The sequence below is a fragment of the Carcharhinus amblyrhynchos genome, chromosome 2 (assembly GCF_965287045.1).
Source record: "Carcharhinus amblyrhynchos chromosome 2, sCarAmb.v2.hapA, whole genome shotgun sequence".
Taxonomy (NCBI): domain Eukaryota; kingdom Metazoa; phylum Chordata; class Chondrichthyes; order Carcharhiniformes; family Carcharhinidae; genus Carcharhinus; species Carcharhinus amblyrhynchos.
The window spans coordinates 19,921,191-20,164,673 of record NC_137325.1 but is presented as its reverse complement, the minus strand read 5'-3'; the positions used below and the strand labels follow the sequence as shown (position 1 = coordinate 20,164,673).

Genomic DNA, 243,483 nt, shown 5'->3' with positions numbered 1-243,483 from the left:
TCCCAACAACTAACAAAGGTGTTTCCTCGTCGTCAGTGTCATAACTTCACAGGCGACTCATCATAGCTTCAAGTTATGAAAGGTTTATTATCAATACACAGTCTGCTCTCTTCTCCTCCCTGGCTCCAACTAAGGTTTCTCCCCAACCCGTGATGCACGCCCTTGCACCTAATCGGCTCGGCTTCCCACATTCCCCATAGAATCCATCCCAATCATGTGGCCCTCAGGGATCATTCCTTAAAGAGGCCACTCTACCACGTGTAGTTATTCAGACCAGGTGACAAAGAGATGCTGTGCAGTAAAAATAAGATGGCAAAAGCCCATTGAGCACAGATCGCATCTGGGTAATTACACTAAGGTGGATGAATTCAAGCTCGTTCCTCTACCAGAAGATGGAGAATATGTTAGGGGGCAGACAGTCGAACCTTGTTTCTATTATCATAGAACATAGAACATAGAACATTACAGCGCGGAACAGGCCCTTCGGCCCACAATGTTGCGCCGACCAGTCTTATTTTTAAAAAAAAACATTGACCCACTAATCTAAACCACTCCTTTTTCGTCCATAAACCTATCCACCAATCTCTTAAACGCCCCCAAACTAGGCGCATTTACAACTGCAGCAGGCAGGGCATTCCAATCCCTCACCACCCTCTGGGTAAAGAACCTGCCCCTGACATCCGTCCTATAACTACCCCCCCTTAATTTAAAGCCATGCCCCCTCGTGCTAGATTTCTCCATCCGAGGAAACAGGCTATCACCATCCACCCTATCTAAACCTCTAATCATCTTATATGTTTCTATAAGATCCCCTCTTAGCCGCCTTCTTTCCAGTGAAAACAACCCCAAATCCCTCAGTCTCTCCTCATAGGACCTCCCCTGCATACCAGGCAACATCCTGGTAAACCTCCTCTGCACCCTCTCCAAAGCCTCCACATCCTTCCTGTAATGTGGGGACCAGAACTGCACACAGTACTCCAAGTGCGGCCGCACCAGAGTTGTGTACAGTTGCAACATGACGCTGCGACTCCTAAATTCAATCCCCCTACCAATAAACGCCAAGACACCGTATGCCTTCTTAACAACCTTATCTACTTGATTCCCAACTTTCAGGGATCTATGTACACATACACCTAGATCCCTCTGCTCCTCCACTCTATTCAAAGTCCTCCCGTTAGCCCTATACTCAACACATCTGTTATTCCTACCGAAATGGATTACCTCACACTTCTCCGCATTAAACTCCATCCGCCACCTCGCGGCCCAGCTCTGCAACCTGTCCAAGTCACCCTGCAAACTTCGACACCCTTCCTCACAATCTACCACACCTCCGACTTTGGTGTCATCAGCAAACTTACTAATCCACCCAACTATACCCTCATCCAGATCATTAATAAAGATTACGAACAGCAGTGGCCCCAAAACAGATCCCTGAGGCACACCACTCGTAACCGAACTCCATGATGAATAATTACCATCAACCACCACCCTCTGTCTCCTATCTGCTAACCAATTCCTGATCCAAGTACCTAAATTACCACCAATCCCATACATCTGCATTTTCTGCAGAAGCATACCATGGTGAACCTTATCAAACGCCTTACTAAAATCCATATATACCACATCTACTGCCTTACCCCTATCCACCTCTTTGGTCACCTTCTCAAAGAACTCAATAAGGTTAGTAAGGCACGACCTTCCCGCTACAAAACCATGCTGACTATCTCTAATCAATTCATTACTCTCCAAATAACTATAAATCCTATCCCTAATAATTCTTTCTAAAACCTTGCCCACTACAGAAGTAAGACTCACTGGTCTATAATTCCCAGGGAAGTCTCTGCTCCCCTTCTTAAACAATGGGACAACATTCGCTGTCCTCCAATCATCCGGTACTATACCAGAGACCAACGACGACCTGAAGATCAGAGCCAGTGGCTCTGCAATCACCTCTCTTGCCTCCCATAGAATCCTAGGGTAAATCCCGTCAGGACCAGGGGACTTATCTATTTTCAACCCTTCTAGAATATCCAACACATCCTCTGTATCAACTACAATACTTTCTATTTTACACCCCTTCACCCCAGTGACCTCCTCAGCTACATTCATATCGTCCTGTGTGAACACCGAAGAGAAATAATGGTTCAATGCCTCTCCAATCTCTTCCGGTTCCACACACAACTTCCCCCTACTGTCTGTAACTGGCCCTAATCTTGCCCTGACCAACCTTCTATTCTTGACATACCTATAGAACGCCTTAGGATTCTCCTTAATCCTATCATGCAGAGACTGACAATGAAATAAGGCTTCGAGAAGTTAACAGCTCCTTGAAAAGGACACCAGAGGCAGGATTATCTGGTTCTGCTGCAGTAAACAGAGATTTGGCTAAGTGCCAAATTCTCTGCACTTGCCTAGAACGGGAACAGGGCATGAATGGTAAGATTGTGCCCCAGGTATAGCATACGCAACCTATGTTCAGCTCCCCATTCACCTGACGAAGGATCAGCGCTCCAAAAGCTAGTGGTGTTTGCTACCAAATAACCCTGTTGGACTTTAAGCTAGTGTTGTGAGACTTTTTACTATGCTACATCTAACCAGAGGCTCAATTGCAGTGCTACTTGGAAAGTTGCAATTGTCTTAATATTGGGTGTGCCTTTGAAAGTGACGTAACTCATATCTCGCCCACCCTCAGGTATATTGAGGGAGAATTTAGCATGGCCAATGCACTTAAGCAGTACATCTTTTAGACTGAGAGGAAACTGGAGCACAAGAAGGAAATCTACGCAGACACAAGGAAAATATGTGGATCTGCACAGACAGTGATTCAAGCTGGGGATTAAACACGAGTCCTGGCACTGTGAAACAGCAGTGCTAGCCACAAGATAAAGAACATAAGAACATAAACATGAGAACATAAGAAATAGGAGCAGGAGTAGGCCATCTAGCCCTTCGAGCCTGCCCCGCCATTCAACAAGATCATGGCTTATCTGAAGTGGATCAGTTCCACTTTCCCGCTTTCTCCCCATAATCCTTAATTCCCTTGTCTATCAGAAACCTATCTACCCGTGTCTTAAATATATTCAGCAAGGTAGCCTCCACCACTTCAACGGGCAGAGAATTCCAGAGACTCACCACCCTTTGAGTGAAGAAGTTCCTCCTCAACTCTGATCTAAACTGCTCCCCCCTTATTTTGAGGCTGTGCCCTCTAGTCCTGCTATCCTTTCTAAGCTGGAAGAATCTCTCTACCTCTACCCTATCCATCCCCTTCATTATCTTACATGTCTCTGTAAGATCCCCCCTCAGCCTTCTAAACTCCAACAAGTACAGACCCAGTCTGTTCAATCTCTCCTCATAGGCTAACCCCCTCATCTCCGGTATCAGCCTAGTGAACCTCCTCTGCACTCCCTCCAAGGCCAATATATCCTTCCGCAAATGCGGCGACCAAAACTGCACACAGTACTCCAGTTGCAGCCTCACCAGTACCCTGTACAGTTGCAGCAAGACCTCCCTACTTTTATATTCTATTCCCCTCGCTATAAAGGCCAGCATCCTATTCGCCTTCTTGATCACCTGCTGCACCTGCAGACTGGGTTCTTGGAATTCATGCACAAGGACCCCCAGGTCCCTCTGCACCTTAGCATACTGCAGCTTTTCGTCTTTTAAATAATAATCCCTCCTACTATTATTTCCACCAAAGTGGATAACCTCACATTTGCTAACATTATACTCCATCTGCAAGGTCCTCGCCCACTCACTCAGCCTATCCAGATCTCTCCGCAGACTTTTCGCACCTTCCATGCAATTTGCTTTTCCACTCATCTTTGTGCCATCAGCAAATTTTGTTACCCTACACTCAGCCCCCTCCCCCAGATCATCTATGTAAATGGTAAACGGTTGAGGCCCCAGCACCGATCCCTGCGGCACTCCACTGGTCACCAACCGCCAACCAGAATAGCACCCATTGATTCCAACTCTCTGCTTCCTATCAGACAGCCAATCCTCAATCCATGCAAAGAGAGCATTTTCCTGGCATCTTAATCATTAGTCAAAGTAGTGACAAATTAAGTCTAATTTATTGCACAGGCAGCCAGTGCTCAGTTCGTAAAGCTGGACGGTTAATCTGACGCTGTCATTTTGTTACCTGGTGCATTAGGTTAAAAATCATCCACAAATATTCCAAAATAAATTGCAAGAGAGAATTGTAAATAAGAGATCACTTACATGATCAAACAAAAAGCTCAAATTTTTCTTCTTGCCCAAACAGGGTTAACTTCAGTAGTTATCACAACAAAGTAACTCTCTTGTCTAAATACGAACCTTCTGTGTTTGCCGGCCTTTATCACAGAAAAGAGTTAAGAATGATAGTGTTACAATCAATTTATTTTTCTCCTGTAATGCACCATAGAGCCACTAGGTGGCAACTGATAGTGACTGTGTCGTAATGGTTTTGTATTAAGCTTAAAGTTTTATTTATTCGTGTCAAGTAGGCTTACATTAACGTGCAATGAAGTTACTGTGAAAATCCCCTTGTTGCCACACTCCGGTGCCTGTTCGGGCTTAGAATTTAGCATGGCCAATGCATCTAACCAGCACTTCTTTTGGACCAAAAGGAAACTGGAGCATCCGGAGGAAACCCACACAGACATAGGGAGAATGTGCAGACTCCGCACAGACAGTTCCCCAAGCTGGGAATTGAACCCAGGCCCCTGGTGCCGTGAGGCAGCAGTGCTAACCACTGTGCCACCATGATGACAAGTAATTGGGGACTGATTTAGTTCGTCAGAGATTGGCTAAATGTGAAACATGGAATGGTTGGGACAAATTATCAAAATACATTTAAGTGGAAGCTGGAGGATATGATGTTAGCTTAAGATGAGTTAAAGTAGGAGCTGAAACACTGGAATGATCGATTGAGGCAAACACCCTGTACTGGTGCTGTAAATTGTATGGGTGCTGTAAATTGTACATAAATCTATGTAACATTATTCAATACAGCTATTGGAATATCATTGCCTGTGGTCTTTTGAAACTCCAATCGGTGAAAATAAAGCCTAAAATGGAAGGCAACTTTAAAAGGTTGAACTCAAGTCAGGTTAAAACCCTGGGGACAGGGAAGTTATGGAAAGAATGTTCACCCGGGGAGGGCCACAATCCGGGTAGGACCCAGTACATGTCCAAAAATTTGTTAGAGATGGAGCTAATGGGTTTACATCCCACCCCAATCCCAATCCGTGAATGTAATTTTAGACCTTGTCTCGGGGTATTCCGGGACTTCCATGGGAATCTGGCCCAGCCAAAGGCCCAGTCGAAGTTACAAATGCTGAGAGCTGTTCAGTTCTAAAGGGGCCTATCTTCCAAATGGCACAAATGGTTCACTAGAATTGGGGCATCACTCCCAGCAAGGATCTATTTTGTTAAAGTTGAGACCGGCATTTCCTTTCAGGGAAAAGAATATAGCATTGGTCAAATAGCACATGCACATTCTCAGGCCTCTCCTGCCACATTTGGAGTTCTACGGTACCACCCCTAATTTCCTGTCAATAGACATGGCTTTTCCTGCATCCAGTAATCATTTCAGAGGGGAATCTACTTCATTAATGTAGACTTGTGAAAGCCTCTCCTAATCATTCAGCCTAATTTAGGAAGTTTCTCTGAATTATTCAGTAATTTAACTCCTAATTAAAATTAGGAGAAATTATTTATGGATGGGCTATTTCCAATGTGTGAGGTGTTCTGGGTTGTAGGCCAAGTCAACACTGGCTCAAGTATGACAAGGAGGAGCGGCAGTGAGGAGCTTGAAAGATCCCCCATCTCTGTGCTGCATTTCTTCTGGAATCCTTTAATCCCAAGCTGTCAGAAAAACATGCAGTGTTCCTTGGGGAACTCCATCAGAGTGGAGTAAAATCACAGAAGACAGGACACATCTTCCTTTGAGTGGGTGGGGTGGATAGATGGTGAGGTGGGTGAGATAAGTAGTCGACTGGGGATGGGAAGGGGGGGGGGGGTTAGGGAGGAGTCAGGTGGTTGGGGAAGTTGGATGTTCAGGGGGTCTTGGGGTATTTGGAGGTATTCCAGTTAGGTTAGGTCAAGTCTTGGGGTAGTTAGATCGGGTCAGACCTTAGTTGGATCAGGTCAGGGACAGTTGGGTAGTATTTGGATCAGGTCAGGCGATAGTTATATCTGGTCAGTGGGTAGTTGGTTGGAGGGTAGTTGGGTGGTTTGTAGAGGTAGGGGTTGTATTGTGGACTTATCCAGGTGTTAGATGAGGCTTCATCTGTCTAATATTTTCAGGGTAACTATTCAATTAAGTACCGCAGAACTGTTTGAAGCCTCCAACTCTAGTTAAATGTTAGAGGAATGTGTGGAATGGTCTTGGGCAGGACAGGGGGAGGAATTGCCCATTGGAAGTTTAAAATTTCTACATGTTTTCTAATAATCAGGCCACATCGTTTAGTCTGCAAGTCGTTAGGGAGACCAGACATATGACTGAAGATGCACATCAGCACTTCCACAGGGTCACGATGCATGAGTTCAGTCGTATATCTGTTCTCTGACAATCTGGAGAGCAGAAGGTTCGGCCCACAGATGATAAAACATGTCTTTAGGTAGCCTCAAGAGGGAGCTGTTGTATGACCACTGTTCCCCACTCTTCTTATCAACTGGGACAATTCATCCTACTATCTTAATTTGTCAACCTGTGGACACGGATTACTCTATTTCACTTCCAAATAAAACAACTACTTAGATAAACAAAAGAAATTCAACGTTCTGCATCTGCGTTACTTGCCACTTTTCTTCCGAACACAATGTGGTTAGTCAGATTGAACAAAGTGAAATGACTAATAAGGCAAGAAAATTGATTACTGTCTGCCACCCAAGATCAGCTGTTTCTAATAAAGCGCTGAGACTTTGACTCAGTGGTGATACTTGTCTCTCATTCAGTAGCTTGGGAGGTTTATATGTCACGTCAGGACTTGGAACACGCGATCTAGGCTGATGTTCCAGTGCCACACGGAGGGAAAGCTACACTGTCAGACGTGTCATCTTTCAGGCGAGATCTTAAACAGCGTTCGCATGGATGTAAAAGCATAATTTGAAGAACAGCAGAAGATTCCTGGCACCTTGCCAATATTAATCAGAAACAACTGAATCGAGAGAAGGTTAACTGGTCACCCATGTCACTGGCATCTTTCTTGGTGGAATTCAGCTTTTGTATTTCACTGTACGATGGCAAAAGTGAATATGAAGCACTTTGAGACATCGCGAAGATGTGGAAAACGTGATTCAAAAACAAGTTTGAAAGAATTCAGTTTTGAACCAATTTTCATCTTCATAAAGACTCCCAAGGGAAGAGGCTAGTGGTTACAAGATAGCCATTAACAGATCAAGTACAAATTCAGTACAGTGGATAGCACTGCTGCCTCACAGTGCCAGGGACCCGGGTTCCTTTCCCGGTTTGGATCACTGTCCGTGCAGACTCCGCACAGATTCTGCCTGTGTCTGGGTAGGTTTCCTCCAGGTGCTCTGGTTTCCCCCCACAGTCCAAAAGTCTTGCTGGGTAGGTGCACTGGCAGTGCTAAATTCTCCCTCGGTGTTCCCGATCAGGCACCGGAGTGGGGCGACTAGAGGATTGTCACAGTAACTTCATTGCGGTGTTAACGTAAGCTTACTTGTGATACCAGTCAATAAACTTTTCCTTCTTTACACGAACGCAAGAGAAATATGGTACTTGCTAAGAAGTTAGGTTGGCACACTTAAGAAGTTTAATGTGTATATTAAGGAGAAGGGATTGGAGAGATATAGAGCTAGGGATGGAAATGTAAAGGAAGAAACACAGCATGAATCAGTGGAGTCTAATGGCTAGTTTTGGTGTCTTATTTCTGTAGATTCTGTGTGTTTTATTCATTCATGGGACATAAGCATCGCTGGCTGGCCAGCATTTATTGCCCATCCCTAATTGCCTTTGTCCAAAGGGCAGTTGAGAATCAACCACATTGGTGTGGCTCTGTAGACTAGACCAGGTAAGGATGGCAGATTTTCTTCCCTAAAGGACATTAGTGACCCAGGTGATTTTTTTCTGACAATTGACAATGGTTTCATCAGTAGATTTTTAATTCTAAATAATTTTTTACTGAATTCAAATTTCATTATCTGCCGTGGGGATTCGAACCGGGTTCCCAGAGCATTAGCTGAGTTTCTGGATTAATAGTCGAATGATAATAGCACCAGGCCAGCGCCTTCCCATTAATTTCATGTAAAACATTCCTCAGTATCGCACTGGCACGTCGACCAAAACTCTTGTGCTCAAAACCCAGGAACTGAGCCGCAGTTCAGAGATGCTAAACACTGCCCCGACAATAGATCATCCTGACTCGAAATGTTAGCTCTATTTTCTCTCTGCAGATGCTGTCAGACCTGCTGAGTTTCTCCAGCTTTTTTTGTGTTCTTGTTTCAGTTTCCAGCATCCACAGTATTTTGCCTTTATGCTAAATACAGCTGTGGATCCTTTCAGCGATGTTAACCTATGCTATTGAAACCTATCCAACAAGTGCAATTGGAATATAACTTAATAGGAGGCTTCACATCTCGTTACAGCCTCACATCCTACTATTTGCCTGTCAGTAGGCTATATTGAGTGAGTTACAGCAATGGCAGCTTACCAGGAAGAACCTTGGGTGAGGCAGCAACAACAGTGACCCGGGCTCATACACCTTTATAAAGCACCACAAGAGCAATATTGTACTCAGTCCCACATTAACTCCATGTGTGCCCGGATCTCGTACCCCATCAAGCACCACATTCAAATGACCTATGTAGAGTCAAAAAGGGGATGGACACAAGCAATCTCAAAATTACACCAAACCTCCCCAATCCCTGAGACATCCAGCAGCCAAATTATCTTCACCTACTAGGACAAGTAACCACCCCTCGCCTTTCAATCTGTTTCCTTACAGAATTGGGTAGGACTGTGCTTAGCACTGCTGCTTCACAGCAGCGTGGACCCGGGTTCAATTCCAGCCTTGGGTTTCTGTGTGGAGCTTGCATGTTGTTCCTGTGTCTGCAGAGGTTTCCTCCGGGTGCTCTGGGTTTTCTCCCTCACTCCAAAGATGTGCAGGTTAGATGGATTGCCCCGTGGTGTCCCAAGAAGTGTCAGTTAGATGGATTAGCAAGGTAAATACTTGGGGTTATGAAGAACAGGTCTGGGTGGGATTGCCCCTTAGTGTCACATGGGGCTACAAGGATAGGGCCAGAATGGGATTGTTGTTGGTGCAGACTCCATGGGCCAAATGGCCTCCTTTTGCATGGTAGGAATCCCATGAATTTGATTTTGTTCATAACCTTTATCCTATTTATTCAGGAAATGTAGGGATATGCTTGTACAATAAGTGAGGCGTACTACAGGTGTGCTGTGTTCAGGAGGATTCAAAAGGTGAAGTGAAATGGATCTCCATTATATCATTTACATTGCTGCAGTAATAGAGCTAGCATCAGTTTTCTTCTGAGCCTCCTCCTGTACCTGAGCTATGCTGACTCCTCTCCTGATAGCATTATCTGCACAGCACTGGTTATCATCTTTCAGGGTATCACAGAAGGACAGCCAAGAGTCTTTGGTTCATGAAGCTCAGTGTGTGCTTTATTTTAAATCTGTTGCATCCTGAATATTTTGGGCCGGGGAAAGGAAGTTACGTAGCCACCTAGTTTCTCTCCTAAGGGGGAAACAATAGATTTTGACCAGACGTACAGGCTGGAATTCTTCCATGGGCCCATTGGCAGATTCAATAAGGGCGGGGGATGGAGGGAGAAGAGAATTTGGCATGAATACAAAAATGGTTTTACACCAGCATGAATTTCTCATGGTATCTTTTTCTGTTGCCCGCCCTCGTAGACCTGGAGGCCAGCATGAAAGATAGTTGCATCTCACTAGTTGGGATGCAGGTGAAGACCCAACCAAAATCTTCCACTCATACCAATTCGCTGTGACACCAGAAGGAAAATACTCTGGTCTGAAACAACATGGCACCCAGATATTAGGGAGTCACTCCAACAATGCCTGGTGCTGCCTCTGAAGATCGAAACGGAGGCCTGGAGCAACCATGGACCCGGAACACCACAGCAGTATGTAGGGGGGAGCATCTACAGGTGAATCTTCCATAGTCATCAAGGAGGTCCATTTTCCAGCCTCAAAGTTCCTGGAAATCCATCTTCTTTCCTCAATTGGGCACCTTTTCAATGTGGTACCCAGATACAATGGCAGACTACATGTCATCAGGCCTGCCCTGCCACAGAATCTATGCAACCAGGTGCTTTGCACCAATTAGTGAAGATATGGCATAGTTTTCTGCCAGCCTCCGCAGAGGGAAACAGTCCACATTCCAAACCTATCACTTAAACATAGAAGATAGGAGCAGGAGAAGGCCATTTGGCCCTTCAAGTCTGCTCTGTCAGTCATTATGATCATGGCTGATCATCCAACTCAATAGCCTAAGCCTGCTTTTTCCCCATAACTTTTGATCCCATTTGCCCCAAATGCTATACCAGCTGCTGCTGAATACATTCAATAACTTGGCATTAACTGCTTCCTGTGGTAATAAATTCCACAGGCTCACCACTCTTTGGGTGAAGGAATGTCTCCTCACCTCCATTATAAATGGTCTACCCTGAATCCTCAGACTGTGACCCCTGGTTCTGGACTCCCCTACCATTGAGAACATCCTCCCTGCATCTACCTTGTCTAGTCCTGTTGAGAGAATTCCATCCACAGAAACTAATCGTTAAGCTGCAAGTAGCCCCTTAATGGACCCCCTTCACATGACCCAGGCCTCTGGCCCTTGTTACCATTACATCTCTGGCCGTAAAGGAGTCTGAGTTTAACATCAAACCCGTGAACACCAAGAAACAGCACTCCAAGCTGAAGATGTTCTCTGCTGGAAGATTTCCTCGGTAAAAAGTCTGACAACACCAGGTTTTAGTCCAACTGATTTATTTGATAGATAGTTACTATCAAATAAATCGGTTGGATTAAAACCTGGTGTTGTCAGACTTTATGCTGTGTTTACCCCAGTCCAACGCCGGCATATCCACATCAGGAAGATTTCCTACCATCCCTTACAGAACTGACCCAATCTCTGTACCAACTTTATTTTGCAGCTTCCAGTTGTTTAAAATTTATTTATTAGTGTCAGAAGTAGGCTTACATTAACACTGCAATGAAGTTATTGTGAAAATCCCCTGGTCGCCACATTCCGGCGCCTGTTCGAGGTACACCGAGGGAGAATTTAGCATAGCCAATGCACCTAACCAGCACATCTTTTGGATTGTGGGAAGAAACTGGAGCACCTGGAAGAAACCCACGCAGACACAGGGAGAACGTGCAGACTCCACACAGACAGCGACCCAAGCAGGGAATCGAACCTGTGTCCCTGGTGCTGCGAGGCAGTAGTGCTAACCATTGTGCTGTCCATAATTGTAAAGAGAACGCTACAACTCCAGTCTTCATCCAGATGAGCTGGAGCTCCGTCGTGAAAGAACTCCTCGCTGGACTCTTGACTCTGACAACCAGATGAGCCAATATTCATTTTTAGGATTCCTTTAATGTTGCTATCCATAGTTTGTGGAAAGTGATTATTAAATTGGATCACACAAACTGATGGGCTAGTGAAATACAATACAGTCTAGCGAAAATGTATTGTTTCATATAGCCTCCTGTATCCAAACTCAAAAACCCATTTCCTTATACTCTTCAGTCAAGTAGTACATTGTTGAGGAGAGATGTCCAGACCCTTATAATATCCGGGTTGTTACAATCCGGCTAAAAATTATTAAAAAGGCTAGGTGGAAGATGGTATTCTGTTGGTTCCTTTCCTTCAAGAGTTAAAATCAGTTCTTCAAATCCATTTACTTGTCTGTGAGCCCAATTTTCACAACTTTAAAATGAGGGTGACTGTCCAAGGAATATCCATGATCCAGAGTAGTCCCAAATGAAAAAGGGGTTAGGATTTTAATCCACTTTCGAATAGAGCACCAAGCTCTATAATAAAATTCCAGGCATCAAATCTATATGATATGCTGACTAAGCCATTGATCTAACTATTCTGCATACTGCTGATAGAGGCTCATTTAACATGTACACATCAATGCCCTGACCAACACTGTACCCACCATGATTTTGGACTCCTCAGACACTGATATAGGCAATATTGAAATACAGCAAGATCCGAGACAAGATCCAGGCTTAGGTTGGCAAGTGGCAAGGAACAGTCATGCTAGGCATGAGAACCTCCAACAGAAGAAAATTTAACCATCAGCCCTTGACAAACAATGGCATTACCATCATTAAATCCCCCACTTTCAACATCCTGTAGACTACCATTTACTAGACACCAAGCTGGACCAGCCATATAAGTACTGTGGTTACAAAGGCAGATTAGAGGCTAGTAATTCATGATGACTAGAGTCACCAACTCCTGACTCACAAAATCCTGTCCACCATCTACAAGGCTCGAGTCAGAAGTGTGATGGAATACTCTTCCCTTGCCTGGACGTGTGCATCCCAACAACACTCAAAAAGCTCAACACCACCACGCTCTTGGTTGGCAACCCCTTCACAAACATTCACTTCCTCCACCATCGACAAACAGTAGCAGCAGGGTGTACCGTCTACAAGATGCACTGCAGAAACTCACCAAGGCTCCTTGGGCAGTATTCATGATCTCTACCACTAGAAGGACAAGGGCAGCAGATACATGGGAACACCACTACCTGGAATTTCCCCTCCAATCAACTCATCATCTTGACTTGGAAACATATTGCCATTCCTTTATCGTTGCTGGGCTAAAATCCTGGAATGTCCTCCCTAACAGCACTATGGGTGTTCCTACACCACAAGGACCACAGCGGTTCCAGAAAGCAGCTAATCATCACCTTCTTAGGTGCAATTAATGCTGGACTAGCTAGTGACACCCACATCCCATAAATTAATGAAATCATTGTTTGCACCAGAAGTGTACACACATGCCACAGACATCGTTTTAGGCCTCCAAAACCATAAACCTTAATTTTATCATCATCAGGGCCTATATATCTTCCTTCACTAATGGAAGGTCAAATAAATGAGGCCTGCCTATTGTATGGGATGTCAAAGAATCTGACCAAATACCCAAAGCCTGTGAAACAAACCACAGCAACCAAAGGGTTTCTTTGACTACCGTGAAGACGCCCTTCTCTTGTGTGATCCAAAACTGAGGCTTTGTATATGTTGGAGGACAGCAGGGGGAGCTCACTTGTCACCAACGCTGCAAAGGGTTTTGAACCCTCCCCTGCCAATCATTCAAAAAGTTCATGGTCATACGTGCAGGTTGAATGAAAAGAAACAGAACAATTTCATGAACTAATTTGTTTTAGAGGAAAAGACTTCAAAGGCACTGTTATTTTGTAATTACTGTAAAGCCTGATGATAATATTCTTCTTGGATTCATTCTTAAGACTTTGGAGGATGTGTTCTTGATCCTGGAGGACCTTAAAAAAGAAAATAGCCATTATTAATATAGCTGCAATAGTCTATTGCTTCACTGAAACAAACCCACAGGGAGTTTGACAGGGTGGATGCAGAGAGATTGTTCCCGCTTGAAGGAGTGCCTAGGACCAGAGAACATAATCTCAAGAGTAAGGGATTTCCCATTTAAAAGACGGATATGAGGGGGAATTTCTTCTGGCAATGGGAAGTAAGTCTTTACCAGAGTGCTGGATCATTCATAAGATATAGGAGCAGAGTTAGGCCATTCTGCCCATCAAGTCCACTCCACCACTTGGTCATGGCTGATATGCTGCTCATCCCTATTTTCCTGCCTTGTTCCCATCCATTACCAATTAAAATTCTGTCTAACTCCTCCTTAACTTTGTTCACTGCTCCAGCATCTGCCATACTTTGGGGTAGCAGTTCACAACCCTTTGGGAAAAGTTGTTAAGTATGTTCAAGGCTGACAGATTTTTAAAATCAGTAAGGGAATCAAGGGTTATGGGGGTAAGGCAGGACAGTGGAGTTTGAGGATTCTTACATTAGATCAGTCATTAAATGGTAGAGCAGACTTGCTACTGTGTCTTATGGCTACTGCTTCATTAGCAGAAAACAAATTCAGGATAGCTTATGACAATTCTTTGGAACGTTCACCAATTGGCAATTGAAAAATAGGTTCTGAATGTATGGATTCTTGAAGGATTCAGTACTGAGGACAGGAAGGAAAGCTATTGTGGAGATAGTGGTGTGGAGGAGGTGGGGGAATTGTGAGGAATCGGAGAAGGATCACGTGAAAACCATTAAAGAAGTCAGAATGCATCATTTTCTCACAAGTCAGAGTAAGTCATCATTGACTATGGTTGGGTCTGTTGTTTCGGAAATCTAAATTTGAGAGGATTTAGGGTGTGACTACACTTTCATGGACTTGAGGAAAGAAAAGTTGGAACCCAGAACAAGGAGGGTCAGTTTTGATTGAGAAAGGAGTTTCAAGGTAGCTTCAAGGACCATGAGCCACAGGGCTGGGAAGGGAAAGGAGACTGGCCAGCAGCATAGTGGGAATGTGATCACCGGAGCAGGAAATAGATTTCACGGACAACTTAAGCTTGACAAGAGCATGAGAGGTCCATCGCAGAGGAAAAGAGAAAGCTGCGGCCAAAGAGAAAGGCAGTTTCAGGGCTAAAGCAAGGGGACGTGGGAACTAGCAGCAAAGACAGCCAACAGATGCTTGCAATTGTACAGATAGAATTCCCTCCAACTGGACTTTTATTAAATATAAAATCCCAAAAGCTTCATGGACATAATTACTGTGAACAGGCCAAACCTCAAAGCGTACTGAGAAGGTTTAATCTTCAGAACATGTTGATACTGAAACCAGGGCATGGGACATAACAATCTCAAAGATAAAACTGTAGCCATTAGATAATCCAACTAAGTTAACTGGGAGACCATCAGAGCTGATAGCCAAGACAGCAGCCACTATACAAACAATGATCAACAACAGCTAGGAAGAAATGGACTGTATCACATTCAATTAATGGCTTGGTCACTGCCTGTGCAGAGTGTACACATTGTCCCCATATCTGTATGGGTTTCCTCCGCATGCTCTGGTTTCCTCCCATAGTCTGAAAGACATGCTGATCAGGTGCATCGGCCATGCTAAATTCTTCCTCAGTGTACCCAAACAGGCGCCTGAGTGTGGCAACTAGGGGAATTTCACTTTAACTTTGTTGCAGTGTTAATGTAAGCCTATTTGTGACACTAATAAATAAACTTTAACACACCCGAATAGGGTCCATTGTTTTGATCTTCGAAACAACATCATGAAGAATAGCTTGCCTGGACTAAAGCAGGAACCAGACTAAAAGAGATTAAAAGATGCTAAGCACAGGCCATCCAATCAGGATGTCTCAAAGAATGTGCTTAGGTATATTTGATCATTTTTGTAATAAAAATGACAAGAGGGCAAACTGTTTGCACATTCTCCTTGTGTCTGCGTGGGTTTCCTCCCTCCAAAGATGTGCAGGTTAGGTTAATTGGTGATGGAAAATTGCCCCTTAGTGTAAGGGGCCAGTAGATAGATATGTGGGTTACAGGCATAGCGTTTGGATGTGATTGTGATCAGTGCAGACTCAATGGGCCAAATGGCCTCCATCTGCTCTGTAGGGGATTCTGTGATTTGATGACAATTGAGTTTTGCACTGCAGTCATCAGGAGGATCAAGGACAGTCAACCTGATTCATGGCCTACTGCTCCTGCTGGAACAACCAGCTGTGTGGTGAGTTGTAAGTCAAATCTGAGGGCTATTGAGGTTGATGTAAAGGTATCAACTAAATCCTTCGTGGTTTGAGCAGAAATACAGGGTTTTGCCTTTGGTTTCTCGTGGAGACTTTTATTAATAAGTCATTGTTTCGAGTGTTATGTGGTGTCATTACACCAGTTTAAAGCTCTTCTATTAAGCCTTGGGAGCATTTTATTCTGCCAATAAAAATATTTGTCCTTGAGCCTAAAAGTCTGTGTAGGTTTGTCCTTCATAAAATCCCAAAGTCAAAAACTGTCGGTGAGAGTAAATGATAGACAATCTTAATGATGGTACGATGGCACAGTGGTTTGCATTGTTGGCTCACTGCACCAGGGACCCAGGTTCAATTCTGGCCTTGGGTGACTGTGTGGAGTTTGCACATTCTCCCAGTATCTGTGTGGATTTCCTTCAGTTTACTCCCACAGTCCCGAGATGTGCAGGTTACGTGGATTGACCATGCTAAACTGCTCATTAGTGTCCCTACGTGTGTAGGTTAGGGGAATTAGCGGGATAAATACATGGGCTTAGGGTCTGGGTAAGATGCTGGAAAGTTGGTGCAGACCTGATGGGCTGAATGGCCTGCTTCTGCACTGTACAGTTTCTATGATTCTATGATGAACATGGCTGATACTGACAATAGTAGGAAAATAGCAGACACAATCAACTTAAGAAAAGCCACAAACATCATCAGTGGGTGGCACAGTGGCTAGAACTGCTGCCTCATGCACATGGGACCCAGTTCGATTCCCAGCTTGGGACACTGTCTGTGTGGACTCTGCATGGGATTCCTCTGGGTGCTCCAGTTTCCTCCCAGTGAAAGACGTGCTGGAAAGGTGCATTGGCCATGCTAAATTCTCCCTCAGTGTACTTGAACAGGTACTGTAGTGTAGCAACTAGGGGATTTTCACAGTAGCTTCATTGCAGTGTTAACGCAAGCCTACTTATGATTAATAAGAAATGACTACAGGAACACAGAAAGGTGAAAATCAAACTTCTCTAAACTATTAAACAACTAATATGACTGAAGACGACCATGCATGTTCCAAAATGACACACTCTTTCTATACTTGCCTCTCATCCTTGGCATCATTGGTGGTCTCATCCCTGGAGGAATTCCCATGGGACCTCCCCTGCCAGAAGGCATTCCCATCGGTGGTGGTCCAAATGGAAGTCTCATGGCAGGATGCGCTCTCATAAAGCCTAGAATATGGAGATAGACGGGATGTTTGCAATTTGCAGTGATCAACTTTTCACTTTGTCCACTTATGCTAACACTTCTTCCTACTTCAACAGTTTTTAAACCAGCAGTGGGCTAACTACCTAGCCAGCCAAGCATGGTCAAAGCTTTTCTCAAAACTTGTAGCTAAACAACATGCAGAAAGAAACATCTTCCCTCAATGGAGGTGTGCAACTTTGTTGAACTACAATAGCAAATGACAAGAATTAAATTGTAGGAATTCTTATGTTCTGGAGCATTGAAGAAAATAAAGACAAAATATAGAACTTTGTACCTACATGCGCTGACACAATTATCTACTGTTCTTAAAGTCATTTCACCTGAAGGCTTTGTGGAAGTTTTTTTGGCATTGCACATACAACGCCATGGGAGACTGAGTTCTCCCAGGAGTAGTCATCCTGAGCTCAGAACAAAATCTTACAATGCTCAGCAGGTCTGGCAGCATCTTTGAAGAGGAAGAGAAACGGTTTTTTGGTATCCATATCACCAACCACCTGTCCTGGTTCCCCAATGCTGGCACTATAGTTAAGAAACCCCACCAACACTACCATTTTCTCAGAATACTGAGGATATTTGGCATGTCCGCCATGACTCTCGCCAACTTTTACACATGCACCATAGAAAGTATTCTTTCTGGTAGTATCACAGCTTGGTATGTCTCCTGCTCTGCACAAGAAAGTATGAAGAATCATGAATGAAGCCCAATCCATCACTCAAACCAGCCTCCCGTCCATTGCTTCTGGCTACACTTCCTTTTGCCAACATAATTAAGGACCCCATTTTTCCATCAGGAACAAAAATACAAAAGTCTAAGGTCACGCACCAAGCGACTCAAGAACAGCTGCTTCCCTGCTGCCAGACTTTTAAATGGACCTATCTTTCTCTACACTCTAGCTATGACTGTAACACTACATTCTGCAATCTCTTCTTTCCTTCTCTACGTACGATATCCTTTGTCAGTATAGCGCGCAAGAAACAATACTTTTCATTGTATACTAATACATGTGACAATAATAAATCAAATCAAACATTTACCTTTTGTATTATCAAGCAATCTGATCTATTAAATCCCTCACTATTTCATTTTGTAAAATCAAGTTAATCGTTTCATCCGTTCAAAGCTGGAATGCCACATTGAATTGCACCTTTGGCAAACATGCCAATTATAAAGAAATATAATTCCGACTGCTTGCTTCAACACACAGAATCAACTGTCACATTACACTCAGACATGCTCCAACCATCTGAGGAAAAGATTTGGAAGGCCATTTCGGAACTTGTATGACTGGAAAGATATGCAACTCGGTAGTGCAAAGCTTTAAAACTTGAAGAGCTGCCATTCTGGGTTAGGACTGGGGGACAACTTGCTTGGTTATAACTTCCAGCTTCACCACCTGGGCAATAACATGACCAGGAGAGATCACTCAAGCAAACAATCCTCTCCAACAGATTACCACCTACACTGAATACCCACCATGCAGCTCAAGTCAAACAAATATACACTGAGGAGAGTCTGCAATTCTTGCACAGTTCAGTTGCTGGATGGCATATTTGGCCTCACTCAGAATCATGATAAATACTCAAACTTACCTGGCCTTGGCTCACCAAGGTTCAGACCAGGCGGCGTCCCCCTCATTGGTACATAAGGTTGAGGAACAGCAGAAAAGCTTGGAGTGGGCGCAACTCCAGGCCCTCTAGTCTGAGGGGCCATTTCCTAAACAGCAAATAAAACACAATCGTTTAGATCTAGAGCGCATAGGTTAAGCATGTAAGAATGATCAAACGTTCAACCACTTACAGAAAGCAGCTTTCAAAATGTGAACAACTGCAAATGGAAAAAGTCTGTATTAGTGTCTTTCCCAATCTCAAGATGTGCAAAGCTTTCACAAGTGTAGTCATTGTTATACCAAAGCCAATTGATGTATGTCAATGTCTTTAATACAAGGAGATAAATGACCAGGTGTCCAATTTTAATGATGTAGAGGTGATCGACCAGATTACCAGAAATAATTCATTTGCTGTTCAAAGTAATGACATTAAATACAAAACAGAAACAAAATCCATGCAGAGGACAAACGGGAAACTCAAATGTAATTTCTCATCTAAGTAATTATACCAACAACAGTGCAGCTCTCCCTCAATACTGCAGGACAATCACCACAGTACAGAAGGAAACCATTCAACCCATTGAGCCTGCACCAAATACAATCCAACCTAGGCCCTATCCCCATAACCCCAAGCACTTACCGTGCTAATCCCCCTGACAATAAGGGGCAATTTAGCATGGCTAAACCATCTTAACCTGCACATTTTTGGAGTGAGGGGAAACCAGAGCACCCAGAGGAAACCCGTGTAGATATAGGGAGAATGTGCAAACTCCACACACAGGCAGTCACCCAAGACTGGAGTTGAAACTGATCCCTGGCGCTGTGAGGCAGTAGTGCTAACCACTGTATCAACCTAGGTCAATGCTCAAGCCTCTGGACTGAGGCTTGAACCTACAACCTTCCAACTTGAAGGCACGAGTGCTGCTCCCGAGTCATAGGTAATGTTTAAAATTGTTACTGCTGAGTTGAAATTGGCATCCCTGTGTACCCTCATGTACGCCTCACCCAAATGACTATGCAAAACCTTACAGGTAGCATGACCCATTCTGGTCTATCACATGCAGAGGTTAACAAAAATTTGCCTAGAATATGTACTCAAATCCTAGAGCTAGAATCAAACTCAGGATCTCTGATTCTGCAGTAAGTGGCATGAGATAGTTACCACGCAGTACACAAATATTTACACTGTCTGTACAATAGCTTTGCATCTCAGACATGTTCAGTAAGTCAGTTGTATATCAATTTCCCAATCGCTAGGCTATTTCCTTTCTAGAAATATTTCTGACTGTGACATAATAGTAATCTCTTTTATAAATAAAGATTCACACTTTTAGTAAGACAGGAGCGTTCTTGCTTCTTGTTTGAGACATAAGACACTTACACAAAGCCTTGTTAACATTAAAGAAATTAATTTTTATCTTGAAGGACTGCCATGTTGGATCTGCCTGAACATTACAGAGCAAGTTCCTAGATGGAATGAGTCAAAATGATGAGAACTAAATTCAACATCTGTGGGGTTATGAAACAAGCATTGATTAGTTAATGGAAAGGAAAAGTGGGCGAGGTATGTAACAGGCAGTCAAATTAATACCAGCCATTTTTCTGGAGTTGAAATTCATCGCCTTTTCTCCCCAGCTGCTCCACTTGCTTCAAACCCTGCACTGTTCTAAAAATACCCAAATACCAAATGCAATCAAATTACCACTGTTACATTCAAAAAGAGTCATATATCAGATTGAGAATTTGTTTAGATAGGGAATCAGAAACAAGCATGACAATGGTTTATTCTTACCTGTTGCGAGGGACCTCCGATACCTCTTACTGGTCCCACTAGTCCAGCAGGTACCTGAACCATTGGAATGCCAGGTGATATGCCTCTCCCTGCTGCTCTGCCCACACCAGGGCCACCAACACGAGCCCTGGAAATGCCAACCTGCGCATAAACATTTGAGAGAATTGGGAAATGTTATTCTGTGGAAATGAGGCATTTGATTCAAGCCTGCAATTCAACTCTCAATAGGTGATCACTCCCATTGTTTTAGTGGCAATCCATCTTGGGATTTTTGTATCTAAAATTTATCTTTCAACCAATGTGCTGTATGTTGTGTTGAATGTCTTGAGCCCATATTCCATTCAGGGGTGTGGGTGGATTCTCAAGATCTTGATCATTTCTGCTTCCCTGAATCAATCCAACTGACACAGATACACAAAAGAATCACTGTGTTATATGCAGCCTGCACAGGAAAAACAAGCACACCTACCTGTAGTCAGATTACAAATGACAACGGTGTAATAAAAAACTGTTAGTCATAGCTGTTGTAAGGAGGCTGGTTAGTAAAGTAGATACTGTGCAGCACAATTACAGGCTTGATTGGCACCCTTTCACACCCCAGAATCTTCAGACGCACTTCATTATTTAATGGGTGCCTCCAAGGTGTAGCAGCTGCTAGACGGGCAGAATGTCGTTTACGCACAGCAAAATCCCACAGCAACAATAAGAATTTGCCTTCCACAAACTCATTAACAGCCCACGAGAGGTTTGTATTCTTCTGAACTTTTGACACTTCTTTTGCCTCAAGAAATGCAGTGTACAATTTGCACAGAAAGATCCCACAGACAAAATAGATCATGACCGGATAATTATGTTTCCAGTTGTTAGCAGTGGGGCAAATATTGGTCAGGACACCAGGAGAGTTGCCCTGCTGGTCTTCAAATAGCGTGCCGTGGAATCTTCCACATCCGATAAGGGGAGTGTGCAGAAAGCTCTTCCAACATTCCTTCAGGTTTGCACTGAAGTGTAGATAATGTGCTCAGTCATCTGGGGTAAGGTTTGAACCTACGACCTTCTAAAATCAGACATGTGGGTGGGATTGTTGTCGGTGCAGACTCGGTGGGCCAACTGACCTACTTCTATATTGTAAAGTTTCTGCGCTAGCACCTCTGTGCAATTTCCATTTTTCATTGAAGTCAAACAATTACGAGTTTACTTTGTCACTGGAAATATCTCTTACAGCTACAAAATATATTCTTAAATATCTAAATGCACACTTCAGCAAGAAATTTGCATTGTCATTTGGATGACTGCATTCAGCTTATTTATTGAGCAACGGCTGAGGACTCTGGGTCTGTATTCATTGGAGTTTACAAGGATGAGGGAGGAACCTTATTGAAACTTACAGGATACTGTGAAGCCTGGATAGAGTGGACGTGGAAAGGATGTCTCCACTAGTGGGAAAAACTAGAACCAGAGGGCACAACTTCAGACTAAAGGGATGATCCTTTAAAACAGAGATGAGGAGGAATTTCTTCAGCCAGAGAGTGATGAATCTGTAGAATTCTTTGCCGCAGAAGGCTGTAGAGGCCAGGTCATCAAGTGGCTTTAACACAGAGATAGATAGGTTTTTGATTAATAAGGGAATCAAGGGTTATGGGGAAAAGACAGGAGAATGGGGATGAGAAAAATATCAGCCACGATTGAATGGTACAGCAGATTCAATGGGCTGAGTGGCCTAATTCTGCTCCTATGTCTTATGGTCTTTAACATTGGGCTGCCCACTTTCTTGGATACACGCGTGCCTATATTTGGAGAAGGAAACGCATAGATTAAACGCAGATTTAATCAAGTTTAATGTAACAATTGAAATTGTATTCTATTTCTTTCCATTAACATTGCCATTCCCCCACCCCCTCGTTCACGCCCAACAGCGCACAAACTCATTCAGCTCAGCAGATAACACTTCAAGATAGAACATGAAAGGCAGGTTTAAAGCTGTAGACATTTCACAAAATAATAAATTGCCTGAAGGAGTACCTTATTGAAAATTACACCTTTTAAATGAGTGATACTGTTTTGCATTCAGCTTTTACGCTATTCAGGTGTAATTGAATCAGTGGCTGGTTGACTCATAAGGCACTGGCTTCAAGTTTGCAATGCCTCATGGTACTGGCCATCCATTAACCAGAGTTTACACCTTACCAGAGACAGCTCTCCCCATAGCTGGTAGAGTAGTGCATTCCACATGATTTCCCACAAGCGATAGTCACTACCTCATACAGACTGAAAGAGAAATTGTAACCCGCTTGCAAAGAGGAAATTCTGTGTCTGACACATTCTAAACATCTTCCTCAGTTTGCGAAGTGCTTAAAATCCATATAATCCCTATAGTGCAGAAGGAGGCCATTTAGCCCCTTGGGTCTGCACTGACTCTCCAAAAGGAACATCTTACCCAGCCCACCCCTCCATCCTATCCCCAAGCATTTACCAAAGCTAATCCTAACCTACGCATCTTTGGACACTAACAGGCAATTTAGCATGACCAGTCTACCTAACCTGCACATCTTTTGGACTGTGGGAAGAAACCGGAGCATCTGGAGGTAATGCACGCAGACACAGGGAAAAATGTGCAAGCTCCACACAGACAGCCACTCAAGGCCACATTCAAACCCAGGAACCTGATGCTGTAAGGCAGCAGTGTGCCATCATTAAGACTATTTCTAGCTCTTCCATGCCAGACATGTGTGTGCCAACTCAATAGTTGTCCAGTTTTGTTCATATCAAAGCAGGTTCAACAAAACGGAATTATGTTTCTTGGGAGCATTCAGTGATAATGCTTGCTCTAGGACATAGTCAAAATATCCCACCAAGACAGGACATCCCTGTGGGAAAGAAACAACATATACTATATTGAAGACCAAAGATCAAAGCGGCATGGTGGCAGAGTGGTTAGCACTGCTGCCTCACAGCGCTAGAGATCCAAGTTGCAGCCTCGGGTCATGTGTCTATGTGGGTTTTCTCCGGGTGCTCTGGTTTCCCTCCTATAGTCCAAAGATGTACGGGTTGGGTCAATTTAGCACGGCCAATCAACCTTAGTGTCCGGGGGATTAGCAGGGTAAATGTACGGGGTTATGAGAATAGGACCTGGGTAGGATCGTGGTCAGTGCAGACTCGATGGACTGAATGGCCTCTTTCTGCCCTGTAGGGATTCTATGAAAGTTTGAAAAAAAATTGCATTATTAATATCACCCCATGATCTCCTCACACTATGATTCCCAAAACCCACGCATAACACACACCAACCTCTTGTTCATTCCCTCAACACATTACTGGCAATCACTGTCATATATTGGCAAAGTTTTGATGCAAACATTGAATTATTGTTCACAATCTGAACTTTTAAAAATGTATTATTTCATGGGATGTGGGCATCACTGGCAAAACCAACATTTGCTGTATATCCTTAGTTGCCCTTGAACTGAATGGCTCACCATACCACATTAGGCAGGAGTTTAAGACTCAAAAACTTTGCTGAATATTTGGAGCCACATGTAGGCCAGGCTAGGTAAGGACAGCAGAATTCCTTTCCTTGAAGGACATTAATGAACTGAATAGATTTTAATGACAATTAATACCATTACTGTGACTGGCTTTCAATTCCAGAATAAAAGGAATTTAAACTCCACCAACTGCCATGGTGGGATATGAACCTTCAACCTTAGCCTAGGCTGCTGGGTTATTGGCTCAGCAATCTTACCACTGGGCCACCATCTCCTGGTACATTTATCATACTGTTTTTGAATACATCATGTAGGTAGTCCATTCAGTGCTCCTTTAAATGTGGAAAGAACAGAAAGCAAAAGTGAGAACTTTTTACCTCTCTCACAGGAGGCCCTTCCACCGTCATTGTCACAAGTGTTTCCCCTCGAAGCAAAACAAGACCAAGAACCCGTTTTTCTTCTCTCTCGCCTTGCTTGGAGTTCTTTGACCTACACCAATCAGATGAACAAAAGGAAACTTAAACGATGCCATGTAAATGTGATAAAATATTTCAAGATACCATACAAGAGCATTCACAGTCAAAATTTGCAACAATAATCAAATATTAGGATACTAGAACAGGTGCAACATAGGAATTAGGAGCAAAAGTAGACAATTCAACTCTTTGAGCCTGCTCCGCAAATTAACATGGTCATGGTTGATCTTATCCTGGTCTCAGCTTCACTTTCCTGCCTGCTCCTCATAGCCCTATATCCCACTTTTCATCAGAAACATATGTATCTCTTTCTTGAATCAATTGATTGATTCTGCCTCCACTGCACTCTGGAGCAGTGTGTCCCATAGATTTGCAGCCCTTGGAGAGGTGGCTAAAGTTTGGTCAAAGATACATCTTAAGGAACATCTGAAGGAGGTAGAGAAAGGAAATGTCAGGGTCTCAGCATCTGAAGGCACATTCACCCATTGGTTGTAGGATGATGATCAGGAGCATGGAAGGAAGCAGGGTTGGCAGAACAGAAACCCTAGGATGATAAAACTGGAGGGGATTACAGAGTCAGAGGGGGAAGGCCACAAAGTGATTTGCAAACAAAAATTTTAAAAAATTGAAGGAAGAACAAGCAAGCCCTTTCAGACTGGGAGTCATTGTCGCAGCGTAATGGGAAATAGGACTTGGTGCGAATAGAGACTTGGAATCAAAGCCAAAACTAGGTCATTGTTCATACAGCAGAGAGGTATAATAGCATTCATACGTACTTTAACCTTCTGAATTCATCACAGTCACAAAGAATGAGGTTCATGTGCCGGTCAAAAGATTTGAAAGTGCCAATGAAGACACGGCCATCTTGGAGCACGCACCGCATTCTGTAATCCAGATATTGCATCATTTTAGCACTTTTTCCAATAGGCTGAAAAGAAGAGACAATTGTTTACCGATACAAGGCAGTGCAGAAGGAGGCCATCGGGTCCATTGAGTCTGCACTGACTCTCTGAAAGAGCGGAGGGTGAGCCTAGGTGGGATGTTCTATCTCTGTAACCCTGCGCATTTACCATGCCTAATCCATCTAACCTACATATCTTTGGATACTAAGGGGCAATTTAGCATGGCCAATCCGCACATCTTTGCACTGCAGGAGAAAAAAAACCAGACCACACGGTGGAAACCTACATAAGAACAGGGAGAACATACAAACTCCACATACAGTTACCCAAGGCCAGAGTTGAACCCAGATCCCTGGCACTGTGAGGCAGCAGTGCTAACCACTGTACCACTGATCAAACTCAGTTGAACTACTAGCAGAATGGCCTTCCTCAATCCTCAAGAATGGTTCACGCGACTGCATGCACCAATTCAACAAAGGACACTGGATTGTGTGAAATCATATATTTTGTTCAATTTGTTTAATGTGGTCGTCACTGGCAAGATCGGCATTTATTGTCCATCCTTGAAGAAAGTAGCTAGTTAGGGCATTTTACAGTCTGCCACATTGCTGTGGATCTAGAATTGTGTAGGTTACATCAGGTAAAGATGGCAGATTTCCCTCCCTAAAGGACATGAACTAGATGGATTTTATGACAAATTGACGAAGGTTTTATGGTATTCATTAGACTTGTTAATTCCAGATTTTTAAAAATTTCACCACGATGGGATTTGAACTCAGGCCCCTACAGCATTAGGGTAGGAACTCCAGTGATAACATCATTGCCTTCCCATTTATAAAAAACAATGGGGGGAAAAGGTAGGGGAATGAGACTAAAACTAACACGCTGGAAATACTCAGCGAGGCTTAGCAGCATCTATGGGGAGCAATAGTGTTGACGTTTCGGGAGTGGGCGGGAGGGTTGGTGGTCATTGGACTAATTGGCTAGATCTTTCAAATGAATCCGAGTGGATCCCGCACACATCGTAGCAATGGACACCTATCGCTACCCGTGAAATCTCAATCAGCCACCACACTTTGTAATTGGAGGAGGAAGAGAACTGTTAGTGTGCAGGGATACTGCTTTCAGTCAGAGTTACAGCCCCAGTCAGGAATAACTGACTAAATGGAAGTCACCAGCCCCTCGCAGAAGTTTGTACATTTGCAAATACCACAACCGGTAAAAACAAAATCTAAGCACTCATTTCTGTCCCCGTTAAGGGGAGATTCGTCAATTTAATGAATTTTTATTTAATTAACCCGGAGGATTGGTAATCCTAGTGGGAAACACGCACAACAGAAATCCGATAGCCAATCTTGAGGGAGGGGCTGTACAAGTGAAAATTTCACACCCCTCACCAGATGACCACTCTGTCAAGCAATTTTAAACCGCAAAGTGGGTCAGTGTAAATCGTGGGATAGGGGCGGGGAAGGAACATTTCAGTATTGTACAGAGAAAATCTTCATTTCCATCCAGGGTCCATCTGCATCTCCAGCTCCTTATCAGCTTTTATTTTTTAAAAAAAATCAACATTTGTTGTAGACTATTTGAAGTTAAACTTGCAGCTTATTGTAAAAAGCATGTTGTTAAAAACGTAGCATCTGTTGGGGTAGAGAAGAGTTTTCCTCTCCCCAAAGATACTGCTAGAACTGCCCAGTTCTGTTTGATTCAGATTCCAACATCTGCAGTATGCTGCTTGTGCGAGATATGGGTTCAAACATCAGACCCAACAGTGGACAAGTTCACAAGGTGACTACAAATACAGCAGTTTTTTTTTTGGCTCTTAGTAAACAGTCCTCCACAATTGCATTGTAATTTACAGGTATGTCACTAATATCCCCAGTTACAACTGTTTCCTGTAGCTCATCCACCCTCCCGCTTTTAAACTTCCCTCCACGGTTATACCGAAAAACTACACTTTTAACGACTCCTGTTTACTGGATACTGTTTTGGATAAACGCTTTTTTAAAAAAAAAATCTCTTCTCACCATTGTGATTATGAATCAGACACAGCCTATCCAGCTCTCCCCTACTCCACATGAAACAGTCTCAATTGAAAGACAAGAACTTTGAATCTACACTTGCCAATTATGGAACTCATTGTCCAAACGTATTCCAGGTGTAATGAGGGCTGATTCTCGAATCTATGTGTTGCCAGCATTAAATAGAGCCACCTCCATCAGCTGGGTGTGTTTGTCAAACTTAATGATGACACCCTTCATATTCCCCAAGATTTCATAGAATCCCTACAGTGCAGAAGGAGGCTAGTCTGCACTGATCACAATCCCACCCAGCCCCTATCCCCATAACCCTACAAACCCCCTGAAACTAAGTGGCAATTTAGCATAGCCATTTCCTCTTGCAGTCCTGCATATCCCGGACTGTGGGAGGAAACCCACACAGACATGGTGAGAACGTGCAAACTCTACCAGACTCCACTTCAGAGAGAGACTCCAATCTCCCATTCAGAGAGTGACAGACTCCATTCTCCCATTCAGAGACCCAAGTCAGGAATCGAACCCAAGTCCTGGTGCTGTGAGGCAGCAGTGCCAACCACGGTTCCACCTTGCCACCCAAAAAGATGTCAACAGGTCTTTAAATGGTCCTGTTTATTTATTTTTATTCATTTTATGGGATGTGGGTGCCACTGGCTAGGCCAGTATTTATTGCCTATCCCTAGCTGCCCTTCAGAAGTTGGTGGTGAGCTGCCTTCTTAAACTGCTGCAGTGCCCTGTAGGTACACCCATAATGCTGTTAGGAAGGGAGTTCCAATATTTCAACCCAGCGACAGAGAAGAAATGGCAGTATATTTCTAAATCAAGGTGGTGAAAAATTTGAAGGGGAACTTCCAGGTGGTGATGTTCCCAGGTATCTGTTGCTCTTGTCCTTTTAGAAGGTAGTTTTCGTGGATTTGGAAGGTGCTGCCTAAGGAACCTTGGTGAGTTTCTGCAGTCCATCTTGTAGATGGTGCACACTGCTGCCACTATTCATTGTTGGCAGAGGGATTGAACTTTGTGGAAGGGATACGCTGCAGGAAAGGATGTCCTGAGGCATGGTACACTGGGGAGACCATGCCGACACTACGACAACGGATGAATGAACACCACTCGATAATCACCAGGCAAGAGTATTCTCTTCCTGTTGGGGAACACTTCAGCGGTCACAGGCATTCGGCCTCTGATCTTCAGGTAAGAGTTCTCCAAGGCAGCCTTCACGACACATGACAGCACAGAGTCGCTGATAGCCATGTTCTGCTCACATGAGGACAGCCTCAACTGGAATCTAGGGTTCATGTCACACTGTCTGTAACCCCCACAACTTGCCTGAGCTTGCAAAATCTCACTAACTGTCCTGTCTGGAGACAATACACATCTCTTTAACCTGTGCTTAACCCTCTCTCCACTAACATTGTACCTTTAAGACTTGATTACCTGTAAAGATTTGCATTCCAATATTATTTTGTAAATTGAGTTTGTGTCTTTATATGCCCTGTTTGTGAACTCCCACTTACCTGACAAAGGAGCAGCGCTCCGAAAGCTAGTGGGTCTTGCTACCAAATAAATTTGGTAGCAAGATTTTAACCTGGGGTTGTGAGATTTCTTATTCTGTCTTGCACCCAGCCACTTATCTGTTCTGTTACTTGGCCCCTAACACTGTTTGCACTGATGTTATTCGTTAGTCTATGATATGGCAACTAATTGAAAGCAGTTCTGAAATCTATAGAAATGGCATCTACTACATCACTCTTGTGTCTGTTTTTTTTGTTACTTTTTTTTAAAGAATGTAATTAGGTTGGTGAAGCAAGATCTTTCCCTTTAAAATTCATGCTAGCTATTCACTCTTTTTATTCCAGATGTTTTATTTTTTCATTACTTGGAATTACATTGTTTTCTTACTAATGTTGAAATGATTAGTCAATAGTTCCATGAGTAAACGGTACCTCCCTTAATGTTACCTGTCTGTCTGTCCTCTGGCGTCACACATTCTTCAAGTGAGTTATTAAATATAAGTAGTAGCATCTCTACCTCTTTAGATAATCTTAAAATGTGTTGATGCAAGCTGTCTGGGTCAAGAGTTGTATTATCTCTTATTCTATGTGGTTGTATTGCTTCTAACATCATTTCTGATTTCCTGTCCACATGGTCTAGCATCCATCTGTAACTGTTGAAGTAATTGGATAGGGATCATGAAAATTAAGTTCCCTTAATTGGAAGAGAGCTATCTCTTCCAATCTCCCAAAGTGCTCTTGAGTCAGAAATTGTCCCTTTCAGATGCAAAATTTCAGATGTAATAAGAAAGCTGAAAGAGAGAAAAACCAGGAAAATGACCTATTAGTCACATACCCATTATAGAAAAGTTACATAATTTTTTTAGTTATGTCCAAATTGGTCCACCCAAAGTCCTTCCAAAAGAGTCATTACAGATCCAAGCTGACAAGACAGGCTCCCCTTTTTTCTGTCTTGGGCTCGATCAACAAGACGCAAGCATTGGATCAGGCATTACACCCCACTCCAGTTCTTGATCTGAGCTTCATCTTACCCAAAAGGCCTAGATGGTGTTTTAATTTTAAGGACAGTGGCTGCATTTTGAGCTGATTAGTGAGTCAGTGTAGTCCTGTAACAAGTAGAACATGTCCAATTAATATAATTGAGAAAATGTGTTAGACAGGTGAATGTCAATGGATATGGTATGTATCAACTTTCAGAGGGCAGTTCATAAAGGATTGCTAAGTAAACCTAAAACTCATGGAATTGATGGCAAATAATTGACTTGGTTAGAAGATTGTGTGAGCAGTAGAAGAGTAATCCAGTACATATTCGAATAGGAAGACAAATAAAAGGAGAAGCTTTCAACCCAGTGTGCCAGCTCCGCCATTCAAAACATCATGGCTGTAATTCTCCGGTCTCTCATGTCCCGCTACCGCTGCCTGTGAGAATTTGGTGCTCAGTCAAATCTCCATTCGCAGCAGCGGGACTGGAGAATCCCAACCATGGGTGAGGTTGGAGAATTTTTGCCCATGATTGATCTGACCATGATCTCAACTTTATTGCTGTGCCTTGAATATATTCAATCACCTCCAGCCTCCACAGCTCTCTGGAGTAGAGAAATCCTAGAAGCAAGCAATCTGCATCTGTGCTTGGGCCTCAACTAGTCACTATTAATGACATGGATAACACAATAGGGGGCCCTACATCCAAGTTTGCCAATGACACAAAGATTAATGGTGTAGATGGGAGCATACAATTACAAAAGAGTCAATGACAGATTAAGTGAGTAGGCAAAACCGTGGCAGATGGATTTCACTCAAAAATGTATTTGGGTATTATCTAAATGATGAAAAAAATCTGGAGCTCCAAAAGGATTTAGAGATCCCAGTATTAGGGATCACTAAGATATAATTGTCAGGCACAAACTTAATAGGATGTTAATTTCCCTCCCTCTAATTATAAAAACTTTGACAACATCTGGAATGTTGTGTACATTTCAGGACACTACATTCTCAAAAAGATGTGGAAGCCTAAAGTAAAGTTTATTTATTAGTCACAAGTAAGGGTTAGAATACACTGCAATGAAGTTACTGTGAAATTCTCCTAGTCAGCACATTCTGCTGTCTGTTTGGGTACATGCACCTAACCAGCAGGTCTTTCAGACCATGGGAGGATACTGGAGCGCCTGGAGGAAACCCATGCAGACACGGGATGCAGAGCAGATTCATCAGAATGTCGCCAGGGCTCAGACTATGAGCTGAGAAGACATAAACTGTGCCGGAATATGCGTGAAGGGCAATTTGATTGAGGTTCTTAGGATTTTTTAAGGGTAAATAGAAAGATACCTTTACTACTGGCAAGGGAATGTAGATTTGGGGAGGTGATAGTGTAGTAATAATGTTACTAGACTAGTAATCCTGACACCCAGGGCAGAATTTGGGGACCCAGGTTCACATTCCATTATGGCAGATAGTAATATCTGAATTCAATATATATGGGTGGCATGGTGGCACAGTGGTTAGCACTCCTGCCTCACAGTGCCAGGGATCCTGGTTTGATTCCAGCTTTGGGTGACTGTGTGGTATTTGCATTTTCTCCCCGTGTCTGCGTGCGATTCCTCTGGTTTCCCCCCACACTCCAAAGATGTGTAGGTTGGCCATGCTAACTTGCCCCTTAGTCAGTTTAAAGTTTACTAATTAGTGTCACAAGTATGCTTACATTAACACTGCAACAAAGTTATTGTGAAAAATCCTTGAGTCGTCACACTCCACCGCCTGTTCGGCTACACTGAGGGAGAATTTAGCATGGCCAATGCACCTAACCAGCAGATCTTTTGGCGTGCGGGAGGAAACTAGAACACCCGGAGGAAATTTACACAGACACAGGGAGAACATGCAGACTCCGCACAAACAGCGACCCAAGCCAGGAATTGAACATGTGTCCTTGGCACAATGAGACAGCAGTGCTAACCATTGTGCCACTGTGCTTCCTCCTCCATCTGAAGCATGTTAGAAGTGCAGAACTTCCTCTCAAAAAACAGATGTTCATTCAATTATCTACTTTAAATCTTCAGATTGTTGGCTATTTTATAGTCAAGGGTTTGAAAAGGAACAGAACCAAAAGCAGGTGGATGGTATTAAGGTACAATTAAGTCATTAAATAGTGGAACAGGGTAAAGGGACTGAAAAGCCTACTTCTGTGCCTAACGTAGAAATAATGGTGCTGGAGAAACAAGCTTGGTAAGTTACACCAATCGTAATGACACTACTAAAGCAGAAGGTGTGCAGGAGAGTCTTGGCTGTGATGTCCCTCTAGATTTTCCCTTCCACTTCTCCCGCTCGTGCCTAAGTCTGTGAAAAGACATATTGGAAATTATCAATCTATATCTTCATCCCCCACTTAGCTCTCTGTTGGCGGGTTACTGCATCATCAGCAAAAAAAAATCAATTGATAACCAAATATCTTCAAAGGCAGAAATAAGGCTCCACACAGCAGAGAAATGCAAACTACCTATGTGTGTCATTCAGTAAAATACACCCATCTGCACAAGGTATGGTATATATTGTAGTTTACAGTGAATGTAAGTTATAGAAACGAGTAGATTATTCAGGTCCTTGAGCCTACTCTGCCATTCAATTAGACCATGGCTGACCTTTACTTTAACTCTATCCCCCTCCTTTTATTCAGTGTCAGTTTTCTATTTTAAATAAAACTGCAAATCTATAAGAAGAAGGCAAACGCACAATTTGTCAAGAAATTCTACATCAGAGTAATTGACCTGTGGGGGAAAAACCTTCCAGTCAGTGTAGTGGAGGCAAAGACCCTGGTGCCAGAATGCGGCTGCCCTGCCCATCATGGAATTGGAACAGGCGAGGGGCAGACATTGGAAATGTCTGTTGACCTCGGACGGGAATTTCTAGTCTCACTAGAGCGAGGCTGTAAAATCCCAAGCATGTAGAAACAATCCAATATTGTATTCTTAGTTTCTTTCTCTGAATAGATGGAAAATGAGTGAAACGGTGCATCTCGTCCATTATTATCTCATGGGACAAGATGTGCAGGTTAGATAGATTGATCATGGTAGATGCTCAAAGTTATGGTGGGGGAGTGAGTGGGCATGGGGAAGATGCTCTTTGGAGAGTCAGTGCAGAGTTGATGGACTGAATGGCCTCCTTCTGACTGTTGGGATTCTATGGTTCCTACGGGATTGATACAGGGCACAAAGATCTCAGATTCAGCCTCTGGCCTGTACTCATCAGCCCAGATAAATGGGTACTGTAACTGACTCCAGCAAATACTTGGGGAGGGAACAAATTAGCTAGGGTGAAAAAATAGCAAAATAATTTAAACAGGCACTGGAGTGTGGTGACTAGGGGATTTTCGCAGCAACCTTATCGCAGTGTTAATGTAAGCTTACTTGTGACAATAAATAAACTTAAATTATTACTCATCTTAATTAGAACTGGCCCCAAATTGTTTTGGAATTGCACAAAGGGATATGCCCAGCAGAGGGTGATATTCTCCAATTTCCTCTGTCAGAAACACCAGTGCTCCGAATTAAATGCACCAAGGCTTGAGCTTCTGTCATATCGACTATTAGAAATAAAAATCTCTGACTGCTTTTCCATTTTCTCTATGACTTTATTTTTTTAAAAAAGATTATTTCACATGAATGATTCTTAAACGTTATTGCTGTGTTGAAAATGACCAGATTGAATGCCAATTCACTGCACTGTCCTGCTTAATCAATAGTGAATCATAGAATCCCCACAGTGCAGGAGGAGGCTGTTTGGCCCATTGAGTATGCACCGACTCTCTGACCCAAACCCTATCACCGCAACCCCATGGCCCAGTCCATCAAACAAACCACCCATTGACTCCGTCTATACTTCCCGCAGCCTCGGAAAAGCAGTCAGCATAATTAAGGATCCCACACACCCCACTTTCTGTCGGGACAAAGATCTCGCACCAACCGATTCAAGAACAGCTTTTTTCCCTGCTACCATCAGACTTTTGAATGGACCTACTATTTATCAAGCTGACCTTTCTCTACACCCTAGCTATGACTCTAAGATTGCATTCTGCACCCTCTTCTTTCCTTCTCTTCTATGCACAATATGTTTTGTCTGTATAGCATGCAAGAAACTATTTTTCACTGTATCTCAATACATGTGACAATAATACATCAAATCACCACTATTCTTAACCTACATGTCTTGAGACAAAGGGACAATTTAGCATGGCCAATCCACTTGACCTGCGCATCTTTGGACTTTGAGAGGAAACTAGAGCACCCGGAGGAAATCCATGGAGGCACAGGGAGAACATGCAAAATCCACACAATCATCCAAGGCTGAAATTGAACCTGGGTCCCTGGTGCTGTGAGGCAGCAATGCTAACTGCTCATGACTTTTTTATAGCACCTGCAACATAACTTAAAGAAAAATTCCTAAGGCATTTCAGAGTTGCAACCTGACAACATTTGATGCTGAGCCACATAAGATATTTGGACAAGGGGAAAGGTAGGTGGCTGGTCACTGCTTAGGGTTGTGGCAAGTAGACTTCGATAGTGGAGTGATTCAAATCCAGCACGTACTAGAAGCCCTAAAAGGAGGAGCACTGATTCTGCGGAGTTAGAATAGAATAGAATCTCTACAGAACAGAAGAAAGCCAGATAGAATCCCTACAATGCAGGAATAGGCCATTCGGCCCATCAAGTCTGCACTGACCACAATGCCAACCAGGCCTTAACCCCACATATTTACCCTGCGAATACCTCTGACATGAAGGGGAATTTAGCAGTCCAATTAACCTAACCCGCACATTTTTGATCTGTGGGAGGAAACAGGAGCACCCACAGGAAACCCATGCAGACACAGGGAGAACATGCAGACTCCACACAAACAGTGACCCAAGGCTGGAATTGAATCCGGGTCCCTGATACTATGCGGCAGCCCTGCTAACCAATGAGCCCAAAAGAGAAAATGCTGGAAAATCTCAGCAGGTCTGGCAGCATTTTCAAGGAGAGAAAAGAGCTGACGTTTCGAGTCCAGATGAACCTTTGTCAAAGCTAAAAGGCATAGAAAGTATCTGGATTCAAAACGTCAGCTCTTTTCTCTCCTTACAAATGCTGCCAGACCTGTTGAGATTTTTTTAGTGTTTTCTCTTTTAGTTTCAGATTCCGGCATCTGCTGTAATTTGCTTTTATCTCTTCTAACCGTTGGAAGTTCCAGATGGGGAAAAGTGAGACCATGAGGGTTGGAGGTCGGGGAGGGAGGGTTGGGGGGGGTGTGAGAATTGAACACACGGGTGAGAATTTTAAAAGTGATCTGATGCCAGATTTAGAGTTAATGCAGGTTAGCAAGCACAGTGGTGAGGGTGAACGGTACCTGGTGTGAGTTAGGAGATGGGCATCAGAGGTTTGTTTGCACTCAAGTGGGTAGAAGTTTGGCCAGAGGTTATTGGAATTGTACAACTTGGAGGTAACAAATTCTCCAATGGGGGTTTCAATGGCTGAGATGAGGCAGGAAGGTACATGGGCAATATTACAGGGATGGGAGTTAGCTGTTTTGGTCAGGGGGTCAATATGGAGTCAGAAGCTGAGCTCTGGGTTGAGTCAAGGCAGAATGGCACAGTGGTTAGCAGTGCTGCCTCACAGTGCCAGGGACCCAGGGTCGATTCCAGCTTTGGGTGACTGTCGATTCTCCACGTGTCTACATGGGTTTCTTCCGGATGCTCCAGTTTCATCCCACAGTCCAAAGATGTGCAGATTAAGTGGATTAGCCATGCTAAATGGTCCCTTAGTGTCCAAACGTGATTGTGGATCAGCCATAGTAAATGTGTGGGGCTATGGGGATAGAGCAAAAAGGAGGGCCTGGGTGGGATGCTGTTTTGGAGAGTTGGTGCAGTCTCGACGGCTGTGTCTTTTTGCACTGCAGGAATTCTATGGTTTCTATCGGGGGCTGCAGTTGCATGTAGCCCGGTTGAACTTCCGGGGGGTGGGAATGGCAATAATGATTATGGGACAGTGTCTTTTTTTTCAATTTTTAACTCCGTTCTTCAAGATACAAAGCCAATGTTCAGAGTGGACTGGGCAAACTCAAATCCATTTCTTGCTCCACAAACCAAATTCAAATCGAAGCCAATTCAAGGATCCCATTAGGGAGACAAACAAAATCCACGCTGACAATATAAGGCATTGCACCCCATCTTGGGCTTGATCTTAGCCAAAAGGGTGAAAAAAGTGTCTGTGACATGGGCAATGACTTCCAACTTTGTAATATTTAACTGAAGGAAGTTTCTGCTCCTCTCAGTACTGGACGCTTTTATCAATCGGCATATAGATTACCAAAGCCGAGAGATCATGCTGGAGTTGTATCGAACTTTGGTGAGGCCACAGCTGGAGTACTGGGTGCACTTCTAGTCACCACATTATAGGAAGGATGTGAATGCACTGGAGGGGGTGCAGAAAAGACTCACCAGGATATTGCCTGGGCTGAAACATTTCAGTTATAAGGAGAGGTTAGATAGGCTTAGGTTGTTTTCTCTGGGGCAGAGAAGACTGAGAGGCAACCCGATTGAGATGCTCAAGATTTTGAGGGTATTGGACAGGGTGGATAGGAGCTGCTGTTCCCCTTAGTTGAAGGGTCAGTTACCAGGCGATGCAAGTTAAAAGTGAGGGGAGTGAGGTAACTGGATGAATACTTGGCATGCCATAACATTCTAGGCTATGGGCCAAGCGCTGGCAAATGGGATTAGTGGGCAGGTCAGGGCATTTCGTGTGTGGGTGCGGGCCTCTCCGACACTGTTGTATACTGTGGTACTGGACAAGCAGTGAGACAAACCGAAGTAGTGAAGTTGAGCTGTTGGCCAGTGGAGGACCCATCAGCAAAACCTAGATTATTGCAGCAAAAAAGAAAATCCCAAGTAATCTTGTTTGAAGTAAATAATTATAAACTTAAGTAATTCTGGTGTTCACTCCCATGTCGCAGTTAGAAATAAATAGCCATATGAGGGCGATTTTCACTGGATTGTGACTTTTAAAGTTTATTTGTTAGTCACAAATAAGGTTTACATTAACGCTGCAATGAAGTTACTGTGAAAATTTCCTAGTCACCACAATCCAGCGCCTGTTGGGGTCAATGCACCTAACCACTTGTGTTTAGTGGAATATCAGTTATTGTGCCGTATAATTCCAGAAGTAGGTTGATTTCTTTTTTCGCGTTGTAATAATCTCCAATGTGAGTTTCCCTGTTTGTCAGGAATTTTACAGTCAGATTCCTTTTTAATAATTCCATGTCTAGCGATTTCACGGGCGATAACCATTTTTTTTATTAGCTAGTTAACACCACAATGAAACTCCACCAGTAAGGCTGAGAAATGAGAAGAAGTATCAGCAATTTGGCAATGATCCAAACCCAGAACCGAAAACAAACATTTGAAAGGTTCGCATTTGCAAGAGATAAGCCGGCAGTCCAGTTGTTGTCTAATTGTTTCAACAGGAGTTTAGCCCCAGTGCTGTGTATGTGTGCTGATGAGTGAGAGTTTGAGGGCTCTCTCTCTCTCTCTCCACTCACGATTCTGGTTAATGTTTTGGATGACATTGCGTGCAAAGCTTCTGATGACATTGAAAGGGATCCGGCACCTGAAATATAAGGAAGTCAGCTTTGCTCGCCAGGGTTATTCCGAAGCGGCAAAACCATCACTCGGGGCTACATAATCCAATCCAATGATGATCAACACCAACTTTTAGACCCGCGTTGGCGGCTTGTTTCTGTCTGTCTGTGTTTAGTGTGAGCGAGAGGTGCATTGTGATAGCGACTTGCACTGTCCCTGCAGCACATTCACAGCCTGAAGCACCGCCAAGGGTCGCCTTGAGACCAGGTATGTGGATTACACACCCAGGAGGTGGTCAATTTCAGAGGCGGGAGAAATAGATACTTCCAGGTAAAAGCGGGAATTCTGTGTTAATGCTGCAGGAATGTGATAAGCACACATTGGGTTCAACAGCTAACTCTCAGATTAGATTACATAGGACTGAAAAGAGATTGACTGTTGCCCTCGACAACTCAGGCGAGATAGTGCTTGCTTTATCAATGAAACGTGTAAGAGGTGATTTTTGTACTTCCCTGTCGTGTTGTTAACCTGATGTGGGAGATTAAAGGATGGGACAACAAGTTTGATGTGACTAACGCCTCAGTTTGAGGACAAGATAATAAAGCGATGCGATGGCACGGGGAGGTAAATGGACAGAACCAAAGTGACTAAAAGTAGCACCTGTAACTTTTGGCAGGTCTCAAAACATGATTCCGCTGGGCGAGTGTATGTACGCGGGCAGAAAACGGAGGAAACCAATTCAGAAACAGTGAGTACAACATCAGAAACCGGATAGCCAGCTGTAAAATGTCTAATTTTGTTGTCTTTGTTAAAATAAGCGCACAGTGGGTGCCAGGTGCTGAGGGCAGTGTGTGAATATAGTTTGCCCCGACCTTTTTACAGCAAAGTTTCATATGTGATATATTCAAAAAAAAGTCCCCATCAGATCTCGGTGAGAACTATGCTAAATGAGAAAATAAAGGGTCAGGGATTATTTTTATAGCTGAAATTTTCAGGGTTGTAATAACAAGACAGAATAAACCGAAAGGCGTTTCAAATTACCAAATAATTTCAACAAATTGTTTCAGTATAGATGTTAATTATTGAACACATTGATCTACAGAACATTAAATATTTAGATACAGCCAATTATATAAATGTTGCATTTTTCACTATTGAATGTACAGATACATATTTTACTATTTACAATCTGTTGCATACTTTCAGTATATACCCTTTGTTATGAATTATTTACGGAACCAGTTGCTTGCGCACAGACTCACTGTAAACTGTAGTTTAGTAAGTTTTTTGAAATTAAAAAGTTTCTATTCTTCCACAAACAATAAGATGCACATTAGTGAAGCCGCTCATAATTCACAGTTTCTATTCCTCTATTCTCTTGTAAGTGAGTTTACTCTGATTAACACAAAGCACGTCCCCCCTCACCACTTGCAACGGTCACAGTTTGAAGATTGGACTTCTAAAACATATCCCCACCTGATTAATTATAAGTAATTGGATCATAAATGCTTCTTTAAATACAGAAAGCTCAGTATCTCTCTGGAACACCCACCATCCTGCCATTTATTTTTATACTGAGTTTTTTTGTGTGTGTGCTACATGCTCTTTTTCATTATAAATCTTCAATTACATTTTAAGCGCGAGGGCATTGTGTGGCTTATGTTTTGGTTGTACAGCTGCTGTTTTCTTTCATGAAGTCAGTAACACGTGGAGCCTGTGCTAAGATCCAGTGGTGTGCATTTGAATGGCACCTAACAGATCTAAATGGAAAATCATTTGGACAAATCAGCCCAGCTTCAGTTCAAACATGAGCTTCAGAAGCAACAACGATGGATATGGGAGTTCAGTGACTCAGAAGGAGTTTCTTCCATTGATTAATGAACCCCACCATATTAACCTAATCCAGAACATACTTTATTCAGGTCCATTGCCTGTTTTGAGCCCTGTCTGATTTAACTCCACATTGAGCACAATGTCTTTTCAATCACCTGATTGTAATAACCTCAAAATGGGATCAGCAGCCTTACCCCATCCAGTTAACATAGACAGAGGTGGGGGATATGTTGAAAAGAGGTTAACACAGGCTGCCCAGAGCACAGCCCTGTCTTTGTCAATGGGCATTTTCCAATTTTTTTGATTCATTCGTGGGACATGGGTGTCGCTGGCTGGCCAGCATTTATTGCCCATCCCTGGTTGCCAGAGGGCAGTTGAGAGTCAACCACATTGCTGTGGCTCTAGAGTCACATGTAGGCCAGACCAGGTAAGGATGACAGATTTCCTTCCTTAAAGGACATTAGCGAACCAGAGGGGGTTTTTTTGACAATTGACAATGGTTTCATGATCATCAGTAGATTCTTAATTCCTGAATTTTTTTTTTTACTGAATTCAAGGGCTCATGGTGGTACAGTGGTTAGTACTGCTACCTCACAGTGACAGGGACCCGGGTTCAATTCCAGCTTTGGGTGACTGTGTGGAGTTTGCACGTTCTCCATGTGGATTTCCTTCGGGTGCTCCGGTTTCCTCCCATGCTTCAAAGATGTGTTAGGTTGATTGGCCATGCTAAATTGACCCTTGTATTAGGAGAGTTAGCAGGGTAAATGTATGTGATTATGGGGATAGGGTCTGGTGGTTTTGTGGTCGGTGCAGACTCAATGGGCTGAATGGCCTCCTTCTGTACTATATGAATACATCAAATTCCACCATCTGCCATGGTGGGATTCGAACACAGGTCTCCAGAACATTAGCTGAGTTTCTGGATTAAATGCACTGATAATACCACTAGGCCATATTTCCTCTAAGATGCCAGTGTGTGATTGTGACACTGTCCATCACTGGCCTTGCTTGCGACCCAGTCACCAAGTCCAGTTTACCCATCACCCTTCTCCACGCAGAACTGATGGTGGGACAGGAGCCAATCTCTTTCAGAGAAGGTAGGCAGAGTATGAAATCAACATTGGCCCTCATGCCGTTAAGTTTCCATAAATTGGGGTTAGGCTAAAATTCACCTTGGGATATGATGGGGAGGCCATGCAAACACGCATATAAATTAAAAGCAAGAGTAGACCATTCGGCCCTTTAAGCCTGCAGTCCCTCAATTAGCTTAGGGGCTAATCTGGTTATGGCCTCAAGTCCATATTATACCTCCCTCAATAACTTTTGACACCCTCGTTAGTCAGAAATCCAACTATCTCTGTCTTAAAAATATTCATTGACTCTGCATCCACCCACTGCTCTCTGGGGAACAGAGTTCTAAAGATTCATGGTCCTGTTGAGAGAAATCAGTTCTTATTTCTGTCTTAAATGGGAGATCCCCTTTTTTAAAATTGTGTCCCTTAGTTCTAGTAGAGTTTTAAATGAGCCTCTTTAAAATTCTTACCCATTTATCATATCCCTCCTGTGTGGTAAGGTGGCACAGTGATTTAACACTGCGACCTCACAGCACCACCAGGGACCCGGGTTCAATTCCGGCCTCGGATCATTGTCAGTGTGGAGTTTGCACATTCTCCCCGTGTCTGCATGGGTTTCCTCCGGATGTTCCGGTTTCATCCCACACTTCAAAGGTGTAAAGATTAGATTGATTGGCCATGCTAAATTGTCCCTTAGTGCCAAGGGAAGCACTAAGAGTAAGTTTATGCAGTTGCTGGGATAGGACTTGAGTGGGATTGTTGTCGATGCAGGCTAAATGAGCTGAATGGCCTCCGTCTGTACTGGATGGATTCTATGACTCCATGGCCTCGCACTTGCCTACGGCTGTAATGTTCTTTGGGCCTGCAATGCTCCACTTTGCATCCCCCCAGTTCTGGCGTCCTGTCCACCCACCCCATTAGACATTTGTCCAAATATCTCCTGATACAGTTCAGTGTCAACTTTACAATCCTTGAGGTCCCATGAATGGCTTACTGCATTAAAGGACGCAAGATAGGAGCAGGATAGAGTACGTGGCCTGTCAAGCCTCCTTCACTATTCAATATGATCGTGGCTGATCTAGGGCTTCAACTCCACTTGCCTGCCTGTTCCCCCCTGAGGGAAAAGACCTGCCTATCCCAGTATTCAATACAGTCAATGATGGAACATCCACAACTCTTTGGGGTGGAGAGTTCCAAAAATGTATAATCTTCCTGAGTGAAGACATTTCTCCTCACTTCGGCCCTTCATAGACCCCTTAACCTAAAATCAGATTCTCCAGCCAGGGAAAACAGCCTCATTGTATCTATCCTGTCAAGTCCGTTTACAATCTTGAACAGGGAGACAGTGGTTGGTAATATCACTGGACTAATATTCCAGAGACTTGGCTTCAGATCATCCCTTGGCAACTGTAATTAAAAGCTAGTAGTGACCATGAAACTATTGTCAGTTTGTTCTAAAAATCCATATGAGTTCCCTAATTTGCTTTGGGGAGGGAAATCTGCCATTCTGATCTGACCTGGCCTACATGTGGTTCAATGAGGCTAACACTTAATTGATTTCTGCAATGGCCTAGCAAGCCACTCAGTTCAAGGGCAATTAGGGATGGGCAACAATTGCTAGCCTTTGACAGCGACACCGACATCCCTTGAGGAATGAAAGAAACAGCAAGTTGCTGTGATTAAGGAGGACCACAATCTTGAGCTCTGTTGGGATGAATGCTTGTTCTGCAACCCTGACGTTAATGAAGTATGGGCTATAGGTCAAAACTCAAAATCGGCCTCAGAGTGGAGTGAGCTGTGCATGAATTTGAAATTTTCCGTTCAAAGATGTGCTGGTTAGTTGATTGGCCATACTAAATTGATCTTAGTGTTGGGGGATTAGCAGGGTAAAAGTGTGCGTTTACGGGAATAAGGCCTGGGTGGGATTGTGATCGGTATAGACTCGATGGGCCGAGTAACTTCCTTCCGTACACTAGGGATTCTATGATTCAGTGGAGTTACACTGAAACTGCCCTTGGAATGGACGGGTGTAGTGAGTCTGCATGCGCTGTCGATGCACAAAAGTTAGGTGCTTTTTTCAATAAATTTCTCCCCTAACTCTTAGAACAGAGATTTTTTTTAACCTTGGGTGTAAAGGTGTTACTCTGGCGTTGGAAATGACAACTCTTTACAGAAACATTTCACCTTAATGAGGTGAAAATGGGGCAGAAGATAAAGGAGAAGACAGAGCCAAACTGGCTATTCCCTCCCTCCCCTTGTCATCGTCCCCTCCCTTTCTCCCCCTCCCACCATTCCTACCAGGGAAGGTTCAGTTGAAATCCGGTCTTTAAGACTTTGCTCAGGATCTTTGACCATTTCTAGTTGATGGAGAGGCCAGAACATTCATCTCGCTCCCTTCTTTTTCTTTGGGTGTGTGGAAGGAGAAGAGTTTGAATTGGATTATTGGGATTTGACACTGATCGGTTGTTAGTAATCCTTTATTGAATTCAACCGAGTCTCCGCAATGTTTAAGCAACGATGCTTTAGAGGAGAAAGCAATAATAGTCGTCTTTTCTTCTGGGTAGCAATTAGCAATCGTAACCTTTGAATGTTTGCTTGGTTTTTTTCTCTCTTCACGCCCTCTACCTTTAAGAAATTCAAGTTTCAAACCGGAATTCTTTATGTTTTTCTCATGCAAGTTCTTTGGATTTGCTATCCTCATTCCTTGGCTCCCTGATCAGAGCTGTTCAAGGCCTGTGCGTACTCAAACCCGCATTATCTTGACAACTCTGTACATTTTCTATTTTTTTATCTTTATTTGCAAAATGCTTGAAGCCTGCAATGTGAGCACATTTCAGCATGGTCCTTCTGCATTAGGGTAGCTCTTAATGATTTTTCTTCAGCCATTAGCCTACAATTACTAACAATTTAATATTTATAAGAATGCACTGTACATTTCAGATGTCTATTCCTCAACATGAGGAGTTTAAAATTTATTTATTAGGGTCACAAGTAGGCTTACATTCACACTGCAAAGAAGTTGCTGTGAAAATCCCCAGTCGCCACACTGCGGCACTTGTTCGGGTACACTGAGGGAAAATTTGTCACGGCCAATGCATCTAACCAGCATGTCTTTCAGACTGTGGGAGGACACACGGAGGAAATCCATGCAGACAGGGGGAGAATATACAGATTCCGCATAGACAGTGACTCAAGCCACAAATCGAACCCAGGTCCCTGGCGTTGTGGGGCACCATGCTAACCACTGTGCCACCTAGTCTCAGAGCCTCATCTTACCATTTTGATTCTAAGTGCTGAATCTGGCCGTAATTCAGACCCAACTTGGAAAACTGTTCTCAGGTGTTCCCATGCGCACTTAGCCTGAAAAGAAATTGCGGGTCTGAATTGCACTGTGGGTGGTGCTTATCGCGCCCAAAATGCTGCAGCTCCAATTGGAGCTTTGAACTCCGCATGCACAGTTAAAAAATAATTAGAAAAATACGCCCCTGTTACATCGCTCCCGGGCTGCAAAAAAGTGGATAAAGCACCCGGAAGCAAAAAGTGGGAACGATGGCCCCCACAGACATTGCCCCATCTCCACAACATAAACGTCCCCCTTATCCACCCGCCCTCCCACTACCAGACAAATCGTGAGCCCCTGCCCCTCTTTCCCCCCACCAATCGTCCACAGAGTGGCAGCGGTTCCCCCCTCACCACCCTCCCGCACCAGAGATCCATCTGACCGGCTCCCTCCCCCCAGCCACCAGAGAATGATCAGGCCTCCCTTCTTTCCACCAGAGATCCATCTGGCCCGCCTCCCTCAATCCCCATCAGAGAATGACCCCTGCTCCCCCCAGCACGCCACACTGATCTGAGTTAGAGAGCCATTGGAAGCTCTGAATTTAAGTCTTCAGAAGCTGGAGCGTCCGAAACAGATCTTTGCCGTGCGTGTCTGTTTTGTGCCGAATCTGGACGCGCGAATGTGATGGTAACGGGGGAAATGCCGGTAAAGTTGGACGTGCAGTCCATTAATTCAATTTAAATGCATGCAAATGCATTTAAATTGCCGTTGCATCCATATCAGGCTTAGTTTGGATCACAGCCATTTTCGAGCCTTGGTAAGGTGGGTATCTGCACAGGCGGGGATCGCGCTAATCGCCTCATGCCCGACTTTATCAAGCTCTCGTGCCCAAAAAAGGGTGCGATGCAATGGTAAAATCCAGCCCTACGTATCTTTCTATTGTAAGCCATCTAAACATGAGATCTGTGCTCTTTTAAAATATCATTACCTTAGAGGGGATGGGAGAAGTATTGGTTGTGTGTATGTCAGTTGCTCACTGTGTCTAGCGTGACTTGAAAAATGTTATTAACTTGCGTTTCTAAAGAGTTTATTCTGGCTAAGCAGATGCTTTTGCAGATTTGGTCTGTACATTGTACTGTGCACAGTTACAGATACCCTGCAGTCAGGAATCAGAAGCAGCACTGAATTAAATGTCTGCATCATTTAACACAACACATCTTAGAATCATAGAATCTACAGTGCAGAAGGAGGCCATTTGGCCCATCGAGACTGCACCAACAACAATCCCACCCAGCTCCTATCCCTGTAACCCCACGTATTTACCTTCCTAGCCCCCCTGACACTAAGAGGCAATTATCATGGCCAACCTAACCCACACGTCTTTGGAGCTTGGGAGGAAACTGGAGCAGGAAACCCACACAGACACAAACTCTATACAGACAGAGACCTGAGGGCAGAATTGAACCCGGCTCCCTGGCTGTGAGGCAGCAGTGCCACCGTGCCACCATGCCATCCTAAACAGGAGAGAAGCGTAAGCACTTATTCCGCTTATTAGAGAGTTACTTCCACATTTTCAACTGTGAAACCTCTCTCGACGGGGGTATATGATTTTAGTCTCTCTTAGATTAATGGAAAATCCTGGGATGCAACATCAGGAGCTGCACTCTTGGTGCGGGACTCTGTACTGGGAGCACATGTTAAAGAAATGGTTGCATAGTTAGTTGTCTGAGCGCACATTTGTGAAGTACTACAGGCATTGTAGCCGTGCGGTTAAAACCTAAATTTACTGGGTGCTTCTGTTATCCAACTAGAGAATGAAAGGTGTCACCAGTGCCTCAGTGGACAGCAGTCATGTCTGAGTCAGGTGCTCTAGGTTAAACTTCCAGAGACTTGAGCACAAAATCTCAGCTGACAGTTGAGTACGGTTGGAGATGCTGATGTTTGGATACGACACTCATGATCAACCCTGCCTGCCCTCAACAGTAATATGTGACAGATTCCATGATACAGTTTAAAAGAGAGCAAGACTATCTTTTTGGTGTCCCGGCCAATGTTTATCCCTTAACCCAACATCATTAACATTCCAAGGCAGGTGTTTCCTTTTTGGGTTAGCATCTGAAAAACAAATGTGATATTAAAAGTGGAGTGAATGCTTATTCTTCTCCCCTATTTAGGGCTGTGTGGTGGCACAGTGGCTAGAACTGCTGCCTCACAGCGCCAGGGACCTGGGTTCGATGCCAGCCTAGGGTAACTGTCTTTCTGGACTTTGCACGTTCTCTAGTGTCTGCTTCCTTTACAGGCTCCAGTTTCCTCCCACATCCAAAGATGTGTAGGTTAGGTGGATTAGTCATGGTAAATGCGCGGGGTTGCAGATACGGCTTGGGGGAGAAGGGATGGTGTGGTGGACTTGGGTAGGATGCTCTTTTGATGAGTTGGCACAGATTCAATGGACTGAATGGCCTCCTTCTGCACTGTAGGGGTTCTATGCCTGTGTATCCTGGCAGCAGAATTCCCTCTGTTGCTTTTCTGGTGGCTGCACCTGACTGTGTGCCTGAGGTACCCAGCAATGAATGTCAGATGGTTGTATACTCTGATTCCCCATAACAATGTCAGACAGACCAGCATTCCTGCTGGATAAGGAGCTGTAATTTTGTAATGTGGAGATTGTCTCATCCAGATAACAGAAAGAAAATTATATACATCAATGTCAACCTGGCTACTTAATAAAATTCTGATTTTGTTTTTAAAAACGGACAGAGGTTTTAATCTGACCAGCCATAACTCATACCAGAAGAATTTCTAGCCTTCCAAACACCAGCAGAGATCTTGCTACCTTGAAAGAGATGCTAATGCCCACTATGGTTGCGGAAAATCAAAATGAAGAAATGCACCAACACCCTTTATATTTCTAAGGCAGCACTCTGGCCCACAAGAGATGGTCGCTGGAACTTTACTGCCTCGTCTGCCACAGAATCAGAGCAGGCGAGGGACCAACAATGGAAATGTCCGTTCACCTCAAGTGGAAATTTCCTGTCTTGCTCGAGCAAGGCCATAAAATCCCGCTCAGGACGTTTTCAAGAACCCTGACTCCTCTGGTAAATCTCTCTCAAGATTCCAGATCTGAAAAAATACATCCTGTGTGTCACATTACCTCCCCCGAGCTGCTGGAACCTGTATTATTGCCATGTGGAACAGAACACAGTGAGTCTAGCATTTTAACCACACAACAGCTGAAGGAGCTCAGTCCGGGTAAATTGCCTGACCTTCATCTACACTGGGTACCGTCGGAACTCCTGTATCAGTGCCTGTTATGCTAATTCATCTCAATGTGCCACTTTCCATCATGGAAATCCTCGCTTTTGGCAAGATGGATCAACTTGTAACAGTTTTTGACTTCTATCCTCTGAAGGAATGCACTTTTGATTCTGGACTTTTGATTCTGGAATTGCATGAAGTCACAGTTCTAACCGTGGTATTGTTTTGTGCTCTTTGTATTTCCCTTATCCCTCACTCTATTACATGTTTGCAAAAGCAGCAGATGTTGTGAAACCACTTCCTGCATTTTACATGTGTATATAAAAAAATATTATTTTACCTTATCTCACATTTTCTGTGGGGTTTATTAATAGCGGATCAGATTGCTGCATTCTGAAGGGTTGCGGAAAATGTGCCACCATTTTTTTAAATAGGTAAATGATAAGTAACTGGAGTTGAGATTCAGAACAACTAACAAAATGATAGAATAAGTCCTTGGAGCTGAATAGCCTACTCCACCAAGTACGAAACTTTATTAGTCACAAGTCAGCTTACATTAACACTTCGATGAAGTTACTGTGAAAATCCCCTGGTCACCACACTCTGGCACCTGTTCAGGTACACGGAGGGAGAATTTAACATGGCCAATGCACCTAACCAGCATGTCTTTGGGACAATGGGACGAAACTGGAGCATCCGGAGGAAGCCCGTGCGGACGTGGGGAGAACGTGCAGACTCCACACAGGCAGTCACCCAAGCTGGGAATTGAACCCAGGACTCTGGCGCTGTGAGGCAGCAGTGCTAACCATTGTGCCACCCTGATACCAGTATGTGTCTAAGAGCTAAGCTTCACACCGGAGTCCAAGACGGAAGGGCCCAATCAGCGATGGAGACATTGATATAAGCAACATCAATGCTATTGAAGGAACCACAGAATGAAGAAACCATTGAAAACATTTTGAGATATTCTGGGGATAGAAGGAGGCAGACTAGAGAGAGATAACAATGACCAAACCCAGTGAGCAGACTCTACTCTTGCCCAGTCTGTTTGACTGCCTTGAGGGCAGGAAAGAGACTGCCAGTCAGAATTATGGAAACACCATTATATCCAACACTGAACAGCATCAGGTCCTCATGAAAAAGTCCTTAAGTTAATTCCTTTCTTTATGCAATAGGTCCAGTGGCAAACAATGTTCTCCTAAGGCAGGGAGTACACGAGTCCACTGCAGTTATTGATTCCATTATTAAAGCCTTCGGTACCTTTTTAATCTTCCACACAACCTTTATAGTTGAGTGCAATTCAGTGCATGAAAAGGCCTCCAACTCTGAGTGGCAAATGGAGCAGTGGCTCGCGGTCTCTGAGACTTCATATGACTCCATAAATTTGCTAGAACCAAGGGAAGCGACCCCACCCAGACGAAAGCCTGCTAAACCAACCAAGAGGTGGAAAACTCCAAGCCAGCAGCCATTTTGAGATGACTTGTGTTGCGACATAAAAACCCAGCAGAGATGCCAAGACTGCCCAGCAGGGGGTGCGGAATGCTTCTAATATGACAAAACTGGCCATTTTGAAGCATTTCTGCAAATCCAGCAATTTGAATTCAAGTCACAGGCCAGCAAGTGTTTATGAAATACAATCCTTCTGCGAAACTACCTATAAAAGGGCAAACTACAGAGTTCGCAGGGGAAGTAGATAGTCTTACTCCTGACTACTGGTCAGTTACAGCCCAAGTTCAATAATTAAAAATGATACTGGAGCCTCTGTTAAATTAGCAGGTAACCTCAACAGACTTCAGCATATCATCCTTTATCGATCAGGCATCAAGTTATAAAGTCCAGGTGGCAGGATTATTGCTCCTCTTAGCTACAGTGGAAAGAAAAATCGATCCTATGTTCTTTGCAATCAACATACATTTTTGAGTGGAGATGTTGGCATTCATCTGGGAATCCTAAAAAAGCCAGATGATGCTCATCACTTGAAGAACTCATTGATCTTCAGCCTTTTGCTCTGAAATGCAGCCTTTGGCAGGATCTTCAGTGCTTCTGAAGCTTAAGAATCCTATGCCGCAATCTCGTCTCCAGGGAATTCCTCCCAAGAAGGTGAAGATGTCTTGTCTCCATATTCTCAGCCATTCTCCCCATTGTGAGGCAACCTCGTACAGAGAGAAGTGTGCCTTTCTTACCACTATCTAGAAAAAGCAGACAGTTCTCCAGAAAAATCATCGGAAAACCATCTCTACTTTTCCTGAGGGAAGTTGCTTGTTTTTTTTCCCTTGCAAGTTCACTGAAATCTCAGAACTTCAATGCTTTTTCTGTCTTTGCTCTAGCAGTCGGTAATGGTCTGACCAAGTATTGCAAACAATTTCTCTCCTGAAGCTTCTTCCCAGAGTTCTTTTGGGGAATAACAAGTGCCTCAGTGTTCTATTCTAGTCCCGGAGGGTCCAAAGATTAATTCTCTTCAGTTTTCTTTGAAAAATTTTTGTTTTCCTCGCAGTTCAGTCATTCTGAAACCTACACCCCACTTCCCAGCTATGCTGAAAGCAATGCTGATAAAATGTTGTCCTGTTCTCCAGATGATGATCCAGCAGCTGGATAATAAAGCCATCATGGCTCCTAAATGTCATCCCTCAGGGCTGAGAATGCTATGGAGATTGAATCCCCAACACTATAACTTGGGGAGAACAAGAATTAGAGTTGTGTAGGATCAGTCATTGTATAAAGGGAGTTCAGAAATGTGATATAAACCGTTGAAAGATGTCACGTTGTTAAAAATTAAGAAAGCATTTTTGGATTGGGAGGAGGTATGTTAATATAAAGGGTTTACAGAGGCTATGCAGATGGGATATGCTAATGGTTTGAACAGCGGCGGCACAGTGGTATAATGGTTAGCATTGCTGCTTCACAACGCCCAAGTTCAATTCCAGCCTTGGGTGATTCTCCTCGTGTCTGCGTGGGTTTCCTCTGGTTTCCTCCCCCAGTCCAAAGGTGTGCAGGTTAGGTGGATTGGACATGATAAATTGCCCCTCAGTGTTAGGGTAAATACATGGGGTTATGACGATAGCTGGGCCAAATGGATGGGATTGTTGTTGATGCAGGTTCGATGGGCTGAATGTTCTCATCTACAAGTAGAGATTCTGTGAGCTTTCTTCTATTAATAGGGTGTAGATCATGTGCACCACTGACATTAGTCGGTCATATGTTAGACTTGAGAGAGAGACAGCTTAAGAGCTACGTACCTTCTTTGTAACTTGTTTCGAAGTACTACTAATGCACGAGTGTTACGCAGATACCAGAGTGTGCTTACAGTTTGCCTAAGAACCAAATCCACACTGCGAGTCCAGAACAGAAGGACCCAATCTCAGAAGTAGCATTAGTTCCTCTGAGTCTGAATGTTGTCTGTTCAAGTCTCACTTGAGGACCAATCCAGGTCAACATTCCCAGTCCAGTACTGAATGATGCTGCAATGTACAGAGATAGCATATTTAGAAATATACTTTAAAATGAGGGTCCATCTACTCTCTCTCATGTGGGTATAAAGGATACCATACAATAATATTGAAGGAAAGCAAGAGAATTGCCCAGAATATCCTGGTTATCGTTTATCCCTCAAACAACATCATTTACTGGATAGTTTAGCTTATTACTGTTTTGGAGACCTTGCAATGTGCAAATTCGCTGCTGCGTTTCCTACATTAGAGCAGTGTCTACATTCCGAAGAAGAAAAGTGCTTTGGAAGGTCCTGAGTTTGTGAAGGAAAATGGGAACTCTGCATTTTAAAGATTAATGTGCATAGCTATACCTGATAGGCTGGACACTTGCAGTGGGTAATGAGTACAGCAGAACTAATATGGTTGCAACATCAGTAATGTGCATTTAGTTTAGTTTTGCACTCCTGCATATCCTGCATTGTTCAGTACTAATTGTTTTGCTCTTTTACTCATTTCCTAGTTGCATTCAGACGAGGTTTCGAACCTTTGAGTGATTTTGAACAGCAAATACTGGATATTGTTAGAGAGGGTGACATTGGCAACAGTATCCCAGCTTGCCTTCAACGTTTTGGATTAATTTTAATATCCACTTTCTTCCCTCTCAATGTTTGTACAACCATTTTGTTTAACCTCTGACTGTTTGGAGAAAACATTTATTAAGCACTTCTCCACATCTCAAATCTCAGAAAAATCTCAACAGGCAAGTCCAAAGATGTGCAGGTTAGGTGGATTGGCCATGCTAAATTGCCCCTTAGGGATTGGCTAGGGTAAATGCATGAGGATAAGGCCTGGGAGGGATTGTGGTCAATGCAGACTTGATGGGCTGAATGGCCTCCTTCTGCAGTGTAGAATTCTATGACATGTGAGGTATAGTCACTATCAATCTCATCACTATGAATTGGCTGATGACATGCGTACTTGGGGAATTGGCTGAATTATATAATCTTTTCACTAGATAAATTAGTTGGTTATATGATATTACTTGGAGAATTGATTGATTACATGTTGAGTTCACTTCCTCGGTAGACATCGGGTTTATTCATTGTCCTCCCAGCAGGATACATCACCCACTTGGAGATAGGACATGAGTACCGGTTCCTCTCAATTTTCTGGTCGTTAGTTTTACTGAATGGACTCAGTATTGCATAAAGTTGACTTGTGTGCCCTTAACCGCTTATCTGATTGCGGTGTTTAAAATGGTAAAGGGATTTGACAGGGTAGATACACAAACCATTTCCTCTGCTGTGGGAATCTGGGACAGTGGGGCATAACCTTAGGCCAAGTTATTTTGGAATGCCAGGAGTAAGCAGGGTGTAAGAAATCTCTACTCAATTTGTCAAAAGGCTGTGAATGCTACGTCAGTTGACATTTCCAAGGCTGACTAAGGATATCAGGAATATGGTGCAGAGATTGGTCAATAGGATTGAGGTAGATTGGTCATTGTTTGTTTGATTGAGTGTTGGAGCAAGCTTGCATCTCTGGTCAATTCCTGTTGCCTTAATTTGGTTAAACATTAACACAACGAGCATAAAATGTAAGTATCAGTGAAGAAAGAATCTGTCACTTATTGTCTCACATTGAAGTGTAGCAAAGAAGAAAAACATGGACAAAACTGAACATAAAAATCAAACCACATTTGCAAACATTTTTGTCATGTGTCTTAGACTCTGTATATGTTCCTAGTCACCACACTACAGGTCTTGGACAGAGTGTGAAGGATGGCAAGCTTTATGGCATCTGAGGAGAAAATGATGGAAACAGAAAAGCAACAACCTTGGACATTAGACTCTTCAGCATCTGGACAACTAGAACTCCAATACATTGTTGTTGAATAATCTCAAATCTGGTAACCAGAGGGTTCAAAAGTAGATACTGATTCTTATTTCTGAAGAATAAGGAATTGAGGTTTATCTAAATGAGAGAGATGAGGGAAAGCGTCTTATTTTAAGCTTTGGGACTGTCCATGGATCACAATGATCCTGTGCATTTTTGTTTATTGGTAAGGAAGACTGACAAATAATTAGCAGAATCAGATTAGTACTTTATTTTATGCAGTAGGGGCATTGCAGACTGTACTATTGCAAGACTGATGATGTTCAGAGATCATATAAGGAAGTCTTCAGGTGTTCAATTCATACATCTGGGCAAGAAATCCAGATTGCTCACTATGTCTATCAGCCAGTTTGGTAGTTATTGTTTTATTAGATTACCATTCAGAATTGCTTCTGTATCTGAGATATTCAAACGAATTATATCTCAGACTCTAGAAGGCATTGGAAGAGTAATGTGCCACATGGACAACATTCTTCTACATGTTCATCAAGGGAAGAATATGACTGCTGAGTGAGAGCAGTCCCCAAGATCTCTATAAGAAACAGATTTGACATAGAATGACAAATGTGCGTTTGCAAAGCCTATGACAAAATTCTTAGACCACATATTGCAAGCTTCGGGAATTATAGCAGCCCTCCAGAGTCCTTAGAGAGCTCCCACAATCTAAAAAAAAACACAGAATTACAAGGATTCTTTGGGATGGTGGATCAAGCAAGTTCCTGTTAGAAATCAATGAGATGTTACAACAGCTCTTGAATCAAGGTCAACAGTGGTACTGAAAAGTGGAGCAGCAAAATGCTTTGACAAGATCAAGAATCTCCTAATTTAGCAGAAATGCTAATGGGCTAAAACACAGAATTTCCAACATTTGTAGTTGTAAACATATCACCTCCGGACTTGGGCACAGTCCTGTTTCCTGTTTAAAAAGCTGGACAAAGGACTAGTTTATCACACCCCAAGATTGGTCATGGGCACAGAGAAGAGGTATGCAACCATTAAGATGCATCAACAGCCACATGAGCCTGTGAGAAATTCTTTGATAATGTCGGGGAATTAAGGTTTAACATTGAACACTACCAGAAACCTCTTCTTAATCTAAAGAGTTACTAAAGAACACTCACCTGATGAAGAAGCAGTGCTCCAAAAGCTTGTGATTCCAAGAAAATCTGTTGGTTTTTAACCTTTTGTTGTGAGACTTCTTACTAATCTAAAGAAAATGGCAAAAATGCTCCCTAGAATTCAACATTATACACTGAGATGCATGAGGTACAATTCAATTGTGGAGTATGTTCAAGGAAAGTACAAGATGATAGCAGACACACTACCAAGAATAGCAGTGGAAGGATTTGTGATGGAAGATTAAAATTTTATCGAGAATATAGAAACATATACTCTGCTCATTACCAAACGCTCACAACCACTGATTAAAAAAATTACAAGAAATTAAGCGCAACAACAGGAAGATGGGTGAATCGAAATAAGAGTATTGTTAGAATGGACGGCTACGTTATAATCTAACAACCCAATACTTCATTAGTACTTCAAATGGAGAAAACATCGATTGAAATCATAGATTTTAAAGACAGGCTGGTCGTCTCTAAAACATTCAATGTGACATTTTTCAGAAAATCCATCAAGTTCACTTGGGAATTACAAAATGCAGAGAAAGAGCCCAGCAGTCATTCTGGTGGCTAGGCATCAGTCACTTCACTAGTTCCTTTTATGTGTGCAGTGAATAATGCAATAGCGGATGGCACGGTAGCACAATGGTTAGCACTGCTGCCTCAAAGCGCCAGAAACCTGCATTCAATTCCTGGCTTGGGTCACTGCCTGTGTGGAGTTTACACATTCTCCCTGTGTTTGCGTGCGTTTCCTCTGGGTGCTCTGGTTTCCTCCCACAGCCCAAATATGTGCAGTTAGATTGATTGGTCATACTAAATTGCCCAGAGTGGCCTAGGATGTGTAGGTTAGGGGGATTAGTGGGGCAAATGTGGGGGTAGGGCCAGGGGTGGGATTGTTGTTGGTGCAGACTCGATGGGCCGAATGGCCTCCTTCTGCACTGTAGGGTTTCTGTGATCAGAGTGAACCACTGGCACCTTTCACTTTCCCTCAAGGCAATGGCAGCTCCTGGGAGTGAATTGAATAGAGTTCAATGTCAATTGATTACGACTGGTTTGAAATGCGTAGACTGCACAGCACCATGGCAGAGCAGTCATTGTAGCATCTGGAAGAATCTTTAAAACACATGGCATTCTGAATGTTGTGGTGACCAACATCAAGTCTGTTAACGACCTGTTCTACCATTTGCACAGGAATATGTGCCGGTATTTTATAACCTTGTTCAGGTGGGTGTGCCAGTAAAAAGGTTTCATGCATGTAACTAGTTTGCCACTCAAATGGAGAAGCAGAAGGGAAGTTTGAACAATCAAGGAATTAATGACCAGGAATAAAGATATTAATTTACCAGGGAGGTTCTGTACTTAAGAGCTAAGAAAATGGCTTCTCACCATCAGAACTATTGGTGGGGAGATGGCACAATCTCCAGCTCTATAACAAACATTACCTCATAATGGTGAGGAAGTTGGAAAGCGTGAGTAGTCACAAAGAAACAGTCAAGCTCATCATTTCAACTCGGGCAGAATATGAGACTTGGAAGTGTTATAGCCCCGGGAGAGATTGTGGATACGAGATCAACAGAAAAAAGGCTCCAGCCTGACATCCTGTAGAATTGAGATAGACCAGGGAAATCTCAGAAGGAACCAAAGAAGCTTGTTACCTCCGATAAGGAAACCCATGGAACCTTGGACATGCCAATTGGGCCTGGTTAGAGATGGGGAACAAGGAACAAGTATAAACCCCACAACCACCAGGTAGAAGATGCTCCTATCAAACAACAAAGTCCAGTTCATCTTAACCTCAAAATGAAATTGGGAGGTGGGTGGAAGGAGAGTTGTAGAATAAAGGATTAACATCAACAGCACCTCATACTGAGGTATCTCGAGACTAAGAGATCTGGTGGCAAGCAGGAATACAACCGTGTGTAGAATCATGTCACCAGTGTCCCAAATGGCCATAGGCTGTTCCCCTTTGAGGGGGAGAGCTGACTGGTGCTAACTTAACCTGACGATCATCACACCTCAGGTGAGGGGCAAGGTTGAGAAGGTGGGGCCTTCACGAATAACCTTAGCCGGTGCGGGAATTGAACCTGTGTTGTTGCCATCCCTCTGTATCACTAACCAGCTGTCCAGCCAACTGAGCTAGAATACTGGGATGTATAAATCTGTAAACAGACTGATTTCTATGAATATTGGTCAGTGATAGCATTCTTAAGGGGGAAGGGCAAACCCTTCGGAAACCTCAGCTAGACCCTGAACCCTGGTCAAAGCAGTTTGCTTTGGGTTGCCTAATACTCTGGCACAAGCCCTGCTGTTTACTTTTCACTTGTGTGCTCACTGGCCTACATTGCCTTCCAGTTAAGCAACGCCTTGGCTTTAAAACTGTTGTCAAAAGTCCCTCCCTATTTCTGTAATCGCCTGCCAATGTCCCTTCAGGATATTTGTGTTTCTCTTGAGCATGACCAATTTTAATTGCTCCACCATTGACTGTGCTTTCAGTTGCCTGGAGCTTAAACTCTGAAATTCCCTCAGACTCTCTGGGCAGAATTTTCCCATCCTGCTCCCCACAGGAATCATGGCGGGACAAGGACCATGCACCTTGGTGGGATTTTCTGTTTTTCCGGCGAGCGTGGCTGGCCAGCATTCATTGCCATCCCTAGTTGCCCGAGGAGGGCAATTCCCTCCATTCCCAGACATTGTCTCTTCCACCTCCTTCCATCAGGAAAAAGTTACTAAAGTCTGAGGTCGCGTACCAACCGATTCAAGAACAGCTTCTTCCCCGCTGCAGGCAGACCTTTGAATGGACTTACCTCACATTAAGTTGATCTTTCTCCACACCCTAGCTATGACTGCAACACTACATTCTGCATTCTCTCATTTCCTTCTCTTTGAACGGTATGCTTCATCTGTATAGCGTGCAAGAAACAATACTTTTCACTATATGTTAATACATGGGACAATAATAAATCAAATCAATGACAAGTGGAGAGTCAACCATATGACTGTGGCTCTGGAGTCACATGTAGCCTTGATGTGGAGATGCCGGCATTGGACTGAGACAAGCACAGAAAGAAATTTCACAACACCAGGTTAAAGTCCAGTAGGTTTATTTGGTAGCACAAGCCACAAGCTTTTAGAACGCTGCCCCTTCATCAGGTAAGTGGGAGTTCTGTTCACAAACAGGGCATATAAAAACACAAACTCAATTTACAAAATAACATCTTTGTAGAAACTTGATGTCTGTGTCGGTATGCGCGATCTTTTTGGAGATTCATTCCACTTGGAAATAATTTATATTATTTTGTAAATTGGGTTTGTGTCTTTATGTGCCCTGTTTGTGAACAGAACTGCCACTCACCTGATGAAGGAGCAGCGCTCCAAAAGCTTGTGGCTTGTACTACCAAATAAACCTATTGGACTTTAACCTGGTGTCACATGTAGGCCAGACTGGGTAAGGATGGCAGGTTTTCTTCCCTAAAGGACATTTGTGAACCAGATGGGTTTTTCTGACAATCGACAATTGTTTCATGGTCATTAATAGATTCTTGATTCCAGGATTTTTTGTTTTATTGAATTCAAATTCAAATTCCACCATGTGTCGTGGCGGGATTCGAACCCAGCTCCCCAGAACATTAGCTGAGTTTCTGGATTAATGGTCTCGAGATAATATCACTAGGCCATCGCCTCCCCAATACGTATCCTTATAGCTTTGATCAAGCTTCTGGTCCTCATGTGATCTTAATGTTGCAAGTGCATTGACATTTAATTACATTTGCACACAAATACAAAGTGTTGTCATTTTAATTATTATTACAATGTTTGTTTTACATCCGACCCAATTGAACTCTACACTGGGCTGGTCTAAAATCTGCATTCCCCCTGATCCTGTGAGGGCCCCATCTGGTGAATTAAATAAAAATTTACCCCCATTATTTCAGTGAGTGGTTGAACTGAACTAAACTCTGGGAACTTGAGGGGAGCAGTATTCATTCATTCAAAAATGTGTTAGATCACTTTTTTTTAAAGTATTGGGGTACAGAATATGATGTTGCTTGCTTGAGGAGAAACAATTTAGTTTGACCCAATAGTTTCCAAAATTTCCCACTACTAGAATTTTCCTCATCTCATTACTGAGTTTGTTGGAGATTCATTGACAGAGATCGATTGCTGTAATTAGTCAACTCCTCCATCCGGATCTTGCAACTACCAGGAAATTGGAAAGCAAACTAGGCGGATGTTGTTTTTGGTTAGTAATTTTCACCCAACTGTTCAGTTAACCGCTTCCCACAACAAGTGACACCTAGTTAGCTACCCACAGCTGATTGAATGTTATAAGCCATTAACTTCCAGTCGTAAAATTTCAGGTTGATGATAATAATACGGTAGTTATACCATTTACCCACCACTAACTAGGGAATCCCACCCTCTCCAAATGCCCATTACCACTTTGTCTGGGCAAGCTTTTACAGCCTTGTGTGCACAGCATTTGGATTTGTGCTTTAGCATTAGTCAGCACCTGGAATGGAGGGGGACATTTCTCCTCTCTAGGGTCAGATTTGCTTCATTGGCAAACCCTCAATCTGAATCAACTCTGAAGAAATTTCCATTGGTCATTCCAGATTCCTTGCGGGATGAATACTTGGTTAATTACAGCTCATTCTTTTCAAATGGTTATTGAGTACAAAGCCATCTGCTTTGATCTTGTAATGTGACTTTGTAGCCTGCTTGTAGCCTCCCATTCTGATGATTTTTAAAACAACCATTTTTTTCATCAAAAATAGTTTAGTGGGAACGAGAAATCTAGTAAAGGAATAACATTCCAGTTTACTCAATTGACATGCATTCGTGGGACATTCTAATTAAAAGCCGTGTAAGCATTCAAGACTAAGGTCAATATCCTTTGTTTTTTGTTTTACACGGTACTCAATGACTTATAAGTAGTTACAGTCCTTAGAACTAACTTTAAAAATGAGAAAACAGATTTGATGTTATAAGAACATAAGAACATAAGAAATAGGAGCAGGAGTAGGCCATCTAGCCCTTCGAGCCTGCCCCGCCATTCAATAAGATCATGGCTGATCTGTCGTGGCTCAGTTCCACTTTCCCGCCCTCTCCCCATAACCCTTAATCCCTTCTCTTATCAAAAACCCATCAACCCGCTTCTTAAAAATATTTAGCGAGGCAGCCTCCACCACTTCAACGGGCAGAGAATTCCAGAGATTCACCACCCTTTGAGTGAAGAAGTTCCTCCTCAACTCCGTTCTAAACCGCCTCCCCTTTATCTTGAGGCTGTGCCCCCTAGTCCTACTGTCTTTTTTGAGCGGGAAGAGTCTCTCCACCTCTATCCTATCCATCCCATTCATCATCTTATACGTCTCAATGAGATCTCCCCTCATTCTTCTAAACTCTAACGAGTACAAGCCTAGTTTATTCAGCCTCTCCTCATAGCTCAATCCCCTCAACTCCGGTATCAGCCTAGTAAACCTCCTCTGCACTCCCTCCAGGGCCAAAATATCCTTGCGCAGGTGCGGCGCCCAAAACTGCACACAGTACTCCAGCTGCGGCCTCACCAATGCCCTATACAGCTGCAGCAAGACCTCCCTACTTTTATATTCAATCCCCCTCGCTATGAAGGCCAGCATCCCATTCGCCTTCCTGACCACCTGCTGCACCTGCAAGCTGGGTTTTTGCGATTCATGCACAAGGACCCCGAGGTCCCTCTGCACCGTCGCCTGCTGCAGTTTTTCGCCACGTAAGTAATAGTCATTCCTACCATTCTTCCTACCAAAGTGGACCACCTCACACTTATCACACCTATCAATTCACCAAACAGCATTTCATTGAATTTACAACTTGCTCCAACTGTACAAGGCACAGGTGAGACCACAACTGGTGTACTGTGTGCAGTTTTGGTCCCCTTATTTGCAAAAGGATATATTGGCCTTGGAGGGAGTACAGAGAAGGTTCACTCAGCTGATACCGGAGATAAGGGGGTTAGCTTATGAGGAGATTGAGTAGATTGGGCCTGTACTCGTTGGAGTTTAGAAGGCTGAGGGGGGATCTTATAGAGACATGGAAGATAATGAAGGGACAAGATAGGTTAGAGGTAGAGAGAGTCTTTCCACTTAGAAAGGAAACCAGAACTAGAGAGCACAGCCTCAAAATAAGGAGGGGTGAGGGGAGCAGTTTAGAACAGAGTTGAGGAGGAACTTCTTCTCTGAGGGTGGTGAATCTCTGGAATTCTCTGTACATTGAAGTGGCGGAGGCTACCTCGTTGAATATGTTTAAGTCACGGGTAGATAGACTTCTGATCAATAAGGGAATTAAGGGTTATGGGAAGCAGGCGGATAAGTGGAACTGATCCACTTCAGATCAGCCATGATCTTATTGAATGGCAGGGCAGGCTTGAAGGTCTAGATGGCCTACTCCTGCTCCTATTTCTTATGTTCTTATGTACCACAGAAATGGCTTAGTCAGCCCAACTGATTTATGCTGCTATTTGTTCCACCAGACGTCATATAACTCTGTCAGTATATCCTTCTACTCTTTTATCCCTCATTGACTTGTCTAGCTTCTGTAAGTGCACTTATGCCAATAGCTCCAAGATGCAACCAACCTCCACATTCTAGTCTCTTTCTGGATATTCCTGAGTGGGAACCTGCTTACCATGAGGAACTATGGCCGGAATTCTCTGGCCATTCACGGGTTTCCTGTTGGTGTGGGGTGACATCAATGAGGATTCCCATTGGTGGGACCAGAGAATCCCACTGCTAGCAAATAACACGCCACCTCCCGCTGGCAGGAAACACATGGCTGGGAGGCCAGAGAATTCCAGCTCATGTTCAACTATTGCAAACTATCAATCTGAGTTGTTTCAGTGTGTTGTCCAGCTTGGTAAACAAGCCTGTGTCTACAGGTTGCAAGTTGTCAGCACAGTCTGGAATCTTACGAAGCAAGGTCCCTTAACACTAGTTAAGCAAAAGTGGTCATTACATAGCAAATGTTATGGCAATGAAAAGCACCATTCTTTTGATAGCTTCTTTATCCTCTTAGGTTCTTGCAGGTTCATTTGCATAGGGTTGGGGGGAGAGGAGTAGAAGTGCGATTTTGGTATGACTACTAATGTCATGACCCATGGGTTCTTCTGCTCCCAAATTGCCAACGCATCAATGTGGAGCAATAAAAGTGAAACTAAAATTTAAACTCCTGGAATAAGGCTATGACAATTTTAGGGCAAATCAACTAAATGGTAAGAATATGCATTTGAATTTATTCCAATGCATAAACAATTTTATTTCTGGGTTATTGGTGTCACTGTCAAGGCTATGATTTTGTCATGCACCTAAAGTTGCCCAAAGAACAGGTTATAAATGTTTTATATAACTCGTGTATGTATATAACATATATATACTACGTGTATTATAAACTTGTTCCTTTTAGCATGTGCAGTAAAAAGAAACTTGATGTTTATCTGCAAATTCAAATTTGACGTGCAATAAAGCTAAATGCATAGTATTTGTGGTTTTGTTTTCTGTTTTCCCACACCAGAGTTCAGTTTCGATTCAAGGGTTATTGTTGAGTTATAGGTGTTTTTTGCCCTAGCATCAAATTGGGGTTGGTTCACACTTGAACAGTAACAGATAACACAAAGAGACACGATATCCATCCCGTTTTGTTCCAAATCTAGAACTGAAAGGACGCTGTGCTCCTTCATCGCTGGACAATTAACAGCGACCTTTGTCATTTTTGTGGTTTCTGATACCTATTCACTTTACAACAATTTTACATGAAGACCAGCTTTTCTGCCAATTGAAAACTGCAGTTCAAATCATTATTTATATTTAGTGCATGGTTATTACTGGCAAACACCTACATGTAATGTCCATTCCTAGTTACCCTGTCTGGTGGTTTACCAGGTCACTTCAGAGAGCAATTCTCATAATCACATTTGCAAATCACTCCCTGACAGCAGCGTGAATGTTGAAATTTTGTCATGATGGTATGACTTGTGCATGAGTGATATTAATTTATAATTTTAATCGACTGATCAAACATATAGGACCTGATTTCACCATTTTGATTCCAACTACTGGGCGGACTTGAAACCGGGAGTGTTTCAGATCTGACCTTTGACCCGTTCTCAGGTGTCCCCATATGTACCCTGCCTGCAAAAATATCAGCGATTCCGAATCACGGTGCAGAAACCTGCGGCCTGGGCTTCCAAAATCCTGCAGCTCCGATGGGCGTCTCCAACTGCGCATACGCAGGGAGAAAAATAGAATGCAGCTCCCCTGCCGCATCTGTCCCGGGCCAGATAATACCTCCCCCTGGCCCCTACAGATATTGCCCCATCCCCACAACATTACTGACCTCCTTATTCCCCCTCCCCTCCTTCTGCCATCCAGACTGATCGTGGACCCCCAGCCCCCGCCACAACAATCTCATGCAGAGTGGCAGCGTACTCCCTCTTCCACCTCACTGATCTCAGGCAGAGAGACAGCGGACACCTCCACCCCCCACACAATCTCAAGCAGAGAGCCATTGGATACTCGACACTTACTTCCTCATTAACTGGGGTGCCTGAATCGGACTTTTGTGGAACATGTCTGTCTTGCGCCGAATCTGGATGGATGAAAGCGGCGGTAAAGGGGGAAGTGCCAGTGAGGTTGGGCGTGCAGCCCATTAAGTCAGTTTAAATACATGCAAATACATTTAAATGGCCATCGTGCCCATTTTGGGCACGGTCCCGATCGCAGCTATTTTCTGGACCTTGGTAAAGGGGGAGCCAGCGCAGAGGCGGGCACGGATTGCGCTACTCGCCTCGCGCCTGACTTTACCAAGTTTTTGTGCCAGAAAACGGGTGCAACGTGATGGTAAAATTAAAATTAAAATCTTAAAATTGGGCCCACGGTGAACTGTTTAATCGAAAGCACTTTCAACAGGGCTAGGAAAGACACTCGCTTAAGATGACTGCCACAAGCCACCTCATGTCTGGTACCAGTTGACTCATTTTCAGTAAGGTTTCAATAGAAATAAGATGTGCTGAAATATCGTCATGGAATTTCACATCTGCTGCTGCCACAAACTACTCCAAAAAGATTTATTGAAACTGTGCTGAACCTCACATTTACATTTCTATAAGACTACTTCTCAAATGGAGACAGACAATTTACCGGGAGAACAGTTATACGGAAAGGTATTTTACCTATCACATCAAGCTAGACAATGAGTCATTCAGAACTAATTGCTGGGTCATCATAGGCCATGGGACTAGCCACAGTTCGTCCAGACATAAGCTAAACAAATACCTTCTCAAATCATTATAGGGAGAGAGGTCATGTGACTTGAGTAACCATGTTTGAAATCTCTCTTTCGTCTGGGACAGATCTGGCGTGGGTGCGATAATCCTCTCCTCATTTTCACCCCATTTAAAGGCCCTGTATCCATGTCAGTTGAGATCCAGAACAGGGATAGACAAACTAGGAACACAGGAGTAGGCAAATTCATGCCTGCTCCGTCATTCAGTCAGATCATGGCTGATCTCTCCCTGGTTTCAAATCCACTTCCCTACCTATTCCCCATATCCCATTTTTATTAGAACTATATCTGTCTCCTTCTTCAAATCATTCAACAATTCAGACTCCACTGCCCTTTGGGGCAACGAGTTCCACAATGTTTAATGTTTACTTATTAGGATCATAAGTAAGTTTACATTAACATTGCAATTAAGTTACTGTGAAAATCCCTTAGTCACAACACTCCAGCACATGTTCACATACACTGTGGGAGAATTTAGCACTTAACCAGCTCATCCTTTGAACTGAGAGAGGAAACTGGAGCACTTAGAGGAAACCCATGCAGACACGAGGAGAATGTGCAGACTCCGCACAGATAGTGGCCCATGCTGGAAATCAAACCCAGGTCCCTGGCACTGTGAGGCATAACCACTGTGCCACCCTAAACTTCACCACCCTCCGTGAGAAGTAGTTCCTCCTCATCTTAGTTTTAAATCTACTCCTTTCAACTATACCTGTGACCTCTTGATCTAGATTGCCCCATTAGAGGAAACATTTGGTCTGCATTTACTCTAACAATCCCTTCAATACAATTTTGTATTAAATCCCCTCTCATCCTTCTAAGCTCCAGCGAGTAGAAGCCCAAACTGTTTAATCTCCCTTCCCTCAAATTCCTTCAAAAGGCACGTCCATGCAAAAATCAGAGAGTCCTGGAATAGATTGATTGTGTTTTTAGAAAGAAATTGGCCGATGTTTTACAACCTCCACTTGGGCAAGGCTCGTAAAACCCTGCCCGAGGCCAGCAGAAAATTCCGTTCGGCAAGAGCGGACATGCCGGTAAAATTCCGGCTATTATCTCCGACGATTGTAGTTTCATGTGGGTTTCAACTCCTGGAATCTCAAGACTTGTGTGGAGAAAAACCTTCCGCGACCACAGATACCCAGTAAAGGATGAACAGCGGAGTGTCATTTATTCTTTACCTTGTTAGTGTTGAATTTTAATTTGACCTCGCATGTGTGGTTGTGCATATCATGAAGAATGGGTTTGCCGTTTTTAAATATCGTTTTTTTTTACCTGGGTGGTTTTTTAATTTCATAAAAAGAACCTTTTTTGTTTTAAACTCCAGAAAGCTTGCCATCAGTACGTAAATGATTAAGCACAGACAGTGACAGTGGCACAGTGGTTAGAACTACTGACTCACAGCACCAGGGACTTGTGTTCAATTCCCAGTTTCAGTCACTGTCTGTGTGGTGTTTGCACATTCTCCCTGTGTCTGCTTGGGTTTCCTGCCACACTCCGAAGATGTGCGGGTTACGTTGATTGGCCATGCTAAATTGCCCCTTAGTGTCGGGGGTTAGTAGGGTAAATAAGTAGAGTTATAGGGGTTGTGGTTAGTGCAGACTCGATGGGCCGAATGGCCTCATTCTGCACTGTAGGCGTTCTAAGATTTTAAATACCTTCAACTTATTAAATTCACAAAATAAAGGTGCTGTTACTGTCAGACTTGGAATGGTCGGATAGGTGATTCATTTTTTATACCCTGCCTCACATGGCCGTAACAATATACAGCTCCAAACCTACCCCGGCAAAATCTCAAAAATCTTTTGCTTTCCCCTGGAACATAATCCAAATTCCCCTATAAAACTTGCCCTTTTCCAGCTGATTATTCAGCTTATTTTTCAGATTATTGGCAAGTCCGGAGAGAGTGCTTACTTCCCCTTCCAACAAACCCTAACATTGCAGTAAAGTATGTCTAAATCTCAGCTTTGCATTAATAAAATGAACTGAATTCCACAATGAAAACAATTAAGTTCATTCTGCTGTCAACAATGCCTCTTTTGGTTCACTTTATCTGTGCCTCAGTGGGTAACACTCTGACCTCTCGAGTCAGAAGGCTGAGGGTTAGGTTCCAAACCAGGAGATAAGTGCAACAACTAGGTTAATACTCCAGTGCATAACTGAGGGATTGTTGCGTTATCTGAGATGCTATATTTCACATGAGACATTAAACTAAGGCCGCATCAGCCTCTGCGGTGAACGTACAAAACCCCAGGGCAGTACTTGAAAGGAGATCAGGGGAGTTGTCTCTCGTGTCTTGCTCAATCGATCCCCTCAATCAACATCACAGAAACCTCCGGTCAGTGCTGTTTGCAAGTGCTTGTTGTATACTAATTGGCTCCTGTTTAAAGTTTTAATGTTTGCTTATTAGTGTCACAAATAGGCTTACATTAACACTGCAATGAAGTCACTATGAAAGTCCCCCTAGTCGCCACACTCCGGTGCCTGTTCGGGTACACTGAGGGAGAACTTAGCACGTCTTTCGGACTGTGTGAGGAAACCGGAGCACCTGGACCACGCAGACATGGGGAGAACATGCAGACTCCACACAGACAGTGACCAAGATGCTAACCACTGTGCCACTCATTGTGTTTCCTGTAGTATAATGATGACAGCACCACTGCATTGATCGTACAAATTTGGGATGTCTGTGACCCAGGAAGATGCAATATAAATGCAATACTTTATTTTAGTCTTATTGGTGTGCTTTTATACACAAAATATGTAGGTTTTTTTTTAACTACCAGGACTATTCAAAGTTAATTAGATTATTGTTGGATTTGGGTATTAAGGGCTATGGAAGCAAGGTTGGTCAATGGAATAAAGATACAGATTGGCCATGATCTAATTCAATTAAGGAATAGGCTTTTGGGTGCTGAATGGCCTACTCCTGTTCCTAATCCCTCTTTGCATTATTTTTGTTGAACCAAGGAATCCCTGACTTCTTTCTAATCCCACCCAGCTTTTACTCTGTATGTTAGTAGACTTAAAAATATTTTAAAATCTGTGTTTAGCCAAAGACAAAACCATAGAGGTCATTGTGTTCATCTGGATCCATCAAAACAGGAAGGACTTATTACAGGACAGGATTTATACACCCAAGTTGGATCTAAGCAAAAGTGTGCTGTGTCTGCAACACTTTCAGAGCTAAATATAGGCTGTGTATGTAGATAAGTGTAATATACTGGACAAATAAAATGTACAGAATATTTAAAACTAACATTTATCTTTGGCCTTTCTGTGTTTTTGCTGGTCTTTATTTTGCTCTCAATTTCTTTTGGCTCTGATTCTCTCCTACTTGTCCTTTTGCTGCAGTGATTTTTCCATTCATTGCCTCTTCCCTCTTGCTCGCTAAGATCTATGTTTCTGAATGGCAAATGCTCTCCAGAATGAATAATATTAGTCAAAAGAAGAGTCCTGCATTTTATAATGCTTTTCACAGCCTCAGGAGGTCTGAGAGCCAATGCAGTAACTTAGAAGTGTAATCACTGTCGCAATGTAGAAAATATGATGGCCAGTTTGTGCACAGCGAACTTCAAGAAATAATAAGGACTAATAAACATCAGTTGTGAGGTAAATGAAGGGAAAATTTTGGTCAGGATGAGAACTCCCTGCTGCTCGTACTTTAAGGGACATGTATGGGCAAAGTTTTTTATTTCTTGCAGAGAGTGGTGGGTGCCTGGAATGCACTGCCAGAGGAGGTGGTAGAAGCAGAAACATTAGCAACATTTAAGAGGCCTCTGGATGGGTGCATGAATAGGCAGGGAATAGAGGGATACAGGCTGAGAAAGGGCAGAAGGTTTTTTTTAGTTTTGCTGGGGCATCATGATCGACACAGGCTTGGAGGGCCAAAGGGTTTGTTCCTGTGCTGTACTTTTCTTTGTTCTTTGTAATCATTAGAATCCCTAATAAATAAATAAACTTAACTAAACTGCTCTGGAGTGGGTCTTGAACCCAGAACATTCCAGCTAAGTGTTACCAGCTGAGCCATGGTAACATATGGCACAGCGCACCCTTTACTTATCAGCTGCTTGTGAATGTGAGGTTTTTTGGTAAATATGAGCAGAACGATAATGCGTTATAACAGAGTCTGCCTTGCACTGCTTTTACTTCTATTATTGTAGGTTTTGGACTGCATTTATACTTCCAGGGATTAAATACCCTGTTTACATGTCTAATACTCTCTGGCTGCATTCTCAGTTCTGCTGGCCAAGTTCCTCCCAGTACTCGCTCCTATCAATGAACATTTAAAATGTTTATAGTGCGCAAGGAATAGAAAATCCTTGCTCTCTACATATTTAAATAATGTCAGTTTTCATTTAACAAAAGTTCAAAGGCAGGGACCCATGCTTTCCCTGAGTATTTAATAAACCTGGCTTTACTCCATACTGGATATTACATTGAAGTGGTGTGACTCTTTCCCTAGAGTAAGCTTGAGCTGTGACTCCAGGTTGACGCACTCAACTGGTTTTCCCTAAATAAGGAATTGCCCTTTGCTCTTCATCGCGAGGGTAGGATCATTGTGAAACTACTGTGCGCATATCCCCACCTCAGGGTGTTACAACCCTTTTTTATTTATCAGTGTCACAAGCAGGTGTCACATTAACACTGCAATGAAGTTACTGTGACAATCCTCTAGTCGCCACACTCCGGCACCTGTTCGGCTACACTGAGTGTGAATTTAGTATGGTTAATGCGCTTAACTAGCACATCTTTGGACTGTGGGAGGAAACCGGAGCACCCGGAGGAAACCCACACAGACACGGGGAGAACGTGCAGACTCTGCACAGACAGTGACTCAAGCCAGGAATTGAACCTGGATCCCTGGCGCTGTGAGGCAGCAGTGCTAACCACTGTACCACCATGTCATTTTAAAATGACTGAGAGAGGAGACTGTAAGAAGTAGTTGCAGAATTCCTTGATATATGAGGATCCCTGTCAAAAAGATGGCTTGAGCAACATTGGCCCTTGCGTGTTTAGAAACAGAGTTAAGAATCAACAGAGAAAGAATGTGGTTGAGATTGAGGGAAGTTCCTTTAGATCTCGCCTACCACAAACCATTCACCCACTGATCCCTGGAAGTGGCCACAAACTGTCAAAATCCTGCAAAGTAGATCAACGGTTAGCACCTTTTGAGTTAAGCAAGAGATGAAACAAGTGAGGAATGATAATAACTGCATGCAATTTTTAGCTGGTAAATAGGCCATTCAGCCCAACAGATCTATGCTGATCATCCTATCCCATACAAACCTTCTCCCAGGTTATTCCCTCTAACCGTATCAAGGTATCTATTATTCCTTTCTCCCTCATGTAGGTACCTATTAATGCATCTATACTATTCACCTCTATTACGATAGGAGGGAAGGACAATGGATTCGACCTCATAGACTGTCACATTGTGAGATGTTTTGGTCATTTCTAGGAAACCAGAATTTGATGTGAGCTCTTTTAGATACATAGAAACTAGAAGCAGAAGTAGGCCATTTGGCCCTTCAAGCCTGCTTCGTCATTCATTTTGATCATGGCTGATCATCGCATTCTATATCCTGATCCTCCCATATCCCTTAATCCCTTCAGCCCCAAGGGCTTTATACACTTTCTTCTTGAAATCAGACAACGTTTTGGCCCCAACTACTATCTGTGGTAGTGAATTCCACACATTCACCACCCTCTGAGTGAAGAAATTTCCCCTCGTCTCAGTTCTAAAAGGTTTACCCCTTATCCTCAAACTATGACCCCTAGTTCTGGACTCCCCCACCATTGGGAACATTCTTTCTGAATCTAATCTGTCTAACCCCATTAGAATTTTATAAGTTTTTCTAAAAATTTCAGCTTGCTGACCTTGTGACTGAATTGGAAATGTTAGCGAAGAAACGAATTTTAAGGAAAACAGGAAAGATCTAAGAAAGGAAATTTGTGAAAGGGTGGAAAGCAGGGGATATTGAATGACAAAGGTCTTAATGGTACAAAACAAATCAGCAGCCCAATTCTGGCCCTTTCTCTTTCCCTTGTGTTCTTACACTCACCTTTCCTGTAACAGAGCAAAGATAAATCCGTGTGCTGTTGTAAGACATTCATTGGCAAGCATGTTCGGTGAGGTTGACTATCAGACAGATGCATCACATTGTACAAGGTTTGGACAGATGAGGAGGTTGGAAGTGCAGAGAAAGGAAAGGAAAGTTCCCTTCATACTGAAGCAGTTGTGAGGAATTTTATGAAGGAGTATCCTTTTCAATATTGTCAAACATTTCTCCTTCTGTCTCAGAATTGGCCTACCAGCCTAGAACGCATTGACACCCTTTGCTCTGTGCTTATCAATTATTGAGCCTTTTCTCAGCCTAAGAATGACCAAGGCAGCTGCTTTGAGCAGTGAAACTCAAACTAGATCAACTCAATTAATCTCTCTTTCTCCCTCTCCCTCTCCCTTCTTCCCCCTCTCTTCTTCCTCCCCTCTCTTCTTCCCTCACTTTCTTCTTCCCCCATCCCTTCTTCCCCCTCTCTCTCTTCTTCCCCCTCTCCCTTCTTCCGCCTCTTTTTTCTTCCCCCTCTTTTTTCTTCCCCCTCTTTTTTCTTCCCCCTCTTTCTTCTTCCCCCTCTTTCTTCTTCCCCATCTCTCTTCTTCCCCTTTCTCTTCTTCCCTCTCTCCTCGATTCCCCACTCTTCTCGATCCCCTCTCTCTTCTCAATTCCAGCTCTTCATGATTTCCCCCCTTTGTCATTTCCCTCCCTTTGCTTGTTTCCCCCCTCTTCTCGTTTTGCCTCTCTCACTTCATTTCCTCCACTCTCTTCTTTTCCTCTCCCCTTTCTCCTCCCTTCTCCTCTCTGTTTCGCCCAGTTTGATGATAGAACCCAGCTCCAGATTATTGTAGAGGCCAACCTTTCTGACCTTCCATCAAAATCTGGAGATAAACCGCTCTAAAGTAAGTGCAGAGCCAGGGGAAAGTGGTGGGACAGGAGCGATTAAATAACAGACCGGATGCTGGTGCAAGGCAAAATATGGTGGAAATGGAGCAAGTAAAATAAAATCTGGGAAAAAGAGGTGCAAGTGGCTTCAACAGGACAGCCGAGTGGGAAGAAAGCATGGAAAATCTGGGAACATGGCAAAAGGTCAAGTAGACCGAGGGTGCCCAGTGGCCAGGACACTTTCACCCTAACTATCAGCCCACACCATCTCTGTTCCCAATCCAAACATCCTCAATGACCAGCACCTGCCCCCTGATCATTTTTCAGTAAATAAATACCTTATTTTCAACCTCAACATGTCTGATATTAAAACGTACACAATAATCTCTGTTTGTTTGTTCATAAGAGAATCACGTATTGTGAATAATCACTGCTATTTCTGGATTGTTCCAAACAGCAAGTCAGCCCCAACCAGTGTGAAGTCCAATCCATCTAAAAGACACCGAGACCGTCTGAATGCTGAGTTGGACCATCTGGCTAATCTCCTGCCATTTCCACCAGATATCATTTCCAAATTGGATAAACTTTCCGTCCTTCGCCTCAGCGTCAGCTACCTTCGAGTGAAAAACTTCTTCCAAGGTAGGCCCGTTTAATGCAAATGGGTTCATTATTTTAATTGTTCTACATCTCCTTCTTGCTCACTTATATTGACCCATCTTGCCCTTTTTATGTTGATTATTTCAAATACTGTTCATCCTCGCTCCAATCCCTTTTTGCATTTTCCCTCTTTTATGTTGTGCTATGTTTTACCTCACGTTTTCTATCTGCTTCTATTTCCCTTCACTGTAATTTCATCCATGTACTTTCAGCCTATTTTCCCATCTCTATTTTCTTGCAGTTCCCTCGGATGGCCTCTCCCCTTTCACCCCAAACCCTCCTCCCACCATTGGCTGCAATGTCTTCAGCTGTCTGGAGGAATTCCCCTTCTAAAGTTCTCTGCATCTGCTCCTCGTTCTCATTCCAAATACCGTCTGTAAGACCCATTTCTTTGAACCCAGCTTTGAGTCACTGATCCCAATATTATCTCCTTTGGCTTGATGCCCCTTTGACTCACAGCTATGTACCTTGGCACCTTTGTCCAAGGTGATTTATGAGTGCGCGTTCTGGTTGGAATTGTATTTGAAATGAACTTCACATTTTATTGCTGTCTTGGTAACTTTTTGGGTGTGGGGATTCTCTCTTGCTGTCTTTGGCTTTTGGTCTTTTCCTTAAGATTACCCCTGCACTTCCAGAAAAAGCTGTTTTGAATTTTTTCCCATGTTATTCAATAGCATTTGCTGCGTTCCTTTTAAAACTCTTCAAATCTGTCATTCATTTTCAAAGCATGTTTTTGTGCTTTGTGAGTTATTGAAACCATCATTGTTAATCCTTGACAAAATTCAGTCTTGATCATCTTAAGCCTTATTCTCATCTCCGCAACCACTAGTTCCAGTATGTCTTGTGAGTTTAAAATTCTCATCTTTGTTTATGAGTCCCTCCAAGGCCTTGCTCCTCCTTATCTCAAAACCCTCCTTAAAGCCTGGACCCTCCGGGATCTTGGCGCACCTCTAATTATGGCCTCATGCACATTCCCTGGTTTTCATTGATCTATCAATCCATCAGCTGTGCCTAGGTGCTAACCTTTGAAATGCCCTCCTTAAACCTCTCTGCTTCTCTATCTCTCTCCTCCTTTCAAATGCTTAAAACCTACCGCTCCAGCCAAGCTTTTGGCTCTCTGTCCCAGTATCTCCTTATGTGGCATTGTGTCAAATTTTGTTTGGTAATGCTCTTGTGAAACGCCTTGGGATATTTTACTACATTAAAAGCACTATAGAAATTTTTTTAACTGAGTCTCTGAAACAATTCCTTATTGAAGTAACATGATTAGTCTCTTGCTCCCCATTTATCATCCGTTCCTTCCATAGTAGCGATAATGTGGCACCGATACAGTATTGGCACTGATACAACATTGGTGGAGGCTACTCCTTAGAGATATTGGGGGGAATTTTCCCCTCCCGCCCACCACGGGAATCGTAGTGAGTGGGACATGAACTGTGCAAAAGTCTGTTGACGTTGAGTGGGATTTTCCAGTCTTGGGATGAGCGCAGCCAGAAATTCCCACCAATTGTGTGCACTTGGACCTAAAGTGAGTTGTCCACCTCAGTTTATATATTTTAATAGCTCATGTGAGTGTCAAAGAGTATGGGAAATCCAAATGGCACAACATGGAAGAGCTACTGGCTGCCTTAATATAACGTGCATGTTTTAAAAAATATTTGAATCAATGGCGGAACTTTAACACAGTAAGAAGTCTCACAACACCAGGTTACAGTCCAACAGATTTATTTGTAGCAAATACCACTAGCTTTTGGAACTGGCTGTTCCTTCATCAGGTGGCTGGGAGTTCTGATCACAAACTGATAATAAACCTGTTGGACTTTAACCTGGTGTTGTGAGACTTCTCACTATGTTTACCTCAGTCCAACGCCGGCACCTCCACATAGGAACTTTAACTTGCAGGGGAGATGGTCTGAAGTTGGATGGAAACTGAAAGTTTAATTACACCCACAACCTGGCTCCTTTGGGGTTTGACAGAGGAGTGCTTGACTGTGGGTGCGTAACCTGCTCTCCAGAGTTGCTGCAATCATTAGTGCAAGTGAATCAGCAATAGGACAGTATTTAATATCATAATTGCATGGAAATTAGGATATTTTCAATTGATTTATACATTCTTATGAATTAGACGCCTCAAGTGTGACTTTCTTGGGAAACTTTTCATTGAAAAGAAAGAGAGAATAAAGTGTGGGTGTTTATAGTTTAGATTCCCCAAAGGCTCAAATAAAAAGCAAAAATATTGCAGATGCTGGAGATCCGAAATAAAAAGCAGAAAGGGCTGGAAAACCCAGCAGGCCTGGCAGTATCTGTGGAGAGAGAAACCAGAGGCTGGAATTTTCCAGCCATTCTAGATGGTGGAATCTGTCCTCACCGGTGGCAATCCGCAGTTTGTGTTTCTTGGCAGCAGGGGGTAAATAGAACGGGAAACCCCCGTTAACAGTGGAGGGGTTAGAACATCCTGCCATCAGTCAATGGGGGGGCCATCGCCACAGCTCTGAAACACGCTGAGTGGTGGGACTTGCAGAAAATCCAATGTTTTGAATTCAGTATGACTTTGGACCTGCTAATTTTCTTGCAGCACTTTGTTTTTATGTTGATCAGTAAAAGCTGAGTGCTTAAAGCCACTTTGTCAGCTCCCCCCTCCAGCAAACGTTTCATAGAATTATTACAATGCAGAAGGAGGCCATTTAGCCCAGCAAACCCGCACCAACTCTCCAACTGAGCATCTTACCCGGGCTCTAGAGGAAACAATCCAAACCTGCAGAAAGCACCATGGACCTTCCTGACATTATATTGGATGAAGGGGTTGCTCACTGTTCCAAGTAGCCACAGTTTGTTGTAATGGGATTAGCAGATACACAGGAGAGTGGTGCAGAGCATTAAGGTGCCGAGATCACAGGGGGCAGTACCTGTGTCAGATGGTCTATACATATAAGACCAACTCCCTTGACCTGACTGAAGACTCTTGTCCACATTGCTGTTGCTCTGGAGCCACATGTAGACCAGACTAGGTAAGGATGGCAGATTTCCTTCCCTGAAGGACATTAGTGGGTTTTTCAGACAATTAACAATGGTTTCACAGTCATCAGTAAATTCTTAATGCCAGATTTTTTTTTATTGAATTCAAATTCCACCATCTGCCATGGCAGGATTTGAACCCCAGTCCCCGGAACATTAGTCGAGTTTCTGGATTAATAGTCTAGCGATAATATCACTGGGCCACTGCCTCCCTTCTGAACCTGATGGCCGCTCCTGGTGCATTCCTTAATTTACTTGGCAACCAGTGACCACTGTAAACATCTTAAGGATATCTCAATCGGTAAATAAGTAGGATAGGTTGTTTGCCAGTGCGTCAATTTATGTCAATTTCTCCTGCTTTGACAAAAGCCAGAATAATTTGCACTCAAAATCTTGCTGTCTTGCCATGGGTACAGGGTGTAGCCTTTGACAGCATACACGCTTGCCAATCCAAGGAGCACCACAGCAACCAAGAACTTTTATCAACTGTGTAAGGTCTTGTTCCATCTAACAGCTAGTGTTCTGTGTTCCGGTCACCACATTACAGGAACAGTATGACCACACTAGTCAGGGTACCTAAAGGATTGGGGTTGTTTTCTTTAGAATGGAGGAAGATGAGGGATAATTTAATTGAGGCATTTTTTTTAAATTGAGGGGCAGAGAGAAAGGAAGGACCTAGTTTGGTTCGCTGAGTGGTCGATAGCTGGGGGCACAGGTCTAAAATAATTGGCATAAGGATTAGATGGGAGATGAAGACAAATGTTTTGATTTCAGTGGTGTTGAGAATCTGGAACTTGCTGCCTGAAAGGATGGTATAGCGAGAAACTTCATTTAAATAAAAATACTAGGAGGTTCACCTGAGATGGCATAACCCACAGGGCTACAGAGGAAGTGTTGGATTAGTCTATATTGCTCTTTCTCAGGTAGTGTAGGCATGAAGGCCAAATGGTCATCTCCTGTGCCCTAAACTTGCTGTTTCCATGAGCAGCTTGGGTGAAACTACAGAACAGGCTCATGAAGATGGGTACCAGATTCCCTCAGAGTTGTCAGGATACTTGCCTGGTACTGCATGCCCAATTAATGGCAATTTAAATGTCTTATCCTCACCTCCGCTGCCCATGACAGGAGGTGACTTGAGATCCAACAATATAGTTTTGTGAAAACTATTTATAATTTAATGAGCACTCTGTATTCAGGACACAGGCTGTTCTGCATCATGCTCTCTTTGAGACTCTCAGTCGTCCAGTTACTGATGTCACAGGTACATCATCGATATCACTATGGTTTCATTAACATATCCATTAATTCATTGCTCTACAAAAAGCCCTATTTACAAATCAAAATCTGCCTTTCATCCATATCAAAGGCTACACTCGCCTGATGATCTTGGTGACTTTGTCAAGGATCATTTCCATGCTGCAACAATAGCAGATACATTATTAGAGAATTTCAAGCGTGGATTGCAGAGAATATTGCAGCTGAATATAGGAGGTGAAACCACATTCGAGGACTTGAGAGCAGAAAGAGAGTTTGGCAATGTGATGATAGTTTGCAATAGCAGATAGTCCAAGCGTAGGTTCAGGGGGCTTTGTAAATTTGTCAGAGAGGGAAGACAGCACCATTTAGAGTCTTGAGTATTGTGCCAGGAAGGAAAGTTGAGTGGGCAGTAGTTTAGTGGGAATAAAAATGTGAGATCAAGAAGTGGATGAAATGAGATCTGAGAAGGTACAAGAGAAATGGAAGAGAAAGATGCAGGTTCAAGACCAGGGCAGGAGAGAAACCTTAAGATAGGCTGGACCTGATGAACTAAGGAAAACTGTGGCAGAGGCAACTGACAGAAAGATCTCAATCTTGGGTAGAAAGGACATCATGAGCTGTGAGCACCTGTTGATGGTTGCTGGGAGTGAGAAGGTCAGGAAGGGGAGAGGGATTGATGTTTGCTGGGAGTGGGAGGGGTGGGCAGGGGAGAAAGAGCGATGGTTGCTGGGAGTGGGAGGGGTGGGAAGGGAAGAGAGATTGATGGTTGTTGGGAATGATAGGGTTGGGAAGAGGAATCGGATTGACAGTTGCTGAGACCAGAAGGGGCAGGAAAGGGAGAGGGATTAATGGTTGTTGGGAGTTGGAAGGGTGGGACATGGAGCGGGACTGATGGTTGCTAGAGGCAGGAAGGGGAGAGGGATTGATGGTTGTTGGGAAGGGTGGGACATGGTGCAGGATTGATGGTTGCTGGAGGCAGGAAGGGGAGAGGGATTGATGATTGCTGGGGTGGGAAGGGGGGATGGATTTAAAGAGACGGTTTGAGTGGAGAAGGGAATCCTATCCTATTGCATCGAGCACCAATTTTACAGCTAAAGCTAAGAAAATAAATTTCTTGCATACTGGCAATTATCATCTATCTTTAACTTGAGGAATTAGCACAGATGAAATGGCTAAGCCAGTTCGTAGGATGACACTTGATTTGCTCAACACTTGGAAAGATCCTTAGGCTTGGTATATTTGACTATAAAACGTGTACCTGATCACAACAAAATTTAGATCCCAGTAGAGAATTTCACTGAACCCAATTGCGTCCTCTGCACCCCAATTACACAAAGCTTTTGTGTGTCTGTTTCATGCAATAAACCTTCTCCAATTCTTGCCTGTTTTCAGTTCTCAGTACAATTTATTGTTTTCAATCCAGCGGATGTCAGCCATCATTATACACTGCTAACTGTGTTTACCTGCTCAAAGTCAGCTGAAAGTCAGACATAGAATAAACATCAGAAAGTGCTTAGATATTTTAATAAGCAGCCAATGGAAATTCTGCCCAGCGTACATTTCTCTGTTCATTTATTAGATTTACATTGAACAGCATGACAATATTAAAGACAGAATGGTCATTAACAAAGGAAAACTAATTTCTTCCAAAATGCATTAATTTTGCATACGCAATGAATTAGATATAAACATGCTATTTCGTTTAAATGCATGTAAATCACACTAAATCATTTGCTACATCAAACTAGGTTCCCTGTTGTTTCCACTTGTACAAAGTTGTTGCCATCTGGCTCCAATCTTTTGGCTTTTCATGACCCAGTTTCTCAACGTTTGTTAGGTTGGCATTTACTGGGCATGCTCACAGGTCAGGATTTGGCCATTAGACCGATACAACTGCTGGCTTCAATTCTACACATCATCCAACTAATGTAGCTCAGACTCTGCATTGTCACTAGCAAATCCTACCTTTAGAGGCCAGGACTTGCCTGTCTGAGAGGCAAAAATATTCACTCTTGGGCACCTTGGAGTTTGAGTCACCTTAGTTCATAAAATAGCAAGTGGCACAGTGGTTAGTACTGCTACCTCACAGCACCAGGGACATGGATTTGACTCCCGGCTTGGATCACTGTCTGTGCAGTCTGCACATCCTCCCTGTGTCTATGTGAGTTTCCTCCGGGTGCTCCAGTTTCCTCCCACAGTCCGAACGATGTGTTGGTTAGATGCATTGGCCGTGCTAAATTCTCCCTCAGCATACCCGAACAGACAACTAGGAGATTTTCACAGTAACTTCATTGTAGTGTTAATGTAAGCCTACTTGTGACACTATTTTTTTTTAAAAGTGTTAGCGCAGACATTTGTAATTCCACACGCACTCATACCAAGCCTTGTTCACCCATGATTCCACCTTCTCACTGACGGACATTGGCTGCCAATCTGGAACACCTCATTCTTCAAATACATTTTTGGATGATGGGTGGAATGCGTGCCCACACTGAACTAATCAGAATGAGAGATTGCTCCTCAGAGTGAAGGAAATTGGAAATGTTAAATGCATACCTGTGATTCCAGGGTTGGGGAAGAAATGTGTTGTGGTGCATCTCAAAATTGACATTATGGAGATTATTCAAGAGACCGCATGCTGGTCCAAACTGAAACCCAATATTGGCAATTAGTTGTCAATAAACTTTAAACTTGGCAATCTTGCTTCTAATTCCAGTACAGTGCTCATTCTGGATCTGGTTATACACAACGATGAATTTGCCAGGTTGTGTTTGTTCTTCTTAAAAATATGTTAATTTACTTCCGTGTTTGGCTGAATCGTAGTGGAGACTCTCCCTCCCCCCGCCCCATCCCACCCCAAAAAGTTTTATGAGAAAAGCTTGGGCATGATTTTGCATTCAGGTTTTTCCGCAGTCATGCTGTAATGATGAAAATAAAAGTGGACTTGGCAAAGCCCTTTCCCCTGCTAGTTATTCCAGGAACAGGATCACAGAAATGTCCTCGCTGTTCTCCATGACAGTTAAAGGGTTCCCCAGTAATATTTCTATCCCAACTGCTGAGATCTGGAAGACTTTTAAACGCTGGGAACACACATCGGGATGCAAGTATGAAACAGGCAAAAACCAATTGGTGCCTTATTTTACAGTATTCCATATTTTCTGTTGATTTGAATATATGATGATTGTACAAAACAAGCTGCCAGTTCACCAGCGCTCATTCACCAAAGACTAATTTCACTCCCCATGAGTTGATTAACCTGTTGTCTTATGGGCAACAATTCATTTTAAAAGAAACAATCCACCTAAAATTATGCGACAAGACATTTGAAGCCATCTCTTTTGAGTATTAACGTTATTTTACATTGATGGAGCAAGGTGTACAGTAAGACTCTTGGCATTAAGATTGAGTTTGAGTGCTTTAATGTTTCACCACCTTTTCTGATGTGGATTTACTGCAGTGATAACCGTTGCTATACGCAGGAACACTAAGCAATTTGGCACAAAAACAGAAAAGGCTGGAAAATCTCTGCGGGTCTGACAGCATCCGCGGAGGGAGAGAATAAAGCCAAAGTTTCAAGTCAGGATGACCCTTCATCAGGTTACAAAGCAATTTAGCACTTTCTGAGACTTTGCATCAACAATCTTGTCACATTTATGCAAGTCTTACTATTAGCAACTCATTTAACCCTTCAGCTTCTGTTGATACTTGAACCATTTCTCTGATGAACATTAATGTTAGTAGAATAAAGGTCTTCAAATGTCGAGTAACATTACCGTAAAGGACTAACATAATCCAATGACCTGACCACTATCTTTGGTCCCTTTTGGTATCCCTGACAGGAAGTCCTATAAGGCAACTTCCTGCAAGAAAGAATGGAAATTCCTTCCTCTTGGGTTTAAAGAACAAATTTTCCTACATGTTTTCTGACACCATTAACTATTGTTTTGAGTACTGCCAAAAAAACTGCTTAACTGTAGTACGTGATGGGCAAGTCTTTGGCTTAACGGGGGAATGGATGATTCATAACTTGTTTAGTTCTGTTTTGCCTTGTCATCTCTCCACTTACTATATGGTTTCTGTTAGATTAATGATACAAGAAAACCACTAAGAACATGCATTGATAAAGTGGATAGCTTATGCGTCTGCAACTTTGGGAACTATGCAGACACCTGAATTTATTGCACAGCAGTTAGCATGTTGAAGAGTTCAGGACTGGAATCTTCCAACCATTCACACCAGCCAGATTCTCCAGTCCCACTGCAGTGAACAGAGATTTGGCTAAGCGCCAAATCCTCCCTCCTCATTTGCAGCAATAGTGGAGTAGTGAAAAGCCAGAAAAATCTGACCCAGATCACAGCATAAACTGTGGGAAGTTAGAAGGGCTGACTTAACCATAGTTCTGAGATGAGAAGACAGTCTGTAAATCTGAGTGTTGTATTATTTTGTTCTGTGAAGCTTATGGGATGGATTAACTGCTTCGAGCCTCTTGCAGTTCTTTTTCAAATGGCATAGAAGTATTCAAGCAGGATAACTGGGACTGTGTGTTTGATATATAGAGAGCTGCGCAATGACATAGCGGTTAGCATTGTTGCCTCATAGTACTAGGGACCCAGGTTTGATTCCTGGCTTGGTCTGTGTGGAATTTGCGAATTCTCCCCGTGTATGCGTGGATTTCCTTCAGATCCTCTAGTTTCCTCCCACAGTCCAAAGACATGCTGATTAAGTGCATTAACCAAGCTAACTTCTCCTTCAATGTACCGGAACAGGTGCCGTGGTATGGTGACTAGGGGATTTTCACAGTAGCTTCATTACAGTGTGAATATAAGCCTACGTGTGGCAATAGTAAATAAACATTTACTTTTATATGGTGGCACAATGGATTGTCACTGGACTGGTAATCCAGGGATCTAGGATAACGCCCTGGAGGCTCGAGTTCGAATCCTACCAAGGCAGATGATGAAATTTAAACTCAATTAAAAATTTGGCGTTAGCGGGTAACAGATGCCATTTTTTAAAAATGAGTTATCTTGCCAGCAATGGCCACATCCCATGAAAGAATAAAAAAAGACTGCATTAGAATGGCAGGCATGAAACATTAAAGCATTCAAACTCAGTCTCAATGCCAAGAGTGCTACTGTACATCTTGCTTTGTTAGTGCAAAAAAATGTCAATACTCAAAAGAGATGGATTCTAATGTCTTGCCATAGTAGGGGAGGCAATGGCCTAGCAGTATTGTCCAGAGACTCCAGCTCAAGTTCTGGGAGTCCATGTTCAAATCCCAACACGGCAGAATTTGAAGTCAATAAAAAATATTTGGAATTAAGAATCTACTGATGACTATGGAACAATTGTTGATTGTTGGAAAAACCCATCTGATTCACTAATGTCCATAAGGGAAGGAAATCTACTGTCCTTACCTGGTCTGGCCAACATGTGACTCCAGAGCCGTAGCAATGTGGTTGATTCTCAACTGCCCTCGGACAATCAGGGATGGATGATAAATGCTAGCCAGACAGTGACACCTATATCCGATGAATAAAAAAAACATAATTTTACACGGACTGTTTCTTTTAAGATGAATTGTTGTCCTGCCAGCAATGGCCACATCCCATAAAAATTTAAAAAATACTGCATTGGAATGGCAGGTTTCCTCCTCTAATGAACATTTTCAACAATAATTTGAGCTTTTTCTGATTAAGGAAAGATTTGCATCTTTATAGTGAGTCCCAAATGATTCACAAACAATTACGTACATTTACGTATATTCAGTGCTGTGAAATGCACAGCAGCCAACTTACACACAGCAAGATCCCACAGACAGCTCCATGGTCACCAATGTCCCATTATTTTAAATTTCCTGATTCTTCTGAACTGAACTCACATTTTCAAATAGTACGGCAAGATTCAGGCTCACAGTTCCCTGGATTACTAGTTGAGGCCTTTGTATCACTAATCCAATAGTGTTCCTGAATCCACGGTTGATTACCAGGAAGTAACCTATTAAGTTTTTTTAAAAATGAGAATACGGCAATGATGAGTTAGAACAGAACAATAGAACAGAAGCTCTGCTTCTGCATCTTGCTGATCTTTGGAATTCCATCGCTGCCAGATAACCATTCAGTTGTATTTGGAACGTTTGGGTAAACAGAAAATGATTAATTAAAGAAGAAAAGGGTTAATAATGTTAGAATCATTTTGTCAGAGAGAGTTCCTGTGCTGGTTAAGAAAAGACTTGCATTTTTATAGTGTGTTCCACCAATCTTATCAAATCCCAAATGATTCACAAACAATTACATACATTTTGAAGTATATTCAGTGTTGTGAAATGCACAGCAGCCAATTTACACACAGCAAGATCCCACAGACAGGTTGGATCATCTGTGTTTCCAAATTGGTTGAGGGGCCAGTACTGGCCCCAAAAGATTGAAATAGTGCGAAGACAATAATCTCTCCCTCGATGTTAGTAAAACAAAGGAGATTGCCATCGACTTCAGGAAGCATAGTGGAGGACTTGCCTCTGTCCACATCAAAGGGAATGAAGTGAAAATGGTCGAGAGCTTCATGTTTCTAGATATCCAGATCACCAACAACTTGGCCTGGTCCCTCCACACCGACACTATAGTTAAGAAAGCCCATCAACTCCTCTACTTTCTCAAGAGGCTAAGGAAATTCGCTATGTCCGCTATGACTCTCACCAATTTTTACAGATGCACCATAGAAAGCATCCTTTCCAGGTGCATCACAGCTTGGTATGGCTCTTCCTCTGCCCAAGACCACAAGGAAATATGAAGGGTTGTGAATGCAGCACAGTCCATCACACAAACCAGCCTTCCATCCATTGACTCCATCTACATTTTCCGATGCCTCAAAAAATTATGTAGTGGCACGGTGACACAGCGGTTAGCACTGCTGCCTCACAGTGCTAGGGACCTGGGTTTGTTTCTGGCCTTGGGTGATCTGCCTATGTGGAGTTTGCACATTCTTTCTGTGTCTATGTGGGGTTTCCTCCAGGTGCTCTGGTTTCCTCCCACACTCCAAAGATGCCCCTTTGTGTCAGGAGGTTCTAGTAGAGTAAATATGTGTGGTACAGGTATAGACTGGGTGGGATTGTGAACATAGTAAGAAGTCTCACAACACCAGGTTAAAGTCCAAAAGATTTACTTAGTAGCAAAAGCCATTAGCTTTTGGAGCGCTGCTCCTTCGTCAGTGATGGGAGTTCTATTCACAAACAGGGCCTATAAAGACACAAACTCAATTTACAAAATAATGATCGGAATGCAAGTCTTGATAGTTAATCAAGTCCTAAAGATACAGACAATGTGAGTGGAGAGAGCGTTAAGCACAGATTAAAGGGATGTGTATTGTCTCCAGACAGGACAGTTAGTGAGATTTTGCAAGTCCAGGCAAGTCGTGGGGGTTACAGATAGTGACACTTGAACTCAAGATCCCGGCAGAGACCTGGCTATCAGTCTCTGCTCAGTGACTCTGCGCTGTTGTGTGTTATGAAGCCGCCTTGCAGAACACTTACCTGAAGATCAGAGGCCGAATGCCCGTGACCGCTGAAGTGTTCTCTTGCCTGGTGATTGTCTGGTGATTGTCGAGTGGTGTTCATTCATCCGTTGTCATAGAGTCTGCATGGTCTCCCCAATGTACCACGACTCAGGACATCCTTTCCTGCAGTGTATCAGATAGACAACATCGGCCGAGTTGAAAGAGTATATACCATGTACCTGGTGGATGGTGTTCTCACATAAGATGATGGCATCCGCGTTGATGATCCGGCATACCTTGCAGAGGTTGCTGTGGCAGGGTTCTGTGGTGTTGTGGTCACTGTTCTCCTGAAGGCTGAGTAGTTTGTTGCAGACAATGGTCTGTTTGAAGTTGTGCAGTTGTTTGAAGGCAAGAAGTGGGGGTGTGGGGATGGCCTTGACGAGATATTCGTCTTCATCAATGACATGTTGAAGGCTCCAGAGAAGATGTCATAGCTTCTCCACTCCAGGGAAGTAGTGGATGATGAAGAGTACTTTGCCCAGAGTGTCTTCTAAGGAGGTCGGTGCGGTTTTTCGCTGTGGCACGTTGGAACTGTTGATCGATGAGTCAAGTGTCATATCCTGTTCTTATTTGGGATTGTGGTCAGTGCAGGCTCAATGAGCCAAATGGCTTCCTTCTACACTGTAGGGATCCTACAATACTCCTGCATCCCTTGACCAAATGCAGCCAGCATAATCAAGAATCTCATGCACCCTGGACATACTCACCTCCACCTTCTTCCATCGGGTAAAAGGTATAAAAGCCTGAGAACACATACCAACCAACTTAAGAACAGCTTCTTCTCTACTGCCATCAGGCTTTTGAATGGACCCATCATATATTGAGCTGATCTTGAACCACACGCTATCTGTAACTGTAACACTATGTTCTGCACTTTTCCCTTTTCTAGGTATTCTATGAATGGTATGTTTTGTCTGTATTGATGCAAGAAATACTTTCCACTGTATCCAAATACATGTGACATTAATAAATCAAACCAAAATTTCAACGCACATGAAATTACACAATGTATTCTTGGCTCTCTACAAGATAAATAGATATTTCTGATTCTAATTGCAATTTCTCTCAGAAACTATTTTAAAGTTTATTTATTAGTGTCACAAAAAGCAGGCTTACATTAACATTGCAAAGAAGTTGCTGTGAAAAGCCCCTAGTCGCCACCCTCTGGCATCTGTTCAGGTACACTGAGGGAGAATTTAGTATGTTCAGTGCACCCAAACAGCATGTCTTTCAGACTGGGAGGAAACCGGAGCACCCAGAAGCAACACACGCAGACATGGGGGAGAACGTGCAGACTCTGCACAGACAATGACCCAAAGCCAGGAATTGAATCTGGTGCTGTGAGGCAGTGGTGCTAATCACTGTGCTGCCGTGCCATACCAAGATGGATGATGAACAAGATGGACCTTAGATCCATTTTTGTCTAGCGATTCCGATATCTGTTGCATGTTAGATATTTATAGCTCAGATATTTACAGTTCTCTGCCAAGTTGTCTTGCCAGAGGGAGCACATTAGTGATTGTTTATACAGAACGGTCTTGATGTTTGTCGGAAGATAACTGTTGCTATTTGTTTAAAGTCAGTACCTGAAAATAACAAACTTCCACTTCATTTTCTTTAAAGATTTTTTTTTTGTTTGCAAAAGGATTGCAGAGTCCATTAAGTTGATAGAGGTTTATTGCGGTTAGAATTAGAGATACAGTCTACGATACAGCTTTAAAGTAACGAGCCTGCGGCACCAATGAGGTTTGTATGAAAGATAAACAGTGAGGAGATATGGGGTGCAAGTAATGTCAAACTGCTGCATTATGGGAAATATGAACTGGCTAAAGGGAAGAACTTGCCTTGATATAGTGCCTCAGGGCATCCCAAATAATTCCCAGCCAATGAAGCACTTCTGAGGTTTAAGATATGTAGCTTCTAGTCAGTGCACAGTTCTGTCCCACAAGCAACAATGAAGTAATATCCAAATATTCTGTTTGTGATTAGGGAGAAATCTCTCGGCTTTATTTCTGAAATATTGTCATGGATTTGTGAGGACAAACAAGATCTCCAGTGATTAGCACAGCTGCTGCGCAGCACCAGGCACCCAGATTTGCTTCCAAACTTGGGTGACTGTCTGCCTGTGTGGAATTTGCACATTCTCCCTGTGTCTGCATGGATTTCCTCTGCATGCTCCGGTTTCCTCCCACAGCCCAAAGGTTAAGTGATTTGGCCATGCTGAGTTGCCCCTTTGTGCCCAAAGATGTTTGGATAAGTTTGTAAATGTGTGGGGTTATACGGATAGAGCAGGGTGGTGGACCTATGTAACATATTCATTCCCAGAGTTGGTGCAGACTCAATAGGCCAAATGGCCTCCTTCTGCACTGAAGGGATTCTATGATCAAAGATTAATATCTCATCAAAAAGATGGCACCTCTGACAGAGTAGCACTGCCTCAGTGCTACACTGGTGTGTCAGGCTAGATTTTGTGTTGAAGTATGTAGAGAAGAGCTAGTTGAACCAACAAACCTATAAGATTTGAAGGAGGCTTGACAAGGTAAAGCTGAAAGGATGTTTCTTCTCGTGATTTAATTTAGGACTAGAGGGCACAGTTTCAACATAAAGGGGCTCTCATTTAGAGATGAGGGAGAATTCCATCTCTGAGGTGGTTGTTAGTCCTTGGAATTCTCTTCCCCCAGTGAGCAGTGAAGGCTTATTCACCGGATATATTCAAGGTTGAGGTAGACAGGTTTGACAAGGGAGTTGATTTTTTTGGCGGACAGCAGGAAAGTGAAGTTAAGGCCCCAATCCAATTCCGCCATGATCTTATTGACTGCTGGAGCAGGCTCGAGGGGCCAAATGGCCCACCCCTGCTCCTTTCTCATACATAAAATCCTGACTCTGAGCCAGAGTATTAACAATGAACTATCAATTTACTCTACGTAAGATTTCTTGCCAAGTAGCTGAAGAGATGTGTAAATTATAACTTTAAATGGGTGGCATGGTGGCACAGTGGTTAGCACTGCTGCCTCACAGCTCCAGAGACCTGGGTTCAATTCCCGGCTTGGGTCACTGTCTGCGTGGAGTCTGCACATTCTCTCCGTGCCTGCATGGGATTCCTCCGGGTGCTCTGGTTTCCTCTCACACTCCAAAGATGTGCGGGTTAGGTTGAGTGACCATGCTAAATTACCCCTTAGTGTCCCTGGATGTACAGAGAGATTAGTTGGACAAATATGTGGGGTGACAGGGACAAGGCCTGGGTGGGATTGTTGTTGATGAAGACTCGATGGGTCGAATAGCTTCCTTCTGCACTGTCAAGTTTCTATGATTTCTATGACATGCAAACCACATTCATGATGTGATGAAATGGGGACTAAATGTGTTCCTTTCACTTTGCAGTGTTGATTGTTGCGCATTCTTACATCAAGGAACATATCCCAGATGTGTCATTTTGTCTCCATTAGCATAATGTCATCTCAGATTTTTTTTATATTCATTCGTGAGACATGGGCATCACTGGCTGCTCAGAGTTTATTGCCCATCCCTAGTTTTGCCCAAGGGCAGTGGAGAGTCAACCACATTGCTGCGGCTCTGGAGTCACAGGTAGGCCAGACCAGGTGAGGGTGGCTGATTTCCTTCTCTAAAGGACATCGGTGAACTAGATGGATTTTTTCCACAATCGACAATGGTTTCATGGTCATCAGTAGATTCTTAAATTCCAGATATTTTTTATTGAATTCAAATTCCACCATCTGCTGTGGGTGGGATTTGAACCCAGGTTCCCAGAACATGAGCTGAGTTTCTGGATTAATAGTTTAACAATAATACCACAAGGCCATCGCCCTTCCCTATATAATCTTCATTGTGTACTGCAGCTGACTGTGAGAAAGAATCAAAACCCTGGGTGAGGGTTATTATTTGGACATTATTATAAACTATACTTTCATCTAAACACATGTTATGATCCCAGTTAGTATTTCAACTGGATGGGAAGATCCCAGAATGGCTGCAAAGATTGTCACTTCTACTTTTTCTAAAATAAAACATGGAGGAACAGAATCACAGGACCGCTAATGAGTTTTAACAAGCAAAAAAAAATTACTAAACATAAAATGTTACATTATGATACAGTACTCCTTTACTTCCATCTTAGCTTCACAAACACACAGATTTCAAGGTTAACATGGAATACACAGTATATCTAAAGCTACAATGGTCTTCGTGACACAAAGTCTCTTTAAATACATTGAAGGTGATCTTACCAAAGAAATTCAAAATGCTGTACAAGCGAGAGAACAGGAGAGTTTCGGATTCATTTTTAGAGTGGGTTTTAAAAAAAAGCAATCGTATGGTAGTTACTCAAAAAAAAAGTGACAGAATACGATTCTCGCCAGTATGGAGAGGGGCACAGTCTAATCTCACTGGTGAAGCTGGCTGCTGAGCTCCAGGTGCGCCACTGCACAGGTGCCCTGATCTCCCAGATATTGTGTACACAATGCACTGGGAGATCTCCGGTCACTCACACCCCCACGGCTGTCCTAGTTAATCCAACCACAACCCTGGCCAATGATGCCTCCTTCCCCCAGTCAGCGCTCCAGCCATTCCACCCCACCGAGATCCTTGCCCCGACCAATCAACCCCCATCGCTGACTCGGCCGATCAGCACCCCCTGCTTTTCGTCTCCCTGTACAGAGCTCCACCTGTCATAACTCCACTCCCTTAGGCCCTGCCCCCCTCCCCCCAGTGGGCAATGCCTAGTGCCTGGTGGGCAGTTCTGGGGTACCTTTGTTTTCCTAACACAAAGCACAGTTATTTTTCTTTGGCTGACATGGTATTGGCTGTTCACAAAAAAAAGTAATTCAAGAAATAGCCTCAATGCATATTTAAGGACCATTGTTTTCTTACAACTTTAAGTATCACCTTTAACTCACAACTAAAGGAAAATTTCATCCATTTAGCAAAAAGGCGCTGCTTTTTAACTCAAAGTATTTTTTAAAAATGCCTGCACGTGACAGAATGGCCCAAATAGTTGAACTTACTCGGTTGAATTTTTTTTCCCATTTTATCTGGAAGATGGATTAAGGAAAAATTGGCAAAAAATTGCTGACTGTTTTAAATGAGGGACTCTTGGTTACAATTTACTCCTGAAATCAGCAAGAGTTTTGAACATTGATAGCACAGATGTACTAAGCGTAATTGCTATAGTATTCAAACCTATACTTCTCCCCGTGTCTATGTGTTTTCCGCCGGGTGCTCAGGTTTCCTCCAGCAGTCTGAAAGACACGCTGGTTAGCAGTCTGAAAGACACGCTGTACTTATGAGTGAAAAGGCTATAATTATAAGTGAATCTTGCTGATTTGTATGAGTACTCAAACAAGTCATGATTCCAAGCTGTGTATATGGGTTGATCAGAATTCATTGAATCTTGTGAAGTTGGACACTCACCCGCTTTTTATATTTTTCTCTTGTGTCCTCTGTGTGAATTTCATGCGCTTCCACATTGTAATTATTTTAAGTTTAAAGTTTAGTTATTAATGTCACAAGTAGGCTTACATTAACACTGCAGTGAAGCTATTATGAAAATCCCCTAGTCACCACACTCCGGCGCCTGTTCAGGTACGCTGAGGGAGAATTTAGCATGGTCACTGCATCTAACCAGCATGTCTTTCAGACTGCTGGAGGAAACCTGAGCACCCGGAGGAAACCACATAGACGCGGGGAGAATCTGTGTGGAGTCTGCACAGTGATCCAAGCTGGGAATCAAACCTGTGTCCCTGGAACTGAGGGCAAGCAGTAAAAGTTAAATTGCAACAACATATAATGTAAAGTATAAGGAGCTTATCTCTTGCCAATAGCTTTACTTATCTTACTTACTTTCCTATTATTAAAAAAGCTTTTATTTTAATCCACTTGCCTTCTCCTTCTCCTTCTCCATTGCCTGTTACTATTGAAATGCCTTCAGTATGCTAAAGATGTCATAAGATCCTGACAGCACAAGTCAAACAGAAGCGTTAGCCACCTGAGAAAAGAGCCAGTTACAATGACAAGAGAGTAGGAATGCAGCAGGGAGCAGTATAGCAGCCATGACTGAGTTTCAATCTCACCTCTGAGTAAGAAGATTTCAAAGTTATTTATTTATTAGTGTCATAAATAGGCTTAAAGTAACACAGCAATGAAGTTACTGTGAAAATCCCTTAGTCGCTACACTCTGGCACCTGTTCGGTACATTGAGGGAGAATTTAGCATGGCCAATGCACTGAAACAGTACGTCTTTCAGACCGTGGGAAGAAACTGGAGCACCTGGAGGAAACCCACACAGCCATGGGGGGAACATGCAGACTCCGCACAGACAGTGACTCAAGCTAGGAATCAAACTTGGGTCCGTGGTGCTGTGAGGCAGCAGTGCTGACCAGTGTACCAGTATGCCATTTCTGGGTTCAAGTTGCACACTGGTGATTTGAGTACATTAAACTAGGCTAACATTTCATGCGTTGCCAAGGGAGTGCTGCCCTGTCTAAGATGCCATCTTTCAAATGAGATACGAAATTAGTATCCTATCAGGTGGGCAAGGAGTTCTCCCCAGACCCTGTCCAATAATTATCCCTTCATCAGGAGCATAGTAACAGGATAACCTATCCTCCATCAATTTGCTGTTTTTGGAATCGCATATGCAAACTGACTGTTGCAAAAGCGACTAAGCTTCCAAAGTACTTTTACGGCTGTTAAGCTCTTTGGATGTGAAAGGTAGCATATAGATGCAAATTCATTCTTTTCTTTCAACTGCACACCCATCTCAGTCTCAGCCGTCTGGGTGGGTTATAATTTTCCCCCATTTTCCCATATCCAAAAAAAAAGCCAGCTTCTCCATCAATGGATAGAGTAGAGTGTCATGCAAATGGATTTAAGGCTCATTTGCAAAGAGTATTTTCTAGCCGACGGCTGTATCCTTTGGTTAATCAATGAAGTACCTCACTGGTGTTTCATCTTGGCGTGTGGGGGTGGAATGACAACTTCTTCAAGTGCTCAGTAGTTCACTGAGTTCCCTTCATAGGTCAACAGCAAGTCAGCCCACATGAAAAGGAAGAAAGTAGTGTAGGAAACAAGAGCAAGACCTCAGCGAGCTCGAGCAGAGGAGTTGTTTCAGAGCACTGAGAAAACAAACAGCACACTGTTCACACAGTGGTGACTCACTCCACTCATAGACTTTCATGGAGAACCATACATCTCTATATTAATCTCTAAATGGAAGTTAATCTTGTTGCCAATTCTCATTTTAGTCCCCAGTAATAAGCCCAAGTTTGGGGTTTGAATGATCAAATGTTGAAAGACGTGTAATTACAGTCAAATCTTTTGCATAAGGCAGTGGAAACAGATTTAAACAGAATTTCCCACAATATTATCTCTCATTTTCTCCCCAGAACGCGCACTTTCACCATCTAGGTCCCACTCCATTAGCACCATGATGGTTGGCTGCACTCTGCAGAACAAAACCAGCAGGATATGTGTTATATAGTTAAGTCGTTGCATGATTGCTTTAAGAGCTGATCAGTGCAACATGTAAATATATCCTATGTTAATTAATTGATTAGTTCCAGGAGAATTGGGAATTCTGTTCCTGCAATTCAATTTGCACTCCATCCTCAACCCCTCGTTCTGTTCTTCAATATTACTATAATCCTACATAACAGACAATGGACGTCAGGCTCACCACCCAACTAACTTCATAACAGTTCCTCTCTGTCGGCAAGAATGAGTGATAAATGAAGACTGTTCTTTGAGATTATTCTTAAGACTCCCCATAAAAGGAGGAACTTGCACATATATTGCACCTTGCATGAACTCAGTCCATTGCAATGTGTTTTGCAGCCATGAAGTACTTTGGAAGTGTAGCCACTATTACAGCATTGGAAACATTACGACCAATTTGCTCACAGCAAGGTGCCACAAACAGCCCAGTGATAATGACCAAATAATCTATGTAGTGGATGATGGTTGAGTGATAGATATTGGCTTGCTCATCAGGGAGAATGCCTCTGCTCTGACTTAAAATAGACCTGTGTTAGGTCAATCAAAGAGGACAAATAAAGGGTTTGTTGAGCATTTCAGTTTGAAAGATGGCACTTCCAACAATGTAGCACTCCCTTGGTACTGCACCAAAGTGGCACTGGAGATTACAAGCTCAGGACTTCAGAGTGGGTTTGAATGCATGACCTTCGACTCCAAAATGACTGTGTTAAAACTGACACCTAACACAACCGCAGGGTATAGTATTCAATCAATAAAGACATTGAGGATATATAATGATGCAGGTATTTGTTTTAAATTATAAAGCAAAAATATTCATCTAGATCGAGCTGATGTTTAAAAATAAGCCTTGCTAAATTTCATCAATTTAAGATAATATTAGTGCATTGTCTCATAGAATAGAATCCTACTGTGCAAAAGGAGGCTATTTGGCCAATTGAGTCTGCACTGACCACAATCTATCACAATTCCTCCCAGGCCCTATCCACATAACCCCATACATTTATTCTAGTTAGTCCCCTTGACATTAAGAGGCAATTTAGCATGGCCAATCCACCTAACCCACATATCCTTGGGCTGTGGGAGGAAACCAGAGCACCTGGAGAAAATCCACACAGACATGGGGAAAATGTGCAAACTCCACACAAACGGTAACCCAAGCCAGGAATCGAACTGGGTCCCTGGCGCTGTGAGGCAGCAGTGCTAATCACTGTGCCACCTTACCACCCCATCTTAAATTAATGCCGTGGGAGACACCGTCAGTATATCTTCAGTGCCTTTTCTTCCATCAAACTCCTGGACTATTGGAGCCCGCTTTGCTTTTCTGTCATGCTCCCTTCTCCTATTACCAAACTTCCTGCAAAAAGGCTTACGTGCCACTTTTAAAAATTGCTTCAAATGAAGTTTTCAGTGTAATCTCATGGCTTCAACCAAGTGGAGGATGCCAGTACCACACTTGATCTTAGCCAAAAGGCCAATATTTTTTCAATGCTGTGGTCAGAGAGGCTTGGGGTGAAAGGTGCATACACAGTAAAAAGTCTGACAACACCAGGTTTTAGTCCAACCTATTTATTTGATAATATTCTCACAAGCTTTCGAGGGGACAGCCTCTTCGTCAGGTGAATGGACTCTCCATTCACCTGACGAAGAGGCTGTCCCCTCGAAAGCTTGTGAGAATATTATCAAATAAATAGGTTGGACTAAAACCTGGTGTTGTCAGACTTTTTACTGTGTTTACGCCAGTCCAACGCCGGCATACCCACATCGTGAAAGGTGCATGCCAAAGTTTTAGCACATTGTCTAGACTGATACTTCAATGCTGACAAAGTGTCACACTATTGGGGGTGCCATCACTCTGAACTATCAAAATAAGGGTTAATTGGCCTGTTCAAGTGGCTGCAAAAGTTCCAACAGCATTATTCAAAGAAGAGATCTGATGAAGGGTCATCCAGACTCAAAACATCAGCTCTATAGTCTCTCCACAGATGCTGTCGGACTTGTTGAGATTTTCAATCGTTTTCTATTTTCTTTTCAAATTCTAGCATCTGCAGTATTTTGCTTTTATCTTGGGTCTCCTTGTGGCCTGGCCAACATTTATTCCTCAACTAACACTAGGGGCAAACCCAGATTAATTAGCCTTTTGTCAGTCCTTGTGTACAAATTTGCTGCTAACTCAGCTAACTTCGTCATAATACCTTTTTGTCAACAAGTGTGAGTGATAAGTGATGAAGAAAGACTATTCTTTGAGATTATTCTTAAGACCTTGTCCAGACAACAACATTGACGACATCTCAATAAGTAATTATTTGCCTTTTGGCTAAGATCAAGTGTGGTATTGGCATCCTGCACTTGGTTGAAATCATGAGGTTACACTGAGGCTTCATTTGAAGTAATTTTTTAAAGTGGCAGCTAGGCCTTTTGGCTAAGATGCAAATGAGATCAAGCCTTGGAGGAGGTGCAATGCCTACTCCGATCAGCTTGGATCATATAGATCAAGCCCAAGACAGGGAGTGGTGAGCCTGTCTTGTCAGCTTGGATATGGAATTTCTTTTTTATTTCAAAAATATACTTTATTCATAAAAAAAACTCTCAAATAAACAATTGCAAAACCACAGATCCAAAAATTACGAACAGTGCAAAAAAAAAACATTTGTACAGTACAATACCATGCTTATTTACACAATATTACATTCATTACGTTTCATTACTTAAAACTGTATACATACATCCAATTTTACCGTACCTGTTATTTTTTAGATTGGCACTCGGTTACGCAGGCCGAGGGTACTCTACAGTTACCGGGCCCTTGGTCTGCCTCGGTTGAAAGGTTTTACACGATGGCCTTTCCCCATTGAGCCTTTGCGGCAGCTGCCCCAAGCTTGAGCGCGTCCCTCAGCACATAGTCCTGGACCTTGCTTGGATCTGGAATGTCGCACTTGCTGAGACTTTGAATTGGACTTTGATTGGATTGAACTGGATATAAATCTGGAACCATTCCCTTGTCACACACCATCTAGGTAGAGGTTAGTCCTCAGTGAACATTGAAAAGAAATGATGACACGATGCATTTGTTTATCAGGCTTTTAAAACTTGTAACTCTTCCCAGATTAAATTAACTGAATAGTTAAAGAATTTGTATATTCTTTGCTTGAATCATGATTTGGGATTGGGATATTATGCTTGGTTCCAGAATTCCACACAACAGAACTAGTTGAGGTGTCGTTTGATGCTTTTGGAATTTTACACGTATTTGAAGTTATGCTTGGAGCAGCTATATTTTTATGTGGAGTTGATGGAAATGTTTGTTGGTTTATTGACATTGCATGACAGAAAGCTCAGGCAGAATGACAAACCTCCAAAAAGCATTCCGTATTCAAAGACTTTGGCAATTGCGGTCCAAGTTTATGCCAACTGCACGTTGTTTATCTAAATTAGGCGTAACCAATTAAGATGTAACTTTAGCTGCACAGCGCTTTCAAATCTGTGAGTAGCACCTACCCAACGCAAAGGAGGTTGATAAGTGAACGTAATTACAACTGGGGGAAGGATGTTCAACACAGCTAGACTCATCTTTTGAAAGGGCTCTTGTTTGTTCCTTAAAGGCAAAAGGTATAAAAGGTTTGATTCACCCCATGGCTCTCTGGCCAAAGCATTGAAAAGATATCGGCCTTTTGGCCAAGATCAAGTGTGGTATTGGCATTCTGCACTTGGTTGAAGTCATGAGGTTACACCAAGGCTTCATTTGAAGCAATTTCTTAAAGCAGCATCTAGGCCTTTTTGCTAAGATGCAAATGAGATCAAACCTTGGCGGAAGTGAATGCCTGCCCCAATCAGCTTGGATCATGTAGATCAAGCCCAGTAAGAAATCTCACAACATCAGGTTAAAGTCCAACAGGTTAATCTGGTAGCACAAGCCACAAGCTTTCAAAGCACTGCCCCTTCATCAGGTGAGTGCGAGATCTGTTCACAAACAGGACATATAAAGACACAAACTCAGTTTACAAAATAATGGTTGGAATGCGAGTCTTTATAGGTAATCAAGTCCTAAAGGTACAGACAATATGAGTGGAGAGAGGGTTAAACACAGGTTAAAGAGATGTGTATTGTCTTCAGCCAGGACAGTTAGTGAGATTTTTCATCCTCAGCCAAGTTAAGGGGGTTACAGATAGTGTGACATGAACCCAAGATCCCGGTTGAGGCCATCCTCATGTATGCGGAACTTGGCTATCAGTCTCTGTTCAGCGATTCTGTGCTGTCATGTGTCATGAAGGCCACCTTGGAGAATGCTTACCCAAAGATCAGAGGTCAAATGCCCGTGTCCGCTAAAGTGTTCCCCAACAGGAAGAGAACACTCTTGCCTGGTGATTGTCCAGCAATGTTCATTCATCCATTGTGTAGCGTCTGCATAGTCTCCCCAATGTACCATGCCTCGGGACATCCTATCTTGCAGCGTATCAGGTAGACAATGTTGGCTGAGTTGCAAGTGTATGTACCGTGTACCTGGTGGATGGTATTCTCAAGTAAGATGATGGCATCCATGTCGGTGATCCAGCACATCTTGCAGAGGTTGCTGTGGCAGGGTTGTGTGGTGTCGTGGTCACTGTTCTCCTGAAGTTTGCTGCGGACAATGGTCTGTTTGAGATTGTGCAGTTGTTTGAAGGCAAGAAGTGGGGGTGTGGGGATGGCCTTGGTGAGATATTCGTCTTCATCAACAGCATGTTGAAGGCTCCGGAGAAGATGTCGTAGCTTTTCTGCTCTGGGGAAGTACTGGATGACGAAGGGTACTCTGTCTGGCGTGTCCTGTGTTTGTCTTCTGAGGATGCGGTTTTTCCGTGTGGCGCATTGGAACTCTTGATCAATGAGTCGAGTGCCATATCCTGTTCTTATGAGGGCATCTTTCAGTGTCTGGAGGTGTCTGTTGCAATCTTCCTCATCTGAGCAGATCCTGTGTATATAGAAGGCTTGTCCGTAGGGGATGACTCCTTTAATGTGTTTAGGGTGGAAGCTGGAGAAATGGAGCATCGTGAGTTTATCTGTGGGTTTGCAGTACAGTGAAGTGCTGAAATGACCGTCCTTGATGGAGATGTATTTGTCCAAGAATGCAACCGATTCCAGAGAGTAGTCCATGTTAAGTCTGATGGTGGGATGGAACATCATATAGTTGTCGATCGTCGATACAGATGCCATCATCTCACGTGAGAACACCATCCACCATCCACAGTACATACACTTGCAACTCAGCCAATGTTGTCTACCTGATACGCTGCAGGCATGGTACATTGAGGAGACCATGCAGACGCTACGACAACAGATGAACAAACGCTGCTCAACGATCACCAGGCAAGAGTGTTCTCTTCCTGTTGGGGAACACTTCAGCAGTTATGGGCATTCAGCCTCTGATCTTTGGGTAAGCGTTCTCCAAGGCGGCCTTCATGACACATGACAGCGCAGAGGCACTGAGCAAAGACTGATAGCCAAGTTCCATACACATGAGGATGGCCTCAACCAGGACCTTGTGTTCATGTCACACGATCTGTAACCCCCACGACATGTCTGGGCTTGCAAAATCTCACTAACTGTCCTGGCTGGAGACAATACACATCTCTTTAACCTGAGCTTAATCCTCTCTCCACTCACATTGTCTGTACCTTTAAGACCTGTAAAGACTCGCATTCTAACCATTATTTTGTAAATTGAGTTTGTGTCTTTATATGCTCTGTTTGTAAACAGAACTCCCACTCGCCTGATGAAGAGACAGCGCTCCAAAAGCTTGTGGCTCGTGCTACCAAATAAACCTGTTGGACTTTAACGTGATGTTGTGAGACTGCTTACTGTGTTTACCCCAGTCCAACGTCGGCATCTCCACATCATGATCAAGCCCAGGACAGGAAGTGGTGAGCCTGTCTTGTCAGCTTGGATCTGGAATGTCTCACTGGCTGAGACTTTGAATTGGACTTTGACTGAATTGGATATAAACAAAAAAAGAGGCAAGTATCAAACAAGCCCATTTGTGCTCCATATTCAGTCCTGAATACGTAACTCTTAAACAAGATAGAAAGACTGTTGTTGCCAAATTGTCATTTTAGCAACAACAAAAGCCACATTTTTCTTTTTAAATCGTCCGCGGGATACAACATAGAACATTCAATGGAAATATTCAGCAAGAGGATGAGAATGAAATGAATCGCAGGGATGTAGAAAGTTCAGCAAATGATGTAATACCAGAGAAACGGGGGGGTCCAGTTCATATTCACAGTTCACCACATGTCATGTTTCTGTTTTTAGGGTAATCAAAACAGAAAATGTTAGATAAATTCGGCTGGTCTGACAGCATCTGTGGAGAGAGGAACAGGGTGAACTTTTCAAGTCCATGTGGCTCTTTTGCAGAACTGATTTATTCTGCTTTGGGGGGTTAGGATCCAGGCGATGCCATCAGCAACCAAGGAAAATGATAATAACCAGAGCTTCACTGACACTTGAATGCTCTTGACTAGAGTGTCAAAGGCAGATGTCTTTCCTCTTGGTAGGGCAATGGAAGATTTTTTTAAAATGGAATGTATAAGTCTAAAAACAAAATGGAAAGGTCCACTCAGTAAATGTGACACAGGCACGGAACATTGTGTTCAATATTCTATCACAATGCTTCCGAGGTTTGACGAATCTGATTCAGAATTCTGGTCTTGTAGTTCTCAAAATCTATGGGCGTGATCTCATCGGCCATTCTCGCCACACTTCCGCTGCAGCAAAGGAATCAGCCTTCTCTGTACCCCCTCTATAGCAAGGATACCCTTTCTCAGGTAAGGACACCAAAACTGTACACAATACACCAATGTCCTGTACGATTGCAGCAAAATATCCCTATCCCTACACTCAAATCCTCTCGCTCTGAAGGCCAACATACCATTTGCCTTCTTTACTTCCTGCTGCACCTTCGCACTTACTTTCAGTGATTAATGCACAAAATCTCGCTGACTATCCACCTCTCTCAATTTACACCCGTTCCAATTATTGCTACCAAAGTGGATAACTTCACATTTATCCACATTATACTGCATTTGCCATGCAGATGCCCACACACTCAGCCTGTCCAAATCACACTGAAACTTCTCTGCATCCTTCTCACAGTTCACCCTCCCACCCAAGTTGGTATCAGCTGCAAATAGGGATAATATATTCAGTTCCCTTGTCAAGATCATTAATATATAACGTGAACATCTGTTGTCTCATTATTTCATAGAAAGCTTCACCCAGCCCTCCTAAAAATATCATTCAGTTGAAGTTATTTATTAGTGTCACAAGTGGGCTTACATTAATACTGCAATGAAGTTACTGTGAAAACCCCCTTATTGCTATGTTTAGATATACTGAGGAAGAATTTAGCATGGCCAATGCACTGAACCAACACATCTTTCAGTCTGTGGGAGGAAACCAGAGCACCTGAAGGAAACCCATGTAGACACAGGGAAAACATGCAGACTCCACACAGACAGTGACCCAAACCAAGAATCGAATCTGGGTTCCTGGTGCTGTGAAACAGCAGTACTAACCACAGTGACACTGTGCCGCCCTCAAGCTGTTCAACAGATGAGGTGAAGGTTGAGTTGTTTCAGCCATTTGAACCATGTCTTCCTTGATTGTTCTTTTCACTGTAGGCTTTAACCAATGTGGCACAGGTAGGATTCTTTATAACTTTCTCCTTACGAATGGACATAAAAGGTTAAAGTTAATGTCTGTTAATATTAGTCACAAGTAGGTGCAGGCACAATCCACATTTATTGCCCATACCAAGTTGCTCTGACAAGGTGATGTGATTCTTCTCCTTGGACTCCTGTAAACCTGGTGAAGACAATTCTAATACATTGAAAGGTGCTATCCTCAGTACATTGCCACACTACATCATGTAGATAGGAGGCTATGTATAATGACACCATTTTTGTCAGCCAGAATAGAGTTGATTGGGTAATTCCCCCCATCAAACTTGTTTGGAATCAGCACTGTGGGAAGTGAAAGGGATTGCTGTAAGTGAAAGGGATTGATTTAATGCACAGAATTCATATTATATAACTATCTCTACTGAGCAGTTTGGTGGAGAAAACACCCTTCTTTTATCAGGAGATGTTGCTGTAGTTTTAATTATGAGCCATTTGCTATAGACCACAGAGACTTTTTAGAAATAGATTCTGTAGACTGTTTGCTGTCTAAGTAGACTCTGCCCATTTCTTGTTGAGGAGACAAACTTTATTTTTGTTGCGGTAAAGTACATTTTTTTGCTGCGAGTTTGGCCATAAATCCTGCTCTACCTTGAATGTATTTTTGACACTATACTGTGTCCGTATACGGGATACCATATGTGCTTTGGAATTTTACGACCTCGCTCAAGCAAGGGCCATAAAATCCAACACAAGGCCAATGGAAAATTCCGTTCTGCAAACCTCGCCCACCCTGATTCCAGGTCAAATTCCTGTTCATTACAGTTACAGCAAAAACAGCTTGCATTTATGCTGTGTCTCAAACATAGGAAACTTCATGGAATTGCAATTGGAAATTAATCAGGAAATATTCGGAGGATGACAAACTGCTTGGTCACAAAAAAAGGTTCTGTGAAGCCTTTATGTCCTAAAGGAGGAACTTGAGGTAGAAATGTTTGGGGAGGGAGTTCCAGAGCTTGGGTCTGGATTGCTGGAGGCACAGTTGCCAGTGGTGGACCAAAGTGCACCAGAGGTGGTGAGGCTAGATATTAAGCTCAGTGATAAGGAGGTCAAGATAATTAGATGCAATATTGGATAATCTTGCAGTTGCAATTACAGTCATCCATGTGTGTGATGATTGTCCTATTAAACCGCAAAATTGTATTTTGGCAATGTTGGAGAAGCTTTATTGATCCTGGAGGTCACTGTCTCTGCTCTTGTAGCCAATGTGTTGATTTATCTGGTCTAGTTAAGCCAGAGGTAACCTTCAGGATCTTTGAAGGTGGGTGATGTGATAATGAAGGTGCGATTGTACATCAACAGAAGGTTTTGGAGCCATTTCTTGTGGAAGATGGTCATTATCTGACATTTATGTGGCACAAATATTACCTGTCATAGTCTGCTTAAGCCTGAGAGTGTCAAAGACCTGCATTAGCTTGGGATGGGCTTTTTTAAAAATTCACTCTTGGAATGTGGGCATCACTGGCTCGACCAGCATTTATTGCCCATCCCTAATTGCCCCCAAGAAGGTGCTGGTGGTGTGCTGTCTTCTTGAACCACTGCAGTCCATTTGGTACACCCATAGTGCTATTAGGAAGGGAGTTCCAGGATTTTCACCCAGCAACAGTGAAGAAACAGCCATATATTTCCAAGTCAGGATGGTGGCTAGCTTAGAGGGGAATTTCCAGTTGGTGGTGTACCTATATATCTGCTGTCCTTGTCCTTCTAGACAGTAGTGGTCATGGGTTTGGAAGGTTTGGTCTAAGGAGGCTTGGTGAGTTATTTCCAGCATCTTGTAGATGATTCCATAGGGCTGCCACTGTGTGTTAGTGGTGGAGGGAGTGAGTGTTTGTAAAAGGAGTGCCAATCAAGCAGGCAGCTTTGTCCTGGATGGTGTCAAGCTTCTTGAGTGTTATTGGAACTGCATTCATCCAGGCAAGTGGAGAGTATACCATAAAATCCATGACTTGTGCCTTGTAAATGGTGGACAGACTTTGGGAAGTCAGGAGGTGACCTACTAACCACAGGATTCCTAGTCTCTGACTTGCTGTTGTAGCCATGGTATTTATATGGCTACTCCAGTTCAGTTTATGGTCAGTGGTAACTCAAAGAAGATGATTGTGGAGGATTAAGTGATAGTAGTGCCATTGAATGTCAAGGGGCAATAATTAAATTATTTCTTGTTAGAGGTTGTCATTGCCTATCACTAGTGTGAAATGAATGTTACTTGTCATTTGTCAGCCCAAGCCTAGATATTGTCTTGTTGCATTTGGACTTTGACTGCTTCTGCTTCTGAGGAGTCACGAATGGTGCTGAACATTTTGCAATTATCAGTAAACCTCCTCACTTCTGACCTTACGATTAAGAGAAAGTCAAATGTCATTTATGAACCGTTGAAGACACCTGGGCCTAGGACACTATCCTGAGAAATCATTCAGCAATGTCCTGGACGTGAGATGATTAACTTCCAATAACCATCTTCCTTTGTGCTAGATATAACTCCAACCAGCAGAAAGGAAGAGAGTTTTGCCCCTGATTCTCATTGACTCCCATCTTGTTAATGCTCCTTGATGCCAAATGTGGTCAAATGCTGCCTTGAAGGCAAAGCTAGTCACTCTCACCTCACCTCTGGAGTTCAGCTCTTTTGTCCGTGTTTGAACCAAGCCTATAATGAGGTCAGGAGCTGACTGACCCCAACAGAACCCAAATTTAGCCTCAATGAGTAGGTTATTGCTAAGAAAGTGCCACTTGATAGCATTGTTAATAATCCCTTCTATCACTTTACTGATAATTGAGAGTAGACTAATTGGGCGGTAATTGGCTGGATTAGATTTGTCCTTTGTTTTGTATGTACAGGACAATAACTGGGCAATTTTCCACATTGCTGGGTAGATGTCAGTGTATTAGCTGTGTTGGAACAGCTTGGCCAGGTGCACAGCAAGTTCTGGAGCACAAGTCTTCAGCGCTATTACAGGAATATTGTCAGGGCCCATAGCCCTTGCAATATCCAGTGCCTTCAGCTGTTTCTTGATATCACATGGAGTGAATTGAATTGGCTAAAGACTGGCATCTCTGACTGAAGGACTGCTGATGGTGGTGATCTCCGGAGGATGCAAAGGCAGATCATCCACTCGGCACTTGTTTTTACGACTGTGCTTTCATGGTCATCATTAGACCTTTAATTCAAGTTTCACCATCTAACATCGGATTTGAACCCTGGTCTCTGAATTACTAGGCCAGTGAAAATACCACAATGCTGATCTGAGATAAGGAGCCTATACATTTCAGTGTTGTATTCCACAGTGACTTGAGGGATGTTTCTGTGAGTGGAGAGTGGAGTCAACAAATATTAGACAATGCAAGACTTTATTTGCCAGTTATGTATCATATAATTTAATTGGCATGTGCACAACTTAATGGTATCGAAAACCAGTACAGCCTGTATCTCACCACTTAAGACATCAAAGTTTAAATCGGGCAGTTGCTTAAATTGGTCAAAAAAGTGATAACCATTACTGATGCAAAAACAAAATACTGAATGTGCTGGAAACCTGAACTAGAAAAAGAAAATGTTGGAAATACACTGTAGGACTCCTGTTGAAAGGGCCTAGACCTGGAACGTTACCTGTTTCCCTCTCCTCTGATCTGCTGGGTATTTCCTGCCTTTTCTGTTTTCACAGCCAGTGTTGAGTTGCATTCATGCCAATTTCAAAGTTGTTGGTTATGGCATCTTAAATGTTCCATGTAATTTGGGCAGAAATAACTGGGATTACCCGTTAGATCATTGATTGTTGAGGAGCACTGAACGCCAAAGCAAAGCCAAGTAAATAGCACCTTATTAATATTCTATCACCTCTCGCACACATAAGTCTTTCTAATATCTCTGGGTGACGTGAAGTTGCAGTTCACACGAAGTGCCGACTGCAGTTTAAATAAAGCTGTAGGCCAGAATGGAGCTGGAAGTAATTGGGCAAAAGGTCACTACACAACAGGAACTTTCTTGTTATATAGCAGAATGCCGCAATAATGCCACCCCCTTTGTACTCGCCATCATGTGGAGAGGACAAATCACATTTGCGCCAATAGCATGCCAGGAGTATTTTTCTATTTTAATGCAGACTTAATCGCTTTAAATTTGCTGTCTTGGCAGTGTGTAAATGGTTTGACCTCACTTGCCAACTGCTGAAGCATATCGGGTGCAACTAGACAGTTTTATGAAACAGGTTCCACTGGTAGCTTGGTTAATATCAGGGTGCCTGTCCCCGTGACCTGAGGGTTAATTATTTTTCCCCACTTCACTCCAGCATGTTCTGTGTTCTTGTCACCCTGCCACTCACCAAGACCAGCGGTCCTCTGGGTTTTATGAGGAAACTGAACTGTTAGATGAGACTGCAGGAGAGGAAAGTCATGAGCCTTTGCCAAAGTTTGTCTGCAACCTGCTGGCATCCTGATCGTCAATTAAAAATCCATTTTAGTTTGAAGTATTACTATTGCAGAAGAACCCCGTGTTCCATACTTAAGGGTTGCCATTTGATGGCGTAGTATGAATGTGCTTTTGTGATGGCATCACATAAAAATCCTCTCCCTCGCTCTTTGGATTTCTTTTCTTTATCAAATACCTGCACAGTGATTAGCACTGCTGCCTCACAGCGCCAGAAACCTGGGTTTGATTCCCAGCTCGGGTCACTGTCTGCGCAGAGTCTGCATGTTCTCCCTGTGTCTGCATGGGTTTCCTCAGGGTGCTCGCTTTCCTCCCACAGTCCGAATGATGTGCTGATTAGGTGCATTGGCCATGCTAACTTCTCCCTCAGTGTTCCCGAACAGACGCTGGAATGTGGCCACTAGGGGATTTTCACAGTAACTTCATTGAAGTGTTACTGTAAACCACTTGTGACACTAATAATTAAACTTTTCACTTCAGGGCTAATGCCCTGGTTGTGGGTTGTGGGTTGCCTTCAGGTGAGTAAACTAAATTACTGAGTTTTCTTTTAGAGGATAATACTCTCTTTCCAGCACTAGCTACCAACATGTGGAAGCATCGAACTCAATAGATGGGAACAGAATTATCTCAATGTTAGTAAGGCCTGGCTCGACATTGTAAAGACATTTTGCAGCATTCGTGTCTATGCTGTAACATGATTCCTTTTGATGGTGAGGCAGCAAGTATTTATTTTTAATATCCTGTTAAATTACAGACACAGACAAGAACACCCATTACGGGTTTTCCCTGGTACATAGTTACACGCACAGGTTCACATGGAAAAGATTGTTTCTACACAGGGACCTTCTGAATGTCATGTCAACATACAGGATTAGAAGGAACCTTTCTAGTTATTTCCAAAGTAGCATGCACTATTCTGTCCCTGAAATCCATCAATCCTTCCTTCTACAAATAATCACTTCTTCAAACTCAAGATTTCAACTTCTTGAATCCCGTCCTTATCAGCCTCCTGTATTCATCCCACTGGTTCAAACTCTGCACCTATAGCTAGCCTTTATAGCACTTGTTCATAGAATCATAGAATCCCTACAGCACAGAAGGAGGTCCCATCCAGTTCATTGAGCCTGCACCAACAACAATCCTACCCAGGCCTTATGCCCGTAACCCCACATGTTTACCCTGCTCGTCCTTTAATGGGCAATTTTGCATGGCCAATCAACTAACCCGCACAGTGTGGAAGGAAACCGGAGCACCCTCAGGAAACCCACGCAGACATGGGGAGAACATGCAAACTCCACACAGACTGTGAACCGTGGCTGGAATTAAACCTGGATCCCTGGCAGTGTGAGGCAGCAGTGTGAACCACTGTGCAACTGTGCCTACTTATCATGATAGGACTCTACTGGCTCCCTGTGTTGTAAAATCGGAGACTCATGATCCTGGTTTTTGCTTACAAATCTCTCCACTGCCTCACTGTGTCATTTTTCATTGTTGTTTTCCCTTTGGAATATCAGCAGCATTGGCATTTATTGTCCAACCCTAGTTACACTGGAGCCACTGAGTCAACCACACAGATAAGCAAATGTAGCATGTGAAGGACATTTATTCAAACAATTTGATTTTTTATGACCATCTGGTCATTTTCCTAGTGCCAGCTAACAAACAGACAAGTCTGACTCAGTAGGTTTATTTCTTTGGAAAAGAGAAGGCTTGTGGGGGTGACCCCAATGTATATCTTTAAGATTAAGAAGGGGTTCGATCGAGGAGAAGATGTTTCCACTTGTTGAGGAGAGTCCAAAAACTAGAAGTCGTTAATATAACATAGTCACTAACAAATGTAGGAAGGAATTCAGGAGAAATCTTTTAATCCAAAGAATGGTCTGAAGGGGAAACTTGCTATTGGGTGAAGTAGTTGAGGTGAGGAGCACAGATGCATTTAAAGGAAATCAATATAATTATGTGATTAGATATAATTACAAGATTAGGTGGGTAATAGAAGGATATAGCATCACATGAAATAGGATGGAAGGAGGCACATGTGCAACATGCACAACAGCATAGACCACTTAGGGTGATATCTGTGCTGTACTTTCTATGTAATTCTATGTAATTTATTGAATTACATTTTACAATGAAATAACATTGGGTTCTACACAGTAAGAAGGATAATGAGGCTTTTGTGAGCATATGACACATATCCATCAGAGGTTGCGGTCTGGTATGTGAAAATGTAAAGATGAAGAAAGACCAGGGAAATTAGTTGGTTGTCTTTGTTAGATGAGGGCAAAGTATGGGGTAATGTAATCACTGTTTAAAATTCTGAAAGGATGGATCAGATAAATGAGGGATCAAGAATGAGAGGCTATAAAAAAGGATTAAATGTTTGTGAATTAGAACAGAGCTCAGCAGCAATTTCTTTGCGCACGCAGATGTGAGGCAGTCGAGTGCATGTCTGGTATTATTGGAAATATGGACGGAATCATCCCTAAATCGCACAGGATCAGGAGAGAAAAGCTGTGTGAAACTCGCTGACTTTCCACCTGTCTTTTCTCCCCTGATTAAACAGAACTCTGCACGATTTCAAAGTACTGCCGGGGATCTCACAGCCAGCTGGAGGGGTGGGGCCTAAAGAGGCTGGCAACGGTGGGAATCTGTGATCAGGGCACCATTGTTAAAGGGCACCCTGATCTCAAAGTTTTGTTAAATGTCTCCCCACAGATATCGCCCCACCCTCATCACCAACCCCCACCTTTCTTTCCTTCCCTATATATGGTATGCTTTGTCTGTATAGCGCGCAACAGTACTTTTCACTGTGTACTAATATACGTGACAATAATAAATCAAATCAAAGAACATCGGGACACCCCCGGCGGTTAAGGGGAACACCACCCACCCCTCACACATCCCCCCAACAATGTAAGGGGGGACTGTAATGACTTTAATTAGGCCATTGAAGTAGGCCTATTGGAATACAAACTCCCTGATTAAGGGGCCAAGCAGGGAGACTTTACTTTGTATTTAATCAGGAGTGTCAGTTCCTCTGGCACTCCTGAAGGTAGACTGCTGACTGATAGTACTCTGTGTACTGCTGTTGGAATTGTAAATAAAGGGATTCTAGTGAAGGGACTTCTGTCTCTGTCAACTTATTACAGGAACACCTGTCCCCCACACTCACACATAGAAGGAGGTTTTGCCTCTCCCCTTCACCCCATGGAGGAGGGAAACCCCCTGGCATGTACCTTAACCTTTGGGGACCACTGGCACCTCTGCACCCCGGTGTGGTTATCATGACTTGTTCTCACTTTGAACACTAGTAGTGATTCGTGCCACTGTGACACCAAACTGATGGGGGGGGCGTTGGGGTGGTGGTGGTGGCGGTGAAGAGATACCCTGGGTGAACATTACAGCAACAAGCCCAGTAATTAGATTATAATTTAATAAAATCAGGTATAAAATCATGCCCACTCTGGGGGTGAACCTGATTATGTCACTGTGGGGGAGGGGTGGGGGGAGTGGCACGGGAGGAACTCAAACTGATATCTCAATCCTGTTCTTGGCCGCTCATGAGATTTAGCGGCCATTACAGAATTTGCGGGCATGCTCAATCTGAGCCAGATGATTCCGCCCCCAAGTCAATGTTCAAAAACAGATTGGACAGGCAGTTGCAGAGAAAGGGGTTTCAGAAATATGGGGGGGGGAAGCATGTCTATGTGATGAGGACTATTTGTTTGAGCAGGGATAAGTGTCAATAGGGAGTATTTGGACAAAATGGCCTACTTGTATGTTGTGACACTCCAGATGTTTCCACATAATCTGCTACTGAACTAGTCTAATGCCACAATCACTCAGCTACTGTGCCTGTGATTATTTTTACATCTTTGTTGTTTGCTCAATTGTAAAGAATGAAGACATCTGGACAATATTTTCTGAACAACAAGAACCCAGAGTGCTGTCAGATCTCTCAACAATACACTGTTATTTCTGCGTCAGAGATAACATCCTTGCTTCTGAGTCAGAACATTGTGGGTTCAAGTCCTGATCCAGAGACTTGAGCTTCAACCTTTGCTGCCATGACAGTACAGTACTGAGAGGGTGCTGCACTGTCAAGAGTGCCATCTTTCGGATGAAGCTGGAGCCCTTTTTGGCCCCTTTAGATTGATATTAAAGAACCTATTTGAAGAAGTGCAGAGGAGTTGTCCCAAGTGCACTGGGCCTATACATATCCAACAACCAACTTAGCAAAAACAAATGATCATATTGCTGTTGGGAGCTCCCTGGGACAAAACTGGACGCTGAATTTTCTACACTACAATTGATTATGCATTCAAAAATACTTCATTGGTCATGAGGAAAGGTTGAGTAGGTTGGGCCTCTACTCATTGGAGTTTTAAAAGAACGAGAGGCGATTTTATTGAAACTTGGAAGATTCTGTGGGGACTTGATAGCATAGATGGCGGGAGGGAGTTTCCTCTCATGGAGGTGTCTAGAAGTAGGGAGCATGGTTTAAGAATAAGGGGTCTCCCATTTAAGACTCAGGTTAGGAGGAATTTCTTCTCAGAAGGTCATTACTAAGAGATGTTCTCAACCTTAGAAATCAATGGAGGCTGATGTTACTGAATATATTTAAGATTGAATTAGATAGAATATTGATTGATAAGAAGGTTACTGGGGACAGACAGGAAAGTGGAATTAAAGCCACAACCTGATCCACCAAATGGTGCAGCCAGCTTGATGGGCTGAGTAGCCTACTCCTGCTCCTATTTCTCATGATCTTATTACCTTATAAGAACATAAGAAATAGAAGCAGGAGTAGGCCATTTAGCCCCTCGAGCCTGCCCCACCATTCAATAAGATCATGGCTAATCTAATAGTCGTTCAGTTCCACTTACCCACCTGCTCCCCATAACCGTTAATTCCCTTATTGGTCAAAAATCTATCTATCTGTGACTTAAACACATTTAACGAGGTAGCCTCCACTGCTTCAATGGGCAGAGAATTCCAAAGATTCACTACTCTCTGGGAGAAGAAGTTCCTCCTCAACTCAATTGACTCCCCTGTATTTTGAGGCTGTGCCCTCTAGTTCTTGTTTCTATTCTAAGTGGAAATAATCTCGCTGCTTCTACCCTGTCTAGCCCCTTCATTATCTTATATGTCTCCATAAGATCTCCCCTCAGCCTTCTAAACTCCAATGAATACAGGCCCAGTCTACTCAATCTCTCCTCATAAGCTAACCCCCTCATCTCCGGAATCAACCTGGTGAACCTCCTCCGTACCCCCTCCAAAGCCAATATATCCTTTCTTAAATAAGGGGACCAAAATTGTACACAGTACTCTAGGTGCGGTCTCACCAATACCTTGTACGATTGCAGCAAGACTTCCCTGCTTTTATATTTCATCCTGCTCGCAATAAAGGCCAACATTCCATTTACATTTTTATGAAACACTATGCGACATCCTGGGGTGATGGAAGGCGCTGTATCAACCCTTCTTTTATCTGCACATTCCTCCCAGGCTGGGTGGGTTACAATACAAAATAAAATATATACAATCTATACCCAAAAAACATATCAGCTCCTCCATTGTGTTAGTGTGCAGATGAATGTCACATGCAAATAAGTTAAACTTTGTAATCAAAGATTAGTTTCCAGGCCAGTGATGCGCAAACAGTTTTGACTGACAGGTTCCTTTTGAAAGGTCCTCGTAATCGTGAACTCTCCCATTTAAATTAGAGTGCTAAAATTACTCGTATTATGAAAGTGCTACATGTAAAGCATGTTTTCATAATGCCTTTAGGAAAACAGGTATTTTCTTCCAGATATCAATGAGATGGGTGTGCCTGCTTCTGCCTGCACAGGATGTAGTATTTAAATATTTTTAAAGCTCCCCTCTCTTGGACAAGAATGAATTGATCTGCCATCCAAAACCAGCTGCGGCAATTGTGGGTTTACCAGATGACTGATATGCCAGTCTCAGTGCCCTTTCATGCATGGTCCCCTCCTGAGTGAGAAAGTCATCCCACTCTGTGTGGCACTTGTGGGAGGCGCACTTTGGCATGGCAGCACAGTGGTTAGCACTGATTCCCGGCTTGGTTCACTGTCGTGCAGAGTTTGCACATTCTCCCCGAGTCTGCGTGGGTTTCCTTCGGGTGCTCCGGTTTCCTCCAGTTGTGTTGTTAGATGCATTGACCATGCTAAGTTCTCCTTTAGTGTATCCAAACAGGTGCCGGAGCGTGGCGACTCAGGGATTTTCATAGTAACTTCATTGCAGTGTTAATGTGAACCTACTTGTGGCACTAATAAATAAACTTTTAAAAGAAAAATTTGCTCCCACCTCCCAGCTTGCATTCATCGTGCCTTTGACCACGGCCCAATTGTTTTGCAGACTCCCTAAAAAGCCTGTATGGACTTCCCAGGATTCTGAGAACTACTGGTCTGTGCAGCCAATCCACATAATTTAACCCTTGGAGCATTGGTATAACATGCGCCACCTCCAAAACCAATTTATTCTTCTTAAGGTGCGGTGCCTGGAACTGAATGGAGCCTTCCAGAGCAGATCTAACCAGATCAAAGCTCTCCGACCTGGCATTAAACCAATGAGTTTAAAGTTTATTCATTATTGTCACAAGTAGGCTTACATTAATTTACCTCTTGTGGGCAGATAGCCAGCTGTCTCAACTCTAGGCCAACCTTTTTTTTTCAGAATGACTCCTTGCTGGAACCATGCCATCAGCAGAAAATTCCAGACCCATTCTAATCTAGTTCTGCCCCAACTGGGTCTTGAAAACCTGGCCCTTTGACCAGGACATCCAACACACTGTTTGAATAGTGAAATACAGTCAATAAATAACAGGGTTTTAAAAATAACCCCGGCCATTCACAAATTGGGGAGCAGTAATATTTGGTCAGCTCTTATTGCCCTCCAATATTTTTAAGGCTCTATAAAATGGTTAGCCCTGCTGCTCACAGCGACAAGGATCTGGGTTCAATTCTCAGCTTTGGTCACTGTTTGTGTGGAGTTTGCACGTTCTCCCTGTATCTGCTAGGGTGTTCCTCCAGGTGCTCCAGTTTCCTCTCACAGTCCAAAGATGTATGGGTTGATTGGCCATGCTAGATTGCCCCTTAGTGTCAGTTAGGGTAAAATGCATGGGGTTATGAGGATAGGGCCTGGGAGAGATTGTGGTCAGCGCAGACTCGATAGGCCAAATGGTCTCATTCTGCAATTTAAGATTCTGTGATGCTATTCTATGAAAGCATTAATTCTCAAACTGGGGTGGCACATGTGGTGGCCCCCCTTTTCTCCCACTATCCCCATCCAACAAGCTCACCCCCGGCCACTGCTCAATTACTGCATGGGACAGCCTGGGAAGTCTCTCTGGATTCTTAGGGTCTGTAGAATCCAGTCTGAGAACCACTGTTCCAGATCATAGCAGCAATCAGAGGAGTACTTCACTGGCCGTGGATTATAGATAATCGGAGCAGGAAGCCATTCAGCCTTTCGAACCTGCTCCACCATTCATTATGACCACCCAGCTCAGTGGCCTGATCATGCCTTCCTCCCCCATATCCTTTGATCCCCTTTGCCTCAAGTGCTACATCTAACTGCGGCTTGAAAACATTCTGTGTTATGGCCTCAACTACTTTCCATAGTAGTAAAATTCCACAGACTGACCACTCTCTGGGTGATGAAATTTCTCCTCACCTCTGTCACTTTAGGATGTTCTGGGGTTGTGGACGGTGCTGGATAAATGCTAATCTTTTATTCTCATGTAGTTTTTTTTTGCTGAAATCCCTTTTCTTAATTTTGCACGCACAGAATTACTTCTACTTCCCTTGGTTGCAGACTTGAAAGCCTCAACTTTGGCTTCCAAGGACTGGAGAACAAAATGCAAATAAGCATTTCACCGCGTAACTTTCAGAATTTAAAATGAAAAATCTGCTTTTCGTATGCATGTGCTATAAATAACGTGTGAAAAATAGATAAGAAAAAGGAAGGTTGTGCAGAGAGGAAAGGGTTAACAATGGCACACTGAAAACTAGTTCTTTTTGAATGGGAGCACGAGTAAGCCAATGCAACAACATCCTCTGTAGTGTAATCGTAAACCCCAATAGGCTGGGGATTGCGTGACTGGAACAGGCTCAGCTGTGACCTCAGAAAAGTGGTTATGAAAACGATCTGTCGATCAGAGGAACGGGATTGCACTGCAGAAAGTGACCAGTAATGCAGAAATGAGTCTCCTCCCCATCGCGCTGGGAAACACTGGCAGCCTGAAGAATTTACGAAATTTTTCATCTCTCTCTCTCGCAGCTGTTGCTGAGTTTATAATCATGCCGGGGTCCATTAAAATATCTTTTATTCTTTTCTTGTGTGCCAACATGGCATTCTGTTCCTGAATTCTTCTCGGCCCGAGTAGCTGTGGCCATTGACTTTAAGTCACATATTATTGATGAAGGTGTTTCATTATTAGTTAATATTCTCAAGGGGGAGGGACATCATTTCCCACTGAGGATATATTAACTGATAATGAAACACTAGATAGGGGGGCACAGTGGTTAGCCTTGCTGCCTCACAGCGTCAGGGACCCAGGTTCGATTCCTACCTTGGGTCACTGTCTGTACGTTCTCCCTGTATCTGAGAGAGTTTCCTCCGAGTGCTCCAGTTTCCTCCCACAGTCCAAAAATGTGCAGGTTAGGTGAATTGGCCATGCTAAGTTGTCCCTCCGTCGACCCAAACAGACACTGGAGTGTGGTAACTGGGGGATTTTCTCAGTAACTTCATTGCAGTGTGAATGTAAGCCTACTTGTGACTAATAAATAAACTTTATTGATCCAAAAAGTCAGCTAATGTTCTGGGGACACAGAATCAAACCTCACCACAGCAGATGGTGGAATTTGAATTCAATAAAAACAAAATCTGGAATTAAGAATCTACTGAAGACCATGAAACCATTGTCAATTGTCAGAAAAATTCATCTGGTTCATTGATGTCCCTTAGGGAAGGAAATCTGCCATCCTTACATGTGAGTCCAGAGCCATAGCAATGTGGTTGACTCTTAACTGCCCTCCAAGGGTAACTAGGGATGGGCAATAAATGGTCATCAGTCAGCGATGCCCATGTCTCACAAATGAATTTTTAAAAAGTCTATAAAATAATGAGGGGCATAGACAAGGTATAGCCAATATCTTTTCTCAAAGGTAGGGGAGTCTAAAACTAAAGGGTTTGAGGTGAGAGAGGAGAGATACAAGTGTCCAGAGGGGAATTTTTTCACACAGAGGGTGGTGAGTGTCTGGAACATAAGAACATAAGAAATAGGAGCAGGAGTAGGCCATCTAGCCCTTCGAGCCTGCCCCACCATTCAATAAGATCATGGCTGCCAGAACAAGCTGCCAGAGGTAGTGGTAGAAGCGGGTACAATTTTATCTTTTAAAAAACATTTAGATAGTTACATGGGTACAATGGGTATAGAGGGATATGGGCCAAATGTGGGGAATTAGGATTAGTTTAGGGGTTTTAAAAAAAAGGGCAGCATGGACAAGTTGGGCTGAAGGGCCTGTTTCCATGCTGTAAACCTCTATGACTCATTATCAATTTTGCACAAACTGACTGCAATATACTAAGTGCACAGAGTGGTCGAAAAAAAGTCCTAATTGCAGAATTCTCCTAATGTGAGATTGGGGGCGAGATTATCTGGTCATACTCGCCCCAAAGCCGGAAATTCCTGCTCGAGGTCAATGGACCTTTGCATAGGCCGTTTTCACCCATTATGATTCCTGTGGTGAGTGGGACAGGAAAATTCCGCCCCGGGTGTTTTATCCTGTCATGGGATGTAGACATCACTGGCTGGGCTGATCCATGGCCTTCGATGGATTGCCCATCCCTAATTGCCCTTGAATTGCTGGGCCACTTCACGAGGCATTTAAGAGCCGTATTGCTGTAGGCCAGACCAGATAAGGATTGTAGATTTCCTTCCTGAAAGGGCATTAAGAGGTGAAGGGTATTGGCCCAAATTTTGAGTTAAGAATGATGATGAGGCAAACATTGTTCACCATTGCTATGGGTGAATTAGACAGCAATGTCCGGAGTCTGCAAATGCGCAGTTAAATGCAAAAATCCATAAGTTACTGGCCAATTTCCCGTATAGGCTGCAGTCCACTAATACCTCACAGAAAGACTTCACATTAAAAACCATGTAAGTACATGAAGTTGCTGTAATTAACAAATAGTTACCCATGAAATACTATAGAGAAAGTTTGGCCTGGCACATTCAGGTTCAAGTGAATTTCCAATGACATAAAGGCTGGAATTTTACCATCCTTCCTGCCATGGGAATTGGTGTGAGTGTGGGGGGGAGCATGGGAAGGTCCATTGACTTCGGATGGGATTTTACAGTTTTGGGACGAGCGAGGGTATGAAATCCTGCCCAATATGACCCAAGTATTGCCCAAAAAACTCTCTGGTCTTAGAATTAATTTTACAAGTTTGGAATATCAATCCTTAAAAATATAACAATTGTTGGAATCTTTCTGAAATTCAATTTTTTTTCACCTCTGTCTCTTTAATTCCTCTTACTTGGTCCCCATCCTCCTTCCCTTTTTATTTCGTCCTCCCCACTAATTCCAGTTTGTACTTCCCAGTTTAGACTCTGTGGGCTGAATTTTTTCTTACCTTTACTTATCTTACTTGGAAGTGGCAGGGTATGAATGCCACATGAAACACAGAAGCTCTGTTTTAACTTCACCACTTGCGCAAGTGTGGGCAGCACGGTGGCACAGTGGTTAGCACTGCTGCCTCACAGAGCCAAGGATCCGGGTTCAATCCCGGCCTTGGGTGACTGCGTGGAGTTTCTACGTTCTTTCTGTGTCTGCATGGGTTTCCTCTGGGTGCTCTGGTTTCCTCCCACAGTCAAAAGATGTACAGGTTAGGTTGATTGGCTAAATTGCCCCTTAGTGTCCCAATATGTTTAGGGGGGAAATTAGTAGGGTAAATATGTGGGGATAGGACATGGGTAAGATATAGACACAATGGGCTGAATCACCTCTTTCTGCACTGTAGAAACTCTGAAGTTGGACACCGGGCAGGAAGGGAAATCAGGGGGCTGGTCTAAGGGTCGGAGACTTCAGTAGAAGCTTCTCAGTTGGAATGGAGGCCTGGGTGAGAGATCAGCGGCCTTGGTAGGGGGTAGGGGTAAATTGCACTTGGTGGCAGAGGCTTGGATCAGATATCTGTTGGGTGGAGATTGGACCTGTTGGAGGTGGTTGTGGAAATGAAAGTCTGAGATTGAGGATTGAACTTGGATGTCTCAAGAAGAATGTCGGGGGGTATTGTGTGCCTGATGAGAGTGGTTTCTAAGTCAGAACCTAGGAGGTAGGTATAAGGGCACTGGCCACCAAGTTCTCACCTTGGATAAAACTCTTAATTTCCTCAGTGCCTGGAAAACCAGACCAACCAGAGTTAAAGTTGTAAAGGTGGGTGACAATGTGGCTCACTATTCATTATCATATTTAAAATAACAGTCCATCTCCTTGAAAGAGCATGGCTACCCATCCACCTTGTAACATCAGTTAAAACTGGGAGTGACCGTGAGTGACCATCGAAGGCATGTTTTGGTCAGGAATCTGAATTTTAACATTTTAACACATTGCCCCATCCATACCACCCCCCCAACTTTTTTGGTTAGCATCCCCTCCCACCCTCCCCACCCTGTGTCTCAGTCCGGATTCTCCAATCAAGTTGGTTGAAGAGTTACACCATTGCTTGCTCTGTTCACACATACCGCTGTTCCCCATGTAGAGGGGGCTACACTGGAAATGATCTCCTAGAATGGTAAATTCGCAGTCAGAAGCCCCGATAAGTCCAGGGGCAGCTGAAAGTGTAGTGACCAGCGAGCGCCATTCTTTCACTATTGACTACACGGCCCAGGCTCAAAGTTGGGTGATCAAATTGCTTCTTTATTCTTCTGCGCAATCAGCAACACAAGCAAAGAAGTTACGGTAAGCCTTCATCAATTACTGGTTAGAATCATAGAATCCTTACCATGCAGAAGGAGGCCATTCAGCCCATTGAGTCTGCACCGACCACTAATGCCCTGATACTAAGGGTTAATTTAGCAAGGCCAATCAACCTAACCCACACATCTTTGGAGTGTAGGAAGAAACCAGAACACCCGGAGGAAACCCACACAGACATGGGGAGAATGTGCAAACACCACACAGATAGTGACCCAAGGCCGGAATCGAACCTGAGTCCCTGGCGCTGTGAGGCAGCAGTGCTAACCACTGTGCCACCGTGCCACCTGTGGTTATGTCTTAGCTGGACTTATTGTACAATCCTATGCACCAGACTCTGGGATTGGAGAGAGTACAGAGCAGATAGAATATCAGGTATTGGGGGAGTGGATTCCATTTAGGGAGAGACTAGAAGGGCTGGGGTTGCTTTCCTTGGAGCAGAGAGAGGTAAGGGAAGATTCAAAATCATGAAAGGATTTGATAGACTAGCTGAAGAGAAACTGGGTGCAGTGGCCAAAGAGCTGGCAACCGGAAGATACAGATTTGAATTACTTGACAAAAATGTTAGTGAAGAGGTGACAAGGAATGTTTTTACGCAGTGAGTTATGAATTGGAATGCACTGTAAAATGCCATGTCAATTACATTGTTACATTTTGTTAATGTCAACTACATTGCCAAGGTTTGGTAATGTTAATTACATTGTTAAGGGAAAAATGTGATGTGTAGTTTGACGTATATAAATAGGGATAGCTGGGACCACTGGGTGTGTGTGAGGAGTATTGACACTGGACAAAGCCAAGAAAGAATCTCAGCAAGGAAAGGGTCTGTGATTAGTTTTGGCTTTATCAACAAGCGTGAATCATGTTAACATGCACTGCCTGCAGGAATGGTGAAAACAGATTCATTAATAACTCTGAAAAGAGAATTGGATGGATACTTGAAGGCAAAAATGTGAATGATTCAGGGAATGAGTAGGAAAGTTGGACTAATTGGACAACATGTTCAAAGAGCCTGCAAAATATGATCGGCCAAATGGCCTCTGGCTATGCCAAATCATTCTGTGGTTCCATGATTTTATTGAATTAACTTAGCTGTGAAGGAATTGGCTTGACAGGCCAGCAGGACTGGAATTGCTGGTTTTCTTCAATCATGTATGCTGTAAATTAAATTGACATCTTGGCCTGTCATTGACCTCAACCTGTCAGGGTGTTCACAATTTGCTCCTAACCACTAATGGAGAAACCGAGGTGGGGTGAGGGTGGGATGTATGGGTTTATGGTGTGCAACATGTATGATAGAGAAGTCACTGAACCCAGAAAATGTGATAACCCCCAAGATTGGCAGGGGGAATCATTAATTGACTTCCCTGTAGGGCTTGTTGAATACGAGTTCCCTGGGAATTGGTAATTAACTCACCAAGTAGAGCTTGTATACCAGGCCCTGTATGAAGCAGGCCCCTGAGTGGGTCCATCATTCCATTGACCCAGTTGGGATCAAGCTTGTGTTCTCCACAGGCTTGTGGTTTTGCTTTACTTTATTTTGTGTAATAAAGCACTGTTACTTTACAGCCAACTCCTGGAGTTATTCCAGAAAACATGACAGATAGCATGTGTCAATTTATGGTATAGGTCAGGGGCATGAGCAAATGTACAGTGCCCATTGCATATTAAAAGTGGGACATGTATGTCAGTTTATGATGATGTAGTTAGTAATTTTCAAAATGGAATTGGATAAATACTTTAAAAATTTGCAAATCCATGGAAAAAGAGCAGGAGAAGTGGACTAATTGTACTGCTTTTTCAAAGAGCTTACTTGGACATGATGATCCAGGTTTCTTTATATAAGATTTGATAATATTGTGATTAATGTTTTGAGTATAAAATCTTCATATAGATGTCACATATTGGTTGGCTGCAGTTTTGGTGTCCTTATCTGAGGAAGGATGTCTTTACTATAGAGGAAGTGCAGCAAAGATTCACCAGGCTGGTCTCTGGGATGGCAGGATGAGGAGAGACTAAGTTGGTTAGCATTATATTCATTGGAGTTTAGAAGAGTGTAACACAGAAAATAGACAGGGTGGATTCAGAAAGAATGTTCCCAATGGTGAGGGAGTCCAGAACTAGGAGTCATAGTTTGAGGATAAGGGGTAAACCTTTTAGGACTGGGGTGAGGAGATCTCCACAATTTATGGCATTCACTACCACAGAAAGTAGTTGAGGCCAAATCATTGTGTAATTTCAAGAAGAAATTAGATATAGCTCTTGGGGTTAAAGGAATCAAGAGGTCTGGTGGGAAGGGAGGGAATCAGGATATTGAATTTGACAATCAGCCAAGATCAAAATGAATGGTGGAGCAGGATCAAAGGGCCAAATGGTCTACTCCTGCTTGTATTTTTTATGTTTGTGTTATGTTTTTAAATTCCAGTTAGGATTTTGGTGATAGAAACCTTAACACACGAGCCAAATTCTGTTCTGTGCTATGTCAATGCCTCCAAGCCAATGTTGAAAGTTTGTTTGAGAACCTCCCTTATTATAATTTCTGTTCCATATGGTATGTAAAAATGGTTACTGCCTTAAACCTTAATTTGATGACATGAGAAGTTATATGAATATGACAAGTCACAGAATGTACAAAGATATTTATCCAAACAACTCCGACCCTTTTTTGAAATATTCATCATGTCTTTCCTCGCTTTTGATTATCCCTCTTGCACTCTGAGCTATTCTGAAACTAATAAAGTCATCTAGTAATCAATTAGGTGGGCCTGAGATTCCCAAGTCCTGTGAATTATATGTTGTCTTCAAACCATGATGCTGTGACCCATAAAGACTAGGCAGATCAGTTTTTTTTTGTACTTAAATTTCTTAATCACTGCTTTGTCCTGTTCACACTTCATGAGGCCCGGAACTTGGAAAAGGCACTTCCTCAAAGTGTCAACCTTGGCTCAGCTTTCCTAACTACATAACAAGGTTGAGGGTTCTCCCAGAGATTTGAGAATGTAATTCAGCACGGCATGTCTGTGCAGTACTAAGCAACTACTGCACCATCAAACATTGTCAGTTTCTGGATAAGGCACTATATTAAGGCCCTGTTCACCCTTTCAGACGAATGCAAAAGAGCCCATCGCACTACTCGCTGAAGGGCAGGAGACATCTCTAATCGTTTTGACCCAAAACCTGACTTCAATGGATTATCCCGTCATTTATCTCTTGCTTTTGTGTGAAAATTGGCTTTTGTGTTCCCTGCAATACAATAATGACTACACTGCAGAAAAATCTTTATTGGCTGTAAAGCACTGTGATATATCCTGAGATCGTGAAAGGTGCAATACATATGCAATTGTTCTTCATCAGTAGTCAAATTGGTGGACGAAACAGAACAAGATATATGCAAACCAATGAGAAGACTGAATTGTGATTAATAACACTCACACCCAACCAGCTCAGAGTGAACAAGTAACTCGGACATTCTTGGAGATCAGTAGTGTGGCTGAGGATGATCCACCCTTGACGACTGGGGAATTACTTATTCCTTCTTCGTGCCTTCCTCAATAAACTGCCGGTTTTCTGTGTAATAAATCGAGGGTGACTCAATAAAGTTTGAAACCAAAAGGCTTTACTGTCAACATAACAAGTAACTGTATAAAATAACAGGGTCCAGCAGAATAACTACGTGACTGTATACTATTCCTCCCTGGCTCCAACTGCATATCCTCAATGACCCAAGATACACACTCTTGCACTCGATTGGTGCAGCTTCCCGCCTCAGCACTCCATAGGGACCTACCCGACCAAGTGGCCCTCAGGAATGCCTCCCTTAAAGGGGCCATGCTACCACAATCTGATTGGAGACTCACGAACTGAAACTATCACTGGTTAATAATTGGGAATTACGCTCTCCCGGTAAAGATCAATAGATTTTTGAACAGTAAAGGAATTAAGGATTATGGTGAGCCAGCGGGTAAGTGGAGCTGAGTCATAGAATCATAGAATCCATACAGTACAGAAAGAGGCCATTTGGCCCATTGAGTCTGCACCGACCACAATCCCACCCAGGTCCTACCCCCACATCCCTACATATTTTACCCACTAATTCCTCTAACCTACACATCTCAGGACACTAAGGGACAATTTTAGCACAGCCAATCAATCTAACCCACACATTTTTGGACTGTAGGAGGAAACCGGAGCATCCGGAGGAAACCCACAAGTCCATGAAAAGATCAGCCATGATCTTATTGATGGCCTACTCCTGCTCCTAGTTCTTATGTTATTTTCTTAAGTTTTTGTTGGGGTACCTGCTAAGTTGTCTCAGCCAGCTTTCCTTATTAACCAATGTCATAACCACAACAGTCAATTGTCCATGAAAACTAAATTAATATTGCATTCATGCAGTGCCTTCAGTGTAGTAAAACGCAACAAAGTTGCACTATCAGACAAAAATGGATGCTGACCCAGTGAAGTTAATATTGAAAGGGGCGACCAAAAGCTTGTATCTAGAATTGGCCTTATATAAGGTGATCGCAACGAAGATGAGTGCAATACTTGTGTCACACTAATTTAAATATTCCATCTTTATTGCTGTTGTAATGTAATTGCATCTTACTTTGGTCTTTATTAAGAACCTTTCAAGCGGTGTTGCAATGATTGGAATGCAACACAATATTCGATCTGCTCTTTACCATGAATATCAATAGTCTTTTTACTGGGTACATCTTAATTAAGTCTTATCAAATTTGATTAAATTTGAATGTGGGATATTCGGATGTGGGCTCACCCCTTTGCAAATCAGCTCTTAATTTCACCTATACAACTGGGAAAGCAAAGGAGCACTGGATGGTGAATTTGGCAAATTGATTCAAATTTGAAACAATTATCTGAATTGTTTTTCTACCTTTAATTCCCATCTGAAGGGCAGATGTTTTTCACTTAGAATCAGTAATAAAGATGTTGTAAGCTGTAAGTCCTAGTGGGTAACTTGATAATTATCAGAGTTGATGTCAGCAAGATAGCATGTCAAAAGGCAATGAATTGTGTAGCTGTCATGAAGCGGGCTGCTGAATGATGGGAAAATAAATAGCTTGAGAAGCTGTTGTTCTGTTTTTTGAGTGTTTTTTTTAAATTCCATTCAGTTTTGGATACAGTTACATCAACAATGCCTGACTTGGGCTGTGGTTTGTCCCAAAACCTATGGAAGATATCTGGGTCTTTGCCAACATGTATTCGGCGGCAGCCCAAGGGCATTTTGACTTCCTTGTGGTTGTACTTAACAGTTAATGCAGAAATAGGGGTGCGTGTGTGTGTGTGTGTGTTTGTGTGTGTGTGCGCGTGCATGTGTGTGTGTGTCTGTTATATATGTATATCTAACTTTTATATTGTATACATATGAACTGTATAGTTGAGAGTTTTGGAAGTGTGCCGATGAGCAGTAATCTTGGCTGCAGCTTGAGAATTTTGCTGATGGGGGATTCTGTCGGGTACAGAAGCTTACATCTGAGCACCTGGTAAAATGGCATCAATTATTTTATCACCAGGGTTAGTGGGAAGAATTCACCCGAAAGGCTTTTCTTGGTTCTGTCTTGCTCTGCGTTCTTGTTTTGCGTTTGACATTATGTACCTGGTTGGGTTGACTGATGTTGAAACAAAGTAGTCTGTTACTACAACAGATCTCTGCCTTCATGCCTCAGCAGACAAAGCAAAGAAAGATTTTGCGTTGACACAGACAACATCCTTGGAATGTCCCATAGTCTCCAAATTACTATCGCAAATCCAATCCCTGTTGTTATTTGGACAAACATTCTCGCCCCAAACTACACACAACAATGAGATAAATGGCCAGTCTAACTGGCCGTTTATGTTGGTTGAGGGATAAACCGAGAGAATGTCTCTCCTCAGCATGCACTATGACCTTCAACTCTCACCTGGTTGGGTAGATGGAGTTGCGGTTTAACATCTCATCTGAAAGGCGGCATCTTTGATGTTGTGATGTTCTCTCAGTGCTGTACTGGAATGCTGGCCTGGATTGCGGCCCAGTTTCTAAAGTGGGACTTCAACACACACCCTTAAGAACATAAGAACATAAGAAATAGGAGCAGGAGTAGGCCATCTAGCCCTTCGAGCCTGCCCCGCCATTCAATAAGATCTTTCCCGCTTTCTCCCCATAACCCTTAATTCCCTTGTCTATCAAAAACCTATCTACCCATGACTTAAATATATTTAGCAAGGTAGCCTCCACCACTTCAACGGGCAGAGAATTCCAGAGATTCACCACCCTTTGAGTGAAGAAGTTCCTCCTCAACTCTGATCTAAACTGCCCCCCCCCCCTTATCTTGAGGCTGTGCCGTCTAGTCCTGCTGTCCTTTCTGAGTGGGAAGAATCTCTCTATCTCTACCCTATCCATCCCTTTCATTATCTTATACGTCTCTATAAGATCCCCCCTCATCCTTCTAAACTCCAATGATTACAGACCCAGTCTATTTAGTCTCTCTTCATAGTCCAACCCCCTCATCTCCGGTATCAGCCTAGTGAACCTCCTCTGCACTCCCTCCAAGGCCAATATATCCTTGTGCAAGTGTGGCAACCAAAACTGCACACAGTACTCCAGCTGCGGCCTCACCAGTACCCTGGACAGTTGCAGCAAGACCTCCCTACTTTTATATTCTATCCCCCTCGCTATAAAGGCTAGCACTCCATTCGCCTTCTTGATCACCTGCTGCACCTGCAGACTGGGATTTTACGACTCGTGCACAAGGACCCCCAGGTCCCTCTGCACTGTAGCATGCTGCAGCTTTTCGCCCTTTAAATAGTAATCCCTCCTACTATTATTTCTGCCAAAGTGGATAACCTCACACTTGCTAACATTGTACTCTATCTGCCAGGTCCTCGCCCACTCGCTTAGCCTATCCAGATCCCTCTGCAGACTTTCCACACCCTCCACGCAATTTGTTTTTCCACTCATCTTTGTGTCATCAGCAAATTTCATCACCCTACACTCAGCCCCCTCCTCCAGATCATCTACATAAATGGTAAATAGCTGAGGCCCCAGCACCGATCCCTGCAGCACTCCACTAGTCACCAACCGCCAATCAGAATAGCACCCATTGATACCAACTCTCTGCTTCCTATTAGACAACAAATCCTCTATCCACGCTAACACCTTACCCTCAACTCCATGCACCCTAACCTTCTGTAGCAACTTTTTATGAGGCACCTTATCAAACTCCTTTTGAAAATCTAAAAACACCACATCCACCCATTCCCCTCTGTCTACCGCACTAGTCACATCCTCATAGAAATCCAATAAATTTGTCAAACACAACTTCCCCTTAACGAATCCGTGCTGCATCTGCTTGATCAAACCATTCTTTTCTAGGTGCCTCGCTATTTCTTCTTTGATGACGGATTCAAGCATTTTTCCAACTACAGATGTTAAACTAACCGGCCTATAATTCCCTGCCTTTTGTCTGCTACCTTTTTTAAACAGCAGCGTAACATTAGCCGTTTTCCAATCTTCTGGCACTTCCCCGGGATCCAGCAAATTTTGGTAAATAATTACTAAGGCATCCACTATCACCTCTGCCATTTCTTTCAGAACCCTGGGTTGCATTCCTTCCTGTCCTGGGGATTGTCCACCTTCAGTCCCATTAGTCTATCAAGCATTATGAGGATGTGTCTAGGGCGGTGGATAGAGGAGAGCCGGTGGATGTGGTCTTTCTTGATTTTCAGAAGGCGTTTGACAAGGTACCTCACAGGAGGTTATTGCAGAAGGTCAGGGGACATGGAGTTGGGGGTAGGGTGTTAGCGTGGATAGAGGATTGGTTGTCAAATAGGAGGCAGAGAGTGGGGGTCAATGGGTGCTATTCGGATTGGCGGATGGTGACTAGTGGAGTGCCCCAGGGGTCGGTGCTGGGGCCTCAGCTATTTACCATTTATATAGATGATCTGGAGGAGGGAACCGAGTGTATGGTGTCAAAATTTGCTGATGACACCAAGATTGGCGGAACGGCAAATTGTGCGGAAGGTGTGGAGAGTCTACAGAAGGACCTAGATAGGCTGGGCGAATGGGCCAGGAAATGGCAAATGGAATTTAATGTTGACAAGTGCGAGGTGGTCCACTTTGGTAGGAATAATGGTAGGAAGGATTATTACTTACGTGGCGAAAAACTGCAGCAGGCGACGGTGCAGAGGGACCTCGGGGTCCTTGTGCATGAGTCGCAAAAACCTAGCTTGCAGGTGCAGCAGGTGGTCAGGAAGGCGAATGGGATGCTGGCCTTCATAGCGAGGGGGATTGAATATAAAAGTAGGGAGGTCTTGCTGCGGCTGTATAGGGCATTGGTGAGACCGCAACTGGAGTACTGTGTGCAGTTTTGGGCGCCATACTTACGCAAGGATATTTTGGCCTTGGAGGGAGTGCAGAGGAGGTTTACTAGGCTGATGCCAGAGTTGAGGGGGTTGAGCTATGAGGAGAGGCTGAATAAACTAGGCTTGTACTCGTTAGAGTTTAGAAGAATGAGGGGAGACCTCATTGAGACGTATAAGATGATGAATGGGATGGATAGGATAGAGGTGGAGAGACTCTTCCCGCTCAGAAAGGACAGTAGGACTAGGGGGCACAGCCTCAAGATAAAGGGGGCGCGGTTTAGAACGGAGTTGAGGAAGAACTTCTTCACTCAAAGGGTGGTGAATCTCTGGAATTCTCTGACCGTTGAAGTGGTGGAGGCTGCCTCGCTAAATATTTTTAAGACGCGGGTTGATGGGTTTTTGATAAGCGAGGGGATTAAGGGTTATGGGGAGAGGGCGAGAATGTGGAACTGAGCCACGACAGATCAGCCATGATCTTATTGAATGGCGGGGCAGGCTCGAAGGGCTAGATGGCCTACTCCTGCTCCTATTTCTTATGTTCTTATGTTCTTATTACCTCTCTAGTGACAGTAATTGCATTCAGGCCCTCAACTCCTACCATCCTTCTATCTTTAAGATCCGGCAAACTATTCGTGTCCTCCTCTGTGAAGACCGAGGCAAAAAACTTATTTAAAGGCTCAGCCATTTCCTCATCTCCCACCGTTAAATCCCCCCTCTTATCCTCTAAGGGTCCAACATTCACTCCAGCCAGCCTTCTCTTCTTTATATATTTGTAAAAGCTTTTACTGTCCTTTTTTATATTTAGTGCTAGTTTAGCTTCATAGTCTATCTTTCCTTTCTTTATCACCTTCTTAGTCATTCTTTGTTGATTTTAAAATTTTTCCCAATCTTCTAATCGCCCACTACTTTTAGCCACTCTGAACGCATCAGCTTTTAATTTAATACTCTCCTTTATTTCCTTAGATAACCACGGCTGGTTATCCCTTCTCCTACATTCCTTCTTTACCATTGGAATATATTTCTGCTGAGCACCAAAAACGATCTCCTTCAAAATCGTCCACTGTTCCTCAGCCATCCTACCAACCAATCTGCGCCCCTAATCTACATTCGCCAATTCCTCTCTCATCCTATTGTACTCCCCTCTGTTCAAACAGAGGACACAGGTTCGGGACCCTACTTTCTCATCCTCCATCTGCATCAAAAACTCAACCATACAATGATCACTCGTCCCAAGAGGATCCCTCACAATAAGATCCCTAATTCTACCTGCCTCGTTACACAACACCAGATCTAAGATAGCTCACTCCCTTGTAGGTTCCATCATATACTGTTCAAGGAAACTATCCCGGCAGCATTCCAAGAACTTTTCCTCAAGCCCACTGTGTCCGACTTGGGTCAACCAATCAATATGCAGATTAAAATCTCCCATAATTATTGCCGTTCCGTTTCTGCATGCATCATTTATTTGCTTGTTTATAGCCCGCCCCACCTCTAAGTTATTATTTGGGGGCCTATAGACCACACCCATCAGCGTCGTCCTCCCCTTACTGTTCCTTATCTCCACCCACAATGATTCCACGTTTTGCTCTTTGGAGCCTATATCTTCCCTTACTACTGCCCTGATATTATCCTTAATCAACAGAGCTACCCTACCCCCTTTTTCCTCCCGTCTATCCTTCCTAAACACTTGATACCCCTGGACATCCAGCTCCCAGTCCCTGTCACCCTGCAACCACGTTTCTGTAATGGCCACTAGATCAAATGCATTTGTGCTGATCTGCGCCATCGGCTCATTCACTTTGTTCCGAATGCTTCGTGCATTCAGGTAAAGTGTCTTTATACCAGCCTTTATCTGGACGTTATTTGGAGGAACGCTACTAACCTTTCTCATGCCCTCTACTCCTTTTATTATGAGACATCTTGAACATTTTCTCGCGCCCGTACCCTCTCTTTTACTTTAGATTTTGTAATTTCTCCCACCCCTGCACCTCCCCCCCGCCAATTAGTTTAAAGCCCTATCTACTGTCCTAGTTATACGATTCGCCAAGACTCTGGTCCCGGCACGGTTCAGACTAAGACCATCCCATCTGAACAGGTCCCATCTGCCCCAATACTGGTGCCAATGCCCCATAAATTCAAACCCATTCCTCCCACACCAATCCCTGAACCACCCATTCATCTCTTTAATCCTATTCACCCTGCACCCATCTGCATGTGGTTCAGGTAGTAATCCAGAGATAACCACCTTGTCGGTTCTGCTTTTTAATTTGGTTCCCAGCTTTGCATACTCCCTCTGCAGATCCTTAGTTCCTATTTTGCCTATGTCGTTGGCACCCACATGTACCACAACGACCGGATTCTCACCCTCCCACTCCAGGTTCCTCTGCAGCCCCGATGAGACATCCTGGCAGACAACACACCCTTCTGTATTATTTATCCTTGTCACAAAGGACAGTGTCTATGCCCCTAACTACACTATCCCCAATTACCACTACATTCCTCTTTACTTCTTCCTCTTTGTCCTGTGTCTGCACCGCTGTACCGTGGGCAGTTTCCTTGTCAACCTTACAGCCCTTGTTCTTGTCCACACTGGGAGCAAGAACCTCAAACCTGTTGTACAGATTTAGGGGCTGAGGCCTTTGGGTCCCCCCTCCTTCCTCCCCACTCTCCCCTCCTTCCTCCCCACTTCCCCCTTCCTTCCTCCCCACTCCCCCCTCCTTCCTCCCCACTCCCCCCTCCTTCCTCTCACCCTTACTCACCTCAGCAGCACACACTTGTTCCTGACCCTCAGAGTTAGCCAGTCTAGGGGGTGTGAATCTCTCTTGTACCCATTATCCAGGTTACACTCCCTCTCCCTGATGAACCTCAGTGTCTGAAGCTCAGAGTTCAGTTCGTCTACTTTGAGCTGGAGCTCTTCAAGCAACCAGCACTTACTGCAGGCATGGTCGCTGGGAAGGACCTTGGGGTCCACCAGCTCCCACATCATACAGAAGCAGCACATCACATGCCCCTCCATCCCAGTCTCCTAGTGATTTCTAAACACAGTTAAGAATTTAAACGTGCCTGGCCCTTTTCTCCTAAACCCTTCCCACTCTAAAGCGGCAACACAACCAACCAAGGCAAATTCAAACCAGCCAGGGAATAACTGAATTCTGGAAATGCGAGTCCATTTACTGTTCATCTACCACCCCCCCCCACCCCACCTCCCATTCCTCTCCACTTCCCCCAAAACCTACCATCTTGAGGAATACTCATTTAATATTAAAAGCGATGATTGAATATTGAAACTACATTGCTTGTCACTAAATTATGATGCTTATTTGCACAGAAGGTGGCAGACACAATGAGCCAAATGGCCTCCTCCTGTAATGTAACAATTCTATGATATTCATAAATATTAAAGTTACAGCCTGTCCTTGGCATGAGCAATGATCCAAAATGATGTGAATTTACAAACGGTCCCAACCTACACATATTTATACATCGTTAGATGTGGAATGTCCAGTGTAATCCTTGCTTATGCTCTATGCATTCCTTGCTTACGCACATTTTAAACATGTTCAGTGTACTCCTTGCAATTGTTAGGTACACTTTTTCTGATATGCTGCCTGCTTAAGTGCAATGTACTCGGCCTTGCACATTCAGTTCACTCCCTGCTAATCTTCATCATAGTTGCATCCTTGGTCCATGTACCTCAATCTGTTTTCAACCCTTATTTCTTGTTACATATATAACGATGGCCTGGAACTTGCAAGGGAAGTGATGGTGAAACTAGTTGTTCTCCCCTTTGTGATAGAGTACATACATCCGCAGTTAAATGTGAGAATCTGGAAGCTGTAGTCGGAGTTTTTCTTTCCCTCCTCAGGCTACGCTCGAACTTATGTGATCTTATGTGACATTGAAATTCAAAACGATGGGAAGTTGCAGTACTTACCCACTACTTACCCGCTAAACATGCCAGAAAATGGGTGGCACGGTGGCACATTGGTTAGCACTGCTGTCTCCCAGTGCCAGGGGCCCAGGTTCGATTCCTGGCCTCGAGTCGCCGTCTGGGCAGAGTCTGCACCTTCTCCCCGTGTCTGCGTGGATTTCCTCCAGGTGCTCCGGTTTCCTCACACAGTCCGAAAGACGCGCTGGTTAGGTGCATTGACCATGCTAAATTCTCCCTCAGTGTACCCCAGCAGGCACCGGCGTGTGGCGACTAGAGAATTTTCACAGTAACTTCATTGCAGGGTTAATGTAAGCCTATCTGTGACACTAACAAATAAACTTTAAATAAAAACAAAATGTAGGGCTGGTGCATTTATATGCAAATGAATTTTTAAGGATCATGGTAAGTCATAATTGCTGATGAACAATTTCTGGCATTGAAATCTAATTATATGAATATAATTATGAAAGTACAATACCATGGATGGTTGGATTCAGAAATTGAAGCAAAAAAAGTGAAATTATTTAGCATGTCTGGCAGCATCTGTGGGAAGAGAGTGCTGACAAATTGTTAATGTTCGGGAACTTTGACTGAGTTTCTCTCGCCACAGATGCTGCCAGACCTGCTGAACGTTTCAAGTATTTCCTTTTTTTTATTTTACAAATTCCTTCAGAATTTAAATATTTGGCAAATTTTTGAAAATAAAATTCTTATTTACATTTATGTCACTTTCATCTTGCTCTCAATCCCATCTTTCTTTCCCTCTCCTTATTTCATTTTCTGTACATGATTTAAATCTAACTTGTGCTCGAACTTACGTGATTTTATGTGACACTGAAATTCAAAGTGATGAGAAGTTGCAATGCTTACCCACTACTTACCCAGTAAACATGCCAGAAAATGGGTGGCTCACTGGCACAGTGGTTAGCACTGCTGTCTCCCGGTGCCAGGGGCCCAGGTTCGATTCCTGGCCTGGGGTCACTGTCTGGGCAGAGTCTGCATCTTCTCCCCGTGTCTGCATGAGTTTCCTCCGGGTGCCCTGGTTTTCTCACACAGTCTGAAAGATGTGCTGGTTAGGTGCATTGACCGTGTTAAATTCTGCCATTTGTGAGGGTTCTCCAATCTTGAACAGAGAGATTGTTGCTTGTCTTGCTGTCACATGGTACAGATACTCATTTGCATTTATACGAGACATTTCATGACCATAGCATGTCCCAAAGCATTTCACAGCCAATTAAGTACTTTTGAGGTGTAATCATTGATTATAAATTGGGAAATGCAGTAACTTGCATGCAACCAGCTCCCTCAAGCAGCAATGTGACAATAACAAGACAAACGGTCTTTGCGATGTTGACGGAGGAACAAATATTTGCTAGGAATCCAGGAATCACTTCCCTGCTTTTCTTTGACATGGTGCCAGGGGATTTTCCTTTACATTCACCTGAGAGGACAGGCAGATCATTGCTTTAATGCCCTATCTAATCCAAAAGGCAGCACTTCCAATGATGGAGCAGTAAGGTGGTACTGCATAGGAGTAACAGAAAATTATGGAAATGCTCTGCGTGTCAGACCACGCCACATGTACAGAGAGAGAAAACCAGCCTAGATTTTCTCAGAACCCAGGAGGTCTTTAAAAACGGTGGGTGGGAGCTGATTCCAAGATTCCTGGTACCAGCATTTTTCACAGAAACCTGTAATCTGCATTCCTGATCTGGCTAGTTCCATTATAGGGACAGGCAGTTCATTTCCGCTGTAATTTTTATAGAGGCGGACCAGTTTTGCAAGGCCTCGCCACTCACGGCTCCTCAGAGGGACTATGAGCTAAAATCTGGATAGGGAACTTCAAAGTTCTTACCCACACCCACTTGAATCTCCCATCCCACTTCCACACCCAAAATTGACGTCCCATTTCCCTGAATCATTTATGCCTACACACCCAATATGCACTTAGTACCAAACCAACAAGCCTTATAATAATAATGGCAAATCCTGAAACATGCACTCAAAAAAAAATCCATTCAGAAATGTATCTTGAAAAGAATTGCTAATCTTATAATCTTATAATACTATCAATTAGACACTGTCATTCATAATTTCAATAACTGTTCTTTTATCTCTCTTCTGATAAACATGCAGACATTAAAAATAATCAAAGTAAAAACAACTTGTTATAACTTCCATAATGATGCCATTCAATCAAAACTAACACACTACTAAACAGACCCTGCTAATCTAACCTACCAGTGAATCTTGAAACTCAATCAAGCATTCATAATGAGGCCATGGAACAGACCTGGAGGATGCAGGGAAAATGGAAAGGGCATGGAGGTGGCATAGGTAGTAGTAGCGGAGGGTTCAATGTTATCTTTTGAAAAGCATTTACACATTTACATGGGTAAGATGGGTATAGAGGGATATGGGCCAAATGCAGGCAATTGGGGCCAGCTGAATGGTTAAAAAAAAGGGCTGGCATGGACAAGTTGGGCCAAAGGACCTGTTTCCATGCTGTAAACCGCTATGACTCTTTGTCTCGTAGCAGACATGGGGGGCTTTAGAAACGTAGAAAAACTACAGCACAATATAGGCCCTTTTGCCCACAAAGGTGCGCTGAATATGTCCCTACCTTAGAGATTACTAGGCTTACCTATAACCCTCTATCTTACAAAGTTCCATGTACTTATCTAAAAGTCTGTTAAAAGACCTTATCGAATCCGCCTCCACCACCATTGCCAGCAGCCCATTCCACACACCCACCAATCTCTGAGTGAAAAACTTACCCCTGACATCTCCTTTGTATCTACTCCCCAGCACCTTAAACCTGCATCCTGTTGTGGCAACCATTTCAGCCCTGGGAAAAAGCCTCTGACTAGGCTTTGGGAGGAGATGGGGAGAGGTGAGGAATGAGAGCTACAGGGCCCAACAGTATTTAATAAACCAGAGTACCGAGGTGGGCTTTCTAACCTGCTACCTCTGAACCTCTGCTGAGGCTGACTGACCTGACTCGATCTCTCCCTTGCCTCCGCAGATTGAGAACAGTGTATGTTGGGACAATTGTGTGGAGGTGGGTGTACGATATCAGGAAATTTCCCATCTTAACTTCCCACTGTGTTCATACAAATCTGGCCCAATATTTCAGATCAACAACTTTTATCAAAGCTGCTTACAGATGTGGTGTGAATTATTAAAGAAAAATTAAAGAGGGGGAGGAAAGCATGACAAATCTGGAATTTTATAATCTTGGTCTGTAACCACACCCTAAAGCTCATGATCATGTTTGAGCAGCTTAAAGAAAAATAGGGTGGTAAATATTTACATGAGTGTATTAATTTTCACATGCATGTTTTCCAACCAAGCTATACGGAAATGTGCTACAGAGGGTTCCACATATGACTTCACTGGGGTCATTCCCTGATCTTGTGTTCCCAAAGGACTTTAACCTGGTGTTGTGAGACTCCTTACTGTGTTTGCCCCAGTCCAACGCTAGCATCTCCATATCATTCCCAAATGGCAGCAGTGCTCATAGGGATTGCATCTTGGGAAATCACGGATGCATTGCCTATAATCTTCATCTGGTAATTTTCAAGATGGATAGTAAGTGAATGGACACCAGCTGTGTGTCATGAATCCATGAGGACTACCCTGCTAGGAAATCATGTGATCATAACACATGAACACGTGTGTGCATGACTTAACTGTCTGAATTAATTCCCGTGCTTAACTCGTTTTCTCCTAAATGTCAAATTTGTAGAGCTCTTCATTTTGTTTGGTCTCTAGTTCCTCCTTCAATTGGCAAGCTTAGAAAATCCAAGATTGTTGTCACCTCACTATCGGTTGGTTTACCTCACGCCACAGGGCTGTTTTGTCCTGTGCTTGGGTTCCTGAACAAAGCATATATCATTGACTTGATCATATGGATTTGCTTTTGTTCGCCAAAGCTTTATTTGACCCTGAAGCTGCTGCGCTTCACAGTGACAACACCTTGATCAAAGTTCAGCGAGTCAACAAAAAACAGCAGCAGTTACCATAGAATTATAGAGCAGCACAGCATTGAAGGAGGCCATTTGTCTCACTGAATCCACACCAGGTCTTCTCAAGAACAGTCCAGATTACGCCAACTCCCGCCATTGCAAATTTTCTTTTCATCTTGAAGCATTTATCCCATACTTTATTGAAATGTACTATGCAATCCATATCTTCAACCCTTTCAGGCAGAGTATTTCAAATGCTAACCATTCATTACTTTAAAGAAAAGGATTTCCTCATGTCGCCTCTGGGTCTTTTGCCAAGCATCTTGATTCCGTAGCCTTTCGTTATCAACCTTTCCATGATTGGAACAGTTGCTCTTTAGTTATTCTATCTAAATCCTTCATGATTTCAAACACTTCTCTCATCTCAACCATCGTTGTTCTAAGAAGAATATATAATCACACGGATTTAATCCCCCTACTCTACACATCTTGGGATACTTAAGGAGCAATTTTCCATGGCCAATTAACCTAACCCGCACATCTTTGGAGTGTGGGAGGAAACTGGAGCACCCAGAGAAAACCCATACAGACACAGGGAGAACATGCAAACTCCATACAGAGAGTCATCCAAGGCCAGAATTGAATCAGAATCTCTGGCACTGTAAGGCAGCAGTGCTAACCACCGTGCCGCCGAATTTTGATCACTTATCAGCCCCAATGTTCCAATGACATACTGTTAATGTGGCTAGTGAAGGCCTTTAGGATGCCTTATACTTATGGACAGCCTTCACATAGTTAGACAGCCACAGACACTTCACAGTAGAATCCAACAAACAAAAATGACAAAAAATAATAAAAATTTGAGGACATAATGAGGACAGACCACTCCAATCTTTGTTAAAGCTTATGGAGTGGCACAGTGGTTAGCACTGCTGCCTCACAGTGCAAGGGAACCCAAGTTCAATTCCTAGCTTGGGTTTCTGTCTGTGTGGAGTCTGCATGTTCTCCCTCTGTCTGCATGGGTTTCCTCCTGGTGCCCCGGTTTCCTCTCAGAATCTGAACAACATGCTGGTTAGGTGCATGGACCCGAACAGACGTCGGACCATGGGGAATTTCATAGTAACTTTATTGCAGTGTTAAGGTAAGCCTTACTTGTGACTAAGAAATAAACTTTACTTTTAAGACAAGTGTCAAATGAGGAGAGAAAGTTAATGTTTAAGGAGGGAATTGAGCTACCAATAGTGGGGACAAAGGAGCCAGGAGGATGCACTCGAGAGTAGAGTTGCAAAAATTCAGTTTTTGAATTATTGTAAGGAGGAGGTAAAACAAGGAGGGGCACGGTCTTTTTGTTCACCTCTAACTTGTTGAAACGTTGTAAATCACCTTGCATTTCTTCATAATGTAATGTTCATATAGGTGGCATGGTGGCACAGTGGTTAGCACTGCTGCTTCACAGCGCCAGGGACCTGGGTTCCATTCAGGCCTTGGATGGAGTTGGTCTGCGTGGAGTTTGCACATTCTCCCCATGTCTGCGTGGGTTTCCTCTGGTGCTCTGGTTTCCTCCCACACTCCAAAGATGCGTGGGTTGGGTTGATTGGCCCGTGCTAAATTGACTATTAGTGTCAGGGAGATTAGCAGGGTAAATATGTAGGTTTATGGGGATCGGGCCTGGGTGGGGATTGCTGTGGTACAAATGCAATGGACTGAATGGCCTCCTTCTGCACTGTAGGGATTCTAAGATTATGAGTTGCAAAAGTTTAGCAGAATTTTTATGTGTTAGATCACTTTTCTCAGAACATCCTGCTTTCTGGAGGCAGCTTCAAATCCTCTACAGATGTGCACGTCATTTTTAATACCTCCAGTATGAAGTATTTATATCAAACAAAGCATGGTCTCACGTTGATACCAGAGGGACTGAACTTGCCTTAGCTGCCCAAGCTGCCCAGTTGCAACTTTTGCCTCTATTGCCCTGTTTCCTATTATTCTCCCACGTGTTACCCAATCTGTAAGATTCCTATTTATCTCTCGATCTTATAAATTAACCGCAGCCGACTTGAATAACTACTATCAAATGCTTTCTAAAATATTAAAATGACAGAATGTCAAGCATATTGCTATCGTGCATCAATCACATTGTATCCAGAAACACATCTAATACATTTCCTTGGCATGAATTCCCTTCAATAGCCCCATCTTGGCTTAGAATTTATGGCTTTCATTCTTTACTATCTTTTGAACTCGTGCCAGTATTTTTCACGCTACAGATGTAGAGTTAATAGAACTATAATTCCCTCAGCCACGATTCTTAAATTTGCAAAGATATCAAAACTGTATACTCTGTTAGGTATTTTTTTCAAACTTCTGATATCACTCCTGAAAAATTCCCACCACTGGTTGCTTTTACTTCAAGTGAACTTGCACGTGCTTCTAATCATTTGAAAGACTCCTGTGTCTTTTTTCTTAAATACCCACTTCTTTACTCATGCTTTTATTTACTTTACCCCTGACAGCTGGAATGAGAATGCTACTAATCTACTTTCCGGTGGGAAATATGAAAAAAAAAGTTTTGTGCCTTCTTCCCCAACTTTCTTTCCTGACTTGTCTCCTATCTTGCACTCGCCATTAGCCTAAACTCATCCAAAACTCTACTGCTCATACCTGAATCCTCCTCAAGTTCCTCAAGAATCCCTGTGTTCGCTCATCCATATTGACTTCCGGCCTGGTGACACCTCAATCTTAAAATAATCATCCTTGTGTTCAGATCCCTCCATGGCCTCACCACTCCCACTCTGTAATCTCCCTCAGCCCTCGAACCCTTAGGGTACCCCTGCATTCCTTTTACACCGGTTTTTTAATGCCTTCCCTCCTTAGTTCACTCCATGCCTAGACATGCCTGGATCTGTCTAGGTCCTTCACTCTGGAACTCCCTCCCCAAGTCATCTGTCTCTCATCTCACTTCTCCATTAACTCTTCCTTAAAATCTGTCTCCTTGATCAAACATTTAATCACTTGTGTTAATGTCTCTTTTTGACTTGGTGTCAGTTTTGACCGAAAAAAGTGCTAGATAAATACAATTTGTTAACAATTCCTCCAGCAACTATTGCACAATATTATCTCTAACTGATGACTTTTAATTATTTTCTCTTCGTTTTCTTCATTGTATGTTGTTTCATCCAATTTGTTTAGAGAGAAGGGTTGACGCCAATGTGCTTTGACCTGAAATTTAATTTTCCCCTCGGCAGTAAATTACATGAGAGCAGCTCCTTTTGCTGGCCAGTATTTCCCCCTTCCCATTTTACTTCCAAAATTATGCTATAGAAATAATGTTCTGAATTTGTGCTTGTGGTGTTTGTCCCTTTAAGGACAACATAGCGGATTAAGGGTCACCTGGCTTGGGTGACCAATTGGGACTTGGAGGTAATCACCCCAGGGGTGGAGCTCTCTTAGACTGGAAACAAGTACCAAACTAGGTGCAGCCATGAGGCTGCTGTATAATTCTTATCGATCAATCTTTTTGTGATTTTAAATAAAGCCTGTGAAAGTGCATCTTTGCATCTGGCAATGAGGATAAACTATCACGACACTACCTATGGCCTGACATCTGTGAGTATCCTGTTTTAATTGAAGTCTGAAAGAAAGTACTCATCAGGATGCCTCTCTTTGGGCAAATGGACTCATTTGAGATACTGCCAGACTCTGAGTAATGTGGATCCAGAAAAGATGGACAGTTCCAAGATGCATGAGCAATGGAGAGAACACGGCAAGACCCCAGATTGGAATCCGCAAGAAGGGTGAGCAAAATGCAGAAATGTACCTCCACTTATTTTGGAGGTGGTCCAGGGGGCTCAGTGCATTGGAGGGGCTGAGGAAAAGATGCAGAACAAACCTGAATTGGCTGGTACTGTCAAAAGAAATAAATGTATACAGAAAATAAAAGAGAAAATAACCACATGAAGTTAGAGCTGTGGCTTTAAGTTTAAAAAAATTAGAACTTAGCCAAAAGAAAACAGAGAATTGCTGCAAAATTTCTTTTAAAAGAGCACAGAGAAAGCAGTGCTTTATGTAAAAAGAAAAATGCCCCAAATGAGTTGAAGTGAGGTGTCCCGAAGCATGGGAAGATCAAGAAGCAGGAAGTGACATGCTCCCAATGTGCAGGATTGGAACAGAGCCTATGAAGGTTCTCTAGCAGCAATCACTGCACTGATGGACTTCAAGCAGAGATGTCTGAAGCTTTAAAAGACAAGTTATTAAATTTTAAAACCTTTGGCCTCTTGGACCTTGAAAACATTTAGGCTGGAATTTTACCTGCGTGCCTGCCCTGATTCCGGGGGTGGGCAAGGTTCCGAGAACGGCATTCTCCATTGGCCTTGGGCGGGATCGTATGAACCTCAGGCAGACATGCCGGTAAAATTCCGCCCTTAGTCTCTGACTGAAATAGACAGAAAAACCCGGCACCTTCAGTAAGAGAGAAAAAAAATGGACTCTTCAAATGGCCAGAAGAAAACAAAATGCCAGAGATCACTGAAGGAGCTTTCCGTCGGTAAAAGTGGAAGTTTTAAAAATTCAAAAAAAAGAGCAGCCAGGTGTGCACCAAAACTCCTAAAGCACAGGAAAAATACAGAGAGAAAGTCAGCAGCTGCGGACAGCTGAGTAAAAGAAAATGGCAGTCTTAAAGCAGTAATACCCTTAAAGAGGTAATACCTTTAAAGTGGTGATGTCCTTACAGCAGTAAACACAAGAAGGACAAACAGCTATGGATTGGAAAATTGAAAAAGACCAGATAGAGGGTAACTCTCAAAAAAGTTCCATAAACAATGTAAAGAGAAAGGCAATGGAAGACCTAAAGGAGGACATCCTACATACAGAAGGAGGCCATTCAGCCCATCGAGTCTGCACTCAAGGAGGAGGCATCAGAAAACCCCAAAAAATGGGCAAATGAAGACCCCACAAGAAGACCCCGCAAGATGGGCAACGAGAGAATTGCAGAATGGAAACAAGTCAAGATTTTGTTGGAGACAGGGCTGACCAACAGTGAAGCCAAAAGGGTTTGACTGAATTTAAGACAAGTAAAAACAAAGATTCCATTTGTGAAGTGCATATGTCCAGTAAGAACATGATGGATTCCCCTCACAAGAAATGCTAAAATTAAAGACTTCAAAATCAACTAGGAAATAAGAATAAGACCAGTGAAGTATTGATCAGGAGAATAAGAGCTTGAAGGAGGGTAGTGTGGCAATGCAAAATTAACTGAAGAGATAAAAACATAGAAATTGACAGCAGAATCAGCAGAGAAAGAAACAGGTTACACACCGGAACAAGATTGCAGAAATGGTCAGGTGAATGGAAAGACACAAGAACTAACATGATAAAATGGTCGATGAACAAGATGTCGAGTTGAAACGCTGGAAAGAGAAGAAACTTTATCACGTAACTTAACAAAGGACAGCAGCCAGTTTTTTAATGTTGCAGTGGTTATGGTTCATTGATGAAACCCTGAGTTTTGTGTATTTAAACAAAAACACTTTGATTGGTCGGCTTTAACTATGTACAGTTCCAAATAAGGTCTTGAACCAAGCTGTTCCCATACAGGCTTGCTGCTTACTAAGTTCTGTCCTGGACTTTCCTGACCACGTGATTACATGCATCAAGATTGTGAAAGAACTATTAAGAGATAAGGCTATGTAGGGTTGTGAAGATATATGCCTGTAGGCATTACAATGTAAGGTTTCAGTGATGCAAAGATCAACGTGGGACTGAGAGAGTGGCACTGCCCACAGAATGATGTATGTAGTCAAGTGGTCAGGAAACAGTCTAGGACAGAACTCAGTAAGCAGCAAGACTGCATAAAATAGCTCGGTTCAAGACCATATTTGGAACCATACATAGTTAAAGCCTACCAGTCATGGTGTTTATATTCATGCACACAAACCTCAGGGTGTCATCAATGAACCATCACCACTGTAACATTAAAAAAACATTTTAAGGACATAATATGAAACTTCGGAAGTGGATCAAGTTGGAGCCCTGGAATTATTGCCTCTGAGACCAAGCAGACATGGAGAAACGGATCGTTCGTAAATATGTGAACCACTTGAGGAGCAGAGAGACACTTCAGATGTCAGTATTGCATTAAAATGTTCTCGAGCCTGTAAAGTACCTGGTTGATGTGTTATAGTTGTAACTGACCCCCTGTGGAAGCAAATAATAATGAACTGTCTGTGCCAGAGGGGTACCTCTTATTGCAGTTCCTGTTATTGTCGAAGCTTTCGAAGCATTTCAGATTACATAATTGCACTGTTCCATAAGAAATAGAAAAACCTTTAAAGACTCGATTTATGATTTTTTTCAACTTCATGTACATAATGTTTAGCTGGAATTTAGGACTGAGTCATGCTATTGAAGATTGTATAAAGGGGGAGGATGTAGTGATTGTCCCTTTTAAGGGCAACACAGTAGAGTAAAGGTCACCTGGCTTCAGTGGCCAATTGGGACTCAGAGAGGATAATCACCCCAGTGGGTGGAGCTCTCTTAGATTGGAGGCACTACAGAACGAGATGCAACTTTGAGGCTGCTGCACAATTCTTCTTTTTGTGTTTCATAGAATTATAGAATCCTACAGTGCAAAAGGAGGCCATTTGGCCCATCGAGTCTGCACCGACCACAACCCCATGCATTTACCCAGCTCGTCCCCCTGACACTAAGGGGCAATTTAGCATGGCCAATCTACCTAACGCGCACATCCTTGGACTGTGGGAGGAAACCGGAGCACCTAGAAGAAACCCACGTGCACACAGGGAGAACATGCAAACTCCACACAGGCTGTGACCCAAGGCTAGAATCGAACCCGGGTCCCTGGCACTGTGAGGTAGCACTGCTAACCACTGTGACACCATGCCACCCATAGTGAAGCCTGTTGAAGTGCCTTGTAATGTAATGAAAATCCCAGGCAGTGCAGATGTAACTTCATGGTAAACACTGTTACCGGGAAACCTTGCATGGCTGGCAGTTGAACTCAAGCACACAGGTCCCATGGGTTCATTAGGAGTGGTAATATTCATCTCCACTCAAGCATTGAACTGTCACAAATGCTGATCTACCCATAAGACTCCCTATGAAAAGCCGCAAGCATTAATTCCTAACCAAAGCCTCCTGGTGTATGGTTTTCTTGGTAACAGTGAGAAAATTGCAGAATTTGATGCCAGTAATAAGAAACCTTATTCTGCCGTTGTAAAACAGTGTCCGTGATCGTTGGCTTGTGTTCACTTTGGAAATAAATCCAAAACAGATAGTATTTTATCATGGGTACAATCGTGCAGTGGCTATGTAACTGGGCTAGGAATCTGGGGGCCTGAACAAAGTCAATAGATCACCTGAGTTCGAACTCCACCAGGGCTGCTCAAGAATTTGATTTCAGTTTGAAAAGAATATTTGGAAATAGTGAGCTGGTTTCGATTAAAGTGATCATAAAGTTGTCGAATTTTTATAAAATCCCAGCTGATTCAGTAACATTCTTTTCGGAAAAGAAACCTTATGCACCCTGCCCCTAAATGTGGCTCCAGTCCAACACCAAATATTGTTGTCCGGTAACTACCATCTGAAGAAACCTAGCAATTCACCAGGTTGAATCAGATCATAGAATTCCCTCCAATGCAGAAGGAAACTATTCGGCCCATCAAGTCTGCACTGACAGCAATCCCACCCAGGCCCTATTCTTGTAACATCCCCCTGACACTAAGGGGCAATCCCAAGCAGACCTGTTCCCCATAACCTCAAGTATTTACCCCGCTAAGACCCCTAACCTACATATCTTGGGACACTAAGGGGCAATTTAGCATGGCCAATCCCCCGAACCCGCACATCTTTGGACTGTGGGAGGAAACCCACGCAGACATAGGGAGAAAGTGCAAACTCCACACAGACAGTCACCCAAGACTGGAAGTTATTCTTTTATGTCACTGCTACCAGTTCTGCATTTAGATCACTCCTTGAGGGTCAGCACAGGTCTGGTGAGGAATGTGCTGGACAAGTTGTGCCTTGAAGTAAGCTGTGACTCCTTTACTTCCAGTAGGGCTTGGAGACTAAGGACATCTCTTGAAGAAGTTAAAAGCAAAGGAAGTACTTGTTCAAATCTTGAACTTAAGGCAGAAACTAAACTCCATCTCCCAGGCCCATGTAATGATAGATAAGGGCCTCATTCAGATAGAAAGTGGCATGCACCGTGCTTGGATTCTTCATTTTGGGCTCCCAACTTGGGCAATGATCATTTGCAGCCCGTGACATCCATGTACCAGGGGCACCACCGAAGGTATTGGATCCGTTAATGAGGTACCTTAAACTGGGTTGAATCCGAGTGGTGCCGGTTGGAGACAAAGTGGGAAAAGGTCCCATCCTGCCTGCCACTGGAATCGTGGTGGGCGGGTGAATGGACCATGCAAAGGTCCATGAACTTCAGATGGGATTTTCTGGTTTTGGGACGAGTGCAGCTAGAAACTCCCACCCAAGGTCAGTTCGAACCGGGCCTGAACTGAGCTGAGGAATAGTTTGCGAGATCTTAACCAGGTTCAGTCCACTAGATCCAAGCTGGATGAGATCAGGCCAGTTTACTGGACCTGAGCCGATTTTGCCATCACCATCAGTGACCCACAATACTTGTATTCACGAGTACTCGGCAGTTTCATGAACACACATACTGAAGTCATTTAGAATGGAAATTCCTGTGGGTACATCATAAAAAAGCAAAAGCAAGCATAAATGACTAGATATGTGCAATTTATTTTTCCTCCCAACATAAATGATTGCTGAGGTAAAAATAAGATGTTCTAAAAACTACCATGTTGAAAGATGTGCCACTACAGCAGATAACATTAAAAATATAGGATTCTGATCTGTCGTCAACTCCCACACACTCGTATACTACTTTAATTCATCTGCCCTGAAGTAAATTTCCTTTTATATCTATGTGTGAATGAGCTTCATAATTTTCTAAAGAAACAGCTTTAAAATGTCAGTATTTTTGGAATAATCACAAACTGACTGCGCATTTCTCCTCACCTTCCCTTCCCACTTGCCTAATGCTACGCATCTGTGAAATGCAACCCACAGGAGTCGAGCTGAAACAGTTATAAACTTTACAATGGGCCAAAAATACTTTAGGATTGTACCGATTTCCTGTCCTAAGACCAGCAGGAGACTGCCCATCATCTTCCAGGTTGTGGGGGCTCATAAAACTCTCCTGCTATGTGTAGGACTAACAGTACGAAGATGGCACAAAGATGCTTAGGGCTATGGAAGGGGTGTTTGCATCATGCCCCATCAGGCTGTTAATCAGCCTGTGAACCTCCTTGTGTGTCCTGTGAGGTAAGGAATGTGGAGCCACAAAAACAACAGAAGCAACACACTGTCAGAATGTTAATCCTTCCTTCACTTCACAGTAAGCAGCATATCAAGGTACAAAAGCAGCAACTACTTTTACTGACTCATTATGAAAGTATCACATCAATGTCTGAGGTCACGTACCAACCGACTCAAGAACCACTTCTTCCCTGCTCCCATCAGACTTTTAAATGGACCAACCATACATTAAGTTGATCTTTCTCTACACTCCAGCTATGACTGTAACATGACATTCTGCACTCTCCTTTCCTTTTCTATTTTTGGTATGCTTTGTCTATATAGCACGCAAGAAACAATACTTTTCACTGTCTACTAATACATGTAACAATAATAAATGAAACCAAATCAAATCAATGATTGTTACAATACCCAATGACATCAAAACCTCAGGTATCGATACCTGAGTTCCTGCGGTTGTTAGTTCAGTGTCATTGTAGGTATTTAGGGCATCTGAAACTCACTGTGCGTGACAAATGTTGCAAGTCATCAAGTTTTATAGAATTTTCATCTGAGCCCTCTCCCACCCTAATCTAACCCTGCCAGTATATCCTTCCATTCCTTCCTCCTTCAAGTATTTACCTATCTTCCCTTTAAGTTTAAGTTTATTTATTTATTAGTCACAAGTAAGGCTTACATTAACACTGCAATGAAGTTACTGTGAAATTCCCCTAGTTGCCATGATCCGGCGCCTGTTCGGGTCAATGAAACCTAACCAGCATATCTTTCAGAATGTGGGAGGAAACTGGAGCACCTGGAGGAAGCCCACACAGACATAGGGAGAACATGTAGACTCCGCACAGACAGTAACCCAAGCCAGGAATTGAACAGCAGTGCTAACTATTGTGCCACTGTGCCACCCTGAATAATATTAAAATGAATAATTTTTAAACAAATCTATTCTATTCACCTAAATTAGGTACAGAGGAGATGTCAGGGTAAGTTTTTCACTCAGAGAGTGGTGGGTGCGTGGAATGGGCTGCCAACAACGATGGTGGAGGCGGATTCGATAGGGTCTTTTAAAAGACTTTTAGATAAGTACATGGAACGTAGTAAGATAGAGGGTTATAGGTAAGCCTGGTAGTCTCTAAGGTAGGGACATGTTCAGCACAACTTTGTGGGCCGAAGGGCCTGTATTGTGCTGTAGTTTTTCTATATTTCAATTATTCCATGGGGTAGCAAGTTCCAAATTCCAATCAGTCTCTGAATGAAGAGGTTCCTCTTGATTTAATTCAATTTTTATTGAGTTTGCTACCGGGGAGATTGTGGGTAGTCATTCTCCTGTTGGGTCGTCGCAGCAAAGGAACTATTTCGTGTAAAAACCTGGATCTGTAAAAATAGCAAAAAGAAACAGTGGCCGGGTTTTTCCATCCCCCACCCCCCGCGGTGGGTTTCTGGTGACAAAGGTGGCTCATTATTGGCCACTGGCGGAACCTTCTGGTCCCACCAGAGCCAATGGCCACTTGCGTTGCTTGCCGGCTGTGCCGCCGGGGAATCCACTGCAGCGAGTCATCTTGCGCAGGACTGAGAGAACCCGCCAGCTGGAAGGGTTGGGAAATCCCAGCCAGCGGGTGAAATACTTGGGCTGGAATGTTACGACCGTTCACGCCGGTGGGATTTTCCGATCCCGCTGCAGTGAACGGATATTTGGCTGGGCGCCAAATTCTCCAGCTTCGCTCCAGCGGGAGCGTGACGTGAATGGCTTGTAAGACCATGCCCTGAGAATGAACTCCCCTTTTTATATTTAGCACTGAAGGGGATGCAGAGGAGATTTATCAGGATGCTGCCTGGGACGGAACATTTAAGTTATGAAGAGAGGTTCGATAAGCTTGGGTTATTTTCGTTGGAGCAGAGAAGACTGACGGTGACCTGACTTGAGGTGTTTAAGATTATGAGGGGCATGGAAGGTGTGGATATGGAGCAGCTGTTCCCCTTAGTTGAAGGGTCAGGTAGGAGAGGACACAAGTTAACAGTGAGGGCTGAGAGGTTTAGGGGGGAATTTGAGGAAAACTTTTTTATCCAGAGGGTGGTGACGATCTGGAATGCGCTGTCTGGGAGGGTGGTGGAGGTGGGATGCCTCGCATCCTTTAAAAAGTACTTGGCATGCCATAACATTGGGCCAAGTGTTGGCAAGTGGGAATAGGTGGGCAGGTCAGAGCATTTCAGGCATCAGTGCAGACTAGATGGGCTGAAGGGTCTTTTCTGCACAGTAGTAGTCTGTGATTCTGTGACTTAGCACCTTCCAGGTGTCCAAAGTGTTCACTAGACAAATGATTTTGAAGTGCAGCTGTTGTTACAATGTAGGGACACACAACAGCCAATTTGTACACAAGAAGGCCCTTCAAACAGCAATTTGGAAAGGGTCAGATAATCTGTATCTTTATGGTGCTGTTGAAGGATAAATGTTGATCTGGCGGAGAACTCTGCCATTCTTCTTCAAATAACACCATGGGATCTTCTTTAGAATGCAGCATAAAAAGTCAACCACCGTGAAATCAGGAGTGGGCAAGGCACCAGGGTGCTAGGGCCTTTGAACCCAGCAATATTTGGCAGGATTTTCCAGCCCCGACGCTGGCAGGCGTTGTTGAGGGCGAAACAGGAAAATTTGGGGAGCCATTGACTTTAACGGCTCTCCGCATTTTCCCATCTGCAGCAATGTCCGCCAGCGTCTGGGCTGGGCAATCCTACCAAACAATGCTAAGACACCATAGAAGATCAGCAGATGAAAAGACTCCCAAAAACACAAAGATAGAGTTGGGCCTGTTGCAGAAAACTGAATTGTTAGGTTTTTAAAAAAAACATGAACTGCAGATTCGAATTAATTTTTATTTTTCATTTTGTTTTAAGCTTGTCGTTTTTTTATATAAACATAAAGGCTTAATAAGGAAGCCGCTGTTGCTTTATTAGTCTCTCAGATTGTTTCTTGTATAATTTGGAAGTCCAGTCCAGATTTATATGTAATTTATTGAACTCTTTCATCCTTCTGTAACAAGCAATTATTGTAATTTATTTTTTTCCCACAAGCCAGCTAGGATTAATATTCTGAAGTACCCCTGACAAATATAAATACAAATAGGGAATGACAGGAGTTGCCAATTGTTTTTGTTTGTGTTGTTGCAATCACCTGAAAAGAATTAAGAAAATCTCCATCCCAAATCATTTTCTTTCACAGGCAGATAATGATGTCTAGAATCTTGTTGCGTTCTCAGCCTGGAAGTGCCAGCAATTTTTGGTATCTGTTGAAGAAAGGGGTGTTTTCCTTGCTTCAAGAGTTAATGCTACACTGGTGTGACCCACTCAAGTCTTGCGCCAACCCAATTTGGACATCGCCCAAGCCTTCGTGCATTTTCAGTCATATTCTGGGAAACCCCTTGACTTGCTGCGCAGGGGGAAGGCTTCTTTTACGCAGACTGGATACGTTCAGGAAAGAGGCCTCTCACTGCCTTTGAAAGAACAATTAAAAGTAGGCAATAAATTGTGGTCTTGCCAGAAGTGTTCACGCCCTCAGAATGGATTAAAAAATAATTGGACGACTCCAACCCTGGAGCCATGCAAAATCACTTCTTATACAAACAGTTTTTTTTTGGGAAATATACTAAACTGGAAGTTGGCGGTTTGGGAGCCATGACGGTTATTTTTATGTCCACCATGGCTTACTGGTATCGCCTCTGAAGGTGGTGGAGATGACACCCGACTACAAGTTAGCGAGTATTGTTGCTTCCTCATTCCCAGAAGTTTGGAAATGATCACACTTCCAAACTGCGCTGTGGACTAATACATTGCTGGTTTGATACCCAGATTATAGTGCAGGAGTGAGTAACGTGGCACTGTAGATACTTGCGCATAAATATGAACATATAGTTCCTGAATCAAATTGGAATAACATATATAATAGTAACAAGACTGATCAGGCTGATTTCTATGGAGAGTTTATCTTTGCTGCAGGCTAAAATTTAGTCGGTAATTTTCTTATAAAATTAGTGATGATTATTACAGGTGGCAATTTTGCTCTTTCCACGCCCCCCTCAGTAGAGAAGAGGCCCCCTCACAAATCTCGGTAGAGAAGAGGGCTGTCTTGAAGCATTAATACACTGGAGGTGGCTGTAGTGAGCTGATAGTGAGACTTCCGCTCCTCGGGGTAAAAAGAAGTCCTGTCTTTGAAGCTGCCACTCTGATTGGCTGAGTAGTTCCAAGAGTGTCAGGACGCAGTAGTGGCCACTTCTGGGACTACATGGGAGTCCCAAAAAGAAGAGAATATAGAATGCTAGACTTGGTTAAGTGCAGGGTTTATGGATGGGGAGGGATCAGGGACCGCAGCGAGAAAGAGGGATGATGAGGGTGTTGGGGAGAGGGGTTGTGGACAGGCTGGTGAGAGAGTGGGTTTGGTTGGCTGGCTTCAAAAAGCCAGGGTGCATAAAGAAGGAGGATCACCTTGGGGGGTGGTGGGGAACATTACCCTGGGGCTCTGGATTATTAGTCTAGTGACAATACCGCAATGCCACCCATTATACTATGGTGGTAGTGATGCAAATAAACCTTCCCTTTAATTGGCGATGTTCAGTAGTGCTGAGGGTGGGTGGGCTGGCTGACACCTCATCTGCCTACTGTAATGCAGTGGATGGGAAGGCAGTGGTCTAAGCACCCATTTTATTTGACATAGCCCATGCCTCACCACTCCCCCCGCACCCCCTCAACCCGAGCCTTCAGATGCACTGGCGAGGTGGGGTTGTCTAAAATTGCCCACCAAGGGTATTTCAGGTTCAATAAAGTAGCCCTCAAGTTTGACAGAAGTGTTTTTGACGATTTGATTTGGATTAAGACTTGACATTTCAGTATTAATTCCTGGCGTTCTTTTCATGATGGGATCTGTGAAATGTATTGTTCTCTAAAAACATACTTGGCGAAGTTTTGTCACTGAATGAGTGAGAACGTTGTCCCTGTAGCACCACTTCCATTTACAGACTTCACTCGGTCGATTTGACTCAGTGGGGAAATCTGTTTGGGCTATGGAGGTAGTGGTTTCTGGTGCTGCCTGCCAGTGTTCCCTCTAATTTCTATTTGTGGCATGCGAACAGCTTGTTACGCATCCCTATCCCTTTAAGATGGCCACACTGCTGTGTGTGTACTTATATCAGAGAATCCCTACAGTGCAGAAGGAGGCCATTCGGCCCATCGAGTCTGCACCGACCACAATTCCACCCAGGCTCTAGTCCTCCTGACACTAAGGGGCAATTTAGCATGGCCAATCCGCTTCACCCGCACATCTTTGGACTGAGGGAGGAAACCAGAGCACCTGAACGAAAACTATGCAGACACAGGGGGAATATGCAAACTCCACACAGACAGCCAAGCTGGGAATCAAACTCGGGTCCATGGCGCTGTGAGACAGCAGTGCTAACCACTGGGCCACCATGCCGCCCATGTGGCCTGCCTGTTCCCTGCATGGCACATTCCCAATTTGTTGAGTGGTTAACTTAGAGGAAGCATGGACATGAGTTGGCATTGTGCTGCTAAAAGCAGTGCGACAAACATTTATTTTCAATACTTTTAAAACTATTTTTAACCAAGCGATCCTGTTAATTTGGTTAAGAATTGCTCATCACTCGCACCTCTATGTCTCCTGTGTAAAGAATAATCAGGCCAAACTTGATAGCAAGCCGAAGAAGGGGATATTTGGCAAGGTGACTAAAAGTTTACTCAGAGGCTGACGTTGAGGAGAGAGGATGGAGGTGCAAATAGATTGAGGGAGGGAATCCAAAGATTAAGGTCTAAGCAGCTGACTTCACAGCTATCAATGGTCTAACTGAAAATACTCTGGTCCCCAAAGAGCCACTATCGGTGGCATGCCTGCAATCTGTTCACTGGTGACCTCTGCCAATCTATGGAAGATCAGGGGCAACCATCCAGTATTAATACTTGAGGTGGCATGGGCACTGGAAGCATGCATCTTGGGCAAAGCTCAGATGGAGAAGGCTACAAGAAGCAGCAGTGAGTGCCAGGTATGAAGGAGCTGGTGTCAACCTTCCAGCAAGGTATGCTGACTGATTCTGGGTGGGATTGTCCAGTGCCGCCTCACTTCTGGGGTTGCCTGGTCCCGCTGAACATCAATGGGCTGTTGGCCGAATGTCCAGCGGCGGATCCTGCCATCCCTGGGCTGGAAACCCCTCTGCCAGCCACTCCTTTCTGAAGGGAGCAAAAAATGCTGGTGCAGTGTTTAAAATGATGAGCATTTTAGTGTCATAGCCCAGGCCTGGACCTCTGCAACCAGTTTTCAGAATGAGGAAACTCATGACATGGGGCTAACCTGCCCCCAGCCACTCCAGCTCTTATGCCGCACGGTCTCAGTTGGAATGAATTGAAACTCAGCACTTCCACCACACAAAGACGTACAGAGAGGGCTACAGGTTTTTAACCTCCTGTAATGCAGCACCCAGTTTATCACAACAAATAATTAACTTGTCCACAGTAGTAAGATTCAACAAATGGCTACTTTTGTCTGCAATTTATGGAAAACCTGATCCAAACCAGAATCGTTCTTGACAAACTAATTATGTGTTTATCTGGATTTAATTATGATCTTCAACCGAGCTTTTATTGGCTGAATTTAAATAATGACCTGCAATGTAAATATAATTACAAGGTGATGCACTACCTTATAAAGTGTAATATTGCAGTGTATGTTTAAGTCAGAGTTTAATATTGATAATGTTTTATTACGATTTTAATTGTTGGACGCATTACATGAGGGATGGAGTGCTGCACTGTCAGAGGTGTTCTTCTGTTTAGCCTCTCATTAGTGATCCTATATCACTATATACTGAAGAAGAGCTTTGGGGGAATGGTAGGTTGATTTCCCCATTGCCATGGCCAATATTTAACCTTCAATTCACATCACTGTAGATTATCTGCTTATTATCACACTGTTTGAGGGACCATGCTGTGCTCAAATTGGCTGCCACATTACTACAGTGACTACACAATAAAAGTCCTTAACCACCTTATGGCCAGTTAATTACTTTGGTCACTGGTGTAATGTAAGAAACACAACAGGCAATTTGCACACTGCAAGATCCCATGCAAGCAATATGATTGTGGCCAAGCTGGTTCAGTGATGTTGGTTGAGGGATGAATGTTGGCCAGGGTAGCAGGGAAGTCTCTCCCTACCCTTCAGAATAGTGCAGTGGAGGATCTCGTGCGTCCAGCTGCGAGGGCAGAAGACATCTCCGGCAGTGCAGCACTCCCCCAGTATTGCACTCGGAGTGTCAACCTAGATGATAAGACTGTAAAACATCGAAGCAAAAGTAAGCCATTTGGCCCATTGGGTCTGCTCTGCCATTCAATGAGACCATGCCTGATCCTCAACTCCACTTTCTGGCCTTATCCCACTCACCCTTGACTCTCTTACTGATTAAAAACCTGTCTGTCCCAGCCGTGAACATACTCAATGACCCAGCCTCTGCAGTAAAGGAATCCATGGACTCAGTATCCTTTGAGAGAAGAAATTCCTCCTTATCTCTGTCTTAAATGGACACCCCCCCTTATCTTGAGATTATGCCCTCTGGTCCTATTCAGAATAGATAGAGAGAAACTATTCCCATTGACAGAAGGGTTAAGAAACAAAGGACACAGATATAGGTAAATGGCGACATGAGGAAATGCTTTTTTACGCAGGGTGCAATTAGGACCTGGATTGCAGTTACTGAGAATTTGGTGGACGCAGATTCAGTCACGGCTTTTAAAAGGGAATTGGTTAAGCACTTGCAGAGAAAAAGAAACTGTAGGGCTACAGGTAAAGGGCTAGGGATTGGGACTATCTGCAGTGAGCCGACATGGATATGACAGACCAAATGGCCACCACCTATGGGCTTTAACCATTTTATAATTCTACAAGGTCTTGGATTGGGATTTGAACCCACAGTTCTCAGACTCGAATCCCAAGAGTGACACTACTGAGCCACAACTGACTCCTATGTGGGGATGAGTAAGAACAAAACTGATGGGAAGAAAGTGGCACGAATAATGAACACGCCAGAGTTGCAGTGTTCACATGCAAATGTAGAAAGGATTAGAAATACCTTTTGGGGCCTAGCAGCAACATATTTGAATCTAGTTGCACCCTTGATGGAAACTTGGCTCCAGCTAAGGCAAGGCAGGGAACTAAATATTCCCAGATTTCAAACTTTCAGGAGGGCTAAAGAATTTAAGAGGGAAGTAGGAGCCTTATTAATAAAGGAAATAATCAGAGCCAAGCAAGAAAAGGTTTTATTGATGGTGGTATTCAGACAGAGTCTGTTACTAGGGATCTGTTACCATGTTGAGTGTAATCAGGGACGAGGTTTTTGGCAATTTGTAGTCATGACAGAACTATAATAATGAAACACTATCCGACAGCAAACTGGGAAACAGCCTGTCGGCAAAATGGGAAGAGGTTGATAAAATAGGGAGTGGGGCTGTGGGAGCATCTGAACAGGATATAGCAATGTCTGTTGGCACCATGCTGACCAGAAATGTGGCTGTCCTGCAACATAAAACCTGAGGACAGCCTTAATTGATTTGGAGTGGGACTTTGTCCCCATTTCAGAGGGAGTTACGCCCTACAGAACTGCCGGCCAACCTGAGTCCCAGCAGTGCCAGATGTGAATAGCGGCCACTGTTGAGACTACAGCAAGCAGAACAGGAGGAAGAAAAGAACAATAGACCTCCATCTTCAGGGAAGGCAGGGTTATTTGCTCTAACCTGTCTGGCAAACTCCAGCGAAGAGGCCTGAGAAGGGAGGGAAGAAGGGATAGTTTGATGTTGGGGAGGAAGGGGTGTGGGCTCCGGAGTCACAACCCTCACACCCTTCTCCACCCAAAGCAGGTATCTTCTCCTTGCCCGACCGCAACCCCTACACCACAAGCTGTCAAGTTGTCGGCCTTGTGGAGAAGGAGGAATGAGGCCTTTTTAAGTGACCACTAATAAGGATCACAGTAAGCCTAATAGCAGGCAAGCTTCTTGATGCTTTGCCACACATGGGATTGTGGGAGACAGGTCGGGAAGGCAATAGGAAGGCGATAAGCAGGGCACCCGTTTTATTTTACAAGACCCTGCCTTCAAATACGTCGGCAGGGGGGCTGGAGGGGGGAAGGGGCGCATAAAATTTACCTCCATAAATGACAAATATCATGACAATCATTCCAGGGATGGATGTGTATTTGAAAAGGAGAATATAAAAGGATACTGGAAATGTGCAGGGAGCTTGGATTGGAGTAGGCAGCTCCAGTCAAGGTGTTAGCAGCAGCCCGATGGGCTAAGTGACCTCTTTCTGTGCTGTAATTCATTATTTGACGTTACAACAAAACTTTTGAAAGGGAAAAAATCAAATCACATTTCAATGCAACTCCTACTCAAATAATGTTCACTGCAAAGTGACCCCTGACTGTATTTTTTGACTTTCAGTTAACAATATAGGATCTATCAATATTTATTTGTTCACAAATCATTTGCACTAAACTTCACAATTCAACAATCGGACATTTCAAATTTTAAAAAAGCACAAGCTTAAAAGAAAATAACAATCTTAAAATGCACACAAATTGAATTATTTGTCTCAAATTTTATAGCATGGTAGCACAGTGGTTAGTACTGCTGCCTCACAGTGCTAGGGACCCGGGTTCATTCCACTCTTGGATCACTGCCTGTGTGGAGTCTGCACGTTCTCCCCGTGTCTGTGTGGGTTTCCTCCGGGTGCTCCAGTTTCTTTGCACAGTCCAAAAGATGTGCTGCTTATGTGCATTAGCCATGCTAAATTCTCCCTCAGCATTAGATGGACCAGCAGCGCAAATATGTGAGGCTAAGGGGATAGGGCCTGGGTGGGATTGTTGTCAGTGCAGGTTCGATGGGCCAAATGGCCTCCTCTGCACTGTAAAGATTCTGCGATACTATGAAAAAAAATCATCATTTTATTCTCAACCATATTCTTAATTAGTCTAACAATATTTCCTACCTTCTTAAATTAGGCATAAAACTTTAGAAATTATGCAATCACTTTGCTAGATTAGTTTAATAATATTAAGTTGATAATCATATTGTGGGAGTCTGTCCAATCTCCCGCCTGTATCTTTGCTTGGAAAATGGGAGGAATATTTGGAGAAATGGCTCAAAGTCATTTTTAGCCACTCTTGTCGTATATTTAAAGGTTCTGCCAGTAGCCTGGGAGAGAAGGACTGACTAGCTGGCTTCCTTCCAGCACATTTTCTTCCTGAATTCACAAACCAAACGCACCTGAATTCACAAACCAAGCAGAGGTGCCATGTCAGCAGCCCACGTGGAGCACACAGGACAATTAGGGATCAGCTAACAAATGGGCGTGAGGTGCCTATTAATTGCTAAGGCAATCATTAACAGATTCGTCATTGTTGATCCTCGTGGTGAAAATGACCTCAAAACCCAGCCCATTAGTATCTTAACCTGCCTTTTATTTCCTGTGTGTCTTTATAAATTGCAAGAATACACTCAACTTTATGGTCTAACCTTTGCACATATTTTTCAAATCACATCTGCGCCACAATGAGGAAAAGGATCCTGAAACAATGCATTAATGACGATGTGATTCAGAGTGAACATGCATAGGTTGTATGAGACTGACAGGAATGTCAGAGGCAGTGTGAGTTTTAGGGTTATGTTTAAATTAGTTGTTCAATTTTATGACGCTCCTGTTCTTGACTGCTTTCACAGTGCTCAAACGTTGGAGCTTATGCCTTTATGGGAGTGTGACATTAGAGTCAGTATGTAAAAGGAGCGTGAGGCTGGCTTCACTGCTATTGAGAATAACATATTGCAGTCTCTCTGTTAATGACAGCGTGATCTTAAACACTTGGACTGCAATCAGCAATTCCGCTACAAGTTGTGCCCAAAATTGCACCCGCTTTGAAAGTTGTCTTTTCTTGAGTTTCCACGCAAATGCTTTTGCACAGCACCAAGTGCAAAATCTGTCTTTTTTAAAAATTTATTTAAGTACATTTGTTGATATATTTAAGAGTGATAACTGGTTGCAGTTTGATTAATACAGCGGAAAATAGGTTCATCACAAAAAAAATAAGCATTATAAATCACAGTGTCAATCCATTACCTGTAAGAAACCCAATGTTCAGCTACTGAAAAAGACTTTAACAAAAAATACAAAACTATTTCCTAGTTAGGTTGATTTGCAATAATGAATTCATTGATGGAGGGGGAGGGGGGAGGAGATGTAAGAATGCAAAGCCTTTCAAAACACATCTGTTAGTGTCCTTGTGCCCAAGGGATCCCAAGAGAGTGCAATTACCCTGTAATGACTTCAGCGAGGTCCGTGAGTTGGACTTACTCGAGTGCGAGCTCCTGTTAAGGCTTCCCAATCAGGGAGCTCTACGGAGACATATAATGTAAAGTGTCTGGGTCACCGACACTCGGGGCAAATAGTCTATACTGGGAAGTACTTGCCTGAGTATTGCAAACCATTACAAATAAATCAGTGGTGGGGAAGGAATCCTGGCTTCTTAGGAGTTATTTCACTCTTGGTGGTGATCCATTCTTGTGGGGAGTGGCCAGTTTTGTGAACGGGACCTGCTTTCTAGCACAATGTTTTTAAAATTAGGGGAGAAGGTTGTCGGAACTTGAGATACATTAACACAATTTACAGTTAGGATTCCGCCAGCTTGTGCACTCATTTTGTCGATAATAGGGAAATAACATCAAAAAGGTGCATTTGTGCAGGAACCCTAAACCCCTATTTTATATTATTTTTCTACATTGTTATTGTCTCTTACAGGATGCTTCACCTACAAAGCATTGTGTAGTTCAAGCAGTTGCCTTTGCACTATAGCATTATTTATAACCTATAGAAGTAGCAGCCATGGTTCAATGGTAGCACCCTTGCCTTAGAATTCAGAGGATATAGGCTCAAGTTCCTCTTCAGAGACTTTGCACAAAATGTGGGAAAAACCTTCAATGCAATACTCAACTTGTGCTGCACCGTTCAACCGTGCCTTCTCTGTCTTCTCCAGTTGATTCAAAGAAGAGCAGAGAGATCTCCCCCTCTACCAATGTCACTGAAACAAATTATTTGGTTATTATTGCTTGCTGTTGGTGGCATCTCGCATAAATTGGCTGCATTTCCAAAAGCTTTTTATTGGTAATAAACTTTGGATTGAGGTCACAAAATGCGCTGTATGAGCACAAGTCTTTCTTCCCTTTTGATCTGTTCCAGGACTTATGTTTTTTGAAAATGGTTGACAGAAGTTGTTGGTTTACTTTTTTTTAAATTTGATTATGGGATGTGGGTATCATTGGCTGGGCCAGCATTTGTTGCCTGTCCATAATTACCCTTGAACTAAGCTAGGCCATTTCAGAGGGCATTTAAGAGTCAACTGCATTGCAGTGTCATATGTAGGCCAGACCAGGTAAGAATGGCAGATTTCCTTCCCTAAAGGATATTAGTGAATCAGATTTTTTTTATGACAATCGACAATAGTTTCATGATCATTGTTAGACCTTTCATTCTAGATTTTTTTATTGCATTCAAATTTCACCATCTGCCATGGTGGGATTTAAACCAGGCTCCCCAGGGCATTGCCCCAGGTTTAGTGACAATACACCATGCCACCGCTGGCTCCCCTGAGATCAATCAAATCTCTTCTATTTAGGAAATTCTGATTCTGAGATATAATTACCAAAGCAAAACTGGAAAAGTACTATCTTAAAAATGTAATATTTCTCTTATTATTTTATATTCTCGAGTTTTGGAGTGATTTAAACAAGTATTAATTCTGGCTCGTTAACCACGTAAACCTTGAAAACCATGATGGGGCTATGTAGTACTGGAAATGCTGTTATTGTAAATGCAGGAGCAACTATGACAGACAAAGCTGGTCATTATGCAGATACGTTGAGGATCTGCACGATTTGCATCCATTAGCAACTTGTTGGTTTTTTTCCCGTATTCATTCCCTTGCACATGTACAACTGTGATACTCCAAAACACCCAGTGTCAGTCAAGAGGGAACTAATGTCGAATAATGCAATGGTTATATTAAGTACGGAAAAGGGGTATCACTACTTACACCACAGGAGAACTCAATCCTGTGGCGATTGGATTTAAGACTTACAGGTGCTATCCGTAATGAGCCAGATTATGTATCCAGGGTCATAAAACAGGAATTTGTGGCATTTACGCAGTGGCTATTTCTAACTGTGTAACTACGGTAGTAAGATTAGTAATGCAATTGCACTCCTTGTCTTCACTGTAGCCCTGCACCTAATCAAAATGCTAAGTCATTGAGTTTGTTAGAAGTCACAACCTGTGAGTTAGAACCGGCAATGGGAACTGTTTAATAACACTCCCTGGAACTAAACTTCAAAATAAATTGCCACAGTTCTCCAATATTTATTTTTCTGTACATCAGTACAGGAAATTAGTTTGTGGAATTTCTTGAAATACGTCACAATTGTTGATTTGTGTTTATTTGCTAGCTTCCGAGTTAGGCAATGCTTCAACTTCATTCTATCCGAAAATAAAACTGTTAAGTGCAAAGATGTTTAAGAGACAGTGGGCGGGATTTTAAGGTCTCGCTCATCCCAAAGTTAAAATATCCTGCTCGACGTCAACCGACCTTTTTCTGCCCCTTGCCCGGTTCTATTCCTGTAGCGGGTGGGTTGGGTGAGTGGGGTGGGGGTGGGTAAAATTCTGGCCGGTGGCTCTGCAAGTCGTGAGGGCAAATGTTAGTTCTGCTTTACAAAAGGTAGCAAAAGTGATCCAGAAAACTACAGTTCAAAGGTGTGCAGGTTAGATTGATAGGCCATGCGAAATTGCCCTTTAATGTCAGGGGGATTTAGCAGGGTAAATACATGGGGTTACGGGGATAGGTCCTGAGTGGGACTATTCTCGGTGCAGACTCAACGGGCCAAATGGCCTCCTTCTGCACTGTAGGGATTCTAAGATTCTATGAATTAGTTTGACATCTACTATGGCTAAAATAATGGAAATTCTAATAAAAGGAAGGCTGTGGAGCGTCCAGACTGGAAATAAATTCATTAAAGATAGTGAACATGGGTCCACGAAGGGGAGATTTTTACAATCTAATTCATTGGCTTTCTGTCAGGATGTGACAAAGGAGCTCGATGTGCACGCAATTCAGTGCATATGGTGTACTTGGATTTCAGTAAGGGTTTTGATAACATTTCTCTAAAAAGAATAAAGAAAGCAAAAATCAGTTGGAATCCCATTACAATGGGAACACAATTGGTTAATGACAATTATTAAGGTAGTGCTACGGGGATTGTTATCAGCCTGTTATACCTGGGGTCCCATTGGGGTCTATTTTAGGATCTCTTTTATTTAATATTTCCACATTAATTCGGAGGTAGGAGGTTAAAGCACAGTGGACACATTCGTAGATGATGCAAAGCTAATGTGTGTGGCAGACTTCAAAGTGCAACAGGATCTGAGCTACAGAAGATTTTGAATTTACTTGGAAATTGGCAGAAAAGTGACAGATGAAGCTCAATGTAGAGAAGTGCTCAGTACTTCACATACAGGGAGCAAAAGATCAGAAAGGGGCTATTACATAGATGGAAAGAAGATAGAAGGAAAACAACATGGATCGTGGCCTCTAGTTGTCTAGTCATTTCTAACTTGCAAATTTTCAGTGCGACTGAGCCCAGTGAGTGTTCTTGGAAATGATATTAGGTAATGGTTTCAACTCCACCAGATGAGGAGTGGACTGTTAGTTTTACTTTCCTTTGCTTTGAAAAGCAAGAACATTTGGGCAGCTTCTACATCAGGTTATCACACAGGAAGTGAAGCTGAGAATTATGTTCTTGTCTTTCACTGATCACATATTGCCGGCCTGTCCAGAGTAACTCTGTGCCTGTCAGAGTTGCCATTGGAAGAAGAAATCGGAACAATCCAATAAATACATGGAACACATGCTACCAATAACTGACGGTTCAAAGGTTTAGGTATTATTTTGGCAGAAACCATTTAAATCAATATTGAGAGGCAAGTACTCCCTTTTCGATGTTCATTCCTCTTTTCTGTCTTCCTGCAACATGTTTCCTGAACGGGATGTTAACTCACTTATGCGTGTGAGCCTAAAATTGCGAACACCCATCGTCTATACCATCCTATAGGGATCAATGTCAGTCCTGGTTCCACTCTAACGCCCAGGCACATGGCTGAGCAGGAGACTTTGGAAAACTGTAGCTGGTTTTCCTGCTTTAGCCCGTTCAATGGTTTCAGTCAGCTACGGTTCAGTTGGTAGAACACTCACTTCCGAGTCAGAGGTTTCATATCCTATTCTTGAACTTGAGCACAAAAGTCAAAGCAAACACTCTCATGCAGTACTGATGGGTGAGTTGAGAGGGAGGGGGAGTGGAGTATGGCGGGGGGCTGCACAATTGGAGGTGGTGTCTTTTGAATGAGATGTTTAAACAGGCACCCGTTTGCCCTTTCAAGTGGATACAAAGGAACACACAGCATTATTGTGAAGAACTATGAGATATCAATGATTTGATTTTGATTTGATTTATTATTATCACATGTATTGTTTCTTGTATGCGATACAGACAAAGCGTACTGTTCATAGAAAAGAAATGAGGAAGTGCAGAATGTGATGCTACAATTATGCCTAGGGTGTAGAGAAAGATCAATTTAACGCAAGGTAGGTCCATTCAGAAGTCTGATGGCAGCAGGAAAGAAGCTGTCCTTGAGTCAGTCAGTATGTGACCTCAGATTTTTGTATTTTTTTCCAGATGGAAAATGGTGGAAGAAAGTATATCCTGGGTGCGTGGGGTCCTTAATTATGCCAGTGGCTTTACCGAGGTAGCGGGAAGTGTAGACAGAGTCGATGGGTGGAAAGCTAGTTTGCGCGATGGATTGGGCTCCATCTACGACCTTTTGTAGTTTCTTGCTGTCTTGGGCAGAGCAGGAGCCAATATCAAGCTGTGACACAACCATACTTAACCCACTATCAACATCACAAAAACAGACTATCTGGTCATTACCACATTGTGGAAGCTTACTATGTGCAAATCAGTTGCCTACACTGTAGCAGTATTCAAAGCACTTTGGAATGTCCTGTAGCTGTGAAAGTCACTACACAATTGCAAGTTTTAACTTCTCTTTTTGTTGAACTAAATAGCCTAAAGCATTATTGTTTCAAGTGAACATAAAAAGAGATATTTCAGTTTCATAGAACCTTACAATTACACAGTGCAGAAGAGGTCCTTCGGCCCATCAAGTCCGCACTGACACATTAGAAACACCTGATTTCCCACCTAATCCCATCTGCCAGTACTTGGCCCATTGCCCTGAATCTTATGATATGCCAAGTGCTCATCCAGGTACTTTTTAAAGAATGTGAGTTAACCCACCTCTACCACCCTCCCAGGCAGTGCATTCCAGGCCTTCACCACCCTCTGGGTAAAAACATTTTTCCCCACTCCACCCCCCCAAACCTCCTGCCCCTCACCTTGAACTTATGTCCCCGAATGACTGACCCTTCAACTAAGAGAAACAGCTGCTCCTTATCCACTTTGTCCATTGTCTCTCATAATCTTGTACACCTCGATCAGGTCACCCCCTCAGTCTTCTCTGCTCCAAAGAAAACAACCCAAGCCTATCAACCGCTCTTCATAACTTAAATGTTCCATCCCAGCATCATCCTGGTGAATCTTCTCTACACCCCTCCAGTGCAATCTTACCCTTCTCCTTCAGAAGTGGTGACTAGAACTGCACACAGTACCCTAGCCGTGGCCTCACCAAAGTTCTAGTAAAACTCCAACATGATTTCTCTGTTTTTTGTAATCTCTGACTCTATCAATAAAGGCAAGTGTCCCAAATGCATTTTCACCCTACTGACATGCCCTTCTGAGAACTGTGGACAAGCACGCCAATGTCCCTTTGTTCCACAGAACTTCCTAGTATTCGACCATTCATTGAATATTTTCTTGTCAAGTTACTCCTTTCAAAGTGTAACACCTCACACTTTTCAGGGTAAATTGCACCTGCAGCTTATCTACCCTTTGACCCTATCTATATCTTCTTGTTGCCCAAGACACTCCACCTCACTATTAATCGCCCGTCCAATCTTTGTGTCATCCTCAAACTTACTAATCCTACCCCAACATAGTCAGCAATATCATTTATACAAATGATGAATAATAGGGGGTCCAACACAGATCTCTGTGGTATGCTACTGGACACTGGCATTCAGTCACTAAAGCAACCTTCTATCATCACTCTCCTACAACTGAACTAATTTGGAATCCATTTTATCAAATTACCCGGTATCCCATGTGAATTTACCTTCTTTACAAGTTTCCCATGTAGGAACTTGTCAAACGTTTTGCTGAAACCAATATAAACTAAATCGACTGCACTACCCTCGTCTACACATCCTGGTCACCTCCTCAAAAAATTCAAATAAATTTGTTAGGCATGACCTCCCTCTGATGAAGCTATGCTGACTATCCTTGACCAAGCTTTACCTCGCCAAGGAGATAGATACTCTCCTTCAGAAGTTTCTCTAATAGTTTCCCTATTACTGATGTGAGATTTCCTGGCCTGATTCATTTCTACAACCTTTCTTAAATAGTGGAACCACATTAGTTGTTCTCTAGTCATCTGTCACCTCTCCCATGATGTGGGTATGCCGGCGTTGGACTGGCGTAAACACAGTAAAACGTCTGACAACACCAGGTTTTAGTCCAACCTATTTATTTGATAATATACTCGCAAGCTTTTGGGTTAGCCCCTTCGTCAGGTGAATGGAGAGTTCTGGCCTCAGACAGAGCATATAAAGCACAGACAGTTTAGAGATTACTGATTAGAATGCGAATCCTTACACCTAACCTGCTGTTCAAGACCTGAAGTGGCTGATAATGTGAGTGGAAGGAGCACTGATCACAGTTTAAAGAGATGTGTATTGTCTCCAGACAGTACAGTAAGTGAGGTTTTGCAAACCCAGGCAAGTCACGGGGGTTACAGATAGTGCGACATGAACCCAAGATCCCTGTTGAGACCATCCTCATGTGTGCGGAACTTGGCTATCAGTCTCTGTTTAGCGACTCTGCGCTGTCGTGTGTCGTGAAGGCCGCCTTGGAGAATGCTTACCCGAAGGTCAGAGGCTGAATGCCCGTGACCACTGAAGTGTTCGCCAACAGGAAGGGAACAGTCTTGCCTGGTGACTGTCGAGCGATGTTCATTCATCCGTTGTCGTAGCGTCTGCATGGTCTCCCCAATGTACCATGCTTCGGGACATCCTTTCTTGCAACGTATCAGGTAGACAATGTTGGCCGAGTTGCAAGAGTATTTACCATGTACCTGGTGGATGGTATTCTCACGTGTGATGATGGTATCCATGTCGATGATCCGGCATGTCTTGCAGAGGTTGCTGTGGCAGGGTTGTGTGGTATTGTGGTCACTGTTCTCCTGAAGGCTGGGTAGTTTGCTGCGAACAATGGTCTGTTTGAGGTTGTGTGGTTGTCTGAAAGCAAGAAGTGGGGGTGTGGGGATAGCCCTGGCGAGATGTTCGTCTTCATCAATGATATGTTGAAGACTCCGGAGAAGATGTCGTAGCTTCTCCGCTCCGGGGAAGTACTGGACGACGAAGGGTACTCTGTCCACTGTGTCCTGTGTTTGCCTTCTGAGGAGATCGGTGCGGTTTTTCGCTGTGGCGCATCGGAACTGCCGAGCTATGAGTCGAGCACCATATCCTGTTCTTATGAGGGCACGATCCTCCTCATCTGAAAGATGCCCTCATAAGAACAGGATATGGTGCTCGACTCATAGCTCGGCAGTTCCGATGCGCCACAGCGAAAAACCGCACCGATCTCCTCAGAAGGCAAACACAGGACACAGTGGACAGAGTACCCTTCGTCGTCCAGTACTTCCCCGGAGCGGAGAAGCTACGACATCTTCTCCGGAGTCTTCAACATATCATTGATGAAGACGAACATCTCGCCAGGGCTATCCCCACACCCCCACTTCTTGCTTTCAGACAACCACACAACCTCAAACAGACCATTGTTCGCAGCAAACTACCCAGCCTTCAGGAGAACAGTGACCACAATACCACACAACCCTGCCACAGCAACCTCTGCAAGACATGCCGGATCATCGACATGGATACCATCATCACACGTGAGAATACCATCCACCAGGTACATGGTAAATACTCTTGCAACTCGGCCAACATTGTCTACCTGATACGTTGCAAGAAAGGATGTCCCGAAGCATGGTACATTGGGGAGACCATGCAGACGCTACGACAACGGATGAATGAACATCGCTCGACAGTCACCAGGCAAGACTGTTCCCTTCCTGTTGGCGAACACTTCAGTGGTCACGGGCATTCAGCCTCTGACCTTCGGGTAAGCATTCCCCAAGGCGGCCTTCACGACACACGACAGCGCAGAGTCGCTGAACAGAGACTGATAGCCAAGTTCCGCACACATGAGGATGGTCTCAACAGGGATCTTGGGTTCATGTCGCACTATCTGTAACCCCCGTGACTTGCCTGGGTTTGCAAAACCTCACTTACTGTACTGTCTGGAGACAATACACATCTCTTTAAACTGTGATCAGTGCTCCTTCCACTCACATTATCAGCCACTTCAGGTCTTGAACAGCAGGTTAGGTGTAAGGATTCGCATTCTAATCAGTAATCTCTAAACTGTCTGTGCTTTATATGCTCTGTCTGAGGCCAGAACTCTCCATTCACCTGACGAAGGGGCTAACCCGAAAGCTTGCGAGTATATTATCAAATAAATAGGTTGGACTAAAACCTGGTGTTGTCAGACTTTTTACTGTACCTCTCCCATGGCCAGAGAGGAATTGAAAATTTGGGTCAGAGCTGCTCTTGCCTCCCACAACAGCCAAAAGCACAATTCATCTGGCCCTGAATATTTATCCACTTTTAAGGCTGCTAACATCTTCAATACCTTATCCCTCCCAATGCCAATTTGCTCAAGAACCTCACAGTCCCCCTCCCTGAATGTCATACCATTGTCCTCATTCTCTTGGGTGAATATGGATGTGAAGTTCATCCAACATTCTACCAATGTCCTTTGGCTTCACCCGCAGATTGCCCCTTTTGTCTCTAATGGGCCCTACTCTTTCCCTGGTTACCCTCTTCCCATTGATATACTTATAGAATATCTTGGGATTTTCCCTACTTTTTACCAGCTAGAGCTTTCTCATATCCCCTCTTTGCATTCTTAATTGCTTTCTTAAGCTCCACTCTGCATTTCTATACCTCACTAATGCCTCCACTGATTTGCTGTCCTTGTACTTTTAAAAACTTTTCTTTTCCTTCTCATGGCCCGAATATCTCTGGTCATCCATGGTTATCTGGGCATGTCATTCCTACCTTTCACTATATAAGGAACATTCTGGGCTGCACCCTCCCCATTTCTTTTTTGAATGCCCTCCGCCCACTGCTATTCTGTAGATTTTCCCATTAGTAGCTATTCCCGGTCTACCTTGGCCAGATCCTGTCTTATTTTACTAAAATTCACTTTCCCCCAGTCCAAAACATTTTTTTGCAGCTTGTCTATTTCCTTGTCCATGACAAGCCTACATTGTACCATGTTGTGATCGCTATCACTAAAATGCTCCCCTAACACGTATCCAGCTTCATTCCCCAGAATCAGACCCAGCACAACTACTTCCCTTGTTAGACATTCCACATATTGATTTAAAAGGTTCCCCTGCACACATTTCAAGAAATCTACTCCTACCCAAGCCCTTAACACTATGTGTATCCCAGTTAATGTTGGGAAAGTTGAAATCACCTAATATACTAATACACTAACCCTATTGTTATTGATTTTACTCACATCCACAAACTGAGCACATATTTGCTCCTCAATATCCCTCCATAATAGTTTGTACGTTGGAGTACAACTATACAACCGTCACCGACCAAGCCAATGGAGTGAACGACAGAAGATGTACTATGTATATATTGAGGTCTTTCCCTGTGCATTGCAATGCTTTTTTGGTATGATGGGTTAGCTAAGATCCAAAATGCAATGCAATGCAGGTCAATGGAAGAGATAATTCTGCTCTTTCCAAATGGTTATTAAAAAAGAAAGACTTGCATTTATACACCACCTTTCACAACCTCGGGGTTTTCCAAAGTCCTTTAAAATTAGTGAAGTACTTCTCAAATATAGTCACTGTTATAAGCTGGGGAACATGGTAAGCAATTGTACAAATTGTACAAGGTTTCGTAAGCATCCAAGTGATGTTGACCGGGTAACTTGTTTTATATTGGGTGAGGTTAAATTTTGAATAGAAAATTGAGAGAACTACCTTTTTTAAAATAGTGAATTAGACCTTTCACATCCACCTGGAAGGGCAAACAGGGTCTCAGTTTAATGTTACATTCAAAAGACAGCACCTCAGACCATGCAGCAACCCTTCATACTGAACGAGCATGTCAGTTTTGACTTTTTGTACCTCAGTGCTTAGAGTAGGCAAATATCCTGCTGGTGGGAAGTGCTGTAAAATTCTGCCCAAAGTTCCCTGGTTAATCTTGTAAACTTCCAGGATGTCAATTTGGTATTAGTTCTCCTTCACCAACTGGATCTTACTGCACATTTGATCTGATAACATCTGAGACGTACAGGATACTAGTGGATGGAGATTTAAAATTTGACATTTAATCTTTCCACTACATCAGTTTTGTGAATCTTCGATTTTTATGGGACACAGGAAGTGTCCATCAAATCGGACAAACAATAGCATTTATTGAACTCTGATTATATCTGTAATTTTCAGTGTAGGCCTTAGCCAGCCAGTCCCTTTTTAAAGCAATTAAATGACACAGTATTTGCAATTTTGGTGAGAGCCTGTTACAATAAAAAATGAATTAGTCTCTGGAGGGAAAGAAAATAATTGTTCAGATCTTTAGGCCTGGCTTGTAAACTTTGAACTGGTCACATTGAGCTCTGAATTTATAGATTAAGTTAAATCATATATTTCATCATCATTCTGTGCGCCTGTTAATATTTCATAGACATAGGTTAGTTTCCACTTGAATCTTCTTTGTCCCAGTTAGAGGAGGATACATCCTTAAACTATTGGCACATAATATAAGACTGAAAAATTCAGGAAGTTTAAGGTTGTAGATTTGATTTGATTTGTCTCCTTTATGTCACCTTAAATTCTTCAGTACCTTATTGTTTTCATTCTTGGGGGCTGTGTATCATAGAAACATAGAATCCCTACAGTGCAGAAGAAGGCCATTCAGCCCATCAAGCCTGCATCAACAACAAATTGCCAGTGAGGGCAACACGGTGTCACAGTGGTTAACACTGCTGTCTTACAGCGCCAGGGACCCAGGCCTTATCCCCATAACCCCACATATTTCCCCACTAATCCCCCTGACACAAAGGGGCAATTTAGCAATCTATCTAATCTGCACATCTTTGAACAGTGGAAGGAAACTGGAGGAAACCCACACAGACACGGGGAGAACGTGCAAACTCCACACAATCACCCAAGGCCAGAATTGAACCCAGCTCCCTGGCGCTGTGAACATAAGAACATAAGAAATAGGAGCAGGAGTAGGCCATCTAGCCCTTCGAGCCTGCCCCGCCATTCAATAAGATCATGGCTGATCTCTCGTGGCTCAGTTCCACTTTCCCGCCCTCTCCCCATAACCCTTAATCCCCTCTCTTATCAAAAACCCATCAACCCGCGTCTTAAAAATATTTAGCGAGGCAGCCTCCACCACTTCAACAGGCAGAGAATTCCAGAGATTCACCACCCTTTGAGTGAAGAAGTTCCTCCTCAACTCCGTTCTAAACCGCCCCCCCTTTATCTTGAGGCTGTGCCCCCTAGTCCTACTGTCTTTTTTGAGCGGGAAGAGTCTCTCCACCTCTATCCTATCCATCCCATTCATCATCTTATACGTCTCAATGAGATCTCCCCTCATTCTTCTAAACTCTAACGAGTATAAGCCTAGTTTATTCAGCCTCTCCTCATAGCTCAACCCCCTCAACTCTGGTATCAGCCTAGTAAACCTCCTCTGCACTCCCTCCAAGGCCAAAATATCTTTGCGCAGGTGCGGCGCCCAAAACTGCACACAGTACTCCAGCTGCGGCCTCACCAATGCCCTATACAGCTGCAGCAAGACCTCCCTACTTTTATATTCAATCCCCCTCGCTATGAAGGCCAGCATCCCATTCGACTTCCTGACCATCTGCTGCACCTGCAAGCTGGGTTTTTGCGACTCATGCACAAGGACCCCGAGGTCCCTCTGCACCGTCGCCTGCTGCAGTTTTTCGCCACGTAAGTAATAGTCCTTCCTACCATTCTTCCTACCAAAGTGGACCACCTCACACTTGCCAACATTAAATTCCATTTGCCATTTCCTGGCCCATTCGCCCAGCCTATCTAGATCCTTCTGCAGACTCTCCACACCCTCAGCACAATTTGCCGTTCCCCCAATCTTGGTGTCATCAGCAAATTTCGACACCCTACACTCGGTTCCCTCCTCCAGATCATCTATATAAATGGTAAATAGCTGAGGCCCCAGCACCGACCCCTGGGGCACTCCACTAGTCACCATCCGCCAATCCGAATAGCACCCGTTGACCCCCACTCTCTGCCTCCTGAGACAGCAGTGCTAACCACTCTGCCACCGTGCTGCCCTCACTGGCAATTTGTTGGCCTCATTCCCTAATTCTGTACAACGAAGAGCTTTTAAAGGCCACTGCAGAGGGAAGTTAAATTGGAATGGGGAGGTTATCACCTTTGCTATAAAAATGCCCTTTCAACCTCCCTCAGAAAACGTAGAATTGTCTCCCACACATTCTTCTTATCACCAAGTTGGAAATTTCAATCCATTAACAAGAGGGTCTCCATACAGCCAAATTCCCAATATAAAAAATGCTCTATCGATCCTTGGTGGTTCCTGAAGCGGTTCTGTGTTAACTCTTCTGGGATATAAATTCAGCTTGAGCAGTAATGTTAAATCGATGATGGCAAATCAGCAGCCCAACCTGGTACACTCTTCTATCAATGGTTGAGTTCAGAATAGTTTGTCCATCCGCTTTTTTCTCCCTCCACACTTAACTGTGTAAGGAGAAATATTTTTCCGTATTATAGATTAAGGAAGGTTTTATCACTGAAGTCTTTTATAGATTTCTGCAGAAGAAATAGGTATCTTATTTGTGCTCTTGAACCACTCAAGGTGAGACTTATTAGAAAGAAAGAACTTGCATTTATATTGTGCCTTTCAGTACCTTATGATTGTCTTAAAGCATTTTACAGCCAATTTGATGCATAGTTAGTGTTATGATGTAGAAACTGTGACAGCCAATTTGGGCACCAAGAGAGGCGATGGCCTCGTGGTATTATGACTTGTTAATCCAGAAACTCAGCTAATGTTTGGGAGACCCAAGTTGGAATCCTGCCAGGGCAGATGGTGGAATTTGAATTGAGTTAAAAAATCTGGAATTAAGAATCTACTGACAACCATGAAACCATTGTCAATTGTAAAAAAAAACCATCTGGTTCACTAATGTCCTACAACGAAGGAAATCTGCCGTCCTTTCCTGGTCTGGCCTATATAGAATCATGGAATCCTACAATGCAGAAGGAGAACATTTGGCCCATCAAGTCTGCGCTGGCCACAATCACACCCAGGCCCTAGCCCCATAACCCCATGCATTTTTCCAACTAATTCCCCTCACACAAAGAAGCTATTTAGCTTGGCCAATCCACCTAACCCCACATCTTTGGACTGTGGGAGGAAACCACAGCATGCGGAGGAAACCCACGCAGACACTGGGAGAATGTGCAAACTTCACAGAGCTGGGAATCGAACCCAGGTCCCTGGCACTGTGAGGCAGCAGTGCTAACCACCGTGCCACCCTGTGGCACATGTGACTCCAGAGTCAATAACTGCCTTCCAAGGGCAACGAGGGATGGGCAATAAACACTGGCTAGTCAGCGACACCCATGTTCCACGAATGAACAAAAAATAGTAAGTTAAAATAAACATTACTTGAGCTAAATGTCCAGATCATCTGTTTTGAGATGGTAGTTAAGACACATCAGAGGTTATTGCTTAATGTAAAAGCTTTAGTCCAGGAGGGTAGCATATTGATATGGATAGAAGATTGGCTGGCTAACAGGAAGAAGAGAGTGGATATTAATCGGTCTTTTTTGGGTTGGCAAGATGTGACAAATGGTGTGCCACAGGGATCCGTGCCAGGACCTCACTGACTTGGATGAAGGGTTAGATGGGATGGTTGCCAAATTTGCTGACGACACAAAGGTAGGTAGGAAAGTAACTTGTGAAAAGGACATATTTTAAGTGGGTGGGCAAAGACCTGACAAATGGAGTACAATGTGGGAAAATGTGTAATTGTCCAACTTGGCAGGAAGAATAAAAGAGAAGCATATGATATAAATGTTAAGATGCAGAGGGATCTAGGTATCTTAGTGCATGAATCACAAAAGACTAATGTACAGATATAGCAGGTAATTAGGAAAGCTAACAAAATGTTATCATTTATTGTGAGGGGAATTGAATACAAAAGTTATCATTTATTGTATGCTTCTGTTACGCAGAGCAGTAATGAGACCACACCTGGAGTACTGTGTACAATATTGATCACTTTATTTAAGGAAGGATGTAAATGCATTGGAAGCAGTCCACAGAAAAGTTTACCAGACTAATACCTGGAATGGGCATGTCATCTAATGAAGAAAGGTTCATCCAGCTGGACTTGTATCGATTGGATTTCAGTAGAATAAGAGGTGCCTTGATTGAAACATGTAAGATCCTGAAGGGTCTTGACAGGGTGGATTTGGAGAGGATGTTTCCTCTTGTGGAAGAATCTAGAACTAGAAGTCAATGTTTAAAAATAAGAGGTCGCCCTTTTAAAATGGAGGTGAACAAGATTTTTCTCTGAGGGTTGTGAATTATTGGCTCTCTGTTCCTGAAAAACGGAGGAAGCAGAGCCTTTGAATATTTTTAAAACAGACGTGGACAGATTCTTGGTAAACATGGGGTTGATAGATTATCGGGGGTTGGTGGGTTGCATGTTTGAGATTATCATTAGATCAGCCATGATCTTAAATAGCAGAGCAGGCTAAGGGAGCCAAAAGGCCTACTCCTGCTTCTTGTTTGTATGTTTCTATACTCTTAAGTATTGGACAGGATGCCGGGAACAACTCCCCTGTTCTTCAGTGTACTTCCATGGGATCTTTTATATCCACCTGCGGGGGCACATGGGTCCATGGTTTGACATTTCAACTGAATGACGGCAACTCCAATATTACATCAAAAGCACTTATCCAAGTTATTGGCTTGCAACTCTTGGCCAGCCTCTATAGCATGTATGCTTTTTGCAGGATTCCCTTTATATTATTCATTAAATCACAGTGCTGGCAGCTCCAAGTCAACTGTTAACAATGCACAGACAGTCAGCCGCCAGTTATTCAGGAAATTGGCTTCAGATTCTTTGTCTCTTCTCACAAACCTGTATAAGTTTCCCTTTTCCAATATCTCCATTTTTGCTGAGAAGGAACTTATGCCTTCTGCTTTCTAAGGGAGCATAACATGTTTTGAGTGCTTGGGACTCAGTAAAAATTACAGCAAAAGTGCAAACCTATTAAATCTATTAAGCATGAGAGGATGGAAATGGTGAAAAGTTTTCCAATTCCCAATAAGCATCCCCAATTAATTCTGTGAGCATATTACATTCTGCGCTTAGTCAAATCGCGCCATCATCTTCTGCATGTTTTCAATCTCAGCACTGGGGCTCGCGACATTATGCTTTGAGTACTTGGCATTTATAAATAACACTAGGAATGTTAGGTTATTCAGAAGATTGTTCGTTTTGAATATTGCATTAGCATCTGCACACCAGAATCAGCAACATACAATCTTACACTCCTCTTCTTGTTCCAGGAATGATTTAAAATGAATAGCTTTCTCGGATTCTGTTTTACAAATACATCATTAGAAATTCATAAAATGCCATTGTTCTCTATGGAAACTGTGACGTCTAATTTCAAAGCCGGCAAAAATGATTTGACATACAAATTATTCAGGTGGATTATGGAGGGAGCATTGCACCCTCATTTTTAGGTTTGATTTCTCTACGAGCAAGCTTCACGATCAAAGTTGGGAATGTCAAGAATGTGATATTTACTGTGGGAAGACTAGTCCCTGAAGTTGTTCTGTTGTGCTGTTTCTCTTCTAACTTACCTGGTACTTGCATGCTGTCTGGATTAATGGGCTGGATTTTCCTTGGAATGGAAGCAGTGGGAGGAGGGGGCCAGGGAAATTAGGGGTGGGGGGCAGTGGGCCATGTGGGCTGGCTACATGAGTGTAGACATAAGAACATAAGAAATAGGAGCAGGAGTAGGCCATCTGGCCCTTCGAGCCTGCCCCGCCATTCAATAAGATCATGGCTGATCTGTCGTGGCTCAGTTCCACTTTCCGGCCCTCTCCCCATAGCCCTTAATCCCCTCTCTTATCAAAAACCCATCAACCCGCTTCTTGAAAATATTTAGCAAGGCAGCCTCCACCACTTCAACGGGTAGAGAATTCCAGAGATTCACCACCCTTTGAGTGAAGAAGTTCCTCCTCAACTCCGTTCTAAAACGCCCCCCCCTTTATCTTGAGGCTGTGCCCCCTAGTCCTACTGTCTTTTTTGAGCGGGAAGAGTCTCTCCACCTCTATCCTATCCATCCCATTCATCATCTTATACGTCTCAATGAGATCTCCCCTCATTCTTCTAAACTCCAACGAGTACAAGCCTAGTTTATTCAGCCTCTCCTCATAGCTCAACCCCCTCAACTCCGGTATCAGCCTAGTAAACCTCCTCTGCACTCCCTCCAAGGCCAAAATATCTTTGCGCAGGTGCGGCGCCCAAAACTGCACACAGTACTCCAGCTGCGGTCTCACCAATGCCCTATACAGCTGCAGCAAGACCTCCCTACTTTTATATTCAATCCCCTTCGCTATGAAGGCCAGCATCCCATTCGCCTTCCTGACCACCTGCTGCACCTGCAAGCTGGGTTTTTGCGACTCATGCACAAGGACCCCGAGGTCCCTCTGCACCGTCGCCTGCTGCAGTTTTTCGCCCCGTAAGTAATAGTCCTTCCTACCATTCTTCCTACCAAAGTGGACCACCTCACACTTGCCAACATTAAATTCCATTTGCCATTTCCTGGCCCATTCGCCCAGCCTATCTAGATCCTTCTGCAGACTCTCCACACCCTCCGCACAATTTGCCGTTCCCCCAATCTTGGTGTCATCCGCAAATTTTGACACCCTACACTCGGTTCCCTCCTCCAGATCATCTATATAAATGGTAAAAAGCTGAGGCCCCAGCACTGACCCCTGGGGCACTCCACTAGTCACCATCCGCCAATCCGAATAGCACCCATTGACCCCCACTCTCTGCCTCCTATTTAACAACCAATCCTCTATCCACGCTAACACCCTACCCCCAACTCCAAGTCCCCTGACCTTCTGCAATAACCTCTTATGAGGTACTTTGTCAAACGCCTTCTGAAAATCCAGAAAGACCACATCCACCGGCTCTCCTCTATCGACCGCCCTAGACACATCCTCATAGAACTCCAGTAAATTTGTCAGACACGACTTCCCTTTAATGAAACCGTGCTGCGTCTGCTCTATCAAGCAATTCCCTTCAAGATGCCTCGCAATTTCCTCCTTAATGACGGATTCTATCATTTTACCTACCACAGACGTTAAACTAACCGGCCTATAATTCCCTGCCTTTTGCCTGGCACCCTTCTTAAACAACGGCGTAACATTAGCCGTTTTCCAATCTTCCGGCACTTCCCCGGAATCCAGCGATGTCTGGAAAATAACCACCAATGCATCTACTATAACCTCCGCCATTCGGGCAATTTAAATAGTTACGGCCTCAGTTAAGGGCAGTTTTGCAGCATCACTGACAATAAAAGCGTGGCCCCCAGCTGGGTGGCTTGGCTGCTAGCTCCATGGAGGTGTCTGCCCTCTGGCAGCCCAGAGCACAGTCTGAGCAGGAGGCTCCACTCCCAAAGAGCGGGCTGCAGGTAAGAAATGTGTCCCTCAAACCCGAGCAGCATGCCGCCTTCCTCACTCTGAAATGGGTGCCTCCATTTTAAGATGCCCTCCTGGCCTCCTACCTGCATCAATGATGTCCACCTCTCCTGGGATCACCAGAGTTGTGGGAGCTACTGGGATCCCATCTTGCCATCCTTGGTAGAAAGGCAGCCAGTTAGGAGGCTGACTCCACCGGATGAATCCTAACATCTATAGGTTCAGGACCCCCACATAGATCCCAAAGCCTTTGGGAAAATCCTGCTCCCTAAGTCTCCGATCAAAACGTTGTTGGAAGGTTGACCTCTCTGTCAGGGGAGCTGGGATTCAAAGAGGAGGAAGTTCCACTTCTTGATAGTCTAGTGCCTTGGTCAGACCCATCTGGAGTACTTGGACACTGCATCTCACGAAGGATACATTGACCTTGAAGGGGCTTCATTTCAGATTTACCAGAATAATACCAGGGTTTAAGTTACACGGGCAGGTGGTTTGAACTTGTTTTATTTTCTCTTGCATACTGGGAGATTGAGAGCTGATCTGACGGAGATGTTTACAATGTTACAAGGACTCAGTAGGGTAGATACTATATTTCCTCTGGTGGGAAACAAAGGGACACGAAGTTACAGAAAGAGCATTCAAAAGTGAGATGAGGCAGCATTTTGTTTTCACACAAAGGGTGGTACATGGTGGCCCAGTGGTTAGCTCTACTGCCTCACAGTGCCAGGGACCTGGGTTCGATTCCCAGCTTGGATGTGTCGGGTGCTCTGGTTTCCTTCCACAGTCTGAAAGACTTGCTGGTTAGGTGCATTGGCCATGTTAAATTCTCCCCTCAGTGTACCTGAAGTGGGTGACTGAGGGATTTTCACAGTAACCTCATTGCAGTGTTAATGTGAGCCTACTTGTGACACGAATAGATAAACTTGAAAATGTTAGGGTTTTGTATGCATCTGAAGCTTCTGAGACACCAGGTAGGTTTGTGGTAAAGGTGTGGAGGGATATGGAGCAAAGAGAGTTAAATGGAATGGAGGTACCAATCAGCTATTGAACAGCAACCCCAAAGGGCTGAATGGCTTACTTCCGTCCCAATGTTGCTACGAATGCCTAATTGCACCATCAATTGTGCATGTCTCATTTTTTTGGTGCATTGTGTTTGAGGCAATTCTAAAAGGCATAAGACGGCTTCCTAACCACAAGGAAGGAAGTGGTGTCAAGGTAAAGTTTCCAGAACACACAAAATTGGTGAATGACAGTGCATCTGGGGACGGATGTGCTACAGTAATGCGTTTTTACCGTGCACTTTTCCAGTGGGAGGGAGGAAAGGGAAGCGATTCGTTGGGGGAGGGGGGGTGGAAAGCAAGGCAATATTTATTTTAAAGTACAAAACTTTAAACATTTATCAAGGAAGTGACCTACAGGAGACCTGTATCGCGGGCGCACACACATCTGTTTGCAGATCTGCTGAAGTGTCTTGCTGAAAGGCTTTAGCAGATGACGCTTTATTTTAATTTAGCAGACGGCGAGTCTCTTCCTTTTTCTCTCTTCGGTCTCTGGGGGTCATTTTCGGACTTGGTACTCCTGACTCGCCCGTCCGAAAGTGTGCAAGGATACATTTCCCAAAGTAGAAAGCTAAATCCGTGCCCCCCCCGCCCCCGCAAAAAAAAACAGCCTCTCCCTGTTTTCTCCACTGTCTTTTTCAATCTTGTTTTCCCTTTATTTCTCCATCCTTTTCCTCTTTATTCTTTATCTTTCCTTTCCTCTTTATTTTCTTCCTCTATTTGTAAGAGCCTTTCTCTTTCTTTATTTGTCTGCCTTTTTTTCTCTTTTTCTTTATATGTCTCTGCCTTTCTCTTTATTTCTCTCTCTCAATATGTGTGTGCAATTAGCGTATTTGTTTTTTCCACCAGACCTCGCAGTCATGAGTGTCATAAATAAAGAGAAAACTCTGGGTATCTGATACAACAAAACAGTCATGAATTAGGTTCCATTACATTCCGGCTTAACCTTTCCGAAGAGTGCTTGGCAGCAGTCATCAATATTTAACAGCTGTTGTTATTATGAAATTCTTTATAGAGTTATGTGGCTTGCCTGCTTGCACGCAATGGCTTTGAACAGCAGCCAATTGCCTGTCAGACACACAGCGAGGAGATTGACAGTCTGCTACATTGCGTGACAGTGGGACTTTGCCTAGCTGGCAATTTGTGCTCGGAGCTTCAGTTGGATGAAGTTCCACTGTGTGTTTCTTTTCGGAGTCGGGGGGAGGGGGTGGTAGAGGAGGTGAAGGCGGAGATATACTGATGAGATGGCCCAGTGCCCAGCTCCCCGCCCATCTGCCTCCAGTGAAGATATCTCCTTGTGTCGACTGCACGCAAGGCTGTCAGGGGTGAATGTATTCAGACACGCCTGAGCGATTACTAAACCTGAGACTTGGCACACAGACTTGAGAGGAAAACATTTAAAACACACACACACACAAAAAATTGCCTCTTCAAGAAGGCAGTAAAACGGATCAAAATAACAACCAATATTTTTATTATTCCTTTTTAGAAAATGTACACTTGCCAACTGGGAAAATTATCTCTGCAGAAATGTGGAAAAAAATAAAACCTTCAGATGGCACAGTACAATCCCAATAAGTGGAATGGCATCAAAGCATCTGAGGAAAGCCGCAAATCCCAAACCTTAGAAATTACAAGATGTTATTACCAGTTCAGGCTCCTCCCTTCCTGGAGGTGTTAACTCCTTGCTGGAGTGTGATCCCATGAGATTTGGGTCCCCGCGTCCAAGTGGCAAAGTGTCGCAAGTGTGTCATTGACAGCGCATTCTGTTTAACCTAAATACACTATGACCAGAGCCTCAGCTGCCCTCCCTCAACAGCCAGACATGGGGGCGGCACGGTGGCACAGTGGTTAGCACTGCTGCCTCAGAGCGCCAGGGACCCGGGTTCAATTCCCGGCTTGGGCCACTGTCTGTGCGGAGTCTGCACGTTCTCCCTGTGACCATATGGGTTTCCTCCCACAGTCCAAAAGACATGCTGGTTAGGTGCATTGGTCATGCTAAATTCTCCCTCAGTGTACCCGAAAGGAGTGTGAAGACTTTCACAGTGAAGATTTTCACAGTAACTTCATTGCAGTTTTAATGTGAGCCTATTTGTGACAATAATAAATAAAACTTTAAAACAAAATCTTTGGATTGTGGGCCGAAACAGAGCACCTGGAGGAAACCCATGCAGATACCGGGAGAACGTGCAAACTCCACACAGACAGACCTCCAACCTTGCACCTCCCTCTATAAACTTGCAGTAAATCCATTCACCCAGCGCTGATATACTCGCTGACCTACATGGGTTCTTTATCCAGCAATGTCTTGCTTTCTTAAATTGTTTGATTCTTGTTTTCCATTTCCTTTGTGGCTTCATCCCTTCACACCTCTGAAACCTCCTCGCCCCCAACAACTCTTTGAGATCCCTGCACTCCTCTAATTCAGGCCTCTTAGTGTATTCTGTACTTTCTTTTGCCTTCCTATTGGTAGCTGGCCCTTTGGTTGCCTAGATCCTTAAGCGTGGAATTCTCTCCATAAACTTCTTTCTCTCTCTACCTCACGCTACCAAATTGAGACTTTCCTTAAGCCTTCCCTCTTTTTAACCAAGGTTTTGGCTATCTCCTTATGCGGCTTGGTGTAAAACCTTGTTGGATATTATTCCTGTGAAATTTTTTGGGGTGGTTTACTACATTTAAAGGTGCTATATAAATGCATGTTCTTATTAGTTTAGCACTGAAGCCATGATGAATTAGATTGGCTTGAGGTCATTGATATGGACCTACGCCCCTGCCTCCCACCCAGATCTACAGAGTCTCGATCGAACCCTAGGGGGAGGAGGCTACTCCTGACCACATGGATAAACCAGATCATGCTGCTAATCCCCATCGCAATGCTACTCCTGATTTTGTCACTAATACCCAATCATTCCACTAAAACTCCAGTCACTGTTGTAATTCCAGTTGCACTGCACAGGAGGTGGGTTTGGGAGGTGCACAGAGATCTCTGTTGGATGTGGTTACAGAGATGGCCATTGATAAGGCCATGGAAAGATTTGAATACACGGATGAGAGCTGACCAGCCTGGGAGACAGATTTTCATGTCAGAGTTGGTAATCAGGAAACAGGACTTAACCCATTTGTCATGAACCTGCCTCCATTTTGAGTTAAAGTTAAAGTTTAAAGTTAATTTATTCGTCACAAATAAGGCTTACATTAATACTGTAGTGAAGTTACTGTGAGATTCCCCTAGTCACCACACTACGGCATCTTTTGGGTCAATGCATCTAACCTTCACATCTTTCAGTATGTGGGAGGAAACCAGAGAACATGGGGAGATGTGCAAACTCCACCCAATCCGGGAATCGAAGCCGGGCCCCTGGCGTTGTGAAGTAGCAGTGCTGATCACTGTGCCACCATGCTGAGACTAGGAGTAGGATTTCCCAAGGACCTAAGCCCTAAGTGGCCAAAAGGTGGGTGTGCCATCCAAATCCAGAGTGGGCAGGTTAAATGGCCGACCTACTTTTCCAAACTTTAGGCCCAGTTCTCTCCTCCACCATTGGTAACCATGCCTTCAGCTACCCAGATAGGCTTGGGACAAAGATTCATGAGTGAACGTCAGAATGTCCTACCTTTGGTTTTGTGGTCCACCCTTTCGCTCTCAAACTTATATACCAAAACTCCCAATGGGATCTCTTAACCTGAATCCCTGAGGATTTCTGGTTGTGGCAAACAGGAAAGAACATTTTCTCCCGTGGTATCTTCCTTCTGATCATTTTTCAGAGGGGTAACAGGTGAGAAATTGTCCACCTCGGGGTACCCCTTTTCCTCCCCTACCCTGACCTCTGGACAAAATTTACCATTCTTCATTCAAGTAGATCAGGTTTAGAGAGGAGGTGAAGGGGTCACATTTTCTGTGATGAATATGTTTGGCACAGTATTCCTTTTCACTAAATGCTTCCTTTACAATGGTTGCTGTTCTTTAGCCCTGCATTATATTAGACTTGGCTAACTTTTTTTGTGGCTTCCGATTGTTTTACAGCCCTTGAGGAGACAGAATTGAGGAAGGAATCTCACCAATTTATCAACCATAATGTGAGAGACAGTCAATCTTCGCTCTTGACTGGGAATTGGCTATCGGAAGGGGAGCTTCTGCTAGACGTGAGTGGCATCCGTCAACAAATATTAAACACATATGAGTTGGGATTACAAGTAACTGTCAGATCAGATAATGGACAAAATTCATTTTCAGGCAGTGACAAGGCCAATATTTATTGCTCATTCCCAGTTGACTTGAGACTGTGATGGTGAGCCTTTTTGATATAACTAAATGGCTTGCTGTGTCACTTCAGAGGGCAGTTAATACTACGCTGCTGTGGAACTGGAGTCACAGATAGGCCAGACCTGATACTGATGACAGGTTTCCTTCCCTAAAGGACATTAATGAACCAGTTAGGGCTCTAAGCTGATCAAGACAGTTTCATTGTCACTTTTACTGATACTGGCTTTTTTATTTCCACAGTCTGAAAATACTGAATTCAAATTCTCAAACTTCCCCTGCAATCTGGTGGCACAGTGGTTAGCACTGCTGCCTCACAGTGCCGGGGACCTGCGTTCAATCCCAGGCTTGGGTCACTGTTTATGCGGAGTCTGCATGTTCTCCCCATGTCTGCGTGGGTTTCCTCTGGGTGCTCTGGTTCCCTCCCACAGTCCGAAAGACGTGCTGATTAAGCGCATTGGCCATGCTAAATTCTCCCTCAATGTAACCAAACAGGCGCCAGAGTGTGATGACTGGGGGTTTTCACACTAAATTCATTGCAGTGTTAATGTAAGCCTACTTGTGACATTAAAAAATAAACTATCCACAAGCTGCAAAATTGAGGATTTCTCTGCTTAATTCTGTTAGTATGCAACAAAAGCATTGATTCGGAATTTGTTGTCATCGTAACGGTGAGTTTTAACACACTGTCAGTGCGGGAATCATCCAGCAGTTTCTGGTGATGAAGAGACACCTGATGAGTAGCGAATTGCCATGAACTGCTGGATGATTCACACCGTTCCCTGTTAGCTGTGCAGAAAATGACAGCTCACCATCAACTTCCCCTTGAGTTTCACAAAGTTGTTCCACTTACACATTAATTGCCAAAGCTTGGGCTGCCACCTTCTCAGCCTGGAGAGGGAACAATTTAAACTGTTGCGTCTCATTGCCACAGGTCCCAGCTTTTGATTTGATCTGATTTGATTTATTATTGTCACATGTATTAATATACAGTGAAAGGTATTGTTTCTTGTGTGCTATAGAGACACAGCATACCGTACGTAGAGAATGAAATGAGAGGGTGCAGAATGTAGTGTTACATAGTCATACCTAGGGTGTAGAGAAAGCTCAACTTAAGGCGAGGTAGTTCCATTCAAAAGTCTGATGGCAGCAGGGAAGAAGCTGTTAATTTTAAACTTAGTGCTTAAACTTGTCTTTTTATTTCCCCTTTCTGTCTTCTTTAATTCAATCTTTCCTCCCCTCTTTATTTCTTTTTCTGTGTCTACAACAAATTCAATTCACGGTTTTCACTTTTCCACCATTCCTCTGTCTCTTTCATGAACCTTAAAATTTATAGAAGTTGAACTATTAATCCTGATGCTCACCAGGCACCCAAGTGCTTCACAATCAGAACACATTCCCAGCAATTTATGGGCAAATTTTTTTCAGTTGAAGTGTGAGAAAAAAGTTCTAATTAACAGGACATGCTTTGAGATGTCCTGGTCCTGCAGAATCTGGACCATCAGGTGGGAAGGGTGCCATCAGTTTTGTTTAGTAACAACTGGTGCATAGCACCTGGTAATGCAAGTCATTACAACAAGGCCAGGTTTCCAAAGATTTTTAGATAGCCTTAGATTCTTTCATATGGGTGGCACAATGGCACAGTGGTTAGAACTGCTGCCTCATAGTGCTAGGGACCCAGGTTCGATTCCCAGCTTGGGCCACTGTCTGTGTAAGTTTGCATGTTCTCCCCATGTCTGTGTAGTTTTCCTCTGGGTGCTTTGGTTTCCTTCCACAGTCCTAAGATGTGCGTGTTAAGTGATTGGCCATGGTAAATTGCCCCTTAGTGTCAGGGGGACTGGCAGGGTAAATATGTGGGACTACGGGGATAGGGGATGGGTGGGATTGTGATCGTACGTACCCGATGGGCTGACTGGCCTCCTTCTGCACTGTGGGGATTCCAGTATGCTATGAGTCTATAATCAATGGTTCCAAAGACAAATGTTGCATTAAGTTTTGTTTGTGTATCTACAACTATTGAATGGTAAAAGCAACATGGCTGAACTTGGAAGGTTTCACTGATAAGCACAAACGTTCTTTCACCAAAATGCAACAGCAAGATTTTATTCCAAGTATTGGCATCTCTCCCAATACCAGCAATTTTTATGTTCACCAGCTTTCGTGGTTACTGTGCTAAAAATGCAAGCACTTTGAAGAAGTTAAGACTTTTAGAGGAAATTGCAGCAAGATTGTCAAAGAGCTGTTGTGGTACTTACCGGCTGAAAGACGATTTGCTGGAGTGCTGGAAGTTTTTTTTGCCTTAACGAATGAGTCACAACATAAAGTGGCGTGATGATGGTCAGATTGTGATAACGAATTGAACTGAGAACAAATTATTGTCAGCAGTCCTCACAGAGTATTAACAGTGGGAGCAGGTAAAGGAGGTAGATCTGGGATCCAGGGTGTTTCTGCTCTTCCATGTTAAACTGGATTTGCACAGTTATATTGCACAGTTGTATCTTCCAAGAGATTGGTTTTTTTTACATATTTCCAATGAGTATTGGACTGACGCCTTTGCACTTTTGAAATGCTTAACTAACCTCACCTCAATGCATTCTTGGGTATGGGAATCATTGGTGTTTGCAGGCCATTCACACCTTTGTTACCTCTAGACTCAACAATACCAATGCATTTTTGGCTGGTGTCCCACAATTTATCCTTCATGAACTTGAGGTATTTCAAAACTCAGCTGTCCACCGCATTTTGCCCCACACCCCGTTCCCTGTGCCCACTCTGACTTACATTGACTCCAAGTCAAGCAATGTCTTGACATTAAAATTTTCACCTTGTTTTCAACTGGCCTTGCCTGTTTCTATCTCTGTGCCTGTTTCTATCTCTGTAATCTCCTCTAACCTCGTAACCTTCCAGGATTTGATTTGATTTACAATTGTCACATTTATTGGTATACAGTGAAAAGTATTGTTCCTTGCACACAATACAGACAAAATGTACTGTTCATGGAGTACACAGGGGAGAAGGAAAGGAGAGAGTGCAGAATGTAGTGTTACAGCATTAGCTAGGGAATAGAGAAAGATCAGCTTAATATAAGGTAGGATGTCTGCAGTTCTTTAATTCTGGCCTCTTATGCATTCCCGATTATAATTGCTCCAACATTAGTGGCCATACCTCAAATTACTTGGGCTCCTCCTTTTACTCCTTTAAGAGACGTGTTAAACCCACTTCTTTGACCAAGATTATGGTTATCTTACCTACTACCTGCACTGACCCAGTGTTGTATTTTCTTTTGTATTGCTCTTATTAAGTACTTTATATTTCATAACATTAAATACCCCAGACAAATATAAATTATTACTATTATGCCTAGTTCTCCCATGCAGGTGATGGTGACCCACCCTCTTGAACTGTGTGGTGAGAACTTTATATAGTGGTTTGACACAACTGTGTGGCTTGTTAGACCCCTTTAGAGGGCAGTTAAGAATCAACCATGTTGGCGTGGTACTGGAGTCATAAACAGTCCAGATCAAATAAGGGTAGCAGCAGGCTTCCTTCCCTGAAGCATATGAGTGAACCAAAGCCCATATTTTTATGTGTTAACTATTCTGCAGTCTTTGAATACCTATCGCTTAAAAAAAAGCATTGATTTTTTTTCCTTAAGTTGGCTCACTCAATGCACAATTATTTTGGATCAAGTTTCTAACGCAGAATGGACTTATTGGCAGCGAATTACGAAGCATATTTGAGATGATGTAATTTGCAGAGAAATTGAAACCTTTCTTTCCCTTTGTACAAGTGTGTGTGGTCTTTAGGCCTTTTGTGTATAATCATTGGAAATTGCTCAAAGCCATTTTTCTTAACAGAAGCAAATGCCAGGGTCACTCTCTCAATGGTCAACACTTGAGTGTCACGATAGCTTCTCTGGTGAACCAGATTATTGGCAAACAGCAAAGTCCAGAAATCTTTGAATTTAAGCAAAAAGATCATTTTTATTTATTAGTGTCATGAGTCAGCTTACATTAACAATGGCGTTGTTGTCGCCATGCTCCAGCGCCTGTTTGGGTACACCGAAGGAGAATTTAGCATGGCCAATACACCTAACCAGCATGTCCTTCAGACTATCAGAGGAAACCGGAGCACCCAGAAGAAAACCATGCATACGTGCAGACACAACTTGAACCTGGGTCCCTAGCGCTGTGAGGCAGCAGTGCTAACCACTCTGCCACTGTAAGAATAGTGTTGACATTCCTTAACATACATCCAGAAAGTAGGCAAATTACCTGTATCGAACTGAACTAGTGATTTTAAGTTTATTTATTAGTGTCAGAAGTAGGCTTACATTAACACTGCAATGAAGTCGCTGTGAAAATCCCCTAGTTGCCACACTCTGGCAGCTGTTCAGGTACATTGAGGCAGAATTTAGCACGACCAATGCATCTTTTGGACTGCGGGAGAAAACCGGAGCACCTGGAGAAAACCCATGCAGACACGGGGAGAACGTGCAGACTCCACACAGATAGTGATCCAAGCTGGGAATCGAACCTGGTCCCTGGCCCTATGAGGTAGCTGTGCTAACCACTGTGCCACCATGCCACCCGTCTGGAGTTTTGGGATCCAACAAATCATGGTGTAAAGTGGTATGGCGCTGAGTATAATGTGAGAACACATGAAAATAATAAGCAGATTCTCAATGCTTCTCAGAGAAGAAGTGACACTTTTAGATTATGGATCCATAATATGTTCCCATGATATTCCTTTACCTTTGGAACATTAGTGCCTATGGAGTTTTTGAAAAGGATTCATATAAATTAAGGTTTACAGGTACCGTACCGCAAATTCGGGGGACCAAGGTCATGCCAGATTTTGCATATTATTGGATTTTGGGTATTGCTGGATTTTGTTTTGGCTGGTTTGAGCCGTGGACAGTTTGGGTCAAGAATCTTTTGGAGTGTGAGATAGCGTGGCGTGCAAAGTGGTGAAACTGATATGTAGTCCAGTGCCACTTTATAATGGAAGGCCTAGCCTAACTGTCCAGCTAAATTTTATCTTTTTAAATGTTACTCAAGTAAAATTGACATGAGGAACAATATAAAACTGTCCAGTTTTCAGACAACTCCTGTTTTTGGACAGCCGAATTTGAGGTAATGCACCATAGTATCTGTATATCCAGATTCAGTCAGATTGAGGATCTGAAGAGATAATGATTGCTAGCTCAATCATATTTCTATTGAATTGGAATAGTGTAACAAATATCCTCATCATTTATTCATTCACCTTTCTCTGCACCCACTGCTGCTTTCCAGACTCTTGTTCAAAGTCCCTGATTTATGTTGCCTGTACCTTTTTGATAACAAACATATTATCTTCTAGTACTCATCTGAACAGCCATTCTTATCCAGTTATTCAGCTCTTTGAGCCTGGCAATTCTCTTCACACATCCATATGTGCACACAAACGCACACGCTTGAACTAAGATCGATAGATTTTTGTTAGGCAATGACATTAAAGGATGTGGAACTAAATCATCTAGATGGAGTTTGGATCAGAGATGACCTGTCTAATTGAATGGCAGAACAGGCTCAAGGGACTGGATGCCCTTCTCCAATTCCCTTGTTCCTCCAGCCAAGATGTTAATACTAAGACTAGCTGAAATCAGATCATTCAGAACCGAATAAAGACAGAAAGCATTCTATATTGTCAGGTACTTTTTGTGTATTGGGGTTGGAACCTCATTGGATTGTAGCCATAATGCTAAGCTTGTAACCTATGCATGAAGTGGAACCTCATAAAACTATCCCTTTTATACAACTATATTGTTTTGAAGTTCATAATTTTAAGATTTGAGTCAAGGACCACAGTACAAAATGCAATATGTTTTTTATTCATTCATGGGATGTGGCATTGCTGGCTGGACCAGCATTTGCTACCCATCCCTGAGGGCATTTTAAGAGTCAACCACATTGCTGTGGCTCTGGAGTCACATGTAGGCCAGACCAGGTAAGGATGGCAGATTTCCTTTCCTAAAGAATATTACTGAACCAGATGGGTTTTTACAATACTGGACAATGGTTTTCACTAAACCTTTAGTTCCAAATTTCTGTTGAAATCAAATTTCACCATCTGCCATGGTGGGCTTCGAACCTGGGTTCCGAGAGCTTTATCCTGGGTCTCTAGATTACTAGTCCAGTGATAACGCCACTACACCATTCCTTCCCCAAGATGTCTCACTGACAGAAAATAGAACTAAACCCACATATCTCCAATTACAATATTAGCACATTTTGACCAGCGCTTTCATATATTTCATCGGGAAGAATGTTTATGTCAGTCATCACACCCTCAAAACATTTCAAAATGATTTACATCAAGTTCAGTCATTTAGAAGTGTGGTCATTGTTGCGGTGTAGGAGACGCAGCTGCCAATCTGCGTAAAACAAACTCAAAACACACTAAGTGATAAAATAACGTGCTTTAGTGACATTGCTCAAGGGATAAATATCGAGCAGGACACATCTCTCAAAATAGGACTCCACGATTGTTCACCTCCACCTGCAGACAGGGCCTCAGAAAGAAAGTCAGTGTAGCATTTCATATTGTACTGAAAGCATTGGCTGCCAAGTTTTAGGCTGCAGTTTACTGTTTACGACAGAAGAATTCTGAATGTGAAATTAAAAAACTGCTAACCAAAGTTTTTTGGGGACATGTGTTTTCAGTGAAGAAATGCTTGTAGAACTTTCTCTGGGTGAGTTTAAGAAGATTAATGACTTTGTGTTTAATCATTGTATATTTAGCTTGATCTAAGAGTCCCTTTGATTTGTTTGCGTTATTGAAAGAGAAGTCTCTGGCTCCTAATAAGATCCAGCAGTTCAGCCGTAATCCAGGGTTTATGCACGGAGCCACATCTAACAATCTGAAGCCGAAAACACTTTGTCATCACTGACATGGAATCAGCCGAGAACCAACTGCAGAAAATACCAGGAGAGCATGCGATCAGGAAACTACAGGGAGCATCGGGGAGAGAAATGGTTTAATCTACCTTGCGACATGCAGCCTAGTGAAAATCCAAGGGGAGTTGCTGGACAAGGAGGAGAAATCAAACTGGACAAGATTAGACAAACTGGAGAATGGCTTGGAATTGAGAGAGAATATTGAATGGGGGATGTCAGTCAGGAAGTGATGGCTTAAACTTTTTTCTGGTATGAAACACTTGAATGGAGATAAGTAACTTGGGAAGCAATCCAGAAATTGTCAACCATCAGCTCCTTTTGAGATTACAGTGAAACTGACCAGTAATCTTCCATATGTTTTGTATGGAATGGTATAAAAATAACAGTTGTAGCATTTGATTGTAGGAAAAAAACAGCATGGCAATCATGGAATCCCCATAGTGGAGAAGGAGGCCATTTAGCCCAAGGGGGCTCCTCCGAACACAATCCCACTCAGATTCTATCCCCATGTATTTACCCTGCTGGTCTCCCTGACACTAAGGGACAATTATTTAGCATGACCAATCCACCTAGTCTGCACATCTTTGGACTGTGGGAGGAAGCTGGAGCACCTGGAGGAAACCCATGCAGACACAGGGAGAATGTGCAAATTCCACACAAAGTGACCCAAGCTGGGAATCGAACCCGGGTCCCTGGCACTGTGAGGCAGCAGTGCTAAGCACTGTGCCAATCATCAGATATTTGTGCATTACTCCATAAAGTACTCAAAATCATTCATTGTCACCCTGCAAAGGGTCATCATTAAGCTCGAGTATATAAATCTGGTCATTTATTTATTCACACCCAGTGTTTATTAACAGGAGTCTGCTCTATTAAAAAACAAGTCCAACTATTAGCACGGCCAATGAATCCTGAATGATGGTCAGATAAAGTTTATTTATTAGTGTCCCAAGCAGGCTTACATTAGCACTGCAATGAAGTTACTGTGAAAATGTCCTAGTTGCCACGCTCTGGCACCTGTTCGGGTACACTGAGGGAGAATTTAGCATGGCCAATGCATCTAACTAGCACAATTTTCAAACTGTGGGAGGAAACCTGAGAACCTGGAGGAAACCCACGCAGACACGAGGAGAACGTGCAGACTCTGCACAGACAGTGACCCAAGCCTGGAAGTGAACCCGGGTCTCTGTCACTGTGAGGCAGCAATGCTAACCCCTGTGCCACCGCGGCACCCCGGATCAACCTGAATTAAATTTCAAATCAACTTGGAAAGAGATTCAGATCAGAAAGTGATTGAAACAAAAGCAGGAAGTGCTGAAAAAAACGCAGCAGCTCTGGAACATTTGTGGTGAGAGATGCCCAGTTAACATGTCGAGCCCAAAAGGAATCTTCCAAAGATGATTCACATTGGACCTGAAGCATTAACTCTGGCCTGGATTTTTGCTAAGTTGGAGTGACATGAGTGCCCTTTAGAAACGACAGGTGGGTTCCGATGCTGGAGTTCCCAATCCCATTCCTTGGCTTTGTGATTTTCAAAAGTGCCTCTAAAGGGTGCAAGCTTGTTCCAGTCAAAAATCCACACCCAGCATTCCTGACCTGGTCACCTCCATTGTGGAGATAGACAAGTCCTATACATCTGTAACTTTCATGGAGTCGGGCCAGGTTTTTTAAGAGTTGTTCACAGCCCCTCATCAGCATAAGGGCATCTTTTAAAAGGCCAGTTCAAAAGGGCCTTCTCATGCCATCGTGCCAAACTATATTCCCCACTAACCCTGAATGGCTCCTCATGTCTCCATGCCGATCTCTGCCCTTCCACTCACCCCTTATGGCCTCTCATACCTCTAACACCAATCTAGAAATTCCACTCCCATGGTTACTCATGTCTCTCATGTCAAGTTATGGCACTTCCATGCCCACTGACCCACCATACATTGTCTTGAACCAATGAACCTTAAAGCCAAAATTAGCTTGAAAAAGTCATTCATTAATCAATTTCTACTATATTTTTAAAAAGTCATATTGCTTAGAAGGGAATAAGTGCTCCTCATCCAGCCCCTTTAAAGTATCAATAACACAAATACTTGAAGCCACTTATCTTTGCATAATTAAGCATTGTGAAATTGACAGCAGAAATCAGAGAGCCAGACCTGTCAATCAAGAAGTGCTGGGAGCGATTCCCCCAGAAGTGCTGAATTGGTGAGAAAACTGGTCTGGACCACAACTGTTTATTCAGTGCAACTTCAGACCTGAATCTCCTCACTCTGTGCACTGCAGAGGTCCCAATCGTGAATATCATTAAAAATCCGGGGGAGGCGGAGCCTATTCGCATCAGAGTCTGACAGCTCCGGAACTTTGCGCGTGCGCAGTGATCCCGATCTGTCAGTCTCCCTGTTTGCTGGCCTGCTCGATCTCTGGCCAGCCCAGGAACAACCCCCCCCCCACCCCCACAGTGTGGCCCCCACAACAATCCCTGGGCCAGCCACCACCCCCCCTGCAAGTCCCGTGCCCACGCCGTCCCCTCCCGTCCCGGAGTGTCCCGATATCCAGCCCACCACCCCCCCCCCCTCCCAGCAGTGGCGATCCCCCAACCATCCCTCGCAGACCAACGCCCCCCCCCCACCCCCTCCCCAAAGGCAGACCAACCCCCCTGACAGGAGGCAACCATCCCTCAACATAGCAATCCCTCCCCCCAGCCCACCCCGATCGCTGGCCTCCCTCCAGTCCAGACCCATCCTATGCAGAGAGGCAGTGGAACCCCCTCCACCTCCACAATCACCCTGTGGGCCTCTAGGTACAATAGGCCCCTTGGGCAGAATCAGAGTGCACAGGCTGGCACTGTCAGGGTGCCCGTGCCCAGAGGGCACCATCCCCTCACTGCCTGACCACCTGGAGGGCCCTGATTGCACCCCCCCCTCCGCCCCCGCCACTTCACTCCAGCTGGATCACCCACTAGTTCCCTAAACGTGGGGAACTACTCTAAACCCTGCCAGAATGAAGTACTGCTGGTGGTGTGGGAAATGCTATTAAGTTCCGTGCCAGGCTCAGTATTCACATGTAAAATACATTTAAAATATATTTAAAACAGATTAAAATCACTCACCACTTTTCGTGCCGGTTTCCAGTGCATTCCCGACTGTGCCTGTTCCCTGGCTCTGGGAGACGCGCATGCATTGGGAACGCATGCACGAATCCTGTGAAATGGCTGACACGCGATTCTCCGGACCGAACCCATCAGAAAATTTGCAGGTCGCGATGGGAGAATCACCCCCATTTTATCTGAGGGGCACAAACATTTCAACAAGCACAATGGATGCCTGACATTCTTAGCCAAACATTCTTGATGCAGGTGGATGGAAGGGCAGAGCTTGGCATATAGGTGGCATGAGGGGCAAAAGGGAATGGTAGAACTGCAGAGGCAAAGTGAGGCCATAGGAGGTGGGTGAAGGGGGCAGAGCGTGGCATGGGAGCCAGAGGAGCCATAGGGATTGGTCGGGGGCATCAGTGGAATTAGTGAGACATGGGGTGTGTTTGGTGGGGTGAGGATGTGTGAGGGATGGAATGCCCTGGAAGGTGCCTCAGCACCTTCTGTAGTTGCCTCAAACGCTTTTCCAGGTCAGCTGGCTTGACTCCAGTATGCCCCCGGCCCCCATGAAGATCCTGCCTTTACTTTTCCCGGATACGGGGGATTCAAGCCAGGCATTCTCCCAAATCCCACTACCCGATAAAAATTCAGGCCTCTCCTGCACTCTCTGCGGACCTGCTGAGCTTGTCCAGCATTTTCTGTTTTCGTTTCAGATTTCCAGCAACTGCAGTATTTTGCATTTATTTTAGGAAGTGATTGACATTGGAATGGCCATTAAAGCCAGAGAGAGTGCAGTGTGTAGCTGAATGTCCAGGTGGGAAAGCTACAGTCAGATATATGATGAATTCTACTCCTGCCACTGTTTCTGCTGGGAACATGACATGTCCTAACAACCGTTCAATTCAGGCCAATAGTCATTGTATCTTCCATTTTAAAGCAAAGTTTATTTATTTATTAGCCACAGGTGGGCTTACATTAACACTGCAAAGCAGTCACCTCACTTCGGCACCTGTTTGGGTACACTGAAGAACAATTTAGCATGGCCAGTGCACCTATCCAGTACATCTTTGGACTGCGGGAAGAAAGTGGAGCACCCAGAGGAAACCCATGAAGACACAGGGAGAATGTCCAAACCCCACACAGACAGTGACCCAAGCCAGGAACCCAGGTCCCCGGTGTTATGTGGCAGCAGTACTAACCACTGTGGCACCGTGCCGCCCCGTTTTAATTTGGTTGAGAAAATTATTGCTGCAGACAACTTGCTGGCTGCTGTAAGAATATGTTCAATTTTCAATACAAGAAAAAGTTTTAAGAATGAAGATTGGGTTGTGTTGGTTGATGGGAATAAATTGTGGAGAAGAAAAATAAAGTTATTTACATATGCAATTCAGAAAATCTCATTATTTCCTTTTCATAAGTAAATGAGTATGCAAGAAGCTAAAACCTAAATGTCTTAGTAAAGGTATGTAGGGAAGATAGCCTCAAAAGTACATATTTGACGATGTATAAAGCAACGGCAAGATTGCATGTATAGATATTAGAGACAACAGAAGATGTTAACTGAAGTCACAATGAATGCCAAAAATGCATTGGAAAAAAACAACTCTGGTAATACTTTGTGAGCTCTGTTAGTGGTCAAAAAAGCCACATCGGTCCTTTGAAAGATTAAGTGCATGATCTTACCAGTTGTTCGCGCCATGGTCCTTGCTGCAATAAAGTTGGAAAATGTGGCACCCTACCAAATCTCCGTCACTGCAGCGGGATGGGAAAATACCGCCAGCGTGAACAGCCGGAACATTCTGACCTTAGTTTTATGGTTAGGATTGAGAAGTAGGATATGGCTAAATGTAAATATATATATAATATATATTGTATTTATTTTCACTATTGAAGATGATACAGTGGTAGGCACAAATGCTTTGCATATTAACTAATACGCATTTAAATGCATAAATGGTCTCAGCTTGGTTTGGGGCACCGAATTGCTAGACGTTGAGCCTCAAATCAGGCAGCACGGTAGCACAGTGGTTAGCACTGCTGCTTCACAGCTCCAGCGACCTGGGTTCGATTCCCGGCTCGGGTCACTGTCTGTGTGGAGTTTGCACGTTCTCCTCATGTCTGCATGGGTTTCCTCCGGGTGCTCTGGTTTCCTCCCTCAGTCCAAAGATGTGCGGGTTAGGTTGATTGGCCATGATAAAATTGCCCCTTAGTGTCCAGGGATGTGTAGGTTAGAGGGATTAGTGGGTAAAATATGTAGGGATATGGGGGGAGGGCCTGGGTGGGATTGTGGTCGGTGCAGACTTGATGGGCTGAAGGGCCTCTTTCTGCACTGTAGGGTTCTATGATTCAAATGCTGCAGAGAATCGGGAAGGTACCAAATAAGCCATTAATTTTGCTGACTAATAGTTATTAGAGACCTGGGCTAATTTGAATTGACTGGAGAAAGAGCTTGATGCATGAGTGCTTGCACATTGCCAAGCCCCATTCATTGATACCTAGACAGGAACATAGGAACAAAAATAGGCCATTCAGCCTTTTCAGCTTGTTCTGCCACTATGGCTGATATGTATCTTAAGTATCTTAACTCTATTTACCTAGGTTAGTTCCATATCTTGAAGTAAAGCTCAGTAATTCATGTTTTAATCAGCTTGAATTACATAATTAATGTGTTGTTTACTGAAATTCTAGCTATGCTAAAGACTAATGATTCTATGATTCATGGTTCGAAATAAAATGCCAACCAGTACAAATCTTTTTCACTTGAAAAGCATAGTTTTACTGACATCTGGGGACTCAAATGATGAATGCATTTGTAAACAATGCAACAGAAGATTGGGGAATTATTCGACCTACACATTTTCTTACAGGCTTCGGAACCTCAAACCTTCCATTGGTGGTGGTGTGGGAGAGAGAACAAGTGTGAAGGGGATGTGGGGGGGTGGGGGGAAAGTGAGTGTGAAGTTGGGCTGGGAGGGAGAGCGAGTGTGAGGGGGTAGGGAGGGAGGGAGAGTGAATGCGAGGGTAGTGGGGTAGATGGGAGAGTGAGTGTGAGGGTGCTGGGGTGGGAGGGAGAGTGAGCGTGAGGGTGGTGGGGTGGGTGGGAGAGTGAGTGTGAAAGCGGTGGGGAGGGAGCGAGAGTGAGTATGTGAGTGGTGGGGTGAGAGGGAGAGTGAGTGTAAGAGCGATGGGGGTGGGAGGGAGAGCGTGTGTGAGAGTGATGGGATGGGAGGGAGAGTGAGCATAAGAGTGGTGGGATGGAGGGACGGTGAGTGTGAGAGCGAATGAGTGTGAGAGTGCTGGGGAGGGTTGGAGAGTGCCCCTGAGAGTGGGGGGAGAGGGGGACAGCAAGTGTGAGAAGGGTGGAGTGGGAGGGAGAGTGAGTATGAGGGTGGTGGGGAGGGGGGAGAGCGAGTGTGAGGGTGAAGTGGGAGGGAGATGAGAGTAAGGGTGGGGTAGGGAGAAAGCCAGTGTGGGGAACTGTACATCTGCCACTTTAAGGAACCTGTTCATCTTTTTCTGTCTCTCTGTTAAATTTCTGCTGTGTAATGAACCACTCCCACATTAAGAAGAACAGGTATTAAAACTCTCTGAGCTTCTGCCGATCCTCCTTTCACCCACTGCTAATGAAGTGCCCAGTGTAGCCTGGCTGACCTGTCTTTGATTGCTGTTTTTTCCCAGTGAGAAAGTACTTGGCTGTGCTTGATGCAAAATTGATGGCATATTAAAATGAGGCATGTGCCATTTCAGCAGGCGCAAACACAAACCTCACATCTTCCCTTCAAAGTATGCGGTGAATACCAAATAGATAGCCATATCACCTCAGTGATGTTCTGAGCAAGTGCTTTTGGTATGAAGGCGGGCAGTCATAAAGTTCTGAAGGTGCTGCAGGATTTCTACCTCTTGTCCAATGTTTTCCATTGATAATGATACATAACAACAAGAGTTGACCTTGAAACAAGAGATGGAAATTTAATGCCCTGCTCCCACCCCCTGCACCAACCCTGGGAGCAGACTGGTAGCTGTGGTGATTTAGTGGGGGTGAGGGGCTAATATTAGACACCAAGACAGCTATACCATGCTGATTGCCTAATCACTTCCAGTGGTATTTTACCAGCAGTGGGGCAGGCATCAGGTGGTCTGCTTGCCCGTAGGTCAATTGAGGCCACCAATTAGCCAATAAATGGCTTCTTAATGGCCTCCACTTGCCGCCATTCAGCCCATTGAATCTGATCTACCATTCAATTAGATCATGGCTCTTTTATTATCTCCATTCCATATAGCTACTTATGTTCTATATTCCTTAATGTGCTTTTGCAACATAAATCTGGCTATCTCAGTCATGAAACTCTCAATCGTCCCAGCAGCAGCAGACTTTATGGGTGAGGATACCAGATTCCCACTAACATTCAATCTCACATCACACACAGGGCGGGGCGTACTGGGTGTAGTGAGATTTTAGCGCTTGTTTTATCACAACTTTGATGGTCAAAGTGTGAAAAATGCTTCCTAATTTTGTTCTCAAATGGCCTCATTCCAATTTTGAGAATTTGCCACCTTATTCTGAATTCCCACACCAGAGGACGCAGTTTCCCCAAATCTGCCCCACTGGATCCAGTCATAATTTAAAGGTATTGCAGCTAGATCACCCCTGAACCTTTGAAACTTAGCTGTTGGCCATTTTGTTATTAGGGGAGTTGCGGCCACTTGAAGTCAGATAACCCGCACCCAAAGTCTTCCCTGTAGTAGTTTCTAACTGGGACTGGTCTTGTTCGACCAATAGAGAAATTTGGTACACCTCCATTCTAGACTAGCAGAGAGTGGTGTTTCTTTGCCAAGGTTCTTCCCCACCCACCTTCTCATTCAAATGGAGAACAAGAGAAGATCTAAGAAATGTCTATCTGACTCACTTCCTGTCATATGCCAGCCTGTTGCCAGAACCAGACCCAACAAAGGAGGGAAACATCTGGCCTATGTTGGGCTCCACATTGCCAAGAACAATAAAACTAAAGCTTTCTTTCCCTCCTTTCTTTACTCTCGCACAATTCATTTCAAAGGGATAATTGGTTCAAAACCATTTACAAACATTCAATTCTTGTCTCCATTTGATGTGGGAATTTTCTTTACTTCATCTCCCTGTTGCCTTAAATGGAACATCAATGTTGGCAGCAAACCAGGCCTTCTGATTTCCGCTCTCCATTGTAAGTGCATCATCATTGGATTGAACGGGACATATTTTCGGTGTTCTAACTATATTAGATATATTTCTTGGAATAAAAGGGATCAAGGGATACAGGGGAGAAGGCGGGGGCAAGAGATTGACTTTGATGATCAGCCATGATCAAAATGAATAGCGGAGCAGGCGCGAAGGGCCAAATGGTCTACACCTGCTTCTAGTTTTTATGTTTTCTATCTTTAACAAAAGGTAGACATGTCAAAGGAGGAAGAAAGAAAATGAGACTTGGAATTAAATTATGCTTTTCATGATATTCCGAGATGATTTGAAGTCAATGACACATTATTATTGAAGTGTAAGTACTATTGTCATGTGGGAAAATTCAGACGCACAGTAATCCTCAAACACCAATGAGTAATGGCCAGGTAGTTTTTAGTGAGGTTGATTGCGAGAGAAACACAGGCCACAACACTGGGGCGAAAGGCTCAGTTCTTCAAAATAGATCCATGGGATTTTCTTCATCCACCTGCTTGGGAAAACAGGGCTTCAGTTTAGCATCTAATCCAAAAGACAGCCATGCAATTTTCCCATCCTGCCTACCATAGCAAACATAGCGGGTGGTGGGGACATGCAAAGGTCCGTTGACCTTGGGGGTAGGATTTTCCGGTTTTGGGGCAAGCACGGCTGGAAAATCCCACCCCGCAGCTCCAGTAGTGCAGTATTCCCTCAATACTGCACAGAGAATGTCATTCCAGACTTTGTGCTCAAGTCAGAGTGGGGCTTGAACTCTTGACCTTCTGACTGAGCACTGAAAGTGCTTCTGCTGAGCCAAAGCTGGCACGATTCTGATATCAATAAAATACGTTAATATCAGTTTTATTAAACAGATTATTAGCTGAGGTGAGAACTATTCAACAAATAGATTATTCAAAATCAGCAATACATTTTTAGAGAAAAGCTGTTTTTGCTCGTTAAGGACTTGCTAATGTAAGTTAAGAACTCATGGCATGTTCTGCAGCAGTGATTGTAGCACAGCTTTATTAAAATAGGTCTTTGAATAATGCATTCCCTTTACATAATGGGACTCTGCAGCTCTGACTTAGTGCCTCATGCTCTGTGACTGTGATCAGGGATGTGTAATGGATGATCAGGTTTTTAGAATGCAAACACAACCCAATGTCTCTATTTTTGCCTTTTATTGGATTATTCCTTCTTTTGAAAAGATGTGCCCCAGATCACTCAATAGAAACACAGGGCACACATTCTTCTGAACCTGGCCACTACCTCAGTTCAATCAGTTAACATCTATAAGTTGAACTTGTGCTTCTCAATACAGACAGTCCTCAGACTTTATCATGTTCTAGTTACAACGAGTGGAACTCACAACCTTTATAAATTGACACCCTGTTCCAACTTTACAATGTTAGCCTTGATTTCACATTGCCACACCAGTGAACAAGTTTAACATTCATACATGTGCATCAATGTTCTCTGCTGCCAACCTGTCAGTGCTCAGAAGATATTTGGACACAGCATTCGTGAGCGATCGATCCTTTATTTCCTTCTTAGTGATAAGGAGAGAACTGGAGAATTCTTAAGGCTTCTGCAGCCTACTGTCCTCAATTATGTACAGTTAGCCTTTTTATAGAGCATTTCTTACACCTCTGAGTAAAGATAATTGCTTCTAGTAACACACACCGACAAATTATTTACATATGATACAAACAGGTACACCCAGTACAATGGCTGTTTAATCACGTCTCATTGGTAATGTCATTATCTTTAGTGGTAGATGGATGGAATATCTGTTCAGACGATGATCACTTAATCATGTCTTTATTACAGTTTTGGTGCTGTTAGCAGGGACATTCAGCTGTGTCCTGTTGATAGATACAGTGAAACATCCACCTTTGTCTGCACTGTCCATTTTGTGTATATGTAGAGACAGTCAGTCTGCAGTTCATGAATATCCTGCAGTGATGTGCTCATTTTCCTGGTTCCCTGGCCAGTAAGCTCAGTCTCATCTCCCACAAACCTCCCTTTCTCAAGATGCTCAGTTGCTCTTCTGACACATTTGTACTTGGTGAATCTTTGTATTTCCAAATTTTTTCTTTAAAATGGATATTTTATATTGATTTATTGCTATGTTACATTTTATAATTGATTGAATACAAAATTCTACATTATTATGGTTCTTATTTGTTCTAATGGGAAAATCAATTCTCACTTGTGACACTTCGATTGAGGACGAGACTTAAAGGAACCAATAGTGTCGTAAGTCAGGGGATTGCCTGCACTAAGCATGATATTGTGATGCATTGTAACAGAGCTAACAATAGATTAGTGACACAAAACTGTGCTTTGTGCTCTAGAGTTTTCAATCCAACAAAACAGGTTTCTGTTTGCTTTATTTGAATTGTTGGAATGGAAGAAATTGGGCAGTAATTAATTAGGGTGACAGAATCATAGAATCCCAACATTGCAGAAGGAGGCCATTCAGCCCATCGATTCTGCACCGACTCTCTGAAAGAGCATCTTATCCATGCCCAACCCCCACCCTATCATTGTAATGCCACACATCTATCATGGCGAATCCACAGAACCCCCACATGTTTGTACACTAAGGGGGATTTAGCATGGCCAATCCACCTAACTCACACCTCTTTGCATTCTGAGAGGAAACCGGAGCACGCAGAGGAAACCCACGCAGACACGGGGAGAATGTGCAGACTCCGCACAGACAGTGACTCAAGGATGGAATTGATGCTGGGTTCCTGGTGTTGTGAGGCAGCAGTGCTAACCACTCTGCCACCATGCCAAGACAGGAGTCACGTCTACCTCCTGGAGAACTGGTGATTGCTCTGGGTTGCATCTTTTGGGGAGGGCCCATGCATCAAGTGCCATTCAGGCACTTAACTGGACACAACTGGGTCTTTTCCTGAATCATGGACCCCATGGCAGAAGTCCCACTAAGTGAGAACTGCCAACTAGCCACAGGCCAACAACTTCATTGAAGGGTAACACTGCTGAGGAGGCTGCTGCTGGACTAAAGCCTAGTACTGTTGGTGGATTCCAGGCTAGAGGCAAGTGATGAGTGTCACGGAAGGGGAGGGGGATGGGGGTGAGCAACAAGAGCAGAGGTTGACTCCCCCTCCCTCCCTTCCTGGTTTCTCAGGTAGTGAGCACTTTTGAACAAGGGATATCCCTGAGGGTCCACAAGCAAAACTGCAGAGTTTGCTTGTTTTGCTCCGTCATGGTGAGTACACTACCTGCATGTGACCGTGAATTGTCTCAGTTGGGAGTGAGGTGGGCTAAGGCTGTCCATGAGCTTCCCTGCCACCAACTTAATCAGAGTAAATATTCCGCCCAACGTTTCAGAATGTTGTGTGGCGAACTCATATCCAAACAACTTGAGGTACAAATACTGTCAGTGAGCCATACATGACTCCACATTAAATAGGTTTACCTGCAAAGAGATATCATGCTCTATATTGGGAGGTCCGGTCACTATCCAAACTGAAAATTAATTTTGTGGAAATTAGTAAGTTATTGTTGACAAGGGATGGTATTTAATGCTCTCTCTCAATGAAACTCTGCCATTTTGAGTCCAAAGTGTGATTATTTCCAATATGTGGGAATGAAAAGATATAAAACACATATGTCTGCATAACCTTGCACGCTTGTTACATGAAAGCGAAGGAGATAGTCATTGACGACAGGAAGCGTAGTGGAGAATACATCCCTGTCTACATCAATGGGGGTGAAATAGAAATGGTCAAGAGCTTCAAGCTTTTAGGTGTCCAGATCACCAATAACCTGTCCTGGTCCCCCCATGCCAACACTATAGTTAAGAAAGCCCACCAAAGCCTCTACTTTCTCAGAAGACTAAGGAAATTTGGCATGTCAGCTACAACCCTCATCAACTTTTACAGAAAGCATTCATTCTGGTTGTTTCATAGCTTGGTGTGGCTCCTCCTCTGCCCAAGACCACAAGAAACTACAAAAGACCATGAATGTAGCCCAATCCATCATGCAAACCAGCCTTCCATCCGTTGATTCTGTCTGCATTTCCCGCTGCCTCAGAAAAGCAGCCAGCACAGTTAAGGACCCCACACACCTCAGACATAGTCTTTTCCACCTTCTTCTGTCAGGAAAAAGGTACAAAAGTCTGAGGTCATGTACCAACCAACCTCCTTCCCTGCTGCCATTAGACTTTTGAATGGATCTACCTTGTATTAAGTTGATCTTTCTCTACACCCTAACTCTGACTGTAACACTACATTCTATACTCTCTCAATTCCTTTTCTATGAATGGTATACTTTGTCTGTTTTGCATGCGAGAAACAGTACTTTTCACTGTATACTAATACAATTGACAATAATAAATCGAATCAAATCAATATAATTTCCACCCACTTCCGTGGATCCTGTATGTGTCCCAATCACATTAACACAAGGACAGTTGACAAATATGTATATAAACTGACTAACAAGCGAAATGCATCTCAAACTGAATGCATCGAATCAACAATTCAAGGATTTCAGGCTGCCAAGGGCTTCATTTATAAAAAAAAAAGAAGGATAATCTCTGTGGGTTGAATTTTAAAGGCTGGTTTCAAAGGATAAATATCTTTGTACCCTTGGGAAATTTTCTTCCAACTTCTAGCATTGGGAGGTATAGTATTATTTCTGAATTTGTTATTTTCTACAACTGAAGAGGGTACTTTTGCATGAAGTTTAAAATACTTCAGGGCAAGATCAGTGAAAAAGGATTGGGTATGTTACCAGACTGGTCCTGTGAAGTTTCTGCCATATTCTGGCATTGATCCGTAATTGCAACATTGGACCTGTTCATATAAGAAGTCTCACAACACCAGGAACCTTTAACCTGGCGTTGTGAGACTTCTTACTGTGTTTATCCCAGTCCAACGCCGGCATCTCTACATCCTGTTCATCTAAGACAGCTAAAGAATTTTTTTAAAGTTCACTTATTAGTGTCACAAGTAGCCTTACATTAACACTGCAATGAAGTTTACTGTGAAAATCCCCTAGTCACCACACTCCAGTGCCTGTTCGGCTACTCTGAGGGAGAGTTTAGCAATGCATCTAACCAGCACATCTTTTATACTGTGGAAGGAAACCGGACCACCCAGAGGAAACCCACGCAGACACGGGGAAAGTGTGCAGACTCAGCACAGACAGTGACCCAAGCTGGGAATTGAACCTGTTAGTCATTTGAAATACTACGTGTCCTTAGGTTAATGTGATTGGGACACACACAGGATCTGTGGAAGTGGGTGGTGGGGGGAAATTATAGTGATTTATTTGACTTATTATTACCGCATGTATTAGTATATCGTGAAAAGTGTTGTTTTTTGCATGCTATACAAACAAAGCATTCTGTTCACAGAGAAGGAAATGAGAGAGTGCAGAATGTAGTGTTGCACTGTGATGCAGCAGTGCTAACCTTTGTGCCACCATGCCGTGCCAATGCTTCCCCCTCTGGAATTTTAGAAAGGAGTTTCTAAAATGACGAGGGAATTACCAGCTAATGTGGCACAACAGAGTAAGGGCATAATTAATACACAATCCTGGTGCAGACACACATACATTCTCGGCACATACTGTAAATGATGCTCCTTTTCTACACGTCACCGATGCAAAACAGGTATGTAGAGAATCAGCAGCCAGTCTTTTGTAGCGCCTGATCTTCTTTCCACTAAAGTTCAAAGATGATATTTCAAATTAGCACTGCTGCCTCACAGCACCTCAGTACCAAAATGTGCATGTTAGGTTGATACACCATCCTAAATTGCCCCTTAGCGTCAGGGGGATTAGCAGGGTAAATACACAGGGTAATGGGGATAAGGCCTGGGTGGGCTTGTCATAGGTACAGGCTCAGTGGGATGAATGGCCACTTTCTGCGCTGTTGGGATTCTGTGATTCTGTTCTAGGAAATTCTCTTTGGAGGTTCTCTTTGAACCTCACTGTCATTTTTATTCATCGACTCACCAAATCCCCACGGTGCGGAAAGAGGCCATTCGGCCCATCAAGTCTGCAGCAACTCTCAGACAGGGCATCCCACCCATTCCCGCCCTATTCCCCTAATCACATGCATTTACTCTGCTAATCCGCTGACACTGTGGCAATGGGCGGCACAGTGGCACAGCAGTTAATACTGCTACCTCGGTGCCAGGGACCTGGGTTCAATCCAAGCCTCGGGTCATAGCTCCCCATAGCTGCATGGGTTTCCTCCAGGTGCTCCTCCCACACTCTGTGAGCAAGATTTTGGTCACCTGGTCTACTTCCCCCTTCACCTTGATCATAGTTTTGTTTTCATTCTGATTCCACTCCTGTGAAGTGCCTCAGGACCTTCACTCATTTAAAGGCCCTATGTCAATGTGAGTTGATGTTGTTGATGCAGTGAACACCCGTACAGTGGCTAAGTGTGCTATGTAGGCTGAGTTGAATAGACTGGAAGACTCCAGGCTTTGCTTTCTTGAGTATGTTGGGTTGCCTAAATGCTAAAGGTTATAACTGGTTTTAGGAAGAATGGAGAAATCAGCCAAGGTTCCCTCTTCTGATCATGGTTGCCAACTCTTGTATTCCTGAATGGCTCCTTATGTGCCTTCAACTGCTCATCCCACATTCCTGCTATTGGTTGATAACTCCAGCCTGTAGATACCCAGACAGGCAAAGCAAACGGAAGACGGGCATTAAGGAGTATGGACAAGGGATTAGTTGATTTTTATACAGAATCTTGGATGATCTGCTTTATGAAGTAGATGGTATTGAAGATATGGTTGCTATTCAGCGAAAATTCGTGACCACAGACCTTGTTAATTGGATAATTGACTCTTGGACAGCCAGCCTTTTCTCTCTAATCTACAATACTTTTGTAACCAATGACAAAAGTTTTCACTAAAGATGAAATAAACACAAATTTTTCTTAATGCCCCTGTGATTGTTCTGCTGGGTTTTTGTAACAACAACATGGAGACTAATCTGGGTGGCAAGATGGCACAGTGGCTAGCACCGCTGCCCACAGAGCCCGGGACTTGGGATCGATTCCCAGCTGAGTCACTGTCTGTGTGGAGTTTGCACGTTCCCCCTCTGTCTGCGTGGGTTTCCTCCGGGTGCTCCAGTTTCCTCCCACAGTCTGAAAGAGGTACTGGTTGGGTGCATTGGCCATGCTAAATTCTCCCTCAGTATACCAAATAGGTACCGGAGTGTGGCGACTAAAGTTTATTTATTAGCCACAAGTAAAGCTTACATTAACACTGCAATGAAATTACTGTGAAATTCACCTAGTCACCACACTCTGGCACCTGTTCGGGTCAATGCACCTAACCAGCACGTCTTTCAGACGGTGGAAGAAAATTGGAACATCCAGAGGTAACCCACGCAGACATGGGGAGAATGTGCAAACTCCACACAGACAGTGACCCAAGCCAGGAATCGAACCCGGGTCCCTGGTGTTGTGAGGCAGCAGTGCCAACCACCGTGTCACCATGCCTCTCCAAAAGTAAATATTGGGCTTCCTTCAAGCCAGAATTGAACCAGCGACCTAGAGGTTAGGGGATTTTCACAGTAACTTCATTACAGTGTTAATGTAAACTTACTTGTGACACCAATAAATAAATAAAATTAACTCATAGGGATACAAGGAGAAGCTGGAGGATTAACAACACTGCTGCTAGCTAGTGGCTATCAAGAAGATGTTTGAATATAAATAGTACATCAGCACTCACTCACTCGGGCTACACCCATGTGTGGAAATGGCCCCATGGCCAAGTGACCTGAGCATTGCCCCAAAAGTCAGAACACTGTGTGAAGCAATAACTTTGCAAGAGGTGGAGAAAGGAAGACGGTGGGGTGCAGGAGGAAAGGGCAGTAATAATTTACTAATGGAAGGGTTACTGTCAGGCGACCATCTGACTGTTAAACGTGAAGCGAATCTTCAATCATTCAGGCTGTCTCGAGTTCGCCATGGGATCAGTTATTGAAGGCATCTTTAATGGACGAAGCAAATGTTTTATAAAAGAGAAAGATACGAGCGTGAAAATGGCAAACATGTGGCTAATTGCATCGGCTCTGGGTTTTGAATCTGTTGTGTTTGTTAAGCAAGTTTTTTCTCGCAACTCCCAAACAAATTGAGTTAATCGATGGACAAGAAGCGGGAGCAATAGTTCAGAATCCTAAGTGAAAACGGTTCCAGGCAAGTCAAAAGCTGATTGACCCTGGGAATGTGGTGCCCAAATTGCGTGACTTCAAAGTAGTTCACAGCAGGGAAATGACTGGAGGCCTTATAATTATGCTGGAGTTACTATGGAAACTATTTCTCCAGGGGCCGCCATGCCAATGATTTTTTTCCCTTTTTTTTAATTCAAAGAAAGGCCTAATAAGAGAAATGTTGTTTGGAACAGTTCTTCTTTAATAAGTCCTGACCCTGATGGAACAACTTTGAAGTTCTGGCTAGCTGCCTCAAATCCCTGCTTATAAAGAGAGAGAAAAAAACAGGATACATTTTCGGCAGGAAATCCCATCTGTCTCCACATCATTCTCAAAGAACTTTCTTTTTATTCGTTGATCAGATGCTTTTATTACGTGTTGACACCATGCAATCCGAACAGGTACCGATCCTTTTAATCTTGAAGGTGCAGGAATTCAGTCTTTCCTATGACAAGGAGGTCAGCTGCTTTTCTTGCCAAAACACCAAAGAACTTGCATTTACGTAGCACCTTTCATAGCCTGTCCCAATGTGCCATATGGTCAAAAAACTGTATTTGAGCTGTAATTGGGGTGGTAATGTAGGAATTTGTGCACATAAAAACCCCCACAAACATTTATCTGGTAAATGACAATATAATCTGCTTTGAGTAGGATAAACCGAGAGATAATCTTTGACCAAATAACCAGGGAGTGGTCCCCTGCTTTTCTTTGAATGATAAATTATACGTCAGCTTGAGTGGATACTTGGTGCCTTGTTTTAACGTCTCATCCAAAAGGTGGCAGAGCTGCCCTCCCTGAGTACTGGCACTAAAACTTGAAAGCAAAACCTTTCAACTCGAGAGGTGGGAGAGGTTACCACCAGGCCACAGTTGACAACAGACAGGAGCAAAGGAATAAAGGAGGTGGGACGTACCAGACATTAGCAAACCTAGGGAAAGGTGAGATAGAAAACAGGAGACCTGTGAATCAGATTTGAAATTAAGGCCAAATTTGCAAATTACTGGGAATCTGTAAAGTGAAAGAGATCAAAGGTGAACACACAGAAGGCAGAGTGCTATGTCCTGGCAAACTGCCTCCCCCACCACAAATGCTATCTAAGCGTCCCTTCTTTTGAGACTGACAGATACATCCCACTTCACAAATAATGCTGCCAGGCCTCCTATTAACCCAGAATCATCAGGAGTTACAATTGATCTCTGAGACCTGGACAATGCTGTAAGACAGCGTGAGGGTAAAATCAAATGGGGCATTTTAAAAGTATTAACTTTATTTTTTCATTTTGTTTGTGTGGCCTGGGCTTTGGCAGCTCCCTCTGCGATTGGATCCTGAACTTCCTAATTCACAGGCCAAAATCAGTAAGGATAGGCAACAACACCTCCTCCACGATCATCTTCAACACCGATGCCCCACAAGGCTGTGTTCTCAACCCTATACTCGTTGAACATCTATGACTGTGTGGCCCAAATTCTACTCCATTTTGATTTTCAAGTTTGCCGACAACACCACTGTAGTGGGTCGGATCTCAAACAATGACAAGACAGAGTACAGGAATGAGATAGAGAATCTAATAAATTGGTGTGATGACATTATCTCTCCCTCAATGTCAACAAAACGAAGGAGATTGTCATCAGCTTTCAGAAGCGTAGTGGAAAACATGCCATCAATGGGTGCGAAGTGGAATGGGTCGAGAGCTTCAAGTTTATAGGTGTCTAGATCACCAACAACCTGTTCTGGTCTCCCCATGCCGAGACTATGGTTAAGAAAGTCCACCAACGCCTCTACTTTCTCAGAAGACTGAGGAAATTTGGCATGTCAGCTGCAACTCTCACCAACTTCTGCAGATGCACCATAGAAAGCATTCATTCTGCTTGTATCACAGCTTGGTATGGCTCCTGCTCTGCCCAAGACCACAAGGAACTACAAAAGGTCGTAAATGTAGCCCAGTCCATCAGCCTCTCATCCATTGACTCTGAATACACTTCCTGCTGACTCAGAAAAGCAGCCAGCATAACTAAGGACCCCACGCATGCCCGACATTCTCTCTTCCACCTTCTTCTGTCAAGAAAAAGGTATCAAAGTCTGAGGTCACATACCAACCAACCCAAGCCTGCTGCCATCAGACTTTTGAATGGACCTACCTCACATTAAGTTGATCTTTCTCTACACCCTAGCTATAACTATAACACTACATTCTGCACTGTCTTGTTTCCTTCTCTATGAATGGCATGCTTTGTCTGTGTAGCTTGCAAGAAACAATACTTTTCACTGTATACTAATACATGTGACAATAATAAATCAAATCAAATCAAATACACTTTCATGTCTTGATTCTAAAACCTCTTGGAGAAAAAAACTGTTTGAGCACTGTGGTTACAGGAGGGAGGCTATTAGATGGGACCTTCAGATATAACTTTGTGGAATGTCCAGCCAGAATTGGATATATATGTATTTGAAAACTTTCATTTCAATAGCATTATTCGCAGCCCCAGGAAGTGCAAAAGAGCTTCATAGCCAATTAAATACTTTTGAAGTGTAATAGTGTTGTAGTGTAGAAGGCATAGCAGTCAATTTGTACACAGTATGCTCCCGCAAACAGTAATGAGAAAATTACTAGATTTCTTTTCTGAAGTTAGTTGGCGGAGTAATATTAGCCAGGACACTTTTCTTCATTCATTCAATAGATGTGGCATCACTGGTTGGGCCAGCATTTATTGCCCATCCTTAATTACACTTGAATTGAATAGTTTGATCGGCCATTTCAAAGGGCATTTAAGACTCAACAACGTTGCTGTGGTCTGGAGTCACATGTAGGCCTGACCATGTAAGGATGTCTCACCCCTACCCTTCAGAATCACGAGAGGCTCCTTCTCCTTCTCACTTTTCACCCCACAGCCTCCACAGTCAAAGGGTCATCCTCCACCATTTCCATCAACTCCAGCAAGATGCTACCACGAAATACATTCCCCAACACATCATCCCTTACTCGCCCCTCCCCCGCAGCATTCCACAGGGACCATTCCCTCTGCTACATCCTAGACCACTCTTCCACTTCCCCCAACCCTTCATCCCCTTCCCACACCACCTTCTCTTTAAATCACAGAAGGTGCAACATTGACCCCTTATCCCCTCATTGTCCAAGGGTCCAAACCTTCCTTTCAACTTCACTTGCACCTCCTCCAATTTGGTCTACTGTCTTTGCTGCTCCCGGTCTGGTCTCCTCTACATGGGACAGACTAAACACAGATTGGTTGACCGCTTTGCGGAACACTTCCATTCCATCCCCAACCTTTCTGTCACTCACCATTCCAATCCCGCATCTTGCTCTTGTACCCACATATCCGTCCTTGGCCTGCTGCAGTGCTCCAGTGATGTCCAAAGCAAACTGGAAGAACAACACCTCATTCTCCAATTCGGCACGTTACAGCCATCCGGAGTCAACAGTGAGTTCAACTACTTTAGGCTGTGAACTTCCCCTCTATCTTGACTCCCGCCTTTTTTTATGCAGTTTACTTGATTTATCCCAACACAATCCTCAGATCCCCAAAATTGACACTGCCCTTGTTGTTTAGTTTTGCTCCCATTGAACACTGACCTCCGTTTCTCTATTATCACATTCTGTTATCCTATCTTTGCCACTTATTAATATTCTTCAGTTCCTAATGGCACTATTAACAGTCCATGACATCTCTCCTTGGATCTGACCTATCACTGACTTTTCATTTTGCCCCACTTCACTCTCCAAGTGTATGATGCATTACATTTCTATCCCTCTTCTGTTCTGTGAAAGGATCACATGGACTCGAAACATTAACTGTGTTTCATTCTCCACAGATGGTGCCAGACTAGTTTATCCAGCATTTTCTGTATTTTAACCCAGCATTTTCTGTTTTTATGCCTATCGTAATTCACTTCTTTAAAACCTACATTCTACATTTAACGTTGACATGTGAAGTTAGCAATTGTCAGAATGTTCCTAGCTCCAGGACCAGACTCTCCTCTGAAATCACATCTAACACAGCTCACACAAGCTTCAGAAATTCACCCACCTCACTGAAAGTCTCAAATTCAGTTAAATACGGAACTGAGGTGGGCAGCAATGTGGCAGTCCCGGTGCCAGCTTGCATGTATATTATCGGTGACCAACTTCCACAGTTCCCGCGCTAGTCGAAATGGCAGCTGGCAGGAATAAGCTCACCATTTTAGATTTCTAATACCATCTGTCTCCCCCACCACCACCATCACCACCCCCACCTGCTTTGGCATCCACCCAACCTGGATTTGCCCCATGTCAGCATGGCAAAATCCAATCCCACGAGTTTAGGTTCAGCACTTGTGGAAAACATGTCAGATGTTCACAAAAGTAGCCTCCTGATCTACATTGTGTATTTCTGGTGCTCGAATAAATCTTGCGCAATGAATCCCCATTATAGATTAGAAATTGCAAGTGAATTTCTATCTTACACAGAGGAGGAGTTTGAGGTTCCAGACAGTAGTGTAGGAGATGAGTGTGCTGTTGAGTTCCGGGATGTTTGTGCCCACTGATTTGATACCATCAATGCATTATGACTTAATATGGTTCAGATAGCCTTGAGATAGGAAACAGAGCAATACGGTCAAGATGATTAGATACATACTTAATGGTAAATGAGTTTGACTTCTGGGGTGCAATTCCACCAGCTCGCCACACGGGGGCAGTAATCAGGGAAGAAGGGATGATCAGCCAGGATGGTGTTACGGTGGGGGGGGGGCGGGAATTGATCAGCTGGGTGGCATTCGGAAGGGGGATGATGTCCAAGTCGGCAGGCAATCGACAGAGGAGGAGGGGAGAAATATTGTTGATGGGTGGGGGAGGAAGTGACAAAACTTCTCAGGGGATCGGGATACCTGCGCACTGGTGCCTCTAGAGCTCCGCAACCGGCTTTCCAGGTGAGCTGAGGGTCCAGCACACCACCCGTCCCCCCCAACTCCTGGCAAGAATTGCACAAGGGCTCTTCTTATGCAGGAGCTAGTAATTTACGTTACTTACCTCCCTGAAAAAAAGGGCAAGAAAACCTACTATTTTCTTGCCTGTTCGACATTTAACATTATTTTTGAAAAAATTCCGCCTCTGTGTTTTGTAGAAACAACCTGATTTTGGGTTTTCTCACTTATTCTGTTATAAGTACATAATGACTCAATAAGATGGTGCGTGTGAGTGGAGGACTGTAAAGATCTTGAGCTTTCCTTTATAAATTGCCAGGAGAATGAAGGAAAAGGTTTGACGAAATGTATGTCTCTATTCAGAGGAACAACAGGGCAATTGCATTTATTTTTAATTGTGAGGACTGCTTCAGCACATCTCGTATGTAAAGATGTGAACTAAAAGAGTAAAAGGATTAAGCTGCAAACCATATTTGGTGCCAGTTTCCAATAAACTGAAAAAGGATGTAACAGAGGGTCTAGTCAAAATTCAGCTGACGTGCGATTAGTAAACTAAAACTAACAAGGGCCCCAATGGGGGTAGGCATTCTGGGCCATAATAGTTTTTACTCAGTCTTTAGTATGGCATGATAACAAAATACAAACTTGATGTGACGGTGTGTCTGTAATTATGTAATAGAACCTCGGTTAGACCACACATGGAGTACCGTACACAGTTTTAGCCTCGATCTTATTAAAAGGATAGAGAATCACTGGAGAATGTGCAAAATCATTTAATAGGATAGTACCTGTACTGAGATATTATAAGAACAATTAAACGGGCTGGGGCTCGTTTCTCTAGTGGAGGCTGAGAATGTTCCCAAGGTGACTGAGTGCAGCAGCTTGTGCTGACCAGGGTGATTCCCCCATCCTGCTTGTTTTCACCAGTCATGTGACCCTTATTTCTGCAGATTAGTCCTTAAAGGGACAATCACTACAGTTACACTAATAGAAATCAGAAATTGGTGGCACGGCGGCAAACAGTTCACAGCGCCAGGGACCCGCGTTCGATTCCCGGCTTGGGTCACTGTCTGTGTGGAATCTGCACATTCTCCCCTTGTCTGTGCGGGTTTCCTCTGGGTGTTTCCTCCCACAGTCCAAAGAATGTGCTGGTGAGGCGCATCAGCCATGCTAAGTTCTCCCTCCATGTACCCGAACAGGAGCCGGAGTGTGGCGACTAGGGGATTTTCACGGTAAGTTCATTGCAGTGTTAATGCAAGCCTACTTGTGACAGTAGTAAGTAAATAAACTTTACAAATCACTAAAGAGGGATGGAAGCAAGTTCATGTGGAGTAAAACCAGTAGCATAGACCTGTCGGTCGGGCTGAATGGTCTGCTTCTGTGCTGCACATTCTTTACAAGTCTATGGAATTAAAACAAAGCATACTTTTTACGAACTTGCTGCTGAAAGGTCTCTCAAGTCTGTCAGTAAGATCAGTAAATGTTAAACACTGCTCATCTGAGCGAGATGTGTGAGAATTTCAGTCTTCTAACTCTCTAATTATAACCCTGATTCATTCCTCCCTTAAAGTATGACTTTCAGGCATGTGGTTTGAATTTGGATTCATACCAGCGTGTGAAAAAACAGGCACCAAATTTAGACGCCCTGTTGTAGAAACGTGGCTATAGGCCGAGTTGCTATAATAATTTATAATTAAACTGTGCAAAAATTTATTGATGATTCTCATCAAGGTGTAGGCTGGGGTCAGTGTTTGGGTAAGTAATGACTCTTCCCCAGACAGATCCACATTGGCATAAGATAAATCCTACCGCATTTAACATTATAGAAATATCTGTATGACTTAATATAAGTCTTAGTTTCTGTGAAACATCTGGGCTGGGAGTAAAATATTTTTTGAAATTCCTGCTAGGCTTGATTCTGTTAATCTTGTTCTTGACTGAAATATCCTAGCCTCTGAGGAATAGCACTGTGGATTTTATTTCATGCTTATACGTTCATTTATTTTATTCATTCATGGGACATGGGCTTCACTGGCTGGCCAGCATTTATGGCCCTTGAGAAGGTGGTGGTGAGCTATCTTCTCGTAACACTGCAATCCATGTGCTGTGGGTTGACCCACAATGCCATTCGGGAGGGAATTCCAGGATTTTGACCCAGCGACTGCGAAGGAACAGCAATATATTTCCAAGTCAGGATGATGAGTGGCTTGGAGGGGCACTTGTAGATTGTGGCGTTCCCATGTATCTATTGTCCTTGTCCTTCTAGATGGAAGTGGTCATTGATTTGGAAGGTGCTGTCTAAGGACCTTTGGTGAATAGAACATAGAACATAGAACATTACAGCTCAGTACAGGCCCTTCGGCCCTCGATGTTGCGCCAACCAGTGGAACCAATCTAATGACCCTCTAAGCTAAACTATTCCAATGTTATCCATATGCCTATCCACTGACCATTTGAATGCCCTTAAAGTTGGCAAGTCCACAACTGCTGCAGGCAGAGTATTCCATGACCTTACTACCTTCTGAGTAAAGAACCTACTCCTGACATCCGTCCTATAATTACCACCCCTTAATTTAAAGCTATGTCCCTTTGTGTTAGCCATCACCATCCGAGGTAAAAGGCTCTCACTGTCCACCCTATCCAATCCTTTGATCATCTTGTATGCCTCAATTAGGACACCTCGTAACCTTCTTCTCTCTAATGAAAATAACCTCAAGTCCCTCAGCCTTTCCTCATAAGACCTTCCCACCATACCAGGCAACATCCTGGTAAACCTCCTCTGCACCCTTTCCAACGCCTCCACATCTTTCTTATAATGCGGCGACCAGAACTGTACGCAATACTCCAAGTGCGACCGCACCAGAGTTTTGTACAGTTGTAACATGACCTCACGGCTCCAAAATTCAATCCCTCTACCAATAAAAGCTAACGCACTGTACACCTTCTTAACAACCTTATCAACCTGGGTGCCAACTTTCAGGGAGCTATGCATATGTACCCTGAGATCTCTCTGCTCGTCAACACGACTAAGAGTCCTTCCATTAGCCCTATATTCTGTACTCCTGTTACTCTTACCAAAGTGAATCGCCTCACACTTTTCCGTATTAAACTCCATCTGTCACCTCTCAGCCCAGCTCTGCAGCTTATCTACGTCCCTCTGCAAATGTAACATCCATCCTCACTGTCTACAACTCCTCCAACTTTGGTGTCATCAGCAAATTTACTAATCCATCCTTCTACACCCTCATCTAGGTCATTTATAAAAATGACAAACAGCAGTGGCCCCAAAACAGATCCTTGAGGTACACCACTTGTAACTGAACTCCAGGTTGAATATCTCCCATCAACAACCACCCTCTGTCTTCTATCAGATGGCCAATTCCTAATCCAAACTGCTAGATCACCCTCAATCCCACGCATTTTCTGCAGTAGCCTACCATGGGGAACCTTATCCAACGCTTTGCTAAAATCCATATACACCACGTCAACTGCCTTACTCTGATCCACCTCTTCGGCCACCTTTTCAAAAAACTCGATAAGGTTTGTGAGGCTCGACCTACCCTTCACAAAACCGTGTTGACTATCCCTAATCAATTTATTTTCCTCTAGATGATTATAAATTCTATCCCTTATAATTCTTTCCAAAACTTTGCCCACAACAGAAGTAAGGCTCACTGGTCTATAATTCCCAGGATGGTCTCTACTCCCCTTCTTGAACAAGGGGACAACATTTGCTATCCTCCAGTCTTCCGGCACTATACCTGAAGCCAATGACGACATGAAGATCAAAGCCAAAGGCTCCGCAATCTCCTCCCTAGCCGCCCAGAGAATCCTAGGGTAAATCCCATCCAGCCCACACTGCAGTGCATCTTACAGATGCTGCTACTGAGCACTGGTGGTGGAGAGAATGAATGTTTGTGGATGTGATGCCGCTGCTTTGTCCTGGATAGAGTCAAGCTCTTTGAGTGTTGTTGGAGCTGCGCCCATCCAGGCAAATGGGGAATATTCCATCACATTTCTGATTTGTGCCTTGTAAATGATGGGCAGGCTTTGGGGAGTCAGGAGGTGAGTTACTTGCCACAGAGTTCCTAGCTTCTGACCTGCTCTTGTAGCCATTGTGTTAATGTGGTGAGTCCAGTTGAGTTTCTGATCAATGGTAACCCCAATGATGTTGACTGTAGGGGGGATTCAGTGATGGTAACACCATTGAATGTCATGGGGCAGTGGTTAGATTGTCTCTTATTGGTGATGGTCATTGCCTGGCATTTGTGTCACACAAATATTATTGGTCATTCGAATTAAAGATTTACTAAAGGAGTGATTTTAGTATTGTTGCATATGACATACCGTTAAAAATTAATATAAGTGTTAAGGTATCTGTAGCTTGTTTCTGAGATGCAGATTGCTGCGAAACAGAACAGAACTCCTACAGGACAGGCACTGCCAGCTGGCTCCGAACCTGAACTTTGATAATCTAATGGTAAAGAAAGAACTTGCATTTATGTAGCACTTTCATAGCCTTAGGGCATTCCAAAGTACCTTACATCCAATTAAGTGTCATCACTGGGGCAACTTGGAGGCCATTTTGTAGACATGCAGCCAGTTCCCACAAACAGCAACAGGATGATCACAAAGTTCATTTGTTTTGGTGAAGCTGATGGAGGGATGAATGTTGGCCTGGCAATTGGAGAACTCTACATCTCTTCTTCCAAGTAGTGCTGTGGGATCCTTTATCTTCATGTGGGAAATCAGACAAGGTCTTAGTTTAACATCTCAATTAAAGGGACATCACTTTAGCCAGCTCCTAGAGTATAATACCAGAAGTCTCCAAAATGGAACTTGAACATGCAATCTTCTGACACAAGGCTGAAAGTGCTGCCACTGAGTCATTGCTGATGTGAATGTTTGACATTAAGAATTTTCCTGTTTGTGTAACGGTGTCAGCATAGAATTGGCCTGCAATTATTCTGCAGTTTTCTGAGCTCCTGACCAGGTGCCCACTGGTCATGAGACTATTATTTAGGATGTGGGGAAGAGCAGCAGTACTCCAGCTCATCAGTAAACCTTCAGTTTATTCTTTATCAAAATATACCTGCACCTGTGTCAAAGTCCGAGAACTCCCATTCTAAGCAGACAGCGTCAGGAGAGGTGGGGTTTTCATTGCGGTAAGGGGGGGTGGAGTGGCAGTGGTGAGGGGAAGGTGGATGGTGGTATAATGTGGCCAGCTGACCTGGGAAATAGTTTGGAGGCAGCCATAGGAGCTGTTGGGTGTTGAGGGAGGCTGTTTAAAAGCCCCACCTCATTGCTGTGGGAATTCTTCACAATCATAATGATAAAAATAAGACTCCATGCCCTTGCTCCTCACATCCTCTCATTCCCCCCACCATCTGCAGGCCAAATTCATGCCATCATTTGTCCCCCACTCAGCCACTAATGCCCCTCATGCCCCCATTCACCCACTATACGCTGTACAGAACTGATGCACCCTCTGGTGGCAATATTTTTGTTTTAAAAGATTGCTTTAAAAAACAAATCATTCATTGATGACTTTCCACTTAAACTCTTTTTTGGTATAGGTTAATAAAAGTATCAATCATCCATAATCCTTAACATAATCTATATTTGAAACCACAAGCACTTGAAATCTCTTAATCTTGTGTAAATAATCATTGTGCAATTGACAAAAAGAGATGAGGTAGCCAGAGCTGTCAATCACACTTTTTTTTAGCTGGGGCTTAGGTATTTCAGTTCTCCATTGGCTGCCTGGGCTCTCAGCCAAGAATATATAATGAGACTTGGCTAAGAGCCCAGAAATCCAGTAGCGTACTGAAACACCTGAGCCCAGGGAAAACATTGCTTGATTTACAGCTCTGGTTCTCTGATCGATGCTATGCCAAGCCAAAGGAGGAGATGTTAGGTCAGATGACCACATGCTTGGTCAAAGGGGTAGGATTTAAAGAACGACAAAAGAAAAGAGAGGCAGAAGTGTTTTGGAAGGAAATTTCAGAACCTTGGGCCTATTCCATTGAAGGCACAGCATTGACAATACTTATGCTAAATTAGTTTGCTTTTTCTTTCTGCAGGCACTGGATGGGTTCGTGCTCCTAGTGAGTGCTGATGGGATGATATTTTATGTCTCTCCTACAATCATCGATTACCTGGGATTTCATCAGGTAGGGAGCCACAATTCTGGAACATTCTATGACATTTTTGTAAGTGATGGCATTCTTCTTGTGTTGAGTCTCAAACTCTGATTTTTCCATTCCTTGAGTTGTGACCAAGGCATTCAGGCTGAGGATAGAACACATCTCCCTCCAGGAAAAGGAGGAAACCCTGAGGGACAATCATCCAAAATTGCTGCCTTCTCAGTAGTCCCAAAAAGAGTTTGGGCTGTCCCGGGGACATCCTGTGTACACTCCCTCAGGATAAGAGACATTTACAGAGCTTGGAAATGGGAAAATAAAATGAAACAAAAAATGTGTATGTTTCTAAAGAAAATTACCCGTGTTTGAAAAGTGCACCGAATTTATTAACAATTCTGAATCATATTTGAATAAACAGAGTGTGGCTACACCAATATGAAATTGTTGGGCAGATATTGTTGAGGAAGTCTTGATGAGTTTCTGCAGTGTATCCTGCAGATGGTGGTAGAGGGAGTTGAGGTTTAAGATGGTGGACGAGGAGTCAATCAAGTGAGCTGCTTTATCCTGGATGTTTTTAAGATGCTTGAGTATCATTGGAACTGCACTCATCCAGGCAAGCTGAGAGTATTCCATTGCATTCCTGACTTGTGTCTTATAGATGGTAGACAGGCTTTGGGGGATCAGGAGGTGGGACATTCACCATAGGATTCCCAGCCACTAAGCTGCTCTTGTAGCCAGTGTATTTCTGTGGCTAATGGAGGAAAGGTACAACACTGTCTGAGGAACTGCTAGTGGAACTCAGCACTGTGCGACCATAAGTGAACATCCCTACTCTGATATTATGAAAAGCAACCAAAATTTGTCAGACTTAGGACACTGTCTTGAAGAACTCCTATAGCAATGTCCAGGGCAGAGGCAATTGGCCTCCAACAGCCATACTATCTTCCTTTGTGCTAAGTATTATTCCAGTTAATGAAGAGTTTCCCACCAATACCCACAGAGTTCAATTTTATTTGGGCCCCTTGATGCCACACTTGAACAAATCCTGCCTTGATGTCAATGGCAGTCACTCTTACAAGGCAATGGCCTAGTGGTATTATTGCTAGCCTATTAATCAGAAATTCAACTGGGGCCCCTGGTTCGAATCCCACCATGGCAGATGGTGGAATTTGAATCCAATAAAATATACCTGGATTTAAGAATGTAATGATGACTGTGAAACCATTGTTGGAAAAATACGTCTGATTTGATTTGATTTATTATTGCCACGTGTATTAGTTCTTGCATGCTATACAGACAAAGCATACCATTCATACAGAAGGAAAGGAGAGAGAGCAGGATGTAGTGTCTGGTTCATTAATGTCCTTTATGGAAGGAAATCTGCCATCCTTACCTGGTCTGGCCTACATGTGACTCCAGAGCCGCAGCAATGTGTTTGACTCTCGGCTGCCCTCGGGCAATTAGGGTTGGGCAATAAATGCTGGCTCAGCCAGCGATGCTCATGTCCCATGAATGAATAAAACAAAACACGTGGGTAGACTCAGTTCCTTTATTCATGTTTGGACCAATGCTTTAGTACAATCCAGGGCCTGTTGGTCCTGACGTAATCCAACCTGAGCATTGTGAAATATACTACGTGAATGCAAGTTCTTCCTATCTTTGCTCTATTGAGGGCCACTCCCATTTACATGTCTACTGAAGTATTCCCTGGCCCTCAAGATCGAAAGAACAAAATCTTCCCAATCCTGGTTTAAGATTCTTCCCTTCAAATCCCGACCCCCATGCCCATCCTGGTCCTGCCACTCTGCCCCGTATCACTGCTTGAGTTCTACTTCGCTCACAGTTTCTAGTTAAGTATTTTAAAGATCCTTTAGGGATTATTGTATAGCCAAGAGAATGATCTTCCATGTACTTACAAGCTTGTAACAAAAGTCGTATTTCGGACATTGCAAATCCAAATGTCTATCTGGTCTAATGCCAACAGGATTAAGTACTCCTGAAGGAATATGTTTGGCAGATCTCATAAAGATTAAATTGATTCTTCCATACAACAATTCTTTTTGTAGCAATCAAAGCCACCACATAATTGAAGGTCTATTATATAAATGTAGTTGAATAAAATAATATGCTTGATTGACTTTTGTATTTATTGATTTGTCAATAAAAACTGGCTATTTAAGGTGCGGTTTAAATATATAATCACATACACAGCCAATTGCCCTTTGTATTAGCATTAAACAGCACCCATGAGCAGCAAAGGCCTTTCACACAGTTAAGTTTACCGCATTGTTGGAGGTTCACCAAAGAAACAGTCAGAGGTGCCAATTTTCAGATAAGGCATTAAATAAACCCGATTTTCAAGTTTGCTGACGACACCGCCGTAATGGGTCAAATCTCAAACAATGACGAGACAGAGTACAGGACTGAGATAGAGAATCTACTAAATTGGTGTGATGACAATAATCTCTCTCTCAATGTTAACAAAACAAAGGAGGTTGTCATCAACTTTAGGAAGCTTAGTGGAAAACATAACTCTGTCTACGTCAATGGGGACGAAGTAGAAATGGTCAAAAGCGTCAAATTTTTAGGTGTCCAGATCACCAACCACCTGTCCTGGTCTCCCCATGCCAACGCTATAGTTAAGAAAGCCCACCAACGCCTCTACTTTCTCAGAAGACTAAGAAAATTTGGCATGTCAACTACAACTCTCACCAAATTTTACAGATGCACCTTAGAAAGCATTCTTTCTGGTTGTATCACAGCTTGGTATGGCGCCTGCTCTGCCCAAGACCACAAGGAACTATAAAAGGTTGTGAATGTAGCCCAATCCATCACGCAAACCATCCTCCCATCCATCGACTCTGTCTACACTTCCCGCTGCCTCGGCAAAGCTGCCAGCATAAATAAGGATCCCACACACCCCAGACATTCTCTCATCCACCTTTTGCCATCAGAAAAAAGATACAAAAGTCTGAGGTCATGTACCAACCGACTCAAGAACAGCTTCTTCCCTGCTGCCATCAGACTTTTGAATGGACTTACCTCACACTATGTTGATCTTTCTCCACACCCTCACTGTGACTGTAACATTACACTCTGCACTCTCTCATTTCCTTCACTATGAACGGTATGCTTTATCTATATAGTGCACAAGAAACAATACTTTTCACTGTATACTAATGGATGTGACAATAATAAATCAAATTAAATCCAATCAAATCAAAGCCACATTTGCCCTCTTCGACAGACATAAAGAATTCTGTGGTACTATTTTAAGAAGAGCAAGGGAGTTCTTCTTGATGTCCTCACCAATATTTATCCCTCAATCAACAACACTAAAAATGGGTTATTTGATCATTATTTCATTGTTGTTTATGGAGCCTTGCTGCCTGAAAATTTGCTACAGTGTTTCCTACATTATGCTCATGCCCATACTGCCACGATGTGCTTTGGGATGGCCTGTGGTCAGTGAAGACTTTATATCAGTGCAAGCCTTTCTTCCTTTTGGTTTGCAATGAGGTGGCACAGTGGTTAGCACTGCTGCCTCACAGTGCCAGGGACCTGGGTTCGATTCCCAGCTTAGGTCACTATCTGTGTGGAGTCTAAATGTTCTCCCCGACTCTGCGTGAGTTTCCTCCCAAAAACCGAAAGACGTGGTGCTTAGACGCATTGACCATTCCAATTTCTCCCTCAATGTACCCAAACAGATGCCAGAGTGTGGCTACTAAGAAATTTTCAAGTAACTTCATCGCAGTGTTAATGTAAGCCTACTTGAGACAATAATAAACACATGAATAAATCTCCAGCACCTCAAAATTATAATGGTTTAAAATCAGCCAGACTCAGTGAAGGGCAATATTAAGTCACCTTGGCCTCAAGCGCGAGATAGTTAAAATCAGCCAAGGCCGAGTGAAAAGATATTTAAGATCACCCAACCGACAAAGGGAACAAGCAGGACTGGCCTTCACATTCTCCTTCACCAATACCGACCCACAATTAAAATTGAGGCCACATGCTGTTCAGTGTATAGAATGGACTTGTGTGCAGAGTGTTGGTGGCAATAAGAACATAAGAACATAAGAAATAGGAGCAGGAGTAGGCCATCTGGCCCTTCGAGCCTGCCCCGCCATTCAATAAGATCATGCTGATCTGTCGTGGCTCAGTTCCACATTCCCGCCCTCTCCCCATAACCCTTAATCCCCTCTCTTATCAAAAACCCATCAACCCGCGTCTTAAAAATATTTAGCGAGGCAGCCTCCACCACCTCAACGGGCAGAGAATTCCAGAGATTCACCACCCTTTGAGTGAAGAAGTTCCTCCTCAACTCCGTTCTAAACCGCCCCCCCCCCCCCCCGCCCTTATCTTGAGGCTGTGCCCTCTAGTCCTACTGTCCTTTCTGAGCGGGAAGAGCCTCTCCACTTCTATCCTATCCATCCCATTCATCATCTTATACGTCTCAATGAGATCTCCCCTCATTCTTCTAAACTCTAACGAGTACAAGCCTAGTTTATTCAGCCTCTCCTCATAGCTCAACCCCCTCAACTCTGGCATCAGCCTAGTAAACCTCCTCTGCACTCCCTCCAAGGCCAAAATATCCTTGCATAAGTACGGCTCCCGAAACTGCACACAGTACTCCAGCTGCGGTCTCACCAATGCCCTATACAGCCGCAGCAAGACCTCCCTACTTTTATATTCAATCCCCCTCGCTATGAAGGCCAGCATCCCATTAGCCTTCCTGACCACCTGCTGTACCTGCAAGCTGGGTTTTTGCGACTCATGCACAAAGACCAATAGCTCTGGAATCGACCCAATTGGATCTATCAATAGCAGGAAGTTTGGGAATGTGGGGCTAAGATAGGCCACTGTGGTTACCACTGCTGCCTCACAGCGCTAGGGACCTGGGTTCAATTCCAGTGTCGGGTGGCTGTCTGTGTACAGGTTGCACGTTCTCCCCGTGTCTGCATGGGTTTCCTGCCACATTCCAAAGATGTGCAGGTTAAGTTGATTGGCAAAATTGCCCCTTAGTGTCAGGGGGATTCGCAGGGTAAATATGAGGGGTTACAGGGATAGAACCTGGGAGGGATTATCGGTGCAGTCTCGAAGGGCCGAATGGCCTCAGTCTGCACTGTAGGAATTCTGCGATTCCCTGGGTTTAACCTGAGTCAGTATAATTCAAGACATTTCGAACTCAGAAACCGGGAGCACGAATATATTTTCTTTGAATATGAGATTGGAATTTGAATGCTCAGACACAGTATTATTTGGCACTTTGCAGTCACTACCAACCTAGTATCGGTTTCCTGTTCACCTCAATGAAAGGCGTACAGAATGAATGCAAAGTTATTAATAAAATGCAGTCGGTTACTTATAATTACTGCCTTTGAACAAAAACAAGTGGCTGCCAGGAGAAATACTGCAAGAGAAATCTTTCAGCAGACAGGTCTCATGCAACCGACACTTGATCTGTCAGTTAGAGTGTTGTGGGAAATGTTTCAAAGCGTTGGCTACATGGGACCACAGTGTTTGAATGTTCAGTCATTGTTTTCTGCTCTTTCGCTCCTTGCGTGCAACGGCTCTGGAAAATATGGAGAGGATAAATATTTCCAAACGCCTTGTCATCCAGTGATATAAAGCATTCCTAAGCCACATGGACTGCAGGCTTCAAGAAGGCTGATTGCCACCTCCTTCTCAAGAGCAATTAGAATGGGCTAGCCAGTGACACCCACATCCTGTGATAGCATTCAACTCCTGTCTGGCAGTGGTTGGGGAGAGGTGGGGAGGGATGCAGAAGTTTTTATTTCAGAATTTTAGTCCAACTTGAAGCACAGTTAATCAGAATTGGGACCAGCAGCCCGTTTAAACATGAATGATCACACAGTCTAGACACAAACTAGAGGATGCTGCCACAGTGTTAGTTGTGGCTCAGTTGGTGCCGCTCTTGCCTCTCAGTCCAAAGGTTGTGGGTTCACTTTCTACCCAAGGGGCGTGAGCATATGTCCTAAGCTGACAGTCCAATGGGCAGCACAGTTGTTAGCACTGCTGCCTCACAGCGTCAAAGATCTGGGTTCGATTCCTAACTTAGGTCACTGTCTGTGTAGAGTCTGCATGTTCTCCCCATGTCTGCATGGGTTTCCTCCGGGTGCTCTGGTTCTGTCCCACAGCCCGAAAGATGTGCTGGTTAGGTGCACTGGCCTTGCTAAATTCTCCCTCAGAACAGGCACCGGAGTGAGGCGACTAGGGGATTTTCACAGTAACTTTGTTGCAGTGTTAATAAGAACATAAGAACATAAGAAATAGGAGCAGGAGTAGGCCATCTAGCCCTTCGAGCCTGCCCCGCCATTCAATAAGATCATGGCTGATCTGTCGTGGCTCAGTTCCACATTCCCGCCCTCTCCCCATAACCCTCAATCCCCTCGCTTATCAAAAACCCATCAACCCGCGACTTAAAAATATTTAGCGAGGCAGCCTCCACCACTTCAACGGGCAGAGAATTCCAGAGATTCACCACCCTTTGAGTGAAGAAGTTCCTCCTCAACTCCGTTCTAAACCGCCCCCCCTTTATCTTGAGGCTGTGCCCCCTAGTCCTACTGTCCTTTCTGAGCAGGAAGAGTCTCTCTACCTCTATCCTATCCATCCCATTCATCATCTTATATGTCTCAATGAGATCTCCCCTCATTCTTCTAAATTCTAACGAGTACAAGCCTAGTTTATTCAGCCTCTCCTCATAGCTCAACCCCTTCAACTCCGGCATCAGCCTAGTAAACCTCCTCTGCACTCCCTCCAAGGCCAAAATATCCTTGTGTAAGTGCGGCGACCAAAACTGCACACAGTACTCCAGCTGCGGCCTCACCAATGCCCTATACAGCTGCAGCAAGACCTCCCTACTTTTATATTCAATCCCCCTCGCTATGAAGGCCAGCATCCCATTAGCCTTCCTGACCACCTGCTGATGTAAGCCTACTTGTGACACTAGTAAATAAACTTTAAGCAATGCAGTGCTGAGGGAGTGCTGCACTGCCTGTCAGCTGAGACATTAAACTGAGGCTTGACCTGTTCCCTCAGGTAGCTGTCCATCTTTCAAAGAAGAGTAGGGCAGTTTTCCCTGCCATTCTGACTCATATTTATCACTGAACCAGCATCACTGGAAAAGATTTTGATGTTATTTATTGCTGCTTGTGGGACCTCTTTATGTGTAAATACAGCCGCCAGGTTTACAACAATAGCCACAGGCAGGATTTTCCTGATCTGCCTGCAGTGAGCACTGTCGCGGGCAGGACGGGAAAATTTGAGGCCACTCTCCAAATTTTCCAGCCCCTCCCATGATGGTGCCTGCCATTAGTTGGATTCAAAAATCCCGGGGGCCTACAGTCCAAAAATATAGTCACAAAGTGCTTTGAGACAAATTGAGGTCGAAAAAGCAGCATATAAATATTTCTTTAAAGAAATTAATAAGTTTAAAGAAGTTAGATAAATATAATAGTAAAAGCGAACCTCATAAATGGGTGATTACTACTGGAGCAATCAGTTATGTCAATTGAGTTTTGGGAGTAATATTTTGTATTAGTGCTGCTCGTTTTAGACTAGTAAGAAGTCTCATGACACCAGGTTAAAGTCCAACAGGTTTATTTGGCAGTAAACACCACTAGCTTTCGGAGCGTGGCTCCTTTGTCAGGTGAGCGGGGAGTTCTGATCACTCCTTTTGGCTAAGATGAAGCTCAGATCAAACACTGGAGGGGATGTAATCCCTCATCCTGTCAGCTTGGACCTTATTGATCGAGCCCAAGATAGGAAAAAGGGAATCTGTCTTGTCAGCTTGGATCTGTAATGTCTCTTTTGTCAGGACTTTGATTGGACTAATTTGATTTTTGGTTGGATATAACGAAGAAAAACTGAAACTTGCTAGGCCGGAAGAAGTCAGGGGTAAAGTGCAGCAACTTTTCTTCGTGCTTTTTCTGCACTTTTCGAACTACCAAACACTCCCTGTAATCCCTGGCAAGGAGAAGGGTGCAGAAGGAGGCCTCCCTTCAAGACACACCTGGTAAGACTGCGAGATTCCACAGAGATCAGATGCAGAGATCTGATCAGAGCGCGTCGCAAAATATTGTGCTTCACCTTCAAGGGGAGCCCTGACCTTTGGTTTTCCCTTGGCTAGAAGTCTTCTCATGAAAGCTTGCCAAGCTCAGACAGCACCTCGGGGGACAGACACATCCTCCTCTGAGATTGCCTCTCAGTCATATCAAGGTATGTTGCCTGTTCCTGCACCTCCTCGCAACCACTTGGAGCCATGACAAATGAGACATTTCAAGCTGGTGTTGCTGCTCTATCTGCAACTCTGTGTACCACTGAAGATTTTAAATGCAATTTTCTTAATATTCAAAAGGTTGAGCTTGAAGGCACAGGGCTCCTTCTTCCTGGTGTCCAGCTGATAATATAAAGGCTTTGGGCTGCATGACTACATCAAAAATCTGTAAAATTTAGAAGAATGAGGGGAGATCTCATTGAGACGTATAAGATGATGAATGGGATGAATAGGATAGAGGTGGAGAGACTCTTCCCGCTCAGAAAGGATAGTAGGGCTAGGGGGCACAGCCTCAAGATAAAGGGGGGGCAGTTTAGAACAGAGTTGAGGAAGAACTTCTTCACTCAAAGGGTGGTGAATCTCTGGAATTCTCTGCCCGTTGAAGTGGTGGAGGCTGCCTCGCTAAATATTTTTAAGAAGCGGGTTGATGGGTTTTTGATAAGCGAGGGGATTAAGGGTTATGGGGAGAGGGCGGGAAAGTGGGACTGAGCCACGACAGATCAGCCATGATCTTATTGAATGGCGGGGCAGGCTCGAAGGGCCAGATGGCCTACTCCTGCTCCTATTTCTTATGTTCTTATAGTTAGCATTTTCCACAGATAAAGTTTTTTGTTCTGCTTACACATCTCTGGATTCTTACTAACATATCTTCACTTGTGTAAAAATCACAGTAATCCCATTGATGCTCTAACCAATACAGTGTCCTCCACTCAGGGGCATTCTTGCGTAATGCTCCCCCTGTCGCTGCTGGAGAAATGGAGGCAGACTGTGCATGTCCTTGAATATATGACTGTGAAAATTGCGCTGGTCAGCTTCACCATGCAGGAACCCCCTTGGGGCCCTGCCTCAGACCACACAACCTGCATCTCTGCTGGGGTAGCCACCCTCACCTGAAGTCATGTAGCAATGGCGGATCTGGCTGAGGAGCTAAACGAGCAGAGGGCAGTGAGATTCCCTCCAAAGTCATGGGACCCTCAATCTCTTCCTCTGAATGGCCTAGCCCTTGGTGTGGTGTCCCAATGGTTGGATGAGCTGTGGTGCTGGGGCTCAGCTATCGTCCCTTCCACTGACCTGCCACCAGGAAAAAATGTGGAACCTTCCAAACCCATCACCTCTACACTCCCCCCCGCCAAACCCCCACCACCACCCCCAGAAGGTGAATGTCAGCAGGGAATCGCCATCGCCTCCAACTTTCCCTCCACATGCACCAACCTAATTTGGACGTCCATTCCTTCATTATAACCCAGTTAAAATCCTGGAATTCTGAACCTTATTGTGGGAGTACCTTCACCACAGAGACTGCAGTGGTTCAAGAAAAAGGCACAGTGCCATCTGCTCAGGAGGAATGAGGCATTGGTGATAAATGAACTTGTTTGAATTTGCAGCAAATGAATAAAAAGATTCCAGTAATCTCCAAAAATCTCAAGGCAGTGTGGAGTACGGTGGAATCTTACACAACTGGCCTTTTTCTCTCTTGCTCTTCGCTATTATTGAGATCATTTCCCACACAGTGCCAAAGAGGAATATCTACATTACATTGCCCAAACTAGTTCTCACGTTCTTTACTATATAGTTAAGGAAGCCCACCCACACCTCTACTTTCTCAGAAGACTAAGGAAATTTGGCATGTCTGCTACAAATCTCACCAATTTTACACATGCATCATAGAAAGCGTTCTTTCTGGTTGTATCACAGCTTGGTGTGGCTCCTGCTGTGCCCAAGATCACAAGAAACTACAAAGCATCATATACGTAGCCCAGTCCATCACTCAAACAGCCTCCCATCCATTGATTCTGTCTAAAGTCCCTTTGCCCTGGAAAAGCAGCCAGCACAATCAACAGCCTCATGCATTCCAGACATTCTGTCTTTCACTTTCTTCCTTGGGGGAAAAAAAAACGAATGTCTGAGATCACGTACCAATCAACTCAAAACAGCTTTTTCCCTGCTGTCATCATACTTTATATGGACCTACCTTGCATTAAGTTGATCTTTCTCTACACCCTAGCTATGATTGTAACACTACATTCTGCACTCTCTCCTTTCCTTCCCTATGTATGGTATGCGTTGTGTGTATCGTGTGCAAGAAACAATACTTTTCACTGTGTACTAATACATGGCAATAACATATCAAATCAAATCAATCTTAGAGGAAAGCAGAAGCTTTTTTTTATTTCTGATCTTTTATGCAGCATGGTGGTACAATGGTTAGCACTGCTGCCTCACAGTGCCAGGGACCCGGTTCGATTCCCAGCTTGGGTCACTGTCTGTGTGCAGTTCTCCCCATGGGTTTCCTCCAGGTGCCCCAGTTTCCTCCCACAGTCGAAAGGATGTGCTGGTTAGGTGCATTGGCCTTGCTAAGTTCTCCCTCAGTGTACCCGAACAGGCACCGGAGTGTGGCGACTACAGGATTTTCACAGTAACTTCATTGCAGTGTTAATGTAAGTCTACTTGTGACTAATAAATGAACTTTTACTTTAGTAGCCAGAGTATCTTCTCTAGCTCCGTTCCCTCTTTAATCCTCCCTTACAGATTTTGACCAGTGGCATCTTAAAACCCAAACCTGTGTCTGTCTATATTGAAACTTTCATTCAGCTGGCACTAGCTTCAATCTGACATGTCCATTTCTGTACGCGCAGACCGATGTGATGCACCAGAGTGTGTACGACTTCATCCATGTCGATGATCGGCAGGAGTTCCAGAGGCAGCTACACTGGGCAATGAACCCACCTCAGCAAGCGGCAGGGCAGGAACCTCCAGGCCAGGGAGCGAGTGGTGCGTACTTTCCGACAACTTGCTTTCTCGTGACCCTCGATGTACAATGACATACAAGGAGTGACCCTTTTATGGTAGCAGTCAAATAAGAATATTTTACTGAACAGATGAGGGTGGACCTTTTAATTTCATAGCGCCTGGTTTTTACAACTGGGTGTTTTTTTTAAAAAAAAATAACAGAACAAAATCATTCAGCCAGACAGCGTTGAGATTGCAGTCAAATATAGACCAGCCCAAGCCAGAAGCTCTCCATTTTTGAACTCGTTGGGAGGGTCTTGTGACTTTGTCCAGTAATATTAATTTAACAACTGAGATTCAGCAACCCATTTCATATCTCCCAATTCTCAATTCTGTTGACTTTATTTGTTATACTGTCACACAAAGTCAAAATTAAGTTTATTTATTAGTCACAAGTAGGCTTACATTCTTCTCCTCAAGCTTGGCTCTCTAATGACTGTCTGGCAGCTTTTACTGTCTTGTTTCTCATGCCAGATCACAAATTGCAAAATGAAGTGAATTCAGTTCTATAATTTCTTGGAACTCACAAGGGCCGGAACTTTCCACTCTGGTGAAACTCAAATGATATTTATTTCAGTGCAACAGTACGATACAAGACTAGCTTATCCACCAGGGACAGCACAGTGGTCAATAATGCTGTCTCACGGCGCCAGCGACCTGGGTTCGATTCCTGGCTTGGGTCACTGTCTGTGTGGAGTTTGCACATTCTTCATATGTCTGTGTGGAGTTTGCATGTTCTTCCTGTGTCTGGGTGGAGTTTGCACATTCTGCCTGTGTCTGCATGGAGTTTGCATGTTCTCCCTGTGTCTGCGTGAGTTTCCTGCAGGTACTCCGGTTTCCTCCCACAGTCCAAAGATGTGCTGGTTAGGTGAATTGGCCATGCTAAATTCTCCCTCAGTGTACCCAAACAGGTGCCGGAGTGTGGCAACTAGGATATTTTCACAGTAACTTAGTTGCAGTGTAAATGTAAGCCTACTTGTGATTAATATATAAACTTTAACTTTAGCTTTATGTTAGGTAGTCTTCGCTGGAAAGTCCTGTATTGTTATTAATTCTATATCTGACCCATGCTGCCAGCTAATGAAATCCCCATGGCATCAGAGCCCCATAAAGTTATTATTTTCTCATCATTAAAACCAACCGTTAAAAACAAGGCAGCTGTGGGTGTTTGAATTTCAGAAGCGTTCTCCCAGCAGACAAGATTCCCTGTGGAGGACCACAAATCGTGTCAGATTGTAGCTGTGGAAAATAATGGGTGATCGAGCAAATGATCAAATGTAACTCGTTGGAGATAAATATTAATCCTATACCATTTTGTCAGATCAATAACTCGCTTTGGGTGTCAGAGGTGCTATCTTTCAGATGGACTATTAAATTAAGATCCTGTTTGCCTCACAGCTGGACGTCAAAAATTTGATGCCACTATTTTGAAGAAGAGGCGGGAAAGTTTCCCCCAGAGTTTACCAACAGTGCCCAACTGGTCGTAAACTCATTGCTGTGAGCATGCTATGGGCAAACTGGCTGCCCTATTTCCCACATTACAATAATAGCTATACTTCAGGCATACCTCATTGGCTGAGCAATGAGTTTTACATTCGTCAGACACACACACTCAGGAGGCCCAGAGTCTGCGCGGAATGCACTTCCAACTGCAATAAGAACCAGAACACTGGCCAATTAATGGGCAGCCAGAGCGAAATGCACGCTGGGAAGGCTTCAGCACTGCTGGGTAAGGGAGGGAGAGGATGGGTGTGGAGAACAGGCAGAGTACAGGTTTGTGCTTCTAATGGGCTTGCTCAAGGGGACAGCTGCTGCGGAGCTGTCTCGGGGAGCTGCAGACCTGTACAAAATAAATCCTAACGAAAAAACACTGCACACAATGTTTAGGCGGCACATTTGAACACAAACCTCAGTCCCCAGACGCCTATTAAAGGTTGCTGCTAGAGGGTAAAAGTACCTGGCCAATCAGCCCACCTACCAACCATGCAAGTAGACAGGCCACATAAAATTGCTTTCAACTGGCTCCCTAATGGGCTAAGTTGCCTGTTTGGCTGTCGGTGGGAATGCTTCCAACTCTTGCAGCAACTGAAATATCGCGTGTGTCTTCCTGCACAATTAGACGTGCTTCTGGGTTGGTCACGAGCAACGTAAAGCTCTGGCCTTTGTGTATTTTTAAAGACAAGATAAAGAAGTAAAGTTTATTACGAAATGGAATTCGTTTTATTCTGTGGAAGTTCAAGTTCTGTTTTATGTTGTTCAAATCTCAAATTATAGCTGCAGTAAATTTGGTGATCGCAAATGGAACGTAAATTATTAGTCTTATCTTGTGGTAGCTCTCCCGTTTGTGATGTTAGTAGGTTGTAAAGTAGGGCTGCAATCCCGTATTGGAGACCGTAATCTAAGCAGACACTTCACTATGGCATTGAGGGTGCAGTGCGTTGCCAGGTCCCCTCCCGAGGGCATATTGAGACAAAGTCTGAGCAGTCTGTCCAGGTAGATTGTAAAGACCTGGGAGGACGACTTGAAAATGTGCATCTCCCTTTCGTCTTGTTTTTCCCTCAATAAATCAAACTAAATGTAGGAATGAACTGGTCGCTACCTCTGCTGCTCGCAAAATGGCTGCTGTGTTCCATCACCTAGCAAGAGTGAGTACACTTCACTCAATATGAATCACATTGGTATATTGTGAAAGACCGAAAGGTTCGATATAAAATGCAAATTCCTTCTTCGCAGCATTCCAAGGTGCATTGAATCACCCAAAACCTTCTGCTGCCCTATTTATCGCTATATGTTATCAATCGGATGGCACTGTTGATCTGATATGTCGGTGGGAGATTCATAATTCCGAGGCTACCTTTCAATTTCAGGTGATGAGTATCCGGGTCCGTTCAAAGTTCATGACCCCAAGATCCTGCCGCCAGAGTTTTCTCCGTTTCTGAACCGTTGTTTCATCAGCCGAGTGCGCTGCCTGTTGGATAGCACTTCTGGATTCCTGGTATGTAAACGGTTGGGGAAAGGCCTGTCAATTGTCAACCGATTTGGAATCCAAATGGTTAAATCCGTCTTGACAGCCCAGATGTGGGACGGTGATGAGGAGTTTACAATTATAAAGATGTCGCAGCTTGCCTCTCACAGAAATGAGAGTGGGCTCACACATGGGATGTGATTGTACAGACATGTGGAGCTTTCCTCCACTTTAAGTCTTTGTTTAATGAATGAAAATAAGTGTTGCAACTTTGCGCCTGTGTTTGCCGCAGGCACTTACAACATTGTGGGCAGATAAAAAAATCAGCAAACAAGGATTTTGTGAGCGAGAACTCGTTTTCTGATTCTCCCCATGCTTCAGCAGTGATATAATGAGGCTCCCACCCAGAAAGGTCAGCAACCTAATTTCAATAAATTAACATCTGAGGACTCTCCCGCCATAGCATAGCATCCCAACAGTACAGAAGGAGGCCTTTTGGCCCGTCGAGCCTGCACCGACAACAATCCCTCCCTATCCCCGTAACCCCACATATTTACCCTGCTAATCCCTCTGAAACTAGGGTCAATTTTAGCATGGCCAATCGACCTAACCTGCACGTCTTTGGACTATGGGAGGAAACCGGAGCACCCGGAGGAAACCAAGCAGACACGAGGAGAACGTGCAAACTTCACATAGACAGTGGCCCAACCTAGGGATCGGACCTGGGTCCCTGGTGTCGTGAGGCAGCAGTGCTAACCAGTGTGCCGCTGTGCTGCAACACATTCCCCCACATTAGGAATTTGCCGCTTGCCGACATGACATGACGTCAGTAGGGTTTACAACTGCATTTTACAAACAGGAATCAGGCAAAGGGAACAGGGGCACACAGGGAGGTATAGCTCTCTGGGGGTGGGTGGGTGGGGGGGGGGGGGCGGAGGGAGAGGTTCATGCCCAGATATTACCCTGGTGCTGCCCTCTGGCAGTGCCAGGGCAATGCCCAGGTGGACCCCACTGAGGAGCTCAATTGGGGAGTTTCCTCTTGTGCATGTCGGGGTGGGGGGGGGGGATTGGGGGGTTCCCCTTGTGGATATGGGGGAGATGAGAGGTTCACCTCCCCCATATAGCCCTTGTGCTGGGGTCTGTGGGAGGGAATTCTCCATGTCAGGGAAGGTTGTTGGGAAGTTCTTTAGTTTATTACCAGAGATCGGGGCATCCTTCAATAAAGATGTTGCTGGCTTTTTCCAGTCCCATGCCACCCCTGCAGTCGTGAGCCACACCTCCATCTTCTTCTACACAGAGTGACGAAAGAAGCCAACAGTGCAACTAGTGAGCCTCACACTGGGTTTGTTGCCTCAGCAAGGACTCTGTGCAAGAAACAGAAAACTCTGCCTAAGGGATCCAAAGTTTTAATACTTCAGTCTGCAGGTCAATGATGTTTGCATAACAGAATTTAGATTTTGTACTATTAAGTACTCATGAACCAACGCTTTCTGTAGTATAATGTCGTTTGCCTTTGGGGAAAAGAATCCTGTGTGTGTGCGCCAGTTATGGTCCCTGATAACAAGCTTTGGGGGTCCCAGTTGAACTATGGATTCCCAATAAAGTTACACTGAAATTGGGCCCAACCATCTGAGAGCCATGGAGATTGTGGAGGGGATTGGGAGTTGCGAAACTGGCATATTCTAATACTGATGCTACCAAAGAGACCAGGAAACCATTTCGGTTGGAGAGACCAGAGGATGGTACCAGTAGACTGGCAGGAGCTGAGAAACACGTGGCTTGGCAGGCCCTTTTATTGTTAAATAAAAAAAGAATAGGCCATCCAGCCTGTTCTGTCAATCCATAGAAACCCTACAGTGCAGAAGGATGCCATTCAGCCCATCGAACCTACAGCGACAGCAATCCCACCCAGGCCCTGTCCCCGTAACCTCACATATTTACCCCGCTAATCCCTGTAATCTACACCTCCCAGGACACTAAGAGGCAGTTTAGCATGGCCAATCCACCTAATCCGCACATCTTTGGGCTGTGGGAGGAAACCGGAGCACCCGGAGGAAACCCACGCAGACACAGGGAGAATGTGCAGACTCCACACAGACAGTGACCCAAGCCTGGAATCGAACTCAGGTTTCTGGAGCAGTGCTAACCACTGTCCTGCTGTGCCACCATTAGATCATGGTTGATATGCAACTTAATTTTGCTTACCTACCTTGATTTTAAAACCCTTAATACCTTACCCAACAATATTCAATTGGTCTCAATCTTCATACTTTCAATTGACAACAATAGCTTTTTTGGAGACAGTTCCAGATCTCCATTACCCTGGGTGTGAAGACGTGCTTACTGATATCACCCATGTATAACCTAGCTCTAATTTCAGCATTATTTCCTCCTTGTTCTGGTCTCCCTCAACAGAAGAAATTGGTTTTTTCTCTCTACCCTATCAATTCTTCCAATCAACTTAAGCCACCAAATTGGATCACCCCTTAATCCTCTACAATTGAGGAAATTATAGTGTCAGTTCCGCACAGTTATAACCATGTCACCAGACTTGGCGTTCATGAAGTTTTTTTGCTCTGGTTGTCTAACTTCCTTTTTTCCACTCCTCCCTGTTCCCTTCCACCTTCTCATGAAAGACGATGCAGTTTCAAGGCAGACTGAAGTTTCTCCAGGGACAGAGGAAGAAAACTGGCTCCGGGGCCAACCTTCCGCCGCAACTGGGTTTGTTCTGTATCGCCGTGCCTCTGCTGTTCCCCCCCATCAGCGAACTCAAGCTGAAAGGCTTGCTCCTCAAGGGCAAACACAGGCTCGACCTCAGCCCTACCACACTCAATGCCAAGTAAGTTCCCTATCTCAATTCTGCTGGAATTTTCAGCCTGTGAGGTGATGGAAGCAGATACAATTGTAACTTTTGAAACATACCCTTGAGAAAGAAAGACTTGGAGGTGCAATGGAAGTGGGATTATTGGTTGGCTTTGCCATGCCTTTGTCCTTTATTCTTTCATGGGACGTGGGTGTTACTGGCTGGGCGAGCATCGGTTGCCCATCCCTAATTGCCCTTGAACTGAGTGGTTTGCTCGGCCATTTCACTTAAGGACAATCACATTGCTGTGGATCTGGAGTCACAAGTAGGCCAGGCCAAGTAACGATGGCAGAATTCCTTTCCTGAAGGGACATTAGTGAACCAGGTGGGTTTTTGCAACAATTGGCAATGGTTTCGACATTAGACTTTTAATTCTAGATTTTTGTTTTTAATAAATCTTCTGTGGTGGGGTTCGAACCCAAGTCACTGGACTACCAGTCTAGCGACAATACCATAATGCCTTCCCTGTGCTGTATGATCCTACAAAATGCGGGTTAGTCGAAAAGAAGTGGGAATAAAGAAAGCTCCTGAGAACCGGAATGTGTTGTAGAGTTTAAGACCCACATTGCCTCATAGACTTGGCTCACTGTTGTCTTGTAGAGAAGAAATTCCTTCGTCCATACCCAGCCTGGGCAGCTCTTTGACTTGATCTGTCAACAGCACGGGGTTGCAGAGCAGACTTAGTGGACTGAATGGCCTACTTCTGCTCCTACATCCTTTGGGGTTTATGTTGTGGAACTCGAGTGTCATCAAGAGATTTCAGGTGGAACAAAAGGTATTGATTCAGAAGAGAAACTTGGTACAGGAGTTTGCAGCCCTTAGCTGTGTTGGAGCAGTAGCTCCAATCTCTAGATCCTCTCAACATGGCTTCCAGATCATTCTCTTGAGAGAGGACTCCACCCTCTGGGGTGATCACTCACTCCTGGTCCCCAGTGGTCCCTCAAGTCAGATGACTGACTTTTCTGTACTGCCTTAAAGAGACAGAACCACACACACAACATACTTCTAACTACCTTCCGGAGTGACCTAGCAAGTTATATGAAATGGCTACTCAGAGCAACTAGAAATAGACATTAAATGCTGCCCATTCTGATATTGTCCACCCTGATTACCCTAAGAAGATGGTGCAAGGCTTTCTCCTTGAATTGCTTGTAAATTGACACATCTAAGCGCCTTGTTAGGCTATTTCAGAGGGCAGTTGGTGCAATCATGGTGAATGTTATTTTTGTCGGTTCCTGCTCTTTATTTCCACATTTTTACCTCTGTCACTAAAAGTGGATGGAGTTCATGTTTTCATTTGTAAATGATATATCTCAAAAACCAATGGATGGATTTCAACAGAAGTTTTTTATAAGTTTATTAATTATTGTCACAAGTACATTTACATTAACACTGCAATGAAGTTACTGTGAAAATCTCCAAGTTGCCACACTCCGGCACCTGTACAGGTACAATGGGGGAGAATTTAGCATGGCCCATGCAACAAATCAGCACATCTTTCAGACTGTGGGTGGAAACTGAACCACCCGGAGGAAACCCATGCAGACATGGGGAGAATGTGCAGACTCCACACAAACAGTGACCCCAGCTGGGGAATTGAATCTGGGGTCCCTGGCATTGTGAGGCAGCAGTGTTAACCACTGTGACACTTGCCACCCCATATCTGTGTACCTTGGTACACAGATAGGGTATGGTCAAAACTGATGAGTTTTTGACGAAGCTGTGAATCCAGATCTGGACTATTAATATTGTGGGAGCGGGGCAGGGAGGCATATTGATTTTTTTAAAGAATATTTATTTAGAATGTTGTTAATTGTTTTAGAATGTTGTGGATCATCTCAACTGCTGAATATGTATTTATCACAGCTACAGATGTGAGCAGAGTTTTCAGAACAGGTTGTTGGATGTGGATTGGCCTGAAGCTTCCTCAGTGTGATAGAATACAGAGATTTTATAATCCAGCCTTAATGTTGCAGAGCATCAGCTAGGCAGTGAAAAACCCCAGAAAGGAACTACATAATCATAAAGATGCTGAGCTAACTCAGTGTGACAGAGATATAAGAAAATATAGCACAGAGAATAAGAGTGCGAGTTATGCCCTCAGTCGAGTTACTTTAAATAGAAGTGGGTGGCATGGTGGGACATTGGTAAGCACTACTGTCTCCAAGTGCCAGGGACCGAGTTCGATTCCAGCCTTGGGTCACTGTCTGTGTGGAGTTTGCACATTCTCCCAATGTCTGCATGAGTTTCCTCTGGGTGCTCCGGTTTCCTCCCACAGTCCCAAGATGTGCAGGTTAGGTTGACTGGTCATGCTAAATTGCCCCTTAGTGTTGGGGGATTAGCAGGGTAAATACGTGGGGGAAAGGGTGGGATTATTGTCAGTGCAGGCTTGATGGGCCGAATGGCCTCCTTCTGCACTGCAGGGATTCTATGAATTCAAGATTTCAAAGTGCCAAGTGATTTTAGCTCTCATTATCTGGACTGTTAGTTTAAGCATCTAATTATTAGCCCAGAACCATTACACATCATATTGATAAAACCATTCTGGATGACAGCAGGCATTCAGTGGATAGATAGATTGCGATGGCAGCAGGTGCTGAAATGTGAAATAAATAATCATAAATCATAACATACATACAGACAATCATTAAAATAAACATAAAGAATAAAAAGATAACAGGGTTGCACAATTGTGAACATTTCAGTATAGAAATAATTACAATACTTTGCAAAATGCAGGTCTCTTTAACTTACAGACAAGAACACTGAATTCCCCTTCAAAGTTAAAGTTTATTTATTAGTCACAAGTAAGGCTTACATTAACACTGCAATGAAGTTACTGTGAAATTCCCCTAGTTGCCATAGTCCGGCGCCTGTTTGGGTCAGTGCACCTAACCAACACGTCTTTTGGACTGTGGGAGGAAACCGGAACACGCAGAAGAAACCCACGCAGACACAGGGAGAATGTGTGCAACCTCCTCACAGACAGTGGCCCAAGCTGGGAATCGAACCCAGGTCCTTGGAGCTGTGAGGCAGCAGTGCTAACCACTGCCACCTCTAGTTCAGTGCAGAACCACACCTCCACCCACCCCAGTCCACCCTTTGTCCATTTTCACTGACCTTAGCTACAAGCAAAGCCAGAGCTGTTCAAATCCAGGAAAACATCAGGAAATATCAGATAGCCCCTAGGTGGACAAAAGATTGTGAACATTGTCAGTCCATCACACAAACCAGCCTCCCATCCATCGACTCAGTCTACAATTCCCGCTGCCTCGGGGCAAGCAGCCAAATTAATCTAAGACCCCACATACCTGGACATGCACTCTTCCACCTTCTTCCATTGGGAAAAAAGTACAAAAGTCTGAAGTCACATACCAACCAACTCAAAGACAGTATTTTTCCTGCTGCCATCAGACTTTTGAATGGTTCTATCACCTATTAAGTTGATCTTTTTCTTTACCCTATCTGTAACTACAACACTATATTTTGCATCCTATCCCTTTCCTTCTCCCCGTGTACTTTATGAACGAGTGTCAGGGGGTCTAACAGGGTAAATATGTGGGGTTTTGGGGATAGGGCATGGATGGGATTGTGGTTGGTGCAGGCTCAATGGACTGAATGGCCTCCTTCTGCACTGTAGGGATTCTGTGGTATGCTTTGTCAGTCTAGCACGTAAGAAACAATCATTACTCACTGCATCCCAGTACATGTGACAATAATAAATCAAATTAAGAAGTGTTACCCCTTCCTCACCTTTCCCTAGCCCCCTCCACCCTCCCCTCAACCCTCCGTACATCGATCCCTTGTCCCAAACCCAGGACTGAAAGAATTAATCCTGGTTCAGGATGCTGCCAGTCCCATCCCATAATTGATATTGGCTGAACCCCTGACTACGGGGCTGGTCTTAGTGGAAAAGGCTGAAGATCTGATGTGAATATTTCACAGCAGGAGTTTTTGTTCGATAAGGGGTACAGAGCAGGTACAGGATAACGGCAGGTAAATATCGTTGGGGTACAGATCTGCCAAGACCTGATCGAATGACAGAAACAGCTCAAATAGCCGAATGAGCTACTCCTGTCGCTCTTTACTCAATGTTTTAGGTTTATTTATTAGTCACAAGTAGGCTTACGCTATGAAGTTACTGTGAAAATCCACTAATCGCCACACTGCGGCACTTGTTCGGGTACACTGAGGGAGAATTTAACATGGCCAATCAATGCATCTAACTTCGGACTGTGGGAGGAAACCGGAGCAGCCGGAGGAAACCCACGCAGACACGGGGAGAATGTGCAAACTCCACACGGACAGTGACCCGAGGCCGGACATCGAACCCGGATCACTGGCGCTGTGAGGCAGCAGTGCTAACCACTGTGCGACCGTGCCACCCAACCTCTAACCTCTAATTAACCTCTTAATTAAGAGGTCTCTGCTCAGCCGCACATTAGGTAACAATTGGATACAGGCGAAGTAACAATAAATATACACCTTTTATTTTCAAGTGTCAAGAAGTGTTCGAACTGGGCAATGTTGCAAAAAGAAATGGGAGAGTTTTTCTCTACAGTCTGTGAGCAAGTCAGGCTCTTGAGAATTCTGCTGTTTTCCAGCTTCTGCCTTACGTCGGAGTAAATCAGATGTGATTATTAGGGCAATGAGCTGACTATTAAATGAAAACAGTTTTTTTTAATAGGGACTGGGAAAACAATATTCAGCATTCAGTTTCTTCACCTCGTTCACCTGATCCCCACCTCAGCACCTGCCTTGCAACAGTCAGGGCAGCTTTCGCACGCAAAGTGCTGCATCCTGTAATTGGGCCAGAATGCAAGATGTCAACTTGCCTGTTTCCTCCGTAGGTGATGCCAAAATGAGTGTTTCCAGCATTTTGTTTTTGTCCCAAGTGTATTTAGTCCCTATTCCCGCTGTCAAAATATTTGCCCTGAACTATTCACCAAGCAATACAAAGTCCAACATTACCATCTGCTGGTAAACAGCTGGAACTACATGTGTACCTTCCCAGCCGCTGGGTCAAAATCCTGGAATTCCCTCCCTGACGGCATTGAACCATAAAACGAACCTTAGAAATCCTACAGTGCAGAAAGAGACCATTTGGTCCATCGAGTCTGCACCCACCACAATCCCACCCAGGCTCTACACATTTAACCGCTAATCCCTCTAACCTACGCGTCTTAAGACACTGAGGGGCAATTTTAGCATGGCCAATCAACCTAACCCACACATCTTTGGCTGTACTATTGTGGTCAACCCACAAAACATGGACTGCAGTGATTCAAAAAGGCAGCTCACCACCACCTTCTCAAGAGCAACTAGGGATGGGCTATCCAATGATGCCCATGTCCCACAAATGAATTTTAAAAAAACTTTGTTTTAAATTGTTTTTAAAAGCTGCAAAACTGACCACCACTCAGCGATTTCTTTAGAACTGGCACTGTAAGTTTCAGTGAAGTGAAATCTGCTCTGCTTTTTCTAATTCATTTGCGGGATGTGGGCATCACTGCCTAGGCCAGGATTTATTGCCCATCCTTAGTGGCCCTTGAGAAGGTGGTGGTGAGCTGCCTTCTTAAAGCGCTACAGTGCATGTATTGTAGGTACACCCACAGTGCTGTTAGGAAGAGAGCTCCAGGATTTTGACCCAGTGACATTGGAAGAACGGCAATGTATTTCCAAGTCAGGATGATGAGCGGATTGGAAGAAAACTTCCAGGTGATGATGTTCCCAGGTATTTGCTGCTCTTGTCCTTCTAGATGGTAGCAGTCGTGGGTTTGGAAGGTGCTGTTTAAGGAGCCTTGGTGAGTTCCTGCAATGTATCTTGTAGATAATACACATATCTTATACTGGACATTGATGGTGGAGGGAGTAGATATTTGTGGCTGTGGTGCCAATCAAACGGGCTGCTTTATCCTAGATGATGCCAGGCTTCCTGAGTGTTGCTGGAGCTGCACTTATTCAGGCAAGTGGAGAGTATTCCATCACACTCCTGACTTGTGCCTTGTAAATGGTAGACAGGCTTTGGGGAATCAAGAGGTGAGTTACTCACCACAGGATTCCCAGTCTTTGACCTGCCCTTGTAGCCAGGGTATTTATATGACGAGTCCAGTTTAGTTTCTGGTCAATGGTGACCCCCAGAATGTTGATTTGGGGGGAGCAAGTGATGGTGATGCCATTGAATATCAAGGGGTGATGGTTAGATTCTCTTTTGTTGGAGATTGCCATTGCCGGGCATTGGTATGGCATGAACATTACTTACCACGTGTAAAGCCAAGCCAGGATATTGTCCAGGTCTTGCTGCGGTTGGACTGCTTCAGTATCGGAGAAGTCATGAATGGGTCTGAACGTTATGCAGCGAACATCCCCACTGATGACCTTATGATGGAGGGAAGGATGCTAGAACACTACCCTGAGAAACCCTGACACTGATGTCCTGGAACTGAGATGATTGACCTCCAATAACCACAACCATCTTCCTTTGTGCTAAATATGACTCAAACAGGAGAGACATTTTTCCCCTGATTCCCATTGACTCCAGCGCATTTTGATACCACACTCTGTCAAATGCTGCTTTGAGCTCTTACCTCAGCTCTTTTGTCAACAGAATCATAAAATCCCTACAGTGCAGAAGGAGTCCATTTGGCCCATCGAGTCTGCATTAACCACAATCCCACCCAGGCCCTATCCCCGTAACCCTATGCACTTACCTACTTAGTCCCCCTGACACTAAGGGGCAATTTAGCATGGCCAATCTACCTAACTCACACATCGTTGGACTGTGCGAAGAAATCGGAGCATCTGGAGGAAACCCACGCAAACACGGGGAGAATGTGCGAACTCCTCACAGACAGTGACCTAAGCCGGGAATCAAACCGGGTCCCTGATGCTGTGAGGCAGCAGTACTAACCACTGTGCCACCGTGCCCACCCTGGAGAAAATCCACGCAGACATGGGGAGAATGTGCAAGCTCACCCAAGGCCAGCATTGAACCTGGGACCCTGGCGCGGTGAGGTAGCAGTGTGCCACTGTGCTGTCCGTATGTTTGAACCAAGACTGTAATGAAGTCAGGAGCTGAGTGACCCTGGCAAGATCTGTGCACAGAGAAAGCATCATTTGTGATTCCAAAGTCTCTGTGCTTCTCCAAACCTGACCTCTTGCATTTGACTAGTTTTCATTATTCCATCATTGGCAGTCCTGCCTTCAGCTGCCTCGCCCCTCTTCAAATCTCTCTGCCTCACCCCTTCTTTTTCCTCCTTGACCATGTCCCTATAACCTACCTTTCTAACATTCGTTTGCCCCCTCCTCTGGCTCAGCATCAGGTTTTATCCATTTCCATGATATGCATTTGGATGCTTTTAACTAAGTTGCAGGTGCTATATAAATGCACTGAGATTGATCGGAGCTTTTACTTTGTGAGGCATGTGACGGTGTATCTTGTGAACTATTAGCAGCTGAAATTCATTGTTCGTTCCAGGAGCCAAGTCTCCCAGGGTACTTTGCACATTAAATTGTGCTTTAGCACTTGGAAGGATGAAGAGCCCAATGAGAGCCGTTGTTTGTAGTGCGCACAAATCAAGATTATGTGTAAAGTGTCAGAATTACAACAGAGCTGCACTGAGTTTCATGGAGGCTCCAGAATGAATTGCAGTTGGTCCTTTACTGTACCAAAGCTAGATGTCTCCTTGGACACTTTAGAGACTGGCTTTCTCTGTATCAGTAGGAGCCAGAAGGCTTGCTAATAGAATAGCTGTATATTTCCCCTTCCTCTCAATCTGGTCAGTGCCCATGTGTTAATGATCCCTCCTAGCCAGGGGGAGTCAGGATTCAGATTCATGTTCATGTGGTGCAAAAGTAGATCCCAAGTGGATCCCAAAGTAGTTGGTAAAGATAAATAACTGCGGATGCTGGAATCTGAAACAAAAACAGAAAGTGCTGGAGAAACTCGGCAGGTCTGACACCATCTGTGCAGAGAGAATAGAGCCAATGTTTCAAGTCTGGATGACCCTTTGTCAGAGCACTGGCTGTACTCTCTCTCAAACCTGCTAAGTTTCTCCAGTATTTCTGCTTTTGCCCCAGAGTAGTTGGGTTTCCAGTCAGTACAAATTCCTTTCGGATTTGTGGAACATAGAAACCGGAAGAGGCCATTCAGCCCTTTAAGCCTGGTTTGCCATACAGTTAGATCATGGATGATCTGTGGCTTAATTTCATTGACATGCTTTAGCTCTGTCAAGTCTCTTACCTGACCAAAGTGGTTAGCACTGCTGCCTCACAGTGCTAGGGATCCAGGTTCGATTCCCAGCTTGGGTTACTGTCTGTGCGGAGTTTGCATGTTCTCCATGTGGATTTTCTCGAGTGCTCCGGTTTCCTCAGGCAATCTGGAAAATATGCTGGTTAGGTGCATTGGCCATGCTAAGTTCTCCCTCAGTGTACCCAAACAGGTGCCAGAGTGTGGCAACTAGGGGACTTTCACAGTAACTTCATTGCAGTGTTAATGTGACTAATAAATAAAGTTTGACTTTAGCTATTAACCTGGGCTTTGAAATGTCAAATGGTCTTCCCTTGATAGCATTTTGGGGAGGGTTTTCCTGGTTCCTGATGTCAGTTATGGACAGTCCAGCACTAATTTTATCCTCGTTGGACTTCCCCACCTGAGGAAATACTTCCTTTCTATCCACCCTATCAAATCCTTTAGTCATCCCAAGCACCTCACTATGAAATACTGAGGTGAAATGCCCTTATACTTTTATACTCAGTAAAATACAAACTTAGCCTCTGCAACCTGTCCTTGTCATTTGATCATTTTAGCCCTTAAAGTGCAGTGCCCAGAACTGAAGACAATACTTCACTACAGTCTAACCAGAACCTTATATAACCAGAATATAACTTCTCTCCTTTGGTAACACTATGATTCCATTTTGTTGCACCCAGGGGCAAAACAGCAGGATGGTCTGACACAGAACTGTGGGCAAGGTCGAGTTGCCACTACCTCCATTTCACAGACATGCTGTACTGCACGGAGAATCAAGTACGATGTAAGCCCCTCCCTAAACCTCTCCGTCTCTCTCTCTCTCTCTCTCTTCCTTTTTGGAGATGCTTTTCAAAACTGCTCTTTGCCAGGCTCTTGGTCACCTTTCCTCAGTGCCGAATTCTGTTCAATAACACTTCTGTGCCATGCCTTGAGATATTTTACCAAGTTGAAAGCATCACCTTAGTGAAAAGTTGTTGTAAGTTAGAATCTCTGCTCCATGAATTTATGATGTGAGATTTCCCAGTGTGATTATGTGCAGGAAGGCTAAACAGAATAAGACAGAACAAACACTCGTGTCAAACTCTGAGCTCCATGTTTCATGTCCCTCCATACAGTGATGGACACTGGAGAGAAGGGTCTCACCGTCTTCAGAGTGCTCACAAAGGATGGCCAATGGGTTTGGCTCCAAACTAATGGGCATTTGCCCTACAGAAGCAAGTCCCCAGAATATGTCACAGTGCCTAAAGAGGAACCCAAGTAAGTTACCTTTTTTTTTGTTGTCATACGCTTGTACATTATAACTAGTAAGTAATTTATTTAAAATGTCAAAGAAGCAAGCAAAAATGGCGGCACAGTGGTTAGCACTGCTGCCTCACAGCACCAAAGACCTGGGTTCAATTCCCGGCTCGGGTCATTGTGTGTGCGGAGTCTATATGTTCTCCCTGTGTCTGTGTGAGTTTCCTCCGGGTGCTCCAGTTTCCTCCCATAGTCCAAAGGTGTGCTAGTTAGATGAATTAGCAATGCTAAAATTCTCCCTCAATGTATCCAAACAAAAAAATTTGAACAATAACAATGCTATGTGCCAACTTATCTACTATGGTTTATTGCTTAAAAAAGAGTCATGCACTCGAAGCTTTCATCCTGAACTCATCAAGGCAGATGCAAGAGTATCAAATCTGAAAACACTTCTTGCTGCATGAGAAGTGGGTGCTGATTTGTTGACAATCAGACTCTGATTGGTGAAGGCGTTACCATGGTGAATGCACCAGGGAACGGTTGACTGTTGAGCTTTTGATTAAATTCAAACCAGCCATGTCAACTCTGATTGGCTAAGGTGTTGCCATGGGCAATAAATCAGTGAATAGCTGACCCCCAAACTATGATTTAGCTGAAAAAGGTGCAATGCATGGACTGCAAAGGACGAGACAGGTGTGTGAATACACATAACTTCTAGCATGTGTAAGGGAACCACAGTCAGCTAATAATCTTAAATAGGTTGTTAACATAATTCTTAGCAGATAGAAAATAGGTGGGTAAGAGCAGGCCAGTCAGCCCTTCGAGCCTGCACCACCATTCAACGTGATCACGGCTGATCATGCACTTCCAATATCCCACTCCCGCTTTCTCTCCATACCCCTTGATCTCTTTAGCCACAAGGGCCATGTTCAGCTTCCTCTTGAACATATCTAACGAACTGGCCCCAACAGCTTTCTGTGGTAGAGAATTCCACAGGTTCACAACTCTCTGAGTGAAGAAGTTCTTCCTCACCTTAGTCCTGGATGGCTTACCCCTTATTCTCAGATTGTGACCTCCCAGTTATAGACTTCCCCAATATTGGGAACGTTTTTCCCACATCTAGCCTGTCCCGTTCCATCAGGATTTTATATGTTTCTTTGCGATCCCCTCTCATTCGTCTAAATTCCAGTGAGTACAAGCCCAGTCGATCCAGTCTCATAATTGGGATTGTTTAGCAGTTGCTGTCCAATCGTTATATCACATCTAATGTTGGAATAATAAAGTTTATTTCTTAGTGGCACAGGTGGGCTGACAATGAAGTTGCTGTGAAAATCCCTCAGTCGCCACATTTCGGCACCTGTTCAGAAGGGGACAGAGAGCGGCAATGGCCGAGAGCAGAGAGGGGAAACAGCGAGCACCAGCTGACTGAGTTTTAAAAAATATTGTCCTTGTCCAGTGTTCAGGTACACTGAGGGAGAATTTAGCCTGGCCAATGCACCTAACCAGCACGTCTTTTGGACTGTGGGAGGAAACCGGAGCCCCCTGAGGAAACCCACGCAGTCACAGGGAGTTACGAGCAGACTCCGCACAGACAGTGACCCAAGCAGGGAATCAAACCCAGGTCCTTGGCACAGTGAGGCAGAAGTGTTAACCATTGTGCCACCATGCCACAATGTATCATATACCTCATAACATCTACTTAGGTTTGTTCTCGTACTTGACACACTTTAATATGTGGTGAACTAATGAGTAATCCTATTGTTTCTGCCTGAAGGAATATTTAAAATGCTATAACCGGCAACTTTGAAATTTAAATAATGCAAAAATGTTAACGTTTAGCTTCTTGGCTGGTAATAAGCATTGCCCATTTTACATGTGGACCTTTTAAGCATTGTACCTCAAAGTCCATGACAGCAAAGCAGCATTTTCTGTGCATGTTATAGTAACGTTCTTGTTTTCCACAGGGATGCAGAGAGGCCCAAGGAGGAGCGGTTGAGGAACCAGACAAATGCTGACCAATCTGACGGTGCCAACAGACTTGTCTACAGCAGCTGCACCGATACATCTGTGCAGTTAAAACATCTGTATGAGCAGCCCCTGGCAAAGGAAGGGGGAGAAAATAAATATAAGCCCATTAGAACTGATGGTGGCGCCAACCAGAGTGAGCCACTTAATTTTTGCACATCTTTTCCCCGAGCATCAAAAGTCGCTGTCACGGATGATTTGTGGGGTCCGGAGTATTCCAGAGGTGTGTTGAATTCGCAGCCCCCAAGAACTGTGGAGAGGATAAGCAGTGTCCCTGTCCGGGTGGCTAAACCCTTTTGTGGCAGGAGTAGATTCCTGTCTGAACCCCAGCTCAGGGATGGCACCCAGGTCTCCAGCTTTCAAAATCTAGCTCAGGGCTTCAGGGGCATAGGAGAGGAAATGCAGCAGAGCCAGGCCTACAGCGACCTGCACTACACTGACATTGAGGGCTACCCGCCTGAAACAAGTAAATCGGAAGACGTAGGGTCGGCCGCTGATTTTGTTGCCCACCGGCTGAAGGAGCATCCGGCGGGCTACTGCAACAGCTCAGAAATGTTCCTGGGAGTGCACATCAAGAGGGAGTACAATTCTGACTCGCGCAGCGAATTGGATGAGCACTTGGGATCTCCGAGTCGTCAGTGGGCCGACACTGGAGAAATGGGGAAGAAGCTGACCGCAAGCTTCCTGCCACAGATGAAGTGTGACCCCAACACACTGGGGCAGTTGTCACCCTGTGAAAAACTGAAAGCTCCCCTGCAACCCCCGTTCTGCAGGGCCGGTGTGGCCAAGTGCAGTGGCCTGTGGATGGCGGGCAGCGCGTGTGGTCACAACAGACTGTCGAAACATGGCACAGACATGGCCCAGTTCAGTCCACAGAGAGCCGCCCATTCCCGCTGCGCGCACAGAGACCAACCCGCAGACTGTTTTCAGCCAGCTGCCTATCCGTACCATCCTATCCAGGACAAGGGTCCGAGTCAGGAGACGTACAAAATACCACCCCAGTTCAAAGATCACGATCTAATCCACACGGTCATCAAACGAGAGCCCTCGCCCTCTTCTACTCCGTGGTCGTGTGACAATCCGCATAACATGCAGGCAACCTTGCAAAGAAATATGCCCAGCTGTTTGATAAATTCATTAACTCACAAAAGTACACAGAATACGTATTTGTAATTTTTGTTTTATAAAGAAGAAATTGTCTTTCAAATCTCCAAATCTCCTGCGCTCCGGGAATGGTGTATGAAAGTATTTACCTTGCTGTAAACCCTAACGTATTACCCATCACCTTTTGTTTTGCAAATATATGTTGTATGAAAATTTTTTATTTTAATTTGCTTATGATGTTGCGTAAGAATGTTAACAGTCTTGGAATACACAAGAAACATTGAAACACTTGATTTTATAAAGTCACTTGTATCTGAAGAACCCACGGATAGAATAACTATTTGCATTCGTACAGTGCTTTGAACGTATAAGATATCCCAAGACACATCAGACAAACTTTGGCACAATGTCCTATGAGAAGACATTAAGACCAAAAGCTTGATCAAAGAGATGGGCCTTCAGGAGTGTTTTAAGAAAAGGGAGAGAGTTAGATTGACAGAGATGATGATTTAGGGGTAGATTCCAGAGTTTAGGGCCCAAATCTCTGCAGGCACAGTAAGCAATGGAATGAGTTAAATTCCTGACCTTAACCCTGCTTTCTCTGGAATATTGAGTGTGTGGACAGTTTAAATTTGGGCAACGGTCTGGTTAGAAGATATGTAGACTGTCCAATACAAAAATAGATATATCTCTTTTATTCTCCTCCACTGAGTTGTTGGCCTTACCCTGAAGACAACTCTTCTCCATTTTGAGGATGATACCTTGTCTAAAGATTGATATTTCCTGGTTTCAGTCCACAAGTATTAATCGAACCCAGCCTTATCTGGTCTTAACCCAATGACTTCCAGCACCAGGCCATTAGACCACAGCAAAGGGAGATGGGTGCATTTAATCCTAAAATGACAACATTAAGGCTAATTATGGTGCATCCTGGGATATTTAACTAACTTGGCACAGATCAGTGATTGAATTAATACCTTTCTTTTTCATTATCACTCCTAGTGATTTTGTTTCCACTTTAATCATCCAATGTATGATTGTTATGCAGACAGCATAATGTGCACATAGGCGATGGCCTAGTGGGATAGCTGGACTATTAATCGAGAAACTCAGCCCATGTTCTGGGGACCTGAGTTCAAATCCCGCCAAGGCAGATGGTAGAATTTGAAATTCATAAAAATATATCTGGAATTAAGAAAATACTGATGACCATGAAACGATTGTCAAAAAAACCCACCTGGTTCACTAATGTACTTTAGGGAAGGAAATCTGCCATCCTTATCTGGTCTGGCCTATATGTGACTCTAGAGGCACGGGAATGTGGTTGACTTTCAACTGCCCTCGGGCAGCTAGGGATGGGCATTAAATGCTGGCCAACCAGTGATGTCCATATCCCATGAATGAATGAAAAAACATAGGTTTTCTTATTCTTTTGCAATGGAAACATGGAAATGAAGAATATTGCCTTGGGACATTTTCATACATGAAAAGCACTATATAAATGCATTTGTTGTGTCCATCACATGTGACAACAGAGTTTAGGAATGTGTCTCATGCATTGATTTGCTCTATTCAATTCAGATTTCACCATGCGCCATGTGGGATTCAAACTTGGATCCCCAGAGCACTTCCCTGGGTCTCTTGAGTGCGAATACCACTACACTACTGCCTCCACCTCCCCTTCTGCCTTCCCAACAGTGCAGAGTCGGGACCTGCATTTGACCCTGATGTTGGGGGCCACAACCCGAAGTAGGAAATCCTGTCCGTGGGGATATTAGTATCATGGTTTTATTACTGGACTATACCTCCAAAGATCATGAGCCCAAATCCCAACATAGTATTTTGAGTTCAGTTTAAAAAGTGAGGCTGTTAATATAATTATCCATGTGACTATAGCATTGTCATTAAAAACCCAACTCTTTCATTAACTGCCTTTAGAGAAGAAAACGTGCTGCCTTTATCCAGTCTGATCTATGTGTGATTCCAATCTTATATCAATTTAATAGACTCTTAATGCACTCCAAAAGGAGCTAGCAAACCATTCAGTTGTATCACCGCCTTCTCAGTGGAACCAGGAATGGGCAATAAATACCAGCCTCGCTGGTGATGCCAACATCTTAAGAATGCCATTGGTGCCTTCAAGTTAATAGTTGCAACAACCAGAAGTTATGTTTATATGATACTTTTAACACTTACCAAGATGATGTGAGAATTCTTTCCAAAGTGCCATAATTGCAAACCTCAAAGAAGTTAGGAATCAGTCACACCAAATTATTTAGTTGCCACCATGAAAAGGACTGTGCTCTATTATTTTATAAGTATCTTAATGTTGATATGAAATTATTTTTCTTGTAATCATACTTACAATACATCATTCTGATAGCAGTACACAAGAATGTCAAGTTTCAACGGTAAATATTAAGCCAATGTCAAAATTAGGATTTTATATTTTCAGTGTTTCCCCCCTCCCCATTAACCAATGCATTAATATTAAACATGTGGTCTAATCACGGCAAGATTAATGGGGTTTCACCTACAGCAAAGCACTGAGAGATATATAACATTGCATATTAATTCTGACGATCCCTATATGATGGTTTAATTCAGACAGTTTCCCTGTGAAGATTAATATAATCTTCCTCACCTATTGTCTCAACAACACTTTCATTCTTGTGTACCACCTCTTTCATTTTTTTCCTTTCTTACATCATGTTAAAAATAAATCAGACTATACCTGGTCTGTCATAGCAAGGTAACATTTTAAGAACCAGTTTCTCCACATCACTGACTGCTAAAGCATGTTGTCAATGTTGCTGCTCATTTTTTTGTGTGTGTAACTAGATGTATAAAGAGCAATAATGTACAGAAAGCAACATTTATTTATGGAATTACATCGTTTGGTTTCAATATATGTGCTGCCCTTAATACTTTGCTTTTGTATTGTGGGAGTGGGGAGGCAGATGAGCACTTGCAGGTCAAGTATAGACTGATATGCACACAAAACTAGCCACTACTCTGCTCTAACAATCTGCCTTAAAACCTACTTCAAAAAAATACCCCTGCTGCGATGGAGAGATCTTTGGCAAATAATACCTATGACTGTTGAACACATTGTTCACCCTGTTTGGTAGACTGGCCATGCTAAATTGCCCCTTAGTGTCAGGAGGGCTGCGAGGGTAATGGGGATAGGGGCTTGATGGGATTGTGGTCGATGCACAAGCAATGGGCCGAATGGCCTCTTTCTGCACTGCAGGGTTCTCTGATATCCATTCCTTGCCAGCTCCCCACTTCCCACGAGGAGAGCAACAGGGGTTTTGCGCCAAAATGTTCCACAGCTCCTGTTGCTTACTCTAGAGGTTATTGTAGTTGCAGATGTGGCTGAGGCCCTTTGCAAGCTTTTTAAACTATATTTTGTATTCAGAACAATTTAAGCACCCATTGCATCTGGTGCCAGCGGCAGGCATCAACGCAGGCACGGTTAGAAAATTTGGAGAGCCGCCAAAAGTCAGTTGACATTGGGTTGCTCTCCAACATTTCCTCGCTTGGCTTGCGATAATGTCCGCTGCTGGCAAGACTGGCAGGTGACACAGGGTTACGGGTGGGGGGAGAGCATACTAATGTAATTCTGTCCATGTTCTGTTGTTATTTTTATATTTACATTAGAAGTTCCTTTGCCTACCCCTTTACATGGAGGCGCCTGTGAGACTTTAAACCCAGGCTCCCTCTGACCCGTCAGGTGGATGCAAATGATCTCATGGTGCTACTTCAGAGGAAGAGCAGGGGACATCTCCCCTAGTGTCCAGGTCAACAATAATCCCGCCACTGAGATCACTAAAATAGATGGTCTGCTCACCATCACATTGCTGTTTATGGGAGCTTGCTGTGCATAGATTGGCTGCTGTGTTCTTTTCATATCAACAGCGACCACAACTCAGAAGTATTCGATTGCTTGTGAGGGGACTACATGAGTTGTGAAAGATGCTAAATAAATGCAAGGCCTTTCTTTTCTTTTACTCTGTAGTGGCACGGTGGCATAGCTGCTAGCACTGTTACCTTACAGCGCCAGGGACCCAGGTTTCAATTCTGGCCTTGGGTCACTGTCTATGTGGAGTTTGAACATTCTCCCCCTGTCTGCATGGGTTTCCTCCGGATGCTTCGATTTCCTCCCACAGTCCAGAGACATGCAGGTTAGGTGGATTGGCCAAGCTAAATTACTCCTTTGTAACAGGAGAATTAGTGGGGTATATATGTGGAGTTACAGGATTAGGGCCTGGGTAAAATTGTTATCAGTGCAGACTTGAAGGAGGCTGAATGGCCTCCTTCTGCATTGTAGGGATTCTATGATCTTCTATGTTCTATGTACACCATTCTATGTACATTCATTCTGTACACCATGACCTTTGGTGGTGCTATAGATTCCATTATAAATCCAGACAAGGGAATTTTGAATGGTAAAAAGGTGACAGGAAGCTTAGGCACATGCAAGGTTTTCAACGGAGATTTGAAGATATATACAACTGTGTTTTCCTAAACCTTAAGATGGCAAGTTTTTGCATAAAAACAAAATTTCAGAACATCTTTAATGCAATACAGTTTACATTGTTGGTTGTGTGAACAACGCGTTTCTCACAGTTGTAATACTCCCTTAATTAGAATCCATGAAAGAAAATTCTTCTCATTATTTTTAGGGACAGTGTGGATCCATTAGGAAAAAGAAACATTTAAAATTGTTGGTTTGTCCAATCAATGAATATGTTTTTGAATGTTCTAGAATGAAGGAATTCTTCATGTTCTGCCATTTTGGAGTGTGCACTAATAATTTTTATAATTACAAAACATTGAAAAGTCTAGTTTAAAAATAATCTGCAATAAAGTATTTGTACATATTTTATCAAAAACTCTTGTTAGTGCTCCTTATGATGTTTATGCAAACAACACACACCCACACGTCTCAAAAGACACTAGAGATATGTAGATATTGCTTTGAAATGATAAAGAAAAATAACAGGTCCTTTTCCTTGAAACAATGTTGTTACATTGTGCACTGCATTCGTTGTAAAAATCCACACAGAAGAAAAGGAATTTGGAAACCTAGAACATGCTTCCCAAAAAAGACTATGGTTGCTGGGGGCTTTCGGGTCAGAGGTAGCTAGATTTTTCATGAGCTCTGACTAGAAACATTGTCTCTATTCTCTCTCCACAGATGCTGTCAGACCCGCTGACATTTTCCAGCATTTTGTTTCAGATTCTAGCATCCGCAGTAATTTGCCTTCATCTGTAGGTATGTTTTTGTTGGGTAAGTGTCTCAGCGGATAGGGAGCCAGGCCGAATTAATGGAGCTGAGCTGCAAATCGCTTATGATTTGACTGAATGACAGCGCAGGCCATGGCGTTTGATTTCCCAAAGTTCAAATGGATATCAAGTTGTGGCTGGGGTTCAAGTCACACGCAAGAGAGTGGAACATAAAATCTAGGCTGACACTCCCAACACAATATTGAGTTAATGCTGCAGGATTGAAGGATGAGACCTTAAAGCTAGGTCCCCTCTGTCTTATTCAAATGGATGTGAAACAATTCTATGCTACGATGAGAAATGCAGTAGAGTTCTTCCTCCATGCCCTAGCCAATATTTATCCCCATACCAACGCATAAAGGAGCAGATCATTTATTACACATCAAATGATCTGATTTTGG

General features: G+C 43.6%; 2 protein-coding genes across 2 annotated transcripts; one reads left to right on the top strand and one right to left on the bottom strand.

The window, feature by feature from the left end:
* Positions 1-13,477: 13,477 nt before the first annotated feature.
* LOC145357235 (small nuclear ribonucleoprotein-associated protein B'-like) lies at positions 13,478-37,438 on the bottom strand. The gene is made up of 7 exons (XM_080210402.1): positions 37,412-37,438; positions 25,183-25,334; positions 24,308-24,419; positions 20,449-20,589; positions 18,640-18,763; positions 16,884-17,012; positions 13,478-13,515 (listed from the first exon to the last, which is right to left on the bottom strand). Exons 1-7 carry the CDS (start codon positions 37,436-37,438, stop codon positions 13,478-13,480), a joined length of 723 nt encoding a protein of 240 aa, XP_080066528.1.
* Positions 37,439-37,529: 91 nt separating this feature from the next.
* ahrra (aryl-hydrocarbon receptor repressor a) lies at positions 37,530-240,747 on the top strand. The gene is made up of 11 exons (XM_080203261.1): positions 37,530-37,718; positions 38,128-38,199; positions 70,042-70,223; positions 173,530-173,648; positions 208,198-208,287; positions 219,193-219,328; positions 222,214-222,341; positions 224,948-225,150; positions 234,106-234,209; positions 234,541-234,682; positions 236,626-240,747. Exons 2-11 carry the CDS (start codon positions 38,138-38,140, stop codon positions 237,857-237,859), a joined length of 2,400 nt encoding a protein of 799 aa, XP_080059387.1. The 5' UTR covers positions 37,530-37,718; positions 38,128-38,137; the 3' UTR covers positions 237,860-240,747.
* Positions 240,748-243,483: the final 2,736 nt, after the last annotated feature.

Coding starts and splice junctions, on each gene's coding strand:
- LOC145357235 (XM_080210402.1), bottom strand. CDS start 37,438: ATGTCATCCAAAACATTAACCAGAATC. Junction 24,420..25,182: donor GATGAATTCAGAAGGTTAAA/GTACGTATGAAT, acceptor TGATTGGTGTAG/GTCAAAGAACTCCAAGCAAG. Junction 17,013..18,639: donor CCTTGGTGAGCCAAGGCCAG/GTAAGTTTGAGT, acceptor TCCATATTCTAG/GCTTTATGAGAGCGCATCCT.
- ahrra (XM_080203261.1), top strand. CDS start 38,138: ATGATTCCGCTGGGCGAGTGTATGTACGCGGGCAGAAAACGGAGGAAA. Junction 70,224..173,529: donor AGTGAAAAACTTCTTCCAAG/GTAGGCCCGTTT, acceptor ATTGTTTTACAG/CCCTTGAGGAGACAGAATTG. Junction 208,288..219,192: donor ATTACCTGGGATTTCATCAG/GTAGGGAGCCAC, acceptor CTGTACGCGCAG/ACCGATGTGATGCACCAGAG.